The 288,358-nt window shown below is 43.7% G+C and overlaps 1 protein-coding gene and 1 non-coding gene across 2 annotated transcripts; one reads left to right on the top strand and one right to left on the bottom strand.

Annotated features, from left to right (window-relative positions):
• Nucleotides 1-74,712: 74,712 nt before the first annotated feature.
• On the bottom strand, nt 74,713-278,550 carry LOC126203283 (fatty acyl-CoA reductase wat-like). Its single transcript, XM_049937541.1, has 9 exons — nt 278,519-278,550; nt 181,164-181,466; nt 161,592-161,831; nt 140,330-140,499; nt 118,240-118,349; nt 97,774-97,966; nt 79,970-80,215; nt 77,930-78,187; nt 74,713-74,950 (listed from the first exon to the last, which is right to left on the bottom strand). Exons 2-9 carry the CDS (start codon nt 181,449-181,451, stop codon nt 74,857-74,859), a joined length of 1,599 nt encoding a protein of 532 aa, XP_049793498.1. The 5' UTR covers nt 181,452-181,466; nt 278,519-278,550; the 3' UTR covers nt 74,713-74,856.
• On the top strand, nt 179,489-179,565 carry Trnas-uga (transfer RNA serine (anticodon UGA)). The gene has a single exon. It is a non-coding gene; the product is annotated as a tRNA-Ser (tRNA).
• Nucleotides 278,551-288,358: the final 9,808 nt, after the last annotated feature.

The raw sequence follows: 288,358 nt of genomic DNA, 5'->3' as shown, positions 1-288,358 counted from the left end.
CCCAAACACAAAGCAATTACCACAATGGCGATGCTGTAAGGCTTATGGAAGCATTCATTCTACGAAACCAAGCACAGCACCTATATATTCTCAGTCGTGCTAGTTTTCAAACGAATAAATGAAACTAGAGTAAGAGCTTGTTCTTATATCTTACACCGTTTCAGATAGTAAGTCATATTTGATCTGCACAAACACTCTTTTACACGCAGACGATCAAATAATGATTCAAGTGAATGAGACACAGTTAAGGAAATGCACGCACCTTTTAAAATCTCAACTAATGAAATGAAAATTATGTCTTTTACAGGAAAGGATTCAATCAGATAAAAGAGTGTGGTAGAAAACGAGATTTAAGGCAAATTTCGAACTTAAAATATCTTCGCTGCGACATAAGTTTATATGTGGACAAGGTCATTGAGCAAAAAGTTAGCAAATTTCAAGCAGTATGTGGGATCATTCAAAGAACTTTCAAAAATAGCTTTACCCACTTTGCTTTATGGCAGCGAAGCTTTGCGACTTAAAAACAACTGAGTAAAACACAATCGGCAGAAATGAGGTTTTAAGGAGTATTAAAGGATGTACAAGGAGGGATAGGATACGAAATGAAGATATTAGGAAAGACCTAAATATAAAATCAATACAAAATAAAATATTAAGTAATGGACAAAATTGGACCGATCACTTACAAAAAATAGAAAATACCTGATTTCCCAAGGCAGCATTGCATGACAAACTGAAGGAAGAAAAGAAATCGAGGACAACCCAGGACCCGCTGGAGACAACTGTGTAGGTGGAACGGGCGAGAATGTCTGATCCATGAAATTGAGAAGAAATAGTTGACAGAGCACTGAAAGAATCAAGTCGAAGAAAGGCCCCTGGGATAGACGATATCTCCTCACAATTATTTAAATCGTTTGGAGAGCTGTTCGTGACAAAACTATTCCACCTGACTCGCAAGATACATGAGATTGGTGAAATATCCTCAGACTTCAAGAAGATGTAATAACTCCAGTCATAAAGATGGCAGGTGTTGATAGCTGTGAGCATTACGAAATTATCAGTTTAATAGGTCATGTTTACAGAATACTAACACGAATTATTTATAGAGGAATGGAAAAACTGGGAAAAGCCGACTTTGGGGAAGATGATTTTAAACTCTGAAGAAATGTAGGAATATGCAAGACAGTACTGGCCTTACGACTTAGAAGAGAGGTTAAGAAATCGCAAAACTACGTTTACAGCGTTTGTGCGTTTAGTGAAGCTCTTTACGGTATTGAGTGCGCTATTCTTCTTGATATTTGAGGTAGTAGTTACAAAATACAGGGCAGAAATTTTATTTGCAGCTTGTGCAGAAACCATTCTGCAGAGCCGATCAATACGAAAGCGATGAAATGGTTAAGGAGGGAGTGAGAGATGTTTGTAGCTCATCCAGTGTAGATGTAGATGTAGATGAAGATGTTCAGTCAGTACATTGGGTAAGCAGTAAAGGAAACGAAGGAAAAAATTGGAGTAGAGTAAGTATTAAAGTTCAGGGTAAGAAAGAAAACTTCGAAATTTGCCGATGATAGTGTAATTCTGACAATAACAGAAAAGGACTTGGAAGAGCAATTGATCAGAATGAATGGTGTCTGGAAAAGAGATTATATGATGAACTTCACAATTGATCAGAATCGATAGTGTCTGAAAAAGAAGTTATATGATGAACTTCATCGAAACTAAAACAAGGATATTGGAATGTAGTCGAATTGAATCAGGTGATCCTGAAGGAGTTACATTAGAAATGAGTCACTAAAAATAGTAGACTAATTTTGCTATTTAGGCAACAAGATAACTGACGATGGCGGAAGTAGGAAGGATATAAAATGGAGGCTGGCTATAGCGAGAAAACCATCTCCGAAATGGAGGAATTTGTTAACATCTAACATAAATGTGTCAGGAAGCTTTTTCCGGATGTATTTGTATGACGTGCAACCTTGTGCGGACGCGAGACGTGGACTTGATTCAAATGGCTCTGAGCACTATGGGACTTAACATCTGTGGTCATCAGTCCCCTAGAACTTAGAACTACTTAAACCTAACTAACCTAAGAACTTCACACACATCCATGCCCGCTGCAGGATTCGAACCTGCGACGGTAGCGGTCGCGCGGTTCCAGACTGTAGCGCCTAGAACCGCTCGGCCACTCCGGCTGGCGAAGGAGTGGATGACCTTGTCAGGATATGTGGCAGAGATGAGGACTGAAGAAAGCAAGGATAAGAACGAAGAAGATATTTTAATCTTTTTCTTTCGTAACGTTTTTGCGTCACGCAATCTTGATGTCGGAGGCGAACACCCTTTCGAAAGGCTGTACGTGCTATGTAGGTATGAGCGATGCAAGACTCTTGCTTCAGCCGGCAGTGAGGATGAGTCATAGGGGCGCTTGGGAGGCTGGTAATAGGTCGCCCGGGACGGGAGCTGCCGCCCGCACTGAGCACGTTCCGTCATCTCCAGAGTTTATGTTGCGGCATCCCACGCCTGACGTGCACTTTACTCTCTGTCCTCCCGTATATCAACAAGTCAAAGATACAACCAAAACAACAGAAGAGATACAAGTCACCATAAATTACTACCTCTGTAGGGGGGGGGGGGGAATAAGGCTAGAGTTTAATGGAGTTTCGACGGAGAATGTGACAGGAGGCTCACTTGTACGGCTGTGTGCAAGGGGTTCAGCTGCTGCTTTGATCAGGAAACCATCGCAGCATCCATCTGAAATGTTTTAGGAAAGCCATGGCCTCTCAAAAACTTTTCAGGTAGACAGGTTATACGCTCCCTCCTGCCATGTGAACCAGAACTTGCATATTTTCGCTAGTTAGTATTTATGCCTGAAATGTACCCCGAAATGCACTCCAAGACAAAAAAAGACGACGCAAGAGGAGGGAATTATCGGAATGCGACGGAAATCGGTAGATATGATATGCATCTACAGGCAAACAAATGATTAAACTTCCAGAGACATTAGATGATTTAAGCAAGAGAAAGAGCTTTACAATTTGAACAAGTCAATAACGTGTTGGTCCACCTCTGAACCTTATGCAAGCAGTTCTCGACTTTGTATTGGTAGACAGAGTTGTTGGATATCCCCCTGAGAGATGTCGTGTCAGATTCTATCCAAATGGCTTGTTAGAAGTTAAAATCCTGAGCTGGTTGGAGGGTCCTGTCCATAACGCTCCAAACGTTCTCAATAGGGGACAGATCCGGCGGCCTTGCTGGCCAAGGTACGGTTTGGCAAGCACGAAGACGGGCAGTAGAAACTGTCGCTATGTGTGGGCGGGCGTTATCTTGCTGAAATGTAAGCACAGGTTACTATGCCATGTAGGGAAACAAAATGGGGTATAGAATATCATCGACGTACCCCTGTGATGTAAGGGTGCCGTGGATGGCAACCAAAGGGGTCCTGCTATGAAAAGAAATGCCACACAGATCACCGTACCAGCTTGTCGGCTAGATGGCGGGAGGCAGTCAGGTTGTTGTCCCACCGCTGTCCTTAGGCGTCTCCAGAAACGTCTTCGGCTCAGAACCTGATTGATGGGAGTAGAATTGTCTTCAGTGATGAGTCCTACTTCGAACTGTGCCCTGATGACCGGCAAAGATGTGTCTGTAAGTTGGAAAAAAATTAGTACCAATTTAGGCCACGAGGTGTAAATCTGATTCTATGAATATGAGAAAGACTTATAATACACTCCTGGAAATGGAAAAAAGAACACATTGACACCGGTGTGTCAGACCCACCATACTTGCTCCGGACACTGCGAGAGGGCTGTACAAGCAATGATCACACGCACGGCACAGCGGACACACCAGGAACCGCGGTGTTGGCCGTCGAATGGCGCTAGCTGCGCAGCATTTGTGCACCGCCGCCGTCAGTGTCAGCCAGTTTGCCGTGGCATACGGAGCTCCATCGCAGTCTTTAACACTGGTAGCATGCCGCGACAGCGTGGACGTGAACCGTATGTGCAGTTGACGGACTTTGAGCGAGGGCGTATAGTGGGCATGCGGGAGGCCGGGTGGACGTACCGCCGAATTGCTCAACACGTGGGGCGTGAGGTCTCCACAGTACATCGATGTTGTCGCCAGTGGTCGGCGGAAGGTGCACGTGCCCGTCGACCTGGGACCGGACCGCAGCGACGCACGGATGCACGCCAAGACCGTAGGATCCTACGCAGTGCCGTAGGGGACCGCACCACTACTTCCCAGCAAATTAGGGACACTGTTGCTCCTGGGGTATCGGCGAGGACCATTCGCAACCGTCTTCACGAAGCTGGGCTACGGTCCCGCACACCGTTAGGCCGTCTTCCGCTCACGCCCCAACATCGTGCAGCCCGCCTCCAGTGGTGTCGCGACAGGCGTGAATGGAGGGACGAATGGAGACGTGTCGTCTTCAGCGATGAGAGTCGCTTCTGCCTTGGTGCCAATGATGGTCGTATGCGTGTTTGGCGCCGCGCAGGTGAGCGCCACAATCAGGACTGCATACGACCGAGGCACACAGGGCCAACACCCGGCATCATGGTGTGGGGAGCGATCTCCTACACTGGCCGTACACCACTGGTGATCGTCGAGGGGACACTGAATAGTGCACGTTACATCCAAACCGTCATCGAACCCATCGTTCTACCATTCCTAGACCGGCAAGGGAACTTGCTGTTCCAACAGGACAATGCACGTCCGCATGTATCCCGTGCCACCCAACGTGCTCTAGAAGGTGTAAGTCAACTACCCTGGCCAGCAAGATCTCCGGATCTGTCCCCCATTGAGCATGTTTGGGACTGGATGAAGCGTCGTCTCACGCGGTCTGCACGTCCAGCACGAACGCTGGTCCAACTGAGGCGCCAGGTGGAAATGGCATGGCAAGCCGTTCCACAGGACTACATCCAGCATCTCTACGATCGTCTCCATGGGAGAATAGCAGCCTGCATTGCTGCGAAAGGTGGATATACACTGTACTAGTGCCGACATTGTGCATGCTCTGTTGCCTGTGTCTATGTGCCTGTGGTTCTGTCAGTGTGATCATGTGATGTATCTGACCCCAGGAATGTGTCAATAAAGTTTCCCCTTCCTGGGACAATGAATTCACGGTGTTCTTATTTCAATTTCCAGGAGTGTATATAACATAACAGATAGATAATAAAAGCCGGCCGTGGTGGCCGTGCGGTTCTGGCGCTGCAGTCCGGAACCGCGGGACTGCTACGGTCGCAGGTTCGAATCCTGCCCCGGGCATGGGTGTGTGTGATGTCCTTAGGTTAGTTAGGTTTAAGTAGTTCTAAGTTCTAGGGGACTTATGACCTAAGATGTTGAGTCCCATAGTGCTCAGAGCCATTTGAAGATAATATAATAAATTAGGAACGGGAGGTGAGCAGAAAAGCTCAAACAAGTGAGAAAGCCATAATATTGATAGTTATTAACGGCCGCTTACACTGTTTGTTCAAGACGGAAGCGTTGACGTGGTGCTGTACAGTGTCAGATTTGCACCTGGTGGCTAGTATTGAAACCAATTTCTTTCCAGCGTAAGCGGAAAAAAATGGTTCAAATGGCTCTGACCACTAAGGGACTTAACATCTGAGGTCATCAGTCCCCTAGAACTTAGAACTACTTAAACATAACTAACCTAAGGACATCACACACATCCATGCCCGACGCAGGATTCGAACCTGCGACGGTAGCGGTCGCGCGGTTCCAGACTGAAGCGCCTAGAACCGCTCGGCCACAAAGCCAGCGTAAGTGGACTTTGCGTTAACTCATTGGATTATGGACAAAATTTGGCTGTCATACGATAGTTACAGCCCGCACTGGACCTCTGTGCGTAGCTGCACTTTAGTTATAACCACGCAGTGCCTTAGTATCTGAAAAGAGATAACCGCATTCTCGCACTGTCGAAGATACACTGCTCGCGTGTTTTCCAGTCGACCCTCTGACTGACAGCCTGACCAAAACAAGTCACAAACACGGTGCTTATTGCAGATTCTGGAGGAATGAAAAGGCGCTCGTCATGATGAGGCCGTCTCTAAAGGTCACATGCAGTCTTTTTCTTCTTGTCAATCTTCTGACTTGTTTGGTACGGCTAGCCATAATTTCCTCTCATATGCCAGACCCTTCACTACACCGTAGAACTTACTGAATTGTTTGCTGTATATATTCTAACCTCCGTCCTCCCCCACAATTTTTTCCGCTATACAGTTCTGAATAGTACTCTGGCCGTAATTCCCTGATGCTTTAATATAGAGGTCATCCTGTCCTTTCTTTTAGTTAGTGTTTGCAAAATTTTCTTTCTCTCGCCCATTCTGCGGAGAACCTCTATTCCTTCCTTACCACTTTATTTAATTTTCAGCCTCTCTTACATAACACCGCAACCCAAAGGCTTCGATTATGTGTTTCTTTGTTTCTGTCATCTCTGACCCTACATTTTTCAGCAAAGATTCATGTCATAATGTGTCAACATAAATTACTAACTCTTAGGAGGAAAATACGAGTAGGACCTTGGGTTGCTGGGGACCTGCGGCATTAATAGAAAGTATCGTGACGACTATGGACTATATGAGCACTGTTGTTGATCATGCTTGATGTCACCATCCTATATCTTCGAATCATTTTGTTATTTCACAGACTGTTTAAAGTTTTCCTAGCTTTGACTGACGACTCAGATTTCCAGACAGCCAGAGGATTGTAAACGCTCGTTAATAGGCCCATGGCGGTTTTCCGGTCTGATTGAGTAGATTTCATTCAGATTGTAGAAACTAGCATGTTACATTGTGTATGGAGAGAGACTGATTCGTCTGCATTCTCGTCCATTCTGTATAGAACATGCTGGAGCTTTGTTTAATTTTAGCGATTTCAGCCATTTTTCAACAGTTCGTGATTTACATTTATTCAGTGCTGTGCTCCAGACGTATATTCTCAGAAGAAACATAAGCACAATTTCTAACAGCCAAGATCGCTATTGTGCAGTATTTATAGTGATGACCTGTTTCAGCAAACTGTGTTTCCATCATCAGATCTTCTGCAGTACATTTCACTGAATCTTGATCAAATACATATTATACCGCATCATATCGTAGAATGATACTTCATGAACATGAAATAATAGTATATCTCATTTTCATGAAGTATCGTTTTTGATATGACGCGGTATGATGAAGCTTCGTTCTGTGATGTGACGCGGTATAATATGCATTCCATCAAGATTCAGTGAAATGCACTGCAGAAGATTTGATGATGGCAATTTAGTTTGCTGAAACCGGTCATCACAATCAATGCTGTACAGCAGCGATTTTAACTTGATGTCAACGGAATGGACAGTGTCTTGAAATGAGGGTCTAAGATTAACGTCAACAAAAGCAAAACGAGGATAATGGAATGTAGTCGAATTAAGTCTGGTGATGCTGAAGGAATTAGATTAGGAAATGAGACACTTAAAGTAGTAAAGGAGTTTTGCTATTTGGGGAGGAAAATAACTGATGATGGTCGAAGTAGAGAGGATATAAAATGTAGACTGGCAATGACAAGGAAAGCGTTTCTGAAGAAGAGAAATTTGTTAACATCGTCTATAGATTTAAGTGTCAGGAAGTAGTTTCTGAAAGTATTTGTATGGAGTGTAGCCATGTATGGAAGTGAAACATGGACGATAACTAGTTTGGACAAGAAGAGAATAGAAGCTTTCGAAATGTGGTGCTACAGAAGAATGCTGAAGATTAGATGAGTAGATCACATAACTAATGAGGAGGTATTGAATAGAATTGGGGAGGAGTTTGTGGCACAACTTGACTAGAAGAAAGGATCGGTTGGTAGGACATGTTCTGAGGCATCAGGGGATCACAAATTTAGCATTGGAGGGCAATGTGGAGGGTAAGAATCGTAGAGGGAGACCAGGAGATGAATACGCTAAGCAGATTCAGAAGGATGTAGGTTGCAGTAAGTACTGGGAGATGAAGAAGCTTGCACAGGATAGAGTAGCATGGAGAGCTGCATCAAACCAGTCTCAGGACTGAAGACCACAACAACAACAATACACCGATGAGCCAAATCATTGTGACCACCTTGTTAATTAGCTCGTTTCTCTGTCTTTGGAACGAAATACATCACTGGTTCTGTGTGTCAGGGATCCGGCAGTTTGCTAGTAGGTTTGTGGAGATATGTGACATTAGATGTGTACGCACAGGTCGTGTAATTCGCGTTAATATGGGCTCCTGATGTGCGTAGCGGTGAGGGCGCCAGGTAGTGACCGAGATGGATTTCACAGGATTTACATCAGGCGAATGTGGTCACCGAGACTTCAACGTGAGTTCACTATAATTCTCCTCAAACCACTGACTGCTGAAAGAATGACATCGTGGACGGGGAAGACATCAAGAATGAAGGGATGCAGGTGGTTCGCAGCTATCAGCGTGTCTTCGACTACTACTACAGGTCCCATTCAAGCGCAGGAGAACGTCCCTCATAGCATGATACTGCTCCCACCAGCCTCCGTCGAGGCGCACTGCACGTTTCGAGACGCCGTTCACCTCGATGACGGCGTTTGTGGAGACGACTGGCGACCTAGTGTAGCACATATGTGATTCATCCGAAGAACCGACACGTTTCCATTGATCAATGGTCGAATCCCGATGGTTCTGTGCCCGCTGCAGTCGTAACTGACACTTGTGCGTGCATCAGAATTTTTCTCTTTTGGCAGATGCCACAGATCACCATCTAACCTACTTTCCAGAGCAGACAAGCCTCCAAACCCCACGTTCTGTGAAGAGTCGTGGACGTCCAACCACTTAGCGCCTACTGGTAGTTAAACTGTCCATCTACCTCTTTCCGTAGATGCTCGCAACAGTAGCACGTGAACATTCGACAAGCTCTGCATGATAATACTCTGCCCTTTGTCAAACTCGCTTGTCTTAGTGGATTTCCCCAATTGCAGCCCATATCTTCCCAAGGGTGATCCCTCGTCCGTGTCTGCTCCGCTCAAATACTATTGTTACCGTGTCACTTGCCGACGAGGCCACCAGGCGGTATACTGTGTCGCCGTGGGCGGTGGTGATAATGTTTCGGCTCATTAGTGTATAAGTATGGAATGTCAGATCCCTTGATCGGGCAGGTAGGTTAGAAAATTTAAAAAGGGAAATGGATAGGTTAAAGTTAGATATAGTGGGAATTAGTGAAGTTCGGTGGCAGGAGGAACAAGACTTTTGGTCAGGTGATTACAGGGTTATAAATACAAAATCAAATAGAGGTAATGCAGGAGTAGGTTTAATAATGAATAAAAAAATAGGAGTGCGGGTTAGCTACTACAAACAGCATAGTGAACGCATTATTGTGGCCAAGATAGACACAAAGCCCATGCCTACTACAGTAGTACAAGTTTATATGCCAACTAGCTCTGCAGATAATGAAGAAATTGATGAAATGTATGACGAGATAAAAGAAATTATTCAGGTAGTGAAGGGAGACGAATATTTAATAGTCATGGGTGACTGGAATTCGTCAGTAGGAAAAGGGAGAGAAGGAAACATAGTAGGTGAATATGGATTGGGGGGAAGAAATGAAACTGGAAGCCGCCTTGTAGAATTTTACACAGAGCATAACTTAATCATAGCTAACACTTGGTTCAAGAATCATCATAGAAGGTTGTATACCTGGGAGAATCCTGGAGATACTAAAAGGTATCAGATAGATTATATAATGGTAAGACAGAGATTTAGGAACCAGGTTTTAAATTGTAAGACTTTTCCAGGGGCAGATATGGATTCTGACCACAATCTCTTGGTTATGAACTGCAGATTGAAACTGAAGAAACTGCAAAAAGGTGGGAATTTAAGGAGATGGGACCTGGATAAACTGAAAGAACGAGAGGTTGTAGAGAGTTTCAGGGAGAGCATAAGGGAACAATTGACACGAATGGGGGAAAGAAATACAGTAGAAGAAGAATGGGTAGCTCTGAGGGATGAAGTAGTGAAAGCAGCAGACGATCAAGTAGGTAAAAAGACGAGGGCTAATAGAAATCCTTGGGTAACAGAAGAAATATTGAATTTAATTGATGAAAGGAGAAAATATAAAAATGCAGTAAATGAAGCAGGCAAAAAGGAATACAAACGTCTCAAAAATGAGATCGACAGGAAGTGCAAAATGGCTACGCAGGGACGGCTAGAGGACAGATTTAAGGATGTAGAGGCTTGTCTCACCAGGGGTAAGATAGATACTGCCTACAGGAAAATTAAGGAGACCTTTGGAGAAAAGAGAACCACTTGTATGAATATCAAGAGCTCAGATGGAAACCCAGTTCTAAGCAAAGAAGGGAAAGCAGAAAGGTGGTAGGAGTATATAGAGGGTCTATACAAGGGCGATGTACTTGAGGACAATATGATGGAAATGGAAGAGGATGTAGATGAAGTTGAAATGGGAGATACAATACTGCGTGAAGAGTTTGACAGAGCACTGAAAGACCTGAGTCGAAACAAGGCCCCGGGAGTAGACAACATTCCATTAGAACTACTGACGGCCTTTGGAGAGCCAGTCCTGACAAAACTCTTATCATCTGGTGAGCAAGATGTATGAGACAGGTGAAATACCCTCAGACTTCAAGAAGAATATAATAATTCCAATCCCAAAGAAAGCAGGTGTTGGCAGATGTGAAAATTACCGAACAATCAGTTTAATAAGTCACAGCTGCAAAATACTAACGCGAATTCTTTACAGACGAATGGAAAAACTGGTAGAAGCGGACCTCGGGGAAGATCAGTTTGGATTCCGTAGAAATTTTGGAACACGTGAGGCAATACTGACCTTACGACTTATCTTAGAAGAAAGATTAAGAAAAGGCAAACCTACGTTTCTAGCATTTGTAGACTTAGAGAAAGCTTTTGACAATGTTGACTGGAATACTCTCTTTCACATTCTAAAGGTGGCAGGGGTAAAATACAGGGAGCGAAAGGCTATTTACAATTTGTACAGAAACCAGATGGCAGTTATAAGAGTCGAGGGGCATGAAAGGGAAGCAGTGGTTGGGAAAGGAGTGAGACAGGGTTGTAGCCTCTCCCCGATGTTATTCAATCTATATATTGAGCAAGCAGTAAAGGAAACAAAAGAAAAATTCGGAGTAGGTATTAAAATTCATGGAGAAGAAGTAAAAACTTTGAGGTTCGCCGATGACACTGTAATTCTGTCAGAGACAGCAAAGGACTTGGAAGAGCAGTTGAACGGAATGGACAGTGTCTTGAAAGGAGGATATAAGATGAACATCAACAAAAGCAAAACGAGGATAATGGAATGTAGTCAAATTAAATCGGGTGATGCTGAGGGGATTAGATTAGGAAATGAGACACTTAAAGTAGTAAAGGAGTTTTACTATTTAGGGAGTAAAATAACTGATGATGGTCGAAGTAGAGAGGATATAAAATGTAGACTGGCAATGGCATTGAAATCGTTTCTGAAGAAGAGAAATTTGTTAACATCGAGTATAGATTTAAGTGTCAGGAAGTCGTTCCTGAAAGTATCTGTATGGAGTGCAGCCATGTATGGAAGTGAAACATGGACGATAACTAGTATGGACAAGAAGAGAATAGAAGCTTTCGAAATGTGGTGCTACAGAAGAATGCTGAAGACTAGATGGGTAGATCGCATAACTAATGAGGAGGTATTGAATAGAATTGGGGAGAAGAGGAGTTTGTGGCACAACGTGACTAGAAGAAGGGATCGGTTGGTAGGACATGTTTTGAGGCATCAAGGGATCACAAATTTATCATTGGAGGGCAGCGTGGAGGGTAAAAATTGTAGAGGGAGACCAAGAGATGAATACACTAAACAGATTCAGAAGGATGTAGGTTGCAGTAGGTACTGGGAGATGAAGAAGCTTGCACAGGATAGAGTAGCATGGAGAGCTGCATCAAACCAGTCTCAGGACTTAAGACCACAACAACAACAGTGTATAAGTCTCAGAAGAGCTATGTTTGGTACAAGTGTACTTCGTTTGGCAGAAAGTCCTGTCATTTCCTTCGCTAGTCTGCTTCTTACTTTCTCCTCGATTCGTCCAACATGAGTTCTTTTGCTTCCAAGGTACTAGGATTCCTTCACATCGTCTGTTAAGTGGTCCGCGAGAGTGTTATTAAGTTTGTCGCTGATCTTATTTCCACAGCTCCTCAATACTTTCGTCTTTCTTTGATTCACTCTCCATGTATACTGATGAGCCAAAATATTATGGCGCTACAGTCTGGAGCCAAGCGTCCGCACGGTCGCAGGTTAGAATCCTGCCTCGGGCATGGATGTGTGTGATGTCCTTAGGTTAGTGAGGTTTAATTAGTTCTAAGTTCTAGGTGACTGATGACCTCAGAAGTTAAGTTGCATAGTTCTCAGAGCTATTTGAACCAAAATATTATGACCATTGCTCGTCGCGACACTGACTGCTATCTGGTAGCGTTGGGGGTTCATGACGCTGTGAGGAAAGCATGTAGGCAGAGCTAACACGAGCGGGAAATCATTCTAGCGACGATACTGTACGCAAATGGCGAAATCTGTAGACGTAAGCGACATCGACAAAGGGCGCATCGTTATGGCCAGGCGCCTTGCAACTATCTGCTCGGAAATGGTGAAGCTGATCAACTGTTCTCGTGCTACCGGTGTGAGCATGTATGGAAAGTGGTAGAACTAAGCTGAAACAATGTGTAAAGTATAAGTGTTGGACGCCCCCAGTGAAAGTTATCAACATAAATAAAAATGTGACCTAAAGTACTCCGTTTCTGATTGTAAGATCTGAGCTGCAGTAATAAATCAACTGCCGTAATGTGAAAGCAAAGGTGCACTATAAAAATAATTAATTGTAATGAAAAGGGAAGTCTTTCATACTGTAAAAGCTAGCAATCTGACTGCAAGAATTTTGAACAGTATAAACTGCCTGAATAATTAACTTGGCCTAGCAAAAGTTGATAACAAAAACTGTCTCTGAATAACATAAGTTAGCCCTGATTGAATAAATAAAAATATCACAATCATTTCTCCTTACCTCTATTCTGCACAAATCTGGATAACGCGTGGCAATACAGCTCTGTCTTGCGCGCCGCTATGCTAAAGCTGCAAATTACTGTATCTACGTAGACAAACTCGAGCGGTGCAATGAGTTCTCTGTTAATTGCAAATCGAACTGTTTTTCGATCAGACTAGGTAGGATTATGCATTAAAAGAATTGTAAGAGAAAAGTTGGTAAGAAAATGATATATGCGCTCCAAGTGTGCTTTTTTGTGTGATGAGAAAAAGTGCTCAAAGCAGATTTTCAGTTTAATGAACTTCTCAACATCCAAACAATAGTGAAAAATAATAACATCATTATTGTACTTACCTGATATTCCATTAGATTTCTTCCTTCACAAATCAGTATCGTAATCATGTTCATTGATCAAAAAGATAAATTTTAGTCATAATACTGTCGTAGCTTCCTTACTAACACTGCTTAAAATTATCAGTTTAACTCTAACAGAGTCTCTGTCTCCACCGAAGCTAAACGGAGTCCGCTCCCCTGCGTCCTCGCGCAGCTGAAAGATCTACACCTACATGGATACTCTGCAAATCACATTTAAGTGCCTGGCAGGGGGTTCATCGAACCACCTTCACAATTCTCTATTATTCCAATCTCGTATAGCGCGCGGAAAGAATGAACACCTACATCTTTCCGTACGAGCTCTGATTTCCCATATTTTATCGTGGTTATGGTTTCTCCCTATGTAGGTCGGTCTCAAAAAAATATTTTCGCATTCAGTGGAGAAAGACGGTGATTGGAATTTCGTGAGAAGATTCGGTCGCAACGAAAAACTCCTTTCTTTTAAAGATTTCCAGCCCAAATCCTGCATCTGTGACACTCTCTCCCACATTTCGCGATAATACAAAACGTGCTGCCTTTCTTTGAACTTTTTCGATGTACTCCGTCAGTCCTATCTGGTAAGGATCCCACACCGCGCAGCAGTATTCTAAACGAGGACGGACAAGCGTAGTGTAGGCAGTCTCCTTAGTAGGTCTATTACATTTTCTAAGTGTCCTGCCAATAAAACGCAGCCTTTGGTTAGCCTTCCCCACAACATTTTCTGTGTGTTCTTTCCAATTTAAGTTGTTCGTAATTGTAATACCTAGGTACTTAGTTGAATTTACGGCTTTTAGATTAGACTGATTTATCGTGTAACCGAAGTTTAACGAGTTCCTCTTTGCAGTCATGTGGATGACCTCACACTGTTAGTTATTTAGGGTCAACTGCCACTTTTCACACCATTCAGATATTTTTTGCAGTTTGTTTTGATCTTCTGATGACTTTATTAGTCGATAAACGACAGCGTCATCTGAAAACAACCGAAGACGGCTGCTCAGATTGTCTCCCAAATCGTTTATATAGATAAGGAACAGCAAAGGGTCTATAACGCTACCTTGGGGATGTTAGCTTAACTTCCGCGATACAGCTTACTACATCGCTGCTCGCTCACAGTCGATTCAGATACCAAAAATTCAGATACCAAAATTATACATGCACCTATCAACGGCCAATCACAGAACACGAAGATAGGAGACTTGCTCGCTCGGTAAAGCAGGACTGTCAGCGACCTGTGGCACATCTGACGACGGAATACAATGCTGGTGGAGGCACAAGAGTTTCGGAGCACACTGTTCTGCCCAAATTGTTAAACATGGGTCTCTGCAGAAGACTACGCCTACATGTAGTCATGCTGACACAACGTCATTGTCAGTTACTATTGCAGTGGGCACGATGTAACCTAGTTGAATCGTGGATAAACGGAAATTTGTCACCCGATCGGATAAATCACATTTCTTGTTACATCATGTAATGACACATTCCGACGCAGAGAGATACAATAATTTAAAGTCTGTGCCAAATATTAAATTGAGAGGAATGTAGAAAATAATCTCAGTAATGTTCATATTGGATACACTTTATCGATAGTTACCTTGTAGGGGATGGACGTAAATTTTGGAGTGTGCTGAAAGGCAGCCATCTAGTTAGTATTTATGGTTTGTGCAACGAGCAGAGCAAGTCTTATTGTCTTATGAATAAAAATAGTGAAAAGCATCTAAGTTTTACCAGAATTATTTAAAACGACGTAGCATTGTATTCCTTTGTTTCCACCGTCTTCGTGAAGGAAACCGATGCCGACTTAGGAAGATACACACGGTCAATAAAGAGCACATCTATGGCGACTAATGAATTAATATTGTGGCAGAAGGACTAATTCTACGTGTAAGATGAGAACTCTGAATAAATCAACAATGACTTGCTGTAGCTGTTGTGGTCTTCAGTCCTGAGACTGGTTTCATGCAGCTCACCATGCTACTCTATCCTGTGCAAGCTTCTTCGTCTCCCAGTACCTACTGCAACCTACATCCTTCTGAATCTGTTTAGTGTATTCATCTCTTGGTCTCCCTCTACGATTTTTACCCTCCACGCGAACTCCAATACTAAATTGGTGATCCCTTGATGCCTCAGAACATGTCCTACCAACCGATCCCTTCTTCTAGTCAAGTTGTGCCACAAACTTCTCTTCTCCCCAATCCTATCCAATACCTCCTCATTAGTTATGGGGTCTACACATCTAATCTTCAGCATTCCTCTGTAGCGCCACATTTCAAAAGCTTCTATTCTCTTCTTGTCTAAACTATTTATTGTCCATGTTTCAATTCCATAAATGGCTACACTCCACACAAATCCCTTCAGAAATAACTTCCTGGCATTTAAATCTATACTTGATGTTAACAAATTTCTCTTCTTCAGAAACACTTTCCTTGACATTGCCAACCTACATTTTATATATCCCCTCTACTTCGACCATCATCAGTTATTTTGCTCCCCAAATATCAGAACTCATTTACTACTTTAAGTGTCTCATTTCCTAATCTAATGCCCTCGGCATCACCCGACTTAATTCGACTACATTCCATTATCCTCATCTTGCTTTTGTTTATGTTTATCTTATATCCTCCTTTCAAGATACTGTCCATTGCATTCAACTGCTCTTCCAAGTCCTTTGCTGTCTCTGACAGAATTACAATGTCATCGGCGAACCTCAAAGTTTTTATTTCTTCCCCATGGAATTGAATACCTACTCCGAATTTTTCTCTTGTTTCCTTTACTGCTTGCTCAATATACAGATTGAATAACATCGGGGAGAGGCTACAACCCTGTCTCACTCCCTTCCCAACCACTGCTTCCCTTTCATGTCCCTCGACTCTTATGACTGCCATCTGGTTTCTGTACAAATTGTAAATAGCCTTTCGCTCCCTGTATTTTACTCCTGCCACCTTTAGAATTTGAAAGAGAGTATTCCAGTCAACATTGTCAAAAGCTTTCTCTAAGTCTACGAATGCTAGAAACGTAGGTTTGCCTTTCCTTAATCTTTCTTCTAAGATAAGTCGTAAGGTCAGTATTGCCTCACGTGTTCCAACATTTCTACGGAATCCAAACTGATCTTCCCCGAGGTCCGCTTCTACCAATTTTTCCATTCGTCTGTAAAGAATTCGCGTTAGTATTTTGCAGCTGTGGCTTATTAAACTGGTAGTTCGGTAATTTTCACATCTGTCAACACCCGCTTTCTTTGGGATTGGAATTATTATATTCATCTTGAGGTCTGACGGTATTTCGCCTGTCCCATACATCTTGCTTACGAGATGATAGAGTTTTGTCAGGACTGGCTCTCCCAAGGCTGTCAGTATTTCTAATGGAATGTTGTCCACTCCCAGGGCCTTGTTTAGACTCAGGTCTTTCAGTGCTCTGTCAAACTCTTCACGCAGTATCGTATCTCCCATTTCATCTTCATCTACATCCTCCTCCATTTCCATAATATTGTGCTCAAATACATCGCCCAATGACGTAGAATTCAAAAATATTGTTAATCGTAATTGTAAATTATATTACAGGCAAATTTCACGCAGCACTGTATTTGTCCGCATTCAAGCCGGTCAATACAGTACGTAAAAAAGCCTTTCAAAAATTCTAAAGTTAAAGTTCCGTATCCATAATTTTTTCTCTTTTCAAAAGATCAATAAATTTAATTTTTTTATTTATTTCGCCACAATCAGGTTGGTGTTAGTGTTTGGAATCATTAAAGCAGGACAGCAAAATATAGGATATGTAAAAGGGAAAAGGTCAAAAAACCATGGGTCACACAAGAAATGATTTCCAAGATGGAGGAGAGAATAAAATTGAAAAACAAGAACACTGAAGATGCAAGAAAGATATACCGAAGGTTAAATAACGAACTGCGAAGAGAAACAGAGCAGGCTAGGAAAAAATGGCTAAAAGAGGAATGTGATGAAATTGAAGAACTGGACAGGAAGGGAAGATACGACTTACTATACAACAGAGTAAAGACTATGACATGGGAACAAAACAGAGCAGGAAGTGCTACTATGGAAATTTTGAGTAAAGACGAAGAGGTAGTGTACAAAGATCGTGACGATGTCCTCCAGAGATGGGAAGAATATATAAAAGAGCTATATGACACAAATAGCAAACCAGAAACTCTGGAACTTGAATCACACAACAGTGTAAGTGATGAAGAGAAAGGACCGACCATCATAATGGAAGAAGTAAAGTCTGCCATTGCTGCAATGAAAAATGGCAAAGCTTTAGGTACAGATACAATACCGGGAGAAATACTAAAATGCTTGAACGACAATGGAAGAAGAGAAATATTGAGGTTATGTAATAAAATATATGACAGTGGTGAACGGCCTGAGGACTTTTTGACAACAGTAATGATTCCATTACCGAAAAAACAAGGAACCAAGAAATGCAGCGAGCACAGGACAATCAGCCTCATTTCACATGCAGCCAAAGTGATGTTAAGAATAATTAATAAACGACTTGAAAAAGTAATAGAGGAGAATCTCGGCGAGGATCAGTTTGGCTTTAGACGGAATATGGGCACCAGAGATGCAATAGGGCTCCTACGAATCTTGGGAGAAAGGTTTATTGAGAAAGGAAGAGACCTATATATGTGATTCATCGATTTAGAAAAGGCATTTGACAATGTGGTTTGGGACAAGCTGGCGGCTATTATGAGGGAAAAGAGAGTGGACTGGAAATCCAGAAGACTTATAAACTCATTATACCTTAATCAAAAAGTTTCAGTTAAAGTGAGAGGAGAAAGTACAAACTGGATCAGACTAGGGAAAGGAGTAAGACAAGAATGCTGTTTACCACCTACTCTTTTCAACCTGTACTTGGAAAACATGATTGACTAATGCTCATTAGATGACAAAGGAGTAGAAATTGGAGGAAGAAGAGTAGGGTGTTTGAGATTTGCTGATGACATGGTCCTTCTAGCCACAGGGGAAAAAGAATTACAGGATTTGGTGGACACCATTGCAACTAACGGAAAAAAATGTGGGATGAAAATTAACACAAATAAAACAAAAGTATTGGCACTAGGAGGAAATAAGGAAATAAAAATTATGCTGAATGGAGAAACACTAGAAGAGGTGCAAAATTTTAAGTATCTTGGAAGCAGGATAGACACCGACTGGAAGTGCACTACAGAAATTAAAACAAGGATAGCAATGGCAAAAGAGGCGTTTTATAAGATAAGAAGAATCTTCTGCAGCGGTCTGGACAGAGAACTGAGAAAGAGACTCATAAAATGTCTTGTATGGAGTGTTCTTCTATATGGCGCTGAAACATGGACTATGAGGAAAAAAGACAGAGAAAGGCTGGAGGCTTTTGAGATCTGGACATGGCGGAAGATGGAAAGAATAAGTTGGATGGACAGAGTAAGAAATGAAGAGGTACTGAGAAGAGTGGGAGAGAAAAGACAGTTACTAGATGTAATAAAGAGAAGAAAAAGAAATTGGATTTGACATATATTAAGAAAGAATGACGGACTGAAAAAAACAGTTTTAGAAGGTTATGTAGAAGGGAAAAGGAAGCGAGGAAGGAAGAGATTCCAGATACTGGATGACATGATGGACGGTACAACATACAGTAGCCTTAAGAAGGAAGCAATGGATCGCAGAAAATGGAGAGGCAAAGGACCTGCTAATATAGCAGATAACTGATGATGATGATGATGATCCATAATTTTTTCTCTTTTCAAAAGATCAATAAGTTTATTTTTTTTTTTATTTCGCCACAATCAGGTTGTTGTTCGTGTTTGGATGCGCCGTCATCCAGGCGAACGGCTCTCACAACGTGCACCGCGCCAAGTACACAGACAGACAGTGACAGCGTTATGCTATGGGGGCGTTCACCTGGGGTTGCATGGGACCTGTGGCAGTAATCGAAGGCATCGTGACGGCTGTGGGTTGCGTGAACGTTGCTGTGGATCACCGGATCTCTTTACGCTTTATGTCTTCCTCGATGACGACGGCATCTTCCAGCAGGACAACTGCCCGTGTCAAAAGGCCAGAATCTCGCTACATTGTTTGTGGAGCATTATAGTGAACTGACGTTCATGTCTTGGCCACCAAATTCGCCTAATCTGAGATTGACGGAACGCATTTGGAGCGCTACTGGACGGTAGCTTCATGAACACAAGCCACCGGAGTGTAATTTACGGAAACTGCATGACCAGTCCGTAGATATTTGATATTACATACCTCCGGAAACCTACCAAGATCTTGCTGAACCCAAGCCACTCAGCATCGCTGTTGTAAAGGTGGTCATAATGTTCTGCACCAGTGAATGTTCTATATTTACTGGAACGTTCATCCTATAACTCTTGAGGTGGGAAATGTTATCACCGAATCTTACCACTGATATCCTTTCACCTAGACGTTTAATCCTATTGCTTAACGTTTCCATGATTTCTTTCATTGCTCATTGGGGCTCTTGATTTTTCAGTGTCATTGTTCCCTCTTTGTTCTTGTGCAGACTGGTTACCCGTCGTTCCCTTGAGCGTATACTTGTTTTCCGAAGGGTTTAGAACATGTTACCCAATCTTACATTGTGAATTGTCTTTCCTAAATCGACAAATGCTATGAGAATGTCTCGATCTTTTTTTCAGCCTTGCTTCCATTCCACTCTCAGAACTGTCTCTCTCGTACCTCTATCTTTCATAAGGCCGAAATAAATGGCATCTGATACTTCCTAAATATTGTTTTCTCTTCTACTGTAAATTATTCTTGTCAGCAACTTTGACGCATGAGCTGTCAAGATGACTGTGCTGTAGTTTCGCACCTGTCTACTTGTTAGTGTCTTCGGGATAGTGAAGAAGATATTCTCCCGAGAGTCCCTATGGTATGTCTTCAGTCTCTAACTTGCACAATCGTCCGAATGCAATTTTCCTTAACGATTATAGAAATTCTGCAGGAATGTCATCTGTCTCCTTCTACCTTCTTTCATCATCATTCTCTCAAGGCTCTGCCAGACTCTGAATCTAATACTGAGCACCCCATTGATTTTCCAATCGAGAACTATTTAATCTTCTATCAAGTCATCACACAGTTCCTCCCCTTCATAGAGGCTTTCAATGTCCATGATTCTCATTTTTTAAAGGAACGTATTCCTTTTAACTCCTTGTTTATGAGATATTCAGGTGAAACTTTCCAAAGATTTAAGGGTGAGTAATAAGAATAATACGCATATTATATTTCGTTAAATGTTTGTTCGAATTCATTTTCAAGACGCGTACATAGAGACTGCCCAGTGCCTCGTTAAATTCTTGATCCTCAGCAAAGACTGGACCTCTGTGTTGAGCATGACAAGATTCGTTTTCTCGTCGTGCATTGAATACCTGATACAGTCAGTCAGTCGGATCTGGTATCTATTGGCCTAATTTACACAATGGCCTAAATGTGCTGACTAGAAAAAAATGAAAGGCGTGTTAAATCAGGCGAACACACCAATTGCGCAACTGCTTCTCATCGACCTTCCACTGTTCCCCAAAGTCGAAAGTTCGTGCATCAATACTGCGTGCGTTTTATAGATATAACAGGACGAAGCTAAAACCAAGTAACCTGAAGACAGAAGTTGAAGCATTCCAATTTTCAATATGGATCTTTCACCCTGCAACGCGGAGTATGAGTTGTTTTAAAATCCCTGGCAGAATAGAGTAGCGCACTAAATCGGAACGCGGAATCAGAACTTTCGTGTTTCATGGGTAATGCGTATCTGCTGAACTCTCCAGGCACAACATACGAGCGGTCCTCACGACCTTGTCTCATAGGAGACAGTTACTGGCAGCAGTGAAGCTTTGAGAACCGGGCATAACTCGTGCCTGGATAACTCGTCTGGCAATGGCACTGCTCACGAAAGGAGAGGTTCTGCATCTGATCCCCAATCTGTCACACATGGCTTTAGTCTACCATGATGTTAAATGCAAACTATTGTCTGCAGATAATATTAAGAGACAACAGCATTCCAATGTACGGGGTGGTCACTTCGTATCGGTCACTTACTAACATCTTCCTCATTAAACAGCCGCAGAAGTAGTATAGCTGCAGTTTACTGCAAAGGCTAACAGGAACGTTATCGGGTGGCGACGCAAAGATTGTGAGAACGAGAGGATTGGCTACGTTTTATTCACCAGATGAGTGCTAGTTCAGCTGTATTTCCCAACCTTGTTGATGCAGAGCTTCACCAAGCCATCCGCAATCGAACTGGTTTGCTACTATCTAACCCCTTTCAGTACTCATAGTATCAATCAGCATGACTCCACATCACATAAGAAGACAGCAATCTGGATTGGTAAGAGACAAGAATGCAGACGAATCGGTCTCTCGCTATATGCAATATAAATAGTTTCTACAATCCGACTGAAATCTAGTTAACCAGCTTGGCAGATCGCCATAGGCCTGTTAGGCAGCCTTTTTTAATCCTTCGGCTGTCTGATTTCGTGCGAGTCGAAAACATTACCATTAAACTCGCGCCACCTGGCACAAATTGAACCGCAACAGACGCGGGGCACGAAGAACTGCTGCTACAACCCACGGCTGGGGTCGCCGAGACTCTCCAAGCTGTGACAGGCTAGAGAGGTTTCACAGACTCCACACTACGGCCATATAACAGACTGGATCGAGAACACTTCGTATCTCAAGGCTCAGTGGGTCGCTTGAGACGAACGGGTCACTTGTTGCTCAACAAATTATGTTTGGTGCGTTTCGGGCGTAGTCTATCTTCAGCATCTCATACTAAATATCTACATAGAAAGTGCGTCTTCACGATCAGTGCTCATTTAACCGTTATTTGAGCACTGATGTTAAGACGTACGCGTATGACGCTGCACTTTGCATGAAGACATTTTGTATGACACACCGAAGATGGGCTACGCCCGAAACGCGTCTCATATAATTTGTTATTTAAAATATGCTATTTTACATGTCTAGTTTTGAAGGACCAAATTGAGGAACACGGTCATGGACCATGTCAGTACATGAAATTACGACAGAAAAGTAATAACAGATAAAATAAAATGTTTATGAACCCTAAAAGAACACGAAGCAGTAAGTCTGTGTAAACGCAATCAACAATATGACACAGAAACCAACTTAATTTAACAAGGAACTCCTCGAGAGAATAGAAGAAAGGACCCATGAAGAAACTCATCAGTTTAGATCTGAAAGCGCTTGGATTACTGGTAAGATTTTTGAAAACTTGTGGTAGCTAACTGAAAATGGTTGCAGCAGAATACTATGCGCCTTTCTGCACAGGAGTCAGGGAAGCGAGATCCAAATGTAGATTGAATTTCTGCCTAATATTAACTGAGTGAAAGCTGTTGAACAACAAATGATCTGTTAATTTCAAGCGACCCATTCAGCAGTGATATAAGAAGTGCTCTCGATTTAAATTATGGCCGTAGATCTCCTACGTGACTTTATGTTGTCGCTTCAGTTATCATACTGGATTCTCCCTTGCGTTCTTTTTGCTGGATCCCTGGAATAACTGCATCAAGTTGGCTCTGAAGCAATGGACTGCCTGGAAATCCTGGACGTTTACCTTCATTTTTTATTTTGTTTATTGAATTGCTAGTACATACCACAGTCTAATACATGCAGTCACGATACACTCTGGCGCGAAAGTTGTTACCGTTTGACAGGTAGAGCGACACTAGCGCTCCAAGGAGTCTGATAGCAGGCAATCACATGCGACATAAGGACAATGTTTATTTTTAATTATTTTCTACTTAATTAATGAAATATTGGTTATATTTTTGCGTTCCAAGCGTTAGTAAACTACCAAGTGACATGAATTATCGTGGAATACGTGTAAAATAGCTGAGTCACACTGATTCAGTGACGTAAGCTGCAACTTCTTCATAAAGATATACACGCAGCTTACTGAGCTTAAAGTGAGAGAATATAAACACATATTCATCTCCGGCGGTAATTCGAAAGGATACCACCCTTCGATTGTGCCATCCCAGCACTAATCGAAGCGTTAGGGTTTCAGGTGCCAGCCGTCCAGCCAGCCAGCCAGCCAGCCCGCCGAGCAGCAGGGTCCAGCTGAGCAGCAGCAGCAACAGCAGCAGCTGTCCCGGCCAGCAGCAGCAGCAGCAGCGGTCCCGGCCAGCAGCAGCGGTCCCGGCCAGCAGCAGCGGTCCAGCAGCAGCAGCAGTAGCGGCCCCGGCCCCGTCCATGGCAGCGGCAGCAGCAGCAGCAGTCCCGGCCACCAGCAGCAGCAGCAGCGGCAGCGGCCCCGGCCCCGGCCCCGTCCACGGCAGCGGCAGCAGCAGCAGCAGCAGCTGTCCCAGCCAGCAGCAGCAGCAACAGTCCCGGCCAGCAGCAGCGGTCCCCGCCAGCAGCAGCGGCAGCAGTGGCAGCGGCAGCAGCGGCAGCGGCAGCAGCTGTCCCGGCCAGCAGCAGCAGCAGCGGTCCCGGCCAGCAGCAGCGGTCCAGCAGCAGCAGCAGCAGCGGCAGCGGCCCCGGCCCCTTCCATGGCAGCGGCAGCAGCAGCAGTCCCGGCCAGCAGCAGCCGTCCTGGCCAGCAGCAGCGGCAGCAGCGGCCCCAGCCCAGTCCATGGCAGCGGCAGCAGCAGCAGCAGCTGTCCCGGCCAGCAGCAGCAGCAGCAGCGGTCCCGGCCAGCAGTAGTGGTCCCGGCCAGCAGTAGTGGTCCCGGCCAGCAGCAGCGGTCCCGGCCAGCAGCAGCAGCAGCAGCGGCAGCAGTGGCTGTGTCCCCGGCCCCGACAGTGGCAGCAGCAGCTGCGGCGTTCCTGCCAGCCGTCGCCGTCGCCAGCGCCAGCAGCCTGGGACTCTGGTCTTCGTCCGTCTTAGGTTCTTTCCTATCATGTGCTGTTTTAGTGCCTCCCTGTCATCATGTCAGACCCCACCAACACTGCCACTACTACCACCACTGCCATAGTGTACACTTCGCCCTCCGCCGCCACCCCCACCATTACATGGTGTGCCCAGTCACCCCTCACTCTTTCCATCCCTCCTCTTCTCCCTTCGCCCTCGCTCTTTGTCGCCCCCTCCCCAGCTTCTTCCTCCCACTCCTCTCCCTCTGATCCTTTCCTCCCACTCCCCCAGCCTGCCACTGCAGCTCCAGCTAGGGTGGTGGCCCGTCGGGCCACTGCCTGTGCCCAGCTCTCCCCATCGCCTTCGTCATCACCGCCACCACCATCGCCGTCGCCGTCGCCGTCGCCGTCGCCTTCACCATCACCATCTCCGACGCCGACTACTGCACCCAAGCTGGGACCTGCCACTTCCCGCCACCTACCTATAGCTCCCATCCCTCATGGCGCGACAGCACCATATCCTGTTCAACAACATCCGTTCCCTTCCCGCCAACAAGAACCTCGTCATGCACATCCTTGCAACCCACCACGTGAATGCCTTCCTCCTCAATGAAACCTTTCTCCAACCCCACCACACCATCTACACTTCACCCAACCTTCTCCACTGCTCCGATAATCCCCTCCCGATTACCCGTGGTGGAGTTGCCATTGGTCACCACCGCCAGATCCCGGTTTTGTTCCAACCTCTTCTTCCCCGGCCTTACTGTCACCTGCGCCACCATCTATGTCCGCCCTAACGCCCCTATTCCTTTCGACTTGGAGGCCCACGTCCCTACTGTCACCATCCAGCCCCACTGTCCTACCTTACCCCCACAGGCCGTCCTCCTCCTCCGTGAATCCCGCCATCTCTACCATGCCTTCCTCCACACGTGTGACCCGTACACACTACGACGCCACCAGCAACTCCAGCAACACATCCGAAACTTGCTCGCGGCTAAGAAACGCCGGGACTGGCGACAGGCATGCACCCGTTTAAATGCTACCCTACCTATAAACTCGTCCAAGTACTGGTCAGGCTTCCGTCGCCTTACCGGAACTAAACCCTCCCCCTATTATCCTCTTCTCCATGATGATCATCCCTTCCCTGACACCCTTAGTAAGGCCAATCACTTTGCCTCCTACCTTTCCGATGTCTTTTCCATCCCCGATGATCCCCAGTTGGATTACTCCCTCTTCCCGGATGTCCGCGATAGAACTGACACCCCTGTCCCTCCCCTCGCTCCTGGTTTCCAGTACTTGGACAACATTGCACACACGGAACTCAATGCCCCTATCACTACACAGGATCTCATTGCTACACTCTGCACAAAACGCAACACCGCTCCTGGTCACGATCGTGTCACCTACCGCCACGTTCGTGAAGCTCCTGTCTCTTTCCTCTCCACCCTGGCCAGGCTCTACAATGTAGTCCTGTCCACCGGCAACTACCCCGACCTGTGGAAAACCTCCCATATCATGATGTTCCTTACACCCGGTATACTGCCGTCTGCCATCTCCTCCTACTGTCCCATCAGCATTACCTCGGTCTTCGGCGAGGTCCTGGAATCCATCCTCACCCGACGCTTCCACCAGCATCTCCGCCAGCACCGCCTCCTTCCCATTACCCAGTGTGGCTTCCGACCGTCCTGCTCTTCCGATGACCTTCTCCTCCACCTCACTCATCTCCTCTCCGAACAGCTAAATTCCCGTCGCTCAGCAATCTTCCTCTCCCTGGACCTCTAACCTGCCTATGACCGCATATGGCATTCCGGTCTCCTCTTCAAGCTCCAAACCTTCGCCCTTCCCATTAACTACATCTGTCTGATCGGCTCCTTTCTCTCCCACCGTCCTTCCTACGTCACCATCCATAACACGGATTCCCACACCTTTTTTCCCTCCGCCGGTGTGCCCCAAGGCTCCGTCCTCTCCCCCCTTCTGTACCTTTTGTATACGGCGGACATGCCGCCGCCGTCACCCCCCGTCCATCTTCTCCAGTTTGCAGATGACACCGCCTTCCTTGTCCTCACTCCCACCCTGCAGCGTTCCCAACACCTTCTCCAATCCCATCTTGACCGGTTCACTGCTTGGTGCAACCAGTGGTTGCTCAAGGTCAATCCCTCCAAAACCCAGGCGATCATTGTAGGCAAAACCACCCCTTCCTTCCGCCTCCTCGATTTCTATCTCACCATCTATGACCCTCCTATCGCCCTCACCACCCTTAAGTACCTTGGTGTCACCGTCGACTGTCGCCTCTCATGGACCCCTCATCTCCGGACAATCCAAGCCAAGGTATGCTCCCGACTCCGTCTCCTCAAGCTCCTTTCCGGCCGTACGTGGGGTCTGGACCCCTCCACCATACTCTACACCTATAAATCCCTCATCCGCCCTCTCCTCTGTTACGCCCATCCTGCGTGGATCTCCGCCCTCCCTACCTTTTACAAATCCCTTCAGATCCTTGAACGCCATACTCCCTGCCTCACTTATCGCATCCGTCTCCCCTCCCCCACGTGGATCCTGTATGACCTCATTCCGTTCCCCCACCTCCTCCTTTCCTTGAACAGATACGGATCCTGTACACCTCCCGAAAACTCGATCCTCCTCACCCGCTTGTCTCCCCCATCCTCTACCACCCCTGCCCGCTGCCGCGCCTGTATTCCCACGTCCCACCCGGTCTCCATCTCTCCACCCTCCTTACTCTCTCCCAAGGTGGCTTCCGCCAGCTCCCTCTCCCTGATGATGCCCTCCTCCCCTCCATCTACCCCTCCTACCAACTTTGATCCCCCCTCCCTCTTCCTGTGTTTGCTCCTTTGGGCACCCTCTCCCCCTTCTCTCCCCCTTCCCTCCCTCCTCCATTTCTCTCCACTCCTCCCCCGGGCTTCCCCTCCCCTGTCCCTCTACTCCTCCTCCCATCTCCTCAGCTATTGGCATCTTTGTTCTCCCCTCTCCTCCCACCCACCCTTCTTCCCCTCTTGGCAGGTCCCCGGACTCGCACACGCTACGTGGACATTCGCGCGCCGGAGATCATCGCCATCAATGTCTCGTGTGTGCCGTCGTGTTTAGTGTTCAGTGTTCACCGTCCCACTCCATCGTTCACCTGTGCCATCGACATCTTCAGTGTTTGTGCGTCGTGTCAACAGTTTGCAGTGTGGATTATCGTCGAGTGTGAACGGCTCCGTGTTTGTCTTTATGTGTCTACTGTTTTATTACCCAACGTTATGTACCTTACGTGTTTTCTTTCTGTTGTTTATTTGTCTATTCTATGGCTGAAGAGCAGCGTAACATGCTGCTGACAGCCTGCCTGTTTGTACTGGTTTAAAAATAACAATAAAGAAAAAAAAACACATATTGCATGCATGAGAAGCATATATTTCTGTTGTTGTCGTTTGTAGATATAGCAGGCACTTTCTTTGACACAAAAAATATATGATTGAGGCTAATTATTCGCCCATTCTTACACTTCATCGCCTTTCTAATACACGAATATTTTTGTAGATTCAATTAATCTTGCTTCAAAAGCGAGTGCGTTGAATATCCTTTCCGTTTATAGCTTAGATTTAGCAACAGTTGTGCAAATGGTTTCTTCTGTCTTGCGAAATAGTTTTATTACTTCCGATAATTTATTATCACTTCCGTGTGGTCTTCTCTTAAGCTGCAGTTGTGGTGGCTTGTTTGGTATGTCAAATAATGTAGGTACCACATTCCATATAGGTTTCCTACGTTCCACATTCACTGATTTGGCTGAAAGCGTAACGAACAAAATTCTGCTTCTTTGGATAGATATACCATGTCTTTCTGCAAAAAGGTCAGGTCTCCTGGCGTTTGCTAGCAACTTTTTGTTATTAAAGTAAATCGACAGTATTCAGTAAATGTCTGTACGTTACAAGAGAATCGTAAATAAGCTGCACTGTAATGTACCGTTTCGTAATTCCCAGGGTCCCTAGGAACCCTAGAAGCTAAATAATGACAAATGTGATGTCATTCAGTATTTATTATCGATTGTTCTGGCACTACATACACTACCTATTGCAAAAACTATGTTACGAATCAATAAAAACGTTAGCATTCGTGCTCATCCGACGTCGCATTCGAAAATGCCCCTTGTTGGCTGCTTGGGGCGCTGCTATCGCTTTGGGTAACAAAAACGAGACGGAGTGTCGCGATTGTGTATATACCTCTCATTTGTACTGTACTGTACTGTACTCACTGGAGGCGAGGGTATCATCTGGAGTGCCCCAGGGATGTGTGGTAGGTCCGCTGTTGTTTTCTATCTACATAAATGATCTTTTGGATAGGGTGGATAGCAATGTGCGGCTGTTTGCTGATGATGCTGTGGTGTACGGGAAGACGTCGTCGTTGAGTGACTGTAGGAGAATACAAGATGACTTGGACAGGATTTGTGATTGATGTAAAGAATGGCAGCTAACTCTAAATATAGATAAATGTAAATTAATGCAGATGAATAGGAAAAAGAATCCCATAATGTTTGAATACTCCATTAGTAGTGTAGCGCTTGACACAGTCACGTCGATTCAATATTTGGGCGCAACATTGCAGAGCGATATGAAGTGAGACAAGCATGTAATGGCAGTTGTGGGGAAGGCGGATAGTCGTCTTCGGTTCATTGGTAGAATTTTGGGAAGATGTGGTTCATCTGTAAAGGAGACCGCTTATGAAACACTAATACGACCTATTCTTGAGTACTGCTCGAGCGTTTGGGATCCCTATCAGGTTGGATTGAGGGAGGGCATAGAAGCAATTCAGAGGCGGGCTGCTAGATTTGTTACTGGTAGGTTTGATCATCATGCGAGTGTTACGGAAATGCTTCAGGAACTCGGGTGGGAGTCTCTGGAGGAAAGGAGGCGTTCTTTTCGTGAATCGCTACTGAGGAAATTTAGAGAACCAGCATTTGAGGCTGACCGCAGTACAATTTTACTGCCGCCAACTTACATTTCGCGGAAAGACCACAAAGATAAGATAAGAGAGATTAGGGCTCGTACAGAGGCATATAGGCAGTCATTTTTCCCTCGCTCTGTTTGGGAGTGGAACGGGGAGAGAAGATGCTAGTTGTGGTTCGAGGTACCCTCCGCCACGCACCGTATGGTGGATTGCGTAGAATGTATGTGGAACGCCAGACCTTTAGGTCCTACAAGACGCTTGCTAAGAAGTCCAGATCTAATGTTCAAGGAAAACAGCGATCCTATGTTGGTTCCCACAATCACACATAAAAGATTCGGGTGAAGCAGGCCTACTAATAGTGCGTGTGTGTGCTGACAGCACTATCCTTAGCGATTTTATGAAACAGTCGCCGAACGAGGTCATCGGTTGACACACGCTTCCTCCCCTGATCGTCCGCATCATGTACGTCCTGCTTCAAAGGTCCTGCACCGTTGCGCGCTTTGCTGACACTCATGGCAGTTACGTTATGTGGGCTCCACGAAATCAGGTAGCACTCCTCAGCATGAAGAAAGGGAGTGACAGCTCGCACTTCAAACTTGGTGGGAGACTATTGCACTAGGCGCCTTGACGTGCTTACTGCCCGTTCAGAACTGTAAAGTGTGACATGATGTGGGCGACGGGCATACTAGCCACACTGCACACATTTGTGCAAAGCTTAATCTGATCCTCACTGTTTTTTTTTTATTTATTAAAAACCGAAAAAATTCTGTATATTTCTACCGATGGCGTCGCACTGCCAGTGTGGATACATGTCTTGCTGCAAACAAACCCTTCTTGACTCACGGTACGTGACGCAGCTGTTTGGACCTGCACGTTCGACTGAATAATACGTCTCACCTCTGGGCACTCTTCTCTTGGGGGCTTTGAGATCATGTGTGGCGTTGAGTATGGTCCTCTTTTATCCACAAGTTCCGTATTCGCGTGCCAGTCGAGAGATCGTGTCTAGGATAATCAGCAATATCGCAGACGGTTACTGGTCGGTTTGATCATCATGCGAGTGTTACGGAAATGCTTCAGAAACTCGGATAACAAAAACGAGGCGGAGTGTCGCGTTTGTTTTACTAGGCTGTGGTACGGTGTATACTTCTCATTTGTGCTGTACTGTACTGCACTCATCGGAGGTGAGGGTATCATCTGGAGTGCCCAAGGCAGCGATCCTGCCATCCCAATTCTAACACGTGCTGGTTCCAGTTTCTCATTCTTACACGAGGTATAACGCGAACCTATCAGAAACAATCGAATTTAAAATGTGTTCTGTGATTGAGGAAACCGCGGCGTTATCTCTCCTTATGTACGGAATGTCGATGGCGCTACTCGTAACTGCTTCGTGCAGTTGCATTCAAATGTTAATCATTTGCGTATCCACGACTGTAGTACACTTCATCCCTCTTTGACGTTTGTCACATGGTGTCTTCATGTACTACAGCTTTAATGGCCAGAAGTGTATTTCGGGAGCTTTAGATTATCCTATCATGTATACGCTGACAAAATCTACCTGTATGTTAGCGCCAGCGCTAATAATATCATAATAACGATTGTGCTCCATCAAATAATAATGATGCTGTTTGTTCATTGTCATAATGGATAACAAGCGCAAAACTTCGACTCAAACTGAACTCTAAGAATTTAATTGTGATCCTTACAATAGTACGATTCCATACTCAGCGAACAGTTACGTGAATCAGTTGATACCATCAACCTCATTGTCGGTGAACACTTACTCTGTAGAAGAAATAAAAGATCTAGGAATAATCTCCCAATGGCATCTCAAATGGAGAACAGCAGATTGTGAGGGCGTACAAGCAACCCCTCTCGCTTGCAAGGAATCTTAAAATTTAGAGCTATATCTCTACATGAAATAAAACACGAACTAGTGCAGTCTTTAGACCTCGGTAATTTATGTTATTGGTACAGTATATCAGTAATACGAAACAGCGAATTTGTGAGACACTACACGTATTCATAATTGGTTATGTAACGTACACTGAAGGACCAAATAAACTGGTGTAGGCATGCATATTCAAATACAGAGATATGTAAACAGGCAGAATACGGCGCTGCTGTCGACAACGCCTTTATAAGACTACAAGTGTCTGACGCAGTTGTTAGACCGGTTACTGCTGCTACAACGGCAGGTTATCAAGATTTAAGTGAGTTTGAACGTGGTCTTATAGTCGGCACGCGAGCGATGGGACACAGCATCTCCGAGAGAGCGATGAAGTGGCGATTTTCCCGTACGACCATTTCACGAGTGTACCTTCAATATCAGGAATCCGGTAAAACATCAAATCTCCGACATCGCTGCGTCCGGAAAAAGATCCCGCAAGAACGGGACCAACGACGACTGAAGAGAATCGCTCAGAGTGACAGAAGTGCAATCCTTCCACAAATTGCTGCAGATTTCAATGCTGGGTCATCGACTACTGTCAGCCTGCGAAACATTCAACGAAACATCGATATGGGTTTTCGGAGCCGAAGGTCCACTCGTGTACCCTTGACGACTGCACAATACAAAGCTTTACGCCTCATCTGGGCTCGTCAACACTGACATTGGACTGTTGATGACTAGAAACATGTTACCTGGTCGGACGAGTCTCGTTTCAAATTGTATCTAGCGGATGGACGTGTACGGGTATGGGGACAACCTCACGAATCGACGGACCCTGTACGTCAGCTGTGAAGCGTTCAAGATGGTGGAGGCTCTGAAATGGCGTGGGGCGTGTGCAGTTGGAGTGATATGGGACCCCTGATAAGTGTAGATACGAGTCTAACAGGTGAGACGTACGTAAGCATCCAGTCTGATAACCTGCATCCATTCATGTCCATTGTGCCTTCCGAAGGACTTGGGCAATTCCAGTAGGACAATGCGACACCCGACACGTCCAGAATAGCTACACTGCTACTGAAACTACTGAAACATGACTGTAATGATTTGGCACATAAACTGAATCAGTGCTTAACTGAACTACCGTTCTTTGAAGAAGAATCACTCTTTGTGATTAAAAAGAGACTAATGGGAGAGATTCTTCAACACTAGAAAACGAGCATAAACGCCCTTAATGGTCTGTTATACAAGCGTTGTCTGTTTGTCCTTGATATGCCTATCCTACTTTGCACACGCTGTACAAAATATTTGCTTGTCTACCTGCATCTATTGCTACAGTAGAAAGACATGGCTGAAGTCGGCAATGGAGGAGGATCGACTTAATAGCTTAGCTCTGTTGAACACTCACCCTGAGATTGGTTGTCCTATTGAAGATGCAATTAACCAGTTTGCCAGGAAGAATAGGCGCCTAGAATTTATCATTTAATGAAGAGAACCACAAATGTAACTTTTTTGTTTCATAAGATGGCACTGTCCTGTATATGTGTATAAAAACTTTCTTAAACTTCGCATGTGACTTGATCATTTTTATTGCGGTAAAAGTAAAGGTAGCTCAAGATATCTTTAGCTCTCCCTCCTTGAGGTTTTTCTGTATCCGCCACTGTCCCCTCTGAACGTGATCGGACCCCTGTGGAGTGCACCACGACCGTAACTCTTGCTCTCGTGTACAGGTTGGAACCACTAGGGCCCGTTCAAAACATTGCCACGAAATCTGAACGTGATCCTAACCAGAAAAGTATTTTTATGTTTTTTAATCACTGCCTGTGCATTGATCACGGGAGGGCTCGACATTGACACATACCTGAAGAAAATGACGAAGTGCCCCTCTAACACCGCCCAGTTCGGCAAGACAACCTGTGCCACCCATGCATCTGTTCTGAGCACGTTGAAAACCTGTGTGTCTGAAACTTCGACACCGATTCAGCCACAAGACTGCTCTAGCGCCTGTGGCTTAGGCAACACCTTCGACACCTTCAGACGCTAGCGCAGCAGAAAGGCTGAACTGCTAACGAAGTTCCTGACAGGTGCATTCTTAGCGTGCTAAAAACAGGTGCAACGGTGCACCGAGGGTGTTGTTCAACTCAATGGTCTTAGATGGACAGTTTGCCATTGTATTCACGCGTTTGTGAATGTCGAAACTTACCGTCATCAAGCCACAGGAGGGCGTGACGACCGCTACGGTCGCAGGTTCGAATCCTGTCTCGGGCATGGATGTGTGTGATGTCCTTAGGTTAGTTAGGTTTAAGTAGTTCTAAGTTCTAGGGGACTTATGACCTCAGCAGTTGAGTCCCATAGTGCTCAGAGCCATTTGAACCATTTTGAGGGCGCGACGAAGGACTTATGAAAACCCGAAAAAATACTTTTCTGCTTCAGATCACGTTCAAATCGCGTCGAACTGTTTCGAACGATACCTACTTGTTTCAGGCTATATAGCGCAATAAGTTGCTGCTAAGCTACACTCCAAAGGATTGCGATCACGTACGGAGGGGTTGCAGCCCCGCGGTGTCTATAGAGTGGGGTAGAAATGCCCAGGGAGGAGCAAAAGTGGCCAGATTTGCCAAGAACGTCATCCTGGTGCTCATTGCAGTGTCAACTGTCACCTTCGACTACGAAATGCGTGCGAATAACGCGCCAAGGGAAGGATGGCTTCATTGCTGCTCTTTATGTCATTCCCGAGACCTTTTCGTATCGATTCTGAACGGCGGTGTGTCTGAAATGTTTTCCTAGTCCACATATGAGAAAAAGGCGTCAAAATAAGGGTGAGTAGCGGGTAAGAGGGGCTGTAAGGACCGTCTCATCGTGTGACAAGCCCACCGTGCCGTTAGGCAGAACCGTGGTGAAATTTGATGTCAATGTGACGTCAGTAACCCACCTTACACATCACACGAACATCTGACCTCTGGCCTTTTTTTTCGCATGTGTCGGCACCTTGTTGTTTGAAGCGTGACTGAGCGCGAGGATGAAGTCGCAGGGCGACACGATGTTTTACCATTACAGTGGAGAGTTGAAGGCACCTTTGAACCAAATTTCAAACTTTTACTTCGCAATGGAAGACAGTTACAGGTTTTCGAAAAAGTGATCCTTTGATTTTGTTGCGCAGTATTGTTAGACAACCCACATGCAATGGAAACATTTTAGACCTAATACCTACAAACACACTTGACCTTATCGACAGTGTCAGTAGAGAGACAGGAATCAGTGATCATGATGTCGCTATAGCGACGATGGTTACTAAAATTAAGAAATCCGTGAAGAAGACTAGGAGGGTACTTCTGCTAGAAAGTACAGATAAGCAGTTGTTAGCATCCCACGGAGACAAATAATGGACATAATTTAGTTCCAGTATGACTCACGCAGAGAAATTACGGGCAAAGTTCAAACTGACAGTAAAACTCAATCGACGTGACCCACCTTGGTTTAATAATAAAATTCGGAAAATGCTGAGAAAGGTGAGACTGTTGGAAACTCGGTTCAAAAAGGAACACGAATATATCGTCAGGAAAAAATTTATTAGAAAGACGTGTATCTGTAAGAAGATCGATGTGCGAAGCATATAACAACTTCCACCGTCATACCTGAAGAAAAGACCTTGCCGAAAACTCGAGAAAATTCATATATAAAATTACTAAGCGGATCGAAGACTTTTGTCGACTCTGGCGTGGCAAAAGGAAAGCTGAAATTTTAAATTTCATCTTTAAGAAATCACTGATGCAAGGGGCTCGTGCAAACGTACGGTCTTTTAACAGTAGCACAGAATCCACCATGGAGGATATGGAAATAGGCATACCTGGCTTAGAGAAGCAACTGAAAGAGTTGGAAACAAGTACGTCGCTAGGCGCAGATGGAATCGCAGTTCTCTTTTACAAAGAGTACTCTGTGGTACTGGTCCATTACTTAGCTTGCATTTATTGGAAATCTATCGCCCAGTGCAAAGTCCCAGGTGACTGGGAAAAGGGCAGGTGACTATTGCTTGTAAGACGGATAAAAGAACGGACCCGTCAAATTATAGGCCAACACACTTAACATCGATCTGCTGCAGAATTATTGAACACACTCTGTGTTCGAATGCAATAAATCTCTTTGAGCCAGGAAAGCTTCTATACATAAATCGCCACGGTTTTAGAGAGCATCGCTCGTGCTAAACTCCGCATGTCGTTTCCTCAGATGATATTCTGCGATCCATGGATGAGGGCAACAGGCAGAGTCCATATTCCTAGGTTGCCGGAAAGCGTTTGGCAGTGTGCCACAATGCAGACTTTTGATGAAGGTCGGGCATGGGATTAGGTTCTCAGATTTGCGAGTGGCTCGAAAACATCTTAAGTAATAGAAACCTGTACTTGTTCTCGACGGCGAGTGTTCGTCAGAGATAAGGGTATCATCAAGAGTGGCCAGGGAAATATAATAGGACCGCTGTTATTTTTTTATATATAGATAAATGTGTTGTAGTGTTAGCGTCTTTGATTAGTGATCAAAACCTCCTCGGTCCCTGATTCTAACCTCGCCACCGCTTCAGTTTTGAATGAGAGGCATCAGCAATGGCGGCCGATGACTTCCGGCGTAAGAAGTCACCCTTATTCAGCCAACGGCCTTGTCAAAGAGGGCTGAGGAGCAAATAGACGTTCAGGGCATTCTCTTGCCCTTGTGGTGGGAAACTTCCCCTAAAGGCGGAAGAATCAGTAATGATCAACGCATAAGGATGCAGAAGACAATGGAAACCACTGCATTAAAGACACTTAACGTGTGTACACAGGACATGTGGCCTGTAGTTGAAAAAGTGTCGTTATGACCCAACCATGGGCAAAAGATTCCGGAATAGCACCCCATTCGAATCTCCAGGAGGGGACTTCCAAGGCGGAGGTAACCATGAGAAAAAGATTGAGTAATCAACGGAACGAAAACGTTCTTCGAGTCGGGGCGTGGAATGTCAGAAGCTTGAACGTGGTAGGGTAGCTAGAAAATCTGAAAAGGGAAATGCAAAGCCTCAATCTAGATACAGTGGGGGTCAGTGAAGTGAAATAGAAAGAAGACAAGGATTTTGGTCAGATGATTATAGGTTAATGTCAACAACAACAACAACAAAAATGTTATAACGGGAGTAGGATTCTTTGCGAATAGTAAGGTAGGGCAGAGCGTGAGTTACTATGATCACTTTAGTGATAGGGTTGTTTTCATCAGAATCGACAGCAAACTAACACCGACAACGATAGTCGAGGTATATATGCCGATGTCGGGAGCCGAAGGTGAAGAGGTAGAGAAAGTGTATGAGGATATTGAATGGGTAATTCAGTACATAAAGAGAGATGAAAATCCAATAGTCATGGGGGACTGGAATGCGCTTGTAGAGGAAGAGTAGAATAAAGGGTTACGGGAGAGTATGGGCTTGGTACTAGCAATGAGAGAGGGGAAAGACTAATTGAGCTCTCCAACAAATTTCAGCTAAAAATGGAATACTGTGGGCAAGGGTCAGAAGGGGAGGAGGTGTACTTGGAAAAGGCCTTGAGATACGGGAAGATTTCAGTTAGATTACAACATGGTGAGGCAGGGATTCAGAAATCAGATACTGAATTGTAAGGCGTATCCAGGAGCAGATATAGACTCCGATTACATTGTACTAGTGATGAATAGTAGGCTGAAGTTTAAGATAGTAGCCAGGAAGAATCAATGCGCAAAGAAGTGGGATACCGAAATAATAAGGAATGAAGAGATTCGCTTGAAGATCTCTGAGGTTACAGATAATGAGATCAGGAGAGCTCAATGGGAAGTTCATTTGAAGAGGAATACACCTACAAAAATAGCAGTCTCACAAATTGGAAAGAAAAACGTAAGTACAAAGAAGGTAATTGCGAAGAAACCATGGGTAACGGAAGAAATACTTCAGTTGATCGATGAAAGAAGTACAAAAGTGATCATGGAAATTCAGGAATACAGAAACAAAAGTAATTTAGGAATGAAACAATTAGGAAGAGTAGGGAACTAAGGTGAAATGGCTGCTTGAATAAAGACTATTTTCTCCTTATGAAGTTACCACACGGTGCTTCAAATCACTGATTTGGATTTTCGGCGGGCTACTTAAATCTGTTACAGCAAATTCCAGGATCGATCTTTTGAAAGGGCAGAGATGAAATCCTATCCCATCCTTCCCAGTTCGAGATTCTGCTTCGCATCTAATCTCGTTTTCAACGAGACGTTGTACCATGATAATCCTTCCTTTCTTTTAACCTCAGTATGACTACTGAAGACACACTTGCCAATTATCGGATACACTATCATTGCCTATAGCAGTAAATCGCAGGAACGTCATTCATCAATGCCGGTTTGTCTTCTTGAATGCGGTGATTAAAACAAATGGTTCAAATGGCTCTGAGCACTATGGGACTTAACTTCTGAGGTCATCAGTCCCCTAGAACTTAGAACTACTTAAACCTAACTAACCTAAGAACATCACACACATCCATGCCCAAGGCAGGATTCGAACCTGCGACCGTAGCGGTCGCTCTGTTCCAGACTGAAGCGCCTAGAACCGCTCGGCCACACCGGCCGGCTGCGGTGATTAATTTATCTCAAAACCATCATACCCGAAACGATACAATGTGACTTTCTCGATAGCACTCACTCCATACAGGGCACCGGTGTATCCAATTGCCTCCACTGCAGTCCCCCTTTATTGGCAGTGGATACACCGGTTCCCGTGAGATCACCGAAGTTAAGCGCTGTCGGGTGTGGCCGGCACTTGGATGGGTGACCATCCAGCTGCCATGCGCTGTTGCCATTTTTCGGGGTGCACCCAGCCTCGTGATGCCAAATGAGGAGCTACTCGACCGAATAGTAGCGGCTCCGGTCAAAGAAAACTATCGTAACGACCGGGAGAGCGGTGTGCTGACCACATGCCCCTCCTATCCGCATCCTCAACTAAGGATGACACGGCGGTCGGATGTCCCGATGGGCCACTTGTGGCCTGACGACGGAGTGCTTTCATTCCCCCTTTATTAAACACAAACAGAATCCAACGTCGCAAATGTTACTTTGCTCTATTACTCCGTTTGCTAATGCATAAACGACGCTCCTCTTAACGTCAGAAATGAGAAACATTCGGGCTGTAATGGCACGAGCTAGACAACAAACTTGAACAAAATAAGACCGTAGCTAAATACAAAATCGCCTCGGAGCAAGCTGAAACATAGTATTATATCATCCACAACGTTACGTAATGTTATACTTGCTAATTCTAGCGAAGAAGAATCCGCTGGAGATCATAGGCTCTCTGTCCGATGCGTTGCGATCTCTTAGGCGGACGCCTCTCTGTATCAAGCGGCCGCTGGGTGACGACGCTGAAATTGGTCTGCTCATGACAGGTACCCATGAACCCTTTCACTAACATGTTTCCGCAAAATTTTTCTATCACTGTCTGGTTAGAAAATGAACGAAATTCTCTCTAAACTTCTGTGAGACTGATGCTCTTAGCAGACAGATGGAATATGCTTAAAAAAGAAAGGAAAAATGCATTTGAAATCACAGCTTTGCGTTCGCACTGTTACATGTTGACCACTATACTAGAAATAGGTCATTCACAAGTGGAAGTCAACACTTCTCTTACCATGTGCTGCATATCCCGTTATGACAAAAAACATGTAGCTAACACACGTGAAATTCGGTGGTTGGTCGGACTGAGGCTGGCTTGTAATGGCCAAGGTGTGGATTCGATTCTCACTGCAGCTACCAGTTTTTAAAAGCCACAAACGTACCCTTTTCTCCTCTAGCAAAGCCAAAATAGAACGCAGTACCGTGGCATGGTTCCAAATCAATATTAAACATGTCCATTAGCTATCGACTGGAACAGAGTTGGATTAGTTTTGCTGTCAGAGCCGGAAGTCGCTGCTTGCAGAAATTCTGTCTCTAGTAAGCTTTCTTACACTGGTAATGTTATTTTAGTTCACTGACCAAACGTCATGTAAGGCCACATTATGAACGTGGTTTGAAAAGTTCTCGAAATCACCACTAGAGGTCAGCGCTAACGCAACGAGTTGTTCGCGTGATATTCATTGGACTATTGCCAGTAAACACGTGCCACGTCAGTGCTCTTGGAACAGAGGTGTGGCGGTGTTTGACGTGGCTCTGTTGTTGTCCCCTCGTAGCGATTTGCGAAGATGGAAAAAATCGAGATTAGAGCAGTGATCAAGTACTTCGTAAAGAAAGGTATGAAAGCAAAGGACATTCAAGCCGATTTCCAGAATACGCCGGGGGGACTCTGCTCCTTCATATTCAACTGTCGCCAAGTGAACAAATAAATTTAAATTTGGTCGGGAGAGCTTAGATGACGATCCACGCAGTGGTCGGCGAAGAAGTGTCACTACTCCACAAATCATTGCAAAAGTGCACAAAATGGTCATGGATGATCGCCAACTGAAAGTGCATGAAAAAAAGAGACTACATTGAAAAATAAAAAAAAGGCATCGGTGATGTAAGTACCTTTTTTTTCTATTCCATTCCGAGAACTTTTCAAACCACCCTCGTACTTTCATTTCTTATTTTAAGTGATCTTGAGGTTTCGAAAATATTGGCACTAGACTGGGATTCGAGCTCCGATTCCAGTTTTTCTCTGGATTTGAACCCTTCGAGAAATACTGTCCCATCATATCATTGATTCCTCACTATAGCAAACTCCTCGAGGTGTGTAAGAACGGCGCGAAAGGGAATTTGATAGTTGACACCTCTTCGTGTGGGTTCAATAACGACGTTATGCATGGGTTGGAGACCCAGGCAGCACAGAACTATTCGTTGCGTTACCTCCAGCCGAACATGTCTGTTCATAGCCATAAGACAATGGCGAAAGGTTTTGTGTTCAAAATCCATGCTTGACAAAAATAATTTGTATCGTCGGTTCAGGTAACAATATCACACTATTGGTACATCTCGTGGTCGTGCGGTAGCGTTCTCGCTTCCCACGCCCGGGTTCCCGGGTTCGATTCCCGGTGGGGTCAGGGATTTTCTCTGCCTCGTGATGGCTGGGTGTTGTGTGCTGTCCTTAGGTTAGTTAGGTTTAAGTAGTTCTAAGTTCTAGGGGACTGATGACCACAGCAGTTGAGTCCCATAGTGCTCAGAGCCATTTGAACCAACACTATTGGTGAACATATTTAACATCTGATATTTGATGGTGCTCAGTTAATTCATATAGGTACTGGGTTCTATTCCTCCTCGTTCAGCACAATTTTACTTCATGGCGTTTCGCAGTTGGTGCATTGCACTTTATTACATAGCTTTCGAGGTTGCTTCTCGGGGGTGATATAAGCTTCATGGTGTTCCCTGTACAGTGCTAAATGATCATCATTTATTTCCAGGTTTAGGCCTTTAGGCGTGTAAACTGTTAGTGATTAACACTTCGATATTTTACGTTTTTTATGCCTGGTCGAGTCTCGATGAGACATGCAATCTTTGTTTGGTTAACAGTTGGTTCAAGTTCGGACCACAAACAACAGCTCGTAATGTCATTTAATGAGTGTGGTAAGACTTCTGCAATGTAAAGAAGTTTAATTTACTAGCGCTAGGGACTGTGTCATCTCTAATAATGTGTTTCGAATATTTGCTGTTTGACGGTAATAGTTTACATCTGGACTGACTACCATGAAGAGCAGTATTCTCTAGTGGTCTCTTGTGGTACCCATTGCGTATAGTCAAACGACTCTACCCTCCAATGTTTCGACATTTGGAGGATCTGCGGTACAGCTATGTTATGTTGGTTGTGTTCAGCAGTGGCCCACATTTTTTGCTGTCAAGTGTACATATACACAGACCACAGATACTGCAGAGTGTCGACAATATATCCTGGCAATGGTTCTGGTAACATTGCCAGCCATGTCAATTGCAACCCCATTTTTGCCTACATATCCAGGCATTGTGAAAGGTGTCTAATGTTCAGCAAAGCACCTTTCACGCCACATATTCATGCACGTGGCAATAGGCTCTTGTCTGCCCGAAGGATCTGTAGTCACCTGTCTGATTGCTAGGGTGGTACATATGTGTGGGAACTGTAAGTCTTATCTCTACGAGATATCAACAATCTACATCTTTATTCTTCATCTACATATTTTCAGCCCTCTGACTGGCGGCAGGATTTGTTGTGGCCAGCAGATAAAAAGATACCCTACTCTGCTGTCTGATGCCGTGATGACAATGTGCTGATCTGCTTAGTACAGACGGTTTGTCTTCTGATAGTAAAATGGACACATCCATCCAACTTCATTTTGGGTTATGGTGAGAAGGTTTGCTAGCTTCCAAATTTGCATTTACTTGATTGTATGCTGTTAGGCTTTTCAGGTTATGGAGTATTAGATTTCTTTCTGTGATGTATATTTGAATGTGTTTAAACGTGAGAAACGTAAAGTGTTTCACTGGACTTCAACTTCTTCAGAAGAGGTGGAGATCAGTATCCAATTTTTATTAAGGCATCTCAGATTTACCTCATGGTTCTTCCACTCGTGAAATATTCTTTCAGGCATTAATACTAATATATGGTAATCGTCTTATGTCTGTTGTTTCTGGTGGATAATGCAAAAACACATGGTGGGATGACTGAATTTGCAAATGAAATGTATTATCTTTTATTGAAATGTCGGACATTATATTCAAGTGTCAGTTTCTGCACAATTTGGGACTTTATGAGCTTATTAGAACAACTTACTCCCGCCCCCCATACCTTGTCTCTGTTCAGTTTAACCATCCATGTGTTCTACGCTTTCAAATGAGTTCACTCAAGAATGACGTTTTCGATAAGTAACACACTGATTTTAATTACATTTAAAATTTGTGAGAAAATAGCGTGTCTTGAGCAGACACTGGAGATTTATTAAATAATATTTTTAGCTGTGAAGTAAGTTCCTGCTGATGTTAAACTTGGAGACATGTGGCCATGGAGACACAGACATGGAAATAAATTCGGTTACACATTAGCGTATGGTTTTTTGATTGTTATTAGCTGATGAACGACACACATTGCAAAACAAAATTTGTATTGCTCAAACTTTATCTACACAGATCAACAAAAGTGTTGCGTCATACGGGTATGTCGTGCAGGTATGTTGTTACTGTGAATGTTCCTGTACTGGTCGGGCCGGCCGGAGTCGCCGAGCGGTTCTAGGCGCTTCAGTCTGGAACAGAGCGACCGCTACGGTCGCAGGTTCGAATCCTGCCTCGGGCATGGATGTGTGTGATGTCCTTAGGTTAGTTAGGTTTAAGTAGTTCTAAGTTCTAGGGAACTGATGACCTCAGAAGTTAAGTCCCATAGTGCTCAGAGCCATTTGAACCATTTTTTGTACTGGTCGGAAGGTTGCCGCCAGCGTGAACACTTGCACGATTACCATGAGCCTTACCTATGGGTAGAACGTCGCACTCGAATAGATTACAGCATTTCATCTGAAAGCAAAGCACCAGCATGGACGCTTTGGAACCGTCACTAGAACAGTGAAGTGAGCATCGTGACCAATGGTCGGATCCGCATTATCACGTTATGCACAGAAGGCTTGCCAACCAGGGAAGTTGCTCGACTCATGCGGTGGAGTCAAAGTGATGTGATGCGGACATGGAATCTGTCCCAATTGAAAGGTAGCGCTGAGGCCTCACATCACGCAGACTGTACACGTTCGACATGCGCTCAAGATGATCAGTACCTACGTCTTTTGAGTCAAAGTGCTCGTAGAGGCAACAGAACGTCAAGTATCACATCAAACAGCTAGGAGGCGACTGCAATGGGCAAACCTCCATTCCTGACGACCATGGCGAACACCACGTCGTACAACACAACACCATGGACTCCGTTACCAATGGGCGAGATAGCACGCAGAACGGACTGGACTCCCCAGGATTGGCATCAGGTGTTATTCACCGATGAAATATGGATCTGTTCATACTCTGATAATCGCTGACAAAGTCTTTGGAGGCAACGTATTAGTATCAAATGCAGCAAACGTTGTATCAAACATGTGCAAGAAGGTGGTGGTGGAGTGAAGTTATGGAGTGGCATTGCATGGTTGTTGAGAGCGCCGCACTACTGGACGGTACAGGGACGAAATGCTACAGGCAATAGTAGGACAGCATAACAAACATTTTGGTGACAATTTCATCTTGATGGATGATAACGTGCGAACCCGTCCTCCTGTTCTCTTGGACGAGTTCCTTCAGCATTCTAGGATTACCAGAGTGGAGTGACCTGCCCATTCCCTAGACATGATTCCAATCGAACATGTGTGAGCTTCACTGAAATAAGCTATTTTTATTTTATGTCGACAACGACCACGCACCTTGTGCAGCTTATGCAGAATCGCCATTGACGAGGGGACCAGGGCTGAATTGAGGGTCTCATGGATGGTATGCCACGATTGATTGAAGCCTGCATCCTAGCAAGAGGACGTTGCATCAGGTACCGACGTTGTTCAGGAGTGTTGAGAAAAATTCTCTATGGGAAACAGGCGATTTTGTCGTTAGACAGTGTAACGACAAAAGTAGTCATCACACAGTGTTGGAATTTGTGACGACTGCGATTCTACCCTGTCACTAAGTATCTCCAAAATACCAGAAAAGTACCGTGTTAACTAATGCAGTCAAAATCAAGTCCTATCTAAATAGACGTTTCTCCAAATTTTACTTCCCAACACAATATCTGACCGTGCATTTATCCCAGTTTAGTATAGAGTAACCATGTTAAATAAGATTTAATGACATTGACATAAAAAAAACAATTTGCTGCTAACATCAATAAACAAAAGAATACCAAAGTTGAGCGATGAACCCACAATTTTACACGACTCTCATTCAAAGTAATCACAACCCGTGTGGCGTGACAGCTACCCACCTTTGAATTACCCACAATAGAATGTTAGCACCAATAGCAAGCGACTTCAATGTCATTGGTCGACGTTTAAGAAATTAATGAAGGGCGCCCTTGTCCAAGTAGCAAAACATTACAATACTTCTCGTAAATCTTACGGCACACGAATTTAGACACATACCCTCCAAAAGTTATAAAAAATATACATGCAGCAGCAGCGGATTTAAAATGTAAAAAAAAGAAAAATATGAAAATACTTAAAAGGGAAATGGCTACTGCTAAAGAAAGTCAACAATGTCTACATAGAACACACCACTTCGTGGAGAACACTTTTATTATAAAGAAGACAAACGTTATGTGAAAGTCAGCCAAAAGGAAAAGAAATTACAAATTAAAATTGTTTGCAATAATTTTGAGTCTTTGAGAGGGGAGCGCTGCTTTTAAATCTTATCATGTGTGTTGTGAGGATGGTCGCGATATCGACGGCAGCTGGCTGGTCCTGGTGAAATGCTGAGATCTGCTCCCACAGTCGTGTGATTGCAGCTGATGATTTTTCCTCGTAATAGAGCGGGCGGTGGTATTCATTAAGCTGCAAATCTGATTACAGTGGCGTTTTGCAGTCCACAGGCTGGTCGATGTAATTGTTGTTACAGATGTCCGTACGTGCACAGTTTTAATGTTTCTGGCGCACACAATTTAAGTTTACTTATGCCACACACAGTATCGCGAAAAACCGTCCTGGGCGGGAATGTACTCATACACAATAGACAGTTCGCATAAGTTCAGAACGACTGTTACTGATTATAGGCGTCCGGTAGTTCATCGAAACGCGAATAAATACGTAAGTTCACAGTACTTGAGTGTACGAAAACACTGTCACAATACAAGCGCAGTTCAATTCACAGACACAGAGCTACAATACCGTCCATTCTCGGTTGCATTGTCATAGTTACTTCGTCTCACGGCACAGTCTCAGAATTTACTTCGCCCATTTCCTACACTCACCATTATCATATCACGTCCTGGTATAAAACAGTAATTAAAAACGTACATCGCTTGCCACTAAACTCAATCTTCACCAGCTCGTAAAAGTCACGACTCCCACAGTAAAACATGTGTCCGCCTCTCTAGCTACCCAACAACACACCGCCGCTTTTTTGGATCGACTATCGATATTGCTCTCTCTCTCTCTATACTCTCGCCCACAGTTTATACATCATCAGAGTAAATTACAAACATCTTTACACAACTATTTCTACCAAACTTATTGCAGTAAACGATAAACAAAATAATTAAAGCTTTCCACAATCAATAAAGTCTAAACATATTTATCTACTTACAAAAAAAGAAATAATTTCCAGTTACATATTACATCTAGAAAACAACTTTTATCTCTATATTACAGGACAAACGAAAATTGCTCTACAACGTCAAAGATATATGAAGAGACAAACAAGTAGAAAGAAAAGAAAAAAAAACAAAATAAATATATATCTATCGCAAATAACGATGTCTTCACATGTGCCCCCCATTTTATCATGAGATGTTCCCAAAAACCTCTCAAGATAAAATGTCCATGATCCATATGAGACAACTGACCTCATGAAACTAGATAATATTCTGGTATGTGTTGACCTGAATTATCCAAAGCTTCTATTTACAAATATTACCTCAGTAATTTCTTATATTATTTAATAACATGTAATCTACCCGACAATCATGAAAACAGTATTCAACAAAATTCCTACAGAGTAATGATTTCAATTAAGAAAACCAATTAAATGAACGATTATTTTACACTCCTGGAAATTGAAATAAGAACACCGTGAATTCATTGTCCCAGGAAGGGGAAACTTTATTGACACATTCCTGGGGTCAGATACATCACATGATCACACTGACAGAACCACAGGCACATAGACACAGGCAACAGAGCATGCACAATGTCGGCACTAGTACAGTGTATATCCACCTTTCGCAGCAATGCAGGCTGCTATTCTCCCATGGAGACGATCGTAGAGATGCTGGATGTAGTCCTGTGGAACGGCTTGCCATGCCATTTCCACCTGGCGCCTCAGTTGGACCAGCGTTCGTGCTGGACGTGCAGACCGCGTGAGACGACGCTTCATCCAGTCCCAAACATGCTCAATGGGGGACAGATCCGGAGATATTGCTGGCCAGGGTAGTTGACTTTCACCTTCTAGAGCACGTTGGGTGGCACGGGATACATGCGGACGTGCATTGTCCTGTTGGAACAGCAAGTTCCCTTGCCGGTCTAGGAATGGTAGAACGATGGGTTCGATGACGGTTTGGATGTACCGTGCACTATTCAGTGTCCCCTCGACGATCACCAGTGGTGTACGGCCAGTGTAGGAGATCGCTCCCCACACCATGATGCCGGGTGTTGGCCCTGTGTGCCTCGGTCGTATGCAGTCCTGATTGTGGCGCTCACCTGCACGGCGCCAAACACGCATACGACCATCATTGGCACCAAGGCAGAAGCGACTCTCATCGCTGAAGACGACACGTCTCCATTCGTCCCTCCATTCACGCCTGTCGCGACACCACTGGAGGCGGGCTGCACGATGTTGGGGCGTGAGCGGAAGACGGCCTAACGGTGTGCGGGACCGTAGCCCAGCTTCATGGAGACGGTTGCGAATGGTCCTCGCCGATACCCCAGGAGCAACAGTGTCCCTAATTTGCTGGGAAGTGGCGGTGCGGTCCCCTACAGCACTGCGTAGTCTTGGCGTGCATCCGTGCGTCGCTGCGGTCCGGTCCCAGGTCAACGGGCACGTGCACCTTCCGCCGACCACTGGCGACAACACCGATGTACTGTGGAGACCTCACGCCCCACGTGTTGAGCAATTCGGCGGTACGTCCACCCGGCCTCCCGCATGCCCACTATACGCCCTCGCTCAAAGTCCGTCAACTGCACATACGGTTCACGTCCACGCTGTCGCGGCATGCTACCAGTGTTAAAGACTGCGATGGAGCTCCGTATGCCACGGCCAACTGGCTGACACTGACTGCGGCGGTGCACAAATGCTGCGCAGCTAGCGCCATTCGACGGCCAACACCGCGGTTCTTGGTGTGTCCGCTGTGCCGTGCGTGTGATCATTGCTTGTACAGCCCTCTCGCAGTGTCAGGAGCAAGTATGGTGGGTCTGACACACCGGTGTCAATGTGTTCTTTTTTCCATTTCCAGGAGTGTATATTCTGAATCCAGCATTAAGAAATGTATGAGCAGTAACAATTTTAAAAACAATCCTATATAAACAAATAATTACAATAAAGTTATACAATATAACTGAAGACTAAACTCGTTAGTTCATTCTTCGCTGTATAAGTCACTTTTTATCACACACTTTTGAGTCTTTGTAACAAGTCATGTTTCCACACAAAATTTATGGCTCTAAATTATCGAGTCTGTCATAATGTAGTGTATTTTAATGTACTCAAATAATTGATTCTACATCTCAAATTCGATTGCCTATAGCGACTAATATAATCACATACTCCGTAAACATGTCTCTCATTTCATTAAATTCTGGTTCAGATTTTAAAAAAAGAAAAGGGGGAAGGGGTTCATCATCCAAACCTCATGTCCTACACTCATTAAGTATCTTAGTTACAAAAATATTGTTCTCTGTTTCCAAAAGCAAATCACTCACTATTCCTCAAAGAATTCCCTCTAGTCATGGTTACTGGGCAAATATATTTAGCTATGGACACATTCCATAAAACTGTGTTTCGTTTTGGTTCACTGCTGTTAACCTATTGAAGCTTACCTTTGCTGTGCATATCTTCCGAGTTCCTAGCCTTCCATCATTTTCTCATGATAGAAAACACCAAATCAACCATCACTTTCCACCTTGTTTGCTGATACCACAAAACATATTTTCACTTTACTCCATATCACCAAACTCTACTCAGTCCTCTTGACTACATTATGGCAAGGTCCCTAACAACTTCAACCTATAACCCTCCTCACTTATCCTCTCATCTTACTTCTTCTCCGTTACTCTTAAATAGGAAGGTTATGCCGCACGTATTGTAGTAATAATCACAGTTCCTGGTTAGATGTTGTGGAAAATATTGAGGATGTAATGAACACAGTGCCTCATGATGTAACTGGGTTTACCCCGTATGAGATTATGAAGGGAGAAAGATCCTTGAGTTTGGTAGAGGAGAAGTTGTCATTTCCACTGAGGGATGAGTTAAGTTGGGATGAGAAGAAGAAGAGACTGCGAGAATTAGTGGAAAAGAGGTTAGGGGAGAGGAGGAGACGGCATGATGAAAAATTAAAGAACATTGAAATTAAGGTGGGAGTTTTGGTATTGGTGAAGACTTATGAAAAATCTAAGGAGATTAACAATGAGATATCAAAGTTTTTTGATGTGTATAAAGGTCCGTTTGAGGTAGTGGGTATACCGCATCTGAACGCTTATTATCTGGTGTATCCAAAGTCAAGAAAGAAGTTTGGTCTGAAGAATATAGCAGATTTGAAACCATATAAACCCAGGGTGTAAGTCCTCAGGGGATTCACTACACTAAGTGAATATGTGCCGTAGTGTGCACAGGGCCCCGAGCTGTAGTAGTGCTATTTCCCTTTTAGTTTTCTGGACTGCTGCCTACTCTTTTACTATTCTTTGTATCTATCAAAACAACACTTCAACTATCAATCTATCTAGAAAAGGAGTCAGTAAAGAATAACCAGATATCACTATTTTACCCAAAAGTGACAGTTTTCAGGATATTGATGAATTAGAGAAAGAGGAGAGGTTTGGAAATCAAGGAGTAGAGGTAAATTGTTTGTGAACGTCTTTGTACTACTTCTCATCATGTTCCATTAATTCCTGATTGCCTGTTTATTATTCTCAATTATTCCTCCCTCATTTCACTATTTACCTAATAATTTTCCTTACCACTGTTCATCAAAATTCCTGATTCTTTCAGCACTCACATATTACTTTTTCAACCACACACATCAGCTAAACCAGCATGCTTCTTTATTATTCTCCACTCCATACTTATTATGCATCCAGACTTCTCCTATTAATTATTGATTTAATTACACAGCAACAAATACCTCACATTCCTTGTTATTCCTGAATAAATAATACAGCTTCAAACCAAAATTATTCCTACAGCACCCTACTACCATTCCATACAAAGACGTTCACAAACAATTTACCTCTACTCCCTGATTTCCAAACCTCTCCTCTTTCTCTAATTCATCAATATCCTGAAAACTGTCACTTTTGGGTAAAATAGTGATATCTGGTTATTCTTTACTGACTCCTTTTCTAGATAGATTGATAGTTGAAGTGTTGTTTTGATAGATACAAAGAATAGTAAAAGAGTAGGCAGCAGTCCAGAAAACTAAAAGGGAAATAGCACTACTACAGCTCGGGGCCCTGTGCACACTACGGCACATATTCGCTTAGTGTAGTGAATCCCCTGAGGACTTACACCCTGGGTTTATATGGTTTCAAATCTGCTATATTCTTCAGACCAAACTTCTTTCTTGACTTTGGATACACCAGATAATAAGCGTTCAGATGCGGTATACCCACTACCTCAAACGGACCTTTATACACATCAAAAAACTTTGATATCTCATTGTTAATCTCCTTAGATTTTTCATAAGTCTTCACCAATACCAAATCTCCCACCTTAATTTCAATGTTCTTTAATTTTTCATCATGCCGTCTCCTCCTCTCCCCTAACCTCTTTTCCACTAATTCTCGCAGTCTCTTCTTATTCTCATCCCAACTTAACTCATCCCTCAGTGGAAATGACAACTTCTCCTCTACCAAACTCAAGGATCTTTCTCCCTTCATAATCTCATACGGGGTAAACCCAGTTACATCATGAGGCACTGTGTTCATTACATCCTCAATATTTTCCACAACATCTAACCAGGAACTGTGATTATTACTACAAAACGTGCGGCATAACCTTCCTATTTCCCTCATGTAGCACGCCGCCGGGTTCCCGGCTGGGTGGTAAGTTGACGTATACATTACCGCTATTCCCTGGTCAGTAAGACCTTCCTTCCAATGCTTACTAGTAAACTGGGATTCGTTGTCAGAAAGTATTGCTTTTGGCTTACCAAATTTTACAAAATAGTCCTTTTCAAGTTTAGTCAGAATCACCCTACCATTGGCTTTACACAAAGGGTACAACCTTATAAATCTAGAAAATACTTCCAATACCACAAAAATGTAGGCAAAGCCTCCTTTTGTCTTTGGCAAAGGGCCATAGAAATCGAAAGCTAATAACTCCATCAAATCATTAGGTTTTACATTCTGCATAGGAAGCCGGCATGTCTGATTTGTAACCTTGGCTCTCTGACACTTATCACATGTCTTAATCCTGTTACTTACTCTTTTTACCATGTTGTCAAAGGCCACACATTCTCTTAATTTCTGTATACTTTTCCTTGCACCTATATGTCCAAAACTCAAACGAATGTAATCAATTATTTCATCAATGCAGTCACTAGGCCAACACACTTTCCAATCCTCTGAACTTTCATTAGTTCGCCTAAACAAGATCCCACCATGCACTTTATAGTATTTCGGCAGTTTATCAATACCATTTGGCATATCTAACTCTCTCTTAATCATTTTCCACATCTCATCATGGTTTTGATACCTCCTCATACATTTACATATATTTTTTTATTTTTTTCCCCTTGAACTCCCTTAATATAGAATAATTTCACATGCTCTTTATCTATATCCTGTCCTATGTTCCACTTTTACCCTAAAGGTAATCTGGATAATGCATCTGCAACTTTATATTGAGTACCCTTAACATACTTGATTTCAAATTCAAACTGTTCCATGAACACTACCCGTTTGTCAACCTAGTATGCATCAACCTAAATTTCTTGAAAAATATCAAAGCCCTATGATCAGTATATATGATGGTTTTATTTCCCCACAGATAATCCCTAAATTTTCTAAATCCCCAGATTATTCGCAAAGCTACTTTTTCTATCACGCTATAATTCTTTTCATACTTAGTTAATGACCTGCACGCAAATGCAATTGTTCTATGATCTACCTTCCCACCTTCTCCAAAATCCTGAAATAATTCTACTCCAATACCATATCCACTAGAAACAATCCCCAAACAAAATGGTCTAATAAGGTCAGGATGATGCAAAATTCTACCCTCTTTTAAAGCTCCCTTAAGCTATGTAAAAGCTTCTTGACACTCACTGGTCCAAACAAATGGCACTTTAGGACTCAATAACTTATTTAAACTTGGATTGTTAAATACTTGACCTGATACAAAATTTCTATAAAAGTTACATAAACCGAGAAAGGACTTCAATTGTTTTCGATTCTTTGGGGACGGACACTCTGTAACAGCTTTGATCTTTTCAGGGTCAACTTTGATACCTGTAGCGGAAAGATTCTACCTAAAAACTTTATTTTCTTTCTCAAAAAGTCACGTTTCTTAAGTCTAAGGGTCATGCCCCCTTTTCTCATAGCCTGAAACACATCATCCAATAAACTACAATGTTCCTCCCATGACTCGGTGGCAATCAACAAACCACCTATGTACACAGTTATTCTAGAACTCAACTCTGGTCCCAAGACTTGGTCTAGTGCTCGAATGAATGCGGACACACTAATATTCAAACCAAAGGGTACTACAGTATATTGGTAACATTTCCCATTTACCAAAAAGGCCGTATACTTCCTATACTCCTCCGCAAGTGGAACGTGCGAGTACCCGGCCGTGAGATCGAGGCTAGTCATGTAGTTCATATTATAATACTTCTGTAATATCCCATCCATATTTTCGGGGCGATCGGTCTCTCTACTCACTATGTCGTTCAAAGCTCTAACATCAATAACCACTCTTACACTACAATCTTTCTTGCCCACCACTGTTAAGGGACTATTGTATTCACTCTTGCTTCTTTCTATCACTCCACAGTCTACCATTCTCTCAATCTCTTTATGTACAGCTTCCCTCAATGCAAATGGTATAGAAAATGGCTTTCTTGCGAAAGGTTCATGCGGTTTCACATCTAATTTACACTCGAAGTTCTTAACTTTACCAGATCTGTCTGAAAATACCTCTCTATCCATAATACTTCCCTTAACTCTTCTTTCTGTTGTTTACTTAACCCTTCTACCTTGTCCATCTGGTTCTTCAATTCTTCTATTATCCCTCTCTCCTCTATAATCCCCTATAATCCAAGTTCAACTCTAAATCTCCCATATTGACTCCTATTGTCATCACCCTCATTTTCAACTGACCAACTAAATCATTGCTACCCACTATCATTCCATCAAACTTCACACTTGTTTCTACTCCTTCATTATAAAAAGTGACAAAACCGTCCCCACAACTTACTCCTGCTTTACACTCTATCAACCAGTCTAAGCCCAGGATAATTTCTACACTGAGCCCAGGAACAACAAAAAAATTATGTACTAAGCTTATGCCCCCAAGTTCAAATTCTAAGATGATCTGTCACTTGACCGCTTTGCTCAACTTGCCCCTAGCACCCATTATTTTTAACCCCAACACAGATACGTCCATTACCTCATTACCTTCCTTTATACAGTCATAGAACTCCTCTGATACAGTACTTATTTCACTCACTGTATCCAAAAGAGCCTTTTGTCCCCTAGCATAGGTTTTCATTTTCACAAAAGGTTATCCAGCTTTAAGATCCCTCACATCTTCATCTCCATGTAACAAATCTCTTTCAATATTATCATATTCCCATTTTCTACAACCTATCTCTGAGCTTTCCTCTTCTCTTTACTCCCTTCTAATTGCACATAAAATCTCTTCCTCCTTGCTACAAGTTGCCACATCCTTATCCTTGCCAATAATAAACACATTAATTTTTTCCTCCTCATTAGCATCCACACCATGGTTCAAGGAATCGGTAGAAATCTCTCCCTCAATAACTTCAGAAACTGACCGTTCTCTTCCTCGTTACTCCTCCTATGCAAATTACTCTGCAAAAGAAACGTATCCTCTGGTACCTCTTCTTCTCCCCCTTCACTGTCACTACTATCACTACTTGTCTCTTCCTCCTCACTTTCAATACTTTCCATTTCTATCACTTCATTCTCCTTCTCCCTGTCTATTTGCTCCTTTTCATATTATGTAACACCATCATACATATGAGAAAATACCTCCACACATGAACCTCCCGATTCTATATTATTCCCACACTTAATTTTGGGCCCTATCTCTTCAATTACCAAGTTCTGACTTCGGCCCCCCCTATCACCATGATTAGTATTACTATTGCTAAACATCACAAAACATCTGACATAATTGTGGCAACTGGCAACATTGGTAGGCCCTGATACTTGACCCACCACAGCATGGGCCCTTACTGTTGCGCTGTAGCATTTCCCATATTAAAACTTCCTCTCCTATCATAACCTCTCCATTACCCCTAAAATTCCCTCGACCTCTTTCTCCCCTACCTCTCACATTTACTTGATTCACTCTACTGGTCTGTTCCTTTTCTCTTGGTACCTCGAAGAATCTCTATTTTCATTAAAAGAACAATGTGTCTGCCATCTATCCACATCTCTCACCCTATTCAGAAAATCTTTCAAATTATTATTATGCCCTATTAATCCACGTCTCCTATCAGGAGGTAACTTCCGCATCAATACTTCTATTTTATCTCGATCACTCCAAGTACTGTCCAAATGCTTCAACCTATTGATCCATCTTTCACAATATTCTCTCATACTCTCCCTGTTTCGGTTATCATACCATGGTGCCTTCTTAAAAGTCTCAATTACATCACTCTGTTTTTCTTTAGACCAGTACTCTGCTAGAAAAGCTGACACAAAATCCTGAAAAGTTTCATATCTATCTGGTGCATCTGCTCCCCAATCTAAACTCTCACCCTTTAAACATGCACTTGCCCTCCTCAATTTATCTTTCTCAATCCACTCTACAGTAAACTGACTTCGTAAACTATTCACAAAAGCCACTGGATGGACATTGCCTTTAGGATCAAATACTATATTATTAAAATTACTACCATCTCTCATATGTACTACCACAGATGGAGCTGTACAATTCCTATCTTCTACTTTTCTTTCCAAAGTTCCTACTCTTTTCTCAATCACAGAAGTGGACTCCCTGATTCTTCTCACTTCTACTTGAGCCTTCTTATTATGTTCCTGTAAAATTCTATCACAATATTCCTTCACTTCTGTCTGTCTTTTATCACACACTTTAGCCTGTGCTACAATATTCTTATCCAAGAAATCTACCCTTCCATTTACCTCCTCCCTAAAACTCTTTTGCTTTTCGACCAGCTCGAAATCAGTTTCTTTAAATGTCTAACATCATCTTTACATTTATCAAAATCTTTGCCTATATCCAACTTTATATTTGAAATCCTCTTTTGTATCACATCATCTAGTTCCCTTTTAAAATCTTCAAACCTTTGTTCAAATTTCCTATCTAAATTCTTTAGTTCTTCTCCCATATCCTTTTGTGATTTGCTAACAGCATCCACCTTTTTGTCAACAGCTTCCAGTTTCTTATGTCCATCTTCCATTTTCTTATTTATACCCTCTATGTCTTCTCTTAAACTTTTATGGCCCTCTTTCATTCCTATCATTTCCGCTCAGTACAGCAAACATACTTTTCACCCCTCCTGTTCCAACTACATCTTTATCAACCTCTGGTTCTGTCTTAGTTACTGTATCCTTTTCCACCTTTTCCATAGCAATTTCATGTTCTTAATTTCCCCTTTGCTCGTCATCCCACACATTAAAACTGGCTAGACGTTCATCCTCTTTAATAGTCATCTTGTCTATTTTCTGATCCAAACACAAACAAACCACTCCCACTAATTATCAAAATTTTGGAACTGAGATCCGAAGATCGCAATGCTTTAAGACAGCGTCAAAATACCCTGTCCTGTCACGGTCGCCATATGTAACGACTGCGATTCTACCCCGTCACTAAGTATCGCCAAAATACCCGAAAAGTACCGTGTTAACTAATGCAGTCAAAATCAAGTCGTATCTAAATAGACGTTTCTCCAAATTTTACTTCCCAACACAATATCTGACCGTGCATTTATCCCAGTTTAGCATAGAGTAACCATATTAAATAAGATTTAATGACATTGATATAAAAAAAATTTGCTTCTAACTTCAATAAACAAAAGAATATCAAAGTTGAGTGATGAACCCACAATTTTACACGACTCTCATTCAAAGTAATCACAGCCCGTGTGGTTTGACAGCTACCCACCTTTGAATTACCCACAATAGAATGTTAGCACCAATAGCAAGCGAGCTTCACTGTCATTGGTCGACGTTTAAGAAATTAATGACGGGCGCCCTTGTCCAAGTAGCAAAACATTACAATACTTCTCGTAAATGTTAGGGCACACGAATTTAGACACATACCCTCCACAAGTTGTAAAAAATATACATGCAGCAGCAGCGGATTTAAAATGTAAAAAAAAAATATGAAAATACTTAAAAGGGAAATGGCTACTGCTAAAGAAAGTCAACAATGTCTACATAGAACACACCACTTCGTGGCGAACACTTTTATTATAAAGAAGACAATCGTTATGTGAAAGTCAGCCAAAAGGAAAAGAAATTACAAATTAAAATTGTTTGCAATAATTTTGAGTCTTTGAGAGGGGAGCGCTGCGTTTAAATCTTATCATGTGTGTTGTGACGATGGTCGCGATATCGACGGCAGCTGGTTGGTCCCGGTGAAATGCTAAGATCTGCTCCCACAGTCGTGTGATTGCAGCTGATGATTTTTCCTCGTAATAGAGCGGGCGGTGGTATTCATTAAGCTGCAAATCTGATTACAGTGGCGTTTTGCAGTCCACAGGCTGGTCGATGTAATTGTTGTTACAGATGTCCGTACGTGCACAGTTTTAATGTTTCTGGCGCACACAATTTAAGTTTACTTATGCCACACACAGTTTATAAAACTTGCTGACCGCGAATTCTGTAGAAAGTCAATGCGAATTACGAGTGCCGCGATCGCGAAAAACCGTCCTGGGCGGGAATGTACTCATACACAATAGACAGTTCGCATAAGTTCAGAACGACTGTTACTGATTATAGGCGTCCGGTAGTTCATTGAAACGCGAATAAATACGTAAGTTCACAGTACTTGAGTGTACGAAAACACTGTCACAATACAAGCGCAGTTCAATTCACAGACACAGAGCTACAATACCGTCCATTCTCGGTTGAATTGTCATAGTTACTTCGTCTCACGGCACAGTCTCAGTATTTACTTCGCCCAGTTCCTACACTCACCATTATCATATCACGTCCTGGTATAAAACAGTAATTAAAAACGTACATCGCTTTCCACTAAACTCAATCTTCACCAGATCGTAAAAGTCACGACTCCCACAGTAAAACATGTGTCCGCCTCTCTAGCTACCCAACAACAGACCGCCGCTTTTTTGGATCGACTATCGATATTGCTCTCTCTCTATACTCTCGCCCACAGTTTATACAACATCAGAGTAACTTACAAATATCTTTACACAACTATTTCTACCACATTTTTTGCAGTAAACGATAAACAAAATAATTAAAGCTTTCCACAATCAATAAACTCTAAACATATTTATCTACTTATAAAAAATAAAATAGAGATTCTGTGGTAAAAGCTTAGCTCTGCAGGTTTAGAGCGGTTAGTGAAGTCCACATGTCTTACTACACTTGAGTGTCTGCCCATTGTAATTAAACGTCCGATCGCGAACCATAGTCATTTATAGGAGGAAAGTGACACATATAAGGATTAACTGGGCGGGACATCACAACACTTTTTTTTGTTTATGTGTTAATATATGTAAAGGGTAATGATCTATTTGAAGAATTTTGGTCAGAGAAACAGTTGTTAGGCAGGAGTATCTCTGGTTGCGATGACAACACTGTGGAATCTTAGAATCTTTGACAGTCAGTAGTGGACAGCTTCAAGGTGTAGCAGGTGGTGTTCGTTGAGTGTAGGATGTAACGCAGGAACACACTTTTTTTGAAACCGTGTGAGTTGCAGATTTATTATGAGGAGGAATGATGACTTAGCATAATGGCTGGATTACATACATACATGACATAAAAAAGATTTTGAAATAAAGAGCAAGGCATTATTTGATGAGGTAAAAAGTTTATTTTTATTTTTGTAGACATGTATTGTTGGTCAACTTCACCCTGATCACAGTAGAATTTTTGATAATTATCCTATTGATTGATCTTCTGAGTTAATTTACTGTACCATGAACCATGGACCTCGCCGTTGGTGGGGAGGCTTGCGTGCCTCAGAGATGCAGATGGCCGTACCGTAGGTGCAACAGTAGTTGCAGGGGCAACAGTCCGTATGATTGACTGATCCGGAGGTCAAATAGTCCCCCATTCGGATCTCCAGGCGAGGACTACTCAAGAAGACGTCGTTATCAGGAGAAAGAAAACTGGCATCCTACGGATCGGAGCGTGGAATGTCAGATCCCTCAATCGGGCAGGTAGGTGAGAAAATTTAAAAAGGGAAATGAATAGGTTAAAGTTAGATATAGTGGGAATTAGTGACGTTCGGTGGCAGGAGGAACAAGACTTTTGGTCAGGTGATTACAGGGTTATAAATACAAAATCAAATAGGGGTAATGCAGGAGTAGGTTTAATAATGAACAAAAAATAGGAGTGCTGTTAAACTACTACAAACAGCATAGTGAACGCATTATTGTGGCCAAGATAGACACGAAGCCCATGCCTACTACAGTAGTACAAGTTTATATGCCAACTAGCTCTGCAGATGATGAAGAAATTGATGAAATGTATGATGTGATAAAATAAATTACTCAGGTAGTGAAGGGAGACGAAAATTTAATAGTCATGGGTGATGGAAATTCGAGAGTAGAAAAAGGGGGAGAAGGAAACATAGTAGGTGAATATGGATTGGGGGTAAAAAATGAGAGAGGAAGCCATCTGGTAGAATTTTGCACAGAGCATAACTTAATCATAGCTAACATTTGGTTCAAGAATCATAAAAGAAGGTTGTATACATGGAAGAATCCTGGAGATACTAGAAGGTATCAGATAGATCATATAATGGTAAGACAGAGATTTAGGAATCAGCTATTAAATTGTAAGACATTTCCAGGGGCAGATGTGAACTCTGACCACAATCTATTGGTTATGAACTGTCGATTAAAACTGAAGAAACTGCAAATAGGTGGGAATTTAAGGAGATAAGACCTGGATAAACTGAAAGAACCAGAGGTTGCACAGAGTTTCAGGGAGGGCATAAGGAAGCAATTGACAGGAATGGGGGAAAGAAATACAGTAGAAGAAGAATGGGTAGCTCTGAATGATTAAGTAGTGAAGGCAGCAGACGATCAAGTAGGTAAAAAGACGAGGGCTAGTATAAATACTTGGGTAACAGAAGAAATATTGAATTTAATTGATGAAAGGAGAAAATATAAAAATGCAGTAAATGAAGCAGACAAAAAGGAATACAAACGTCTCAAAAATGAGATCGACAGGAAGTGCAAAATGGCTAAGCAAGGATGGCTAGAGGACAAATGTAAGGATGTAGAGGCTTATCTCACTAGGTGTAAGATATATACTGCCTACAGGAAAATTAAAGAGACCTTTGGAGAAAAGAGAGCCACTTGTATGAACATCAAGACCTCAGATGGAAACCCAGTTCTAAGCAAAGAAGGGAAAGCAGAAAGATGGAAGTAGTATAAAGAAGGTCTATAAAAGGGCGATGTACTTGAGGACAATATGATGGAAATGGAAGAGGATGTAGATGAAGATGAAATGGGAGATACGATACTGCGTGAAGAGTTTGACAGAGCACTGAAAGGTCTGAGTCGAAACAAGGCCCTGGGAGAAGACAACATTCCATTAGAACTATTGACGGCCTTCGGAGAGCCAGTCCTGACAAAACTCTACCATCTGGTGAGGAAGAAGTATGAGACAGGCGAAATACCCTCAGACTTCAAGAAGAATATAATAATTCCAATCCCAAAGAAAGCAGGTGTTGACAGTTGTGAAAATTACCGAACTATCAGTTTAATAAGTCACAGCTGCAAAATACTAACGCGAATTCTTTGCAGACGAACGGAAAACTGGTAGAAGCCGACCTCGGGAAGATCAGTTAGGTTTCCGTAGAAATGTTGGAACACGTGACGCAATGCTGTCCCTACGACGTATCTTAGAAAACAGATTAAGGAAAGGTAAACCTACGTTTCTAGCATTTGCAGGCTTTCGACAATGTTGTCTGGAATACTCTCTTTCAAATTCTAAAGGTGGCAGGAGTAAAATACAGGGAGCGAAACGCTATTTACAATTTGTACAGAAACCAGATGGCAGTTATATGAGTCGAGGGGCATGAAAGGGAAGCAGTGGTTGGGAAGGGAGTGAGACAGGGTTGTAGCCTCTCCCCGTTGTTATTCAATCTGTATATTGAGCAAGCAGTAAAGGAAAGAAAAGAAAAATTCGGTGTAGGTATTAAAATCCATGGAGAAGAAATAAAAACTTTGAGGTTCGCCGATGACATTGTCATTCTGTCAGAGACGGTAAAGGACTTGGAAGAGCAGTTGAACGGAATGGACAGTGTCTTGAAAGGAAGATATAAAATGAACATCAACAAAAGCAAAACGAGGATAATGGAATGTAGTCGAATTAAGTCGGGTGATGCTGAGGGAATTAGATTAGGAAATGAGACAAAGTAGTAAAGGAGTTTTGTTATATGGGGAGCAAAATAACTGATGATGGTCGAAGTAGAGAGGATATAAAATGTAGACTGGCAATGGCAAGAGAATCGTTTCTGAAGAAGAGAAATTTGTTAACATGGAGTATAGATTTAAGAGTCAGGAAATCGTTTTTGAAAGTATTTGTATGGAGTGTAGTCATGTATGGAAGTGAAACATGGACGACAAATAGTTTGGACAAGAAGAGAATAGAAGCTTTTGAAATGTGGTGCTACAGAAGAATGCTGAAGATTAGATGGGTAGATCACATAACTAATGAGGAGGTATTAAATAGAATTGGGGAGAAGAGGAGTTTGTGGCACAACTTCACAAGAAGAAGGGACCGGTTGGTAGGAAATGTTCTGATGCATCAGGGGATCACAAAGTTAACATTGGAGGGCAGCGTGGAGGGTAAAAATCGTAGAGAGAGACCAAGAGACGAATACACTAAGCAGATTCAGAAGGATGTAGGTTGCAGTAAGTACTGGGAGATGAAGAAGCTTGCACAGGATAGAGTAGCATGGAGAGCTGCATCACACCAGTCTCAGGACTGAAGACCACAACAACAACAACATAAGTTATTAGATTAAATGAATTTTCGTATCAGAGTCTATAATTGTTTTCTTTTTATAAGTTCCTTCCTAAATGAAATTTCAGAACTTAAGGGTTGTGTCATGTGTTTCATTGGCATTCTGTGTCAAGATTATGAACCCGGTTTCCCTGGACCAACTGTAGTTACTTTTTAACAGTAGCTTTTTAGCTGTTGTGGAGTCTTGCTGTGTTGCTGTTTCTGCCAGTACTTCATTATGCAGTTGAGATTCGTAATACGTGATTGTTCAGTTTCCTTTGTGCAATGTAGTTTCTGTCAGTTTCTATATTTTACCAGGGCCATATATCAGTGCAGATATTTTCGTGTGTTTCAGGTTACATCCTTATACAGGCCGACATTACAGTTTTTTACTGCAGTTACCTTTCCTCCAAACAGTTTACAGTGGTCAAGTCTGTTGAGCTGAAATTATTGGTTTGCTTATTTATTTGCTCAGTTTTATGTACGTGATGTGGCTCTGAGCTCGATAGAGCGTTTAGGTTGTCAGGTCACATTCCAGGTTTGTATTTTGTATTTCGATAACACACACACACACACACACGCACACACACACACACACACAGACATACACACAATAAATTTTACTCAGTTATACCTGTTTTAGTTTTCTGTGCCATGAATTTTGAAATAAACTTGTGTTGATGTCTGTATGAGACGCAATCCCTCTTACACGCATATCAATAACTACATGAGGTCGACAAGTAAAGATTAGAGTTCTGCTTTCGTCTTCGTTAGCTGTGGTTAACCCCCTTCATATTATCCCGCTGTATTTTGTGAAAGTCCTTCCAAGCCTTGAACTTAAAATAATAACAGTCACATCGCGTTTATTCACATGTCGATCAGATTTAAAGTAATGGGATAACATTTCAGGCCGTTAAACCATCGTCATAGTCTCTTATTAATTTCCAGGTTAAAATCCAAATTGGCGGTCAGGTTTTCATCTAATGACCAGCGATGTTTGCGGCAATACACTTTGTGTCAGGGTGTTTACGTGGGCTATATTATTGCTTATGGAAGTAAGTTTCGCTCTCTTGCTTTTGCATTTCACAAGGATAAAATTTTTGATGCAAAAAAGTTGGACATAGTGGATGCATTATTTTCTAATGAACTCTCATTCGGTGCATACGTCTTCCAGAACAGTGGTCGAAATAAATGTTCTCTTTCGCCTAGGCTTTATTTGCAATCCTAAATTTTTCTGTGCCATTACATTTCATGCCTTTTACGAAAATATTAGTAAATGTAACTTACCAAGCATTATTTCGATTTATTTCCTGATTAAGTAACATACAATGGAAAACAAAGAATGCTTGCGCATAGGGTCTTGACCCCGGGCCCCTCGGATTACCGTTCTACACCTTCTGTCGTGCCAGCCGTTGCCTGGAAAGTACGCTAGCATAACTGGCTTATGCCTCGCCTGATCCGCTCCAAAAATAGCATTTTCTCTAAAGGTTTGGCCATCTGAAGTTCCCACTTCATCAGTTGCGTTTCTGGGCAAGCCACGCATGCACCATAAATACAGACGACATCGGTGACGATGAATAGGTGCTGTTCCTTTCTTGGTTATGTTTGGATTTGGTATTGATGTACTGCCAATATGTGAACACGAAAACTGAAGTACCGTTTTCGTACATACTATATATTTATTATCATAACACACTGAAGAGCCAAAGAAACTGGTACACCTGCCTAATATCGTACAGGGTCCCCGCGAACACGCAGAAGTGCTGCAACACTACGTGGCATCCACTCGGCTAATGTCTACAGTTCCGCTGGAGAGAACTGACACCATGAATCCTCCAAGGCTGTCCATAAATCCGTAAGAGAACGAGGGGGTGGAGATCTCTTCTGAACAGCATGTTCCAAAGCATCCCAGATATGCTCAATAATGTTCATGTCTGCGGAGTTTGGTGGCCAGCGGAAGCGTTTACACTCAGAAGAGTGTTCCTGGAACCACTCTGTAGCAATTCTGGTCGTGTGGGGTGTCACATTGTCCTGCTGGAATTGCCCATGTCTATCGGAATAGCACAGTGGAGGTGAATGGATGCAGGTGATCAGACGGATGCTTACATGCGTGTCACCTGTCATGGTCGTATCTATACGTATGAGGGGTCCCCACACCATTAAAGAGCCTCCATCAGTTAGAGCAGTCCTCTGCTGACATACAGGGTCCATGGATTCATGAGGTTGTCTGCATACCGGTACATGTCCACCCACTCGATACAATCTGAAACGAGACTCGTCCGACCAGGCATCATGTTTCCAGTCATCACAGTCCAATGTCGGTGTCGATGGGCCCAGGCGAGGTATAAAGCTTTGTGTCGTGCAGTCATCAAGGGTACACGAGTGTGGCTTCGGCTCCGAAAGCCCTTATCGATGATGTTTCGTTGAATTGTTAGCACGCTGACACATTTTGATGGCCCAGCATTGAAATCTGCAGCAATTTGCGGAAGGGTTGCCCTTCTCGTCACGTTTACGATTCTCTTCAATCATCGTTTGTCCCGTTCTTGCAGGATCTTTTTCAGGCCGCAACGATGTCGGGGATTTGATGTTTTACCAGATTCCTGATATTAAAGATACACTCGTAAAATAGACGACCGGAAAATCCTCACTTGATCGCTACCTCGGAGATGTGCCGACTATAACACCATGTTCATGCTAACTTAAATCTTGACAACCTACAAGTGTAGCAGCAGTGACTGACTTAACAAATGCGCCAGATACTTGCTGTCTTACAAAGGCGTTGTCGACCGCAGGGCCGTATTCTGCCTGATACATATGCCTGTATTTGAATACACATACCTATACCAGTTTCTTTGGCGCTTGAGTGTATTAATACGTGAACACGAAAATTGTAGTACCGATTTTTGACATTATTATACAACGAGTCCAATGAATTTATGTAACTCGAAAGATGCTTCCCCATAGATGTGCACAAAGAAAAAAGTTATGTGTGTAGGTAGCCGTGAAGAGTGGTAAAAGGAAGTAGATGCTTTCATATTCATAAACCTGATTTGTGCATTCTGTATCACTCATTAAAATCTGCAATAAGTTAACATCGAAAACTGAAGTGCTAGCGAAATCTTCCCTGCATACCGATCAGGGACTATGGTAAAAATGACACACAAAGTAACAACGTTCCGTGAAATCGCGACCGAGGGGCGTTCATGTTTAGATGGTTCTTTTACAGTAAGATACGCATATCAGGCAGCTACAGTGCAAGAACTGCTAGGCCGATGAAGTTTCAGCAGTGGAAATCAAAGTATTGTTGTAAGGAAGTCTACCATTAACGTTGCATACTGGCGTCATTATTTCGATTACTCTTCTGTAAGGGTAACTTTGTGCCCATTTACCGCCGATACCAGAAAATTTGAAGTAAGATCCTAATTTTTCATTTCTTAATTTTGAATATCTATGACTTCCAACTTTCCTTATTATATGGAAACCATTTTTGTTTTAGACTATGCCTAGAGGGAGAACACTAACGGGTCGTAGTGAAAGACGTAGAACTAAACAGACACCAGTTTTGACTAGAGAAGGTAATAGGAATTTGGACATTCAAATTCGTAATGCAACTGCTTTATTGAACAATCATAACATTAATACGTGAAAATCGAAAATTGAAGTACCGATTTTAAAAATTAATTATACGAGAAGGACAATGAAACTTATATAATTCGAAAGGTACTTTGCCAATATGCGCAGAAAGAAAAAAAATCTTGTGTGTACATAACTGTTAAGAGTGGTAAAACCAAGTAGCAGATGCTCTCATTGTCATAACTCTGATGATACCGTCTCTATCACACATTGAAATCTCTAGTATGTGAACATCGATGATTGAAGTGTCGCTACAAACTTCACCCTGCGTACCCATCAAGTGCTATGGTAGAAACGACACACTAAAGCAACAACGAGTCTTAAAACTGCATTCAAGCAACGTTCGTGTTTACGTGGTTCATTTGCTGTTACACAGGCATACCAGGCAGCTAAAATGCGATAACAGCTAGGTCGGTGATGTTGCCACCAGTGGAAATCAAAATATCGCAGTAATGAAGTCTGTAAATAACGTCGTATATTGGCGTCGTTACTACACTTTCTTTTCTGTGAGAGTAACTTTGTGGTCATTTGCCGCCGTTATCAGAAAATTTGAACTAAGTTCCTAATATTTAATTTCTTCATTTTGAGTAACTACGACTTCCAGCTTGTGGATGTTCATAATGACAACGTATCTGTCTTATTGAATGATACATTTAAATGTGCGCTGAACGTAATTCCACAAAATTTTGACAGTTACAATTGCGGTTTAAGGAATTTACTCTGCAGATTTTGTAATGCAAAACATTTGGCATCAGAGGTTACTGTAAGTGATACAACATTGACATTGTGTTGTAGTGAGGGAAATGTTAATTTGCCAGCATTAACACAACATTTATTTTTTCAACACATTTTATCAAGGACGAATTTCAAATGATCCAAGACGACAAGAGAAATCAAAGAGTTATTTCAATAACATTCATACTTACAGTGCAGCATTTGCTATGGTTGGCTCTCAGGCCATATTTTGAGTGGAATGTATCACTTTTTGATACATGACTTTTTATCACACACTAAATATATTCGCAATTTCCATTGCGACCACCCATGAGCTGTAGGTCAGATCCAGTGACTTTCATCTCTGGTCGTTCACAATGTTTTGCGAATTATATTATTGTGACATCGACAATGCTATTCACTATAGACTGAATGAACAATCAAATGAGTCATCCAATACTGATAAAAATGTAATGCATGAAATTGCTTTTGAATTGGAAGGTGCCAATTCTTTTGTACGTTGTTTCACTGCGATGAAAGATTAATGTGCAGGAGTTGAAAATAAAAGTAGAGAGTTTGTGTTGTTATTTTGGTTAAGAAAAAGTTAGACCTGTGGCGTTACAATGATACAATGCAAGTGATGTGGCCGCTATTTTTATCACAACTGATGGTGAGCCACCATTATCAAAGAGTGGTATAGTCAAAATCATCTCGGTTTTTGATTTATTACTCGATTTTAGATTTCTTACTTTAATTATGTCAGAACAAAGGTAAACATTCATCAATGGGTCAGTTTCATTTAAAGCAAAGAAAGACAATAACTAGATTTTTCACTTTTTCGACTGCAAGACATATACAAGAAGTAACTATGATCAATACATTAATTCATATTCAGTGATTCTTTTTCTTGAAGTTTCCATGTGTAAACTTCAGGTAATGAAACTTACAGAGTTTTTAGTGGTTTGTATTCAGATGAATGTAATAAACATAAAACTTTTAGACGTAAAACTTATTTCGTCTGATGATCAATTTTACACGTTGTCCCATACGGATCACGTGCAACATTACTTGAGAACTGCATTAGAAGTTGGAATGAGTTTCATTAATTTCATCATGTTACTTTAACTCAAAACACGAGGGTTTTGCCGTATAAAGTAAGGTTTTTGAAATTTTTGAGACAAATCGGTAACGACTAAGCAAGGAAGTTTCGACCGTTTGGCGACAATATTAGTGAAATACCACAGCCATTATTTGGTGATCAAAATGATATCATGACGCAATTCCTTACTATTCCATTTGCTATTACCGTTAGTACTCATTAATTTGTCTGTCTTCTTGATATTCGAACGTTGTTTCCCGCCGTTTTAAAGACTTCCAAGCGATTTACGGTTCATAATATTCGTTCATTTCACAAGGAGAAACATTTGTAAAAGTTGGGATTTTGTTAAGACAACCAGTTTTTACCCCTGGTCAGTCGTATGTTGCAACAAATAGAGTTCGTTTTCTGATGGTTCGAACTTCTGTATTTGTGAACATAGCGAGCAAAGAGTTGTAGTGAATGATGAAACAATGTTTACTAACAATACTGTTTATACTAAGGTTTTGTAGCTTTAAATTATAGAATAATGCAATTGTTTTCCTAATTTTTGTCTTTCATTTTCTCATACTTACTTTTCTCCTTTTCTTACTCCTTTCTTTCACAGCGTTCAGGTAAGGCCTAAAAATCAGCATAGTGTTCTGTTAAGAACTAAGAATCTGCATACGAATAAATACCAATTACTTATATTAAAAAACTGAGTTTTTTTACCGTACAAACGCAACTGGTCAAACTTCGACTACAGGCAATACCATTATTCATTAATTTGTCTGTCATTTTGATATATGAACGTTGTTTCGTGCTGTTTTAAGGACTTCCAAGCGATGTGCAGTTCCTAATTTTCGTTCATTTCGATGTGCATCACCACTTTTACAGTTTCATGTGATTCATTTGCATTGTAGACTTTTGCTGGGGTACTGAAATTTTTGTGGATTGGAAAACTGAACAAATGGTAATTGGCATAGATTTTTCCAGAGGCAAAAAAAGTAGAGGAGAGCTTTAGGTACGTTTATAACTAGTTTAGGTATTGGTGAAGCTGTCATCTGTCTTTTGACATTCACTTCTGGATAAAGATTTCACTAGACTTTTCCATTTATTATGGTCGTCAGCTGCATACACCCACGTCTTTTGTTGGGACAGTTTCTCAGCCTCCTCTTGTCTCATGTAATCCAGCAAAGAACTTCACTGGACCAGCTGCCACCATTTCGCTTTTCTACAAGTCCCGCTAATTTTTATTTAAGTTTTATCACTTGTGATTATGTTTTCGACTCCAGTCAGTTCTCTGATCCAGCTGCTTAGTTTCGTGTGTCTTCTAGTAATTCTCAACATCTCTCTACATTATTCACTAACACACAAACACAGTTTTTGGATAGCAATGAGTTGTAAGAACTCCACTTACACTAACATCTCCTGGTATGACTGTAGCTGATTTCCTCTTTGTGTTATTTGGTGATCTGCTCTGCGACCGGACAATGACAATATAAAGTTGTTAAGAACCAGTTTAACTGACACATTATTTATTAATGAAGAGTGCAACTTTACTTTACAGGTCGCATGTATAAAAGAAATAAATACTGCCTGTAATATGTGCAAAATTACATTCTGAAATTATTAAAGTAGAGACAAACAAGGTTACGTCCTAGCGTATCCGTGACTCGCAATAAATTGGTGCGTTTGGGGAAGCCTCTGATCACATGAAAACTTTGATGTAGCACCAAATGTGTTACTGGAAGAGAAAAATTTGTGAACACTGAATATAAACTTAAGTAAAAGAAGGTCACATTTTCCAGTTTGGCACTATTTATTTTATTTGTTCAGAAATAGTTGTAGACTTCTTGGCCATTCTCTAGTGATTTTGTAGTTGTGTACAAAATAGAATATACTGTATTATATTATCTCCACAAATGGAAGTATAATGATGTGGATGAAAACGTATTTAAAGTATATTTAACTGCATTAGAAAACTATTCCTAACATGTTGAAATGTCAGCTTCCTTAAATTTGTGTTTTCTATTCGTTTTGGTACAGGAATGCTGCCTTGGGGTTTGACAGCCTGACATTTACAAAGGTATTATATCCAAGAAAGAGTAAAGCTAAGCGAGGAATAAATGGAATAATAATTTCAAATACTCAGACTGCGTGCGTAGTTGAGGAAAGTTAAAAAAGTGGTAGTAACTGATGTAGTATGGAAAATAAAAGTAAATATTAAGACATATGGTGAGGTGAGGCTAAATTTTACATTTTATTTTAGATGATTTATGATTGATCATTAGCAGAATGTGACTGAAGTTATCGAGGTATTTTTTGGTGAAAATCTGTTTGGTTATTAAGAAGTGTGACAAAGTGACTTTTTAAACTACTAAAAATTTCGATTTCTCCCTTTCTCAGCAAAACGCAAAATGAGGAACTTTCCGATGTTTTCGAATGCATATTTGTCCTTTAGGAGATGTAGTGCAAAGGCACTTGTACTGTCATCGTCGTATTTTATGTGGTCTTTAAAAAGTACCCGAAAGTTTCTACCAGTTTGTCCGACGTATGTTTTGTCGCAATCATTACGTCCAATTTTGTAGATCCCTGACATACCAAATGGGGCTGTTGAACTCGTAGTGTGTCCTATAATACTGCTAATATTGCTTTCAGTAAAGACTCCAGTTTTGGTATTTGTAATTGAAAGTTTTGGTTATTTTATAGAAATGATTCCATTATTCTCCTCTATACGGTAGTCTTCTAAGAAAATAGCCAAAACTTTCAAAAATACATATATCAAAATTGGGTTCCGTATTGAAAACAATATTAGTAACATTATAACACACACGACCAGTACGACAGACCCTGAATACTGAAATCCGTGCGAAGGTCCAAATGAATTTTTTTGTCTAACAGTGAATTTTAACATGCTGACAATGATGCCGTTAATGAAAAAACATTACAAATTTCTTCTTACACGATCTTTATTTTATTGCACGAATTTCCAACAGTGCTCCGAATCCACGAATGTATGACATCCTTATTCCTTCCTTCTCTTAGTGACACACGTTTTTTATTCTCTCACAAGGGATTTTTTTCCCGAAAACGCTCTTGAACTCATAGGCATAGGTCTTTGTGATTACTCACACTAAATGCTTGACAAAATTACCTTCCAGTGTTGGATACAACGCTGGGGACCGAGGCGTGAGGCTTAGAGCGCAAGGAAAATTTACTGTATTCATTTCGAATGATGAATATTGGAGTTTCCACATTTTTCAAAAACGACTCTACTTAACATTCATCTCCACTTTCTGTTCCTTATCACATTTATAGCCTTTTAACACCATTTAAATTGAGAAATTCTAGTGACTTTATAGATATACGATTAAAAACGAAGACCGTGAAGCTGGAAATATTACACACGGTATGATCATGAAGTATGTTGCATTACTTCATATCGATTGAAGCTCCCTTTTCAACTTGTAAGAACTTCTGTATTCGAAGTGAAGCACTCAAAACCGTATTGATCGAGCCAAAATTGATCTCAGTGCGAGAAAACACTTCTTCGTGTACTCGGTTTCGCTATGGTGTTCAGAGGGGGGGGGGGGGGGGGGAGGGGGCAGATCTGTTTCGAAAATTCTTCGAGAAATCTCAAATGCCTCGACAGAGAACAAAACCTATCACTAGCTAAATGGTAACTGAATGTAAACAATGAAAATACTTTTACATTGCCACCAGTAACCAGTATTTCAGTTTCAAGTCGGCCGGTGTGGCCGTGCGGTTCTAGGCGCTTCAGTCTGGAACCGCGGGACCGCTACGGTCGCAGGTTCGAATCCTGCCTCGGGCGTGGATGTGTGTGATGTCCTTAGGTTAGTTAGGTTTAAGTAGTTCTAAGTTCTAGGGGACTGATGACCTCAGATGTTAAGTCCCATAGTGCTCAGAGCCATTTGAACCATTTTGCAGTTTCAAAGGCCGAAATTGTACTTCTCAGTGAAAAATTATCTCTCGAATTGTGCACCTAGTGTGCACAGGTAGTAGGCTGTCTGGCTACACACCCTTGCAGATATCTTAGTTAGTAATTTAATGTGAAAAAAGAAAGAATTGATACCACGATTAACACATTACCTCTTCCATTTTTTGAAAACAATGCGTACTACCAGAAATGTGTTTGTTTCGCAGTTTCCTTCAATGTTTTATCTAGACAACGTTTTCCAGTTGGGAATCACGTTTAATATGGAGCTGTAGTGTCTATGTCATGGGCTTTAGGTAACGGATTCAGACCTTCGATGAAGAGGTTAACGCACGACAATGTCGGCGATGTGGGAACTGTCTGGTTTGTATGCTAATACTCGATATGGAGCTGTAGTGTCTATGTCATGGGCTTTAGGTAACGGATTCAGACCTTCGATGAAGAGGTTAACGCACGACACTGTCGGCGATGTGGGAACTGTCTGGTTTGTATGCTAATGCTCGATTTCCGAGTGAACTGAAGGTTGGTCGCTTTTGTTAGTTCCACGGTGGATGTTGACACAGTCTGGCAGTGAATACATTTGAACTAGAGTTTCGGTTGTCGACATTTCGTTGGAAATGCAAGTTAAGACTCAGGTAATCGGATCAGAATCGCTGAGTATAAAAATATATGTGCGCGGGCCCACCATCTTCGTACTGTAAAACGTGCGTTGACACCTGTGCGCCTTGCGGCTATTCGTCATGCGGGTGTGCTCGCTCCACACGCAAGTAGAGGCACATATCTCCCTGCCTGTTACGGGGAGATTCCTGCTCCCCTGTGCTCACAATTGAGAGGCATACACTTTACACCGGTTTGCACCCGTGCATGCACCTCTTCGTGCAACGGCTGAATGCGCCTAATGCGCAAGCAGAGTGGCACAGGTGTAAAAGCACCTCAGATCAGTGCGTCTTCCTGCCTCCCCCCCCCCTGCCCCCTCCCCCTCGCTCTCCCCAGGATTGTGTGTGTGTGTGTGTGTGTGTGTGTGTGTGTGTGAGCGGTGGGTGGAGGGGCATGAGAGACCTTAATATAATTCAGCATTATTATTTCTTCATGGTTTCCGAAAATTTTTTGAAAATCTGCGGTCTGGAACCCAAAACAAGGACAAATAATAAGAGAGCTAATTAAAACTAATTAAAAATCGTTACCGCACAAAAAGACATTGTAGCATAGTGGTTAAAGATAGAAGTACTTAAAGCATCAGAGTCTCCGATACTTGGTGACACACCTGAAATCAAAAAGACTGTAAAACACGAAAGAAAATTTTCAGGAAAGATTCTAGAAACAAACTTCTAAAGTAGAATTTGGATGAAGAAGTAATCAAAGAAAGCAAGTCGCATAAGTAAGTCACACATCCATTTAGGAAGCGGTGAGTATAAAACTTTTTGGTAACTTACGTAGAATGAGTATCGACAGAACCACAAAGAATATTCTGAACTTACCTTTGACGATGGAGAACCTAAACAATTGTCAAACAGTAATTTATGAAGACCTAAATTGGCATTCATGAAGAAATCTGTCAAGATAGAACGAAATTTAAGGTGCGCAAGAGAACTGCTGAAGAAATACAGAGAATTAATAAAGATCTATCGGGAGGAAAAGAAGGTCTATGTAAGTTCACATAGAAAAAAAGACGAACTCTTCTAAATTATAAATATAAATATGTGCCAAGATTGTGAATAATGAGATTGTTTTTCAACACTTACTATGGTGGAGGAAGTGATTACTACGATTGCTTTCGCCGCATTTGGCCTTCGACGATTGTGTTAACGTAATGAGTTCAGAATAAAATGATAAATTATTTGCTTACTAACAGGGACATGCAGACTAAGTATGTAGTGCTACGTTTAAGTGAGTACTGAAATTATATATTCCACAAGAAATTGTCGTAATTAACTGTGTAAATACATTGAAACTAGTTTTATTTGGTCGTTAACATACTTCACAGAAGTAGCCAGCAATCTCTGGTACATCATGCTAATGTACCATATATCTGGTGCCATTTCATATTCGTGGTATCTCACTTTCATTGATGGTATTTGTGAAACAAAATGTGTAATAAATGAATGAGTGCTGGCGTTGCTGTTTGCCGGAATTGCAGCTGAAATGGATGGAGTTGTACTGAATTTCGCAAGAGAATTTTAATATATTGGATGGGCTTAGTTGTTCCAATTACGGAAATCTTACTTCTATCACATACACTAGTAATTAAAAAAGTAAGACCTACAGCTACATGACAGAGAAAGAGATCAACGGCGACTTGACAGTGAAGGGAGTTTCCTGCTGGGTTTCATAGCTCATGCACACACAGACTGTGACCGCACATTTTTACATTTTCGATTCAGTTGTAGTTTGGCATGTAGTATTGTTGATTCGTTTATGGCCTGACGCTGATATGCTTCTGAAGAACAATCGTAAACGGAAGCTACTCATCAATGATAGTGAAAGATGAAAACGCACTCTCCTATAGTCGTAATTTAACCTCGTAATAACAAACGGCACGGAAACCTGCATGGCAACCAAACAGGTCAACAACAAACTGCAAGCTGCGTAAATGAAGTTCTTACCAACTATAGTCCCGAAAACTGTGAAGGACAGGACAAGAAATAGAAAAGAAAGGGAAGAAACTGAAGTGTAAACATGCATGAAAGAAAAATTGTCAATGTTCGAGAATTGTGGGTGACCAGCCTCGATGGAAGCAGATGTATTCGCAGATAGGGCATACCCTTAGACATCAGCTGCACAATTTATTAGTGACACATGAAAATTTGCAGTGAACAAGGATTCAAATCAGGATTTGCCACGTAACGCGAGCGGTCGTCTTAACCACTTTGGCTACCCGTGCACGCTTCCCGGACTGATCCATACTTCCATATGTCACCGTGTCTACGTCCTTTAGTGCTCGCACACTGGTATCCCCGCACAGGGAAAGGTACAACTATTATCGTAGTTTTGGCATGTAATGCAATTTTGCAATGTCCATGTAAGCATATCTGAAAGACATTGTATAGTACTATACAGACACTGAAAAATTTTGTCAAGGGGTTTTGCACAAATTTTAAATGTTTTAGCGCACAGCTTTAACACCAGAGACTCGATATTCCGTATTAATACAGGTGAGATTGTTGTTGTTGTGGTCTTCAGTCCTGAGACTGGATTGATGCAGCTCTCCATGCTACTCTATCCTGTGCAAGCTTCTTCATCTCCCAGTACCTACTGCAACCTACATCCTTCTGAATCTGCTTAGTGTATTCATCTCTTGGTCTCCCTCTACGATTTTTACCCTCCACGCTGCCCTCCAATGCTAAATTGGTGATCCCTTGATGCCTCAGAACATGTCCTACCAACCGGTTCCTTCTTCTAGTCAAGTTGTGCCACAAACTCCTCTTCTCCCCAATTCTATTCAATACCTCCTCATTAGTTATGTGATCTACCCATCTAATCTTCAGCACTCTTCTGTAGCACCACATTTCGAAAGCTTCTATTCTCCTCCTGTCCGAACTATTTATCGTCCATGTTTCACTTCCATACATGGCTACACTCCATACAAATACTTTCAGAAACGACTTCCTGACACTTAAATCTATACTCGATGATAACAAATTTTTCTTCTTCAGAAACGATTTCCTTGCCATTGCCAGTCTACATTTTATATCCTCTCTACTTCGACCATCATCAGTTATTTTACTCCGTAAATAGCAAAACTCCTTTACTACTTTATGTGCCTCATGTCCTAATCTAATTCCCTCAGCATCACCCGATTTAATTTGACTACATTCCATTATCCTCGTTTTACTTTTGTTGATGTTCATGTTATATCCTCCTTTCAAGACACTGTCCATTCCGTTCAACAGCTCTTCCAAGTCCTTTGCTGTCTCTGAGAGAATTACAATGTCATCGGCGAACCTCAAAGTTTGCAAAGGGTTGCAAATTATCCGTCACATCGTCTTAACAAAAGTTCATGAACAGTTCATAAGCAGTATCAAAAGCGCACAGCTTTAACACCAGAGACTCGGTATTCCGTATTAATACAGGTGAGATTAGGGTTGCAAATTATCCGTCACATCGTCTTAAGAAAAGTTCATGAACAGTTCATAAGCAGTATCAACGTGTCAGAATGAAATTCACTCTGCAGCGGAGTGTGCACTGATATGAAACTTCCTGGAAGATTAAAACTGTGTGTCGGATCGAGACTCGAAATCGATGTTTGGAAGGTAGGAGACGAGATACTGGCGGAATTGAAGCTGTGAGAAAGGGTCGTGAGTCGTGCTTGGGTGGCTCAGTCGGTAGAGCAATTGCCCCGAAAGGCAAAGGTCTTGAATTCGAGTCTCGGTCTGTCACACACTTTTAATCTGACAGGAAGTTTCAGTATCAACGTGAGTTGTAACATCTCGTCAGTTGCTCTGCATACTGCCTGTGTACAACAGTGAACCAAATCACCACGCTTACTTCTTTCGTGACAGACGGTAGCACGAGGCAGGTGGATCAAGGTTCAACATCCCGTTGACAAGGAGATAATTAGACATGTTGCCGAATTTATTGCGATAGGCCAACGTTCTGAGATGCATATCGTTTGTCAGACACCCTTGTTTGCCTTAGCATTTTTTAACATTATTAGCAAAATAAAAAAACAACTGAAAGATGCTGTTTATTGAAGCTTTGGTCAAATATTCGGCACAGAAATAGAACAATTGTACAGAAGCACTTTCTCAGTGTGTGCGGTTAATGGCCTTATTCTAGGTTACAGAGAACAGCGACCAGGCTCTTAGATAGCTACATTACGTTTTTATTTCACTCTCCAGAAATTGTTAGTTCGTGCACCTGGACACCTGCTGAATCACTTTTCTGAGACACACACACACACTGCGTTTGTTACTTTAATTAAAGTCTATTACAAGTAGTGAATAAATAAGAAAACAAGCATCATGATGTCTTAGTTAAGTCAGTGCAAATGCGTATGTGTACACGAGGGACAGTAACTGTCTCTTTTTGTCGGTGGTAAAAACGTGTGGTGAGTAGAAGGACGTCCGTGTCAACCGTTGTAGCGGCAGTTGTTTGTCCAAAGGCTGCAGTGTTGCACAGGCGTGTCGACGAGCGCTGACAGGAGTCTACCAGAGAATGCCTTCACGGCAGTCGGTCTCCTTGACCATTGTGTGGCACGACGAAGCGTCGGTGGCTCGCCGCCATCTGGTCGTCTCCTCTACGGCTGCTGACAGTAGTCGGCCGAAGTAACAGCAGTGCCGTGACGTCACTGCCAGAACAGCGCCGCCAGCAGACCCCAGAGCAGCCACAGGAGGAGCGCCGTGGCCGCCGCCCGTATTGCCCTGTCGACGCGCCTCAGTCTGCACAACAAGCAGACGACGAGTCAAGCACAGAGTTGTAAAAAAAAACTACCGTAGGCTAGCACAAGTACGTGTAGACTACGGTGGTTCTCCTAGCAGCCTTGGTCACTGAAGAACGTACCCACGTTACTTGTACGTTAGGTGTGTTGCCTACCTATTAGGCTTTACCTCATATCTATTGCTTTCTTTACGCAGGCGATCAGTGTGTTACTAGATTCCCCTACAAACTGGAAACGGTAAACTGCCTAGAAAGAGACTGAGCATACAGGGTGGTCCATTGATCGTGACCGGGCCAAATATCTCGCGAAATAAGCGTCAAACAAAAAAACTACAAAGAACGAAACTTGTTTAGCTTGAAGGGGGAAACCAGATGGCGCTATGGTTGGCCCGCTAGATGGCGCTGCCATAGGTCAATCGGATATCAACTGAGGTTTTTTTTTTAAATAGGAACTCCCATTTTTTATTACTTATTCGTGTAGTACATAAATAAATATGAATGTTTTAGTTGGACCACTTTTTTCGCTTTGTGATGGATGGCGCTGTAATAGTCACAAACGTATAAGTACGTGGTATCACGTAACATTCCGCCAGTGCGGACGGTATTTGCTTCGTGATACATTACCCGCGTAAAAATGGACCGTTTACCAATAGCGGAAAAGGTCGATATCGTGTTGATGTACGGCTATTGTCATCAAAGTGACCAACGGGCGTGTGCTATGTATGCTGCTCGGTATCCTGGACGACATCATCCAAGTGTCCGGACCGTTCGCAGGATAGTTACGTTATTTAAGAAAACAGGAAGTGTTCAGCCACATGTGAAACGTCAACCACGACTTGCAACAAATGATGATGCCCAAGTAGGTGAGATATTTGCCCGGTCACTATCAATGGACCAACCTGCATATAAAGGGCCATATAACCTACGCACCTTTTTATTCCACATTTTTATCCTCATGTCTTTTACTTAAAAACAGACGGCTGGCGGCAGTCACTCACCGCACTCCGTGACGCCACCTAATCGCGGCTCCGACATCATCGTTGCTATTGTAAAAGCTGGGCTTATTTCGTCTTGCATTATCTGTAAAGAGTCTTCATACGCTTGGAGAAATACACGTAAATCTTTCGTTTCCTGTGTTAACTGTTTCGCTAATCATTTGTGCTCCTGACTAGTTTCCCTACCACGACAGTTGCCACACCACCCTGCGGCCCACGCCATCTTACCTTTGTGTGTTCTGCTCATAATTCGGTTACTTCCGTCACTGTATTTGTCTCTGGACGTAATTTTGAGGTCAGTTTGTATACTACTGGCCATAAAAATTACTACACCACGAAGATGACGTGCTACGGACGCGAAATTTAACCGACACGAGGAAGATGCTTTGATATGCAAACGTTTAGCTTTTCAGAGCATTCACACAAGGTTGGCACCGGTGGTGACATGAGGAAAGTTTCCAACCGATTTCTCATACACAAACAGCAGTTGACCGGCGTTACCTGGTGAAACGTTATTGTGATGCCTCGTCTAAGGAGGAGAAATGCGTATCATCACTTTGATGAAAGTCGCATTATAGCCTATCGCGATTGCGGTTTATCGTATCGCGACACTACTGCTCGCATTGGTCGAGATCCAATGACTGTTAGCAGAATATGGAATCGGTGGGTTCAGGAGGGTAATACGGAACGCCGTCCTGGATCCCAACGGCCTCGTATCACTAGCAAAAAAATGGTTCAAATGGCTCTGAGCACTATGGGACTCAACTGCTGAGGTTATTAGTCCCCTAGAACTTAGAACTAGTTAAACCTAACTAACCTAAGGACATCACAAACATCCATGCCCGAGGCAGGATTCGAACCTGCGACCGTAGCGGTCTTGCGGTTCCAGACTGCAGCGCCTTTAACCGCACGGCCACTTCGGCCGGCGTATCACTAGCAGTCGAGATGACAGGCATCTTATCCGCATGGCTGTAACGGATCGTGCAGCCACGTCTCGATCCCTGAGTCAACAGATGGCGACGTTTGCAAGGCAACAACCATCTGCACGAACAGTTCGACAACGTTTGCAGCAGCATGGACTATCAGCTCTGAGACCATGGCTGCGGTTACCCTTGACGTCATTTTTTCGGTTGAATCCAGGTTCTGTTTACAGCATCATGATGGTGAACGCACATTGGAAGCGTGTATTCGTCATCGCCATACTGGCGTATCACCCTGCGTGATGGTGTGGGGTGCGGTTGGTTACACGTCTCGGTTACCTCTTGTTCGCATTGACGGTTCTTTGAACAGCGGACGTTACATCAGATGTGTTACGAGCAATGGCTCTACCCTTCATTCGATCTCCTTGAAGCCCTACATTTCAGCAGCATAATGCACGACCGCATGTTGCAGGTCCTGTACGAGCCTTTCTGGTTACAGAAAATGTTCGACTGCTGCCCTGGCCAGCACATTCTCCAGAACGTCTGGTCAATGGTGGCCGAGCAACTGGTTCTTCACAATACGCCAGTCACTAATCTTGATGAACTGTGGTATCGTGTTGAAGCTGCATGGGCAGCTGTACCTGTACACGCCATCCAAGCTCTGTTTGACTCAATGCCCAGGCGTATCAAGGCCGTTATTACGGCCAGAGGTGGTTGTTCTGGGTACTGATTTCTCAGGATCTATGGACCCAAATTGCGTGAAAATGTAATCACACGTCAGTTCTAGTATAATATATATGTCCAATGAATACCCGTTTATCATCTGTATTTCTTTATGGTGTAGCAATTTTAGTGGCCAGCAGTGTAGTAGTTTCGACCAGTACTGCGTACTGCAAGAAAATGGATACCTGTTTTTAAGCCCTTGTGTATGACAGAGTGTTGATGATTCAGTATGCAGCTGTGTCACTGAAAGGCAGCGGGTAGTTAGCAGGCGACAAAAACCAAGAGGAGGCAGTGCTGTGCCTATCGCGACGACTGCTGGTGGCGAGCAGAGAGCGACTCCTACCTGTTCCAGCGTGGCATAGCCTCGTTGACGTTCGCCATGTCCTCCTTCAGGATGTAGAGGCGCACGCCGCGCACGTATCGGTAGAAGTACGTGTCCCAGTCGAAGCCCCTCATGTCGAAAGGGAAGAGCTGGCGGTCCACGGGGGAGAGGCGCGACCACAGCTCCTTGCAGCGCCGGTTGTCGAACGACCACTCCCGCGTGCAGAAGTAGCTCGTCACGTCCAGGAGGCGGTGGATCTTCCGGTACGCGCCCACCATCCTGCGGACAACGCGACAGTCGTCACAGGCAGCTACGCATTAGCTGTTCCTCGTGCCACGTTTGACAACGAACACCTCGAGTGCGAGGCTACAAAAGTCGAATGATGTTTACGGCTTACGACGCTCCACATATTGTCTACCACGCAGCCACAATGTTGGCTGATAATGGCAACAGGTGGCGGCACTGGAGCTATCCGCCGGCCGCGGTGGTCTCGCGGTTCTACGCGCTCAGTCCGGAACCGCGCGACTGCTACGGTCGCGGGTTTGAATCCTGCCTCGGGCATGGATGTGTGTGCTGTCCTTAGGTTAGTTAGGTTTAAGTAGTTTTAAGTTCTAGGGGACTGATGACCTAAGATGTTAAGTCCCATAGTGCTCAGAGCCATTTGAACAATTTTTTGGAGATATCCAGTGGTGAGCACAGCATGAGTCTGCAGGGCGTAGTTGAACAGCTTAGTCGACGAGTAACTCCAACAGTGCTAATGGTTTTGATACAAAGCAGAGTAATGGCAACGATAAACAAAGAAAAAGTCGACACCTTGGGTTGTCGGGTGTTCTGTCGGATATCAGCGTCGTACTTGCACATTATTTCGGTAGCGTAGCTCGTTACCTTCATCAGGTGCGACCTGAGACTACTCCTCGAATGGACCTAGTCCAGTATTTATGCCTGTCGCCTTCCCCTTTCACCAGTCGCTCCCCCTGCGGTCCGCGCCCGCTCGCTAAGATCTTCTGGAGGATTGCCGTTCCCTTTTCCGCCCGCAGCAGTCCTGGGTGTTCTCCTTGCGGTACGCGCCCGCCAGACACGCTCCTGGGTGTTCCATCTTCGGTATGGTGCGTTTGGAATGCCGAAATGATTCAAATGGCTCTGAGCACTATGGGGCTTAACTTCTGAGGTCATTAGTCCCCTAGAACTTAGAACTACTTAAACATAACTAACCTAAGGACATCACACACATCCATGCCCGAGGCAGGATTCGAACCTGCGACCGTAGCGGTCGCGCGGTTCCACACTGTAGCGCTTTGAACCGCTCGGCAGGGTGAGGAGGAATAACGAAAACGCTTGTCAGTGATGCGAACACACTCAACAGGAAAACATGGTGCCAACGCCATAAAAACTGGACTGCGAAGCAGTGGAAGAAAGGCATTTGGTCGGATGAGTCTTGTTGCACACTGTTTCCAACTTCTGGCTGATTTTACGTCCTAAGATTGAGAAATAGTGTGGGTTAAGTGATGATTTGGGCAGGAGAATCGTGGTATTCCAGGGACCTCATGGTTACTCTTCAAGGTGCGTTACTGCCAAGGGCTATGAGACAACTTTTCGCTGATCAGATCCGTCCCCTGGTACAATGATTGCTTCCCAGTGGTGATGGTTTGTTCCAAGACGAAAGGTCCCTGTTGACACAGGTCGCAGCGCCCAGGGCTGGTTTCGTGTTCTCAAGGAAGAATTATCGCATCTGTCCCCTGGACACCACAGTCACCAGATCTCAGTTTTTATAGAGACTTTGTGGTCCACTTTGGAGAGAAGAGTGTGTGATCGCTGTCCAGCTGCATCATTGTCACCTGAGCCTGCCACCATTTTCCAGGAACAGTACTTGTATGTATCCATTCCGAGGATACTGGATGCTGTTGTAAATGCCAACGGATTTCCTACACCTTATTAGGCACGGTAAAGTGCTGTGTTTTTGGCATTTCCGTAGTTATGCCAACTTTCCGCGAGTGTGGCAGAGGTCTCCCTTCTCTCAATCCAGCTGTGAGAAAGTGTGTCAGCCGGTGAGGAGTGACTTACTTGGGTTTTCCGGTGGTGAGGTAGAGTACGGCGTCTGCGAGGACCGCCGGCACCATGTGCACGACGTACTTGTAGAAGAAGACCAGCGGCACGCTGGTGGTCAGGCACAGGGAGTAGTTCCACACGGCCGACATCGGGGGCACCTTCTTGGCGAAGTGCTGATAGTGTGCCATGAAGTTCTCCCAGCGCAGCGGCGCGTCGCTCGACACCAGGTTGAACACCTTCGGCTCCTTGCTGTCTGGCGACCTGGAAAGACGGGGACGTCAGCTCATGAGCTCATCCAAGCAAATGAGTCTCGTACAGATTCCCGTATGGAGGACATAGTGATAGACACCCCTGGGGTTGTGAAGCAGCTCAATGGGTTGAAAATAAATAAATCGCCAGGTCCTGATGGGATCCCAATTTGGTTTTACAGAGAATATGTAACAACAACGACTCTGTAATATTGTACATACAGGGTGTTACAAAAAGGTACGGCCAAACTTTCAGGAAACGTTCCTCAAACACAAAGAAAGAAAATATGTTATGTGGACATGTGTCCGGAAACGCTTACTTTCCATGATAGAGCTAATTTTATTACTTCTCTTCAAATCACATTAATCATGGAATGGAAACACTCAGCAACAGAACGTACCAGCGTGACTTCAAACACTTTGTTACAGGAAATGTTCAAAATGTCCTCCGTTAGCGAGGATACATGCATCCACCCTCCGTCGCATGGAATCACATGCGCTGATGCAGCCCTGGAGAAAGGCGTATTGTATCACAGCCGTCCACAATACGAGCTCGAAGAGTCTCTACATTTGGTACCGGGGTCGCGTAGACATGAGCTTTCAAATGCCCCCATAAATGAAAGTCAAGAGGGTTGAGGTCAGGAGAGCGTGGAGGCCATGGAATTGGTCCGCCTCTACCAAGCCATCGGTCACCGAATCTGTTGTTGAGAAGCGTACGAACACTTCGACTGAAATGTGCAGGAGCTCCATCGTGCATGAACCACATGTTGCGTCGTACTTGTAAAGGCACATGTTCTAGCAGCACAGGTAGAGTATCCCGTATGAAATCATGATAACGTGCTCCATTGAGCGTAGGTGGAAGAACGTGGGGCCCAATCAAGACATCACCAACAATGCCTGACCAAACGTTCACAGAAAATTTGTGTTGATGACGTGATTGCACAATTGCGTGGGGATTCTCGTCAGCCCACACATGTTGATTGTGAAAATTTACAATTTGATCACGTTGGAATGAAGCCTCATCCGCAAAGAGAACATTTGCACTGAAATGAGGAATGACACATTGTTGGATGAACCATTCGCAGAAGTGTACCCGTGGAGGCCAATCAGCTGCTGATAGTGCCTGCACACGCTGTACATGGTACGGAAACAACTGGTTCTCCCGTAGCACTCTCCATACAGTGACGTGGTCAACGTTACTTTGTACAGCAGCAACTTCTCTGATGCTGACATTAGGGTTATCGTCAACTCCGTATTTGTAAACATTGCACTGACTGCAAAACCACATTCGTGATGAACACTAACCTGTTCACGCTACGTACTGATGTGCTTGATGCTAGTACTGTAGAGCAATGAGTCGCATGTCAACACAAGCACCGAAGTCAACGTTACCTTCCTTCAATTGGGCCAACTGGAGGTGAATCGAGGAAGTACAGTACATACTGACGAAACTAAAATGAGCTCTAACATGGAAATTAAGCGTTTCCGGACACATGTCCACATAACATCTTTTCTTTATTTGTGTATGAGGAATGGTTCCTGAAAGTTTGGCCGTACCTTTTTGTAACACCCTGTATAAGTAATTCTTCCCATCTGATTTTTCGATAAACTTGTGTAATTGATGTTCTGATTTCAGCTTTTTTTGTTTCATGCCATTGTGTTAAGAAAACTGTAAACAAGTTTCAATGTGAATATTAATGCTTATGTCAAATGTCAAGTAATATTGTAATAGAATTGTAATGTAACAAATGTTGAAACTGTTGTAAGATGTTTAAAATTATAACTGTGCGTCTGGTCCACACGTAGGCAATGTGTTAGGATATGTAGAATGCAAAACATCGGGTGAATACCCGGTCTGTCAGGGATCGGTAAAAGGTGGATGGCAAGCAAGCGCGGGAAAATGCGCGCGGGCTCTGCACGGCACAACGGGCTCAGTAGTAGTTGGAGTTTGGCACTGGTTTGAGCAACACCTTCTGGAGCGAGGAGGCTCTCCTGGAAGACATAGCCTCACTGAGCCTCGGGTATGCTATTCTAACGCCCACACAGCGTGGCAAAATTCCATAGGCACTAAATGGAAAAGTATTGCGACGCTAAGAAGAATTAAAGTGCCGATACATCAAGAGCCATAGCTGTGGATGTATGTGTGCTCTGTGCCTCGCCATCTCGCCGCCGGCCAACCGCCGCATCGATACTAGCAGGTTGAAACTTTCAGTACTGTATTCGTGTGGATCAGAGAGTGAACTGTGTTTGTTTGGTGCAATTATAACCTAAATTTTACCAGAACTTTTCCATCATTTAATTATCCTCACAACTAACTTAGACAGGGTCCTTTCCAAAATGTTGTGCAATCCGAGTGTCCCGAAATCAAAATTAAAATGTTTGTTAATAATAATTATTTGCTGAACTAACTATATTAGAATGGTGTTTAAAGAAATGTTTTGTTAATGAACCAGTAAATGAATAACGAAGGTCTAACGAAGTTGAAACATAACTTTAGTATTGATATAGTAATGAAGTTTATTATTTCGAGACAGATTTAAAGGCATTTAAATGAGCAGTAAATACGATGAAAAGAGTAGTAACTTATGTACTGGAAATCTTGAACGCATAATAAATTCAGTAATCATTTTTTTAAATACAGCGATAATAACAGTTTCGGGATCCCCCCTCATTCATTTGAATTCTGAAGTGTTCTAAATTGGTTTGACCAGCAAAAGTTAAAGTCAATATAAAAGTCAAAATTTATCAGTGTTTTATCTTGATCAAAATTGACATTTTGTGTGTGGCACGAAAGTGCTATTTCTAGGGTAACTTATGCCCGATTTTAGTCAGATTAATAGACAGTATAAAGTTGTGTAGTATACATTATAGTGTAGTGTTATGTATTCATGGTTTTCCATATCAGTACACAATCTGAAACTATCAGTTCAATAGATTTTCTGGTTCTAAAATTCTACTATATTATGCAGTGTTACAACTTGTTGTTTTGCATGAATACAGGGTGAGTCACCTAACATTACCGCTGGATATATTTCGTAAACCACATCAAATACTGACGAATCGATTCCACAGACCGAAAGTGAGGAGAGGGGCTAGTGTAATTGGTTAATACAAACCATAAAAAAATGCACGGAAGTATGTTTTTTAACACAAAACCTACGTTTTTATAAATGGAACCCCGTTAGTTTTGTTAGCACATCTGAACATATAAACAAATACGTAATCAGTGCCGTTTGTTGCATTGTAAAGTGTTAATTACATCCGGAGATATTGTAACCTAAAGTTGACGCTTGAGTACCACTCCTCCGCTGTTCGATCGTGTGTATCGGAGAGCACCGAATTTCGTAGGGATCCAAAGGGAACGGTGATGGACATTAGGTACAGAAGAGACTGGAACAGCACATTACGTCCACATGCTAACACCTTTTTATTGGCCATTTTCACTGACGCACATGTACATTACCATGAGGGGTGAGGAACACGTAAACACGTGGTTTCCGTTTTCAATTACTGAGTGGAATAGAGTGTGTCCCGACATGTCAGGCCAATAGATGTTCAATGTGGTGGTCATCATTTGCTGCACACAATTGCAATCTCTGGCGTAATGAATGTCGTACACGCCGCAGTACATCTGGTGTAATGTCGCCGCAGGCTGCCACAATACGTTGTTTCATATCCTCTGGGGTTGTAGGCACATCACGGTACACATTCTCCTTTGACGTACACCACAGAAAGAAGTCCAGAGGTGTAAGATCGGGAGAACGGGCTGGCCAATTTATGCGTCCTCCGCGTCCTATGAAACGCCCGTCGAACGTGTACCTCACCCCTCATGGTAATGTACAAGTGCGTCTGTGAAAAAGACAAATAAAAAAGTGTTAGCATGTGGACGTAATGTGCTGTTCCAGTCTCTCCTGTACCTAATGTCCATCACCGTTCCCTTTGGATCCCTACGTAATTCGGTGCTCTCCGATACACACGATCGAACAGCGGAGGAGTGGTACTCAAGCGTCAACTTTAGGTTGCAATATCTCCGGATGTAATTAACATTCTACAATGCAACAAACGGCACTGATTACGTATTTGTTTATATGTTCAGCTGTGCTAACAAAACTAACGGGGTTCCACTTAAAAAACGTAGGTTTGTGTTAAAAAACATACTTCCGTGCATTTTTTTATGGTTTGTATTAACCAGTTACACTAGCCCCTCTCCTCACGTTCGGTCTGCGGAATCGATTCGTCAGTATTTGATGTGGTTTACGAAATATATCCAGCGGTAATGTTAGGTGACTCACTCTGTATATACCAACTTGTACAGGGAAGAAACACAGTTAATGCCTAATTTGGCTTGCGACCGTATTATTATCAAATTGGTAGCATCTTCTGGGTTGCTTTTGATCCATCCTGACGTGTAATTGCATTTCGAACTTACTTGACGGATCATTGTTATTACAGAGTGGATGTAAGTCCTCGAACACTCGACAAGTCGTGCATTCTCGAAATGCTCGTGCCGAGGCTCTGGCCCTCGGTCAAACTCAGATAGATCGCGCGCCTTTCCCATTCTAAACATGGACAGCACGCTAACTGATATTACATGCACAGTTCATGTGTCTGGTTAGCAGTCATACCTCGCCAGGTGACACTTGTATTGCCTGGTTGGGGTTATATCGATGGTAGGTCTGTTGTCAGGCTGATCATTGCAGGTGATATACACATAATAGAGTTTGGCAGTGCTTTGGAAGACTTGCAATCAAATAAGACGGAACGAGTGATCAACGTTCTTTCGGGATTTCAAAACTCATTGGGTGAAAGGGCTATCAATCGACTATTCCAATTGGTGTGTGGTATATAGTACACTCGAGATGTACCCTGAGACCTCCGGAAAAGTATCATCCACACCATTTCGAAACTACCGAAGCCACGAAAATGCCACAATTATGAGTCAGCCTAACAGCTCATGCGTCCAAGATCCTGTCAAAAGTGTTACACAGAGGAATGGTAAAGGAAACTGAGGATCTTCTCGTTGCCAAACAGTTTGGATTTGGGAAATGTTAAGGCACCAGAGCTGCAGTTCTGACGTTGCGCTTGATAGTGGAAGGGAGACTTAAGAAAGGAAAGCAGACGCCTTATAGGATTTGTCACTCTAGAAATGGGGTTCGACAATGTAAAATCTCATGAATACAGATGTAAGCTATAGGGAAAGAGGATGAGTTACAGGGCAAAGTGTAATGAATAGTCTACTGAACGCTGAATAGGGCCTGAGGGCCAACGGAAGAAAGAAAAAGTAGTGACGAATACGAGAAACGACTTTAGTAAGAAGCTTACAGACTGGGGATCACAAAGTAGATGAAGTGAAGGAATTTTGCTGCTGGACGAAGCAAGAAGCAAAAAGCATACTATCACAAAAGAAGAGGGCATTCCCGGTCGACGGAAGTATACTAGTATCAACTGTGGTGGGCCGCATCAAACCATCAAACAAGTAAGACGATACATGGCGTCCCCCCCCCCCCCCCCCGCCCCTCCAGAAATGCTTTCAGAATCTTTCAGTTTGCATCATATGGCTCCGCTTTTGCGTTATTGGTTTGCTTTGGTTAAGAAATTTGAACGTGATCCGAAGCAGTGGAGGGCACTTTCGGTCTGTCAGCCATTCTGCTTCAGCCCCCCTGTGGCACGGTCACGCAGGAGTGTAATAGCATTAACATGTGCGTAAAGAAAACGGCAAAGGGTCCCTGTGAGGCAACCCGTGCTGGCACAGTTATAGTTTCAGCAATAGGCAATCCCTCGCATCTGTAGTTAGGACACAGGGGAATGCACTTACTGCCAGTATTCACAGTCGCCCTCCGCCGAGAAATCCATGACCCCTTCACGAGCTATCCAGGTCAGGCGTATAAATAAGTGCAGCGGTGTCAGGGGTCGCCAGCGGAGAGAGAGCTTTCAGAGCCCCCGTCTTCCCCCCCCCCCCCCGCCCCCTCCTCCCCTCGTCTTACAAGGACTCCGCAACTCAATTGTTATCCGCCCAACACCAGAACACCGCAACCTGCCGAAAACAGGCCTAACTGTCAGCATCAGAACTCCGCAGCACAAGCGTTATTGCCGGCTGCGGTGGCCGAGCGGCTCTAGGCACTTCAGTCAGGAACCGCGCGACCGCTACGGTCGCAAGTTCGAATCCTGCCTCGTGCATGGATGTGTGTGATGTCCTTAGGTTAGTTAGGTTTAAGTAGTTCTAAGTTCTAGGGGACTGATGACCTCAGAAGTTAAGTCCCATAGTGCTCAGAGCCATTTGAACCATTTTTTTGATGTTTGAAATATCGTAACTGACAGAAGGATGATAAAAAATGTTTAAATAGGTAGAAGAAACCATGTGATGAATTTGAAAAAAAAATCAGCCAACCAGTAGCAAAACAAACGTTTATTAGCCCTTGACCTAGGATTCGATATTTCTAAAAATATCTTCTTCAGAAGGACTGGGCCTCGTTACATCACATGATTGTACATTAGAACAGTTAAAGCCGAGCCACTCGGCTTCAGCTAATCTAGTGTACCATCATGTAATGTAACAAGGCCCAGTCCTTCTGAAGAAGATATTTTTAGAAATATCGAATCCTAGGTCAAGGGCTAATAAACGTTTGTTTTGCAACTGGTTGGCTGAATTTTTTCAACTTCTTCAGATTAACGCAGTTGATGATTCGAAGCAATATTTAAGATTTAGAAAATACGTAATAATGAGCTTCGGTTGCAAGTTCTCATCTTCAATTTCACTTTTGGAATGTGAGCAGTGCTCACTCCCAACTACGCGTTTTCGTGAACTTAGCTGTCTATTTGTGTTTGGTTTCCCGCCCTTGTTGCGGTTACGTCGTGGTTCTTCTTCCTTCTACGTGTGGCAGCGGCGATGTGTATCGATATTTGCACTGTGTACCATCTTTGGTTTTGTGCATATACACTCCTGGAAATGGAAAAAAGAACACATTGACACCGGTGTGTCAGACCCACCATACTTGCTCCGGACACTGCGAGAGGGCTGTACAAGCAATGATCACACGCACGGCACAGCGGACACACCAGGAACCGCGGTGTTGGCCGTCGAATGGCGCTAGCTGCGCAGCATTTGTGCACCGCCGCCGTCAGTGTCAGCCAGTTTGCCGTGGCATACGGAGCTCCATCGCAGTCTTTAACACTGGTAGCATGCCGCGACAGCGTGGACGTGAACCGTATGTGCAGTTGACGGACTTTGAGCGAGGGCGTATAGTGGGCATGCGGGAGGTCGGGTGGACGTACCGCCGAATTGCTCAACACGTGGGGCGTGAGGTCTCCACAGTACATCGATGTTGTCGCCAGTGATCGGCGGAAGGTGCACGTGCCCGTCGACCTGGGACCGGACCGCAGCGACGCACGGATGCACGCCAAGACCGTAGGATCCTACGCAGTGCCGTAGGGGACCGCACCGCCACTTCCCAGCAAATTAGGGACACTGTTGCTCCTGGGGTATCGGCGAGGACCATTCGCAACCGTCTCCATGAAGCTGGGCTACGGTCCCGCACACCGTTAGGCCGTCTTCCGCTCACGCCCCAACATCGTGCAGCCCGCCTCCAGTGGTGTCGCGACAGGCGTGAATGGAGGGACGAATGGAGACGTGTCGTCTTCAGCGATGAGAGTCGCTTCTGCCTTGGTGCCAATGATGGTCGTATGCGTGTTTGGCGCCGTGCAGGTGAGCGCCACAATCAGGACTGCATACGACCGAGGCACACAGGGCCAACACCTGGCATCATGGTGTGGGGAGCGATCTCCTACACTGGCCGTACACCACTGGTGATCGTCGAGGGGACACTGAATAGTGCACGGTACATCCAAACCGTCATCGAACCCATCGTTCTACCATTCCGAGACCGGCAAGGGAACTTGCTGTTCCAACAGGACAATGCACGTCCGCATGTATCCCGTGCCACCCAACGTGCTCTAGAAGGTGTAAGTCAACTACCCTGGCCAGCAAGATCTCCGGATCTGTCCCCCATTGAGCATGTTTGGGACTGGATGAAGCGTCGTCTCACGCGGTCTGCACGTCCAGCACGAACGCTGGTCCAACTGAGGCGCCAGGTGGAAATGGCATGGCAAGCCGTTCCACAGGACTACATCCAGCATCTCTACGATCGTCTCCATGGGAGAATAGCAGCCTGCATTGCTGCGAAAGGTGGATATACACTGTACTAGTGCCGACATTGTGCATGCTCTGTTGCCTGTGTCTATGTGCCTGTGGTTCTGTCAGTGTGATCATGTGATGTATCTGACCCCAGGAATGTGTCAATAAAGTTTCCCCTTCCTGGGACAATGAATTCACGGTGTTCTTTTTTCCATTTCCAGGAGTGTAGTTTCCGGCAAGGGGGTCTGCAGTGAGTCGGTCAGTTGCTGCGGACCAGGAAGTTATCTCCGCGTGGTGGAATCGGCTGGGTCCGCTGGCAGTCCCTTCGCATTGTCGGAGCGTGTGTACGAGCTTCGTGGTTCACCGACCCAGGACGTCAAAGTTGAGTAGTGGTTTCAACTACCCAAGCCACGTCCATTCATCTTGTGTGGTTCGTTTCGGTGGTTCGGTGTTGGGTATGTTTTCCTATGAACAACACCGCGTGCTTCTATTGCCGAAATTTAGTCGCCATGCGGTGCAATTAACTATATTGGTTGACTACAATTCGAGTGCACCAGCGGAATTTTCTGCCTTGTGGCCGTTAGTGTTCTGGGTACCTGCCCTGGCCACTAACATAATTTCAGGCAGTGTTCCTTTTGGGTGAAGTTAACTATATCACCATATTTCAAATTCAAGTGTACAGCGGAATTTGCTGCCTTGTGGCCATTAGTGTTCCGGTTACCTGCTCTGGCCACTAACATAATTTCAGGCAGCGTCCTTTCCTCACCTGTTGTCGATGTCCAACATGGTGTGTAGTTTTGACAGCTAATACATATTACATTGTGGATAATCACGTTCGTAACCTTTGGTGTTTGAGTTCTCGTGTACTGATTGGTGGCAAGCAAGTCGTTGTGCCTGTCCCCTTGTTGGGTTACGACGGAACAAGTGTAGTTGGGCTACCTGTCTCACCTAAGTGAACGAGGGCAGACCGGCCTCCCTGGAGGATTCTGAGTGCAGTTTTCTTAATTGTCCTTCTCACCGGTGTTAGACAATGACTTAAAGATTCTTGTTTTTACTGAATTTTATGTATTCTTGAATTTTGGAAAATCAATTGTGGGCCTTAAGACGCTTAAAACCTTATTCTTGAAGTTACCCTTTAAGCAAAAACATTGCGGCCTTCTTCCTTAAAAAGATTATGGTAATAGATTTTAAAATTTTAAAATTTAATTGTGGCCCTCAGTCGCTTCTATTGTACCTTGCGTATGTTTGTTCTATCTACTTTTTCCTTGAGGCTTTCCAGCCTAGCTGTGATACCATATATATTTTAATTATTTTATTTGCTATTTCAACTGCATTTTTATTTTGTTGACTTTTAAGATTTCTTGTTTGGAGGCCCTCAGCCGTGAAATAATTGCGTTTTTGAAACTCGTAGTTCTAAATGTTCAGCTATGTGCCGTTTTGGTTTAAAGGTGTTATTAAATTAGTATAATAAATCACAATTTTGAGTGAACCTGACCGACACCTTATTTGGCGCTTTCCACAATCCTAATCACCTGTTCTGCCCTGCGGGTTTAGCGGGCGTCTCAGAATGCAATGTCACCGCAGCTTTTGCTCTCGTGCACAGGATGGAACCATTAGAGACTGTTCAAATGCGTTAGACGAAATTAGGTGATCTGAGGCAATAAAAGGTATTTACGCTTTCCCAACCCTCTTGCTTCACGCCCTCCTGAGGCGTGATCACGCAGGAGTGTAGCATTAACGGGTGTGCAAATATAAGCGAAACGGCAAAGGTTCCCTCCAAGATGGCCAGTTCGGCAACAACCTCGCTACCACCCATGCACCTTTGTTGAGAAGATTAAAAATGTACCTGTTCGAGATTTCGACACCAAATCAGCCAGGGGGTGAGGAAATCTGTTCGACTCCCTTTGACTCGCAGGAGGAGATTAGTGTTTAACGTCCCGTCGTCGAACGAGGTCATTAGACGCGGAGCGCAAGCTCGAATTGGGGAAGAATAGGGAAGGAAATCGGCCCACCTTTTCTAAGGGACCACCACGGCACTTGCTTAAGGGGGGTAGGACGTCAAACGGGCCACCTTGCAGCAGGAGAGCCACCACAGGACACTTTAATTTCCACCGTCTATATTTTTACAAATAAATTCATAAAATTTTGTCAGCATGACTAGGAAGGATTCAGAATTCACTCATAGCAGTGGAAGTTCGAAAACATAACGAAGTAACATGTGAAATTTCATTTTTTCACTTCCTAATGGCAACATTTGTTACTATAGGTACGCTTTTCTTCATATGTAAGAGAGATGCTTCGATGAATTTTGCACAGCATACAAACCATACTAAAAGGTGTATGAAATTCTAGAATTTTCGAAATCTATTAAACTGTGATAAAAATTGAGGTAATTAACTACAAAATTTGTGGTTTTTTTTTCTAAACATGAAGTTTAAAATGTAACAGGTCATTCGTTTTTTCATAAATTAAATAAATTCTAGAATTTCATACACCTGTAAGTATGGTAAGTATGCTGTGCAAAATTCATCGAAGAATCTCTCTAACGTATGAAGAAAAGTGTACCTACAGCAACGAATGCAGCCATTAGTAAGTGGAAAAAATGATGAAATTTCACACATAAAAATTATTACTTCGTTATGTTTTCGAACTTCCATTGCATTGAGTGTTAATCCTGAATCCTTCCTGGTGATGCTGACAAAGTTTTATGAATTTATTTGTAAAAGTATAGACACTAGAAATCAAAATATCCTGTGATGCCTCTCCTGCTCTAAGTCGGCCCGTTTCACGTCCCACCCCCCTTAAGCGATTTAGGGAAATCGCGGAAAACCTAAATCAGGATGGACGGGCGCGGGTTTGAACCTCGTCCTCCTGAAAGCGAGTCCAGTGTGGTAACTGCTGCGCTACTTCGCTCTGTCCCTCTGCTGGGGTTTGCCTTCATCAGCTAGAGCAGCCACCAGGCTGATTTGATGGGCAAATTTCTGACGGATACATTTCTAACGTGCTCTGGAAAGTTGCGTGGGTAGCGCAGAGGGTGTCACCGAACTGGGGTCTTCCCGTGCGATCAAGCCACAGGAGGACAGGAACAGGAGGGTTGCTGCTTCGGGTCACGTTCAATTTCGTCGAAGGGTTTCTAACGGTCCCGAGTGGTTCCAACTTGTACACGCGATCAAAAACTGAGGCGCCGCTGCACTTCAAAGGGATTCGATCGTCCCACTATGTCCCGGGGTTCAAACGCCCGCTGTGTCAACAGTGTCAAAGGCTGTCAGGAAAAACTTGTTGCTGCTCATCGCACTGCGAACTGTCGTATCGGCAGCGAAACTTCTAGGAGTCAACGTCCCGAGGAAACGCCTCTCCCTTAATCTCTTTCGCGTCAGTTCTGAGCGTCGGTGTGTCTGAAATCTTTTCCATAAGAAAACTGCGTGATTACAACTCTAGGTGTCGCGGTTCTGACCTCCATCGCACAGAAATCAAAAGCAAGGTTAGAAACTGAATAAGAGGCGATGTGATGACCTCATCGTGTGACACGCCCACAGTGGAGTCCAGCAGAATTGTGCTGAAATACAGGGAAAATGTGACATCAAAAACCCACCTTACAGATCACATGATCTTCCGAGCTCCGGCTCTTTTTTTTCGCATGTTGTGGCACCTTGCTGTCTGAAGCAAGGTCGACATTACAGGGCGTCACGCTTTTATACCATTACAGAGGAAGGTTACAGGCACCCGAAGGGAGGCAAATACTGAGTTTCGAAAAAGTGCTCCTCTAATTTAGGTGCGCAGTGCAGTTATAGCAAAAGCCGATATCAATTTGATATTTACTCTAAGAATCCTAGGGAAAGCTAAATGATCCGCGAAGGAACTGCCTTGGAACGCACTCGGTCTATTGATTTTCGAGTACTACTCGTCGGTATGGGACCCTTAGGAGATAGAGTTAATACACACATCAAAAAATGTTTTGCATCACCCCGGTTCCCAGAACTCCTGAAAATAGACCTTGACTGTGGATTTTGTATCACAGACACAGTCCCTTTGAATGTTCAGAGATGTCACTAAACCCGTTCAAAGATGTAAAAAAACCATACATGAGCAGCGCCTAATAGGCGAAGGGGGTCCGACTGCCGATCAGTTCCAGTCATTCCACCAGGAAGGAGGTACGCAGCTCGTTTTGTCTGTAGTTCATCCATGACTAACGGTCAATACCGCGGTTCGATCGCGTCCACATTGTTACTTTGTGCCAGGAAGGGCTCTCAACAAGTGAAGTGTCCAGGCGTCTCTGAGTGAACCAAAGCGATGTCGGACATGGAGAAGATACAGAGAGACAGCAACTGTCAAAGACATGCCTTGCTCAGGCCGCCCGAGGGCTACTACAGCAGTGGATGACCGCTACCTATGGATTATGGCTTGGAGGAACTCTGACAGCAACGCAACTATGTTGAACAATGCTTTTCGTGCAGCTACAGGACGTCGTGTTAAGACTCAAACTGTGCGCAATAGGCTGCATGATGCGCAACTTTACTCCAGAAGTCCATGGCCAGGTCCATCTTTACAACCACGACACCGTGTAGCGCAGTACAGATGTGCCCAAAAACATGCCGCATGCACCGCTGAGGATTGGCATCACGTTGTCTTCACCGATTAGTGTGGCATATGCCTTCAACCAGACAATCGTTGGAGACTTGTTTCGAGGCAACCCAGTCAGGCTGAAGGATTTAGACACACTATCCAGCGAGTGCAGCAAGGTGGAGGTTCCCTGATGTTTCGGGGTGGCATTATGTGGGGCCGATGTACGACACGGTGATCATGGAAGGCGCCGTAACGGCTGTACGATACGTGAATGCCATCCTCCGACCGATAGTGCAACCATATCGGCAGCATATTGGCGAGGCATTCATCTTCATGGACAATTCGCCTCCAAATTGTGCACGTCTTATGAATGACTTCCTTCAGGATAACGACATCGTTCGACTAGTGACCAGCATGTTCTCCATACATGAACCCTATTGAACATGCCTGGGATAGATTGAAAAGGGCTGTTTATGGACGACGTGACCCAGCAACCCCTCCGAGGGATCTACGCTGAATTGCCGTTAAGGAGTCGGACAATCTGGACCAACAGTGCCTTGATGAACTTGTGGATAGTATTCCACGACGAATACAGGCATGCAACGATGCAAGAGCACGTGCTACTGGGTATTAGTTACCGGTGTGTGCAGCAGTCTGGACCACCACCTCTGAAGGTCTCGCTGTATGGTGGTACAACATGCAATGTGTTGTTTTCATGAGCAATAAAAAGGGCGGTAATGATTGTTGCTCTCTATTCCAATTTTCTGTACTGGTTCCGGAACTCTCGAAACCGAAGTGATGCAAAACTTGTTTTGATGGGTGTAGAAGAGATGGAAAAGATCCGAAGAACACTGGCGGTTTTCATCAGGGGTAAATGCGAAAGCGAAGCCGGGATAGTCGTCAAAGGCCAGTGTTAGACGGAACAAGATTGGTCTTGTGCATCACAGAGACGTTTCCTAATAAAATTCCAATAAAAGTTCGGAGGTTATTCGCAGAACGCGACTTCAGAGTGGTGGTAGCTTTCTTAGGCAACGGAAAAGTTCATGAGTGAATAAATCGCTGTAAGTGCCCGTGTACCTCTATTTGCTACGAAGAGCGTTCGAATAGGTCACCCAATTCGGAAACGGACAGAACCATGGTTACAGCTGAACGAATGATTCATGATCATTGTCGTGCCAGAACTGATGATTTTGTGCGGGTGTTGAATGTTACTCTTGGTTCAGTAACTGCAGTTGCGCGTGAATCATTTAAATTATGGTGAACTTGGTGCTCATTAGGTACCACGACAATAGACAGACAGAAACAACATTTGGAAATGTGGCATTGAGATTTAAAGCGCTTTAAAGAAGGAGACGACTTTTTCGGTGGTAACAAAAGTGAGTCCATCTTTACGAATTACAGAGTAAACGGCAGAACACGGTGTGTAAACATCCATCATCGCCTACGGCAACACAGTTCAAAGCCAAGCTTCTTCAGGAGTGTTGAAAGTTAGTGTTTGCGAATCTGAAAAGACTAGTGCTGATTCATTAGTCCTAAAAGTGAAAAAGTAAGTAGTGGCCATTTCTGTCGGCTATTGCACGATCTGAAATCAAAAATCGTAACGAAGAGGAGAGAGAAGCTTTCAAAACCTATCAACCTATCACTCTGTCAATTTGCTTCAGGATAATGCTCATCCTCATACAGCAGAGAACAGAAATCGGTGACTTCAAATCTTGGCTTTGAACTGCTGAAATACCCAACGTACAGCCTCAAGCGATTTTCATCTTTTTCGCCCAATCAAATAGCACGAGCGTGAATCCACGTTTTCATCGGATGAAGAGGTTGTGGAGGTAGTGCGTGAGTGAATGTTAATGTGGCCCTTACATGGCAATTTTTAAAAATTTCGTACTTTTTCTTGTGTTACCCTCCAGCTTGGTTCCCCGCTACGTGATGATCAGTTAAGAAAATCTAGTAAAAATAAAAAAAATTAACTTCGCAAAATATTACATTCGTTCGACGCATTCATTTATAACATATTATTTTGTTCATTACTGTTAATGTTTACATTACTAAATTCATTGGCCCGCATCTCGTGGTCGTGCGGTAGCGTTCTCGCTTCCCACGCCCGGGTTCCCGGGTTCGATTCCCGGCGGGGTCAGGGATTTTCTCTGCCTCGTGATGGCTGGGTGTTGTGTGCTGTCCTTAGGTTAGTTAGGTTTAAGTAGTTCTAAGTTCTAGGGGACTGATGACCATAGATGTTAAGTCCCATAGTGCTCAGAGCCATTTGAACCATAAATTCATTATTTTATTTTATTTATTAATATTACTTATATCTTTATTACCTGTTCATTATAGTCGCAGGTAAGTTGCATAGTTCAGTTGCCTTAACTGAAAGAGCTCTCATTTAACAGATAACATTATTAGGGTCAGCGACCCCAAGACAAGTGGATAGAGAGAGAAGGGGCCGGCCGCTGTGGCGGAGCGGATCTAGGCGCTTCAGTCTGGAACCGCGCTACCGCTACGGTCGCAGGTTCGAATCCTGCCTCGGGCATGGATGTGTGTGATGTCCTTAGGTTAGTTAGGTTTAAGCAGTTCTAAGTTCTAGGGGACTGATGACCTCAGAAGTCCCATAATGCTCAGCCATTTGAACCATCTGAACCAACAAAATTAACTGTTGTAGCCATTCGTTTTTATCACCTAACCAATGATCACCGCAGTCGTCTTTCACTTTGGAGGGAAGGCAGTGTTTCTAACAACAACAACAACAACAACAACAACAACATCTTCGTCTTCAGTTAATTTACGGCAGTTCATATATTTGTATTACTCGCAAGAAACAACTTTAACTGTCACCTGTCTAAGAAAAATTGTTTTTATTTTACAAATGGCTCTGAGCACTATGGGACTTAACATCTATGGTCATCAGTCCCTTTTTTACAATTTGCAACTTTGTAACTTATCTGTGTGTGAAAGCGCCACACCAGTTGTGCAGGAAGAGATGCTTTTATATTTTATTTAATTTTTTAAAGAAAAATCAGTAATTCACACAGTAACTCATAAAGTGTACACTAAAATTATAAGATTTGCATCAAAAATGGAGGCAGCTACAGAAATAGGCTGGTGTCATCAGAAGTTTGTAAATGAATATAGACTACTTTTTCGAAACCTTGATGGCATAGCTCATGCCAATGCTTTGAATGTTCTCATTATTGACGAAAATGGCTTGTTTGATCAGTTAATGATTGTTAGTAGCGTCAGTATTAATGTATGCAATCGATGGCTAGTTATTCGTGACAGAGAGGTCGTGAGCGAGCAGATGCCGCCATGAAGAGGTGAGAGTGAAGCGAATATGAAATTCAACAATTCAGTAACGCATCTGACGAAAATACTTATTCAACGCTGATGATTTAAAGTGTAATTCGATCGTTTAACTATCATCGTGTAACTTCCCCCTTCGTAATCGGCATACTGGACTGCGATATAAATCGGCCGCCCGCCCTCAGCTCAGTTCGTCAGCGCACCTGACGATGGCGACATGTCTGATCGCTGAAATATTGTGCCCGTTGGACACTATGAACCGGCAGTACACCCGTGGACTGTTCGAGCAATTACTATATCAGTTTATAATTTTTCACTTAACAGTCTTACGATGTTGTAGCTGTGCAGACGACGAAGAATGCAGCCGACAATGCTCAACTGCCGCGGGTGCTGGATGAGAGCCCGGAGTCGTCTCCAATGCCACAGTTACTTATGGGACAGGCAACAGCTAGAACTGCAGCTTCCTCCGCCTGTCCACTCCTGGCGTGCTCTCAATGCTCCTGAGTTAACGAATCAGGCGCGTCTACACTGGCGCGAGCATAGGTGCACACCGCATCTTCGGGGCGCCCAACAAACACTTCCGCACTCTATCATGACTCAAGCTGCTCTGCTCCCTCTCTGCTCGCAACGCGCCAGAGACTCTCCATACGTAAAGGTAAACAACGGCACAGCTGTCATTTCACCGTTGATATCGATACATTTAAAAAAAATTCCCTTGGCTATTACCCAGCAACTTACAACATTTTCATTATAATTACAATCAATTATATATAGTCACAAACACACTATTACATCGATTACTTATAAAATATAGTTCCTGTAATACAGCTTTTAGTCAGAAGTACAGTAAAAGTCATCAACGTATATTAAACGGCGAAAAATTTTGAATGGTGCAGAAGGTATTCTATCAGCAGTTTCGTTGTTAGAATGGTAAAACAGGAAGCAAAAGTAATCAATGAAACGAAAGCTGAAAGAGTTTTTCAGGTCCATGTGACGGACTTAGCATTTTGTACAACGGGGTCAAATATGCCAGCTTTTAGAGGTGTATTTGTTTTGACTGAAAATTCTTTCGAAGCCGAACTCTTGTCCAGAATGAGATTTTCACTCTGCAGCGGAGTGTGCGCTGATATGAAACATCCTGGCAGATTAATACTGTGTGCCGGACCGAGACTCGAACTCGGGACGTTTGCCTTTCGCGGGCAAGTGCTCTACCAACTGAGTAGTGTTTATGACTGTTTTATGATCGTTTCTGCAAGGTTCGCAGGACAGCTTCTGTAAAGTTTGGAAGGTAGGAGACGAGGTACTGGCAGAAGTAAAGCTGTGAGGACGGGGCCTAAATCGTGCTTCGGTAGCTCAGTTGGTAGAGCACTTGCCCACGAAAGACAAAGGTCCCGGGTTCGAGTCTCGGTCCGGCACAGTTTTTATCTGCCAGGAAGTTTCATGACAAATGATGTTACTTGAAATGCTGTTTCCCCAGTAACAGGTTTTCTAACGAAGTGCCGAAGTGCCCTCGTAACCGTGGATTTGAACGTGAGGGGGCGGCCCTGCGGGGCAGAAGCTGCTCTCTGCCGCCGGCCTACCTGTTGGTGGCGACGTCCCAGGCGGCGGCGATGACGCAGTTGACGACCAGGTCGCACGGCACGATGTGGGCGATGGTGCGCTTGTCGCACGGCATCACGTGCAGCAGCCCCAGCGTGGCCGCCACACACACGCCCGTGGGGCCGTACACGTTGTCGATCCAGCCGATCACCGGCTCCTGCGAGGTCGCCACCACTGCAACACACCTCCACTGTCTCTCTGTCGTCTCTGGTCTCCCGTACATCAACATCGTGATAATATGCTATTATCGTTTCTGCTACGATAGGATCTTAAATTTTACTTCACTTGATATTGCGCTGACACAATGGTCGTCGAACTTTTTGCTTAAGGGGGGGGGGGGGTGAGGCGTAGCGCCGTATAACGATCCTGCCTTGTTGGAGGCGGTTAAGTGGGAGATGTCTCAGAGCTGGATACTGACAGATGGTGGTGACGCGAGACTGGACGCGCACGTAGTTAATGTATCAGCCGATAGAAGACAGTATTGGATAGAGGGAGTGTGATTTTAGTTCTGATTGTGCCCACTAGAGTGCACTAAAATAATAGAATGTCTTTAATAAACTGTTCTAGTATTTTCATAAAGGGTTATTCTTTTTGTTTAGGTAAAATGTTATAAATGTGTTTTAGCAGTATGGATGATGCGTGAGTGTGATTTAAGGTTAATATGAAGATAATTGTTTAACCAGTTACGTAGTGGGGTTTAGTGTGGGAACATTTCGAAGAACTATGGATGTGGACAAAGAGGATTTTTGTAGAATAGATTTGTGAAGTAAGTTTATGATAAAGGGAAAGTTAATTCAGGTATAAATAACAATAGTAAATAACTTTATGCATAAGCAAAACTTCAACATATTAGATAATTACGTCGGTAAAAAGTGCAGTCGTTAGGTTTACTATTTTGCGATTGGTTATTGATGAACTGACGCGGGAGAATGTTGTTTTGCTATTGGCTGTTGAGTAAACTGACCAATGGTAAAGCAATATTCTTCGCGCGCCTTTCTCTGCTGGTAGAAAAGACTTAGAGTATTCTAGAGAGGAGTCGGAGCCTAGCCATGAAACAGTTCGGACGTGTGTAGTAGTAGTTCCGATGGAAACGATAAGTTGCCCGATCTAGCAGTGTTTCATACATCAAAAGTGTGGTAAAGTGACGGCATAATTATTCCGATGGGCGTGTAGAACTTTCGGAATTTGTAAGTGAATTTTGTGACGATATAAGACATATATTCCGCGTGGCGTATTGAGCAGGTCGGTGGCTAAAATCTGTGACTGCATTTGGTATCGACAGACTTAATATTTGGCGAGCATTATCAATTAGAAACAATCAGTATTTTTGTAGCTATTAAGTTTTCGGGAAATACAACACATTAACTTGCTAAACTGAGTGAAAGGGATTGTGAGTGACTGTGTTAAGACTACCATGGGCTTGGCAGAGATACTTGTTCACCGAAGTTTCAGAATATATTAATTGAGGACAAAATTTCCAACCTTTCATTTCGTGTGAAAAGTTTCTCCCGAAACGTAGATTAGTGACTTTAATTGCAGCCTGGTTCACGTCGAAGTACAGTAGGTTTCGCTCGGCTTCCCTACTGACGATAGGCTGAGACAATGTTCACAGGTAGGTGCAGGTTTCGTCGTAAAGGGACGGAAGGAACCACGCCGCCACAGAGGGACGAATGCGAAGTTGTAATACTGTAATACTTTGTAGAAAGTCTTATAAAATTCAAAGTTTTCACGGCAATGTAACTAAATTTGGCACAGTTGTTAAGGAATGGTACGAGGCGCATTCCGAAAGTAAGGTCCGATTGGTCGCGAAATGGAAACCATAATGAAAATCAAGTGTTTTATTTGCAATAGGTAGCCACAACTTCCAGCAGCGTCTCTACGTAGTCGCCGCTCCGTCTGAGACATTTGTGGTGGCATTGTATCAACTTTCCAATACGCCCGTCATAGAAGGCAGCTGCCTGCACTTTTCGTCGATTATCTACGCTGATCTGCAGTCAGTTATCTGTGCCAAAACATTGACTTCATAGCCAGCGATTCGTGTCAGCAGAGATGAAAATCAGAGGGAGCAAAGTCCGGACTGTATGGAGGGCGATCAAACACTTCCCAACGAGAACGCTGCAGGGGCATCCTATTTGCCCCTGCAGGATGCGGCCGAAAATTGTCATGAAGAAGGAAATGCATGACAGTTATGCTGTGTGGGCTGCATCAAATCAGGCGAAATCTCCCACGGGCACTTATACTTGGCGGGAGACTGTTTTCTAGGCATCTTTACGTGCTCACTGTGCGCTCTGAACCGAAAAAGACGTGACGTGATGAACGGGAATACTAGAGACTGTCAAACACACCTATGTAAAGGTTTATCGGATTTTTACTGTGGTTCCCATTTAGCGACCGATCGGACCTTACTTTCGGAATACGCCTCCTATATGGCTATATGCGGAGTCCGTCCTTCCGCCTGTCACATCGGCATCCCGCATGACAGACCAGAGACGCGGACGCCTTCAACACAACGAGTGAAACCAAAGCAGATGTCTACAGTACGACCGAGGCCGCTGCTGGAGACGAAAACACAGCCCCTTGTCTCAGCCAACGGGCGTCAGGGCCCGCTAACGGAGCACCTCCGATCGACAGTCCTTTAATGAACAAAGAGCATATGGACTATCAGACCAATTGTGTGATTGGATTGAAGAGTTCCTAGATAACAGAACGCAGCATGTCATTCTCAATGGAGAGAAGTCTTCCGAAGTGAGAGTGATTTCAGGTGTTCCGCAGGGGAGTGTCGTAGGACCGTTGCTATTCACAATATACATAAATGACCTTATGGATGACATCGGAAGTTCAATGAGACTTTTTGCAGTTCATGCTGTGGTGTATCGAGAGGTTGTAACAATGGAAAATTGTACTGAAATACAGGAGGATCTGCAGCGAATTGACACATGGTGCAGGGAATGGCAATTGAATCTCAATGGAGACAAGTGTAATGTGCTGCGAATACATAGAAAGATAGATCCCTTATCATTTAGCTACAAAATAGGTCAGCAACTGGAAGCAGTTAATGCCATAAAGTGTCTGGGAGTACGCATTAGGAGTGATTTAAAATGGAATGATCATATAAAGTTGATCGTCGGTAAAGCAGATGCCAGACTGAGATTCATTGGAAGCATCCTAAGGAAATGCAATCCGAAAACAAAGGAAGTAGGTTACAGTACGCTTGTTCGCCCACTACTTGAATACTGCTCAGCGGTGTGGGATCCGTACCAGATAGGGTTGATAAGAGAGAGAAGATCCAACGGAGAGCAGCGTGCTTCGTTACAGGATCATTTAGTAATCGCGAAAGCGTTACGGAGATGATAGATAAACTCCAGTGGAAGACTCTGCAGGAGAGACGCTCAGTAGCTCGGTACGGGCTTTTGTTAAAGTTTCGAGAACATACCTTCACCGAGGAGTCAAGCAGTATATTGCTCCCTCCTACGTATATCTCGCGAAGAGACCATGAGGATAAAATCAGAGAGATTAGAGCCCACACAGAAGCATACCGACAATCCTTCTTTCCACGAACAATACGAGACTGGAATAAAAGGGAGAACCGATAGAGGTACTCAGGGTACCCTCCGCCACACACCGTCAGGTGGCTTGCGGAGTATGGATGTAGATGTGGATGTAGATGTAGATGTAGATGTAGATGTAGATGTAGATGTAGATGTAGATGTAGATGTAGATGTAGATGTAGATGGCAGTGCCAGAGGTCGCGATCGACAAGCGGACTATTTTCCTACGCCACTCACGTAACCGAAATACTTACAGGAGATCCATCCGCCAACTAGCCTTATAAGCCACCATCTTTGGGGACTCCGATTGCGACCACGGATAACGTTAGCCTTCTTACGGCCACTCTTGCAGCGTTAGTATTGACTTGACTACTCGATGGGTGTCGGCCATCGTAAACCACCGATGTTGATACGTTATGTTCGTCGTTATATTCCCTCTTGCCTGCAACCTGAACTTCCACCGTTGGAGGTGATGTGGGACATCAAGTCCCACCACCACACCTTCAAAGTGCACTCCGATGATGTCTTTGGAATGCCATCACTGTCAAACGAAACAGTTTTACCATCCACCAACACAGGAAGACCGTGAGCAACCAGAAGCTGTACTTCAACCTCCCAAGAAGAAGAAAAAAAGGGATCTGTCACCCTGACTGCAACATTCACGCCCCTCATCTGCCGGTAGTCTAATGGCTAGCGTTGCTGCCTCTGGATCGCAAGGTTCCGGCTTCTTCCCAGCCGGATCGAGGATTTTCTCCACCTGGGACTGAGTGTTTGTGTTGTCCTCATCATCCACATTCGGGTAGTGGAGACTGGAAATGAAAATATTGGAACGTCTATGGGCGCTGATAACCACGATGTTGAGAACCCCGCTGATCATCATCAACAGTCGGGATCGTCAGGAGTGGTAGCTTCGGACTGTGACTCACGAGTGTCGTGTAACGGCGGTCTCTCCTCCCTGGACAGTCTTGTGGTAATGCTGTACCGACCACTCTCTAATAGTTTTGTTTCTGTCATTTCTTTAGCGGACTTTCCCGAGCCAGAGACTTGTGAGGAAACCATTTTTTGTTATTCTTCTGTTATAAGATCCGAAGCGTGATCCCTACTTTTTTTCTTGCTTGAATTGTTTTCTTTCGATTACTTTGTCGACATCAGTAATGTTCTGGTTTATTGGTTTTTCCCAATAAAACAGATTGAGGAATGTTATTCTCTTGTGCCCCTGCTACCGCAGATACAGTAATACAGACATAAGTTTTAATGCAGACTGAAGTTATGTTTTTAATTACAAACAGTAGAAATTTTTTCAGCAACTTGAGTACAAATGTTGCTTTTTCTAAAAATCTTTCAGAACGAAATCAACGCATTTTTGCGCAAGTTTAATATGCCATTATTACAAATATCTGTGAAACAGAGCATGGCACACACACGCGCCCGAGAGAGGACTGGAACCTCCGACGGGGAAGCAGTGCGGACCGTGACAAGACGCCCTAGATAGCGCGGCTATCCCGCGTGGCATTCTGCTCTTCATTCTCAAGCAGTCTTTTCTTTGCTTGTCCTTTTAGGGTAACCTGCTTCTCGGATTGAGAAACAATAATGCCAGCTGCATCAATGCTATGTTATCGATAGTCTTCAATATCGACAGTGCGAAAGTTTCTCGATCAAATCCTAGCCTCGGCAGAGTCCGTAGTCTGCCAAGATTAGCACTGTTAAAAACTAAACAAGTATCACACGCTGCAACTCCATGAGCAGTTGTGGAAACAAACGTCGTCTTGCGGCATGGTTTTGCTATCAGAGATTTGTAACTTTCATTAGGACTGACTTTTTCCATGCACACTCTTTTGTGGACGTTCTATATCTCCTAAACACCGAAGTATTCCCCGCATTATGACTGCATAAAACTGGAAGAAAACAAGGCGGGAATAAATAGTTTGAGAAAATATAGAACACAAAGGGACGTAACCCCATGCATGCTTTTGTTGGTTATTATTATTTTTATCACACTTAAGAGTGGAATTGGAACGTAACATTCCGGAATTAAAATTTCAATACCATGCATCAAATGAATATCCATTAAAATTTTTTTCTCAATTTTGGTCGCTTTCGCGTACGTGTCCTCTTAAAAGCCAATACTGGCGTTGTAGGGAGAGACCTCGGGCCGCGTAGGAAGGGGTGTGGGTAAAGCGGCCACTCAAAGAGAAATTCAGTTTTCATCGAAACATGGTTATTGATATAAGCTTACCACTTACCCATGATGAATCTGCGTACTATGAGGTATCACACCAAATATTTTTATTTTTAAGGCATTTTTCTGAAGGCGTACATGGTGACCAGTTTTCCGTAGCTGAGTGGGTACTGTGGCCAGTGCCATCGCGACAGGAACCCATGTTTGTTTTTCTGATTTCCGGGCACATTTTCTAGGCATTTCGCCACCTACGATGCGAATCAATACCAAGCGAATGGAGCAGCTTGTTTCCAATTGGACTTCTGTATTACGCCAAACGTAACAGGACAGAGACGGTTTCAGAAAAACATAACTTAATGTTACAAACAAATGCGATGACGGATGATAGCTGTGCATGTATAAAAATACGCAAAAGTGTCTGATCTATAATATTTTGCGTCATACATGGAAGTAACCAACTCTTCTTGCCCAAGGTGGTCACATTTCCCGGTTGGATGACATGTCCGCATTAATTAACGGTCCAGATGAAATTATTGAACTGAAATAAAAACCAGAAACTACGTATGTGGGCCAAAAGAGGTCGCTTAAGCATTGATATTGAAAAAATTTTTACTTTCCATTTAAGTGAGGTAACAAGAATAATATAAATGACCTATCTTACATAAGACGGCTCAAAAAAAATTCTAAAGTATAAGGGAACAAGCTTCCTCTGTAAGTGTCAATCACAACAATGGCTATGTGTATTAGAACTAGTTGATCACTTCTCGGCGGGCAGCAGCTCTGTTCTGTGCAAAAAAATAACTACGCAAAGGACACTTTCCCCGTCTTTTCCCCTTTACCATACCTTCCCCTACCGATCTTATTATTAATTGGTAGCCCCCCTTATAAGTATGTTATATTAATTAACAACAAAATGTAAGTTAGGGGAAACAAATGTTTAGGTTGTCATTTTTCCTTTACTCATTGCGATGTATTACAACACCTTTAATTTGACTTCATGTTGTTATAAACATGTACCACATTTGAAGGTGGCCGTCTCTATAATACATGTTACTTCCGCTTGAAATTTGTTTTATAGCAGCCCATGGGTGCTAGATGCGCACGCTCTTGAGTTGTCAGCACCGGAAGACAAACGATTAAATATGCCCCCCTCTCACTGCCGTTAACCGCTCAGTGGCTTGGCTACGTACCAGTCAGCCCCTTACGTAAGAGAAAAATAGTACTTAACTCACGACCGAATTCTTCAGCATCAATTAAAATGAAGCATATTTTAAAATGTCTCGGTAAGTATTTCAGTTTCTTACTGAGCAGGAAAGGAGCTCTTAATATTAGCTGATGTTTTTCGATTCGGCTGTTAGCTACTAATAGGGCTGTTGATAAAATAGCGATATGTCGATATCACCACAGAAATATCTACACATATCTGCGATATTTTCTCCCCTGATACACAGATATGTCGATATCAAAATGACCATACCGGGTGCCGATACTTTTATTTTATATATTTTTTAGTAATTGTCAGTAAATATTGGAAATTGTTCTTTTGAAACTGTTAGAACATAATTTTACTTTCAATGTGTGAAGGTGCCTTACTACTTTTTGAGCTTTCATCACGTCCAGTCTTTGACTGTGTGAAACAAGAATAGGTAAATAAGTAATATAAACTTATTTACATTCAATCTACAGTCAAGGTTCTCAAATATCCGTAATGGATAAGCATAACAAGTAGAGGTGGCACGAAAGAAGAAGTCCTATTGCAATGGGAGGGAGGGGACGGGAAGGTGGCGGTGTGAAGGGGAAAACGAGGTTTACGATGTGAAGAAACAGCACACCAATTGCGTTAAAAAAAACAGTTTTTAACGCAACTAGTGTGCTGTTTCTTCACATCGGCATCCTTTAGAAAGAGCTGCTGATAATGATGTACAAAAAAACTAAACGACAAGAATGATCTTTGCAGCTAGTGGAGACGTGTGAGGCGAAATGCTGACGTAATCGGCGCTGGGTGTTACCAAAACAAACTGCAACGTTTAGCTACACCACGCAGTTTTCCTACATCAGCACGAAAAAAGGTTAATTTAGACATGTAGCCAATGGCAAATTAAGAAAATAAGGTATAAGAGGTTAACTGAAATGAAATATTGCATGACAATGCACCATGTACACAGCTGTTAATTAACAACACAGTAGTCGATCAAAAAAGTATTGTGATACAGGCTTTCCATCTGCACAAAGTCCCATTATTAACTTACAAAATTTCAAATTGTGTTTCTTTCAATTCTTGCTTAAGGGGGATAGGCAGGCGGCTAGCTTTTTCATGAACAGAATATCTATAATAAATCAATGCTTAAATACACAACTATGTATCCGGCAGTATATTTACAATGTGCAGCCGATATTGTATAGAGCGATATGTCTATATTTTACCCTTCGATATCTCGTTACTTTTTGTCTGCGTATCGAGATCCGATAACGATACTTTCTTAAATATCGATGTACCGGACTCCTGATATTTTTAAAAATATCAGCAGTCCTGGTTGCTAGATGCAGCTTATTATAAAATACGGACGGAGAACTGCGAGTCTTACGAATGCTTCGATTCGGACAGTGTGCATCCCACGGGCCGCAATTTAACGACCACTGCGCTAACAGGTTCAAAGATCGACATATTCGAGTCTTTTACGGGCAATACGCGGAAAATGAGGAGAGAGCTTCAGTCATCCCAAGACGAAACATATCACTGGTTCAGAAAACAGGAGACAAATTCTAAAACTTCTATATTCATGTTAAGCATTTAAACAGTTGTTGAATGTAGATAAATAACGCGTTAATGATACGTTTATGTAAAAAGTAACACACACAATTTTTGCAAGAAGGGAGAGTGTTGTAGCTCAGGCAACACATGTTACCTAGTCGGCGTTTCGATCTAATGAAAGAGTTTAAATTCGCCTAACTTGTAAGTGTTTTTTTAATTATATTTCTTAAGTTGGTTTCAATTAGTGATTATTGGTGTGTAGTAGAGTACTAATGTAACACATTGGCTACCGGACTTGAATGATCCAAGATTACGTACCAGCCCGAGACCTTTTTTCACATGTGTATAATTGCTAGACACATGGCCTGTTTACTTAATTTCTTCAATATTATTCCTTGTAGTCCATGAGTATAGGAATGATGCACAACCTTTCATAACAAATGAACACTACTTTCAGCATTTCAGGCGACTGACTTAATTTTTGGAAGAATAGAACAGAAATGATATAAATACCGAATTTATAATACTTAAACAGACTAGTTTACAAATTCATAGCAGATGCAACAACATATTGGAATTAGTAGACTTTATGCTTTACTTTACGTGTGTGAATAATGAAGAGACTGCCCAAGCACATGGACTTTTCATTCGGACAGACCTTACACATAGCTACCAACCTTGAGCAGAGCCTGTCAGTAATCACATGGCAAATAAGGAGAGGATCCGTCAACGAAGTTCGGAACCAAAAGGGCACGGGCTCTCCAGGAGGCCTGGACAACTATATATACGTTTGACTTCAACGCAGCTGCGTATACGAATTACGCGGTCTGAGTTACGTATATCAGTTTGATGCACATGGCCTACCAGGGAAGTCAGCTATGTGTTGCCAATAGTGTCTTTAACACGCAGGCTTCCATTTGTAAAAATTTGATACAAATGGGAGCCTACATACTAAATACAGTATTGGCAAGATTTTCCCAATTGAAATACTTTTAAATTTGAACACAATACTTTTCCGCAAGCACATGGAAATGTTTCCTGTATGTCCGTCTTTTCTGAGATGGTTGCGGTACTCGGCTGTTCGATACAGAATTTCAAATGAAACACCTTTCAGTAGTCTAGTTTCCAAACTTATTTTATTTGGCTACCAATTTCGGCGATTTACTACACCATCTTCAGGCCCCTGACTGACGTGTAGGAAGGTTCCACATTGGTTCTGGTCAAAACAGGGACCAGAAATACTGTTATTAGATTTCTGCTTGCTATAGCGATCACTTCACATCATCTGGCGACCAGACCAGAACCAAGGTGGAATCTTCCTACACGTCGTTAGGGGCCTGAAGCTGACGTAGTAAATTGCCGAAACGGGTATCCAAAGAAAATAAGATTGGAAACTAGATGGCTGAAAGGTGTTTCATTTGATAACCTGAAAATGTTTTATCTTGTAACAGTTTTTCACTTTTGGATAAACCTTACCTTTCTCAAGTAGAGTTCAGAACTTTCTGCATGGAAAATTACGCGACGGTCGGAGACAGTGTGGATCCCATGGGTGTGCTATCCGTCATCTCATGATATTTGTTGCGGTACGTAAAGTACGTTATCGTTAAGGCATGGCGGAACAACTTGGGCAACGAGTTACAGCATGTCTTGCGTATAACTCTGCGAGGTTGCAACCATTTTGCTTCTTACGATACGTTGTCAACACCTTCTTGAAATAGCCACATGGTGAAAATGTGCTGAAGCAGGTCGTCGACCACAAGAACGGTGTCCATCCAAACATCAAAGTCGGAGGGGGATGGCAAGCTTCCGTTCTTGGATGTTTTAGTTCAACGAAGGCAGGAGGCGGGCTTGGACATTCAGCGTACAGGAAATCTACACACACTGATCGGTGCTTAAACACCAACAACTTTCACCGCCCTATACACGAAAAGCAGTACTGAACACGTTAGTGCACAGGGCAAAGATTATATCTGACGACTGTCTACAGCGTGAATTTCAGCATTTCAAGCGCGTATCAAGAGAAAATGGTTACAGCAAGGGAGAAATTGCTAAAACTTTAAAGTTCCACCGACGATAAGCGCCGCTTGAGTCAGCGGAACAGGCCTACCTAGCTGCATTCCTTCCATAGTGTAGAGCTGGGATTCCCAAAGTGGTAGATATCGACCCCTTGGGGTCGATATAAACGAAAACTGATTTTGGGGGTCGACGAGGTCTAAAAATCGACCCCTATTAAATTAACACAAGTTCTTATTTAAAACTTTCAAGATAGGTAGGTACTGTATTGTTTGTTGTGTTACGTGTACTAAGAATAATTGCTATTTTTGTAGAAAATAGCATTGTTGTAGTAATGTAAAGTCTCAAGTTCGTACAAGTAGAAAAACTCGGCAAGTCTGTGTGGACAAGTTTGTGCAAGATAATGAGTTTGAGCGTTCGTCTTTCAGGCGCGTTTTGACTTGCTCTCTATTTGACGCTTACGCGATTTAACACGAACATATTCATGATCAAGTCCAAACATGTTCCTCATATTTTACTATTTAACGAGCTTGCACTTAGGTTGAAAGTTAATTTGTGTTTTGAAATTCGTTGGAGCTTGAACGATAATAACTCATATAAGTACTCATTTATTTCAAGAGATTACAAAGTTATTACATAGCTAAATTAAGTGAAGTGACTGAAAAAGGGGTAAACACAACATACAACATATATTAAATAGGTAGGTATAGAAGTATTTGTAAAAATTACTTACACTTAAGTTGTTAAGTAGGTAGGTACCTAAGCTTTGAAGTGTTAAGTTTGCTTTGGTTTTCGTTCTTCTGCTGATAAGTAGGAAAATTTTGATGAGAAAACGCTTGTAGGGAAGCGGGAGCGGCAGTTTCAAACGTGGCACCCGCCTCATACGCCATTTGACGTCACTCGGTTCCGGGACGGAGCAAAGCCTTCTAGATACAAGGCCTATGCACAGCGGCCATATTGGCACGTGACGTCACAAACTGTTTTCCATCTTTGGTCGGCAATACTGTTGGCGTGTATGTTGTGTTGAAAGTGTGTCACGTGAAAGTGATATATATTACATACGGTATTCACCTACAGTTCTTCAAAGTATGGGATACAAGTGCTGCGTTCTCTTTTTCCAGGGAAATTATAAATCCAAAAAAGGCAAGAAAATGCACATGTTTCGATTTACCAAATGTGTGAAGTTGAGAAATCTCTGGATTGCAGCTATTCCGAGACAGGAATTTTGTGTGTATGCATCATTCAAGGGTAAGTAAATGACGAAAAATTTATAACGTGTTATTTCCATTGTACCACATTTGCAAATTGTTTTTAAAAGCAGTTACGTATGATGTACCAGTATTATTTGTTTTTTTAATTCTGGACCATTGCTGCGTGGTTAATACGAATCTGGCTGTGAAACGTCTCTCATTAATGCAACTATTGTCACACAGAATAGTTATATTAATTAGTATTGTGCTGTCAGACATTTCCACCTGGAAAGTATTGTATGGACAGCAAGCTGCTTTGACGAGAAGACAGGACAGATTTTAACTGTAAATCTTGAACGACCGAGGATAAAAGATGGCTGTGTTCCATCGATAGTTCCTGGTTGTCCTTCCTATCTGTCATCGCAACCGGCTTTCCGGGAATCGCCTGATGAAAAGCGGATGCGTCTGGAAGCAGCACAGCTTCAGAAAACGATAAGTGAGAGTGTGAATTCTGCAGATCAATACGAAAGCGAAAACACAATTTCAAATATATCTGAGTTAACAGGGGGACATAAGTCAACTTTTCTTCGTTGTGGACCGACATCAGCAAGATACAGTGTAATTTTTGTTAGCATTGGGAGAACATGATCTGTACCTAATTTATGTTGCTCTGTAGGTATTAATGAACAGTTGGAAGTTTCAGTTTTTATATAAAGGAGTATCAATGAATACCTCCCAGAACAGATACCAGTTTCCTATGAAAATAAATCGAAAGTATACTGAAATACGTTGAAAACAGTGCGTCTCCAGAGTATGAAGCTAAAGAGTATTTCTTAGAAATAATGCAAGGTATTTTAGATATGCTTATTGAAGACTCTGATGATGAAGGCCTTTTTCAGTTCGTGAAGTCCAGGTGGTGTTGGACGGAGCCGCTAGGAGCCGTCCAACTTACCCTCAGTTTATGGGCCGCTCCGGCACTCTGTTGGAGGTTGCACAGTCACCATTACAACTGCATGAGTAGAACAGGGTGCCAGCCCCCGGCAATCGGTGATCTAAACTCCTGATGACGATTTCGGCTACTGCTGTGGAAAGCTAGAGTGTTTTATTCGAAATGACGCGTCTTGTAAACCGAGAAGATTTTATTGGACTATGTTACCACGAAAGATTCAGAGGACACGTAATCATCGTAATTCCAGGCAAAGACTGCAGCACATGTTACATGGAATAAGAAAATATACTGAATTTATTTTACAGGACTGGCTAGAGACGGAAGTCTGAAAAGTGTTCCGGGGTATTAGACTCTGCCCTACACAAACCAAGCAACGGGGTAGTTTATTAAAGAGAAAGGGCATTGTAAACAGCCATCAGTCGGAGCATTTCACTCAGCGACAGAGTGGGGGTACTGACGTCGCTTTGTCAGCAAGTGGAAGGCTGCCGGTGAGGGTGGGTGAAAGGATGCACAGCTGGGCTGCCACCATTATCTGATGGTGCCGCCAGCAGTCACAGCAACATTTGTCTGCTCTCTCTGTGATTCCAGCTAAAATCACATGTATCTGAGGCAGACATCAAAAATGGTTCAAATGGCTCTGAGCACTATGCGACATAACATCGGAGGTCATCAGTCCCCTAGAACTTAGAACTAATTAAGCCTAACTATCCTAAGGACATCACACACATCCATGCCCGAGGCGGGAAAGCGCCTAGAACCGCCCGGCCACAATGGCCGGCGAGGCTGACATCATTTTGGGTTATGGTTTGAAGGACGAAGGTGGCCTGCCGTATGCACAACAACACACAAGGACGACACCATATAAGGTACAAGGTAAGGAGATAGCGGGGTGCTCTCAGAGCATACGTAGCCAGCGATGGCGCCAGTCAGCCAGGAATAATGTCCGGATAGCACGACGGCAGTTCGTTCCAGAGGTGTTATCGTTTTTAAACATCCATTGCTGGGCGAACAGGAATCCTCTAGAGGGGGAGATGTTCAAACGGACAGCGTAACTGGTGGACCGGACCATGAATTGAAATTACTAGTTCTAAAACTACAAGGCATTAGAGATTTGTTGTAATAAATAAATAAAAAAAAGAACGGATAAAGAGCCCTAATGAAGGAAAACGTATGTCTCGAGTTAGAAAAAATAAAATATTATTGTTTTGTAACAGGGGCAAGACGCCTGACTTTTCGTGGGGATTCGGCGATCATCTGTTTGCTCAGTTCGATTTATAACGGTTATGTGAAACATGTACCCCAGGTTGCTAAAAAAAAACGTGATACAGAACCTCACTCTTAGTTTCAGCTTGACATACAACGGAAGTACCCCAGGAATGGCATGATTCGAATAGTCATTTAAAAAATATCCAAGTGTGATGGAAATCGGTAGATGTGATGCACATGTAAGGAAGGACAAATTTCAGGAAAAAATGGAACATTTACTCAAGAGACAGTGCTTCACAAAATGAACAAATCTATAACTCGTTGGTCCACCTCTGGCCTGATGCAGTAGTTATTGGGCTTGGCATTGGTTAACAGAATTGTTGGATGCCCTGTGGGATATCGTTTCATATTCTGTCCAATTGGTGCATTAGTTTTTAAAAATACCGAGCTAGTTGGAGGGGCCTGCCCATAATGCTTCAAAGCCGCGTGGAGCGGCCGCGCGGTTACAGGCGCAACCCCACTGATTGCGCGTCCCCTCCTGCCGGAGGTTCGAGCCCTCCCTCGGGCATTGGTGTGAGTGTTGTCCTTAGCGTTAAGTTAGTTTAAGTAGTGTGTAAGTCTAGGGACCGAAGACCTCAGCAGTTTGGTCCCTTAGGAATTCACACACATTTCAACATTTGAATGCTTCAAAAGTCCTCAACTGGGGAGAGATCCGGTGACCTTGCTGGCCAACAAGAGGTTTGGCAAGCACTAATACAAGCAGTAGAGAATCTCGACCTCAGTGGGCGAGCATTATCTTGCTGAAATGTGAGCCCAGTATGGCTTGTCGCTAAGGGCAACAAAACGGACCTACAATATCGTCGACGTACCGCTGTGGTATAACTGTGCCGCCGATGCTAACGAAAGGGGTCCTTCTATGAAAATAAGTGGCCCTCCAAACCATCACTCCTGTTTATCGGCCGGTATGACTGGCGACAGTTACGTTGGTATCCCACCGCTGTATGGGGCGTCTCCGGACACGTCTTCTGTGGACATCAGGGCTCTGTTCGAAGCGGAACTCATCACTCGCACATGGAAAGAGTTTCCTCTGCTTTTCTTCGTGCTTTTCAAACCCCATCTTCGCAAGAAAGGTCGCCGGATCCCTCCCCAACTGAGGAGGGTCCTCCAACTAGCTCCGGATTTTGGCGTTCTAAAGCGTCACTTCGTCACAACTTGCCACTTTATCCCTCAGGAGGACATCCGACAGCTCTATCAGTCAATCCTGATTTTGTGCAGTTCTTTCTCTTGAATAAATCATCCAATTTTCCTGATAGTTTTGTTTGTCCGTAATGTTCATCACAGCTAACGATTTCCGTTGCATTCCGATAATTACTTACAGATGCGTCGTTCCAAGTGCCCAGTTAAAATATAGTGGAGTTTGACTCTGACGTGCTAGTTGGCATGTCCTTCACGGTAAACAGCGAAGTTTTGAAATTAGATTTTGTGCAGTGTTATATCATGTCACTAGACTTAGGCTTGCACTGGAGATGATCACTGTGTGATTGAAATTGATATGCAATAATAAAAAGAAAACTGCTTCAAATTTATACGACCAACGCCGGAGTTTTTCTTTTTCGCAGTAGTGGAGTGTAGCCGACGAAGAGCGGTTGCAAGTCAGAAAATTTCTGGCTGCATGTCAACAGGACTTTCTAGTTTGCAACTGATTAACATGGCTGATTTTTCACATGAAGAATGCCACAGCATACTTCTGCCTTGGGCTTTCCTCTTTTGAATACAGTGACATTTTTCATTCTTCAGTTTCAGGCTAAGAATTTTAAATAGTTCTTTGAGACGGATCATACTGCATTTGGGGACCTTATACGCCTGCCTTAACAGATTTTCAGCAATATCTTTAACACGTTCACGCTGGCGATGAGAATTTTCTCACCGAGGAGCAGCGGTCGTATTCCATGGCCGTAGGCTACTATTTTGGTATATTGACCTTTTATTTAAAGAAATGGCTTAAGATCATTTTCTTTTTTTAAAAAAGGATCACATAAAATTTACTCTAGATTAATCAAAAATTATGCAATATTTCATTTTCTCACAGAGCTCACTCGTTGAAGTGCATTGTGTTCATAGCGGTTTGTTGCGCCTGACTGGTAGGTAATACATAAAACGGTAGTGTTTTGCAGGTAGCGTAATTTGTAGAGTCAGGCGGGAGCCACTAGTGGTACACGCTGCTCAGTGGATTTATCGAGCGCCACAGGTGGTATACACCGGCGTGAACGTATTAAAATCAAAGGCAACTGTATGCGCTGGGGATAAATGGAATGGGTTCATAACTTTAGATGACTCAACAATCGTGTGCAAATCTTGCGGAACAAAGACGTTAGCGCATGGCACTTGGAACTGTTAACAGAAGCATCGTTTGGTACACAAAGACTTCCTAACACATATATCTACATTCGATGTTAATAAATCCCTCTTCCTCAGAGACGCTTTTCTTGCCACCGCCAGTCTATAGTTCATATCCTTTCTACTTCGGCCATCATCAGTTATTTTACTGTACATTTAGAAAAACCCATCTACTACTTTTAGTGTATAGTTTCCTAATCTAATTCCATCAGCATCGCGTGATTTAACTCAACTGGTTTCTATTAGCCGTATTTTGCTTTTGTTGACGTTCATCTTATACCCGTCTTTCAAGACACTGCTCACTATGTTCAACTGCACTTCCAAACAGTTTGCTGTCTCTCACAGAATTACAATGTCACTGGCGAAACTCAAAATTTATATTTCTTCTCCCTGAAGTTTAACTTCCTTGTCGGAATTTTCCTTTGGTTTCCTATACTGCCTTCTCAGTGTACAGATTCAACAACACCACTCATTCCCTTTTCAACCGCTGCTTCACTTTCATGGCCCTAGTAAATGTAGGTAGACTAGTTGATCTGAACAGATCGTTGGGATTTCTGGAGAGTGGGATATAGTACTGGGAAAGTTGTCGGCGTACTGGAGGAGATGTACAGGTGGAATATGTTTAGCTGCGTAGAGGATATACAGTATGTAACCACTCCTTTTGTCTATAAGAAATTGTAATTTGTAAATATAAGTAATTGTTGCATATAGTAAATTAAATTATTATCAATACTCATTAAATTAACATTAATATTAAACAATATTAAAATCGATTAGAACCTATTGTTTTAAGGAATATGCAGCTGTAACCATTGTAATTTTTCGTTATACCGATATACTAACGTGAGGCATTCTTGCATTTCTGTTACTGTATTACTGCTGTTCTTCCTTCTGATCCGACCCTGCATTTAATCTGTGTTGCGTTGCTTTTAGGTGTTACGAGAGAAAAATACATATTAATCTGAAAATAAAGCTGTTTTCCTTGAAGTTGCACAAGAGATATCTCGAAGTAACAGTTTAACTGAAACTGATTTCAAATTTTATCACATATTTAGATACATTGGGAAATTGTAGGGACTTTAATAGACAATATTTGGGATGTTTTGAAACCATAAAAACTATGTGACTTCATTCAAAAGTGTTTTTTTTTTATAGTAATAAACAGCACGAAATTTACGTGATGAAGACAGAACGTTCTTCAGCTGTCAGTATTACTTGTTTACTCACTCAATAACGGATATCTCTGGATCCCATTCTCGTGCAATAGTCGGCTTTACTTAAACATTAATTGAAGGTTTAGAAATTTTGTACTGGGCCAGCTGGGAAAGGATATTTCACTCAAATCAGATAAGCTTCCAGAGAAGAGTGTTTTATGTGTTGTACTACTTCTAACCGTGGAACTGTTTTTTTTTTTGTGTAAAGTCAGGAGCAAAAAAATCACGTAGACTACGAAATTCTGTCTTCCCTCCCAGCAACGTTAAAGAAAGAAGACCTGCGTGGAAGACTGTACATCATCGTATTGCTCTCCTGTGCTCACATTGAAAATACAGAGTCCTTGCAAGATACAGGGTTACAATTTGTGAACTGTATGAAATAAAATCGTCATAACTTCTGAACGGTTTGCGGTAGGACGTCCAAACTGCACCGGTTGGACGCGGAGCATGAGGAAATTAGTACGCGCTATATGGTTTGGTTCAGCGACGAAGTCCACTTTCCTCAATAAGTAAAATTTAGGGGACTGAGAATCCGCATTTCGGGATATAGAAGTCTCTTCGCCCTCAACGGGTGCCTGTGTCACGGAATAATCGGTGCGATATTCTTTGATGGCTCGGTGACTAACGAACGGTACGTGAAGGTTTTGGAAGATGATTCCATCTGCTTTATCCAAACTTCGGCAAGATGTGGTTCATGCGAGACTGAGTTCGACTCCGTCGAAGCAGGAGAGTGTTTGATGTCCTGGAGGAGCACTTTGGGGACCGCCTTCTGGCTCTGTCGTACCCAGAGGCCACTGGCATGGACCTAGATTGGCCGCCATATTCTCCGTATCTGAGCACGTGCGACTTCTTTTTCTGGGGCTATATTAAAGACAAGGTGTACAGCAATACCTCCAAAACTATTGCTGAGCTGAAAACAGCCATTCAGGAGGGCATCGACAAAATCGATGTTCCGACACTTCAGCGGGTCATGCAGAATTTCGCTACTCGTCCGCGCCACATCACCGACACTGATGGCAGGTATATCGAACATGTCATAACCTATATCCGAATATCTGTAATGACGTTTACATGTTGAGTAAAGTGTGTGTGAACGCCGTGGGTTGTAATTAATGTACGTTTTTTTTTCATGTTGTTGTTGAGGTCTTCAGTCCAGAGACTGCTTTGATGCATCTCTCCATGCTACTCAATCCTGAGCAAGCTTCTTCACGTCCCAGTACCTATTGCAGCCTACATCCTTCTGAATCTGCTTAATGTATTGATCTCTTGGCCTCCCTCTACAATTTTTACCCTCCACGCTGTCCTCCAATACTAAATTGGTGTTCCCTTGATGCCTCAGAATATGCCCTACCAACCGATCCCTTCTTCTAGTCAAGTTGTGCCACAAATTTCTCTTCTCTCCAATTCTATTCAGTACCTCCTCATTGGTTATGTGATCTACCCATCTAATCTTCAGCATTCTTCTGTAGCACCACATTAGCGAAAGCTTCTATCCTATTCTTGCCTAAACTATTTATCGTCCACGTTTCACTTCCATACATAGCTACACTCCATACAAATACTTTCAGAAACGACTTCCTGACACTTAAATCTATACTTGATGTTAACAAATTTCTCTTCTTCAGAAACGCTTTCATTGCCATTGCCAGTCTACATTTTATATCCTCTCTACTTCGACCATCATCAGTTATTTTGCTCCCAAATAGCAAAACTCAACAACGGTCGTATACTGGCGTCTTGTGGTTTGTTAATTACCACGGGGTTGATGATACAGCTGTGCCGGAACTTTATTTGCGTTTCGCCGGAGAAGATTAACCAGCGGAACTGTCTGTACCCTGCTCTCATCATCGTAACCCGTCGATATCGTGCTGCCCAACGCAACGCTTCGTATGCAACAAAAAGTTAAGAGATTTCGCCGAAACGCTATCCCCTGACCTAGAAACTTTCTTTCTCTATTAAAACTATAAGAATTACGGACTCTATTCGAATAAATTCTTTGTTTAGTTTGTGTTTGCTTTCTGCTGACGTAAATAAAATTACAATCAGTGAATTAAAAGTTGCCTGGTAGTCATTGTTGAAACACCAGTATATATAAACTTCTTCCTCTCATTAGAACTAATTCTCCTTGCATGTCAAAATTATTGTAGTTATTTTATGTAGTTTTATGTATTGTTATGAGACTAGATATATGACAGTAACTAAGAGTATTTTGTCGCGAAATATGGCTACGCGCGAAAATTACGGCGACTGCCATAATTGCTTGCGTTCTGACCAATAACGTAAAAGCTGCTATTCCCGTATTGGTGCATTTCCTGACTTGAGCGGGAATTATAAATGTCAGCTGTTAAATCCAGTAGGGACTGTGTACCCAGTAATAAAAGTTTCTGGTATTGTATTGCTACGAGTCGTAATATTAAGACACTGGTTATACTCAAAACTGGGTAGATGTATGGTGAACCCCCCCCCCCCCCCCCCAGTGTTCATGCAATTATTAACAGTATTGTGTGTGATTCACGAAATTTTGTCACTTTTTCTAATTCCTTTCTGATATTGTCTTAGATGTCTTTGAAGCTTCAGAGAATATATACACAATTTTGTCGGTTCAGGTTAACTTCAGAGCAGTTTCTTGTGAATATTAGTGTTCAGTTCATAAACAAAGTGGGATTGTGACCAATTGAGAAGTATAACAAAGAGTGTGGTTTTGCAACTAGAATTTTGGATGACTTCACAGTTCAGATTTTGATAATTATTTTTCCTGTGGGTTGAGGTCATCACAATAGGAATCGTCATGGAAGATCAAAACTGTGTGCCAGACCGAGGCACGATCGTGGAACCTTGCCTATTGCAGACAGAGCTATCCAGCAAAGGTTTCGGGTTCGAGTCCGTCAGGCACACAGTTTTATTCTACTTGGAAGTTTTTAAAAACAGCGCACAGCTTGCCGTTGAGTGGAAGATTCGCTCCCCGAGCGTGGAGAGGAGCCAGCGCAGCGCTTACTCACCCATGGAGGGCCGCACGATAGCCACGGGCAGCCCGAAGCCCTCGTCGCGCACCAGCTGCTCGGCCACCGCCTTGGTCAGCGTGTACGTGTTGGGGTAGCCGAGCGGCAACCTGGACAGTGGTCACACACTCAGCTCTAACTGACCCCTCCTCTCGCGTCTGCAGCTGATGCATAGGCGCTGAACATAACTATGGAAATATCGCTAGAAATGCATGCTTGAACATACATTCACCGCGGATGAATTATCCAAAAAGAACAGAAATCGTCAGATGTTACGTAAATGCACAGACAAACAAATGAAAAACTGAGTGGCCGGCCGCGGTGGTCTTGCGGTTCTAGGCGCGCAGTCCGGAACCGTGCGACTGCTACGGTCGCAGGTTCGAATCCTGCTTCGGGCATGGGTGTGTGTGATGTCCTTAGGTTAGTTAGGTTTAAGTAGTTCTAAGTTCTAGGGGACTAATGACCACAGCAGTTGAGTCCCATATTGCTCAGAGCCATTTGAACCATTTGAAAAACTGAGTGACTTATTCAAACACATAAAACACATTAGACATATTGTAAATCACGCATTGGAAAAGTGTGTGCCGAAAAAGTGCGTTACCGACGGAAAAGACCCACCGTGGTTTAACAGCGCAATTCGGAGAATGCTCAGGAAGCAAAGGCAGTTGCACTCGCGGTACAAGGAAGAGCGGGAGAATGGGGACAGGCAAAAGTTAGTAGAGATTCGTGCTGCTGCAAAAAGAGCGATGCGCGAAGCATTCAACCACTAGCACCGTCATACCTTAGCAAAAGATCTTGCTGAAAACCCTAAGAAATTCTGGTCTTACGTAAAATCGGTAAGCGGGTCGAAGGCTTCCATCCAGTCACTCACTGATCAGTCTGGCCTGGCAAAACGAAAGCTGAAATTTTAAATTTAGCATCTGAGAAATCTTTCACGCTGGAGGATCGTACAAACATACCGCGGTTTGAGTCTCGTACAGATTCCCGTATGGAGGACATAGTGATAGACATCCCTGGGGTTGGGAAGCAGCTGAATGGGTTGAAAATAAATGAATCGCCAGGTCGTGATGGGATTCCAATTCGGTTTTACAGAGAGTACTCTACTGCATTGGCTCCTTACTTAGCTTGCATTTATCGCGAATCTCTTGCCCAACGTAAAGTCCCGAGCGACTGGAAAGAAGCGCAGGTGACGCCTGTATATAAGAAGGGTAGAAGGACGGATCCTCAAAATTACAGACCAATATCCTTAACATCGGTTTGTTGCAGGATTCTCCAACAAATTCTCAGTTCGAATATAATTAATTTCCTTGAGAGAAGTTGCTGTCCATGCATCAGCACGGCTTTAGAAAGCATCTCTCCTGCGAAACGCAACTCGTCCTCTTTTCACATGATATCTTGCGAACCATGGAAGAAGGGTATCAGACGGATGCCATATTCCCTGACTTCCGGAAAGCGTTTGACTCTGTGCCTCACTTCAAAAAAATGATTCAAATGGCTCTGAGCACTATGGGACTTAACATCTGAGGTCATCAGTCCCCTAGAACTTAGAACTACCTAAACCTAACTAACCTAAGGACATCACACAACACCCAGTCATCACGAGGCAGAGAAAATCCCTGATCCCGCCGGGAATCGAACCCGGGAATCCGGGCGCGGGAAGCGAGAACGCTACCGCACGACCACGAGCTGCGGACGCCTCACTGCAGACTCCTAACTAAGGTATGAGCATATGGGACTGGTTCCCAAATATGTGAGTGGCTCGAAGACTTCTTAAGTAATAGAACCCAGTACGTTGTCCTCGATGGTGAGTGTTCATCGGAGGTGAGGGTGTCATCTGGAGTGCCCCAGGGACGTGTGGTATGTCCGCTGTTGTTTTCTATCCACATAAATGATCTTTTGGATAGGGTGGATAGCAATGTGCGGGTGTTTGCTGATGATGCTGTGGTGTACGGGAAGACGTCGTCGTTGAGTGACTAGGAGGTTTACAAGATGAGGTGGACAGGATTTGTGATTGGTGTAAAGAATGGCAGCTATCTTTAAATATAGATAAATCTGAATTAATGCGGATGAATAGAAAAAAGAATCCCATAATGTTTGAATACTCCATTAGTAGTGTAGCGCTTGACACAGTCAATTCGATTAAATATTTGGGCGTAACATTGCAGAGTCATATGAAGTGGGACAAGCATGTAATGGCAGTTGTGGGGAAGGCGGATAGTCGTCTTCGGTTCACTGGTAGAATTTTTGGAAGATGTTGTTCATCTGTAAAGGAGACATCTTATAAAACACTAATACTACCTATTCTTGAGTACTGCTCGAGCGTTTGGGATCCCTATCAGGTCGGATTGGGGGAGGACATAGAAGCAATTCGGAGGAGGGCTGCTAGATTTGTTACTGGTAGGTCTGATATCACGCGAGTGTTACGGAAATGCTTCAGGAACTCGGGTGGGAGTCTCTAGAGGAAAGGAGGCGTTCTTTTCGTGAATCGCTATTGAGGAAATTTAGAGAACCAGCATTTGAGGCTTTCTGCAGTACAGTTTTACTGCCGCCAACTTACATTTCGCGGAAAGACCACAAAGATAAGAGAGATTAGGGCTCTTACAGAGGCATATAGGCAGTCCTATTTCCCTCGTTCTGTTTGGGAGTGGAACAGGGAGGGAAGATGCTAGTTGTGGTACGAGGTACCCTCCGCCACGCACCGTATGGTGGATTGCGCAGAATGTATGTAGATGTAGATGTAAACACAAGAGGTTTACAAAGTGAGCAAGTCACCAATGCGTTGGTCCACCTCTGTCCTTATGTAAGCCGGCCGAAGTGGCCGCGCGGTTCTGGCGCTGCAGTCTGGAACCGCGAGACCGCTACGGTCGCAGGTTCGAATCCTGCCTCGGGCATGGATGTGTGTGATGTCCTTAGGTTAGTTAGGTTTAACTAGTTCTAAGTTCTAGGGGACTAATGACCTCAGCAGTTGAGTCCCATAGTGCTCAGAGCCATTTGAACCATTTGAATCCTTATGTAAACAGGTACTCGGCCTGCCTATGATTAATAGAGTTGATAGATGGCCTCCTGGGGGACATCGTTCCAGATTCTGTCCAACTGGCGCGTTAGATCGCCAAAACACCGAACTGGTTGGAGAACCCTTCCCATAATGCTTCAAACGTTCTCGTTTGTGGAGACATCCGGCAAACTTTCTGCCCAAGCTAGGGATTGACAAGCACGAAGAGAAGTTACAGAAACTCTCGTCGAGTGCGGATGGGCATTATCTTGTTGAAATGTAAGCCGTGGATGGCTTGCCATGGACAACAAAACAGGACGTCAAACATTTTCGACGTACCGCTGTGCTGTGAGAGTGCTGCGGATGACAACCAAAGGGGTTCTGTTGCGAAATATATGGCACACTAGAACATCACTCCTAGGTGTCCAGACCCTGTTGCACAGGGCGTCTCCAGACACGTCTTCAGCCTGTAATCTCATTGAGCAGAGACGTCCCGGAGAGTGATGGGATTCTAGTCCGAATTTCGCCCATTTTAAGGCCCGACAGCCATGAGTGATAGTGTCAGGTGCCATTTTATTTCGACGCATAACCCCTTAGGTTGTCATCCGCCGCTCTCACAGCACAGCGGTACGTTGAAAATGTTGGACGTTCCGTTTTGTTGCCCTTCAAAGTTTCAAATGGCTCTGAGCACTATAGGACTTAAAATATGGGATCACCAGTCCCCTAGAACGTAGAACTGGCCGCGCGGAACTAGCCGAGCGGTCTAGGGTGCTGCAGTCATGGACTGGGCGGCTGGTCCCGGCGGAGGTTAGAGTCCTTCCTCGGGCATGGGTGTGTGTGTTTGTCCTTAGGATAACTTAGGTTAAGTAGTGTGTAAGCTTAGGGACTGATGACCTTAGCTGTTAAGTCCCATAGGATTTCACACACATTTGAACATTTTTTTTAACTTAGAACTACGTAAACCTAACTAACCCAAGGACATCACACACACCCATCCCGAGGCAGGATTCGAACCTGCGACCGTAGCGGTCGCGCGGTTCCAGACTGAAGCGCCTAGAACCGCTCGGCCACACAGTTGCCCTCCATGGCAAGCCATATTGGTCTTACATTTCAGCAAGATAATGCCTGCCCGTACACGGTGATAGTATCTACTGCTTGTCTTTGTTCTTGCCAGACCATAGCTTCGCCAATAAGGTTGCCTCTTCTCTTCCCATTTGCGAACGTTTCGGACATTGCCGATAGGGCCCTCTAACCATCTTGTGATTTTGACTATTTAACCCTCCAATTGGACAGAATATGCCAGGAGGCCAGCCAAAAATTGTATCAATCAGTGCCCCGGCGAATAACTATTTGGATAAGGGCCAGAGGCGGATAACGCGTTATTCACTTGCTCAGGTTGTGAAGCTCCTTATCTTGAATAAATCATCCAATTTCTATGAAACTGTTATATTTTGTTTGTATATGCAGATCACATCTACTGCGATTTCCGTCCCATTCGGATAATTCCTTCGTGGTAAGTCGTTTTTTTACCGTAGAGTGTAAATGCAGACGGTAGTCAGCCCTGCAGTTTGCGCTGTCATATTACCAGGAACGGCATCTTTGCCATGTCAATACATAAAGTGTCAGTCGTGGTCAAAACAGTGTTCTCTGTAGTTGAGTACATTATTTTAGAGCTTAGTGAAGTCGAACATGGCAGAATAGTTGGTTCTCGTATGGTGCTTGTGTAGCCACAGTATACGAAGTGTTTGGTGTTTCAAGAAGCAGCTTATCTAAGATTTATACCGCATACAGGTAAATCAGGAAAACTGATCATGTACTGTCACGACGCATGTCTTGAGTGACCGCGAAAGAACGTCATTGAAGAGGATTGTAACGAAAACTAAGAGGATAACAGCTGCAAATGCCACTGCACAACTGAATATCGCACTCGCGAACCATGGCAGCACCAAAGCATCACGAAGGGAGTTCCATAAGCAAAGAATTGCGGAGTGAGCTGTAATTTGGAAACAAGTCAACAATTATGCGAATGGACGTAGCAGGAAAACGTGCTGCCGAAGCTGTAAAACTTAGAACGTAGAGAGTTTTCACCGGCGTTGAGCCACAATCATACAATACATTTCAAAATATTAGGCCGCCATTTGACTGTGTACAATTATGGTTATATATTGTAATAAAAAGCAGTCAAATGACACTTTACTCTTTTGAAAAAAATGGTCTATGGAGCATTGGAAGAAAGTAATTTGGTCGGACGAGTCTTGCGTCTTGTGGCACATGATTTGCAACTTGTAGCTGAGTTTACGTCACCAGGGTGAAACATGATGGGCGTTGGGTGATGAATTGGGAGCAACGTCACGGTATTCCATGAGCTCTATGGTTACGCTGCAAGGTCGCGTTACTGCAAAAAATTATAAGACCATCTGGGCTCATCAGGTCCATCCCACGGTACAATTTGCTTGTTTTCTAATAGTGACGCTATGTTACAAGACAACGCCCATGCTCATACAGCTCACATCGTCCAATACTGGCTTTGTCACATCTCTCCTTCCCACCCCAGTCACCACATGTCAATATTGCTGAGCTTTGTGGTCTACCGGGTGATCAAAAAGTCAGTATAAATTTGAAAACTGAATAAATCACGGAATAATGCACATAGAGGTTCAAATTGAAACACATGCTTGGAATGACATGGGGTTTTATTAGAACTACAAAAGTTCAAAAAATGTCCGACAGATGGCGCTTCATCTGATCAGAATAGCAATAATTAGCATAATAAAGTAAGACAAAGCAAAGACGATGTTATTTACAGGAAATGCTCAATATGTCCACCATCATTCCTCAACAATAGCTGTAGTCGAGGAATAATGTTGTGAACAGCACTGTAAAGCATGTCCGGAGTTATGGTGAGACATTGGCGTCGGATGTTGTCTTTCAGCATCCCTAGAGATGTCGGTCGATCACGATACAGTTGCGACTTCAGGTAACCCCAAAGCCAATAATCGCACGGACTGAGGTCTGGGGACCTGGGAGGCCAAGTATGACGAAAGTGGCGGCTGAGCACACGATCATCACCAAACGACGCGCGCAAGAGATCTTTCACGAGTCTAGCAATACGGGGTGGAGCGCTATCCTGCATAAACATCGTACGCTCCAGCAGGTGTTTATCAGCCAGGCTGGGGATGATGCGATTTTGTAACATATCGGCGTACCTCTTACCCGTCACGGTATCAGCTACAAAACCAGAATCACGCATTTCCTCGAAGAAAAAAGACCCGATAACGGTACATGTGGTAAATCCAACCCATACCGTGACTTTCACGTCGTGCAATAGAGTTTCCACGACAGTTCTAGGATTTTCGGTAGCCCACGTTCTGCAGTTGTGGGCGTTGACAGACCCTCGGGGTGAAATGAGCTTCGTCGGTCCACAACACGTTACTCAACCAATCATCATGTTCCGCCGTCTTTTGAAACGCCCACATCGCAAATGCCCTCCGCTTCGCTAAATCGCCAGGTAAGAGTTCATGATGCCAATGGATTTTGTACGGATAGCATCGGAGGGTACGCCTAAGTGCCAACTAAACAGTAGTGTGTGGAATGCCGGTGCGACGTGAGACTGCACTAGCGCTGACTTCCCCGTGCATAGGCGAATCCGCTACAGTCTCCATTTCTTCCTGAACTGTCTCAGGCAGCATTACGCCTTGTGCTCGTTCGGCAACTACGGGGTCTATCGTCTAACAACCCGTGGCTTCGAACTTCGAAATCATTCTCGCCACAGCTGCATTTGTCAACAGACCTTTACCCGTTCGAATCCCCTTCCTATGGCGATAGGATCGAAACACTGAACTAGCACATTCCCCATTCTGATAATGCAGCTTCACTAAAAGCGCCTTTTCAGGTAACGTCAACATGCTGCGACTGCTGGCGCATCTCATTCTCTCTCTCTCATCACAGCTCCTTTTATACACGATTGTCATGCGCAGTCACTGACGTTTTGCTGTCCAGCGGCTTTGTCGGACATCTTGTGAACTTTTTTTTTGTTTTTTGGTTCTATTAAAACCCCATGTGATTCCAAGCACGTGTATCAATTTTTACTTCTCTATCTACATTATTGACATTGTAATTCTGTCAGAGACAGAAAAGGACTCAGAAGTTCAACGGAATGGACAGTGTCTTGAAAGGAGGGTATAAGATGAACATCAACAAAAGCAAAACGAGGATAATGGAATGTAGTCGAATTAAATCGGGTGATGCTGAGGGAATTAGATTAGGAAATGAGACACTTAAAGTAGTAAAGGAGTTTTGCTATTTGGGCAGCAAAATAACTGATGATGGTCGAAGTAGAGAGGATATAAAATGTAGACTGGCAATGGGAAGGAAAGCGTTTTTGAAGAAGAGAAATTTAACATCGACTATAGATTTAAGTGTCAGGAAGTCGTTTCTGAAAGAATTTGTATAGCCATGTATGGAAGTGAAACATGGACGATAAATAGTTTAGACAAGAAGAGAATAGAAGATTTCGAAATGTGGTGCTACAGAAGAATGCTGAAGGTTAGATGGGTAGATCATATAACTAATGAGAAGGTATTGAACAGAATTGGGGAGAAGAGCAGTTTGTGGCACAACTTGACCACAAGAAGGGATCGGTTGGTAGGATATGTGCTGAGGCATCAAGGGATCACCAATTTAGTATTTGAGGGCAGCGTGGAGGGTAAAAATCGTAGAGGGAGGCCAAGAGATGAATACACTAAGCAGATTCAGAAGGATGTAGGCTGCAGTAGGTACTGGAAATTGAAGAAGCTTGCACAGAATAGAGTAGCATGGACAGCTGCGTCAAACCAGTCTCAGGACTGAAGACCACAACAACAACAACAACACCTACATTATTCCGTGGTTTATAAAGTTTTCAAATTTATACTGACTTTTTGATCACCCGGTGCTTTAGAGAGAATTGCGCGTGATCGCCATCTTCTTGCACTATCGTTACCTGAACATAGCACTGATTTGCGGGAGTAATGGTATAAGATTCCCTTGAAAACCGTACTGAAGCTGTTTTTATCTATTGCGAGAGTACTGTAAGCTGCTTTGAATACCAATGGATTTCCTACACCGTATTAGGCATGGAAATGTGTTGTGGTTTTGTCGTTTCCATATTTGTGTCCACCTCCTGTACACTGAAGCTGCGTTATGGAAAGCCTTCTGGTAAAACTCCGAGGATGTTTTAATCTCATTCCAACAGTTTATCAGTTACTCACGTGTTTACAATCAGTTTGTCCAACGGTACTTTGCAAACGATACTTTATTGGCAGAAATGCATAGTATCTTTTAGTAGTTTGCAGCAATAAGATCTGAGTTTAGATTATAGAAAAGAATTCAGCGATTACTACCTTAACGTAGAAATGAGAATAAAGTGTGCAGGTTTTCTACGAGAGTTAGACATAATGCCTCAGTCATCACTTCCAAAAACGTAGAGCTATGCCTATGGAGTTGGTGGTGGTAGTCCTTATCTGTATAGGAACCCTTCAATGCGACATTATTCCCAGCGATGGAAGACTTGGAGAAGACCGGAGTGAGTAGAAGGTTGCATTTCGACTGCTCAAGACCTTGTACTGAAGTGCCTATTATTTATTTACATTGTCACTGATCAAATCAAGTTGAAAGATACATCTATTTACGTGATACTATATGAATTTTGCACTCTACATTTAATTTAGAGTGTGATCAGTCATCGTTCGTTTTCACTCTGCAGCGGAGTGTACGCTCATATGAAACTTCCTGGCAGATTAAAACTGTGTGCCGTACAGAGACTCGAACTCGTGACCTTTGCCATCTACATCTACATTTATATTCCGCAAGCCACCCAACGGTGTGTGGTGGAGGGCACATTACGTGCCACTGTCCTTACCTTTCTTTCCTGTTCCAGGCGCGTATGGTTCGCGGGAACAACGACTGCCAGAAAGCCTCCGTGCGCTCTCGAAACTCTCTAATTTTACATTCGTGATCTCCTCGGGAGGTATAAGTATGGGGAAGCAATATATTCGATACCTCATCCAGAAACGCACCCTCTCGAAACCTGGACAGCTAGCTACACCGCGATGCAGAGCGCCTCTCTTGCAGAGTCTGCCACTCGCGTCTGCTAAACATCTCCGTAACGCTATCACGATTATCAAATAACCCTGTGACGACACGCGCAGCTCTTCTTTGGATCTTCTCTATCTCCTCTGTCAACCCTACCTGGTACGGATCCCACACTGATGAGCAATACTCAAGTATAGATCGAACGAGTGTTTTGTAAGCCGCCTCCTATGTTGATGGACTACATTTTCTAATGACTCTCCCAATGAATGTCAACGTGGCAACCACCTTACCAACAATTTTATATGATCATTCCACTTCAAATTGTTCCGTACGCATACTCCCAGATATTTTACAGAAGTAGCTGCTACCAGTGTTCGTTCCGCTATCATATAATCATGCAATAAAGGATCCTTCTTTCTATGTACTCGCAATACATTACTTTCATCTATGTTAAGGGTCAGTTGCCACTCTCTGCACCAAGTGCCTATCCGCTGAAGATCTTCCTACAATTTTCTAATGCTGCAGCTTCTCTGTATACTACAGCATCATCCGCGGAAAGCCGCTCTACCATCTGAGCTACCCAAGCACGACTCGCGCCCCATCCTCACAGCCTTACTTCATCCAGTACCTCGTCTCCTACCTGCGAAAGTTGCAGAAAGAAAGGATATTGCGGAGACCTGGCTTAGCCACAGTCTGGGGGATGTGGAGTATGCAAGTGGTAGAGCACTTGCCCGCGAAACGCAAAGGTCCCGAGTTCGTGTCTAGGTCCAGCACACAGTTTTAATCAGCCAGGAAACTTCAGCAGAAATGTAAGTCAAAAACAGGTTCATCTGCAGTCAGTATAAAAGTATTTTTCAGAACTGCAATCAGCGAACTCGGTTTGCTATTCTTTGCATGCTTTACAGTTCGTAAGGTAAATGACGACTTGGAAAATCAGACAGCTGGCTACTGTTCATGTTAAGTTCTATGAGATTGGTTTGGATCTTTATACAGGGTGCTAAAAGAAGTGTAGAATAATTTGAGAGATGGTAGCATTCATAGAAACAAGAAAAATAAGTCCAATAAACTTGGGTCCGGAAACGCATACTTCCCAAGATAAACACGTGTTTATAGAATGGCTGCGCGACGCTTTGTTGCGGATATTAGCATAGTTTTTGCATTGGCGCTTCGTCAGATGTGTCGGCGGGGTGTTATGACGTCTTACTCACTGTACTCTACCTAATATTAGGAGGTCTGCAGTCAGCTGTGTGGTTAGAATCGTGTCATGGGTTACGTTAGTTTTCGTCGTGTTTGTCTGCCGTATTGTACAGTACTGTCAACTCTGGGTACGTATCACAGTGTTTTACCTTCTTCCAAACGTGGGTTCACTTAAGAGTTTACTGTTATTGCAATTTTTGTGCGTGCAAACGGTGTAGTACATTTACATTTTCTCTCTTCCACATTTGTTGGCTAAAGCAGCCTACTACTTGACAAGTAAAATGTCGGGTATGATCGCCGGCCAGAGTGGCCGAGCGGTTCTAGGCAATGCAGTCTGGAACCGCGCGACCGCCTCGGGCATGGATGTGTGTGTTGTCCTTAGGTTAGTTAGGTTTAAGTAGTTCTAAGTTCTAGGGCACTGATGACCGCAGCAGTTCAGTCCCATAGTGCTCAGAGCCATTTTTGACGGATATGATATTTTGTTATGGTTTAGAAAAGGGAAGTAGTCTGCGCAGAGTGCCTTCTGATAAATTGTTCGGCAGACTTTTCCAGAGACTGAGGGACACAGGTATCCTAGCACCTCGGAAGACCGACAGTGGAAGACCCCGCCCAGTCCGCACGCTTGACATGGAGGAGCGTTGATACGTTCGGTGAAAGTAACCCCTGGGACCAATGTACGATGATTAGTAGCAGCAGCAGAAGGAGAGTTTCACTCTCTTATCTGGGGGTTACTTCAAGAACAATTGCTGTAGCCGTAGCATCTCCAGCACGTTCTGGCCGTAAGACCACAGCATCATCATGACAGACGGCGGTTCTGTCAATGGATGTTGCAGAAGTGTGCCGCAGATCCACTGTTAACGTCAAAGACTTCATTTACCGACGATGCCGGATTCGCAAGGCATGGTGTTGCGAATTTCCATAACCAGCATGTATGGGCAGGCGTAAATCCCCAAGCAATTCAGGAAAGAGGGAATCAACACCGATTCTCAGTCAATGTATGGGCAGACGTACTTAGCGATAGATTAATAGGGCCATACGTGCTACCACAAAAATTACACTACTGACCATTAAAATTGCTACACCAAGAAGAAATGCACATGATAAACGGGTATTCATTGGACAGATATATTATACTAGAACTGACGTGTGATTACATTTTCACGCAATTTGGGTGCATAGATCCTGAGAAATCAGTACCCAGAACAACCACCTCTGGCCCTAATAACGGCCTTGATACTCCTGGGCATTGAGTCAAACAGAGCTTGGATGGCGTGTACAGGTACAGCTGCCCATGCAGCTTCAACACGATACCACAGTTCATCAAGAGTAGTGACTGGCGCATTGTGAGGAGCCGGTTGCTCGGCCACCATTGACCAGACGTTTTCAATTGGTGAGAGATCTGGAGAACGTGCTGGCCAGGTCAGCAGTCGAACATTTTCTGTGTCCAGAAAGGCCCGTACAGGACCTGCAACATGCGGTCGTGCATTATCCTACTGAAATGTAGGGTTTCGCAGGGATCGAATGAAGGGTAGAGCCGTGGGTCGTCACACATCTGAAATGTAACGTCCACTGTTCAAAGTGCCGTCAATGCGAACAAGAGGTGACCGAGACGTGTAATCAATGGCACCCCATACCATCACGCCGGGTGATACGCCAGTATGGCGATGACGAATACACGCTTCCAATGTGCGTTCACCGCGATGTCGCCAAACACGGATGCTGTAAACAGAACCTGGATTAATCCGAAGAAATGACGTTTTGCCATTCGTGCACCCAGGTTTGTCGTTGAGTACACCATTGCAGGCGCTCCTGTCTGTGATGTAGCGTCAAGGGTAACCGCAGCCATGGTCTCGGAGCTGATAGTCCATGCTGCTGCAAACGTCGTCGAACTGTTCGTGCAGAAGGTTGTTGTCTTGCAAACGTCCGTATCTATTGACTCAGGGATCGAAACGTGGCTGCACGATCCGTTACAGCCATGCGGGCAAGATGCCTTTCATCTCGACTGCTAGTGATAAGAGGCCGTTGGGATCCAGCACGGCCTTCCGTATTGTCCTCCTGAACCAACCGATTCCATATTCTACTAATAGTAATTGTATCTCGACCAACGCGAGCAGCAGTGTCGCGATATGATAAACCGCAATCGCGATGGGCTACAATCCGACCTTTATCAAAGTCGGAAACGTGATGGTACGCATTTCTCCTCCTTACACGAGGTATCACAACAACGTTTCACCAGGCAACGCCGGTCAACTGCTGTTTGTGTATGAGAAATCGGTTGGAAACTGTCCTCATGTCAGCATGTTGTAGGTGTCACCACCGGCGCCAACCTTGTGTGAATGCTGTGGAATGTTCATCTTTTGCATATCACAGCATCTTCTTCCTGTCGGTTAAATTTCGTGTCTGTTGCACGTCATCTTCGTGGTGTAGCAATTTTAATGGCCAGTAGTGTAACTGGACGCATAATCTGGACTTTCTCATCAATGTATTGCCTACCTTGCTGGAGACTGTCCAATTGCACCAAGAAATACAAATGTAGCTCATACATGATGGCACACGTGCACACTTTCAACACAATGTGCCCGAACATCTGATGCAGACATTTCAGGACAGTTGGAGTGGTCGAGGGGGGGGGGGGGGGAGGGAATGTGGCGGCATATTTTGGCCTGCACGTTCCCCAGACTTCAATCCCCTAGACTTTTGGTTATGGGGACACTTGAAGGAACCTGTCTATGCCACGCCAGTCAACGATGTGTGGACACGGCGGGTTCGCGTCTTCAGTGCCTGCCAGCAGGTACAACAACAACCAGGTATACTTCAAAGGGTGATTCATTTCTTACGTCGGAGGGCAGAGGGTGCATTGTCATGAATTGAACACCTCCTATAAAACACGTGTTTATCTCAGAAAGTATGCATTTCCGGATCCATGTGTAGTGGACTTATTTTTCTTGTTTCGAAGAGTAGTACCACATCTCAAAAACGTATTCCACATTTTTTGAACACTCTGTGTGACCAGAAAGGGGTTAGATTATCAGATGGAGCTACGCATCCTTGTTGCACAAGCTTCAGCTACAAGGTGCCTTAGGTTCTCTGAATCAGATTATGGAACTGCATGAAGTAACTATGTCTTCTTCACTTAAAGGCTTATAACTCACTCCGTCTTCACAAAAGCCGCCTTTTCCTTTGTCTTCCTGCATATCTCTTTCCTTTAGGTCTATACTGCGTCGCATGTCTATTGTTTTTGCTCCAAGTCTTTGAATATGCTTCCTTTATTTTGTTATCTCGTATTCTATTTATTCATTTACGCTAAATATATCTAATTCTTTCCTTATTTCAGAAGTCTTTATTTGCTCTCTCAGAGTACACACTCATACTTCCCTTAAAAATTTAATTTCAGCTGACGTTATACTTCTTTGGTCTTCTTCGTTTATTGTGTAGGTCACACTTCCATAAGCGAGCATAGGTGTTGCAATTACTTTGTAGAATTTTGTCTTTCTGTCAAGGTTTTATTGGTTAATGTTGTATGTATAATGCCACATATCATTTGAAAGTTGTTTAACTTTATGAAGGTCATTATCATATTCATAACTTACATCACATCACAACAGTTAAAAGAGAGATACCAGTTCAACTGGTTTTCCGTTCAGCATTATTTTGGAACTTACTGGATATTTACTTTTAAAAGCCATTATTTTGATTTATTTACTGATATGTTCAAGTTACAGAGTTTACCTATTAAGTCCAAGTGATGTAGAGCAAATTGTAAATCATCCATCTTTTGTCAAGTTATTTGGTCATCAACTTAAGAGTATAATATTTAAAAGCATGTTTCTAGGATTTTGTTCTTGAGTTAACTTGTTGCGTTCATTGCCCAACAGTGTCAGCAACATAAACATTAAAAATAGGGTGTGAGGCTGCATCCTTGTTGTATTTAACTAATAGAGGCAAAGCCGTAATGCCCATAATTTTTCTGCTGCTCAAGGTAAGAACTGATTTTTGATATACCACTGAATAAGTATTGTAATTATAATCAGATTGCATTATAACTCATTTCCCTGGTCAAAACTTCCTGTAAAAAGGAGCACTTATTTTTCTGGAGACATCTATGTACTCCTACATAATGAACGTGATCAGCATTTTATGTGTAAGTGTAGGCCTGGGCCACTACTGTCTGGGTTTTCGAAAAATATTGAGAAAGCGTTCCTTTAATAAGTAATTACATTATTCAGCAAGTATAATATTATTTCTTGATGTCGACACGGTTTCAGCCACAGCAGTCAACTGAATCAGACACTTTCAACTTGATAAATAATGTCTTAAACGCAGTGGACAATCACAGAAAAATCTCAGGCCTAGTTTCGAGGTGACTGAACATTCTGTGCTTTCTGATAAAGTTGAACGGTAATGTAAGGAATGAGCCAAATGAGTAGATTTAATCATATTTGGAACATCGCTTTCATGTTAATAAGGTACACAGAAGGAAAATAACTCCTGGTACAATTTTCAGAACCATGTGGACTAAGTCAAGGTTTCCACAGGGCTCAATTATAAGTCCATTGCTTCCTCGGTATACTTCAATGATTTCATTACACATTAGGCATTCAGAACCAGTACTGTTTGCAGAGAAACAAATCCATTGATTGAAGGAGGGAAAGAAGGCTTATTACATCCGCAAAAGATGATACGAAAGAAAGTTCCAAATGATTTACCAGGAAGAACCAATAGTTAATTCCAAAAAAAAAATCACGAATTTCTACACAGACCAAAATGCAAATGCAGCACAACGAATAATATGTATGGATAACCAAAACATTCGTGCTGTTGCTCAAACTAAATTTCTTGAGATTCATATCCAGGAAAATCTTAAACCTTCATATCATATCCCTATATTCTAAACTAGGAAATAATAACTATGTGGCAAGAATTCTTTCAATAACACAGAAGTAGAAACAGTTAGGGCCGCATAGTTTGCTAGTGTACACACAGAAGCACGATATCATTTTCTAGGAAAATATAGACGAGACACAAACAGTTTCCAGGAAACAAAAGACAATTATAACAATAATGAAAGAAGCAAGCAGCAGAAAACCATGCAAATATTTCTTTAAAGATCTAAAAATCTTGCCCTTCCCCTGCGTTTACACACTGACGGGGAAAAAATCCTAACACCAAGCAGTTGTGCGATATAAACGAAAGTCGGTAGGCGTGTTTGTAAATATGAAAGATAATGTCTATTCCAATTATGCGTCAGTCACATCAAAGCGGCGCGAGTACCACCACTATGAGGATGCACACCAGGTTTGCTTTAAATACACGTCGTAACTGTCCTGAGCGTTAGTTGCCTTTGAGATTGAATGTGGCGAGTTGATTTTAGACAAGGCTGCCTTTAACGCAACAAAAAGGCCTTTATCGTCACCTCGGGGGAACGATGTCGTGTAATAGAGCTACAAGAAGATGGATGTTCCTTCTGCGATACGACAGATAATTTGCCAGGAACGTAGCCACTACAAAGGACTGCTGGCAGGGGTGTTCATGAGAATATACACTACTGAACATTAAAATTGCTTCACCACGACGATGACGTGCTACAGACGCGAAATTTAACCGAGAGGAAGAAAACGCTCTGACATGCAAATGATTAGCTTTTCAGAGCATTCACACAAGGTTGGCTCCGGTGGCGACAGCTACAACGTGCTGACATGAGGAAAGTTTCCAATCGATTTCTCGTACACAAACAGCAGTTGACCGGCGTTTCCTCGGTGAAACGTTGTTGTGATGCCTCGTGTAAGGAGGAGAAATGCGTATCATCACGTTTCCGACTTTGATAAAGGTCGGATTGTAGCCTATCGCGATTGCAGCTTATCGTATCGCGACATTGCTGCTCGCGTGGATCGAGATACAATAACTGTTAGCAGAATACGGAATCGGTGGGTTTAGGAGGGTAATACGGAACGCCGTGCTGGATCCCAACGACCTCGTATCACTAGCAGTCGAGATGACAGGCATCTTATCCGCACGGCTGTAACGGATCGGGCAGCCACGTCTCGATCCCTTAGTCAACAAATGGGGACGTTAGCAAGACAACAACCATCTGCACGAACAGTTCGACAACGTGTGCAGCAGCATGGAGTAACAGTTCGGAGACCATGGCTGCGGCTACCCTTGACGCTGCATCACAGACAGAAGCTCCTGCGGTGGTGTACTCAACGACGAACCAGGGTGCACGGATGGCAAAACGTCATTTTACAGCAATCATGATAGTCGTATCCGTATTTGGTGACATCGCGGTGAACGCACATTGGAAGCGTGTATTCGTCATCGCCGTACTGGCGTATCACCCGGCGTGATGGTAGGGGGTGCCATTGGTTACACGTCTCGGTCACCTTTGATGGCACTTCGAACAGTGGACGTTACATTTCAGATGTGTTACGACCTGCAGCTCTACCGTTCATTCGATCCCTGCGAAACCCTACATTTCAGCAGGATAATTCACGACCGCATGTTGCGGGTCCTGTACGGGCCTTTCTGGATACAGAAAAGTTCGATTGCTGCCCTGGCCAGCACATTCTCCAGATCTCTCACCAATTGAAAACGTCTGGTCAATGGTGGCCGAGCAGCTGGCTCGTCACAATAGCCAATTACTACTCTTGATGAACTGTGGTATCGTGTTGAATCTGGATGGGCAGCTGTACCTGTACACGCCATCCAAGCTCTGACTCAATGCCCAGGCGTATCAATGCCGTTACTACGGCCAGAGGTGGTTGTTCTGGCTACTGATTTCTCAGGATCTATGAACCCAAATCGCGTGAAAATGTAATCACAAGTCAGTTGTAGTATAATTGTCAAATGAATACCCGTTTATCATCTGCATTTCTTCTTGGTGTAGCAATTTTAATGGCCAGTAGTGTACATTCGGAAGAAGATCGGGCTGCAGACGTCCATGTGACACTATCGAGAGGGAAGACCATCGTGTTCATCGTATGGCTCTGGAGTATCCTACTGCATCTTCAGCAGCAGTTTCAGGAGCAGTTGGTCACACAGTAACACAACGAACTGTTACAAATCGGTTACTTCAAGGATAGCTGCGAGCTACATGCCCTGTAGCGTGCATTCCACTGACCCCAAACCACCGCCATCTGTGACTCGTCGGAGGGCAGGGTGGAGGTCTGTTGTGTTTTATGATGAAAGCTGTTCCTGCCTCGGTCCGAGTGATGGCCGTGTGTGTGTGTGTGTTTGTGTTTGTGTATGTGTGTGTTTGTGTGTTTGTGTTTGTGTATGTGTGTGTTTGTGTGTTTGTGTGTGTGTATGTGTGTGTATGTGTGTTTGTGTGTTTGTGTGTGTGTATGTGTGTGTATGTGTGTTTGTGTTTGTGTGTGTTTGTGTGTTTGTGTGTGTGTATGTGTGTGTGTGTTTGTGTGTGTGTATGTGTGTGTGTGTTTGTGTGTTTGTGTGTGTGTATGTGTGTGTTTGTGTGTTTGTGTGTGTGTATGTGTGTGTTTGTGTGTTTGTGTGTGTGCATGTGTGTGTTTGTGTGTATGTGTGTGTGTGTTTGTGTGTGTGTGTGTGTGTGTGTGTGTGTGTGTGTGTGTGTGTGTGTATGTGTTAGAAGGGCCTGCAACCAACCCGTGTCCTTGCTAGACACACTGGATCTACAGCTGGAGTTATGGTCTGGGGTGCGATTTCCTATGACAACTGGAGCACTCTCACGGTCATCCCATGCATCCTGATTGCAAATATGTACATCAGTCTGGTGATTCGACCTGTTGTGCTGCCATTCGTGAACAGTATTCGAGAGGGTGTTTTCCAATAGGGTAACGCTCACTTTTGTAATGCAATATACGCTACACAGTGTGGACAGGTTGTCTTGGCCTACATGATCACCAAATCTGTCTCCAGTCGAGCACGTAAGGAACATGAGCGGACGACAGATTCAGCATTAACAGTCCCTGTATTGGCCGATAAAGTCAACAGGCGTGGAACTCCATCCTGCAAACTGACATCTGACACCTGTACGACACTTTGCAGGCACGTCTACATGCACGTATTCAACATTCTGGCGGTTAGATCCGTTATTAATGTAGCAGCATTTCACATTTGCAGTGGCTTATCTCATACTTACATTAACCTGTGATCTGGAACGTTAATCATTTAAGTGTGTTACGTAGAAAATGTATTTCAGAAATTTCATTACTCTATATCAATTATTTTTGGGTGTTGCGATTTTTTTCCGCCAGTGTATATTGTAAGTAGTTATGGAATTTAAAAAAAGTACGTTGAGAAAAGAAACCCTTTCGCTCAAAACAAAATTGTCTATGTTTACGGTACCAGGTCGAACAGTGACATACATGTTATTCATTGCAACACCACGAGAAATTTGTTAATATCGAGTATACATTTAAGTGTCAGGAAGTCGTTTCTGAAAGTATTTGTATGGAGTGTAGCTATGTATGGAAGTGAAACATGGACGATAAATAGTTTGGACAAGAAGAGAATAGAAGCTTTCGAAATGTGGTGCTACAGAAGAATGATGATTAGATGGGTAGTTCACGTAAGTAATGAGGTATTGAACAGAATTGGGGAGGAGTTTGTGGCACAACTTGACTAGAAGAAGGGATCGGTTGGTAGGACATGTTTGAGGCATCAAGGGATCACCAATTTATTATTGGAGGGCAGCGTGGAGGGTAAAAATCGTAGAGGGAGACCAAGAGATGAATACACTAAGCAGATTCAGAAGGATGTAGGTTGCAGTAGGTACTGAGAGATGAAGCTTGCACAGGATAGAGTAGCATGCAGAGCTGCATCAAACCAGTCTCAAGACTGAAGACCACAACAAAACATTCTGCTGAAAAGGTTATATCATGTAGAAACAAAACTGTGCAACAGATTATCAAGACACAAAAAAATTTCTTGCTGAAGTGTAAAACTTTAAAATGTCTGTGGATGCGTACCTATTGAAAAACTGCTGTTATTAAGTCTCACACTACCCTTTACACAAGAGACGTCATTCGTACTCTTTATTGTGAAAGTAAGTTTTTAACTGAAATACATGGTTTTATCTCAGTTATAAGTTGCACTGATAAGTATTTGTTTTTTTATTTCTTGATGGTGACTAGTTTCGGGCACTTGTGTCCATTTTCAACCATCTGCGCTGGAAGTGTAACAAATACAGGCGATAGCCCATCTGCGGAAACTGTCCCTGCAGTGATCAAAGCGGATATTGCCGACTTAACAACAGGAAGTTACACCACAGAAGACGGACATTATTTTTCACCCGCAGTAAGCTGCACGTTCGTAAAATGTTTTTAATTATTCATTGTATGGATGTAATTTATTATAAAAATTTAAATGATATATGTTTGATGGTTGTAAAAGTAACAGCTGAAAAACTTTTTTCTGTCCAATTTTTTCTGTCGAATTTATTGTGTTCAATGTGTTCGGAAAGAGATTTACGAGGGTCAATCCAAAAGAAATGCACACTATTTTTTTTTAATCCATCTTTTATATCACACGTTTGAAAATTTTACTCTGTGTAGATACATCCCTTAGGAACAATATTTTCATTTCTGCACATAATTTCCATCCCTCTCAACTGCCTTACGCTATCTTGGAACCAGCGCCTGTATACCCGCACGGTAAAATTCTGGACCAACCTGTTGGAGCCACTGTTTGGCAGCTTGCACAAGGGAGTCATCATCTTCAAACCTTGTCCCACGAAGAGAGTCTTTCAGTTTCCCAAAGAGATGATAGTCACACGGAGCCAGGTCAGGGCTGTAAAGCGGGTGTTTCAGTGTTGTCCATCCGAGTTTTGTTATCGCTTCCACGGTTTTTTGACTGACATGTGGCTGTGCATTGTCGGGCAACAGCAAAACATCCTGCTTTTGCCGATGTGGTCGAACACGACTCAGTCGAGCTTGAAGTTTCTTCAGTGTCGTCACATATGCATCAGAATTTATGGTGGTTCCACTTGGTATGATGTCCTTCGGAATCGAAAGACATCGTAGCCATAACTTTTCCAGCAGAAGGTGTGGTTTTGAATTTGTTTTTCTTGGGTGGTTTTGCATGATTCCACTTGTAACATTATGTGATTGCCTTATCGTTTTAAATCATTCACTAATCGAGCAGTCGCTCGGCAACATCTACAGTTAGCAAATAATGTTCTGAGAATGTAAAAGGTGAACAACCTGTGACGTAACGTGTTTATTGTCGAAGCACCGTCAGAGATGCACTGAGTTACTGACTTTGAAAACCACGGCGCGAAAAACGGACAGAAGACGAACACTTTTACACATTTTTTGATATACGAGATATTCTCGATTAACAGTTACTCAGTTACTCATTTTCTCTTGTCTCTTGTAACTTGTGTCTGACGCGCATGTCTTGCCGCCGTATTATTATTGTTAAAAATAATATTAAATTAGTGTAAAGTAAAAGTGCGATACTAAAAGTGCAATACTGCATAGCAGCAGATTTATTGTGCGACGTGTATGTGAAAACTTCAAAGGAATTATTTTCATTACGAGAAAAGAAGTGCCAGTCAAAACGGCATACTTCGTTGCAGTTTAAGTTCATCTATTAATTGCCATAAATTCAGAGTTAAATTGAACTGGTGTATGGACTATTTATTTAGTATAGAATCTATGTCTAACTCCTTCATGAAGTTATTTCATTTTCTTTATGTTTCTGCCAAATAAACAGTTCATAGTCACGAATTCTTTCGTCGAGATCGGACGGAAGTTGCATGCGGCGAAATATTTTCTCCGCGCCATATTCTACTGGTAAATGCATGATAAACTACGGTTCTTAGGAAATTCATGTTGAGCTATCCAAAAATATTTTGAATAGACACTTACTCTCCTCTGCAATGCAACTTCCGACTGATCAGACGATCCAACAAGAGACAGCCGCACACGGTCGGCGTTAGCAAATATATTTCCACCGCTGATTATAGCTACATGTTACAGCACAAAAGTAAAAATTTTGTTATAATTAGCGACTACGAACGGGGACATTTATAACTGTATGTTTATGTATACACATTACGTAAACATATCGTTATACACTCCATTGATTGCCTCTTCGTCTCTGGTGAAAAATGATGGAGTAATGTTTCATCACTTATCACAATTCTTCCAAGAAATTCATCCCCACCATTCTCGTACTGTTCCAAAAGTTCGCTGCATACCGTTTTTCTTGTTTCTTTGTGAGCCACTGTCAACATGTTGGGAACCCACCTGGCACAAACCTTTTTTAACGCCAACACTTTCAGTATTCTGCAAACACTTCCTTCCCCTATCCCAACGTAGCATGACAATTCTTTCACTGTGACTCGTCTGTCAGCAGTCACCAATTCGTTAACTCTCTGCACACTGTCTGGAGTGTGTGCTGTACGAGACCTGCCACTGCGAGGACAATCCTCAATATTACCGTGCCCGCTTTCATCACGTATCCTGCTTGCCACCGACTAACTGTACTGCGATCGACAGCAGCATCTCCATACGCCTTTTTCAACCTATTGTGGATGTTTTCCACTGTCTCGTTTTCACAGCACAGGAATTCTATGACAGCACGTTGCTTCTGACGAACGTAAAGTGTAGCAGACATCTTGAAGACATGCTGTGACGGCGCCACTCACGGGAACAGGTTGAACTAAGTTTGAAAACGAGCGGGAAGGATGTATCTACACACTGTAAAACTTTCACACATGCAGAATGAAAACTGTATTTTTACAAAAATAGTGTGCATTTCTTTTGGAGTGACCGTCGTATATGGACAAATAAAGAAACTCGCTCAAGTCTTAGAGCAGCGGGCTGTGGAGTGTCAGGCAGTACTCACGCGTCCCCCGAGATGTCGGCGTCGCACTTGTTGTCGGGCGCCTTTTCGTCGCCGTCGGCCATGTCCGCCACGTGGAGCAGCTGCGACGGCGCTAGCGGCGCCTCGTAGACGCGCTCCTCCACCAGCCGCTCGCGGCACTGCGAGTACGCCGTCGACACGTGCACCACCGCCTGCCACACGTGGCACAACCTCAGCCAGAAGCAGACACACATTATAGCCCTGTACTGGACCAGGACTCGAACACGCATGTTTGACGTACGAGAGCAGTGGTTGGCTTTCAAGGCCAGTCGAGTTCCCTCTATACTAAGCAACATCTCTTTCTTCTCTATCCTGATCAAGAGTTTACTTTAAATGTAAAGCAATCAAGCTTGCAGTAAATTTTCAGTACTGATTATCCTTGAATGGTATCCGTTTCAGCCTCCTTTCGTGTAAATGTCATTTCTGATATCTAGCTTACTCTGAATTAGTCTAGCCTCTCTTTATTACACTATTGGCCAATAAAATTGCTACATCACGAGGATGAAGTGCTACAGACGCGAAATTTAACCGACAGGAAGAAGATGCTGTGATATGCAAATCATTAGCTTCTCAGAGCATTCACACAAGATTGGCGCCGGTGGCGACACCTACAACGTGCTGACATCAGGAAAGTTTACAACAGATTTCTCAAATCGTTCAAATGGCTCTGAGCACTATGGGACTCAACTGCTGTGGTTATCAGTCCCCTAGAACTTAGAACTACTTAAACCTAACTAACCTAAGGACATCACACACATCCATGCCCGAGGCAGGATTCGAACCTGCGACCGTAGCAGTCCCACGGTTCCGGACTGCGCGCCTAGAACCGCGAGACCACCGCGGCCGGCTAGGTTTCTCAAACACAAACAGGAGCTGACCGGCGTTGTCTGGTGAAACGTTGTTGTGATCCCTCGTGTAAGGAGGAGAAATGCGTACCATCACGTTTCCGACTCTGAAAAAGGTCGGAGTGTAGCGCGATTGCGGTGTATCGTATCGCGACATTGCTGCTCGCGTTGGTGGAGATCCAGAATATGGAATCGGTGGGTTCAGGAGGGTAATACGGAACGCCGTGCTGGATCCTAACGGCCTCGTATGACTAGCAGTCTTGATGAGAGGAATCTGATCCGCATGGATGTAACAGATCGTGCAGCCACGTCTCCATCCCTGAGTCAGCAGATTGGGACGTTTGCAAGACCACAACCATCTGCACGAACAGTTCGACGACGTTTGCAGCAGCATGGACTATCAGCTCGGAGACCATGGCTGCAGTTACCCTTGACACTGCATCACAGACAGGAGCGCCTGCGTTGGTGTACTCGACGACGAACCTGGGTGCACGAATGGCAAAACGTCATTTTTTTCGGATGAATCCAGGCTCTGTTTACAGATTCATGATGGTCGCATCCGTGTTTGGCGACATGGCGGTGAACGCACATTGGAAGGTTGTATTCGTAATCGCCATACTGGCGTATCACCCGGCGTGATGGTATGGGGTTCCATTGGTTACACGTCTCGGTCATCTCTTCTTTACATTGACGGCTCTTTGAACAGTGGACGTTACATTTCAGATGTGTTAAGACCCGTGGCTCTACCCTTCATTCGATCCCTGCGAAACCCTACATTTCAGCAGGATAATGCACGGCCGCATGTTGCGGGTCCTGTACGGGCCTTTCTGGATACAGAAAATGTTAGACTGCTGCCCTGGCCAGCACATTCTCCAGATCTCTCACCAATTGAAAACGTCTGGTCAATGGTGGCCGAGCAACTGGCTCGTCACAATACGCCAGTCACTCCTCTTGATGAACCATGGTATCGTGTTGAAGCTGCATGGACAGTTGTACCCGTATATGCCATCCAAGCTCTGTTTGACTCAATGCCCAGGTGTATCAAGGCCGTCATTATGGTCAGAGGTGGTTGTTCCGGGTACTGATTTCTTAGGATCTATGCACTCAAATTGCGTGAAAATGTAATCACATGTCAGTTCTAGTATAATATATTTGTCCAATAAATACACGTTTACCATCTGCATTTCTTCTTGGTGTAGCAATTTTAATGGCCAGTAGTGTATATTTGTATGTTGGGAGAAGGATTGTGTAGAGACTCATTTTTATTGATTATTGTCCTTTACCACGCGGCTTCGTCAGTGTATACGTTCGACGGAGACAGGGTGACAGTTATTGAACTATATGAAATAAATAGGTTAAAGACCATGTGATCAAAAGTATCCGGACACCTGGCTGAAAATGACTTAAAGTTCGTTGCACCCTCCATTGGTAATTCTGGAATTCAGTACGGTGTTGGCCCACCCTTAGCCTTGATGACGCCTTCCACTCTCGCAGGCATACGGTCAATCAGGTGCTGCAAGGTTTCTTGGAGAATGGCAGCGCATTCTTCACTGAGTGTTGCACTGAGGAGAGGTATCGATGTCTGTCGGTGGGGCCTGGGACGAACGCCGAAACATCCCAAAGGTGTTCTGTAGGATTCAGGTCAGGACTCTGTGCACGCCAGTCCATTACAGGTATGTGATTGTCGTGTAAACACTCCGCCACAGGCTGTGGATTATGAACAGGTGCTTGATCATGTTGAAAGATCCAATAACCATACCCGAATAGCTCTTCTACAGTGGGAAGCATGAAGGTGCTTAAAATATCAATGTAGGCCTGTGCTGTGATTGTGCCACGCGAAACAACAAGGGGTGCAAGCTCCCTCCATGAAAAACACGACCACACTATAACACCACCGCCTCCGAATTTTCCTGTTGGCACTAAACACGCAGGCAGATGACGTTCACCAGGTATTCGCCATACCCACGCACTGCCATTGGATCGCCACATTGTGTACCGTGATTCGTCACTGCATACAACGTTATCCCACTGTTCAATCGTCCAATTTTTACGCTCCTTACACCAAGCGAGGCGTAGTTTCGCATTTACCGGTGTGATGTGTGGCTTATCAGCAGCCGCTCGGCCATGAAATCCAAGTTTTCTCACCTCCCGCCTAACTCTCATAGTACATGCAGTGGATCCTGGTGCAGTTTGCAAATCCTGTGTGATGGTCTGGGTAGATGTCTGCCTATTACGCGTTACGACCTCTTCAACTGTCAGCGGTCTCTGTCAGTCAACATACGAGGTCACCCTATACGCTTTTGTGCTGTTCGTATTCCTTCACGTTTCCACTTCACTATGACATCGGAAACAGTGGACCTAAGGATGTTTAGGAGCGTTGAAATCTCGCGTACAGACTATGACACAAGTGACACCCAATCACCTGACCACGTTCAAAGTCCGTGAGTTTCGCGGATCACCCCATTCTGCTCTCTCACTGTTGACCGCGGGCCATGATGGGAATTAGTATGGTTTGCTTCAGAGACGAAGCACATTTTCAATTGGATGGGTTCGTCAATATGAAAAACTGGCGCGTTTGGGGTACTGAGAATCCGAATTTTGCGATCGAGAAGTCTCTTCACCCTCAACGGGTGACTGTGTGGTGTGCAATGTCCAATCACAGAATATTATCGGTGCGATATTCCGCCATGGCACGGTGACTACGGAACGGTATGTGAAGGTTTTGGAAGATAATTTCATCCCCATTATCCAAAGTGACCCTGATTTCGACAAGATGTGTGGTTCATGGAACATGTAGCTCGACCCCATCGAAGCAGGAGAGCATTTGATATCCTAGAGGAGCACTTTGGCGGCCGTATTCTGGCTCTGGGGTGCCCAGAGGCCGGTGGCATGGGCCTTTATTGGCCGCCAAATTCTGCGGATCTGAACACACGCGACATCTGTTTGTGGGGCTGTACTAAAGACAAGGTGTAAAGGAGTAACCCAAACTATTGTTGAGCTGAAAACAGCCATTCAGGAGGTCATCGACAGCATCGATGTTCCGACACTTCAGCGAGGCACGCAGCATTTCGCTATTTTTCTGCGCAACATCACCGCCAACGATGGTAGTCATATCAAACATGTCATAACCCAATTCCGAATATCTGTAGTGACGTTTACATGTTGAATAAAGTGTGTATGCACGCCATAGTTTGTAACTAATTTACGTTTTTTCATATAGTTCAATAACTGTCAACCTCTATATTCGACACACCTTTTCCCTCCCCAATCTGTAAGCACATCTTCCTTTCTCTGTCTGCGCACCCATCCTGCCATCTTTTCCTCCTCGCGACTTTCTCATTCTCGTCATCTCCTCCTCCCTCTCTCTTCGTCCATTTACTCCAACCGTTCTGGCCGGCCGTTGTGGCCGTGCGGTCTAGGCGCTTCAGTCTGGAACCGCGTGACCGCTCCGGTCGCAGGTTCGAATCCTGCCTCGGGCATGGATGTATGTGATGTCCTTAGGTTAGTTAGGTTTAATTAGTTCTAAGTTCTAGGCGACTGATGGCCTCAGAAGTTGAGTCGCATAGTGCTCAGAGCCATTTGAACCATCCAACCGTTCTCTCTGTCTCTCTGACCATTTCCTTTCCCTCCTCTCTTTCCATCTCCGCCTCCACCCTTCCTTTTCACTTGCCAGCTACCACTCATATTCCACCTGCTTCACGTATCACCCACTCTTCCCCTCTCTCTGTCCATTTTGTCCTGTCCCACATCTGTCCATCCCTTCCTCTGTCCATCCAAACCTGTCACCAGCCGTGCTCAGCCAGTTGCTGGTAGAAGCACTTTTTGTCTGTATCTCCGATCCCATTCGAGCCAGGATGTTATCAAACCCTCAGTTCTGATACACGTGAGGCCTCCTGTTTCTGCGCCAAATCGATCCGGGGGTTTTGGAGATCACGGACATACACACTTACACTGTGTGTTCTATACCAACTTATATCTAAGATTATTTTGTGTATTTCACAACAGCAAACTGTTTTCCCTTTTTTGTAATCCTCACAATGAACAAGCTCTGCACCGTGTGGGTGTTTGGGGAACTGGATGTGCACATGTACCAATGTTGGTACAGGCAATTTTCTTACTTCTCTATGTGGAGTCTTGCAAACTTTCCATTGAATCTTGTTCAAATGGTGTTTGTAGCCACATATGGACTGGAACAACGGACATCTCGCGCGTTTTCTGACGTTTGACGTTTGTCAAACAAGCCAACGAGCAAAGTCGTGGAAATCTGCCACCGAACTCCATTCAAAATTTTGTCCGGTAAATTGATGTGGGTCCAGCACAAAGACATCCTGCTTCCATAACGTCCTTCCGATTGGGAAAATGCCTGGCACCCCGTTCGCGGTTTTTGGGCCACCGTCCCCCCACTTCACACTCTGTAAAGACATAATAAACAATGGCGGCTGGCGAGGGCTCTGATACTCCTGAGGGTCTACAGAAGACAGCGGATCATGCTGTTTGGTGCACGTTTAGTGAAAGTTTCATTAATTTATGTATTTATTTTAGGTGGCAAGATTACGTCCTTGAGACTCTCTTACATCAGTCCACAAAGTTTTAGAGATCTTCTTTACAGCACTCTTCAAAAACAACAAATTAGTCACACCCATAACCTTGATGATGGCCTCAGTATAGCGATGAGGCGGGTCCACAAATTGTCAGATATGTGGCGTGCATATGGAGACAGTCATCGATAATTAGCTCTTGTAGAGCTAACGAATTGCATGGCGTGTTACGTTTCATCTTCTGTTCCAAATGGTCCCAGACATTTTCCGTGGTATTATGATCGGGTGATGTAGCGGGCCTGTAGAGATAAGATTAGTTCATCGAACCAAGAATGTATTCGTGCAGTCTAATACGTACAGATTATGGACTGAGAATAAATCGAAGAAAGCCGGAAGTGATAAGGAGTAGCAGAAATGAGAATAGCGAAAACTTAAAATCTGCGGATAACGAAGTAAACGAAGCAATGGAATTCCGATGCTCGGAAGCAAAATCACACATGACGAATGAAGCAAGGGGGATCCAGAGGAGGAGCAGATTACTGTTTAACGTCCCATCGACAACGAGGTCATTAGAGACGGAGCACAAGCTCGGATTAGGTAAGGATGGGGAAGGAAATCGGCCGTGCCCTTTCTAAGGAACCATCCCGGCATTTGCCTGAAGCGATGTAGGGAAATCACGGAAAACCTAAATCAGGATGGCCGGACCCGGGATTGAACAGTCGTCCTCCCGAATACGGGGGGGGGGGGGGGGGGGGGGGGGAATCCAGAAAGGATATTAGCAAAAGAAAAAGGGAATTCCTGGCCAAGAGAGGTCTAATAGTAAACGTAAGTTTTAATTTGAACAGGAAATTTGAGATGTGATGTTGTAAGAGTATGTTAAAAAGTGGGTGGACTAATAAGATAAGGACTGAGGGGGTTTCAATGTAGACTTGGGAAGAGAGGAATACGTGAAAAATACTGACAAGAAGGAAAAGGACGCTAGGACATGTCTTAAGATATTAGGGAAGAACTTCCATGTACTAGAGAGAGTTCTAAGCGGTAAAAACTGAGGGGGAAGACAAAGATTGGAATGCAGTCACCAAATAACCGAGGACGTGGAATGCATGTGCTTTTCTGACATGAAGAGCTTGCAACAAGAAAGGAATTCGCACTGGGTGACTACAAACCAGTCAGAAGAAAAAAAAAAAAAGCCTAGCTAACAAAGGTCTCTTGGATGCGTGTGCGCATAGAGATTTGACTTACTCTTGCTCTGCGATTGTTTATGTCGCCGTCTTCTTAGTTCCTTACATAGCCGACTTGCTCGGCTGGCAGTCACATGGTGTAGTCGGGAAATTGTCAATATCCATGCGTCTTTCTCCTTCGATGGAAAGGTAAGACAATCGACTGGAAGGTAAAAACCCATTTCATTGCCGTGGTTTACATCAGTGCTGGAAAGACACATCCAGATCTCCAGCACTCCAAAGCGGACAGTGTGTACTTTTACACTTTCACTACCACTGGGACGTATGTGTCCCACGATAGGTTATCACAGCAGACACGTGAGCATCTGCAGTGTCCCCACAGCTAATGGTTTGGTGAATTCTTGTAATTATGGATTGCATCTGCAAACTGTATTGTCTTCAGATTCGTTAACCCTTCACTCCTTACTGTGGCACCAAATTAGTTTGCACTTGCAGAATGACAACCCAGTGAATAGATTTGCAAAGCGTGATGGTACGCGCCTCCTCGGGCGCTTTCTGTCAGTGAATTGCAAGTACGCAGTGTCGCATCACAAACAGTGCCCATACGGAACATGTATAATGCAAGTCACAAAATTGGAAACATTCTCCAACCACTTATGTGTCTGTTTCCTGAATGTCATGTAGTTTTTAGGCCCTGGAGGTAGCTATGAATGACCGCGTATGTCCCACTACTCTCAGCATTGGAAAACAAACGGCCGGATATAGCGGGTAGTTATTAAAGTAGCGGCGTTCCGAGTGTTGCTCAGTGGGCTGTATACACCGCACGACGCTGAAACCTCGTAGGAGTATTCATTAATCGATGTGCTCGCGGAGTATGATGGAAAAAAAATTATTTTGCAGTGAACACATGGTGTGCCGTGCGGCGATCACTCTGATTTTAAAATACACTCCTGGAAATTGAAATAAGAACACCGTGAATTCATTGTCCCAGGAAGGGGAAACTTTATTGACACATTCCTGGGGTCAGATACATCACATGATCACACTGACAGAACCACAGGCACATAGACACAGGCAACAGAGCATGCACAATGTCGGCACTAGTACAGTGTATATCCACCTTTCGCAGCAATGCTGGCTGCTATTCTCCCATGGAGACGATCGTAGAGATGCTGGATGTAGTCCTGTGGAACGGCTTGCCATGCCATTTCCACCTGGCGCCTCAGTTGGACCAGCGTTCGTGCTGGACGTGCAGACCGCGTGAGACGACGCTTCATCCAGTCCCAAACATGCTCAATGGGGGACAGATCCGGAGATCTTGCTGGCCAGGGTAGTTGACTTACACCTTCTAGAGCACGTTGGGTGGCACGGGATACATGCGGACGTGCATTGTCCTGTTGGAACAGCAAGTTCCCTTGCCGGTCTAGGAATGGTAGAACGATGGGTTCGATGACGGTTTGGATGTACCGTGCACTATTCAGTGTCCCCTCGACGATCACCAGTGGTGTACGGCCAGTGTAGGAGATCGCTCCCCACACCATGATGCCGGGTGTTGGCCCTGTGTGCCTCGGTCGTATGCAGTCCTGATTGTGGCGCTCACCTGCACGGCGCCAAACACGCATACGACCATCATTGGCACCAAGGCAGAAGCGACTCTCATCGCTGAAGACGACACGTCTCCATTCGTCCCTCCATTCACGCCTGTCGCGACACCACTGGAGGCGGGCTGCACGATGTTGGGGTGTGAGCGGAAGACGGCCTAACGGTGTGCGGGACCGTAGCCCAGCTTCATGGAGACGGTTGCGAATGGTCCTCGCCGATACCCCAGGAGCAACAGTGTCCCTAATTTGCTGGGAAGTGGCGGTGCGGTCCCCTACGGCACTGCGTAGGATCCTACGGTCTTGGCGTGCATCCGTGCGTCGCTGCGGTCCGGTCCCAGGTCGACGGGCACGTGCACCTTCCGCCGACCACTGGCGACAACATCGATGTACTGTGGAGACCTCACGCCCCACGTGTTGAGCAATTCGGCGGTACGTCCACCCGGCCTCCCGCATGCCCACTATACGCCCTCGCACAAAGTCCGTCAACTGCACATACGGTTCACGTCCACGCTGTCGCGGCATGCTACCAGTGTTAAAGACTGCGATGGAGCTCCGTATGCCACGGCAAACTGGCTGACACTGACGGCGGCGGTGCACAAATGCTGCGCAGCTAGCGCCATTCGACGGCCAACACCGCGGTTCCTGGTGTGTCCGCTGTGTCGTGCGTGTGATCATTGCTTGTACAGCCCTCTCGCAGTGTCCGGAGCAAGTATGGTGGGTCTGACACACCGGTGTCAATGTGTTCTTTTTTCCATTTCCAGGAGTGTAATTGAAAAGCCACGATCGCTTCAATATCGTTTACTAGATGACCGCTTTCAGCACTCTGAAGGTGCCATCATCGGATCTGTGAAGGTATAACATAACAGGTTCGAGGGAGGGCTTACATGAGTTAACTATATACATTACAATTATTACAGAACCACATACCTGAAACGTGGATTAACATTTACAAAACCATACGGACATCATAGCACATGAGGCAGACCATCTGATAACAATCATTGTCACAACCAATAAAAATAATAAAAAACTACTCTCATGGTCCTTCTTTCCATAAAATGTAAATCTGAAGTCGCCAGATAAATCTACCACTGCTCGCCTAACACCGGTCGGCATCTTCACTGCCCTCTTCCGCGCAGGCTTACCTGCTGTGATTCTAGCGGTTCACAACAGGCCACCAGATAGCACTGTCCAAGCAGCGCACACACAGTCCCACGGTATAACCACTCATTACTACTAAAACACAACTTTACTATAACTGCTTGTCACATATCCATGCATAGCCCACATTTGCGCATACATTTCCTGTACATACTATAATCATTATAACGTCTGTGCCTCAGATGCTTTTACTTTGTAATTGACGTGCTTTGTAGTGATTATAGTATGTACAGGAAATGTATGCGCAAATGTGGGCTTTGCATGGGTATGTGACAAGCAGTTATAGTAAAGTTGTTTTAGTAGTAATGAGTGGTTATACCGTGGGACTGTGTGTGCGCTGCTTGGACAGCGCTATCTGGTGGCCGGTTGTGAACCGCTAGAATCACAGCAGGTAAGCCTGCGCGGAAGAGGGCAGTGAAGATGCCGACCGGTGTTAGGCGAGCAGTGGTAGATTTATCTGGCGACTTCAGATTTATATTTTATGGAAAGAAGGACCATGAGAGTAGTTTTTTATTATTTTTATTGGTTGTGGCAATGATTGTTATCAGATGGTCTGCCTCATGTGCCATGATGTCCGTATGGTTTTGTAAATGTTAATCCACGTTTCAGGTATGTGGTTCTGTAATAATTGTAATGTATATAGTTAACTCATGTAAGCCCTCCCTCAAACCTGTTATGTTATACCTTCACAGATCCGATGATGGCACCTTCAGAGTGCTGAAACCGGTCATCTAATAAACGATTGAAGCGATCGTGGCTTTTCAATTATTTTTAAAAAAAATAATAGATCCACTTTTTGCCACCAGCTGAAATAATGGCGCTGTAGGCAGGCGGAATGTGAAATTATTCCTGATTTGACATTATTCTGACTGTCGCTTGGCGACCTGTATTGACTTCTTTAGTGAAATGGCTGTTAGTGAAATGGCTGTTAGTGAAATGGCTGTTAGTGAAATGGCTGTTAGTGAAATGGCTGTTAGTGAAATGGCTGTTAGTGAAATGGCTGTTAGTGTAAAAGGTGAAAGTGGTTGTAGTTTTCTGTACGAAACATAATGGCTATTGAGAATAAGGACCATGTAAAGATGGTAAAGTGGTTTTATCGGAGAGACGATATAGCAGCTCTGCATTGTGGGAATATCGCCGACAGAAACAGCTGTAAAGAGACACCATGTCAATAAATGGGCTGAAGAATAGGATAAAGAAATTTGAAGAAACAGATGAATCAGGTGGTACAGCAGGCAGAGGGAGGCGGCCATTCCCCTGGCGATTGTCGTTGGGGTTGCTGTAGCTATAGCTGACTGTGCAGTACATGCAGTACATGCCTCTGGTCAAGAGTTCAAAAGGTTTTTCGGAGCATTTTACACTGGTGTCGCTACAAGATTCGGAACGTGCACCAAATGAAGCCTCAAGATATGATATAACGCTGTGACTTTGCCCTTCCTTTTTTGGAACACAACGTGACTGTGTGGTGTGGTTTCACAAGCTCTTCCATCCTAGGTCCGCTTTTCTCCGAGTAGGTGACACTTCACTGACCTGTTTGGTGTAAGGATCTCCTTGTGCAACTCATAATTCTAGCTATGGAATGCTGGCAACTGTGTCCACACTACTATTTTCACGCAAGATGGGCGACACCACACTAGGTGAAAGATTTGCTTTGAGGAAACTTCGGTAACGACCATTTCTAGGCAATTTCAAGATGTGTGGCTGTCTAGAGCCCTCATCCGAAGTCAATGTGTCGTTTGGCTGTGTGGGTTTCTGAAAGGTCGTGTGTATAAAGGATGTATCTTGACTCTTCCTGATCCAAAGGATAGCATACAACGATATATCGCTCTGATTACACAAGCTATGTTGCGAGCAACTGTTGACCATGCTTTGTTACGGATGCAGCACGTAGCCGAGTCGTGAGACCATGCTAAGTACATGTAACTTGTGACCATAAGCTAATAAACGTGTGAGAACAACAGTTATGCAGTGTTTGACCGTTCCTGTCCTTTTTCTGCACCCCCACCACATTTTGACTGCTTACGGTGCTATATTTGCACCTGGTGGCAGAAACTGAAACTATTATTTTTTCCTGCTTACTCCGAGAGCACATCGATTAATGAACACATCTGCACTGTTTCAACGTACTGCGCCGGCCGGAGTGGCCGAGCGGTTCTAGGCACTACAGTCTGGAACCGCGCGACCGCTACGGTCGCAAGTTCGAATCCTGCCGCGGGCATGGATCTGTGTGACGTCCTTAGGTTAGTTAGGTTTACGTAGTTCGAAGTTCTAGGGGACTGATGACCTCAGAAGTTAAGTCCCATAGTGCTCAGAGCCATTTGAACCATTCAACGTACTGCAATGTATACAGTCCGCACTGCAGCACTCAGAGCACCGTCAGTTGAATTGTAACCACCCGGTGTTTTTTTTTCATAGTGTTATTTCTGACTACAACAGTTAAAATAACCATACATTAACGTTTTTCACTCCGATAAACAAATGTAAAAGAAACTTCCTGGCAGATTAAAACTGTGTGCCCGACCGAGACTCGAACTCGGGACCTTTGCCTTTCGCGGGCAAGTGCTCTACCATCTGAGCTACCGAAGCACGACTCACGCCCGGTCCTCACAGCTTTACTTCTGCCAGTAGCTTGTCTCCTACCTTCCAAACTTTACAGAAGCTCTCCTGTGAACCCTGCAGAACTAGCACTCCTGAAAGAAAGGATACTGCGGAGACATGGCTTAGCCACAGCCTGCGGGATGTTTCATTCCGGAAATGTAAGAGTTGAGGGATGTTAATATTTGTCTGCAAGTGTTTTTGTAAGGTAGGAAGTTAGAGATCACTTCAACACAATTAACGGAGAAGTAAAAAGAATGATTACCCGAGCTAAAGAGGGGCCCGGGAGAAGAAACATGCCGAAGTAGAACATTTAGCTGGATAAAGCTGGGCATCAGAGGTTTGGCGATTTATATCTCAAGTGAGAACTCCTGCTAAAATTAGAAGAGGAGCTAGACTGATTGCCATTTCTGAGTGGAAGACACATGTTAAAGATCTTCTTACAGAGTATAAGGAAAAGGATCGAAAAGAGCACAGTGGAGTGGATATTTATCCTGTGGAAGGGTTGTCCGACAATGAAGTTTATCAGGGCCTTCAAAAATCAAAAGAATGGAAATGCAGTCAATCCTGCAGGTATAGTAGTGGAATTACTGAAATAGAGAGGACCTAAAGTAGGAGCAGCACTAGTAAGTATATTTAATAAAGTGGTTCAAGAAGACGAAAGACACCAAGAATGGAAGGTGTCATACATTACTGCCGCATACAAGAAAGAGAGCAGGAGAGTTCAGGCTAATTACAGGGGAATAAATGTAATAGCTTCGGTGGGTAGGGTGTTCAATAATAAAATAAAGAACAGATTGGGAAAGGTTGCGATAGTTGTTATACTGCAGGAACAGTCGGCTTTACTGCAGGGAAAAGATGTACTCATAACATCCTTTGTGTACGCAAGATGTGACAAAAAATTATCACAAAACACCATGATCCCCATTTGGTTCAAAAAATGGTTCAAATGGCTCTGAGCACTATGGGACTCAATTGCTGTGGTCATCAGTCCCCTAGAATTTAGAACTACTTAAACCTAACTAACCTAAGGACATCACACACACACACCCATGCCCGAGGCAGGATTCGAACCTGCGACCGTAGCAGCAGCGCGGCTCCGGACTGGAGCGCCTAGAACCGCACGGCCACCGCGACCGGCTATCCCCATTTGGTGTTCGTTGATTTATAAAAGACCTATGATTATGTGCCAAGGAGGTTACTACGGACAGCACTGAAAAATGTTGGAGTGGATTGTGCATTAATAGAGTTGCTGAAAAGGGTGCGCCGCCAGTGCGAGGTAGTTGTGAAAGTTGGTTGTAAAATACCAGGAAGTTTTGAAATATGTAAAAGATTAAGATAAGGATGTTCTATGTCAACAACCTTATTTAAGTTGTATTTGGAAGATATTCTTGGTTACTGGAATAGACAGTGCAGAGGACTGGGTGTAGTTCCGAGTAAACGAGTCGCCGATACAGCACTACTGGGTGAAGACAACACCAATGCACCACCGATCGTGACCACAATTGATTACGACCTTGGATAGAAGCCGTTAGTGACTTTCTGTCCAATATATTCATTGAGTGACTTTATTAGATCATGACGATATCTCGTGCTCTTTTGTAGAGGTTCAGTTTCTGTTGTTCACAATATGTTGTTGCTCATGATTCCGGAAACAGCAAAAGGTGGGAATTTAGGGAGATGGGATCTGGATAAACTGAAAAAACCAGAGGTTGTACAGAGTTTCAGGGAGAGCATAAGGGAACAATTGACAGGAATGGGGGAAAGAAATACAGTAGAAGAAGAATGGGTAGCTCTGAGAGATAAAGTAGTGAAGGCAGCAGAGGATCAAGTAGGTAAAAAGACGAGGTATAGTAGAAATCCTTCAGTAACAGAAGAGATACTGAATTTAATTGATGAAAGGAGAAAATATAAAAATGCAGTAAATGAAGCAGGCAAAAAGGAATACAAACGTCTCAAAAATGATATCGACAGGAAGTGCAAAACGGTTAAGCAGGGATGGCTAGAGGACAAATGTAAGGATGTAGAGGCTTATCTCACGAGGGGTAAGATAGATACTGCCTACAGGAAAATTAAAGAGACCTTTGGAGAAAAGAGAATCACTTGTATGAATATCAAGAGCTCAGATGGAAACCCAGTTCTAAGCAAAGAAGGGAAAGCAGAAAGGTGGAAGGAGTATATAGAGGGTCTATACAAGGGCGATGTTCTTGAGGGCAATATTATGGAAATGGAAGAGGATGAAGGTGAAGATGAAATGGGAGATACGATACTACGTGAAGAGTTTGACAGAGCACTGAAAGGTCTGAGTCAAAACAAGGCCCCGGGAGTAGACAACATTCCATTAGAACTACTCACAGCCTTGGGAGAGCCAGTCCTGAGAAAACTCTACCATCTGGTGAGTAAGATGTATGAGACAGGCGAAATTCCCTCAGACTTAAAGAAGAATATAATTATTCCAATCCCAAAGAAAGCAGGTGCTGAGAGATGTGAAAATTACCGAACTATCAGTTTAATAAGTCACAGCTGCAAAATACTAACGCGAATTCTTTACAGACGAGTGGAAAAACTGGTAGAAGCGGACCTCGGGGAAGATCAGTTTGGACTCCGTAGCAATATTGGAACACGTGAGGCAATACTGACCCTACTATTTATCTTATAAGAAAGATTAAGGAAAGGCAAACCTACGTTTCTAGCATTTGTAGACTTAGAGAAAGCTTTTGACAATGTTGACTGGAATACTCTCTTTCAAATTCTGAAAGTGGCAGGAGTAAAATACAGGGAGCGAAAGGCTATTTACAATTTGTACTTAAACCAGATGGCAGTTATAAGAGTCGAGGGACATGAAAGGGAAGCAGTGGTTGGGAAGGGAGTGATACAGGGTTGTAGTCTATCCCCGATGTTATTCAATCTGTATATTGAGCAAGCAATAAAGGAAACAAAAGAAAAGTTAGGAGTGGGCATTAAAATCCATGGAGAAGAAATAAAAACTTTGAGGTTCGCCGATGACATTGTAATTCTGTCAGAGACAGCATAGGACTTGCAAGAGCAGTTGAACGGAATGGACAGTGTCTTGAAAGGAGGGTATAAGATGAACATCAACAAAAGCAAAACGAAGGTAATGGAATGTAGTCGAGTTAATTCGGGTGATGCTGAGGGAATTAGATTAGGAAATGAGACACTTAAAGTAGTAAACGAGTTACGCTATTTGGGGAGCAAAATAACTGATGATGGTCGAAGTAGAGAGGATATAAAATGTAGACTGGCAATGGCAAGGAAATCGTTTCTGAAGAAGAGAAATTTGTTAACATCGAGTATAGATTTTAGTGTCAGGAAGTCGTTTCTGAAAGTATTTGCATGGAGTGTAGCCATGTATGGAAGTGAAACATGGACGATAAATAGTTTAGACAAGAAGAGAATAGAAGCTTTCGAAATGTGGTGCTACAGAAGAATGCTGAAGATTAGATGGGTAGATCGCATAACTAATGAGGAGGTATTGAATAGAATTGGGGAGGAGTGGAGTTTGTGCCAGAACTTGACTAGAAGAAAGGATCGGTTGGTAGGACATGTTCTGAGGCATCAAGGGATGACCAATTTAGTATTGGAGGGCAGCGTGGAGGGTAAAAATCGTAGAGGGAGACAAAGAGATGAATACACTAAGCAGATTCAGAAGGATGTAGGCTGCATTAAGTACTGGGAGATGAAGAACCTTGCACAGGATAGAGTAGCATGGAGAGCTGCATCAAACCAGTCTCAGGACTGAAGACCACAACAACAACAACAACAACAACAACAACAACAACATGATTCCTGGGCACCGTCTTCTATTCTGAGTGCACCGTTTCACAACGAGGTACTTCAGACGCTTATAAACAGTAGGGTGTAACAGTCAATACGCATAAAACAGAATATCGTTTTGGAAGTGGGCAAGTTGAGGGTTTGAATTTTGAGTTTGGCCAGATAAGAAATGTGCAAGTGTTCAAATATTTGGGTTTACTAATCGATAAGACTGGACACAGGGTAAGTCAAGTCAGGGTAACTGTTAGATCATTAAACGGTATGTTTTGGAGTCGGCACATGTCGAGTCGAACAAAGAAAGTGGTGTTACTGCTGTGGTTGGATGCATTCTGATCGACTCAGTGATGGCTATTGAACGAGAGACGGAGGAGGAAAATTGAGGTTGTCGAAACGGGCAGGCTATGGCAGAGTGCGAGAGGAATCCACTTGGATCGACTGAGGAATGAAAATGTAATAAAAGAGATTGATTCTGTGGAACCAATCACAGATAGGATTGATGCTCGTGCAGTGATGTACTACCACGTCCGACGGATGGAAGATGGCCGCAGTGTTTGTTCATGTGGTCTCTACCAGGGAGAAGGCGCCGAGGGAGGCTGGGGGCAACGTGGAGAACCATAGCCAAAGCCATGGAGAGGAGAGTTCTGTAGGAAGAAGATTGGCAGTAGAGAAGTTTGTGGCGTCTGAGAACAGGCAACTACTTATAACCGGAAACGCCATCTAAGTTATAATCAACGTCTTGTCTGCGCGATAGCAATGGAAATACTATCGATGATAGTGCTGATAAAGCAGAGTTTCTAAATACGGCCTTCCAAAATTCCTTCGCCAAAGAAGAAAGTAAATATTTCAGAATTCGAATCAAGAACAGCAGGCAACATGACTGACTTAGAAGTAAATACCCCAAGAGTAGCGAAGCAACTAACATTACTTTATAAAAGCAAGTCTTCCAGTCAGATTGTATACCAATTAGGTTCCTTCCATAGTATGCTGATTCAATAGCTCCATACTTAACAATCATATATACCCCCCTCGCTCGACGAGAGATCCACACCCAAAGACTCTAAAGTTGCACAGGACACTCCATTATTCATGAACGGCAATAAGCGTTGTCCACTACACTACAGGCCCATATCATTAACATCGGTGAGCAGCACGATTGTGCAGCATATATTGTGTTAGAACATTACGAATTACATCGAAGAGTACTGTCTGTTCACATATAACACGGATTTACAAAACATCGTTCTTGTGAAATACAACTAGCACTCTACTCGAACGAAGTGTTGAATGCTGTCGACAAGGGATTTCAAATTGATTCCTTATTTCTAGATTTCCAGAAGTCTATTGACATGTACCTCACAAGCTGTTTGTAATAAAATTGCGTCATAATGGAATGTCGTCTCAGTTATGCGACTGGATTCGTGATTTCCTGTCGGAGAGGTCACAGTTCGAAGTAATTGACGGAAATTCATCGAATAAAACTGAAGTGATTTCTCGTGTTCCCCAAGGTAGTGTTATAGGCCTTCTGTTGTCTATATAAACGATTTAGGAGACAATCTGAGCAGCCGTCTTATGTTGTTTACAAATGATGCTGTCTTTTATCGTCTAGTAAGGTCATTAGGAGATAAACAATGTAGGAAAGATACCTTTATTGTGCAAAAATTGGCAATTGACTCTAAATAAGGAAAAGTATGAAGTCATAAGCTAAAAGGAATCCGTCAAACGTCGGTCACATGATAAACCAGACAAATCTAAAGGACGTAAATTCAACTAAATACCTAAGAATTACAATTACGAACAACTTAAATTGGAAAGAACACACAGAAAGTGTTGTGAGGAAGGAAAAAAAAATACTGCGTTTTATTGGCAGGACAATTAGAACATGTAACAGATCTACTAAAGAGACTGCCTGCTTACACTTGTCCCTCCCCATTTGGAGTACCGCTAAGCGATATGGGAACAGGATCAACGGAGTACATTGAGAAAGTTCAACGAAGAGCAACAAGTTCCGTATTAACGTGAAATAGGGAGATAGTTTCACGGAGACGACAAAGGATTTGGGGTGAACATCACTAAAACAAAGGCGTTTTTCTTTTCGGTGGAATCTTCTCACGAAATTTTAATCATCAACTTTCTCCTCCGAATGCGAAAAATTTTATTGACGCCGAACTACATAGCGAGAAACGATCATCACACTAAACTAAGGCAAATCACAGTTCGTACGGAAAGAAATAGGTCTTCGTTTTCTCCAGACGCTGTTCGAGATTGGAATAATAGAGAATTATTGTGAAGGTGCAATTTTGTAATATATAGACACGGTGGGAGGAGGAGGAGGAGGCGGCTAAATCAGGATGGCCGGAGACGGGATTGAACCGTCGTCCTCCCGAATGCGAGTCCAGTGTGCTAACCACTGCGCCACCTCGCTCGGTATGAAAAGGTTCAAATGGCTCTGACCACTATGGGACACATCTAAGGTTATCAGTCCCCTAGAACTTAGAACTACTTACACCTAACTAACCTAAGCACATCACACACATCTATGCCCAAGGTAGGATTCGAACCTGCGACCGTAGCGGTCGCGCGGTTCCAGACTGAAGCGCCTAGAACCGCTCGGCCACACCATAGTTGGAGACCGTGGCTGTTATATAAATAAATTGTTGGCGGTGTACAGCAACCAGTCACAAATTGTATCAAGCAACAAATCTTATAATATTACATGTTCCTGCAATAGTCAGTATTATTTATGGCACTAAATACTAATAGATTCTAATGTGTTATCATCGTCGACGTTCAAATAGCACATAAGAATTCACACATTCCCTGCCCACAACTGTTGTATTCAATAAGATTGTGGTACTGTAACTCACAAAATCCCATTTATTTATCGTTTCTATCTGCATTTAATGTAAAGCACAATTTCAATGTAACACAACAGTTACTTATGTGGTCTTCGTCTAAAAAAAAAAAAAAAAAAAAAAAAAAAAAAAAAAAAAAAAAAAAACACCTACCCTATCTTTGTATGATTGCATTGTAGCATCTTTCATACTCATGTACTTTGCAAACTGTGTATTTGTTTTCGTATGCTATAAATCAGAACATATGGTGCACAGTGAAAATTCGTTTTGTGATCGAACGAAATGGTTTACAATGCAGTGCAACGTTTTTGACTGTGGAGATACTAACATCCTTGATAATGTACTTCATTGCAAGAAAACTGCTGCTACAAGTGTGCCAGGTTTACATTTCACGTAAGTTACATAACAACATAAATATGTGGCGCAGCCACTTTGGTTACACGTTTGTAATTTGTAGATTATTGTTTTTCATAGGGCAACTAACAGGAAATCCAAGTGTAATATGTATTGACGAAGCATAAAAAAACTCTCATGAAAAATTGTAAAAAATTCGAAACCGCTAACGGTGCTTTTTAAATAAAGTAACCTTGTAACACCGAAAATGCGGATAAAATACCTTCTGCGCCATCCAAAATTTTCACCGTTTAAATTCTGTTGATAACTTACACTATACTTTTGATTCAGAATCTATAAGCTGTATTACAGAAACTGTATTTAATACGTAATCGATGTACTAGTGTGTTTATTTTTGACTGTATATAATTGATTGTAATTATAATGAAAATATTGTAAATCGCTGGATAATAGCTGAAGGAACTTTATTGAAATGTATCGATAGCAACGACAAAATGGTAGTAGCTGCACCGTTGTTTATCTTTGCGTATGGAGAGTCTCTGTCGCGTTGCGAGCACAGAGGAGCGAGAGAGCAGCTTGAGTCATGAAAGAGTGCGGAAGTGTTTGTTGGGGGCTCCGGTCGACGCGGTGTGAGGCTGTGCTCGCGCCCGTGTAGACGCGCCTGATTCGTTAACACGCGAGTTTTGAGAGCACGGTAGGAGTGGACTGTTGCCTGTCCCATAATGATCCGTGGCTCTGGAGACGACTCGGGGCTCTCGAACAGCAGCAATAGCGACAACGGAACCTCAGCCGTCGTCGGCTACATTCCTCGTCGTACGCACATACATCGTAATACTGTCAAGTGACAGATATGACGTAGAGGCTTTACCCAGTTCATTTCTTTCACAAGGTTTGAATAACTGGAATAATAACTTGCAATAGTTAAAACATGTAGGACACCTCAGACATTATTATCAAGCAGGGTCCATTTTCCTTTCCATGCCATTAAAGAGTGTCGTAAGAATATGAAAATTGATTAACTACACTACTGGCCATTAAAATTGCTACACCAAGAATAAATGCAGATGATAAACGGGTATACATTGGACAAATATATTATACTAGAACTGACATGTGATTACATTTTCACGCGATTTGGGTGACGGGCGTATTGTGATGAGGCAGTTGCTCGGCCACCATTGACCGGACGTTTTCAATTGGTGAGAGATCTGGAGAATGTGCTGGCCAGGGCAGCAGTCGAACATTTTCTGCGTCCAGAAAGGCCCGTACAGGAGCTGCAACATGCGGTCGTGCATTATCCTGCTGAAATGTAGGGTTTCGCAGGGATCGAATGAAGGGTGGAGCGAAGGGTCGTAACACATCTAAAATGTAACGTCCACTGTTCAAAGTGCCGTCAATGCGAACAGGAGGTGACCGAGACGTGTAACCAATGGCAGCCCATACCATCACGCCGGGTGATACGCCAATATGGCGATGACGAATACACGCTTCCAATGTGCGTTCACCGCGATGTCGCCAAACACGGACGCGACCATCACGGAGCTGTAAACAGAACCTGGATTCATCCGAAAAAATGACGTTTTGCCATTCGTGCACCCAGGTTCGTCGTTGAGTACACCATCGCAGGCGCCCCTGTCTGTGATGCAGCGTCAAGGGTAACCGCAGCCACGGTCTGCGAGCTGATAGTCCATGCTGCTGCAAACGTTGTCGAACTGTTTGTGCAGATGGTTGTTGTCTTGCAAACGTCCCCATCTGTTGACTCAGAAAACGAGACGTGGCTGCACGATGCGTTACAGCCATGCGGATAAGATGCCTGTCATCTCGACTGTTAGCGATACGAGGCCTTTGGGATCCAGCACGGCGTTCCGTATTACCCTCCTGAAGCCACCGATTCCATATTCTGCTAACAGTCATTGGATCTCGACCAACGCGAGTAGCAATGCCGCGATACGATAAACCGCAATCGCGATAGGCTACAATCCGACCTTTATCACAGTCGGAAACGTGATGGTACGCATTTCTCCTCGTTACACGAGGCATCACAAAAACGTTTCACCAGGTAACGCCGGTCAACTGCTGTTTGTGTATGAGAAATCTGTTGGTAAATTTCCTCATGTCAGCACGTTGTAGGTGTCGCCACCGGCGCCAACCTTGTGTGAATGCTCTGAAAAGCTAATCATTTGCATATCACAGCATCTTCTTCCTGTCGGTTAAATTTCGCGTCTGTAGCACGTCATCTTCGCGGTGTAGCAACTTCAATGGCCAGTAGTGTATTTGTAGGTGAAACTAAAGTGAGTTTTTGGACAGGGAAACGGGGCTGACCTTGAGGTTGGGCATGTCCCTGGCGAGGCGCATCACCTCGTGCGTGCCGCGGACGTTGATGGCGGCGGCCAGCTCGAGCTGCTCGTCGAAGCGGACGGTGGCGGCCGCGTGGAACACGACGGACACGTGTCTGCACAGCTCGGCGCGGTCGGCCGCGCTCAGGCCGAGGTCCGCCAGACCCGCGTCGCCCGCCACCGCCACCACCTTCTTCAGCACCGACGGCCCCAGCTGCGAGAACACCTACGGCACGGGCAAAGCGCGCTGTACTTGCCGCCGGGAGCAACGGTGTGGGCGGCGGACCAGATTTGGAGCTTAATGCTGTGGCGTGTCAGACAGCTGCGTACGACAGCGAAAGATAATGCACTTTTAGAGTGTAATTACTGAATGCTCATAAAGTTGGAATGGCAAATACACTGAAGCGGAAAAGATACTTGTATAGGCATGCGTATTAAAATACACAGATATGTAAACATGTAACGCCGGAAATGCATATCTTCCTATGTCCATCTATTGTACTATACATTTTTTCCTTAGTTTGTTACATGAAGGTATGACATTTCTTTTACTATTTGTATGTATAATATATATTTATGCATTTATGTCGATGTACGAGGCCTGTTCAGAAAGTAAGCTCCGATTGATTGCCAAATTGAAACCACAGTGAACATCAGAAATGTTTTACTTGTAACAATTAGCTACACCTTTCAGCTACTTCTCTACGTAGTCGCCGTTCTGACTTAGACTTTTGTCATAGCGTTGTACCAACTTTTCAATAGCCTCATCATAGAAGGCAGCCGCCAGTGCTTTCCGCCAATTTTCCACGCTGGCCTACACCTCGTTGTCTGTGTCAAAATGTTGTCTTCAAAGACAGCGGTTCATGTGACCAGAGATGAAACTCAGGGGGAGACAATTGCGGACTGTATTGTGGGTAATCTCACATTTCCATTTGAAAACGATGCAGGAGCATCTTCATTGCCCCTGCAGAATGCGGCTGAGAATTGTCTTGAAGAAGAAACAGCACGACAGTTATGTAATGTTAGCTGCATAGCTTCAGGCGAAATTTCTCACCAGGCCCTCGTACTTGGCGGCAGACACTATTTTCTAGACATCTTTACGCACTCACTGCGAGCTCAGAAATGAGAAGAGCGACGTGATGCTAACTGGGGTTATACTAGAGACACTACCCAACACATCTGTGCAAAGCTTTATCGGATTTTCGTAGTCGTTTCCATTTCGCGACCGATCGGAGCTTACTTCCTGAACGCCCCTCGTATAATTGGTTTGTTTTGTAAATATTATTTGTATTTTTACGCTGTGTCTTGCCTAGGGAAAACTATGCTATCGATCGATTACATCGATAGGTCGTGTGGAGAACCAAAGTGTTTAGGATCTCTGGTAGTGTTAACTCTGCCGCAGGGAGCGCGGGCAGAGAGAGGTCTGGCTGGAGTAGGGCGGTGGAGCAGGTGTGTTGTGTGACGCTCCCGCGAGTTGCCGCGCTTTCGGGGTTTGGCAGCATGTAATTGCGCTCGACTTGCTACGATAGTTTCTGACACAGTGTCGCGGACGGGAAGCATTAGCTGGCGCACATCAAGAGCCCGTTTCGCCTGGTGACCGTGTCGAGAAGAAGGCGCGCCAACATCCAGCTTCTGCAACAGCGACGGCCGACAATGAGTGACTGTCGCCACCTCCCCGATCGACGACTGCAAACCTTCAATCAACCAACAAGGAAGACTGAAAGCACGTAAAGTTTTAGAACTGTATGGCAGACCTCAGGTTTTCAAACTGTTGCATCACAAAAATACAGCAACTTAGAATGAACCTTTGTTTGCTCATCGTCCCAATTGCATTACCAAGTAGGGTCCCTTCCTTTTCTGGAATGAACCCGAGTGTCGTTGAAATTCATACGCCAGCATTAAAGTAATATCATTCCATTTCACTGCTTTAATTTCAAAATGCAGTTAAAGTATTCATAGCTGGCTACAATATTTAGATTACACAATCACAAATTAAGAGTGCGAGTCTTGTTACCATATTTTAGCTTACCTGTGACTGCAGCTCAGCTTGGTACGTACTAAATTTTGCTATTGTTAATTGTTCAGAATCATTTAATTCAAGTTCAAAGTTAAATCTCTTATTTCTAATTTGCGTAAATTCAAGTAGCTTTTGAAATGATTGTTGAGGTAGCCCAAGACTAGTGTCATAAAGTGTCTGGCGCAGTTGTTAGATCGCTTACTGCTGCTACAATGACAGGTTGTCAACATTTGAGTGTGAGACCTTAACTTTTCCCGGCGAATTGAATGTTCAAATAACTTACGGGTTTGCTGCCGGGTGACATCGTCGACCACCGTCGATATTTCGACAGGAGCACACCCTGCCATTCTCAAGCCACAAATGCAAGGAGGAAGCAATGTGCAAAGGAATTCAATACCTCGGTTCACAGTGGAGAAACAAAGAAGATGCAACACACGGAACAAGTGTCAACACAAACAAAGATAACCAACATCAGAAAGGTCGATAGTGACTATTAATCAACAAGTGAGGCAGCACTAATTCTGTCCTGTTTTTTTATGAGCGACAGAGCCGGATTACAAGCAGTATTTAAACAAAATCCACCATCTCTGTTTATAATCACATCTCGAAGTCACCTTTCGTCAGAATGGTTATAGTGAGAGGCAGATCAAACGTGCGTTGCGCTATCAGCCTTCCGTGCAACGGGTGAGTGACGACAGCAACGAAGTGGTACCTAAGTCTACGGCCATTTTGCCTTACACAGGAAGCATTTCGAACAGGATTGGCCGTAAAGATGATCTCGGTTTTCGTAAGGCTGGTGTCTATCGTATTCCTTGCAGTTGTGGCTTGTCGTATATTGGTCAGACAATCAGGACTGTGGAAGACCGGTGTATTGAACATAAGCGTCACACACGCTTACAACAGCCGAGCAAATCCGCTATTACAGAACATTGCCTTGACACCGATCACCCTATGGAATACAACAACACGGAGATTCTGGCTTGCACGTCCAGCTATTGGGATAGTGTTATTAACGAAGTTGTTGAAATCAAACTATCAAGCAACCTTATAAACAGAGATGGTGGATTTTGTTTAAATACTGCTTGTAATCCGGCTCTGTCTCTCATCAAAAAACAAATTAGTGCTACCTCACCTGTTGATTAATAGTCACTATCGATATTTCTGATGTTGGTTATCTTTGTTTGTGTTGACACTTGTTGTGTGTGTGTGGTATTCCTTGCTTCTCTGTGAACCGAGGTATTAAATTCCCATGCACATTGCTTCCTCCTTGCATTTGTGCCTTATGAATGGCAGGGTGTGCTCCTGTCGAAATATCGGCGGTGTTCGACGAAGTCACCCGGCAGCAAACCCGTAAGTTATTTGAACAAGATTTGAGTGAGTCTGAACGCAGTGTTACAGTCGGCGCACGAGCGATGGGACACAGCATCTGCGAGGTAGCGATGAAGTGGGGACTTACCCGTACGACCATTTCACGAGTGTACCGTGAATCTCAGGAATCCGGTAAAACAGCAAATCTCCGACATCGCTGCGGCCGGAAAATGATTCTGTAAAAACGGGACCAACGACGACTGAAGAGAATGGTTCAGCGTGACAGAAGTGCAACCCTTCCTCAAATTGCTGGGCAATCACCAAGTATCAGCGTGCGAACCATTCAACGGAACGTCATTGATATGGGCGTTCGGAGCCGATGGTACACTCGTATACCCTCGATGACTGCACAACACAAAGCTTTACGCCTCGCCTGTGCGCGACAACACCGACACGTCTGGAAACGTGTTGCTTGGTCGGACGAGTCTCGTTTCAAATTGTATCGAGTGGATGGACATGTACCAGTACGGAGACAGCTTCATGAGTCCATGTAGCCTGCATACCAGCAGGAGACTGTTAAAGCTGGTGGAGGCTCAGTAATGGTGTGGGGCGTGTGCACGTGGAGTGATATGGGACCCATGATACGTCTAGATACGACTCTGACACTTGACACGTACGTAAGCGTCCTGTCTGATCACCTGCATCCGTTCATACCCATTGTGCATTCCGACGGACTTGGGAAATTCCAGCAGGACAATGCGACACCCCACACGTCCAGAATTGCTAGACAGTGGCTCCAGGAACATTCTTCCGAGTTTAAATACTTCCGCTGGCCACAAAACTCCCTAGACATGAACATTACTGAGCATATCTGGGATGCCTTGCAAGGTGTTGTTCAGAAGAGATCTCCTACCCCTCGTACTCTTACGAATTTGTGGACAGTGCTGTAGGATGCATGGCGTCAGTTCCCTCCAACACTACTGCAGACATTAGTCGAGACCCTGCCACGTCGTGTTGCGGCACCTCCTTGTGCTTGCGGGGGCCCTACACAATATTAGGCACGTGTACCAGTTTCTTTTGCTCTTAATTGAATTATTAAAATAATGCACTTACTGAGTCATAATTAACCTCCACAGTTCTTATGTAGCGGTCAAAAGTTTTGATGACCTATCAAAACTATGGATCTGTGTGAAAAACAGCGACTTCCGTCATATTCCCATTCTGATAATAAAACAAGTATAAAAATGAGAAAACTAAGCGCCTCTGTCGTGCTGTAGACTGGTTGTTTGGCTAGAGCGGCACTGAAGAGTATCCCCAGTAGCACTGACGTGCGTTTACCTAAGACGGTTCGGTTCCATTCGAATAGGTCTCATTTCTTTTGCTGTCTGCGTAGCATTCGTTTTGGATTAGTGTACAGCACATTGTGTGCATCTAGCAGTGTGTTTGTATAACTGATCAGGTTCATACCATATTACTTCCTAATGGGACCGAAGCAGGAGATTCTAATTGAAAAAAGTGCCGTGATTGTATCTCTACAATAGTTAGGGTATTCAAATAGGAAAATAGCGTGGCCCAGTCTATTGCGATGCTTACGTTGCGGCGGTTCAAACAGACTGTTGCTAATGAAAATGTGTCGCGATCTGGCAGATATTTTGCCAAGGTGTGAAGGTGGTAGTTGTATGCTTCGCGCATAGATCTTTTCACAGACACACGAACCACTTCTAACCTTCGCTTTTCGTCGCTTATGCGTTCCCTTTTGAAACGAGAGTGCAACAGCCTCTGCTTTCTCAGCACCTCCGAATTTCGTTATTAAACCATGGTGGGTCTATCCTTTATCCACTTACTCCAGACCACGATTTGTAATCTGCTTAAACCTTGCCCATAATTCCTCTACACCCATCTTACTGGAACTAAATTAATCCAGTTCATTAAGTGAGGTACTAATAACTGCTAATCTGCTGTATTTAGCAGAAACACTCTCCTAGCTTTCTCGACATCCCCGTATCGTAACAAATCGGACTGTGACATGTTATAGCGTCCTCAATAACTCTAAATAGCTCTTTTCCAGCCATCGACTGTCAACTGGCGTCGCACCACCTCAACCGTGGGGTACCATTGACTACAGAAGTACGTTGTGTATGAGGTGCTGCTCGACTATTATTCTCCATTCTTTTTAATTCCCTGTGAACAGTCATTGCGCTAGCTGGACGGCTGGGAGAATTTTGGAAGTCACGAGTGAGTCTTTCCGTTGATTTCATGCGATTTTTTACAACCACCCTCTGCAATCGTCGACAGTTCCTGTCCGTCAGTACATGTGATCTGACTGATATTTTGTTTAGCTGTCCCAGTTCCTTGTAATGCAGTAACGTCCATTTCTTTTATACTCTTCTAGTTCAGAGACTACTGTCTTAACAGCTCCAGGTCTATACAGACTTTTAATATTCGACGTGCCAACTCGTAAACTAGTGTCTAGCCGTTTTCGACTTACGGGGTTCCATCCTATTCCGAGGCACATTTGTGAGGTTTTTGGCAGGGGTAAAATGTCCCCTGGCCGCGTTACAAACTCTACGCAGGGTTATCTCTGTAGTGGGGCTGCCACTGTTCTACCCTGAGCTGGCAGGATTCCTTTTCGGGGTATACCCCCTTAGGAAAGTTGCCTCACTACGCCTCTAGAGCCTTCCCTGTCCTCTTCGTTGGAGATAGAAAAGGAAAATGAAAGACATCCTCGGACCTCGAAACCTCATACCGTTGGGGTCGAAAAAGTAAGAGTTGGCCAAGGGAGACCGATAGGAAAGAAAGCAGAATAAGCGTGACACAAGTAAGTGGAAGTAGCGTCAGACTTAGCTAAGGGACCATGTGGTTGTCACCCACATACTCCCAAGGCGGGGGCCCCTTTGGGGGACTACTCTTTGTCTAGAATCTCACCAACTGACCTGTCTGGCATGAGTGACATTACCAGGAGCATAGCTCCCGCGAAAATAGCTCAGTGGATCACTGAAACACGCAGACATCCCCACCAGCGAGGTGGTAGACCTTGAGTCCTTAAGACCAAACTGAAAGCGTACAATGCCGTGACAGTGACAGTATTGTTATATGGGACAGAAACCCTAAACACAACAAAGAAGGATGAAGAAAACATGTTGGTCTTCGAAATAAAGGTTATGAGAAGTATCTTTGGACCTGTCCAGGAAGGAAGCTCGAGGAGACGTAGAAAAAACCAAGAACTATATGAGCTGATGAGGCAATCGAACATCGTTCAAAAACTGAAACTGTGGTCTCCTAGCAATGTGTCCTGCCTAGCTTATTCTCCAGACACCTCAGGGCAAAAGCCGTACTTATTTGAAGACCTGATGGGACCCGTCCAATCTCTAGACCCAGAAAGCGATGGGAGGATGAGCTACAGAAAGACATTGGCCAGCTAGGTGTCCGTGACAACTGGATCCAAAGTGCACAAGACCGCCAATTGTGGAGCGTTGTGAGGTCGGCGCATGATCTATAGGGCCCTCGATCGTCGATTGACTGATTGATTCATTGACTCATTTGTGGTTGTTCCTTGGCGTTCGCGTTCCCGATTCTCAAATACTTCTCCAACAGTCGACCTAGGCACCTTCAGAAGAGCTTCAACGTTCGCGATGGATGTGTTGCGCAGGTGAAATCCGATGACTGGTACACTACAGAGGTCATTCAGCTCTCCTGATCAACCCATTCAGCTGTTACTGCCTCTCTACTGACAAACAGCCACTCCATGCCTCCTTTTATACTGGCGTGTCCGTTGTCGTGACGTCTAGTGGTCATTTCCGTGTTACACAGGTCTGTCCGGATGCTTTTTATCAGATAACGTATGTGACTACACGCTATTAGCCTTTGCTGTCTTTAGTAAATAAAGGCTTAATAAAATGCATTCGTGATCCATAATTAATCGTTTCAATTTATTCGTACAGTACTGGCCATTAAGATTGCTACACCAAGAAGAAATGCAGATGATAAACGGGTATTCATTGGACAAATATAATATACTAGACCTGACATGTGATTACATTTTCACGCAATTTGGGTGCACAGATCCTGAAATCGGTACCCAGAACAAACACCTCTGGCCGTAATAACGGCCTTGATACGCCTGGGCATTGACGCAAACAGAGTTTGGATGGTGTGTACAGGTACAGCTGCCCATGCAGCTTCAACACGATACCACAGTTCATCAAGAGTAGTGACTGGCGTATTGTGACGAGCCAGTTGCTCGGCCACCATTCACCAGACCTTTTCCATTGGTGAGAGATATGGAGAATGTGCTGGCCAGGGCAGCAGTAGAACATTTTCTGTATCCAGAAAGGCCCGTACAGGACCTGCAACATGCGGTCGTGCATTATCTTGCTGAAATGTAGGGTTTCGCAGGGCTAGAATGAAGTATAGAGCCACGGGTCGTAACACATCTGAAATGTAACGTCCACTGTTCAAAGTGCCGTCAATGCGAACAAGAGGTGACCGAGACGCGTAACTGATGGCACCCATTACCATCACGCCGGGTGATACGCCAGTATGGCTATGATGAATACACTCTTCCAGTGTGCGTTCCACGTGATGTCGCCAAACACGTATGCGACCTTCATGATACTGTAAACAGAACCTTGATTCATCCGAAAAAATGACGTTTTGCCATTCGTGCACCCAGGTTGGTCGTTGAGTACACCACCGCAGACGCTCCTGTCTGTGATGCAGCGTCAAGCGTTGCCGTAGCCATGGTCTCAGAGTTGATAGTCCATGCTTTTGCAAACGTCGTTAAACTGTTGGTGCAGATGGTTGTTGTCTTGCGAACGTCCCCATCTGTTGACTCAGGGATCAAGACGTGGCTGCACGATCCGTTACAGCCATGCGGATAAGATGCCTGTCATCTCGACTGCTAGTGATACGAGGCCGTTGGGATCCAGCACGGCGTTCCGTATTACCCTCCTGAACCCACCGTTTCCATATTCTGTTAGCAGTCATTGGATCTCGACCAACGCGAGCAGCAATGTCGCGATACGATAAACCGCAATCGCGATGGGCTACAATCCGACCTTCATCAAAGTCGGAAACGAGATGGTACGCATTTCTCCTCCTTACACGAGGCATCACAACAACCTTTCACCAGGCAACGCCGGTCAACTGCTGTTTGTGTATGAGACATCGATTGGAAACTTTACTCATGTCAGCATGTTGTAGGTGTCGCCACCGGCGCCAACCTTTTGTGAATGCTCTGAAAAGCTAACCATTTGCATATCACAGCATCTTCTTCCTGTCGGTTAAATTTCGCGTCTCTAGCACGTCATCTTCGTGGCGTAGCAATTTTAATGTCCAGTAGTGTATTTATTAATGACTTCATTCTCCATTTTTCTAACGTTGAATGAAGTTAATTAGATATTTGAGATTTTGGGAAAATTACGGTCGCCAGTCCTATGGACAACTACTATAATAACTGAAAAAAAAGGTTATTGCACATATAATTAGCACTAAAAGCGTGGCAACTGAAGGTTGACACGTGTTGTGTGAAAACTGAAAGTTTGTCAGAAGTAATAAATTTCGCTACACTCTGACTTAATTTTGCAAAAGAATTAATAAAACCGGAAAATTGAAAGTTAATTTAATGACTGAAATTAATAGTGAGATTTCTTTCTGATGCACTACGAAATTCAGTAAAATAAGATTAGTCTTGGGCTACCTCAACAATCATTTCAAAAGCTACTTGAGTCTACGCAATTTAGCAATAAGAGATTTAACTTTGAACTCTAATTAAATGATTCTGGACAATTAACAATAGTAACATTTAGTACGTACCAAGCTGAGCTGCAGTCACAGGTAACAAAACTCGCACTCTTAATTTGTGCTTGTGTAATCTAAATATTGTAGCCAGCTATGAATACCTTAACTGAATTTTGAAATTAAAGCAGTGAGATGGAATGATATTACTTTAATGCTGGCGTCTGAATTTCAACGACACTCGGGTTCATTTCGGAAAAGGAAGGGACCTTGCTTGGTAATGCAACTGGGAAAATGAGCAACAAAGGTTCATGCCTAGTTGCTGTATTTTTGTGATGCAACAATTTTAAAAGCTGAAGTCTGCCATACAGTTCTACAACTTTACGTGCTTCCAGTCTTCCTTGTTGGTTGATTGAAGGTTTGAAGCCGTCGATCGAGGAGGTGGCGACAGTCACTCATTGTCGGCCGTCGCTGTTGCAGAAGCTGGATGTTGGCGCGCCTTCTTCTCGACACGGTCACCAGGCGAAACGGGCTCTTGATGTGCGCCAGCTAATGCTTCCCGTCCGCGACACCGTGTCAGAAACTATCATAGCAAGTCGAGCGCAATTACATGCTGCCAAACCCCGAAAGCGCGGCAACTCGCGGGAGCGTCACACAACACCCCTGCTCCACTGCCCTCCTCCAGCCAGACTCCCCTCTGCCCGCGCTCCGCGCGTCAGAGCTAACACTACCAAAGATCCTAAACACTTTGATTCTTCACACGACCTATCGATGTAATCGTTCGATAGCATAGTTTTCCCTAGGCAAGACCCAGCGTAAAAATACAAATAATATTTACCAACGAACCATTTATACATCGACATAAATGCATAAATATACGAGGGCAGTTCAATAAGTAATGCAACACATTTTTTTTCTCGGCCAATTTTGGTTGAAAAAACCGGAAATTTCTTGTGGAATATTTTCAAACATTCCCGCTTCGTCTCGTATAGTTTCATTGACTTCCGACAGGTGGCAGCGCTGTACGGAGCTGTTAAAATGGCGTCTGTAACGGATGTGCGTTGCAAACAACGGGCAGTGATCGAGTTTCTTTTGGCGGAAAACCAGGGCATCTCAGATATTCATAGGCGCTTGCAGAATGTCTACGGTGATCTGGCAGTGGACAAAAGCACGGTGAGTCGTTGGGCAAAGCGTGTGTCATCATCGCCGCAAGGTCAAGCAAGACTGTCTGATCTCCCGCGTGCGGGCCGGCCGTGCACAGCTGTGACTCCTGCAATGGCGGAGCGTGCGAACACATTCGTTCGATATGATCGACGGATCACCATCAAACAACTCAGTGCTCAACTTGACATCTCTGTTGGTAGTGCTGTCACAATTATTCACCAGTTGGGATATTCAAAGTTTTTTTTCCCGCTGGGTCCCTCGTTGTCTAACCGAACACCATAAAGAGCAAAGGAGAAACATCTGTGCGGAATTGCTTGCTCGTCATGTGGCTGAGGGTGACAATTTCTTGTCAAAGATTGTTACAGGCGATGAAACATGGGTTCATCACTTCGAACCTGAAACAAAACAGCAATCAATGGAGTGGCGCCACACCCACTCCGCTACCAAGAAAAAGTTTAAAGCCATTCCCTCAGCCGGTAAAGTCACGGTTACAGTCTTCTGGGACGCTGAAGGGGTTATTCTGTTCGATGTCCTTCCCCACGGTCAAACGATCAACTCTGAAGTGTATTGTGCTACTCTTCAGAAATTGAAGAAACGACTTCAGCGTGTTCGTAGGCACAAAAATCTGAACGAACTTCTCCTTCTTCATGACAACGCAAGACCTCACACAAGTCTTCGCACCCGAGAGGAGCTCACAAAACTTCAGTGGACTGTTCTTCCTCATGCACCCTACAGCCCCGGTCTCGCACCGTCGGATTTCCATATGTTTGGCCCAATGAAGGACGCAATCCGTGGGAGGCACTACGCGGATGATGAAGAAGTTATTGATGCAGTACGACGTTGGCTCCGACATCGACCAGTGGAATGGTACCGTGCAGGCATACAGGCCCTCATTTCAAGGTGGCGTAAGGCCGTAGCATTGAATGGAGATCACGTTGAAAAATAGTGTTGTGTAGCTAAAAGATTGGGGAATAACCTGGTGTATTTCAATGCTGAATAAAACAACCCCTGTTTCAGAAAAAAAATGTGTTGCATTACATATTGAACTGCCCTCGTACAGATAGTAAAACAATTACAGTATACAAAGAGACAAAAATGTCATATCTTCAGGTAACAAAATAAGGAAAAAATTTGTAGTACAAGAGATGGAAATAGGATATGCATTTCCGGCGTTACAGTGCCAATCAAATGCCTCCCTCACTGGGTTCCATTATGTATTCTCACGGAACAACCTTGAGGAACATGAGTGTGGACATTGCTGCTGGTATTCACACAGACACCTAGCACGAGCTACTGGGCAATGTTTGCTGTCCGCTGGGGCCGAGCGTGACACTCGGTGCTTGTAGTGGGAGGAGCTCGAGTGGGTGGAACACGCAGGGGTGACGCGTATGGCGGAGCTGTTCTTCCGAGTCACTGTGCGCACGTCGAGTCACTCTGTAAATCCGCCGAGCGTCAGCAGCTCCGCATTCCTTAAAATGAATCCATAATAAGGCAGAGAGATGGCTGCAGGGATAAGAAGGACGTGAATAACTCGAAAAGGAGCTGTCGTCGAAAGAAACGTTAAAAATAACTTTTGGAAAGATGAAAAGTTATGACAGAATTCTTGTTCTGCACATCTGAATACTTACTCCATAGATACAGGGCGAAGATTAATAAGACCGACAAAGTGCAGGGGGGATTACTGGCTGGAAATGGAGGAAAATAACATGTCAGCAAATCCATTGTTGCCAGGTCTAACAACCCTACTACAACAAAGGTCAGCATTTAATAACGATTGTGGTGTAGCTCACGCTGCTAAATACTGTATTTTCGGGCAACAACAGTCATATTATGTGGCAGGTGTCATTAGAGCACAGTTAATAGTCATTTCATGTAATAATGAAAAAACTAGGCACTCATCTTTTTGTGTTTCCCCACGCTGGTCTCGTCGTAAAATCATGGCTCAATCGTTGAAAATCTAGGTGGTTATGATTCCAAGCTCGGATGCAAAAAGGCCTAGGTTTTATTCTGCTATATTCAAAAGTTATGTAGATACGCTTCACAAACGATCCTTCAAGATTACACTTTTGTTGGACAATGGTGATGTAAAAAAAGCAATCAGCACTCCGATATAAGTTACACTTCCTTTTAATTGCAATGTCACGTAAACACAAAACATCACTTCACAATACAAAACATACTTGAAAACATCTTCCTCACAGTCACTGTTAAAAGTTCACATTTTATAAGCGGACTACGATATGTGTCTTTCCAACATGACGTCCAACACTTTCTCCACGTCCGACTCTCTAACAAGTTAACAACTGACTATGGCTTACGCGCCCAAAAATCAGAGTTACAAGTACGTCAAAGATCATAGTGACAAAAGAAAGAATACACATAAGAATAATATCATTGCAATATAAACATATCGATGTATCACAAATGAAATCAAATCTGAATGTTGTCTCAGAAATATGTCAACTACTTTGCAGAAACACAGTAGAATATTACTGGTATCGAGAGGTTCAGGTGAGCTTCCGTAATGGTTACGTAATTCAAGTACCATTACACAGGGTAGATGGCACTGACGAAGGATAGTTTCTCTGACCACTTGCCGTGCCTTCCTTATGTGTTGCAGGCTGTTTTGATTGACGCAGCGGACTGTAAGCAGCAGAATGGTCCGGTATTCATGACGGGAACAAGCCGAGATGGTGTTTGTGTGCGGCCAAGCAGATGGAAAAGGTCGAGGAGGCAGCACGGCTGTACCAAAACAAACAACCACATCACACAATATTTCAAGCCCTTTTTAAGCGTTTGTGTGATCATGGGTTTTATCAGACAGACGAAAGTGCAGAGAGGCGAGGGACTGTGCGTACACTAGATTTTGAGGACCAGGTTCTATAGGATATTGAGACGAACGCTTGTACAAGCTCCATATCTGCTGTACGCACAGTCCCTCGGCTCTCTGCACGTTCATCTGTTTGAAAGCAGCCATGATAACACAAAAGCCCAGAAAGGGCCAGATATCCTGACGAAATTTTATACAGGGTGAAAAGTATTTAAACCGACAAACTCTGGGAGGTTGTAGGGGACATCAAAACAAATACTTTTACCTAATGTAATTTTTTCCTATGAGGATTATTTAAACCGGTGGAGGCCGTATTACGCTCTTCAGTTGTTAGAGGGCGTATTACACTCTTCAGTTTTAGGCAACTGCTGTCCACCAGTGTAGTAGTGCATTGTCTCTGGAGCTGCACAGCGGGTTTATCAACAACAATATCCTAATTGCCGTATCCCACACCATACGAGCTATGCTGCTGTGTACCAACGGTTGTGTGAGACCGGGTCTTTTAGCAGATTACCTGGACAAGGACGCCGTCGCACGGTAAGAACGCTGCAATTTGAGGAAGCTGTCTTGCAGCATGTAGAACGGGACCCTTCAATCAGCACTCGTGCAGTTTCACGTAACATGGGGAAGAATCAGACGAATGTAAGAACAGTCCTTTGAGAGCAATTGTTACGTCCATTTCACTTACAGCGTGTCCACAACCTGGAACCAGTTGATTATCTACCCAGAGCACAGTTTTCGCAGTGGTACCTGGAATAGTGTGAAATGCATCCTACATTTTCATCCTTTGTGTTGTTTACCGATGAAGCAACGTTCGGGCGTGATGGAGTCTTCAACATGCACAATTCGCATGTTTGGAGTGAGGATAACCCACTTGCCACAGTTTCTAGCGCTAATCAAATGCAGTTCTTCGTTAATGTGTGGGTCGGTGTTGTTGGGGACTGTTTAATTGGGCCGTATCTGCTACCTAGGCCATTAAATGGCAGGCACTATTACAATTTTCTCGCCAGAGCATTGCCAGAATTGCTGGAAGACGTCCCGCTCCCTTCAAGACGACGCATGTTGTTCGAACATGGCGGGGCGCCGGCACATCTCAGTCGTCGTGTGCGTCGATTCCTGGACCGACGGTTCCCAGAAACGAGGATCGGCAGAGGTGGTCCTGTACCATGGCCTGCTCGATCACCAGATATCCCCTCTGGACTTTTTTGTGTGGGGAGAGATACGCAACTCCTGTCGCATCAGAAGAGGATCTGGATGCCCGGATAGTAGCAGCAACAGGAACAATTCAGGATACTACTGGGGTTTTTGCCCGTGTCAGACAGAACATGATCCGACGGTGTAACCTTTGTTTACATGTCAATGGAGGCATTTTTGAAAATCTGCAGTAACTGAAATTGGGTTGTGTTAATGTATTGTATCTTGGTCATAAAGAAAAATGGAAAAGTGTTTGTTGGTTTAATTAATTTGCCACCAGAGAAATCTTTCTCTACCAGTTTAAATACACCTCAAAGGAAAAAATGACATTAGGGAAAAATATTTGTTTTGATGTCCCCTACAACCTCCCAGAATTTGTCGGTTTAAATACTTTTCACCCTGTACAGAGGCACAAACCGTGTTCCGAAAGGATAGATTAAATGAAGTAGGTGGTGGTGTGTTTGTGTCTGTTGGTAGTAGTTTACCTTGTAGTGAAGTTGAAATAGATAGTTTTGCGAAATACTGTGGGTAAAGGTTATACTCGACAGCCATACCGAAATAATAATTGGCTCCTTCTACAGACCCCCCGACTCAGATGATACAATAGCTGAACGGTTCAAAGAAAACTTGAATCTCATTACAAATAAGTAGCCCGCCCATACAGTTATAATTGGTGGAGACTTCAATCTACCCTCGATTTGTTGGCGAAAATACATGTTCAAAGCCGGTGGTAGACAGAAAACATCTTCCGAAATTATACTAAATGCTTTCTCTGAGAATTACTTTGAACAGTTAGTTCATGAGCCCACACAAATTGTAAATGTTTGCAAAAACACACTTGACATCTTAGCCACAAATAATCCTGATTTAATAGAGAGCGTCATTACAGATACAGGGATTATTGAACACAACGTCATTGTAGAGAGGCTCAAAACCATATCAACCAAAACCACTAAAATTAAACGCAAAATATATCTATTTAAAACAGCAGATAAAAATTCGCTTAATGCCTTCCGAAGAGAGAGTCTCCATTCCTTCCAAGCTAATTATGTAAGTGTAGACCAAGTATGGCTCAAATTCAAAGATACAGTATCGACAGCAATAGATAGATCGATACCGCATAAGTTAGTAAGAGACGAGACTGATCCACCATAGTACACAATACGCGACAGAACACTGTTGCAGAAGCAACGAAAAAAGCATGCCAAATTCAGAAGAACGAAGAATCCCCAAGACTGGCTAAGTTTCACGGAAGCTCAAAATTTAGTGCGGACGTCAATGCGAGATGCTTTTACTAGTCTCCACAATGAAACATTGTCTCAAAATATGGTAGAAAACCCAAATGATTCTGGTTGTATGTAAAGTACAACAGTGGCAAAAAACTGTCAATAGTCAATACCGTCACTGCGCGACAGCGATGGAAATGTTACCGATGATGGTGCCACTAAAGCGGAGTTTCTAAATACAGTTTTCCGTAATTACTTTACGAAAGAAGGCGAAGTAAATATTCCAGAAATCGAAACCAGAACAGCTGCTAGCATGAGTGACATAAAAGTAGATATCTTAAGTGTTGCGAAACAAATCACTTAAGAAAGGCAAGTCTTCCGGTCAAGATGGTATACCAACCAGGTTCCTTTCAGAGTATGCAGACACAATAGCGCCTTTCTTAGCAATCATATACAACCACTCACTTGACGAAAGGTCTGTTCCTAAAGACTGGAAAGTAGCACAGGTCACATCAATATTCAAGAAAGGAAATAGGAGTAACCCATTCAATTACAGACCCATATCACTGACCTCAATTTGCAATAGGATTTTGGAGCATATACTGTACTCGAACATTATGAATCACCTTGAAGAAAATGACTTATTAATACATAACCAACACGGATTCAGAAAATGTTGTTCTCGTGCAACACAGCTAGCTCTTTATTCCCATGTAGTAATGAGTGCTGTCGACAAGGGATCCTAGATCGATTCCAGAAGGCTTTTGATACCGTTCACAAGGGACTATTAATAAAATTGCGTGCATATGGAGTATCGCTTCAGTTGTGTGACTGGCTTCGTGATTTCCTCTTAGTGAGATCACAGTTCGTAGTGATAGACGGTAAATCATCGAGTAGAACAGAAGTGATATCAGGTGTTCCGGAAAGTAGTGTCATAGGCCCTCTGCTGTTCCTGATTCACATAAATGATCTAGGTGATAACCTGAGCAGCCCCCTTATATTGTTTGCAGATGACGCTGTAATTTACCGTCTAGTAAAATCATCAGACGATCAATGCCAATTAAAAAATGATCTAGAGAGAATTTCTGTATGGTGCGAAAAGTGGCAATTGGCACTAAACAAATAAAAGTGCGAGGTCATCCACATGGGTACTAAAAGAAATACGATTAATTTTGGGTACACGATAAATCGCACAAATCTAAGGGCTGTCAATTCGACCAAATACCTAGGAATTACAACTACGAGCAATTTCAACTGGAAATACCACATAGATAATATTGTGGGGAAGGCGAAACAAAGACTGCGGTTTGTTGGCAGGACACTAAGAAGATGTGACAAACCCATTAAAGAGCCAGCCTGCATTACACTTGTCCGTGTTCTGCTGGAATATTACTGCGCGGTGTGGGATCCTTAGCAGGCAGGATTGATGGAGGACATCGAAAAACTGCAAAGAAGGACAGCTCGTTTCGTGTTATCGCGCAATAGGGATGAGAGTGTCACTGATATGATACGCGAGTGGGGGTGGCAGTCACTGAAATTTCGTAACTAGATCTCGCCGCAAAGAAAACTGCCTTTGTTTCAATCACCAACTTTCTCTTCCGAACACGAAAAATATTTTGTTGACATCCACCTACGTAGGGAGAAATGATCATCATAACAAAAGAAGAGAAATCAGAGCTCGAACGGAAAGATTCATGAGTTCCTTTTTCCCATGCGCCATTCGAGAGTGGAATGGTAGAGAAGCAGTATGAAAATGGTTCGATGAACCCTCTGCCAGACACGTAAGTGTGAATTGCAGAGTAACCATGTAGATGTAGATGTAGATTTTATGTGGTGTGGTTTCGGTGTAGCCGTGCTGCCTCTCGACCGTTTCCACTTGCTTGGCCGTACACGAACACCATCTCGGGTCAATAATGCTTCTTTGGTGGAGAACCACAGCCACAGAAAACTTATGAATAATATAACTGTCAACAGGTTTTACTCTACAGTCTAGAATTTCAATATATAAATGTTTAAAAAATCACTGAACCTTAGTAAAACACAAATTAACGTCAGGTTTCAGAATGAGATTTTCACTCTGCAGCGGAGTGTGCGCTGATATGAAACTTCCTGGCAGATTAAAACTGTGTGCCTGACCGAGACTCGAATTCGGGACCTATGCCTTTCCGGGCAAGTGCTCTACCAACTGAGCTACCCAAGCACGACTCACACCCCCTCCTCTCAGCTTTACTTCTGCCATTCTCATTCTGGAAACATCCCCCAGGCTGTGGCTAAGCCATGTCTCCGCAATATCCTTTCTTTCAGGAGTGCTAGTCCTGCAAGGTTCGCAGGAGAGCTTCTGTAAAGTTTGGAAGGTAGGAGACGAGGTACTGGCAGAAGGAAAGCTGTGAGGACAAGGCGTGAGTCGAGCTTGGGTAGCTCAGTTGGTAGAGCACTTGCCCATGAAAGGCAAAGGTCCCGAGTTCGAGTCTCGGTCCGGCACGCAGTTTTAATCTGTCAGGAAGTTTCATATCGTCAGGTTGTGTATCTTTGGTTATATAAAGCAATACTGTCAAACGTAAATGCGAAATCATTTGTGTAATATACTACACTACTGGCCATTAAAATTGCTACACCACGAAAATGACTTGCTACAGACGCGAAATTTAACCGACAGGAAGAAGAAATTCTGCGATATGCAAATGATTAGCTTTACAGAGCATTCACACAAGGTTGGCGCCGGTGACAACACCTACAACGTGCTGACACGATGAAAGTTTCCAACCGATTTCTCATACACAAACAGCAGTTGATCGGCGTTGCCTGGTGAAACGTTTTTGTGATGCCTCGTGTAAGGAGGAGAAATGCGTACTATCACGTTTCCGACTTTGATAAATGTCGGATTGTAGCCTATCGCGATAGCGGTTTATCGTATCGCGACATTGCTGCTCACGTCGAGATCCAATGACTGTTAGCAGAATATGGAATCGGTGGGTTCAGGAGGGCAGTGCGGAACGCCGTGCTGGATCCCAACGGCCTCGTATCACTAGTAGTCGAGATGACAGGCATCTTATCCGCATGGCTGTAACGCATCGTGCAGCCACATCTCGATCCCTGAGTCAACAGATGGGGACGTTTGCAAGACAACAACCACCTGCACGAACAGTTCGTCGACGTTTGCAGCAGCAGGGACTATCACCTCGGAGACCATGGCTGCGGTTACCCTTCACGCTGCATCACAGACAGGAGCGCGTGCGATGGTATACTCAACGACGAACCTGGGTGCCCAAATGACAAAACGTCATTTTTTCGGATGAATCCAAGTTCTGTTTACAGCAACATGATGGTCGCATCCGTGTTTGGCGACATCCTGCTGAACGTACATTGGAAGTGTGTATTCCTCATCTTACTGGCGTATCACCCGGCGTGGTGGTATGGGGTGCCATTGGTTACAAGTCTCGGTCACCTCTTGTTCGAATTGACGGCACTATGAACGTGGACGTTACATTTCAGATGTGTTACGACTCGTGGTTCTACCTTTCATTCGATTCCTGCAAATCTTACATTTCAGCAGGATAATGCACGACCGCATGTTGCAGGTCCTGTACGGGCCTTTCAGGACACAGAAAATGTTCTACTGCTGCCCTGGCCAGCACATTCTCCAGATCCCTCACCGACTGAAAACGTCTGGTCAATGGTGGCCGAGCAAATGGCTCGTCACAATATGCCAGTCACTCCTATTGATGAACTGTGGTATCGTGTTGAAGCTGCATGGGCAGCTGTACCTGCACACGCCATCCGAGCTCTGTTTGACTCAATGCCCAGGCGTATCGAGGGCGTTATTACGGCCAGAGGTGGTTGTTCTGGGTACCGATTTCTCAGGATCTATGCACCGAAATTGCGTGCAAATGTAATGTCATGTCAGCTCTAGTATAATATATTTGTGTAATGAATACCCGTTTATCATCTGCATTTCTTCTTGGTGTAGCAATTTTAACGGCCAGTAATGTAGTTTACTGGCAATTAGCATGACTAATTCGCTTGGTACGGTTGTGGAATAAGATAAATGACCGAGTCGCAGTTTTAAACTTGGCGGCGGCCTACCTGCTGGTTGAAGAGCTGGTCGAGGCGCTGTTGCGGCGCGCGGCCCTTCTTGGTGCGGACGAGCAGGTAGACATTGCGCAAGCGCGGGCAGGTGCGCAGCAGCTTCTCGACGAGCACCTTGCCCAGGAAGCCGGTGCCGCCCGTCACCAGCACCGAGGCGCCGCCGAAGAACTCTGCCACCGGCGACTCGCAGCCGCGGGCCTCTGCCGGCGGCTGCGCCTGCTCCTGAGGCTGCGGCTCCGACTGCAACTCCGGCTGCGTCTGGCCTTCCTCCGCCGAGACGTACATGGCGCTTGCTGGGGCCTGCCGGCACACACACAGTCGCGTCATTTGTTCATCCTCTCATCTGCTTTCCTTGTACTCGAGTCAGTGTGCGATTTGTGGTTTTACCAGTGGGGGGGGGGGATGTCTTAGAGGGTTAGTATAATTATATATGTTACTAGCGTCGACCGTGGCGTTACCCATGGTTAAATAGTTATTTATAAATAGATTTTAATGCCGAAACTCACTATTCACGCGTATGCACTATCAGAAAAGCCATCTTTAGAAGTACGTTATAGGTAAAGCTTATTTACAAAATCATCTACATACAGGTATACGAGGGGAATTAAAAAAGTAAAGGCACATTTGTGAAAAGCTTTATTTATTCTGATGATAGAAAACTGAAACATGCGTTATTTTTCTACGTGACCTCCCTGGACGTCAATGCAGTTTTCCCAACGTTTTACGAGTTTTTTTATTTCATCAGATAATACGTTTATCGGTTGCATCTGTAACCAATTTTGCACCGCAGCAATGACGTCTTCATCACTTTCAAATCTTCTTCCCTGTAGTGCTTCCGTTAACGGTCGAAACATGGGAAAATCGCTTGGAGCCAGGTCTGGACTGTATGGTGGATGTTCCAGTACCTCGAACCTGAACTCCTTTATTGCGTCGGCTGTCCGTTTGGCAGAATGTGGGTGAGCGTTATCTTACTGCAGGATGACACCTCTTCAGTTTTCCACGACGTTTGGATCTGATTGCAGGTTTTAGTTTCGTACGCAACACATCACATCCACCATAGAATACAGACCTGGCTCTAAAGCCTCGTTTACCCTGGGGCGACGTCTTGCAACATTGTGGCATGCTACGGAAATGTGGCGTGCGTCGTCTTGTCATTTAGTTTTAAATGTTTTGAAATGCTTACCTACTACATAACACTTTTTCAAAATTAATAAGCAAACATATTAATAGTATCAATAGTAAACTTTCAGTGTTCGGCTCCACAAATTTAAATTATATGTAAAGTTTTACTCCAGTGCGTGGGAAATAAACATCGCAGTTTGGGATGCATAAACTAAAACCAGAAGAGGGGATGGTCTGATGCAGAGGGGGTGAAATCCCCCCCATCCCCCCCCTGCAAATCGCATACTGACTCGAGTCCACAGTAATCAACCAGCGATACCTAGACGTTACGGTTTCGCTGAAGCTGTTTTATATGGATATGTTTTACTCTCATTGTTGTTGAGTTGCAATCATATCATCATGTGCAGAAGAAATGTTTTTTTTTTTTTTTACACTCCTGGAAATGGAAAAAAGAACACATTGACACCGGTGTGTCAGACCCACCATACTTGCTCCGGACACTGCGAGAGGGCTGTACAAGCAATGATCACACGCACGGCACAGCGGACACACCAGGAACCGCGGTGTTGGCCGTCGAATGGCGCTAGCTGCGCAGCATTTGTGCACCGCCGCCGTCAGTGTCAGCCAGTTTGCCGTGGCATACGGAGCTCCATCGCAGTCTTTAACACTGGTAGCATGCCGCGACAGCGTGGACGTGAACCGTATGTGCAGTTGACGGACTTTGAGCGAGGGCGTATAGTGGGCATGCGGGAGGCCGGGTGGACGTACCGCCGAATTGCTCAACACGTGGGGCGTGAGGTCTCCACAGTACAACGATGTTGTCGCCAGTGGTCGGCGGAAGGTGCACGTGCCCGTCGACCTGGGACCGGACCGCAGCGACGCACGGATGCACGCCAAGACCGTAGGATCCTACGCAGTGCCGTAGGGGACCGCACCGCCACTTCCCAGCAAATTAGGGACACTGTTGCTCCTGGGGTATCGGCGAGGACCATTCGCAACCGTCTCCATGAAGCTGGGCTACGGTCCCGCACACCGTTAGGCCGTCTTCCGCTCACGCCCCAACATCGTGCAGCCCGCCTCCAGTGGTGTCGCGCCAGGCGTGAATGGAGGGACGAATGGAGACGTGTCGTCTTCAGCGATGAGAGTCGCTTCTGCCTTGGTGCCAATGATGGTCGTATGCGTGTTTGGCGCCGTGCAGGTGAGCGCCACAATCTGGACTGCATACGACCGAGGCACACAGGGCCAACACCCGGCATCATGGTGTGGGGAGCGATCTCCTACACTGGCCGTACACCACTGGTGATCGTCGAGGGGACACTGAATAGTGCACGGTACATCCAAACCGTCATCGAACCCATCGTTCTACCATTCCTAGACCGGCAAGGGAACTTGCTGTTCCAACAGGACAATGTACGTCCGCATGTATCCCGTGCCACCCAACGTGCTCTAGAAGGTGTAAGTCAACTACCCTGGCCAGCAAGATCTCCGGATCTGTCCCCCATTGAGCATGTTTGGGACTGGATGAAGCGTCGTCTCACGCGGTCTGCACGTCCTGCACGAACGCTGGTCCAACTGAGGCGCCAGGTGGAAATGGCATGGCAAGCCGTTCCACAGGACTACATCCAGCATCTCTACGATCGTCTCCATGGGAGAATAGCAGCCTGCATTGCTGCGAAAGGTGGATATACACTGTACTAGTGCCGACATTGTGCATGCTCTGTTGCCTGTGTCTATGTGCCTGTGGTTCTGTCAGTGTGATCATGTGATGTATCTGACCCCAGGAATGTGTCAATAAAGTTTCCCCTTCCTGGGACAATGAATTCACGGTGTTCTTATTTCAATTTCCAGGAGTGTATTTCGACCATCGCAGTTACACTGACATAAAAGTCTGCTGCATTGCTTGCTGGTTTCGGGCTGATACTCTCAAGCCAGACACCTTGTTATCAACCTAGCTGCTTTCTTTCCTTCTTTCTTTCACTCATGCCATAGTCCCGCAGCGATCGCAGGGTCGGCGTGGTTCCAACGGATTTGGCAAGGTTAGTGTTAGGGATGGCCGGATGCCCTTCCTGCCACCACCCCGTACCCGCCCCCTCCCCCCCCCCCAGGATGGAATCAGTGTACCCCAACTGTCTGCGTCTAGTGTAAATCGTGAAATAGTGTGGACGTGTTTCAAATGTCTGCGATGCGTGGGACTGAGGCGGAACGTAAGGACCAGCCCGGTATTCACCTAGCGGGATGTGGAAAACCGCCTAAAAACCGCATACAGGCTGGCCAGCACACCGGCCATCGTCGTTAATCTGCCGGGCAGATTGGATCCGGGACCGGCGCGCCTACCCGAGTCCAGGACGCAGCGCATTAGCACTCTCGGCTACCCTGGCGGGTAGTTATTAACCTAGCTTGTCATACATTAGAGTACCAATACGCACGAATAGCTTCTGCATAGACAATTTAACTGTGGGCAAAAACTACTCTCAGTGATATTAAATTGTGTGTGTAGTTGCACCTGACTGACGCAGCCAAACAGGACTGAAGTTGGTTAGCTGTAACCAATTTACAGGGTGACAATTACGGAACTATATGAAATGGAATCGGTCTAGCTTGTGAAAGGTTTGGGTTAGGACGTTCAAACTACACGGTTGGCCGCGGGGCATGACCAGGATTAGTACGCGCTGTATGGTTTGGTTTAACGATGAAGCCCACTTTCATTTGGATGGGCTCGTCAATAACCAAAATTGGCACATAAGGGGGACTAAGAATCCGCATTTCTTCAACCTCAATGGGTGACTCTGTGGTGTACAATATCATCACGGAATAATCTGTGCGATATTCCTTGATGGCACGGTGACTACCAAACGGCACGTGAAGGTTTTAGAAAATGATTTCATGCACATTATCCAAAGTGACCCTGATTTCGACAAGATGTTATTCATGCAAGACGGAGCTCGACCCTATCAAAGCAAGACAGTGTTTGATGTCCTGGAGGAGTACTTTTGGTACCGCATTCCGGCTCTGGGGTACCCAGATGCGATTGTCATAAGCCTAGATTGGCCGCCATGTGCTCCGGATCTGAATACATGCGACTCCTTTTTGTGGGGCTATGTTAAAGAGAAGGTATACAGCACTAACCACAAACCCACAGTTGAGACGAAAAAAGCCATTCAGGAGGTCGTAGACAGCATCGATGTTCCGACACTTCAGCGGGTCATGAAGAATTTCGCTATTCGTCTGCGCCACATCATCGCCAATGATGGCAGGCATATCAAACGTGTCATAACCTAAATCCGAGTATCTGTAGTGACATTTACATGTTGATTAAAGTGTGAGCACGACGTAGTTTGTAACTAATTTACTTTTCTTTTTCATGTAGTTCAATAATTGTCACCATGTATCCGCCCAGTTATTGGACCCTAGTGGGACTATTGTCGGCTACAATGTCAACAACAATTGTTGCACCCCTCCAGCGCAGCCGAGTGCTTGTTACGTGTCGTAACAGCGTGTGTGAGTCGGATGGAACAGCAGGCACATAGAGTAATATCAATGAGAGTACTTCTTGCTCACAGTTTAACTTTCTGTACAGAGGCTATTCGTGCCCCTCGCCATCATATTGTATGACTAGTTACGGTTAATGACAACGTGTGTGGTTTGAGAATGGGAGCGTCAGCTCGAAACTGGCAATCATGCAGCAAAAATTGTGTTTCAAAGCAACTGAGACGGTCGAAATAAAAAAAAGAAGAATTATCCAATTTCCTCAGTACTGAACAGTTTCGGACCTACTATGCTATGTCATCATGCCTCGAATCTTAATGTAACAATGGCCACATACGTTGACATCAACAACAGGAAATATGTGGTGGTTCACCTATATCTGGATCAAAATAACAGAATCATTGACAGCTAATTTCTTATCAAGGATATGGAAAATGTTGATCATGTTCCGAAACGGTGGGACTGATTTTGAATAAAACGCCAGGACCAGTCCCACTTTTCGTTTTATTTTAGAAAACACGACCGGTTTCGGACTCCAAGGCCATTATCTAGTATTGTGTACATACTATCTACGAGCAAGTTGTAACAGGATTAAATGTAGAAGAATGCAGCAATAGGCATTATCAACAACGGTCAAAACAATTACTCGACGTTCTTAAACAACAAGCAACAAAACAAAAAATAATGTTTTATGAACTCATCTACAATTGAAAAAGATGTACGTTAAATAACTACATAATTTTGAAATACAATTTGACACCAAACGCCGTAATAACGTAAATATTGTACAAAGCCGTTTACAATCTAAGAAACTGATGTATAAGTAGTGTTCAAATGAAAAGGTATGAGATACTGTAACAACCAATCCGGCTGAAATTTCCATATGCCTCTTTGGTAGAACGTAGCGGTGCTTGTAAGCAATGAAAGTATACGTCGTTATCTCCCACTAAAAAATTCAAACCTGTGCCATCAGCAGGCAAAGCGATGCTCACCATCTTTTACGACGTCTGAGGTCCGATACTCATAGAATTCCTCAAGCTATAGACTAACCGTGAGTCTGGTGATGAGAATGAGATGGAACCTACCTCTATAGCTTTCTTGTCTATGCAGGTGGCATTTCCAACGGCATCGGTCCTATTCTGAGCATACACTGTGAGATGAGAATTCGACCAGTGTAGATCAGGTGGTCTGTATTTCCTACACTTCTATATCTACATCTACATCTATATTCCGCAAGTAATCAGACAGTGTCTAGTGCCATTGACTGATTCCTCCTTCTCTCTTCTATTCACCCATGACACGTGGGAAACATTACTGTCGGCAGACCTCCGTATTCCTCGTTGTGGTCATTTTGCGATATGTATGTGGGAGGAGATTATATCTTGTCAGACTCTTCTCAGAACGTTCTGTCTTGAAATTTGAACAGGAAACCTCTCCATGTTGTGAAACTCTTGTAGCTTCTGCGATTGTAGTTTATCGAAGATCTTCGCAACGTTTTCGCGCAGACTGGACGATCACGTGGCAAAACGCGCCGCTCTTCGTCGGAATTTGTGTATCTCTCCTACATTGCCATAAAAATAAAAGTCTGTGCACCAGGAAAGACGACGTCAATTTTGATGGTTCAAATGGTTCAAATGGCTCTGAGCACTATGGAACCTAACTTCTGAGGTCATCAGTCCCCTAGAACTTAGAACTACGAGGGCAGTTCAATAAGTAATGCAACACATTTTTTTTCTGAAACAGGGGTTGTTTTATTCAGCATTGAAATACACCAGGTTATTCCCCAACCTTTTAGCTACACAACACTATTTTTCAACGTAATCTCCATTCAATGCTACGGCCTTACGCCACCTTGAAATGAGGGCCTGTATACCTGCAAGGTACCATTCCACTGGTCGATGTCGGAGCCAACGTCGTACTGCATCAATAACTTCTTCATCATCCGCGTAGTGCCTCCCACGGATTGCGTCCTTCATTGGGCAAAACATATGGAAATCCGACGGTGCGAGATCGGGGCTGTAGGGTGCATGAGGAAGAACAGTCAAAAAATGGTTCAAATGGCTCTGAGCACTATGGGACTTAACACCTATGGTCATCAGTCCCCTAGAACTTAGAACTAATTAAACCTAACTAACCTAAGGACAGCACACAACACCCAGCCATCACGAGGCAGAGAAAATCTCTGACCCCGCCGGGAATCGAACCCGGGAACCCGGGCGTGGGAAGCAAGAACGCTACCGCACGACCACGAGATGCGGGCGAAGAACAGTCCACTGAAGTTTTGTGAGCTCCTCTCAGGTGCGAAGACTTGTGTGAGGTCTTGCGTTGTCATGAAGAAGGAGAAGTTCGTTCAGATTTTTGTGCCTACGAACACACTGAAGTCGTTTCTTCAATTTCTGAAGAGTAGCACAATACACTTCAGAGTTGATCGTTTGACCATGGGGAAGGACATCGAACAGAATAACCCCTTCAGCGTCCCAGAAGACTGTAACCATGACTTTACCGGCTGAGGGTATGGCTTTAAACTTTTTCTTGGTAGGGGAGTGGGTGTGGCGCCACTCCATTGATTGCCGTTTTGTTTCAGGTTCGAAGTGATGAACCCATGTTTCATCACCTGTAACAATCTTTGACAAGAAATTGTCACCCTCAGCCACATGACGAGCAAGCAATTCCGCACTGATGGTTCTCCTTTGCTCTTTATGGTGTTCGGTTAGACAACGAGGGACCCAGCGGGAACAAACCTTTCAATATCCCAACTGGTGAACAATTGTGACAGCACTACCAACAGAGAAGTCAAGTTGAGCACTGAGTTGTTTGATGGTGATCCGTCGATCATCTCGAACGAGTGTGTTCGCACGCTCCGCCATTGCAGGAGTCACAGCTGTGCACGGCCGGCCCGCACGCGGGAGATCAGACAGTCTTGCTTGACCTTGCGGCGATGATGACACACGCTTTGCCCAACGACTCACCGTGCTTTTGTCCACTGCCAGATCACCATAGACATTCTGCAAGCGCCTATGAATATCTGAGATGCCCTGGTTTTCCGCCAAAAGAAACTCGATCACTGCCCGTTGTTTGCAACGCACATCCGTTACAGACGCCATTTTAACAGCTCCGTACAGCGCTGCCACCTGTCGGAAGTCAATGAAACTATACGAGACGGAGCGGGAATGTTTGAAAATATTCCACAAGAAATTTCCGGTTTTTTCAACCAAAATTGGCCGAGAAAAAAAAGTGTTGCATTACTTATTGAACTGCCCTCGTACTTAAACCTATCTAACCTAAGGACATCACACAACACCCAGTCATCACGAGGCAGGAGAAAATCCCTGACCCCGCCGGGAATCGAACCCGGGAACCCGGGCGTGGGAAGCGAGAACGCTACCGCACGACCTTGAGCTGAGGACTCCATTTTGATGTGGTGACGCTGTATACCACCAGAAGATAGTAGATATACTGATGACGGTCACAAACTTGTCCGCCAACAAATAACATAGTGGCAGAGCACCGTCTGAGTCTACCGTTTAATAGGGAATCTTCATCGACAGAAAGCTGAGTGTGCAGTAGACGTGTGAAGCAGGCAGGCATCCGTGCCAAGAAGAAACGCTCGTGCTTCCTACAGACAGGTGAGCGAGTTTGAAAGGGGCGGGATGGTCCTTTCGGAGAATTGCCACACAAGCTGGACGTGCTGCGCCAGTTGTGGAACGATGCTGGTGTCAATGGTCACGTGAGCATTCTCACGCCCTTGGACAAGGTTCTGGACGTCCACGTAGCACTGCCGCCCTCAGGGGTCGTCGTATTGTAAGGGCAGCAGTGGCAGATCGCAAACCTACCACAGCCCAGAAGCGTCAGCGCCAACTGTTGCGAACCATTTATTGGGAATGGGACTAGTGGCACGCACGGCTGTAGCCTGTTTTCCACTCGCACCGCAGCATCGAAGTGCATGGCTCGACTGTTGCCGACAGAGCATCTCTTGGAAAATGAGATGGCGCGCCGTGGTCTGCAGCGATTCTACCTGCACACAAGTGAAGTATGTTAGCGGCAAGAAACAATCAATGCCTTCTCTGCGCGATAGCAATGGAGATACTATCGAAGACAATGCTGCCAAAGCAGAGTTACTAAACACAGCCTTCCGAAATGCGTTCACCCAAGGAGACGAAGTAAATAATCCAGAATTCGAATCGAGAACTGCTGCCAACATGAGTAACGTAGAAGTAAATATCCTCGCAATAGTGAATCAACTTAAATCACTTAATAAAAGCAAGTCTTCTGGTCCAGACTGTATACCAATTAGGTTCCTTTCAGAGTACGAAGATGCATTAGCTCCATACATAACAATCATATACAACCGTTCGCTCGACGAAAGATCCGTACCGAAAGACTGGAATGTTGCGCAGGTCACACCAATGTTCAAGAAAGGTTGTAGGAGAAATCCACTATATTGCAGGCCCATATCGTTAACGTCGATATGCAGCAGGATTTTGGAACATATATTGTGTTCGAACGTAATGAATTACCTCGAAGAAAACGGTCTATTGACACACAGTCAACATGGGTTTAGAAAACATCGTTCTTGTGAAACACAACTAGCTCTTTACTCACATGAAGTGCTGAGTGCTATTGAGAAGGGATTTCAGATCGTTTCCGTATTTCTGGATTTCCGGAAGGCTTTTGACACTGTACCACACAAGCGGCTCGTAGTGAAATTGCGTGCTTATGTAATATCGTCTCAGTTATGTGACTGGATCTGTGATTTCCTGTCAGCGAGGTCACAGTTCGTTGTAATTGACGGAAAGTCATCCAGTAAAACAGATGTGATTTCTGGCGTTCCCCAAGGTAGTGTTACAGGCCCTTTGCTGTTCCTTATCTATATAAACGATTTGGGAGACAATCTGAGCAGCCGTCTTCACTTGTTTGCAGATGACGCTGTCGTTTATCGACTAATAAAGTCATCAGAAGATAAAAACAAACTGCAAAACAATTTAGAAGGAATATCGGAATGGTGCGAAAAGTGGCAGTTGACCTTAAATAACGAAAAGTGTGAGGTCATCCACATGAGTGCTAAAAGGAACGCGTTAAACTTCGGTTACACAATAAATCATTCTAATCTAAAAGGCGTAAATTCAACGAAATACCTAGGTATTACAATTACGAACAATTTAAATTGGAAGGAACACACAGAAAATGTTGTGGGGAACGCTAACCAAAGACTGCGTTTCATTGACAGGACACTTAGAAAGTGTAACAGACCTACTAAGGAGACTGCCTACACTACGCTTGTCCGTCCTCTTTTAGAATACTGTTGCGCGGTGTGGGATGCTTTCCAGATAGGACTGACTGAGTAGATAAAAAAAATTCAAAGAAAGGCAGCACGTTTTGTACTATCGCGAAATATGGGATAGAGTGTCACAGGAATGATACAGGATTTGGGATGGACATCATTAAAAGAAAGGTGTTTTCGTTGCGACGGAATCTTCTCACGGAATTCCAATCACCAACTTTCTCCTCCGAATACGAAAATATTTTGTTGACACCGACTTACTTAGGGAGGAACGATCACAAAGATGAAATAAGGGGAATCAGAGCTCGTACGGGAAGATATAGGTGTTCATTCTTCCCGCGCGCTGTACGAGATTAGAATAATAATGAATTGTGAAGGCGGTTCGATGAATCCTGTGCCAGGCACTTAAATGTGATTTGCAGAGTATCGATGTAGATGTAGAAGTAGATGTAGACGATCGAATATACAACGTAGACCTGTTGAGTGCTGGCTGATAGAGTGCACTTGTGCAAGACTCAGTGGTCGCAAGTCAGACCTTACGGTCTGGGGGAGGGGGGGGGGGCGATAAGCTACGACTGTTTACCTTTAGCGTTTCTGGAGGGGATGTTACTCAGCGCTCGGTACGTGAACAATGTTTTAGACCCACCCTTTTGCCGTTATTGCTATCGTGAGTGATCCTGTACAAAGAGGGAGGTCAACCCTGACGCTCTTTGTAAACGTATACACAGTTACCACGAGCGCTACCTACGCGCAGACGCCGCTCTCGGTGGATTGCAGCATTTCAGTTGTAAGTTTAGGACCAGCAGGGACGCATCAGAGACAGCTGTGGAACGGTAGAGTGAACATCTATCACGAAACGAACGACAGTCGTGACCAGTGATTGGGACCGCATCATCACGTTCCAGGACGATGTCACGTCAACCAGGGAAGTTGCTGTACATGTGTACCAAAGTGACGTGGTGTGGTCGTGAAATCGGTTCCAGTTGACAGGCTGCGTTGAGGAGGTGCACCGCACAGGTCGTCCGCGTTCGGTGGCTGCTCAGTATTAGCGATATCTACGGCATTTGAGACAAAGGAAAAATGGACTGAGTGGCGTTCGATGAAAGTACAGGACGTCATGTATCGCTCCGTTACAGCTGGGCAGGAAATCATACAGAATAGAAGCCCCAGGATTGGACACAACTCGGATCTGTTTGTACCCTGATACTCGCAGACAACGTCTCTGCAGACAAACCTAGTAATATCGATCGCTTCCAATACAACGTCCCACATGTGCATAATGGTTCAAATGGCTCTGAGCACTATTGGTCTTAACATCTGAGGTCATCAGTCCCCTAGAACTTAGAACTACTTAAACCTATCTAACCTAAGGACATCACACACATCCATGCCCGAGGCAGGATTCGAACCTGCGCCGGTAGCGGTCGCGCGTTTCCAGACAGAAGTGCCTAGAACCGCTCGGCCACACCGGCCGGATTCCACGTGTTCAACAAGGCTGTGGTGGAATGATGTTCTGCGGTGGCATTAGACCTGCCACCGTACACTTTACGTAGTTGATAAGGGTGATATGACTGCTCTACGGTACGGGGACGAGATTCTACGAGTATTAGCGGGATAGTTCTATCGTGATGAAAGATAACTGGCGTGCTCCTCGAGCTTTCTCATGAACGCGTTCCTTCGGCGTGCCAGGATCACTTGAATAGAGCGGTCTGCCTGTTCCCTGGACGTGAACTCAATCGAACACGTGTGGCATCGAGAGAAACGCGCTGTTTTTGGACGTCGACATTGACCGCGTACTCTGCGAGACTTACGCGTAATCGCCGTTGAAGAATGGGACATAACAAAATGGTTTCAAATGGCTCGGAGCACAATGGGACTTAACATCTGAGGTCATCACTCCCCTACACTTAGAGCTACTTAAACCTAAATAACCTAAGGACATCACACACATCCATGCTCGAGGCAGAATTCGAACCTGCGACCGTAGCAGCAGCGCGGTTCCGGACTGAAGCGCCTAGAACCGCTCGGCGCTTTGAGCGTAAGTGTTCCGTTTCTTATCAGAATTATTATCAGAATTACTTTACGTTGCAGCTTTCTGCACATTAAAGATGTAAAGAGCGTAAGTGTTCCGTTTCTTATCAGAATTATTATCAGAATTACTTTACGTTGCAGCTTTCTGCACATTAAAGATGTGAAGATGTGGTAGCATAAGATGTATTATGAACTTTATATTATACGTTTTGAGCTTCTTCTCACCGACATTATGTACCACTGCTGCACATGTATCAAGAATACAATTGGAAATGAATAGGAAATAATTTTCGTACCTCTTATTCAGTAGTACCCCGAAGAAAAGTTTTTATTTAAAAGTCGAGGTGACACAGTTCAAGAAAAGAAGAGGGACAACAAAGCGAGTCCGAAACGACGTCGGGAGAATGTTACCCTATTCGCGAAAGTAAAACCACTATTCAAGAACTTGGTAAGAAAATAAAAGGAACTTTATAGACGTTTAACGAAATATGTAATCCTAAACGTGACTCGTAGAATAATTACTGTAACGGCTTTTGCATATGTCTATCTTTCCGAGGTCAGCCACACTGTTGCGTCGTTACCTATAGATATCCCACAAAGGAACGCAGTATAATGGCGCCTATGCGTCACAGCACCTGTAGAAAATACTAATTGTTTGCCTTTTATTCGGATCACGTGAGAGGTTTGACCTCGTGGGGATAGAAGTGAATATTATTTTACTGAACTGATAAAATGTACATGTACTAATGCCAATATGTTCCATTTCATGAAAAAAGTTTCCCATGCATAAACGAAATATATTAATGGTGTAAGGAGAATCTTGGGAAAGCACAAATAATTAAAAAATATAATAATCAAAAAGAGGTATAAGTATTGTAGGGAACGGCATTCACGAACATACTTGTCTTTGGAATGCCTGACTAAGAATTCAATTTATGATATCAACAGAATTACCCTGGGTACATTTTTGCCAGTTTTGTAAAACTCTTTCGGGAGTCTGTTCATAGTACTTTCAAGAAAATAGTTTTTCTTTCTTTCATACTGATACTTTCTCTTATTACAATAATGTATTACATTTAGTGGTGGATGGCAAAGCCATTTGTATTGTTGTTATATTTCAGGTGTAGACAGAAACCACCCTGCCTGTGGGATACCCATAACCATGGTAATACGTAGTACCTCTTAGTAAATATAAATATTGCTGTGATAATTTTATTACGGAAGTGAACAATACTACCGAAAACCCGGACGAAATTCGGCCGTTTGACGAAATTAATGTACCGGCAATTGATAATGTGTCGCCAATGGAAATTGCGGCGACACAACAAAGCAAAAGTAGGACAAATAATAACCGGATCTTAAACTCATCACGAATAACTAATAATGGTTTGTCGAGGACAGATGATACAATGGTAACTTATGATAAGTGGCCATCAGCAGCTACAACCGCAAGCGCGTTCTCCCAGGATTGTTTTTATCGTAATGATTTATGTGAATCACGAACCTTTCTAGTCCAAAAATAGAACACGATGTGCACACTGAAAAGGAACTACAACAAGCAGTAGGAAATCCAGTCTTATCTGGCGTGGGGGTGGGGGTGGGGGGGAAGAGGGTGACAGTCTTGTCCTACAATATTTTGAACAAATGTCTAAGCAAATGAAATTTCCACTCTGCAGCGGCATTTGCGCTGATATGAAACTCCCTTGCAGTTTAAAACTGTGTGCCGGACCGAGACTCTAAATCGGGGCCTTTGCCTTTCGCTGGCAAGTGTTCTACCGACTGAGATACCCAGGCACGACCCAGGACCCATTCTCGCAGCTTTATTTCCGTCAGTGCCTTGTCTGGTACCTTCCAAACTTCACACAAGCTCTCATCGAAAACTTGCAGAACTAGCACTCCTCGAAGAAGGGATATTGCGGAGACATGGCTTTACCACAGTCTGGGGGATTCTTCCAGAATGAAATCTCCGCTCTGCAGTGGAGTGTGCGCCGATATGAAACTTCCTATCCAACTTCCTGTGCAAAGGTCTCAAGTTTGAGTCTCGGTACGGCACACAGTTTTAATCTACCAGGAAGTTCCAAATGCCTAAGCAATCTGAACAAATATCGTCTAAGTACTTGTAACAAAGGTCATGTAACTTTGACCACAAATTTTCGAGTTTAAAAACAGAATTTTCGAATTTTGAGCAAAAGCTAGACAAACAGTTTGATAAAAGAATTTTCTGAATTTTTAGATGAGCAGAAGAAAACCGCTCTTGAGTTAGACTAGCTTACCCTAAAACAAAATAGTTTAGAGACAGAACACAATACCGTAGCACAGTGGTATCTGTGGTGGAAGCTAAAATGTCAGATTTACACAACATGTACAGTGATTTAACGGATCAAGTACAAAAGATATCGCAGGATTTGGGATTTCTTAAATAACAACAGAAATGCATCGGTAACGATGTACAGAAATTAAACGATTGTGCTGATGTTGGGTAATTTGACAGTGATTCTACACTTGAAGGAAGGTGATAGGCTCCGCACCAACCCTGCGGAAGTAGAAAGGATAGTAACTGAAAGAGAGAATAAGACTGTTCACAAACTAGATACAGATTTAAAGAACACAGTTCAACAAATCCGGAATGAAACAGGCGCGGGAAGCTTGGGTTCAGTTGAACCATTTGCTGCCAATTACAACAAAACAAACGATAAAACAGTGAATAAGCAGAACAATAGTTTTTCATCATATACCACATATAATTTAAGTGAATGAGAGTATGGGGCATGTGGACATGTATCAGTACCGTATGTACAGCAAGGAAACTATCCACCGGTAGATGTACCACACATACGTGATAAGACATCATGTCTGTCGGCGCTTATAACAGATGAATACCTATTAAAACATAGACAATTCCAGGTGTTTTCTACAGAAACAAAGAAGGTACACCCTGTAGCATTCATCAAATCTTTTTGAGATATTGTACTGCATAGCTGGAACGTAGAGCGAAAGATTTGTTATGTAGTAGCATATACCCAAGGGGACACGTTGATATGGACTGTGGACTTAGCTGAGCGTTGTGAAACCTATGATCAGTTTGAACACGCATTTCTTGCTAAGTTTTGGTCATTTGGTGTACAAGAACGACTCATATAAGAAGTTTTTGACCTAATAACAGACAAGGTGGACTAAATAAGTATTTTGAACAATGTCTGAATAAGACTCGTTATTGGAGTAGTCCTCCTCACACTTAGATGTTCTAAATACGTTTCTGCACCACATAACAAACAATAATTAAAGGCTTTTCTAGGACTAACAATATTTTAGGAAGTTTGTATATAAAAAATTGTTAACTATTGATGCCCTCCTGAACCTGTTAAGAAAAAATAATCCATAGCTATGGACTGACGAGTGCCAAAGAGACCTCCAGGTCTTGAAGAAAACTTCAGTAACACAAATATTCTACACCATCTGGACTTGACATAATATTTCTTCTCAAGCACAGATGCATCATTTCAAGGTCTTGGTGCATGTCAGTTTCAAATTAGAGAAATAGGTAGAAACAGCACAAGTTGTATAATCACCTTTGCCATCTGAAAACTCATCGAGTGTAAAAGATGATAGACAGCTACTGAACTCAAAGCATTAGCTGTGGTAAGGGCCTTTTGGAAGTTTCAATACCAATTGTTTGAAAAAGACATGACAGTTTATTGTGACCACCAAGCTTTGTCTTTTCTGTTGACTCGCAAATTATTACACAAGCAAATCTCGATGTTCCTTAGTCTTACAAGAATTCAGTTTTGAAATAATATATTTAAAGGGACAGTAAAACACTATAGTTGACACACTTTCAAGACTTCCAAAAGGGTTAAATGAATTACAGACCTCACATTTTACGATCTCATTAATACAAGACGAAAACTGTAGATCATGTTACTTAAAACTGTGTCAATAAATAGGCAGTTTACAAGAAAAAAGACTTGTTGGAGGAAGGGAAAAGAGAAACTGAATAACAAGTAAGATAAATCTAGGTAAGTACTACACAATTTACTAAGGATATGCTATATCGCCAGCGAGTGCCAGAATCGAACTGTTGGTGTGTCTGTATACCCGAAGATTATGTAACTGATTTTACAATATTAGGTTTACACGCCACACTTGGGTTCACTGCGGATTAAAGAAATGCAGTGAGAACATGATGTCATATTGTTACATCCGAGATTTGCGCCACAAGGTACAAAGAATAACAAAAATGTGTGTCATATCTCAAAAGGTCAGCACTTCAGTTGATCCCGTCTGAAAGAATTACAACCTATCATTACAACCAAACCACAGAATTAATGTCACTTGACACTACTGGACTCATTCCTTGAGGGAGGGGAGGTGTAAAGTATATGGTTGCTATGTTCGATGTCATCATGAAATTTGTATGTATGTGTACTACGAGAACCATTGTAACTAATATGATTATTAGGTGAATAGTAGAGGACTATTTTCCTAGAAAAGGTAAATCCAAGACCAAATTAACAGACAACTGCGTCATACCCTACAAATCCTAAATGGAAAACCTTTTGCAAAGAACAACAAGTAAAACACAGTTTAGAAACCCCTTTTCATACAGAAGTAAGCCCCACAGAACAAATATTTAAAGAACTTAATCGCTATATTAGAACTTATATATCAAACGTGCAAACGAAATTAGTAGAGTACATTGCTCCCTTTCAACACATAATTGATGATTTACCACATCCATCTACCAGATTTAGAACTACCGAAATAATGTTAAGGTAAAACGAACTTGGCGAGTTGTTAGAACCTTTACCATGTATAGCAGTAAAAGACCCTTCACTTAAAGAGGAAATAAGACAAATTGCAATTATTCTGAGTGAACAAGCACGAAAAAAGAAGGACAAGTACGATAACAATTTAGGCTGGACTTACTTGCACCTTCCAGAAAGATCAGGTGTTACTAAGGACATATCCGAAACCTAGTAAAGTTAAAAAGGATGGACAAAAAGCGGGAAATATTATATTCAGAACTTTACTCGATACACGTTTAGGATGATATTCGTTAGCATATCCCACACAAAGATATGAAGAGATTTGTTAAGTGAACATGTGAACACATGAGGCCTGGGAACTAGGTAAATGAGTGTAAATATGTAAATAATTGGTAATTAGTGTAAGTTATAAGCATTGTCCTGAAGGAAGGCACGAGGATAAATATATATCTTGCATCACTATTATGGAACATATATGAAAAATATGTATGCAGTACAGAACTTCATGAAAACCTCTCATTATATGTGGGCGAGCCTTAAATAAACGATATTTATGGGTAAAACCACTACAGTATTGTATGATGAGAGTTCAAGATGCTTTATAAGAGGCAACTGATGCACAAAAATAATGTGGCATGTTTTAGCATATGATACAGAGGATACTGTGCGGTAAAATAATAAAATATGTACAGTATATATGTTAAGCTACAAGATGTACACATGTATATAAGAATATATACAGCTATATACAATAACGATCTACGAATATATACAGTTATGTACAGCGCAACAACCTACTAACTAACTACATCTAGGTACATACAGAATGTACACTAAATCTAAGTTGATAGCTATGCTAAAACTAAGGTACATATGAAAACTACAACTATTATCTACTAAACTAGACGATATTTAAAAAAAGAAAAAAAAACCTACTGAGAAGAGATCTAGCATAATACTGTGCTCTACATCTAAGAAAAAGAGGTTCTGCTACTTGTGTACGCTAAACCTTCCATAACTCCACACATTCATAAATGGGACTACACCCTTGTACATGAATCTCGTACGATGTTATGACAAGAAGTCATACAATGAAGTGATTATGTGGAGTTTTCGTTTTCCTTTGTGAATGGTAGTTCCTTCTATTCTTTCTATAGTCTTTTATGTTGAACTTTGTAGAAAGTTGTATGTTCCATAGTAAATACAATAGATGAAAATGGATCTGTTAGTTATTCAGAGGGGTCCAGAATCTTTATATGGCATGCAGATGTGATCAACGAGATGAGAAAACCTGTCCTTGACCGTAACGTAAAAACATAGAATTTTAGTACTGTTCTCATATGTCCATTCTTAAATGTAAACCTGTATGTAATGGTGTAGAAAATATTATTCCTCATTGTATTTACTGCACCATACAAGGTATGCTGTAATGTACACATGCGAAAATAATGTTCAAGGGATAGGAAAAGTGTAAGCGATTAAAAGCTATAAGCAAATGCTACGTGCAAAAGCATGTGTATTAAAGGCCGTAGTGCTACATCAAGTCAAAAGTGGGGAGCGATTAAAAAAATTGTAATCGGTGTATCGACTTTTGAAAGCGCATTCTAAGGGGTTTCCTGAACACGGATGGTACTGATTAGAAACGAAGAGGTTGATCTGGATTTAGTGTTACCAGACTTTTTTTTACTCTGTGTGGGACAAATGTTCAGTTGGGCAAAAAAACGGGATTTCATTTTTTTACCTGGGATAAAGAAAAAAAATAATTTTTGTGTTTTATTGGTCTTTACTGTATTTTAATGAGGAATGTGTGAGTTTCAACAGGTTTTTGTTTCATTTTACATATTTAAAAACATCAGTACAGTTATAATCATAGTTGAAAATGGTCATTAATTCACTCTTATCAAATTCGGGGTACATTTATTTCGCACCTTAGTCAATTTTAATGCCATCTGTGAAAAAACGCTTTCTACGAAGCAGTTTGAGCTAGGGGTACTAGGTATGAACGATTAGACGTGAAAAATGTTAGGGATTTCATTCTTGGAAAACCCATTCTTCCATTTCTAAACTGCACCTTTATTTTTGTCATCAAATGACTCTACCATGTCCACGCTTCTTTCAGTTAGTTGGAATTTTTTTTTATAAGGAGTCCATGTTCAGTTGAGCGATCCTTAAAAGTTCTGCAGCTTTTTGAAAATGGTAGTAATTTATTGGTCATTTTAATTTTAAAAATAGCAACTTGGAAAAGATATTGTTTTCTGAGAAATCATATCGTGGTAACAAATACCTTACAAAATTTGTTGTAGAACTGTAGGAAATCGTTCTGAATAGATTATTTTGCGTTAGTGCTTAATTCACCCTTTATTTCTCTTCTTTTATTTCTGAAAAAAAAATGTCTTATATTCCTTGCTCATTCTTTTAGTGAATCCCGTGCATTTCAGCATGCTTCTCAACAACTGACAGGGAATCTGATTCAGTCTTCTTCATTGTTGTTTCTACTGAAAACATTACGCTATGGAGAAATGGCAAGTATGCTGAAGATTTTTCTCTTGTTCTTCACATGTGATTATCTTTTCTTATAGATGAGGACATTCACTGCTGAATTTCAGGAAATGACGTTTCAGTAAAGGCCATATTTTTAATACTCTTTCGACAGTATAACCAAGAGATAAATATCTCGTGGCAGCGTGTTCTGTTATTTCTTCACGTTGCATCTCATTTGCATCAAATTGGAGTTACAATTACGTTCTTCGTTTCGTAGAACTTCTGAAGTGACTGCATATTTTCAGTATCAAACGTCCCACATTCATTTCCAGTTTATCAGTACTGCGTTTTGCAGCATTGTGGAAAATATGGACGGGGCAACCAGCTTTGACAATTTTATCATTTTAAGGGAAAAGAAGTGTATAAATGAAATTGTATCTGCCGACGTTTACATTAGTGTTGTCAGCAGCGAATGCTGAAACTTTATTTAAGACAATCCCTTCTTCTCCAATGTATCTGTTAGCAACTTGGGAACTGGATATGCACATTCATCATTACATTCTACTAAGTCCAGCAGACTATTTACAGCCCCAATATCGTAATCAAAGAATCGTAAGCAAATTGGGAAAATTTTTCTATTTTTTTTTATTACTTTCATTTGTCGCTATAGAAAAGTACCGAATTTTTTTCTTGGATGGTCTGTAAAATAGTTTTAACAGATTCTTTTCCCAGTACTTCTCCTACAATAGCTTCCGCTTTTGTTCTGCGGTACCTGAAACTCTGAGCGATTTTTGAATCACTTCAGGTAGATGGTAATAACTTGTGTGAACAATCCATACTATTGTGACTAAGATAACGTTTTACCACCTGATAAACAGACGCGAGTACTCCAGCAGTAACCTAATCCTTCTCCAAGGCAGATGGTTCAGGCTTCGAGAAATATTTGGATAATATACTTGACGCTCTATTACTAACTACAGTCACATGAGATTTAGTAGATGCATGTTGTTTTACATCAGCAACGCCTCCCAGGCGACAGTAAACCTTGTGAGTTTTCTTTTACTTGTCTTAACCAGGAATAACTATTTTCCCAGTTCGGGTTATACTTAGTAAGCCTTTTGGCTTTCTTAGAAGGTATTCCACTTCATTTAGACGAATTATTTGTGTCAGTGGCACTGAAATCACTCATTTTGTCTACGGTTTGAGAAATAATTCACTACCGTAACACGTTCAGCAGTCAGCAATTCTCGCAAAACAATGAAAAACGTTTGAAACTAGGATGTTAATCAAGTTCGGAATTAAAAATTCCTTCCAATATTGTTAACACGCGATGACAAAGCATTTATACGAGTTAACAAGCGAATGAATAAATAAACAGAGAATTGTATAAAGAACGCGATAAGTCAAATGTTTTTTTTTATTCCAGTCTTTGATCACAATATAAACTCCTTCGATGATGACCGGTTTCAGCCAGTAATGACCATCTTCAGATTTCAGTACTGATTTTCTGCTTCAATTTACAGAACGTTTTGACTCTGTCGTAAGCCAGGCATGGCACTAGTTTCACCAGCTGCGAGGGTGGGAATTGGTGAATATCGGATCCGCCGGCACTGTCATAGAACAATAGCCAACTTAGACGTATCTTCATGCGGTACGTGCGTAAATAATAGGTACTTGTCAGCTGTAGTGCGAACGATTTAGCAATAACAATCGAACAAGGTTGAAATACGGGATACAGCCTGTGCCAACGGGACATTTAAAATTAAACCTAAATACGGGACGTCCTGGGAAATACGGGATGTATCACTGCAACTGTACACACCCCACACCATTGCAGAACCTCCACCAGTTTGAACAGTCCTCCGCTGACAAGCAGGATCCATGAATTCATGAGGTTGTGTCCATAACCGTACACGTCCATCCGCTTGATAAAATTTGAAACGAGACTCGTCCGACCCGCCAGCATGTTTCCAGTCATCAACAGTCCAATGTCGGTGTTGGCGGGCCTAGACGAAACGTAAAGCTTTCTGTCAAGGGTGCATGAGTTGGCTCAGAAAGCTCATATCGGTGATGTTTCTCTGAATGGTTCGCACACTGACACTTGTCGCTGGCCCAGCATTGAAATCTGCAGCAATTTGCGGAACGGTTGCACTTCGATCACGCTGATCGATTCTCTTCAGTCGACGCTGGTCCGGTTCTTGCAGGATCTTTCTCCGGCCGCAGCGGTGTTGCAGATTTGATGTTTTACCGGATTCCTGATATTCACGGTACACTCGTGAAATCATCGTACGGGAAAATCCCCATTTCATCGCTACCTCGGAGATCCTGTGTCCCATCGCTCGTGCGCAAACTATAACACCACATTCAAACTCACTTAAATCTTGATAACGTGTCATTGTAGCAGCAGTAACCGATCTAACAACTGCGCCAGACACTTGTTGTATTATATAGGCGTTGCTGACAGAAACGCCGTATTCTGCCGGTTTAAGTATCTGTGTATTTGAATACGCATGCCTATACCGGTTTCTTTACGGTTTCAATGTATGTCATGAAAGACACACCTGCTCTCTAACATTTCTTACGGCAGACGGGGCGGCGGGGTGAGTATAGTGTAAAGTACAACGCCTCCTGAAGGTTTACGTCTAAAATTATATGATTCTTTTTGATGAACAGTAAAAGGTCAATCAGTAATGAGTATGCAAGAAAAGGAAACAAACAATAATATTGTAAACTTTACTTTTATTAAATCCAAAAAATATTGTAAGTGCTTTGAGCAGAAACGTTCCATGTCGTGGAATAATTATTATTAGAATTATATTACATCGTAATTTAGTGCACATCCGAATCGTGGTACCAATGAAGTGTTACAAACTTTATATTATACGATCTGAGCTTCTTCTCGTGAACTTGGGGTTGTTGCTATATAAAAGCTATTTTCCGAATAATAAATAAAAATGGCTCTGAGCACTATGGGACTCAACTGCTGAGGTCATTAGTCCCCTAGAACTTATAACTAGTTAAACCTAACTAACCTAAGGACATCACACACATCCATGCCCGAGGCAGGATTCGAACCTGCGACCGTAGCGGTCTCGCGGTTCCAGACTGCAGCGCCAGAACCGAATAATAAAAAGAAGTTAATTTATCACGGGTGTGATAAAGTACTGTGTATCAGTTGAAATGTACCGCTGCTGCACATATATCATGAATACAGTTACAAACGAATAGAAAATTATTTGGGAATTTCTTATTCTGTAGTACTGAGGAAAACGTTTTTATTTAAAAATCGGGGCGATACGGTCCAAGAAAAGAAGAGCTACAACAAAGTGCTTACGTAACAATGTCGGATGAATTTTGCCGTACTGGCGAAAGTGAAATAATATGCAAAAACTTGGTAAGAAAATATAGAAAACTGTACAGACCTTTAACGAGATACGTACTGTCGATGCTAAACATGGCTCATAGCTCAATTATAGCGACTTTTGTAAAATATGTATAACCTTCTGAAGTCAGTCTGTGGAGAAAACAGTTCCCACCGGTGTACTTTTCCATATTATAGATCGTGGTTTTGTATGAAGTTTGGTGAGAAATAACCTAACTGAGTTGATGTCTGATTATTTCACCCCAGGAGTACGCGTTTTACTTCCGAACTGTCTGCACGAGGAGAGTGTGAGTCAACCTAGTCACTAAATGACATAAATCACACAAATTATTTTACTATTCTCATAAATATATATCTGTTCGCTGATCCCTATAACCATTAACAACCAAATTATAAGTCGTGAAAGTGTGGCAACATGACCCCAAGTACGACGTAAACGTAGCCTGCGTAGTTCGACAGCTATCACTTTGAATTTACACTCGCCGCAGAACTTACACCAATAGCGAACAAGCAGCTTTAATTCTATTGGTCGGTGGCCAGAACTACTGGCGGACACCGAGATTTATGCGCCTGACCATATCAAACGTTAAGGTATATAAACTCACTTTTAAACATTACACGCGCGTTTGTAACACATCCACTCAAAAGACATCACACAACACACATGCAACTACAACAGAATTAATTAAAGAGAAAGAGACAGTTTATGTAAAGGAAAAATACTTATAGCTAATGATGGGCCAATAAAGCTACAGCGAAAGTTAATAGATCCCTTCCAGCAATTTTATTTACGTAGCAAAAGTTAAGAAACGTAAAAGACAGAAAATAGTTTGGTAATTTGAACGGCTAAATTCTGTTAGTATTTAACTGGGGAGAGCGCACAGCAATGCAGCGTATCTGTTGGCAGCGGACTGTGATGTTGCAGATGAAGTTACTTCAGAAACTCCGTTCGCCATAGTTCCATGGCGAAGTACGCTGGTTAAGGCTTTTCTCGGTTATAATGCAAAGTCATTTGACAGGCTACTATTACTAAATGTAATTGTTGGTGACAGTCCACAGGTTTAGCACATGGTCGTTTTTACTCGTTATACTTACTAAATTCTCGCTTCAGTACTTTACACACTCTTCGAGATAATTTCCTAGCGCGAAAGAATTGTTCGTCAAGTGTGCGTATGACTACCGCAACTGCAAATTCACAGTCAGCAAGACTGTTGTTGCATCTGATCCTCAACTGTAATTACATTGATAAGCTAAAACGTTATGACAGCTGCCACTGCGACGGTGGATGCAGCCCAGTGGTGTAGCGAGCACGTGACGTGTAACAAAAGTATGGTGTGTAAGCGGAGCAGACACGGACGGGGGATCGCCCTAGTGAAGATATGAGCTGCAAATGGGGAAACCCATCGAGATAAGTGACTTTCACAAAGGGCAGGTTATTATCACCCAGAGTCTGTGAAAGAGTGTCTAGAAAACGACGAAGCTGGTCGAATGTTCACGTGCTGTTGTCGTAAGCACCTACAGAAATAGGTACAATACTCTCAGGACTGAAGACAACAACAACAACAACAACAACAACTGGCCATTAAAAGTGCTACACCAAGAAGAAATACAGATGATAAACGGGTATTCATTGGACAAATATATTATAGTAGAACTGACACATGATTACATTTTGACGCAATTTGCGTGCATAGATCCTGAGAAATCAGTACCCAGAACAACCACCTCTGGCCGTAATAACGGCCTTCATACGCCTGGGCATTGAGTCAAACAGAGCTTGGATGGCGTGTACAGGTACAGCTGCCCATGCAGCTTCAACACGATACGACAGCCGCGCGGGATTAGCCGAGTGGTCTAGGCGTTGCAGTCATGGACTGTGCGGCTGGTCCCAGCGGAGGTTCGAGTCCTCCCTCGGGCATGATTGTATCTGTTTGTCCTTAGGATAATTTAGGTTAAGTAGTGTGTAAGCTTAGGGACTGATGACCTTAGCAGTTAAGTCCCATAACATTTCACACACATTTGAACGCGATACGACAGTTCATCAAGAGTAGTGACTGGCGCATTGTGACGAGCTAGTTGCTCGGCCACCATTGACCAGAAGTGTTCAATTGGTGAGAGATCTGGAGAATGTGCTGGCCAGGGCAGAAATTGAACATTTTCTGTATCCAGAAAGGCCCGTACAGGACCTGCAACATGCGGTCGTGCATTATCCTGCTGAAATGTAGGATTTCGCAGGGATCGAATGAAGGGTACAGCCACGGGTCGTAACACATCTGAAATGTAACGTCCACTGTCCAAAGTGCAGTCAATGCGAACAAGAGGTGACCGAGACGTGTAACCAATGGCACCCCATACCATCACGCCGGGTGATACGCCAGTATGGCTATGACGAATACACGCTTCCAAACACGGATGCGACCATCATGATGCTGTAAACAGAACCTGGATTCATCCGAAAAAATGACATTTTTGCCATTCGTGCGCCCATGTTCGTCGTTGAGTACACCATAGCAGGCGCTCCTGTCTGTTATGCAGCGTCAAGGGTAACCGCAGCCATGGTATCCGAGCTGATAGTCCCTGCTGCTGCAAACGTCGTCGAACTGTTCGTGCAGGTGTTTGTTGTCTTACAAACGTCCCCATCTCTTGACTCAGGGATCGAGACGTGGCTGCACAATCCGTTACAGCCATGCGGATAAGATGCCTGTCATCTCGACTGATAGTGATACGAGGCCGTTGGGATCCAGCACGGCGTTCCGTATTACCTTCCTGATCCCAACGATTCTGCTAACAGTCGTTGGATCTCGACCAACGCGAGCAGCAATGTCGCGATACGATAAACCGCAATCGCGATAGGCTACAATCCGACCTTTATCAAAGTCGGACACGTGATGGTACGCATTTCTCCTCCTTACACGAGGCATCACAACAACGTTTCACCAGGCAACACAGGTCAACTTCTGCTTGTGTATGAGAAATCGGTTGGAAACTTTCCTCATGTCAGCACGTTGTAGGTGTCGCCACCGGCGCCAACCTTGTGTGAATGCTCTGAAAATCTAATCATTTGCATATCACAGCATCTTCTTCCTGTCGGTTAAATTTCGCGTCTATAGCACGTCATCTTCGTGGTGTAGCAATTTTAATGACCAGTAGTGTACATTATTGAACATGGACCTGCGCAGGAGACCACCTCTACGTGTTCTCATGTTGACCCAACGACATCACCAATTACGACTGCTGTGGGCTGGGGACCACTGACATTCGACCGTCGATCAATGTAAACGAGTCGGCTCTTCGGGTGAATCACATTTTTGCTACACTAGGTTATTGGTCGTCTCCCGCCATAGAGGTGAACGGCGGCTCGAAACGTGCAGCGCGCTTGGACGCAGACTGGTGGGAGCAATATCATGCTGTGGGTGACATTCTGTTGCACTAGTGTGGGTCTTGCGCTAGCAATCGAATCCGTTCAAGCTTGGCACCTTCGCCGACGGTGACGTCATCTTTCAGCAGTAAAACTGTCCGTGTCTCGGAGGCAGAACCGTGCTGCAGTGGTTTGAGGAGCATTATAGTGAACTCACGTTGATGTCTCGGAGACCAAATTCCCCTGATGTAAATCCTGTGGAAACCATCTGGATCGCCATCGGGCGCCATCTCCGAGTACGCAAATCAGCGGCACTTTATTTACGTGAATTACATGACATGTGCGTAGACATCTAATGGACATACCACCACAAACGTACCAAGTAACTGTCAGATTCCTGATACCCAGAATCGATGATGTATTTCGTTCCAAAAATGGACAAAAGAGCTATTAAGCAGGTTGTCATAATATTTTGGCCCGTCAGCTTATGTTTATCCAGACAGTTGTGGCTTCATGCAATAGGCTGTTCACTAAGAAGACAAATAGTATACACAGTTTTATGGAGCCCTGGCTCTCACGATGAGGTTAAATGGAAAAACAATTTCACTCACACAGTTTCGATGACGACAACGCCTACTTTCGTAAGCATTGTCCGTACCCGCTGAGACACAGTCCATTTTGTAGAAACCGTACGATAAAAAAATGGTTCTAATCACAATGGGACGTAACATCTGAGGTCATCAATCCACTAGAACTTAGAACTACTTAAATCTAACTAACCTAAGGACATCACACACATCCACGCCTGAGGCAGGATTCGAACCTGCGACCGTAGCGGTCGCGCGGTTCCAGACTGAAGCGCCTAGAACCGCTCGGCCACACCGGCCGGCCCCTTAGGATGTTTCTGCCCACACTGTTCACGTCAACTTTCATTTCATCCTGCGACGGTAATTCCAACGGTCAGTCACTAAGTTCCACGATTCACTGTCTCAGCCAATTTTCGCATCTCAAAGCAACAATGTGAGTCTCGCCATACTGTAGCGCGCGCACACACACACCACACTCAGTAACTCTACCTCACTGTATATTGCTGCTCCAATGTCACTTTCGATGCAGGCCTCGGTGCTTTCGTGCCTACGATTTACACATTTATTTCAAAATAGAACTATGCTACACCATCAAAGAAATGAATACTCAGTCTACGAAAGCAAAAGAAAAGACGGAAAAGAGAGGAAAAAAATTTACCTGTCACTAATGGCTATGCCTTCACAAGTCATGTCGCTGTATCTTTACCTATACTGATTCTATAAAAGAATACGGCATAAGGAGTACAACGACAGGTTCAAATGGTTCAATTGGCTCAAAGCACTATGGGACTTAACTGCAGAGGTCATCAAGTCCCCTACACTTAGAACTACTTAAACCTAACTAACCTAAGGACATCACAAACATCCATGCCCGAGGCAGGATGCGAACCTGCGACCGTAGCAGCAGCGCGGTTCCGGATTGAAGCGCCTAGAACCGCTCGACCACAGCGGCTGGATACAACAGCAGGGGGTAAAACTGACGACGGAGGTGGCATAGCAGAATAACAAAATTCGATGGAGTATCTAAGTTCGAAAAGTGGAGGCGTAATGAAATCTGAGACCAAACCACTGATGTGTAATGAGAACGATACCAGATCACAGTGAAAACACAACTGAAGGCTTAATCGTGGCACGCGCATTGTTGATTTGAGATGCCAAAATGTGCCGAGACAGTGCCTCGTGGAACTTAACTACTCACCGTTGGGATTACCGTCGCACGATGTAATGAAAGTTGAAGTGATCGGTGAGTTAATATTGTATTGTCACACAATTCTGCACTGTGTTTAAAATTTCAATTCTCTAGCACAGGGGTCTCCAAACCTTTTAGTCCGCTGGCCACATTGACTCCTCCACGAAGTCATAAGGACCAAGATCTACCTAGTGGGATTAAAGCACCCTAGCACTCCATGATCACCGTAATGTTAAGTCTAAAGGAAAGATAAAATCGTAAAAATCTAAGGTTGTGGGAATAGATAGCACTGAAACGAACTACGATTTTTATTTAATTACATATTTTTGATCGGTGGACGTACCTGACCAAAATTATGGCGTATTTTATTCTGGCGAATTTCACCGACAAAAAAGTATGTCATTGCACATCCTTCACGAAAGCGTCCTGCAAAGTTAACTGAAAGACGTAACAGAGGTGTAATATGTCAACGCATTGTTATTTCAAGCAGGGCAACAATAAGTTTAGTTATGTAGTCTCGTAGCGAGTAGCAGAGCCAGAGCATATATTTGATAGTTCTGTTGCGTGATTGTGTCTATGTTGCGAGTGTCTCACGAGTTTTTTAGTGTTTTATGGGCTGTACTAGTAGGTGAGACGACGAAGTGCGGGACAATTCAAACTTTGAATTCGAAGAGACAAGGAAAATCTGAAAATCGAAATACGTATAGCACGACTTGAGTATATTTTCACTGTATTTTTTAGTGGAACTACAGTGTAAGTGTGAGTATTTAATTTAATAATTAAAGTACCTTAAAAATAAATTCATTGCATTTTGTTTGGGCAGACTACTCCCTAGTTTTATTAGTATTAAATAGCACAACTTTATTTTAGTTTACAATCTTTTGTGAAGTTCTGTACAAATATGGAAAAGAAACGAAAGGTTGACAGTGAATGTAGAATTTTTAAAGAGCAATGGGGATGTCAATATTTCGTGGTGGAGTCAAAATGTGTATTATTTGCAATGAAGCAATATAAAAATACAATATAAAACGTGATTATGAGACTAAGCAAACTCAGAATTACTCCAAGTTTACGGGATGCGAACGATTAGAAATGTATGAGTCTCTGAAGCGCCGGCTAAAAACCCAGCAGTCGCTGTTTAAGAAAGTAAATGCTGAACAACATGCAGCAACTCATGCTAGTTTTTCGTGTGGCTCATTTAGTAGCGAAAACAGTGTAAGCCATTTACCGACGGTGAATTAATTAAGAACTGCATTATTGCAATGGCAAAAGAAATGTGTCCAGAAAAGTTAAGTTATTTAAAAACATAAGTTTGTCGGCAAACACTGTGGCTCGAAGAATAGATGACATTGCACAAAATATGTCAGCACAACTGCGTGACAAAAATCAAGACTTAGACTGGTTCTCTTTGGCCGTGGATGAGTCAACAGATGTATCAGATACTGCTTAGGTGCTACTTTTTATTCGAGGGACTGACAAAAATTGTGAAGTGTATGAAGAGCTCCTTGATGTTCACAGTATTCGCGGGATGACCACTGACGAAGATATTTTTAAAGGAGTTGAAAGGGCAGTTAAAAAAAAAAAACAATCTTCGGTGGAAGAAATTAAAATTTATTACAACTGATGATGACAAAAACGTGTGTGGGAAAAATAAATGTGTTGTTGCTCTCCTTTCTAAGGCCATAGAAAATGACGGTGGCTCAAAACCATTAGTAGTGCATTGTATTATTCACCAACAGTCGGTGTGTGGAAAACATTTAGATATGTCAGAAGTTTTAAAGCCAGTTATTTCAGTTGTTAATTATATCAGATCCCATGCACTCAGTCGTCGCCAGTTCCGCGAGTTTCTCGAAGATATTAAGGAAAGCGACTTGCCATATTATACTGCAGTGCGCTGGCTTAGCTGCGGTATAGTTCCGACCCGTTTTTTCTTTTTTAACTCCGAACAGTAAGTGAAATTTTTTTGAACGAACGGAATCGCCCTCTGGCTGAGTTACGGAACGGTGAGTGGTTATCATTTTATACAGACTTAACTAAACATATGAATGACCTTAATTCAAAATTGCAAGGTGAAAACCAGCTTCTGCCTGATTTATACACGCATGTTAAGTCCTTTCGACAAAAGATTGCCTTGTTTCAATCTCAGTTGAACAATGTATGCTTCACGCATTTTAATACATGCCAAACGTTCAGTCAGCAAACAGAGATTCCGTTTCCTGTAACTTTCGCAACTGAAGCTTTGGCCGCTTTAAAAATTACTTTTGAATCACGTTCTTCTGATCTCGATGCAAATTCAAACGATATCAAGATATTTCAAAATCCCTTTGACGTCGATATAGAAGCGTTACCCGCAGAACTCGAATTTGAAATTATTGATTTGCAATGTAGCGACATTTTTAAAGGAAAACATTCAAAGTCAACATTACTGGAATTTTATAAGTGTCTTCCATCCACACAGTTTCCACATTTGAAGTCGCTGATGATTATCTCTACCAGTAAACTTGATCCATAACTGGAGGTAATTAAATGGTTCAAATGGCTCTGAGCACTATGGGACTTAACATCTGAGGTCATCAGTCCCCTAGAACTTAGAACTACTTAAACCTAACTAACCTAAGAACATCACACACATCCATGCCCGAGGCAGGATGTAGCAGTCGCGCGGTTCCGGACTGTAGTGCCTAGAACCGCTTGGCCACCGCTGCCGGCAACTGAAGGTAATTATGAAAGGAAAGTTACAGCTACATAAAAGTCACTAATTCTCACTAAGATGTTAAATTTCTTTACGTGAATACTCTAACACTGTGAGTTTTCAAGATATAAATTAATTACAGATATTTTTATACATCAGTTACAACTAAAATATGCAGTATCATTATTTCTTTAAATTGCCTTTAAATAAAAATATTTTACACGATTTACTTGCATGTTTATTTTACAATGTAATAAAAAGAAAGTGAGACCTCGCTTAAGAAGCATCTTCCATAATTATTGATCACTAAGGCTAGCCGCCGAAGTGGCGTCCATTTGAAAGACTTGCACCAGACTCATGAGTAGAATAAAATGCAAAGAATTTTTTTACTTAAAATGTTTCCGCCAAACTAGTCTGTTAACCGTTCTTTTTTTTTTTCACTATCGCACGGAGAATGGTCTGTCTGTTTATTGTGGATAGCCACAAGTTTAACCATGACCTTTCGCTTTGTAAAGATAGAGCTCCGACAATGTCGCGGTGTATTGGTCGCGGTAGGCCTCGCAACTCAATTGTTGGCAGTATAGGTAGCACCTCAAATATTTGGCGGGCCGGATACCGGTGATGTCCGGCCAGCTAACGCGGGCCGGTTTGCCGGCCCTCGCGGGCCGGTTTCGGCCCACGGGCCGTAGTTTGGAGACCCCTGCTCTAGCACATCGGGAGTTAATTTGAAATCAGTTACGAGGACTGCACTGAAGAAACAGACGGACAAGAAAGTAGCCCCCCCCCCCCAAAAAACAAAACAAAAAACCTGTTAATAAGATTATACCGGAAGGCACATGCTGCACGCGGTGCTGTAATGTTCCCTTTGCACTGTCAGAAACACTAAAGGCAACAACAAGTAGACAGACATGGAGATTTTGTAGCTGTCATGAAATCCTGTTTTCGTGTATTCATACAGTGTATTTCACAATTCATGTTACAAACTTCTAAAGTTGTAAAGTAGATGAAGTTTTACATAGGAACCCATGACCGGAAACGTCATCCAACAACGCTACAGGGCGTCAAAGTTATAACCGCCGGCGCACACACACACACACATACATATATATATATATATATATATATATATATATATATATATATATATATATATTCCTGGAAATTGAAAAAAGAACACATTGACACCGGTGTGTCAGACCCACCATACTTGCTCCGGACACTGCGAGAGGGCTGTACAAGCAATGATCACACGCACGGCACAGCGGACACACCAGGAACCGCGGTGTTGGCCGTCGAATGGCGCTAGCTGCGCAGCATTTGTGCACCGCCGCCGTCAGTGTCAGCCAGTTTGCCGTGGCATACGGAGCTCCATCGCAGTCTTTAACACTGGTAGCATGCCGCGACAGCGTGGACGTGAACCGTATGTGCAGTTGACGGACTTTGAGCGAGGGCGTATAGTGGGCATGCGGGAGGCCGGGTGGACGTACCGCCGAATTGCTCAACACGTGGGGCGTGAGGTCTCCACAGTACATCGATGTTGTCGCCAGTGGTCGGCGGAAGGTGCACGTGCCCGTCGACCTGGGACCGGACCGCAGCGACGCACGGATGCACGCCAAGACCGTAGGATCCTACGCAGTGCCGTAGGGGACCGCACCGCCACTTCCCAGCAAATTAGGGACACTGTTGCTCCTGGGGTATCGGCGAGGACCATTCGCAACCGTCTCCATGAAGCTGGGCTACGGTCCCGCACACCGTTAGGCCGTCTTCCGCTCACGCCCCAACATCGTGCAGCCCGCCTCCAGTGGTGTCGCGACAGGCGTGAATGGAGGGACGAATGGAGACGTGTCGTCTTCAGCGATGAGAGTCGCTTCTGCCTTGGTGCCAATGATGGTCGTATGCGTGTTTGGCGCCGTGCAGGTGAGCGCCACAATCAGGACTGCATACGACCGAGGCACACAGAGCCAACACCCGGCATCATGGTGTGGGGAGCGATCTCCTACACTGGCCGTACACCACTGGTGATCGTCGAGGGGACACTGAATAGTGCACGGTACATCCAAACCGTCATCGAACCCATCGTTCTACCATTCCTAGACCGGCAAGGGAACTTGCTGTTCCAACAGGACAATGCACGTCCGCATGTATCCCGTGCCACCCAACGTGCTCTAGAAGGTGTAAGTCAACTACCCTGGCCAGCAAGATCTCCGGATCTGTCCCCCATTGAGCATGTTTGGGACTGGATGAAGCGTCGTCTCACGCGGTCTGCACGTCCAGCACGAACGCTGGTCCAACTGAGGCGCCAGGTGGAAATGGCATGGCAAGCCGTTCCACAGGACTACATCCAGCATCTCTACGATCGTCTCCATGGGAGAATAGCAGCCTGCATTGCTGCGAAAGGTGGATATACACTGTACTAGTGCCGACATTGTGCATGCTCTGTTGCCTGTGTCTATGTGCCTGTGGTTCTGTCAGTGTGATCATGTGATGTATCTGACCCCAGGAATGTGTCAATAAAGTTTCCCCTTCCTGGGACAATGAATTCGCGGTGTTCTTATTTCAATTTCCAGGAGTATATATATATATATATATATATATATATATATATATATATATATATATATATATATAATGATTCTTTGATGATGTTGCAAACTTTCTCAGTGGAATACGTGTCCTGGCACTGTTGTTACTAAGACTGTAGGGTAGGCAACTTTCAGGGGTTGTGGTACGGACCAAACCAAGGAAAAACTGTCTAGTAAACGTGGGCTCCAAAATGCATACCTTAAGAGCTATGAGCAATTGTTCAACAGAGGATATGAGTTTCACAGTAGCGAAACTGAACAAGTGCTCCAACACGGAATGACTTTAAAATGAAAATTGTCCCAGAAGAGATCCGCTCCATATCTGAAAGCTATTTCACGAAATTTCCTTACTCAAGAAACACATTAATTTGTCAGTTACTCAACGTATCATGTACATGACCAGCACAAACATAAACGTACAAGCATAAAGGTACTGTTACAACATCAATAATAAAAACTAAGGGTGACATACAGTGTACAAAATCATAAATATTATAATCAAATATTCATGTATGGTACAGGTAAAACATTGGAAATAACATGTAATATTCCACACTATAATATTGTAAACTGTAAGTAATGACGTGTTCTTTTTTCATAATTATGATGCATGTTGTCCAATACTTACGTATAAGTATCTGTGTAAACATACCAGAATTTACAAATTAATTGTGAACTAGTCATCGTAACAAAAACTTTTATCCATGTTTGTACTCGTACACTCATATGCGCCTTATCATGTTGTGGGGTTTTCAGTGCCTTCATGGTAAATATTTTGCCTCATTATTGTAATGTCATTCGAGTTATGCAAAACGTTTATGTAGTTTTGTGTAACGACCTTTTGGTCGGAGCGCTAAAAAATAAAATAAATATAAAAAGGCAGTAGTACTATTACCAGAAGGGAGAGACTAACGGGGTATCTACCATGGCGTTCAGGAACTCTTTACTTGGCCCTGGAAGCATCATTATGGGGCGGGGGAGGATGGCAGGAAAATCCTACAACATGTGAAACACAATATAGGATACAATGTGTGTAGCAGTTAATTAGAGGACAGGTGAAAATGTAGGACAAAGAAACACTCATGAATTTAAAAAATAAATAAAACAAATAAAAATAATATGGTGTAGTCACTGTAGGTCTAATGTGTCTGCTTTCAAAGTTAAAAATTCTTAGCAAAAATATTCTTATTTGGACAATTTTATACACGGAACAAAATTCCTAACTGGTTACGACACAAAATAATTGTTCAAGATCAATTTTTTAAACGTGGGACACTTCCACCCGTCACGTGAGGTCCGGCGTTACGCGTGCAATCCTGCCACGTGCGATATTACTCGAGTTTCTCGGCATTCGAAGGTCGACTGCCATTGCTCCATTGCCAGCGCTGGTTTCCAGGCCCCGGCTTAAACCAGAGTCACGATAAACCGGTCAGGCCAAAGCAGGTCCGTCCCGTGTCGACAAGGCCTCTGTGACGTGAGAGGTGTAACAAAGCGGACAAGTGTTTCGCGTTCCCTTTAGTCTAGCCTACAGATGCCAGTGTGTAATTTACCAGTAGCGGACAATGAAATCTACTTTGTCTCGCAGCTGACCAGTGCCATCATTTACAATACCGGACAATACAAAAGTGCCAGATAGGCGTTAGTTTCATTGGACTACACTCATGTTCAGAAGACGTTGAACGACTAGAAACAGGACGTCCATATTCACACGGGTGCTGTCTTTTGCGTTACTCTTCAGTATATACATCGAAGAAGCAATGATGAAAAAAAAAAGAATGATTCAAGCGTGGAACTAACATATACAGGGTGAGTCACCTAACGTTACCGCTGGATATATTTCGTAAACCACATCAAATACTGACGAACCGATTCCACAGACCGAACGTGAGGAGAGGGGCTAGTGTAATTGTTTAATACAAACCATACAAAAATGCACGGAAGTATGTTTTTTAACACAAAACTACGTTTTTTTAAATGGAACCACGTTAGTTTTGTTAGCACATCTGAACATATAAACAAATAAGTAATCAGTGCCGCTTGTTGCATCGTAAAATGTTAATTAAATCCGGAGATATTGTAACCTAAAGTTGACGCTTGAGTACCACTCCTCCGCTGTTCGATCGTGTGTATCGGAGAGCACTGCAATATACATCGCGTTTCTACAGAATGATCTGCCAACGTTGCTCGAAAATGTCCCACTGGAAACGCGTCGACGTATGTGGTATCAGCATGATGGTGCACCTGCACATTCCGCAATTAACGCTAGGCTGACCCTTGACAGGATGTTCGACGGGCGTTTCATAGGACGTGGAGGACGCATAAATTGGCCAGCCCGTTCTCCTGATCTTACACCTCTGGACTTCTTTCTGTGGGGTACGTTAAAGGAGAATGTGTACCGTGATGTGCCTACAACCCCAGAGGATATGAAACAACGTATTGTGGCAGCCTGCGGCGACATTACACCAGATGTACTGCGGCGTGTACGACATTCGTTACGCCAGAGATTGCAATTGTGTGCAGCAAATGATGGACACCGCACTGAACATCTATTGGCCTGACATGTCGGGACACACTCTATTCCACTCCGTAACTGAAAACGGAAACCACGTGTGTACGTGTACCTCACCCCTCATGGTAATGTACAAGTGCGTCAGTGAAAAAGACCAATAAAAAGGTGCTAGTGTGGTGTCACCGCCAGACACCACACTTGATAGGTGGTAGCTTAAATCGACCGCGGTCCATTAGTACATGTCGGACCCGCGTGTCGCCACTGTCAGGATCGCAGATCGAGCGCCACCACACGGCAGGTCTCGAGAGACTTACTAGCACTCGCCCCATTTATATGGACGACATGGCTAGCGACTACACGTACGAAGCCTTTCTCTCAATTGCCGAGAGACAGTTAGAATAGCCTTCAGCTAAGTCCATGGCTACGACCTAGCAAGGCGCATTAACCATATCTGGAGAGAGTCTCACTTGTATTATCAAGAGAAATGTACCACAATGAATTAAAGTTAAGTATACGAGAAGCTCCGTTCTTTTCTTTATAGCTTTCATCACGTATCCTGTTTCAGACTTAACGCCAGTCGGCGTGTGTGTACGCGTGCCTTTCGGTTACCCGTCACTGTGGACTGGCTGCCTTGTCAGTCCACTACAGTTAGCATGTGGACGTAATGTGCTGTTCCAGTCTATTCTGTACCAAAGGTCCATCACCGTTCCCTTTGGATCCCTACGTAATTCGGTGCTCTCCGATACACACGATCGAACAACGGAGGAGTGGTACTCAAGCGTCAACTTTAGGTTACAATATCTCCGGATGTAATTAACATTTTACAATGCAACAAACGGCACTGATTACGTATTTGTTTATATGTTCAGATGTGCTAACAAAACTAACGTTGTTCCATTTAAAAAAACGTAGGTTTGTGTTAAAAAACATACTTCCGTGCATTTTTGTATGGTTTGTATTAAACAATTACACTAGCCCCTCTCCTCACGTTCGGTCTGTGGAATCGGTTCGTCAGTATTTGATGTGGTTTACGAAATATATCCAGCGGTAACGTTAGGTGACTCACCCTGTATAGTGAAAGAACAGCAATGATAAGATTCGCTGCTGACATTGCCATCCTCAATGAAGATGAATAAGAATCACGGGACTTCTTTGAGGGAAGTCATTTTCCTGTTAGACTGTTTATAGTTTTGAAATAACCACTGTATTTAATGTTTTAGCTATTAACTAATTTCCTCCCATTGGAGGTTATCAAGCTAACTCTGTTACTTGCATCTCAGTAAAAATCTGTAATCTATAGCGTCTTAAATTACGCATATCTTTCTGGAGGAAGCAACATCTGATGGAGTTCCTAATAACTGTTGCGGTCAAAACTGTCTTACCTGTGAATTGCGCATGCAGAATGAGACCTTTAAGCAGTTTTTGTGGCTGTGACAGTATACAGCACATTAAAAGAGTTAGTTTAACATTTCAAATAAAAGAAAACATGTGGTTGTGAACGTCTTAAATTCGAATACATCCGCTCCAGCATATACTATGTGCAGAATAGAAATCGGTAGTAATTCCAGAGGAATTAGTATCAATAGAGAGGTAAAAGTAAATTACGAAAAATTTTGTAAAAGAAAAAAGTACTTTCAGTAGAATAAGGAATCTGGAGAGAAATAAGTGAATGTACCTTCCACAGAATATGATTGGCTATAGAAAAAGATATGCGAATCGATTCACTGACTGCTTTCAGAGAACTTTTGTTGTGAGTTACATGTTTGTCTCAACAATCGTCTTTTTGGGTGACCCCATTAAACGAGGGTGATCCCAGTCTTGAGAAACGACAAGCAACGTTTCTAACTACTTGTACGCTTGTTAAGTATGTTTCGTAACGTTAACTATGTTTATTTCTCTGAGCAAGAGACCTTTGACTAATTAAGCCTCGACTAATTAGCTTCATACGAATAACGTGATAATCGGTTTCTGTGTTTCTCTTATGGTTGTTTATTATTAGCTGCGAAACATCACAGCTGCGCACTTCACACCTGTTGCAGGCCGTGTCGTCTGGAACACTGCACCCGGAATTGTATCGTCTTATTCTTCCACAATTTTAGCAGCTTAACGGAATTATCATCTGATCTATTATCGTCATTTTCGTTCAGGTACATTCATCATTTAACATATTTTGTCTCTCTATCTCTCTTACACGCACCTCTCTTTTTTTTTTTGGACAAGGTGTTACAGTTTCTTTACCGCGCAACTGCTCGACTCTCTTTCCCCGTTTGCTCCCTAATTTACTTTCAACATCAAACTTTTTACATTTTCACCTCCAATCCTTAGAATGTTAATGCTATTTCTCCTCTTAGTTAGTAGAACCCTACTCGTAGAACAGAATCAGGGTTTAATTTACCTTCCGGAGCTATTTTGCAAGGGAAGTGGTCACTACTTACACACTTTATATGCTATATTTACTGAGTCTTTTGCATGCCCATGTCCTTGATCGTAAATTATTCTTAGGCCTTAAAGAACTCATTCCATCTCCAAGTGGTTGTTCTGAATTTCTGTTTACCCCTCTGTCCTCTTCTCGGAAAAAAGAGTAAAACGTTTTGCAAAATGGGGAGTTACTTTGTCTATTGGAACTTCCGGCCGCCACACCTAACGTTATTTATAGAGAATCCAAGCAATAGCTGAGATCAAAGCAGCGGCTGGGGATTAGAACATGAAGGCAGTAATTCCTAGAACACGAAAAAGAAACCAGTTGTCGTTTAAACTAGGAAAAACACAGCTGCAGGGGATGTCCTAGTAAGTATTGTTATCCAGGATTGATGCTGTGAAGCCGGTATCAACAGCTGATTGGCGCGGGCAACAGATGAGGTCGGCTAATATTGACGTCGAATCGAGGGAGTAAATGTGAAAGTGAAAAGTACCAAGAGAAAGGTCAGGGAGTGCAAACTGGAACCTTCTGAAATATGACGCTGTAAAAGGCGCTACAAAGTGAGTGACTGTGGCCAGATGAAGCTAGAAACAGAGAGGCGCTAGAAAGGATGGAGGAGAAAATATACAAATTAGAATTTAATTACCCGTTCAAGACAACGTCATTAGAGATGGAGCTCATGCTCGTAACGGACAAGGAAATCGGCGTGATTGTGCTGGAATTTATTACGTGGTAACATCCATTTCGACCATACAAAGAATTTCATTGATTAACGGCAACAGTCCATTTCGACCATATAACGATTTTCATTGATTAACGGTAACCAACTTAACTTAACTAGATTAAGGAAAGACAAACCTACGTGTCTAGCATTTGTAGACTTAGAGAAAGCTTTTGACAATGTTGACTGGAATACTCTCTTTCAAATTCTGAAGATGGCAGGGGTAAAATACAGGGAGCGAAAGGCTATTTACAATTTGTACAGAAACCAGATGGCAGTTATAAGAGTCGAGGGACATGATAGGGAAGAAGTGGTTGGGAAGGGAGTGAGACAGGGTTGTAGCCTCTCCCCGATGCTATTCAATCTGTATATTGAGCAAGCAATAAAGGAAAGAAAAGAAAAGTTCGGAGTAGGTATTAAAATCCATGGAGAAGAAATAAAAACTTTGAGGTTCGCCGATGACGTTGTAATTCTGTCAGAGACAGCAAAGGACTTGGAAGAGCAGTTGAACGGAATGGACAGTGTCTTGAAAGGAGAACATAAGATGAACATCAACAAAAGCAAAACAAGGATAATGGAATGTCGAGTGATGCTGAGGGAATTAGATTAGGAAATGAGACACTTAAAGTAGTAAAGGAGTTTTGTTATTTGGGGAGCAAAATAACTGATGATGGACGAAGTAGAGAGGATATAAAATGTAGACTAGCAATGGCAAGCAAAGCATTTCTGAAGAAGAGAAATTTGTTAACATCGAGTATAGATTCAAGTGTCAAGGAAGTCGTTTCTGAAAGTATTTGTATGGAGTGTAGCCATGTATGGAAATGAAACATGGACGATAAATAAAAAAAAATGTGTGTGAAATCTTATGGGACTTAACTACATCTACATCTACATCTACATCTACATTTATACTCCGCAAGCCACCCAACGGTGTGTGGTGGAGGGCACCCTACGTGCGACTGTCATTACCTCCCTTTCCTGTTCCAGTCGCATATGGTTCACGGGAAGAACGACTGTCTGAAAGCCCCCGTGCGCGCTCTAATCTCTCTAATTTTACATTCGTGATCTCCTCGGGAGGTATAAGTAGGGGGAAGCAATATATTCCATACCTCATCCAGAAACGCACCCTCTCGAAACCTGGACACCAAGCTACACCGCGATGCAGAGCGCCTCTCTTGCAGAGTCTGCCACTTGAGTGTATTAAACATCTCCGTAACGTTATCACGGTTACCAAATAACCCTGTGACGAAACGCGCCGCTCTTCTTTGGATCTTCTCTATCTCCTCCGTCAACCCGATCTGGTACGGATCCCACACTGATGAGCAATACTCAAGTATAGGTCGAACGAGTGTTTTGTAAGCCACCTCCTTTGTTGATGGACTACATTTTCTAAGGACTCTCCCAATGAATCTCAACCTGGTACCTGCCTTACCAACAATTAATTTTATATGATCATTCCACTTCAAATCGTTGTACGCATACTCCCAGATATTTTACAGAAGTAACTGCTACCAGTGTTTGTTCCGCTATCATATAATCATACAATAAAGGATCCTTCTTTCTGTGTATTCGCAATACATTACATTTGTCTATGTTAAGGGACAGTTGCCACTCCCTGCACCAAGTGCCTATCCGCTGCAGATCTTCCTGCATTTCGCTACAATTTTCTAACGCTGCAACTTCTCTGTATACTACAGCATCATCCGCGAAAAGCCGCATGGAACTTCCGAGAATATCTACTAGGTCATTTATATATATTGTGAAAAGCAATGGTCCCATAACACTCCCCTGTGGCACGCCAGAGGTTACTTTAACGTCTGTAGACGTCTCTCCATTGATAACAACATGCTGTGTTCTGTTTGCTAAAAACTCTTCAATCCAGCCACACAGCTGGTCTGATATTCCGTAGGCTCTTACTTTGTTTATCAGGCGACAGTGCGGAACTGTATCGAACGCCTTCCGGAAGTCAAGAAAAATAGCATCTACCTGGGAGCCAGTATCTAATATTTTCTGGGTCTCGTGAACAAATAAAGCGAGTTGGGTCTCACACGATCGCTGTTTACGGAATCCATGTTGATTCCTACAGAGTAGATTCTGGGTTTCCAAAAACGACATGATACTCGAGCAAAAAACATGTTCTAAAATTCTACAACAGATCGACGTCAGAGATATAGGTCTATAGTTTTGCGCATCTGCTCGACGACCCTTCTTGAAGACTGGGACTACCTGTGCTCTTTTCCAATCATTTGGAACCCTCCGTTCCTCTAGAGACTTGCGGTAAACGGCTGTTAGAAGGGGGGCAAGTTCTTTCGCGTACTCTATGTAGAGTCGAATTGGTATCCCGTCAGGTCCAGTGGACTTTCCTCTGTTGAGTGATTCCAGTTGCTTTTCTATTCCTTGGACACTTATTTCGATGTCAGCCATTTTTTCGTTTGTGCGAGGATTTAGAGAAGGAACTGCAGTGCGGTCTTCCTCTGTGAAACAGCTTTGGAAAAAGGTGTTTAGTATTTCAGCTTTACGCGTGTCATCCTCTGTTTCAATGACATCATCAGCCCGGAGTGTCTGGATATGCTGTTTCGAGCCACTTACTGATTTAACGTAAGACCAGAACTTCCTAGGATTTTCTGTCAAGTCGGTACATAGAATTTTACTTTCGAATTCACTGAACGCTTCACGCAAAGCCCTCCTTACGCTAACTTTGACATCGTTTAGCTTCTGTTTGTCTGAGAGGTTTTGGCTGCGTTTAAACTTGGAGTGAAGCTCTCTTTGCTTTCGCAGTAGTTTCCTAACTTTGTTGTTGTACCACGGTGGGTTTTTCCCGTCCCTCACAGTTTTACTCGGCACGTACCTGTCTAAAACGCATTTTACAATTGCCTTGAACTTTTTCCATAAACACTCAACACTGTCAGTGTCGGAACAGAAATTTTCGTTTTGATCTGTTAGGTAGCCTGAAATCTGCCTCCTATTACTCTTGCTTAACAGATAAACCTTCCTCCCTTTTTTTGTATTCCTATTAAATTCCATATTCAGGGATGCTGAAACGGCCTTATGATCACTGATTCCCTGTTCTGCACATACAGAGTCGAAAAGTTCGGGTCTGTTTGTTATCAGTAGGTCCAAGATGTTATCTCCACGAGTCGGTTCTCTGTTTAATTGCTCGAGGTAATTTTCGGATAGTGCACTCAGTATAATGTCACTCGATGCTCTGTCCCTACCACCCGTCCTAAACATCTGCTAAGGTCATCAGTCCCTAAGCTTACACACTACTTAACCTAAATAATCCTAAGGACAAACACACACACCCATGCCCGAGGGAGGACTCGAACCTCCGCTGGGACGATAAATAGTTTGGACAAGAAGAGAATAGAGGCTTTCGAAATGTGGTGCTACAGAAGAATGCTGAAGATTAGATGGGTAGATCACATAACTAATGAGGAGGTATTGAATAGGATTGGGGAGAAGAGAAGTTTGTGGCACAACTTGACAAGAAGAAGGGATCGGTTGGTAGGACATGTTCTGAGGCATCAAGGGATCACCAATTTAGTATTGGAGGGCAGCGTGGAGGGTAAAAATCGTAGAGGGAGACCAAGAGATGAATACTAAGCAGATTCAGAAGGATGTAGGTTGCAGTAGGTACTGGGAGATGAAGAAGCTCGCACAGGATAGAGTAGCATGGAGAGCTCCATCAAACCAGTCACAGGACTGAAGACCACAACAACAACAACAAAACGGTAACCAATTAAAATAATTTTTTTTTTATTTAAGCTGAGCTGATAAGATCATCGTGTCCTCTTCTACATCGAACCAGGATTTCATACATGCAGTACATTTTTTACATTGTAGGTACCTTAGAAATAACAGTTTTAATGTGCCAAATGGTATTAAAATGATTTGTCTGCAATGGCAATGTAAGTAAGTACGTCTGACTACGAAATGATAAAGTTAATACTGGTAGAACTTTTACTACTGCTGCTGCTGGCACTAATAGTGATAATAGCAATAATAATAATGATGAAAATAATAACAGTAGTGACAGTGGCAGATGCAAAAAGAATTTGTAGATGTACAAAATACACTCCTGGAAATGGAAAAAAGAACACATTGACACCGGTGTGTCAGACCCACCATACTTGCTCCGGACACTGCGAGAGGGCTGTACAAGCAATGATCACACGCACGGCACAGCGGACACACCAGGACCCGCGGTGTTGGCCGTCGAATGGCGCTAGCTGCGCAGCATTTGTGCACCGCCGCCGTCAGTGTCAGCCAGTTTGCCGTGGCATACGGAGCTCCATCGCAGTCTTTAACACTGGTAGCATGCCGCGACAGCGTGGGCGTGAACCGTATGTGCAGTTGACGGACTTTGAGCGAGGGCGTATAGTGGGCATGCGGGAGGCCGGGTGGACGTACCGCCGAATTGCTCAACACGTGGGGCGTGAGGTCTCCACAGTACATCGATGTTGTCGCCAGTGGTCGGCGGAAGGTGCACGTGCCCGTCGACCTGGGACCGGACCGCAGCGACGCACGGATGCACGCCAAGACCGTAGGATCCTACGCAGTGCCGTAGGGGACCGCACCGCCACTTCCCAGCAAATTAGGGACACTGTTGCTCCTGGGGTATCGGCGAGGACCATTCGCAACCGTCTCCATGAAGCTGGGCTACGGTCCCGCACACCGTTAGGCCGTCTTCCGCTCACGCCCCAACATCGTGCAGCCCGCCTCCAGTGGTGTCGCGACAGGCGTGAATGGAGGGACGAATGGAGACGTGTCGTCTTCAGCGATGAGAGTCGCTTCTGCCTTGGTGCCAATGATGGTCGTATGCGTGTTTGGCGCCGTGCAGGTGAGCGCCACAATCAGGACTGCATACGACCGAGGCACACAGGGCCAACACCCGGCATCATGGTGTGGGGAGCGATCTCCTACACTGGCCGTACACCACTGGTGATCGTCGAGGGGACACTGAATAGTGCACGGTACATCCAAACCGTCATCGAACCCATCGTTCTACCATTCCTAGACCGGCAAGGGAACTTGCTGTTCCAACAGGACAATGCACGTCCGCATGTATCCCGTGCCACCCAACGTGCTCTAGAAGGTGTAAGTCAACTACCCTGGCCAGCAAGATCTCCGGATCTGTCCCCCATTGAGCATGTTTGGGACTGGATGAAGCGTCGTCTCACGCGGTCTGCACGTCCAGCACGAACGCTGGTCCAACTGAGGCGCCAGGTGGAAATGGCATGGCAAGCCGTTCCACAGGATTACATCCAGCATCTCTACGATCGTCTCCATGGGAGAATAGCAGCCTGCATTGCTGCGAAAGGTGGATATACACTGTACTAGTGCCGACATTGTGCATGCTCTGTTGCCTGTGTCTATGTGCCTGTGGTTCTGTCAGTGTGATCATGTGATGTATCTGACCCCAGGAATGTGTCAATAAAGTTTCCCCTTCCTGGGACAATGAATTCACGGTGTTCTTATTTCAATTTCCAGGAGTGTGGATAGTTTCTGATTTAGCAAGTTCTGAAGAAGAGACTGCACCAGACAAGAACATTGAAAAAAGAGGAAGAACTGGTTGGAATGAAGAGCGTACAAGGGTAACGAGAGCGTAAAGCGACAGTGGTTGCTTTAGTTGTGTCGTTAACTGTCTCCTGCAGCTGGAGGTATTGTTCAGTACTCTAATATAATGCGGGAGGTTATTCAAGAGCAGAGTTCGTGCTGCTGAGAAGGACATTGAGAAAGTGGCTGAACGACGGAGTGGGAGAGAAAGGACTTTGCTCTGACAGGAACGGGTGTTTCTGTCATGTTGCTCAGACAAGAGCATTAAGTTCGAGGAGAGATATGAGCGACAGTATTCGTTGTAACGTAGTGGTGGAGACAGAGGGGATGGAAATCTCTGCTCTTGCAGGATAGTTGTGCACACGATGGAGAAATATCATCAAAGTGTCGAACATCAAAGATATAACGAACACGGGCATTCGTTACAAGTTCCAGGCGCTGCGAGCTTTGGAAGAATAAGTGTTCGTACAAGTTTCTTTTTCACATTAAGACGGTTAAGTTAGGTTAGTGTTGTTTAACGTCCCGTCGACAACGAGGTCATTAGCGACGGAGCGCAAGCTCGGGTTAAGGAAGGATGGGGAAGGATATCGGCCGTGCCTTTTCAAAGGAACCATCCCGGCATTTGCCTGAAACGATTTAGGAAAATCACGGAAAACCTAAATCAGGATGGCTGGACACGGCATTGAACCGTCGTCCTCTCACATTAAGAGGGGAAATCTTTCTATATTTTTGTAGGGCACGGACGGATGCTGATGTCTTCTTGCATATTGTAGTTAGCTGCTTAGTCCAATCTAGATTTTCATCTGTTATTACTCCTAGAATCTTTTCTGAAGGAGAGAAGTTGATATTTGTCCCATTTAGGGTTAAGTATGGTAGGGATTTCCGATATTTCGGGCTAATGAACCTAGAATGATGAAGCAGAACGTGCTGTGTTTTGGATGGGTTAAGGTTTAACCCTACATCCTGCGCCCATTTTGATAGTGCACACAGGTCGGTACTGAGATTCCGATAGCTGTCTTCAGGTTATGTGATCATGACGGAGTACTGTCACGTAAAATGGAACCATTAGGTTACTTGTCTTAAAGTTATTTAGGGAAACCAGCTGCACGCGAACGCCAGTTAAGCGCAGAATGAGATCTTCACTCTGAAGCAGAGTGTAAGCTGATATGAAACTTCCTGGCAGATTAAAACTGTGCCGGATCGAGACTCGAACTCGGGACCTTTACCTTTCGTGAGCAAGCGCTCTATTACATTTTTTTTCCTACCGTGCCGGCACAACCTGAGCTACCCAAGCACGACTCACGCCCCGTCCTCACAGCTTTACTTCCGCCAGTACCTCGTCTCCTACCTTCCAAACTTCACACATGCTCTCCTGCGAAACTTGCAAAACAATAAGTCCTGGAAGAAAGGATACTGCGGAGCCATGGCTTAGCCTCAGCCTGGGGGATGTTTGCAGAATGAGATTTTCACTCTGCTTTTCACAATATATGTAAATGACCTAGTAGATAGTGTCGGAAGTTCCATGCGGCTTTTCGCGGATGATGCTGTAGTATACAGAGAAGTTGCAGCATTAGAAAATTGCAGCGAAATGCAGGAAGATCTGCAGCGGATAGACACTTGGTGCAGGGAGTGGCAACTGTCCCTTAACATAGACAAATGTAATGTATTGCGAATACATAAAAAGAAGGATCCCTTATTGTATGATTATATGATAGCGGAACAAACACTGGTAGCAATTACATCTGTAAAATATCTGGGAGTATGAGTACGGAACGATTTGCAGTGGAATGATCATATAAAATTAATTGTTGGTAAGGCGGGTGCCAGGTTGAGATTCATTGGGAGAGTCCTTAGAAAATGTAGTCCATCAACAAAGGGGGTGGCTTACAAAAGACTCGTTCGACCTATACTTGACTATTGCTCAACAGTGTGGGATCCGTACCAGGTCAGGTTGACAGAGGAGATAGAGAAGATCCAAAGAAGAGCGGCGCATTTCGTCACAGGATTATTTGGTAAACGTGATAACGTTACGGAGATGTTTAATACACTCAAGTGGCAGACTCTGCAAGAGAGGCGCTCCACATCGCGGTGTAGCTTGCTGTCCAAGTTTCGAGAGGGTGCGTTTCTGGATGAGGTATCGAATATATTGCTTCCTCGTACTTATACCTCCCGAGGAGATCACGAGTGTAAAATTAGAGAGGTTCGAGCGCGCACGGAGGCTTTCCGGCAGTCGTTCTTCCCGCGAACCACACGCGACTGGAACAATGGCACGTAAAGTGCCCTCCGCCACACACCGTTGGGTGGCTTGCGGAGTATAGATGTAGATGTAGATGTAGTGTGCGCTGATATGAAACTTCCTGGCAGATTATAACTGTGTGCCGGACCGAGACTCGAACTCGGGACCTTTGCCTTTCGCAAGGCCCCGAGTTCGAGTCTCGGTCCGGCACACACTTTTAATCTGCCATCTGCCAGGAAGTTTCATGCCAGTTAAGTGTTTCGTCGACGGGGTCACGTGGCTCTGTTGTACTATGGGGCACTTGGTGGAAGAAGGCGAAGGTTGGTGGGACGTCGGCAACGGCGTCTGAGAATAACATGGCGCTGCGTTGAACTGCACAGGGTCAGAATAGGATCAGAATTATTGTCATTACCATCATCGGCAACCATTTGACAAAAGGACTCCTCCATACTTCTGCAAGCATTACATTCTTAAGCTATACGTATCCACGTCGAAAACTGTAAGATGTCTTTGAATCTGCTTTTCAGCCATAAGTAGCGTTATTTGAAATGACGTTTGCGATGCAAATCATGACTTTTAGGACAGTTTCAAGCGTACACCTGCTATCACCGGTCGCAAGACAGTTTGGGAAAATAAAGAAGTAAACGACTAACCAGGTGTTTTGCAACATGGCGGACTCAATTTCTGATATCGTTGTTTTCTATGCAAACACGGACCAAATGGAAGAGTTGCAAGACAAAATTATAGTTTTTAATTGTACTTTTAAGGTTGTCGACATGTTAGTCATGTTGGTCAGTAAACGAGGTGCCTGGCGCAGCGTTAATATAGTAGCATAGAATGTGTGATACCCGTTCAGCAATGCCGATTTACGTTTCTGTGTCATATTATTATCACCGTTTAAAAGGACACCTAGATAACGGAAGCAGCTGGCAGTTTAAAAACATATATTACAGGACTTGTGGTCTTGTGATGTTCTTCTAGCCTTAGAACTGGACCTTATCACGTATTTTCTTTTATAGTAAATCCAATTTCTGCTCCTTCTGCTTCCATTATTCCGTATATTTTCCTAAAGGTGTTTAAATATCTTGTCACAATGACATCATCTGCGTGTGATCATATCTGACTGGATTTCGTCACTTTTGTACCTCTCTTGTCTTTCTTTTGTATTCTGCGCTACGTCCAGATGTGTACAGATTCTCCTTCCAGCCTGGCTGGCCCTATCTCCGACGCAGCCACCAAAGCAGCTCAACCTGCCGAAACGGAGACACAAGAGTACACGTGTACTGAAGCACAGTAGTCAAACCAGACCATCTTGGGTTTCCGCTAGCTTGGCAAGCTTCACGGGACCCATTCAGCCTGCTTCTTCTGACAACAGGTTGCGCTATCAGTCTAACGTGACTATATGTTACGTGGGTAGTTCCATTGAAACTCATTTATCCAAACGGCGGGAGCAGCAAAACGAACAACAAAAACTTAAAGGAGATGGAGGAGGAATTAAGAATTGGAGAATATGTACCAGTCAGGAAACGGAGCCGAAGTCCAGCAGGAGAAAAGTCGTAGCGACTTTTAATGGGCAGCTTCAAATAAATCGGTAGGTTCAAAATGGTTCAAATGGCTCTGAGCACTATGGGACTTAACATCTGAGGTCATCAGTCCCCTAGAACTTAGAACTACTTAAACCTAATTAACCTAAGGACATCACACACATCCATGCCCGAGCCAGGATTCGAACCTGCGACCGTAGCGGTCGCGCGGTTCCAGACTGAAGCGCCTAGAGCCGTTCGGCCACATCTGCCGGCAAATCGGTAGGTGCCTCGCAATGAAAATTATGTGAAAAGTTACTAAACACTTATTGGAAAACCTCGCACATGTTATGTCATGCTTGCAAATTTGACTAGCAATTGCCTCACCCCAGAAGTATTTTGAAACAGGACAAAGACTTAGTGGCTGACAAGTGTGTGGAAACGTGTACTAAGGACGTGAGGCCATTTAGCAATGTATAGGCTTTGTAAATTTAGGGCAAATACTGATCAGGAACAAAATGTGGATCAGCGTATATTAAAAACCACATTCTGTGGGTATGCTACATTGTGTGAAGAAAGCTTAATATGAAAAAAGCTCCTTCTTTCAGACATGGACTTTTTGGATTACTATAATACGAAAAACAAACTTCGTGTTTCCTAAAACGCATTTGGGCAATTTGTAATGAACTACTGGCCACTTGGAATGAATTCAATAATCCCGCAATACGCATTCTGGAAAAATTAATTAAGACTGATATTGGCCGAAACATACTAAGTTTACAGAAACTAGGCTTCCAAAACCTTACTTCAGTTCGTTACAGTACAACAGAAATCTGCAGATTCTTATGTACCAAGGATCTCGACTTTGAGAGATGGTTCAAATGGCTCTGAGCACTATGGGACTCAACTGCTGTGGTCATAAGTCCCCTAGAACTTAGAACTACTTAAACCTAACTAACCTAAGGACAGCACACAACACCCAGCCATCACGAGGCAGAGAAAATCCCTGACCCCGCCGGGAATCGAACCCGGGAACCCGGGTGTGGGAAGCGAGAACGCTACCGCACGACCACGAGATGCGGGCTTGAGAGATGGTTCTACGTACTACAGAAAACATGTATGAGAGGTGATCTGATGATAGTTCGAACTTAGAACAGCCAGTACTAGTCGAAATAGGGTAAAGTTTCAAATGATACCATTCAAATCGAAAAAAATAAGTCCGAAATACACCTAGAAGGAAACAAAAAGGACAAATAAAATCCACCATTTTGTGGCCTGTCATGGCTCAAAATGAATTTCATAGAGGCTCGTCTTGTGATACTGGGGTTTAAAAAGACTTTTCCCCAATTTTCGGACCCTACTAGTAACAGTGCAGTGAAAGCGTACAGAATAAACTGCTTTGTAGCGTAGCGGGAAGACTGTCAGGCAAGCAAGATTCCTGCTGCCTGCTTGGGTCGGACAAGAGTTTGGCTTGCACGGGGAGCCCGCCAGTTCTGCCGATAACATGCGGCATTTTGCCTGCGTGGCTAACAGGCAAGCAAGGACAGGTTAAAAGCGAAAAGTAAACTCATCAGCACTGCAGCGAGATCATTATCGTGTTTCATTCCACCTGCAAAGGTTTCGTCATTTTGTTGTTCATCTTTACTTTCGTCTTTCGAGTCCATCATTATTAACTCAGCTAACCTCTTTGCTTCTATTCATATACATTTTCACCATTCTCGGTTTTCGTTACTACACTAATGGCCATTAAAATTGCTACACCACGAAGATGACGTGCTACAGACGTGAAATTTAACCGACAGGAAGAAAATGCTGTGATATGCAAATGATTAGCTTTTCAGAGCATTCACACAAGGTTGGCGCCGGTGGCGACACCTACAACGTGCGACATGAGGAAAGTTTCCAGCCGATTTCTCATACACAAACAGCAGTTGACCGGCGTTGCCTAGTGAAACGTAGTGACGCCTCGTGTAGGGAGGAGAAACGCGTACCATCACGTTTCCGACTTTGATAAAGGTCGGATTGTAGCCTATCGCGATTGCGGTTTATCGTATCGCGACATTGCTGTTCGCGTTGGTCGAGATCCAATGACTGTTAGCAGAATATGGAATCGGTGGGTTCAGGAGGGTAATACGGAACGCCGTGCTGGAGCCCAACGGCCTCGTATCACTAGCAGTCGAGATGACGGGCATCTTATCCGCATGGCTGTAACGGATCGTACAGCCACGTCTCGATGCCTGAGTCTATGGGGACGTTTGCAAGGCAACAACCATCTGCACGAACAATTCGACGACGTTTGCAGCAGCATGGACTATCAGTTCGGAGACCATGGCTGCGGTTACCCTTGACGCTGCATCACAGGCAAGAGCGCCTGCGATGGTGTACTCAACGACGAACCTGGGTGCACGAATGGCTAAACGTCATTTTTTCGGATGAATCCAGGTTCTGTTTACAGCATCATGATGGTCGCATGCGTGTTTGGCGACATCGCGGTGAACGCACATTGGAAGAGTGTATTCGTCATCGCCATACTCACGTGTCACCCGGCGTGATGGTAAGGGGTGCCATTGGTTACACGTGTCGGTCACCTCTTGTTCGTATTGACGGCACTTTGAACAGTGGACGTTACATTTCAGATGTGTTACGACCCGTGGCTCTACCCTTCATTCCATCTCTGCGAAACCCTATATTTCAGCAGAATAATGCACGACCGCATGTTGCAGGTCCTGTACGGGCCTTTCTGGATACAGAAAATGTCCGACTGTTACCCTGGCCAGTACATTCTCCAGATCTCTCGCCAATTGAAAACGTCTGGTTAATGGTGGCCGAGCAACTGGCTCGTCACAATTCGCCAGTCACTACTCTTGATGAACTGTGGTGTCGTGTTGAAACTGTACCTGTACACGCCATCCAAGCTCTGTTTGACTCAATGCCCAGGCGTATCAAGGCCGTTATCGCAACCAGAGGTGGTTGTTCTGGGTACTGATTTCTCAGGATTTATGCACCCAAACTGCGTGAAAATGTAATTTGTCCAATGCATACCCGTTTATCATCCGCATTCCTTCTTGGTGTAGCATTTCTAATGACCAGTGGTGTAATTGTGACACATCCTGTATTTCGACACGTACTTCAAGAATAGTCGGAACAGCTGAGGAACGTGACTACGTGTACGTCCTTTCGCGGAACTGGCGTAACTAGAAATCCTTAGACTTGTCATCGTGCAGTCATGCGACCGGCTGAAGGATTTGAGGAGTGTTTGCAGCTGTCCGGGTGTGTGTTGCACCTCGGTTGTCGGCCGGACAGCAGACTCCGAGGCGAGCACTGAGCCGGCGGCTGCTAATCGGCAACTACGCAAGTGCAGGGCTGCGGCCTCTTAGCGCGTTGCCTCCGTGTAAACAGGGGGCGGACCGCTTCCCACGACCCACGCTCGCATTCGCGTCCTGGCGCCCACCTACGCCAGCACACAATGCATCGGGGCCGTTGGAAAATTTGGCTCTAGTCGTGTGACTCGCGTGTTGAGGCGATAAACCTTACTAGAGTGGCCGTCACGAAATTAGACACGTCAAGGTCACCTTGCTCCCTGAAGTTCGCCGGCGCTAAGCAAAGCTAAGATTTACCTGCCTCACTGCTTTGGTGCCGCGTGTACCGGTATCAGGGATAAGGGGGGCGATCGTAAAAAGCTGCCTAACAGGGGAGAAGAGGGCATTCCTGGCGAAACGAAGTGTACTAGACTCAATCATCGGCGTTAATTTGAGGAGGAAATTTCTCAAAGTGTACATCTACATTTATACTCCTCAAGCCACCTAACGGTGTGTGGCGGAGGGCACTTTACGTGCCACTGTCATTACCTCCCTTTCCTGTTCCAGTCACGTATGGTTCGCGGGAAGAACGACTGCTGGAAAGCCTCCGTGCGCGGTCGAATCTCTCTAATTTGACATTCGTGATCTTCTCGGGAGGTATAAGTAGGGGGAAGCAATATATTCGATACCTCATCCAGAAACGCACCCTCTCGAAACCTGGACAGCAAGCTACACCGCGATGTGGAGCGCCTCTCTTTCAGATTCTGCCACTTGAGTCTGCTAAACATCTCCGTAACGCTATCACGCTTACCAAATAACCCTGTGACGAAACGCGCCGCTCTTCTTTGGATCTACTCCGTCTCCTCTGTCAACCCGACCTGATATGGATCCCACACTGATGAGCAATACTCAAGTATAGGTCGAACGAGTGTTTCGTAAGCTACCTCCGTTGTTGATGGACTACATTTTCTAAGCACACTCCCAATGAATCTCAACCTGGCACCCGCTTTACCAACAATTAATTTTATATGATCATTCCACTTCAAATCGTTGTACGCATACTCCCAGATATTTTACAGAAGTAACTGCTAACAGTGTTTGTCCCGATATCATATAATCATACAATAAAGGATCCTCCTTTCTATGTATTCGCAATACATTACATTTGTCTATGTTAAGGATCAGTTGCCACTCCCTGCACCAAGTGTCTACCCACTGCAGATCTTCCTGCATTTCGCTGCAATTTTCTAATGCTGCAACTTCTCTGTATACTACAGCATCATCCGCGAAAAGCCGCATGGAACTTCCGAGAATATCTACTAGGTCATTTATATATATTGTGAAAAGCAATGGTCCCATAACACTCCGCTGTGCACGCCAAAGGTTAGTTTAACGTCTGTAGACGTCTCTCCATTGATAACAACATACTGTGTTCTGTTTGCTAAAAACTCTTCAATCCAGCCATACAGCTGGTCTCATATTCCGTAGGCACTTACTTTGTTTATCAGGCGACAGTGCGGAACTGTATCGAACGCCTTCCGGAAGTCAAGGAAAATAGCATCTACCTGGGAGCCTGTATCTAATATTTTCTGGGTCTCATGAAGAAATAAAGCGAGTTGGGTGTCACACGATCGCTGTATCCGGAATCCATGTTGATTCCTACAGAGTAGATTCTGGGTTTCCAGTAATGACATGCTACGCGACCAAAGAACATGTTCTAAAATTCTACAACAGATAGATGTCAGAGATATAGGCCTATAGTTTTGCGATCACGAGTGGAGCACAGCGTTGCGTGCAGGTGAGTCATGGACTGCGGGAAAAAAGGAAAAGAAGAGTCGGGGTGTTCGAAGTTCGGTGCTACAGAAGGATGATGATGAGTGGACTGCTAAGATGCGAACTGAGCGAGTTCTTCGCACAGTCGCGAGGAAAGGAATATACTTAAACTACAAAGTGTGACAAGAGTTAGATGATTTAGATGGTAGATGTGTTAAGACATCAGGGAATACCTTCCATGGGACTAGAAAGGGAAAAATTATAGGAGACGACAGGACCATAATATAACCGTATCATCAAAATTTCACGTCTGATGGCGTTGTTTCTACATCTACGTGGATACTCTGCAAATAAAATTTAAGTGCCTGGCAGAGGGTTCATCTAACCACCTTCACCATACTCTATTATTCGAATCTCGTATAACGCGCAGAAAGAATGAACACCTATATCTTTCCGTACGAGCTCTGATTTCCCTTATTTTATCGTGGTGATTGTTTCTCCCTATGTAGGTCGGTGCCAACATATTTTCGCATTCACAGGAGAAAGTTGATGACTGGAATTTCGTCAGAAGATCCCGTCGCAACGAAAAACACCGTTCTTTTAATGATGTCCAGTCCAAATCCTGTATTATTCCTGTGACACTGTCTCGCATATTTCGCGATGACACAAAAAGTGCTGCCCTTCTTTGAACTTTTTCGATGTACTCCGTCAGTCCTATCTGGTAAGGATCCCACACCGCGCAGAAATATTCTAAAAGAGGATGGACAAGTGTAGTGTAGGCAGTCTCCTTAGTAGGTCTGTTACATTTTCTAAGTGTCCTGCCAATAAAACACTGTCTTTCGTCAGCCTCCCCACAACTTTTTCTGTGTTCCTTCCAATTTAAGTTGTTCGTAATTGTAATACCTAGGTATGTAGTTGAACTTCCGGCTTTTAGATTAGAATGATTTATCGTGTAACCGAAGTTCAATGAATTCCTTTTAGCACTCATGTGTATGACCTCACACTTTTCGTTATTTAGGGTCAACTGCCACTTTTCGCACCATTCAGATATCTTTTCTAAATCGTTTTGCAGTTTGTTTTGATCTTCTGATGACTTTATTAGTCGATAAAAGACAGCGTCATCTGCAAACAACCTAACACGGCTGCTCAGATTGTCTCGCAAATCCTTTATATAGATAAGGAACAGCAAAGGGCCTATAACACTACCTTGAGGTACGCCAGAAATCGCTTTTGTTTTACTCGATGACTTTCCGTCAATTACTACGAACTGTGACCTCTCTGACAGGAAATCACAAATCCAGTCAAATAACTGAGACGATATTCAATAAGCATGCAATTTCACTACGAGCCGCTTGTGTGGTACAGTGTCAAAAGCCTTCCGGAAATCCAGAAATACGGATTCGATCTGAAATCCCTTGTCAATAGCACCCAACACTTCATGTGAATAAAGAGCTAGTTGTGTTTCACAAGAACGATGTTTTCTAAATTCAAATTGACTGTGTGTCAATAGACAGCTTTCTTCGAGGTAATTCATAATGTTCGAACACAACATATGTTCCAAAATCGTGCTGTACTTCAACGTCAACGATATGGGCTTGTAATTAAGTGGATTACTCCTACTACCTTTCTTGAATATTGGTGTGACCTGTGCAACTTTCCAGTCTTTGGGTACGGATCTTTCATCGAGCGAACGGTGTCATATGATTGTTAAGTATGGAGCTAATGCATCAACATACTCCGAAAGGAGCCTATGCTGCAGCATATATGCAAAGTAGTGCACTTCGATGCCGGTGTATAAACATCGACATGTAGGCAAGGGATTAGTGTGACATTCGTATCTTTCCGACGTGCGTGCCATAAATGCGGAAACGTGATCTATGGTGACGTTGCTACCAAATGCGTCCAGACAGGATCAACGTGCTGTTAGACTTTTGTTAGGCGCCGAAGTACGAACAGCAGCACACATCCAACGAAGAATGGAGAATGTGTATGCGGCAGTATGTCTGTCGAAAACCACCCTTACGGAATGATGCAGAAGCTGCCCTATTGATCACGATTCGACTGGCACGTACTCACATCGCAAACGTCGTAATGCAGAAGTCACGCCAGCTCAAATGGGAGACACCTGAGCACCTGCCCTATGGGCCTCATCTCTTCTCTCTCACGCCTTTGGTCCATTAAAAAAGGCCTCGAAGGGTAGACGATCTCGCTGGATGAATGACGTGCAGCCAGCAGCTACGGACTCTTCGCACAACAGGAGGCAGTGTTTTACCAAACGGGTACCTTCAACCTGGTGCCTTGGTTGCTGGTTCGTTGATGTCGTGGAAGAGACCAAACAACGAGGTAATCGGTCTCATTGGATTAGTGGAGGAACCATCCCAGAATTTGCCTGAAGCGATTCAGGGAAATCACGGAAAACCTAAATCAGGATGGCCGGACGCGGGAATGAATCGTCGTCCTCCCGAATGCGAGTCCAGTGTGCTAACCACTGCGCCACCTCGCTCGGTGTGTTGGTTGCATAATGGCCTCAACGCTCACGGTGAGTTTGTCTGACTGGCATACCCATTCTGGAATGTACGGATTTCGAACGGAAACTTTTTGATCGTTCCAAATACAGGGTGATTCAAAAAGGATACCACAACTTTAAAAATGTGTATTTAATGAAAGAAACATAATATAACCTTCTGTTGTACATCAATACAAAGAGTATTTAAAAAGGTTTTTTTTCACTCAAAAACAAATTCAGAGATGTTCAATATGGCCCCCTCCAGACACACGAGCAATATCAACCCGATACTCCAACTCGTTCCACACTCTCTGTAGCATATCAGGCGTAACAGTTTGGATAGCTGCTGTTATTTCTCGTTTCAAATCATCAATGGTGGCTGGGAGAGGTGGCCGAAACACCATATCCTTAACATACCCCCATAAGAAAAAATCGCAGGGGGTAAGATCAGGGCTTCTTGGAGGCCAGTGATGAAGTGCTCTGTCACGGGCTGCCTGGCGGCCGATCCATCGCCTCGGGTAGTTGACGTTCAGGTTTCATAACTAACCTTTTTCGTAGGACTCTCCATACAGTTGATTGTGGAATTTGCAGCTCTCTGCTAGCTCTGCGATTCGATTTTCCTGGGCTGCGAACAAATGCTTGCTGGATGCGTGCTACATTTTCATCACTCGTTCTCGGCCGTCCAGAACTTTTCCCTTTGCACAAACACCCATTCTCTGTAAACTGTTTATACCAACGTTTAATACACCACCTATCAGGAGGTTTAACACCATACTTCGTTCGAAATGCACGCTGAACAACTGTCGTCGATTCACTTCTGCCGTACTCAATAACACAAAAAGCTTTCTGTTGAGCAGTCGCCATCTTAGCATCAACTGACGCTGACGCCTAGTCAACAGCGCCTCAAGCGAACAAATGGACAACTAAATGAAACTTTATAGCTTCCTTAATTCGCCGACAGATAGTGCTTAGCTCTGCCTTTTGTCGTTGCAGAGTTTTAAATTCCTAAAGTTGTGGTATTCTTTTTGAATCACCCTGTATATAAGACGCCGGCGTAGGTGCAAATGTGAGATAGGTACCAGACAGTAGGAGTATTCATGGAGAAGCCATTCAGATGCGCAGAACAGAATTTTTGTCGTCAACACATGTCGACTTCAAAAGTCACGTGACTGCAGTCTAGAGTAAGGTTTTCCCGCAATCGCTCTGCAGATTTTCAATGTCGTTACATCACTAGTAGGTGAGGAGACAGATTGGAGTACGTACGACAGATAAGTGAGGGTGCAGGGTGTGTTTCATTGTCCAAAGAGCGTTATCAAAGCAAGTATAGCGTCTCGCAACGAAACCAAGGAAAAAGATAATCGCTGCAATCCGCACCGACAAATGAACAACGCCGACGTAGCCATGTCCCCTAGAGCTTTGTCATGCCGCCGCAATTGATTCGTCTATTTACGGCTAGCCACAGGAACGCTCCACCCAGTTCGCAATCACCGACCAAGACGAGAGCACCGTCTTAGTGTAGGCACCCGCCATTATATTCTGTGACTCAGGCAGAACTGTTTGTGAACATTATGTTAAACGTGCTTCAAGAGACGAGACTTGTAAATTCTATCAAGGGATGCGTTATTGCACAGAGGCAACTGTAAATACTCATGACATTCATGTGGAAATTGATTGTACCAAGTTGGAGTTCTGAACATGGCTGTTATTCAGCAACCGTATACTAATTTCGACGTAGGATTAAACAGCCAACCGGTTGCACATTAACTATAGGTACATTGAACAAAGTTTCGACATCTACTAGGGGTGTCTTTATCAGAATAAATGTTGCTAAATCGTAAAATTGTATTGCTAAAAAGCAATAGTTAGAACTTGGAGCAGCTATTTTCCTGTCAAAAGTAAAATATAACGTTCTAGCCCTTTCCACGTGTGGCCATCCGGGAACAACATCAGTCTGATGTAGGCTAGAAAGTTATATTTTACTTTTGACAGGAGCATAGTTCCTCTAAATTCTGACTGGTGCTTTTTAGCAATGCAATTTTACGGTTTAGCAGCATTTATTCTGATGAAGACACGCCTAGTAGGTGTCGAAACGTAGGTCAGTGTACCTACCGTTTGTGTGCAACTGGTTGGCTGTTTGTACCAAGTTAAGTAAATCTTATTATTATTATTGTAATAAAGTGAACTAATATTTTGTCTGTCATAGATTGCCCTCGTTCTCTTCGAGGAGCACAGCAAAGAACCCACCGCTGTACAGGCGAGAGTACACTGATCAGACAGAACAATATGACCACCTTATAATAACCAGTGTGTCCACCTTTGTCACGGATAACAGCGGCGACGCGCCTGGCATGGAACCAGTGAGGCATTGGTTGGTCGCTGGAGGGTGATTATACAGCATATGCACAAACAAGTCAAGTAATTCGGGTAAAATCCGGGGAGGGGGAGTTGAGTTCAATGACATCACAGATGTGATCGATCGGGCCCAAATCTGGGAAGGTAGGGGGGGGGGGGGGCAGCACATCAATTGGAACTCGCCACTGCCTTCCTCGGACCACTCTAGCACACTACTGGCCTTGTGACACGGCGTTTTACCTTGCTGGGAAATGCCACTGCCGTCGGAAAACATGATCGTCATGAAGATCTGTACGTGGTCTGCAACCAGTGTACGATAGTCCTTGGCCGTCTTGGTACCTTGCAAGAGCTCCACTGGACGCATGAATGCCCACGTGTTTGTTCCCCAGAGCGTAATGAGGCCGCAGCCAGATTGTCTCCGTACCAGAGTACAGGTGTCAAGGAACTGTTCCCCTGGAAGATGAAGGATTCGCTGCCTCCTATATGCATGATCAAGAAGGTCTCGGGATTCATCACACCTGCCATTCGCCAACGTGCAGTGCCGACGTCACGTGCCCGTTTCAGTCGTAGTTGCCGGTATCGTGGTGTTGACATTGGCACAGGTACGGGTCGTCGGCTGCGGACGCCCATCGTTACGAGTGTTCGGTGCACTGTGTGTTCAGACACACTTGTGCCCTGCCCAGCATTAAAGTCTGATGTTAGTTCCCGCCTATCTTGTTTTACCAGTCTTCCCAGCCTACGACATCCGATGTCTGTAATGAGGGATGACTGCCCAACCCCACGACGACAGTAGGTGGTTTCACCTCGGTTTCGCCACGTGTTGAAGACACCCAACACAGCACTTCTCGAACACCGACGGTTGGAGCAGTTTCCGAAAACCTCGTGCCGAGCCTCCGTGCCATCACAATCGGCCCTCGGCCAAACTCAGATAGTCGACGTCTTCCCCATTCTACGCAAGGACAGCACCCTCATTGATGATACGTGCACCGTGCAGGTGTGTAACAGTCATTCACCGCAAGACGACGCTGCTTTCGCCTGGGCGGGTTTATATCGACAGTAGGTCGGTGGTGATAATGTTCTGGCTGATCAGTGTATGTTCATCGGCCACAATATGGCGTAAGTGCTACTCTGAGACGAAGAGGTTAGTGCAGGAGAGGAATTGTAGCAGACGCACTTGGATTGTTTCCTAAGAGGAAGGACAGTGGATTCAAGAGGGAGAGTTTCCGGTCGTCAATCAGAGATCTGCTCGTTGCGTCACGAAGCACTCGGTAACGTAGGCCTGCTAATTGCAGCTGTTAATACGCTGCAGGCAGCCAAGAGTGCTAGGTGCTTGTGTCCTCATGGCTCGAAGCGGTGCTGGATTTGTATTCAAGTTGTCGTACTATTGTATATCGTGGGTTGCGCTTACCACGGTTTTTATAAAGTATTTATAGTATAAAGACGGTTCTTCTATTATTCAAAAGCAGTTTCCACTGTGCTGAAGGTCGGCAGTCACACTAATACCTCCAGCCAAAGGATACCCATACACGTTCATATAGGCCTTGTTGGAATTGTGCTCTCTTCACAGGAAGTAGCAGTCCTTGCTTGTAAAAAGGCCCATCGTCCGAAGATAATGTAAAGCGGGGCCTTACTGGAGAACAATGAAAGTTGCTAATAAATAGATTGGCTGGAATAGAGGCCCAAGTATATCAAATGTAAGGCCACAGCCAGAACAAAATTTGAAAATCTCCTGTGGAGGAGAGTTTATACACTCCTGCTAGCATAATTTAATGCTTGATCTGAAAGGTCACCAGAAACTTTGGTCATAACCATAGGTGACGTGTATCAATCACAGTCATTGCTCTTAGAGCTTTTGAATGAAATTTCCACCATTTGACCGTAAATTAGTATTCATTTACTTAAGACAATCATGAATTCGACTTTATAGCCATACTCTGGTGCAAGTTGAAATGCCACAAAATGTCCGACACGCCTAAATGACATATTGTCGAAATAACCTACCTTAGGTAGGAATAATTTTAAAAGTGAAAACTCAGTACGAATACTGCATACTTTAGGTATATGACGTTTCCATTTTTGAAATTATACCTGCCTACGGTTAGGATATACTAGAAGTGAATCTAGTCTTCTATCTTTTAGTTTACTAATTTTATGGTCTTTTTATGTTCAAATGTGTGTGAAATCTTATGGGACTTAACTGCTAAGGTCATCAGTCCCTAAGCTTACACACTACTTAACCTAAATTATCCTCAGAACAGACACACACACACACACACCCATGCCCGAGGGAGGACTCGAACCTCCGCCGGGACCAGCCGCACTGTCCAGGACTGCAGCGCCTCAGACCGCTCGGCTAATGGTCTTTTTAACCATGCGGTGCTATTATTAGAACATACTCTTTATCAGCAGTTTAACCACTTTTGGAGGCCTGTCATTTTTATATTTACATAATAAACATAGCTTGTCGAACCTTCATATATGGTGAACCTACAGATAGTATCCAAATTAAATGTAATTCTTCTCGTTAATACTGCTGTAAATTTGCTGTTTAGGGCCTGATGATGGAATATTATGCTGCCGAAACCGGTAGCCTATGAAATAAATTGGAGAAGAACTTACAGCTGACGGCTTTTTTATATTTGTTACATACATATCGGCTGTTGATAATGGAAGCAAGACGAAAGAAAAGTCCAGACACGTTAATAGGATCTGTTGACGTGGAAAAAGCGTCCAAAAATGTAAAATGGTGCAAGATGCTCGAAATTTTGAGAAAAATATAACTAAGCTATAGGGAGAGACGGGTAATATACAAAATGTACAAGAGCAAAGAGGGAATAGTAAGAGTGGACGACCGAGAACGAAGCGACCAAGAACGAAGTGCTCGGATTAAAAAGGGTGTAAGACAGGGATGTCGTCTTTCGCCCCTACTGTTCAATCTCTACGCCGAAGAAGCAATTATGGAAATAAAAGAAAGGTTGAGGAATGGAATTAAAATTCAAGGTGAAATGATATCAATGATACGATTCGCTGATGACATTTCTAACCTGAGTGAAAGTGAAAAAGAATTACATGATCTGCTGAATGGAGTGAACAGTCTAATTAGTAAATCGAAGAAAAAGAAACTTAATGAGAAATAGCAGAAATGAGGACAGCGAGAAACTTATCATCAGGATTGATGGCCACGAAGTAGATGAATTTAAGAAATTCTGCTACCTAGACAACAAAATAACCAATGACGGACGGGAAAAGGAGGACATCAAAAGCAGACTAGCACTGGCAAAAAGGGCATTTCTGGCCAAGAGAAATCTACTAGTATCAAACATAGACCTTAATTTGAGGAAGAAATTTCTGAGAATGTACGTTTGGAGCACAGCATTGTGTAGTAGTAAAACATGGACTGTGGGAAAACCGGAACACAAGAGAATCGAAGCATTTGAGATGTGGTGCTACAGACGAATGTTGAAAATTAGGTAGACTTATAAGGTAAGGAACGAGGAGGTTCTACGCAGAATCGGAGAGGAAAGGAATATGTGGAAAACACTGACAAGGTGAAGGGATAGTATGACAGGACATGTGTTAAGACATCAAGGAATTATTTGCATGGTACTAGAGGGAGCTGTAGAGGGCGAAAACTGTAGAGGAAAACAGAGGTTGGAATACACCCAGCAAATAATAGAGGACGTATGTTGCAGATGCTACACTGAGATTAAGAGACTGGCACAGGAGAGGAATTCGTGGCGGGCAGCATCAAACCAGTGAGAATTTATGACAAAAATAAATAAATAAATAAATAAAAAATCGGCTGCTGTTCCACCATGCACCACAGCAAGAATGGATGCACCTAAGTTATTTGCGTGATATCTGTTTCGCTTCTCACATTTCATTTCACCATCTTAGAGAACTGGGAGACAAGTGCTAAAAGACTTCACTTACATCCAGTACAGACCTATTACCAGCAGAAATGACGTTGACACCTGACCTGTACAGCCTCTAAAACACTGGCTTTCCCCTTTTTTTCAGTTTCTTATTAGATCAGCCTATAGAAGATTAAAAATTTTGCACTGCAAAAGACGTTCCGTACGGCTACAAGCTAATCACAGAGCTGTCTGTAACGTAACAACGGAGCCTACAACGAATACCATCGGCAATTGTAACTCTACTGGCAGGAGTACAAGCTAGATTCTATTCGAACTATGCAGTTATCAAATGCTCTCCAGAACTAACTGTTTAAAAACTATGCTGGGGGATGTAAAAGATGACCTGGGGCTACGCAAGCCACGTATTTACAACATACCATGCCAGTGTGGGATGTCATACATTGGCCAGATCACCAGAACTGTGGACATCAGGTGTAAAGAATACCAGAGACACACCAGACTCAGACAGGCAACTAAATCAGCCTGGAACTTGGTCATTCAATGGATTACAATGACACCAAGATCGTGACAGAGACCTCAAGATTTTGGGCCAGTGTCATTAAAGAAGCAAAGAAGCCATTGAGATTAAGGTCACGGATAATTAATCAACCGTGACTCGGGATACCAAACCAGCACTGCCTGGAATCCAGCGCTTGAGCTTGTGAAAGCTCAACGCAGGACACTCCGGAATTCTACAAGAAATAGACGTGGAGACCGAGAGAACAGCCGTGAGACAAGGTGTCGGACATTAGAGACCAGATTGGACATACCCCAGAGCATGAACTCGACTTCAGAAGACGGCCAGGCCGGGCGCGGACGGCGGTCGGAACACCGGCGACCAGAGGGGGCAAGTGTAGCCGCGTCTGGCGGGCGCGGACCGCAGACGGAACACACGACGCGGCGCGGACCGATTATGGAGCGCCCAGCACGAAACAGAAGTGGAAATCATAGTAACAGTCATGAGACACAGTACCCAACACCTCAGATCGGGTCTGACACACCTCAGATGACGACCACAACCGTTGAGGACGGCCAAAACGGGCGCGTACGGCAGTCGGAACATCCGCAACTGAGGGGTCCATTGAAGGCGAGTCTGGCGCGGACCGATTAGGGAACGCCCAGCTCCTTCCAGGCATAAATACCGCACTCGATCGACCCAAGGACCAGTCTCAGGTAGTACCTGAAGAAGAGAGCGAGGCACGCTGTTGAACCGAGCGAGGTGGCGCAGTGGTTAGCACACTGGACTCGCATTCGGTAGGACGACGGTTCAATCCCGTCTCCGGTCTTGATTTAGGTTTTCCGTGATTTCCCTAAATCGCTTCAGGCAAATGCCGGGATGGTTCCTTTGAAAGGGCACGGCCGATTTCCTTCCCCATCCTTCCCTCACCCGAGCTTGAGCTCCGTCTCTAATGACCTCGATGTTGACGGGACGTTAAACACTAATCTCCCCCCCCCCCCCCCCACGCTGTTGAAATATCGTGCGCGAACGACTCGAATATGCGGATGGATTTCCGAATATAAAAGATGTCAACAGATAGCCGGGAAACCATGAAGAATTACATGTTTGGAAACTGTCTTTATGATGGAAGAAAGAGGGTTGCTGTATTCCTTAGGTATATCCGTAGCACTTTGCGAGCACTAGGGAGACAGTACGAGGGCTTGCTGAAAAGTAATGCCTCCGAATTTTTCACGTGAAAACTCTTAAAACTTTCTAAATAAAACAAACGTTTTTAGCGTTCTACGTCACTATTCTTTATGTTTACAAATTTTCAGCCCTCTGCCGCTAGAGGGCTTCGAATTCTAGCGTGTAATATGATGGAGTGTAACGTAACTACGTGGGTGCGAGGGAAACAGCGTGCTGTAATCGAGTTTCGAATTCGAAGAGGCAGTCCACACATGAAGCACCCTCTCCTACAGCGTGACAGTTGCGAACCACACATGAGCGCTGCGACATTTGCAACAATCCGAAACCATGGGTTCACTGTCGTCGATCATCGAACACACAGTCCCTGCTTTATTCCATCCGATTGTCAACTGTTTCCAAAATTTAAAGAACACATCCGAGGACTTGACTTTGACAGGAAGTGATGGCGCTTCAAAAAATGGTTCAAATGGCTCTGAGCACTATGGGACTTAACATCTGTGGTCATCAGTCCCCTAGAACTTAGAACTACTTAAAGCAAACTAACCTAAGGACATCACACACACCCATGCCCAAGGCAGGATTCGAACCTGCAACCGTAGCGGTCACGCGGTTCCAAACTGAAGCGCCTAGAACCTCACGGCCACATGATGGCGCTTGTTCGACTGATTTATGAGTATTGTTCATGAGTATGGGTCCCTTACCAGGTAGGACTGATGGTAGAGAGATAGCGAGAGGATGGGGGGGGGGGGGGGGAGGAGGGAAAATCCAACGAAGAGCGGCACTTTTCGCCACGAGTTCGTTTAGTCAGTTTAGGGCGTTGCTGAGATGGCAACAAGTACCAGTGGCAGATGTTAACAAGACAGCCGTTGTGCGTCACGGAGAGGTTTACTATTGAAATTTCGAGTGAGCATCTACATCTACACGGATACTCTGCAAATCAGATTTAAGTGGCTGGCAGAGGGTTCATCGAACCACCTTCACAATTCTCTGTTATTCCAGTCTCGTATAGTGCGCTGAAAGAACGAACACCTACATCTTTTCGTACGAGCTCTGATTTCCATTATTTCATCGTGGTGATCGTTTCTCCCTATGTAGGTCGGTGTCAACAAAATATTTTCGCCTTCGGAGGAGAAAGTTGATGACTGGAGTTTTGTGAGAAGATTCCGTCGCAACGAAAAACGCCTTTCTTTTAATGATGTCCAGCCCAAATCCTGTATTGCACTTGCCGGGAAGAGTTGGAAAACATATTACTTCCGCCCTCAAAAATCTCAGGAAACGACTACGAAGAGAAAATTCAAAAAATTAGAGATAATACAGAGGCTCAACGACATTCATAAATTTTGGCAAAATGGGCTACAGGAGTAACAGCGATTTGGTGATACAACAGGGTTTAAACGGTTTATATCTCAATAATATTTTTATTGAAGACAAATTTTAACTTCATGTAGAAGTAGTCTTCAGAAACTGAGCACTGTAAGAACAACAACAGCAGAGCTGCAGACACTCTGATGAGTATGGCGTCAGAGGAAAAGATAGTGAAGTAGCGACGTAGCACGTACCCACCTGGCTGCTGCTAGCGACACCTCGTTACCATGGTTACAGTCCCCGTATGTATTTCTCTCATTTCCTAACTGCCATTTTAGTCACTACGGCAACAGCGTCTCCTCTACTACTTACTAGTATCGCTGTATTGTGTAAAAGTGATACATTAATATTTAATATTTTTATTACTCTTTTACTTAGTACCTGACTTGCCATTATGTTATGTGCAATGTGACGTCAATAGATGAAGATTTCTGGTAATATCCTCTGTTTACCAGCTATACGTCGTCATGTGGTAACGATATTTTTCAGTTTTTCAGCAACCTATCTCATGGGTCGTCCACACAAAAGCCTTCAGATATCGGCTTCAGATGGCGTCCCTGTGTGTACTTCTCTGATTTCTTAGCTGCCGTCTTGTTATCTGTGTTACCTAGACAACGGCGTCACTTCGAGTACACATTAGAGGGCACTGTTCGTCAGCCATAAGGCAATATCAAAATGGTGCAAATGGCTCTGAGCACTATGGGACTTAACATCTGTGGTCATCAGTCCCCTAGAAATTAGAACTACTTAAACCTAACTAACCTAAGGACATCACACACATCCATGCCCGAGACAGGATTCGAATCTGCGACCGTAGCGGTCACGCGGTTCCAGACTGAAGCGCCTAGAACCGCACGGCCACAACGGCCGGCTAAGGCAATATCAATAAATTTTGGTACATTCATTATTTAATGCAAGTAATTGCTACTTGTATGTCACATTATGCCAACGCACATACAAAAAATAAACTTTTGTTTATTTCTTTTGCTTATCGGCTGGAAACTATTGTGAACAACGTCTTTGTGACTCATACTTGTGCCAATAGGTGGCACTTCATCTTCTCTCAATTTTGAGCTCAATTATTTTAAGATAAAAAAGACTACTTGTCTGACTGTCTGTAACTACTTACCCATTTATATATCCGTATTTAGTTCACGATAATTTATTATGTAAATTCCATATAACATCAACATCGCACATTTTGAGAAGAGTTTGCCATTGGCTGGGGCTGACGTAATGCGTTTCCGGAGAGAAATTTGCACACTATTTAACCTATGGCTTTGCAGCCATCAGTCAGCAGTTTACGGTAGTGTTTCCGCGTGAGCATCTGAGGAGAAACCAGCAACATCTCGCTGGATAGAAACTACATCTCTACTTCATTGTACTTTCCTCTGACGCCATGCTCCTCAAACTTTCTTATCTCTATTATTCTTGCTCTTACAGTGCTCATTTTCTGGAGATGACTTCTATATGAAGTCTAAACCGATCACCATTGAAATATTCTTGCGATCTAGATTGTTGTTTTAACCCAGTTATCGATAATCATTCTTCTCATGCGCCATTCGAGGATGGAAGAGGGAAAAAGGGGGTGGAATCAGTAATAGGTGCCAGAAGCGCCCTCCGCCAAACATCGCTACATGGCTTCCGGAGTACTGATGCAGCTGTAGATACTGACGTAGCAGTACAAGCAGACGTGAGGCTGTGATTCCGCCAACAATGCCAAACATTCTACAGTAACGGTATTAACGAACTGTTCTCTCGTTGGGAGAAATATGTTCGTCGCCGCTGTGATTATGTTGAGAAATAAATTTCTAGACATGAAGAATACAGGTTTAGAACGTTAAAATCGTTTGTTTTATTTAAGAAGTTTTAAGAGTTTTCATATAAAAAATTCGGAGGCTTTTCTTATCAGCATGCCTTCGTAGCTTACAGCTCCTAAAATAAGGATTATCTCCATGGTGTGTAGCACGCTAAATAACTATTTGTTCCAATTTTGCTCAGAACACATGCGAATTCTACAAACTGGAATGTGGCCAGCCTCGAGGTTCAGTTCTGTCCCTCGCACTCCACACACGCACGACCTACCCGAAACCGCGTCTCGCTACTTTTATACGCCGATGACATCTGTCTGCTTGCTCAACGGTCCTGACTCTCAGTGAAGAAGAAATAATGACAGAGGGTTTGCGTGTACTACATTGAGATTCGGGAGTCGGAAGCTAAATCCAAACCCAATGATGCAAGAAATGCGACATTTAGTTTTAGCTACAAAATTAGCATGCTGCTGAGATGCCCTGAAAAATTTCAGTACGTGTGACGTACATGTACAGACAAGCAAATGTTTACAGTTTGAGAAAAACTGGATGAGACGATTATTTCAAGAGAAGGAGTTTCACATACTGAGCAAGTAAACAATGCGTTGCTCCGCCTCTGACCGTTATGAGTAGTTATTTGGCTTGCCATTGATTGACAGAGTTGTTCTACCTCTACATCTACATCAACATGGATAGTCTGCAAATCATATTTAAGTGCCTGGCAGACGGTTCATCGATCCACCTTCACTATTCTCTATTATTCCAATCTCGTATAGCGCGCGGAAAGAATGAACACCTATATCATTCCCTACAACCTCTGATTTCCCTTATTTTATCGTGGTGATTCTTTCTCCCTATGTAGGTCGGTGCCAACAAAATATTTTCGCATTCGGAGGAGAAAGTTGTTAATTGGAATTTCGTGAGACGATTCCGTCGTAACGAAAAACGCCTTTCTTTTCATGATGTCCAGCCCAGATCCTGTACCATTTCTGTGATACCCTCTCGCATATTTCGCGATAATACAAAACGTGCTGCCTTTCTTTGAACTTTTTCGATGTACTCCGTCAGTCCTATCTGGTAAGATATTCTAAAAGAGGACGGACAAACGTAGTGTAGGCAGTCTCCTTAGTAGGTCTGTTACATTTTCTAAGTGTCCTGCCAATAAAACTCAGTCTTTGGTTAGCCATCCCCACAACATTATGTATGTGTTCCTTCCAATTTAAGTTGTTCGTCACTGTAATACCTAGGTATTTAGTAGAATTTACGGCTTTTAGATTAGGTTGATTTATCGTGTAACCGAAGTTTAACGAGTTCCTTTTAGTACTCATGTGGATGACCTCACACTTTTCGTTATTTAAGGTCAACTGCCACTTTTCGGACCATTCAGATATCTTTTTTAAATCGTTTTTCAGTTTGTTTTAATCTTCGGATGACTTTATTAGTCGATAAACGACAGCGTCATCTGCAAACAACCGAAGACGGCTGCCCAGATTGTCTCCCAAATCGTTTATATAGATACTGAACAGCAAAGGGCCTATAACACTACCTTGAGGAACGCCAGAAATCACTTCTGTTTTATTCGATGACTTTTCGTGAATTACTACGAACTGCGACCTCTCTGACAGGAAGTCACAAAAATCCAGTCACACAACTGAGACGATTTTCCATAAGCACGCAATTTCACTGCAAGCCGCTTGTGCGGTACAGTGTCAAAATCCTTCCGGAAATCCAGAAATGCGGAATCGATCTGAAATCCCTTGTCAATAGCACTCAACACATCATGTGAATAAAGAGCTAGTTCTGTTTCACAGGAACGATGTTTTCTAAATCATGTTGACTGTGTGTCAACAGACAGTTTCCTTCAAGGTAGTTCATGATGTTCGAACACATATATGTTCCAAAATTCTGCTGCATGTCGATGTTAACGATGTGGGCCTGTGCTACTACCGTTCTTGAATACTGGTGTGACCTGTGCAACTTTCCAGTCTTTGGGTACGGATCTTTCGTCCTGCGAACGGTTGTATATGATTGTTAAGTTAGAGATAATGCATCAGCCTACTCCGAAAGGAACCTAATTGGTATACAGTCTTGACCAGAAGACTTGCTTGTTGGATGTCCTCCTGAAGGATATCGTGCCAAATTCCGTCGAATTGGCGCGTTAGCATGTCAGTATCCCGAGCTGGTTGGTGGGCCCCGAGCATAGCGCTCCAAAAGTTCTCTATTGGGGAGAGATCCGGCGCCCTTGCTGGCCAAGGCAGGGTTTGGCAAGCACGAAGGCGAGCAATAAAAACTCTCGCCGCGAACGGGCGGGCATTATCTTGCCGAAACGTCAACACAGGGTGGCTTGCATGAAGGCCAACAAAACGAGGCGTAAAACATCGTCGGCGTACCACTGTGCTGTAAAGGAACCACGGATGACAACCAAACGGTTCCTGCTATGAAATGAAATGGCTCCCCAGACCATCACTCTCGGTTGTCGGACCGTATGGTGGGAGATTGTCAGGCTGGTAACCCAAGCTGTCCGGGACGTCTTCAGATACGTCTTCGGTGGTTATTGGGCTCAGTTCGAAGCAGGACTCATCACTGAAGGAACTTCTACACGAGTCAATGAGATTACAGGCCAAAGACGTGTTGGAGACTCCTTGGACTATGGTGGGATACCAATCTGACTGACGCCCAAGAGTGGTGGTTTGTGGTACCATTTGGTTCTCATCCGCAACACTCTTGAACCACAGTGGTTCGCTGACGATATTCTATGTCCCGTTTTGTTGACCTTCATGACAAGTCATCCTGGGAATCCATTTCAGCAAGGTAATTCCCGTCCACGCACGGCGAGAGTTTGTTGCTTGTCTTGGTGCTTGCCAAACGGTACCTGCGCCAGCAAGGTCACCAGATCTCTACCCAATTGATAATAATGGGAGCATTATGGGCAAGGATCTCCAACCGTCTCGGGATTTTCACGATCTAACACGCCAATTGGACAGAATTTGACACAATAATTCTGAGGAAGACATCCAAAGAAACTGTCAATCAATGCCAAGCCGAGTAACTGCTTGCATGCGTGCCAGAGGTGGACGAACGCGTCACTGAGTTGCCTAGTTTGTGAAGCACTTTCTCTTGAACAAATCATCGAGTTTTTCTGAAGCTGTAATCATGAGTTTGTCTGTGTATGTATATCACATCTCCCGATTTCTGTCCCATTCGGGTAATTCCTCGTTGGTGTGTCGGCAGTTACAAGGTAACACCACTCTTTAAGTTCATCGGCTTCGGATTGGATAGGTCACTGCTTGTGGGTACCCGATACAAACACTCTGGAAACGGCAACAGTGGCCTTGGTTTATACACAGCTTATTGTGTAGCCGTATTACTCAACAGTTCTCACGCTCACCTAACTGATATTCAGCTTAGATAAGCGATGCGTATTGTATCGGGGGCTGTCTTACTTATACCTGTCCAGTGGCTTACGGTGCTAAGCACTATCACACCAGGCCAATAACAACATAATTTGGTCAGTTACGGTTAGGAATGAAAACGAATCAGTTCCCCGCACACAGTACAGGGTGTAACAAAAATGCACGGCACGAATTTCAGGACACATGTCTCATACTTAGAGGAAGAAATTATTTTATACGAACAAGGATCTGGAAACGCTTTGTTTCCATATTAAACTCATTTTCTGCAACTCATTAATCGTAGGAAACATCCACAAACCGATCGCACTAGCATATAAAATACAGCCCATTCTCACAGGAGATGTTGAATATGCCCGCCGTGGGCATTGATACATGGATCGGGTCTAGTTTAGCAGGGGATACAACCCGTCGGCTTTGACCAATGACGTCGGAATTGGTCAGAGAGCATGTATTACAAAGATGAAAGAGCTGACAAGAATGTTCAGACACAAAGGAATGCAAGAGAGAAAAACTGTACTTCACATATATAACGTTCAAATGGCTCTGAGCACTATGCGACTTAACTTCTGAGGTCATCATTCGCCTAGAACTTAGAACTAATTAAACCTAACTAACCTAAGGACATCACACACATCCATGACCGAGGCAGTATTGGAACCTGCGACCGTAGCGGTCACGCGGTTCCAGACTGAAGCGCCTTTAACCGCACGGCCACACCGGCCGGCCACATATATAAGGGCCAGTAGTATTTTCACGTTAACGATATCGCGTGTTTGTATCTTAGTATTTCTCCGCAGAATACAATGGAAAGAAATGAATGAAATACACTCCTGAAAATTGAAATAAGAACACCGTGAATTCATTGTCCCAGGAAGGGGAAACTTTATTGACACATTCCTGGGGTCAGATACATCACATGATCACACTGACAGAACCACAGGCACATAGACACAGGCAACAGAGCATGCACAATGTCGGCACTAGTACAGTGTATATCCAACTTTCGCAGCAATGCAGGCTGCTATTCTCCCATGGAGACGATCGTAGAGATGCTGGATGTAGTCCTGTGGAACGGCTTGCCATGCCATTTCCACCTGGCGCCTCAGTTGGACCAGCGTTCGTGCTGGACGTGCAGACCGCGTGAGACGACGCTTCATCCAGTCCCAAACATGCTCAATGGGGGACAGATCCGGAGATCTTGCTGGCCAGGGTAGTTGACTTACACCTTCTAGAGCACGTTGGGTGGCACGGGATACATGCGGACGTGCATTGTCCTGTTGGAACAGCAAGTTCCCTTGCCGGTCTAGGAATGGTAGAACGATGGGTTCGATGACGGTTTGGATGTACCGTGCACTATTCAGTGTCCCCTCGACGATCACCAGTGGTGTACGGCCAGTGTAGGAGATCGCTCCCCACACCATGATGCCGGGTGTTGGCCCTGTGTGCCTCGGTCGTATGCAGTCCTGATTGTGGCGCTCACCTGCACGGCGCCAAACACGCATACGACCATCATTGGCACCAAGGCAGAAGCGACTCTCATCGCTGAAGACGACACGTCTCCATTCGTCCCTCCATTCACGCCTGTCGCGACACCACTGGAGGCGGGCTGCACGATGTTGGGGCGTGAGCGGAAGACGGCCTAACGGTGTGCGGGACCGTAGCCCAGCTTCATGGAGACGGTTGCGAATGGTCCTCGCCGATACCCCAGGAGCAACAGTGTCCCTAATTTGCTGGGAAGTGGCGGTGCGGTCCCCTACGGCACTGCGTAGGATCCTACGGTCTTGGCGTGCATCCGTGCGTCGCTGCGGTCCGGTCCCAGGTCGACGGGCACGTGCACCTTCCGCCGACCACTGGCGACAACATCGATGTACTGTGGAGACCTCACGCCCCACGTGTTGAGCAATTCGGCGGTACGTCCACCCGGCCTCCCGCATGCCCACTATACGCCCCGCTCAAAGTCCGTCAACTGCACATACGGTTCACGTCCACGCTGTCGCGGCATGCTACCAGTGTTAAAGACTGCGATGGAGCTCCGTATGCCACGGCAAACTGGCTGACACTGACGGCGGCGGTGCACAAATGCTGCGCAGCTAGCGCCATTCGACGGCCAACACCGCGGTTCCTGGTGTGTCCGCTGTGCCGTGCGTGTGATCATTGCTTGTACAGCCCTCTCGCAGTGTCCGGAGCAAGTATGGTGGGTCTGACACACCGGTGTCAATGTGTTCTTTTTTCCATTTCCAGGAGTGTATTTTACTAGCAAAGAATACATCACGTTACATGTATGTCAGTTGTATCTCGAAACTCTTTCGAACTGTATTGCTTAAGTGCAATACGCGATACAAGTTCAGCGTACGTCGATTTCTTAGTTTCAACTAGCATTGCTGTCCTGTTGTTCACTTGAACTATGTATCCCCTGCTTCACTTAACCGTATATTTATTTGCTGTGTAACATACGCGGTACTGTTTTAGATAATTCTTTCATGGTAAATAATTAAAAATTCGTCATTACGACGTTAAGAGCAGATGTGTATACGGTCAACGGCATCATCTGACTGAAAAACGAAAAATCGGCAATTTGTCAGTTACGCGGTATTGTTTCTTCATCGACGATATGTAACATTGATGAGATTTACCTATATATATCAACTGGTGAGCAGGATTCAAATGTTGTGTATAGCTATAAGGCTTAACTAAAGAATGGGATACTATTGTCACTGCTGTGATCAAAACTATTACTTTCAGTCTATACTATTAGCCTCAAAGGCGAAAATAAAAACTGTACCCAATAGTGAAGTACGGGAAACACATTGTGTATGTGTCTAATTATTGCCTCTTCGCGTAGTTCAACTGAAATACAGGTTGCAAATGTAATGTACGTCCATTTCCACGTTTTCGATAGCAGTGTGCTTATATATAGGTCAACGGAAGTATGGGATACAAATATTAAGTACGTAGCTCCTTCTGCCATCAGTAGTACTACTGTCTACGCAAGAACAGACTATTAGTGGTAGCAGAGGGAAAAGAAACATGTAAAATTTGTATCCCGTGCTTCAGTTGACCTATATAGTTCAACTGAACAACAGGATATTAATGATAACGAAAACGAAGAAATCGACGTACGCTAAACTTGTATCCCATACTGCAGTTAACCAATACAGTTCGAATGAGGTTCGAGATACACCCCATATATATGTGACGTGAGGTATTCTATGCCACCAATATTTCCATCCGTTTTTCCCCTTCATTTTCCACAGAAATAATACGATACAAACCCGCGATATCGTTAACGTGAAAATACTACTTGCCTTGATATATGTCAACTATATTTTTCCTCTGTCGTATTCCTTTGTTTCTGAACAGTCTTGTCAGCTCTTTCATCTGTGTAATAAATGCTCTCTGGCCAATTCTGACGTCATTGGTCAAAGCCGACGGGTTGTATCCCCTGCTTCACTAGACCCCATGTATCAACCCGTCGTCGTAGTGAACCGCGGATGCGTTGCTGTTTCCTTGGAATATTGCGTATGGATTCACAGCATTCCATAATACGGACATCATGTACTGAGGTTCCATGCGCAAGAGCTTTCAAATTCCCGCACAAATAAAACTCCAGTGAATTCATGTCCTGAGGTCGGGGTACCTTTATTCTGGAACTGTTTTCCTGTACAAACGTTCAGCACGAGCGTCATTGATGTCAGCTGATCCATACATCATGTGCGCATCTGCCATCTCTGCATTTGCGTACACTGCCATTTCACGAGCTAAGTCTGTGATTAACTCTACGTAGTAACCCCTGTACTTGCAACGGTCGCACAAATCGCTGGGAAAGATGATGTTACCTGTAAACAGGCAATGACGTACGTCGCATGGCAACAGGGACACGTAAGACAAAACACTGGCGATCCACAACGTAACCTGACGTCACCAAGAGTGTATGTTCGCCATGATTCTAACGTTCTGTTCTTGTGCGTTTCCCATGATTAATGAGTTGGAGAAAATGAGTGAGAAAACGTGTGAGGAATGTGTCGTGCAATTTTGCAGTTTGTGCCGTTCGTTTTTGTTACACCCTGTATAATCCAGCAAGGCTCTTTAACCCGATTGAAATCTCGTCACCTGGCTTAATCAACGGCAGTACTATGGGCCTGTTCACAGCGTTTTCAACCCTGTGGCTCCCTGGAAGTCGGAACGGTCATCTTCACTCCAGCAAATCATTTTGCGAAGCGAAACTCACCATTCAGTTTACCGGGTTTCCGGCTCCACCGTAAGACTGGTGCAAACTTAATATCTCCGGATAGGGCCAATAATAAATTCTGCCACTCTCCAAATTGTGACTGCAGTGAGGTGCGACATATCGTATTGGATGTCCCTGGCGCTTTCGCCGCAGGCCAGGAGAAAACGCATCTGGCTGTCAAAGAATGCTGTGGTTGAAAAACCTGGACAACGAACTTTAATTTTTGCTTTTGTTAATTTCATTCATCGTCTGCATTTTTTGCTTGTTGATTTATCACAACGGTACAAATTGGCGATTGTCCGTTAAGTATTACTAGTCATCGAAATGAAATCATATTGTGACAGTAAATAATACGTTTACGCGAATCGTATGTCACAGCGTTCTTTTCAAGCAAAGCTACATTAGGTTTCTCCAGACCACATGCTGGTGCTACCTACTACCCTACTTGCTAAATCATTTTCTCTGCATTCTACGTCTTTTACAACGATATTTGATTTACAAAATATATTTTGAAAATTGCTGCCTGTTTTGTGGCAGTTCACTTACATGTATCGAGAAATGTAGGGAATTACGAAGAGAGCCCTATGGTACCTTACATTCAAAGCACCGCCATTCGTTTTAAGCATGCCAGTCAGATTAAAATTGCTTCCATGTTTGGTGACACAGGAGAATACTTTTCTACAAACGAAATGACGCAATTTCAGAGACTTTACTGTCTCATACAGATATGAAATACCTTTCTGTTTCACGTATTTGCAGATATGAATTCCATAATGATCTAACTTGTTCCGTAAGGCAGTGCATCACACCCGGAGGAATGGTTTCGTTAAACAAAAGAAAAAAAAACAAATATATACTTTCTCAACTCCATGTTTTTGGAGGGAAGTGCTACAAAGCCATTGAAACCAACTGTTTTGCCTTCGCTGACGATCTCGCCTGTTTAGCCTACACACAAAAAGACACAATAAAACAAATAGAATTACTTAAAGAAACTGCTGAAAAAGCAGGCTTGCAAATTTCATTTGAAAAGACAGAAATCATTACAAATATCAAAAATCCACCAAAGAAAATAACTACGAAATACGGGAAAATACAGGTATCTAAAAATTTTAAATATCTTGGTGAACTAATTCAGCCTGTGGCAAAAGGTCATCCAGCCTGCAGGGCTAGAATACAAAAACTAGAGACAGCAACTCACTACTGCAGACAAATGTATTCAAAAAAATGTATATCCAAAAACATTAAACTCAGACACTACCAGACTGTCATTAGACCGCAGATACTATATGCATCAGAAACACTGGCAAATTTTACATACGCAGAACAGATAGAAAATCGTGAAAGAAGAATTGTGAGGACAATTCTTGGACACAGGAAAATAATAGATGATCAAGGCAAGCCTGTATACAGACTAAAAAGCAACAAAGAAGTGTATACGAAGCGCAGCAAAATTACAGACGAAATTAGAAAAAGAAGATGCTCCTTTTATGCTCACATCATGAGGATGAACCCGAATAGGCTTACAAAACAAATATTTTCGTACATCGCAAATCTAAAAAATAAAAATTTATGGTTTGTCAATACAGAAAGAGATCTAAAAGAAATGGACATAGATCAGGAAACAATATTTAACAGAAACCTTTTTAGAAAAAAACTGAATTCATTCACGGGTTTCGGTGTGAAAATTAAGAAGACTTGTGGAACTAAATGGTCTGAAGAGAGAAAAGCCGCCTTCAGCGCAAGAATGAAAGAAGTGTGGACTGAGAGAAAGAAGACTTCCCAGAAGCGCAAGAAATAACTGTTTTCTTGTAGAGAAGATAACAGCAACCAAACATTTCTTAAAATCCTATTTATTTACGTGAATAGTGACGTTTCCGTTTTCGAACCGACAGATTCATCATCAGACGGCTTGTTCACATTAAGGTAAATCTTTTCTGCAGTTTACATTAGTTTTCGCTTTTTATTCACCCATATGATGAGCATTTCTTGGCGTGGTGGTCCACTACAACAAAAAAATGATATGAGAAACTTTCTATTTAACTGTAATTGTGCCTCATAACGATTTCAAACGATGTAAATAAATTATTACAGAATTTGAAACCGATATGAAGCACAATTACATTTACATAGAAAGTTTTTCATATCATTTTTTGGTTGTAGTGCACCACCACCCCAAGGAATTTTTCTTTGTGTGGGTGATAAAGTGAAAACTAATGCAAACTACAGAAAAAACTTATCTTGACTTGAACAAGCCGTCTGATGATGAATGTGTCGATTCGAAACCGGTAACGGCGTTTTTTTTTTTTGTATATAATCAGCATTATAAAAAGTGGTTGGTTCCTGTTATCTTCTTTCTGCAAGAATAAAGCTGTATTTTATACACAGCCACGGGCTCAGAAAAATTACTGAGAAAACGTTGTTGCACACTGCTGTATTAAACAGTTTATTAGACAGCGTTTTTTGTGTATATAAACAGCATTATAAAAAGTGGTTGGTTGCTGTTATCTTCTTTCTGCAAGAATAAAGCTGTATTTTATACACAGCCACGGGCTCAGAAAAATTACTGAGAAAACATTGTTGCACACTGCTGTATTAACCAGTTTATTGGACAGCAACTTTGTCGTAAACAGGCCATTTCAAGGTGTATTACGACGTCGTAATCACCGTAATTTGTCGCAAAGTACCTGACAATATCGTATAGGGTTTTGTCATGTGGTACACAACAGATTTATTTCAGGCTATTTGTGCTCCTAATTTATAGCTTAATGGAGACGTTGGTTTGTCACAAATCTGGTTACGATGTCACAACACACCTGAAAGTGGTATGCGTATGACAAACTGGATGTCTAATTAAGTGTTTAATACAGTTGTGTGTTACAATTATTTTTCAACAGTTATACCTTTATCTTTAAGGAGCCCCGCGCACAAAAGGATAAATTGTTTTTTGTGTTTGAAAACTGCTGATTTAACGTATAGAGAAATTCTGATTCCATTCTGAGGACAAAGAAATGCGACAATTTGCTGCTACGGTGACGGGACGGCGCAAAAAAAATGGCTCTGAGCACTATGGGACTTAACTTCTGAGGTCATCAGTCCCCTAGAACTTAGAACTACTTAAACCTAACTAACCTAAGGACATCACACACATCCATGCCCGCGGCAGGATTCGAACCTGCGACCGTAGCGGTCGCGCGGTTCCAGACTGTAGCGCCTAGAACCGCTCGTTCACTCCAGCCGGCGGACGGCGCAAGTTGGCGGAGTGGTTAGGGCATTTCACTCGTGATCAGAAGCCACGTGCTTCAGAGTACCGTCCGGATATCTGGAAACGGGTTTCCTACATACCTCAAGGTTGTTACCTTGTTGGTTCATTTCAAAAGGATACAATCAATTTTCTACCTCATTCTTGTTCAATCCGAACTGGTGCTCCGTTACAATTGACACCATCGTTGACGGCAGGCTCAACCAAGATCTGACCGTGGATGGACAGGACTGGTTTCGGATTCGCAAAACGCTCACGGATCAGGTACATCCGTCCTAATATACACTCCTGTAAGTGGAAAAAAGAACACATTGACACCGGTGTGTCAGACCCACCATACTTGCTCCGGACACTGCGAGAGGGCTGTACAAGCAATGATCACACGCACGGCACAGCGGACACACCAGGAACCGCGGTGTTGGCCGTCGAATGGCGCTAGCTGCGCAGCATTTGTGCACCGCCGCCGTCAGTGTCAGCCAGTTTGCCGTGGCATACGGAGCTCCATCGCAGTCTTTAACACTGGTAGCATGCCGCGACAGCGTGGACGTGAACCGTATGTGCAGTTGACGGACTTTGAGCGAGGGCGTATAGTGGGCATGCGGGAGGCCGGGTGGACGTACCGCCGAATTGCTCAACACGTGGGGCGTGAGGTCTCCACAGTACATCGATGTTGTCGCCAGTGGTCGGCGGAAGGTGCACGTGCCCGTGGACCTGGGCCGTACACCACTGGTGATCGTCGAGGGGACACTGAATAGTGCACAGTACATCCAAACCGTCATCGAACCCATCGTTCTACCATTCCTAGGCCGGCAAGGGAACTTGCTGTTCCAACAGGACAATGCACGTCCGCATGTATCCCGTGCCACCCAACGTGCTCTAGAAGGTGTAAGTCAACTACCCTGGCCAGCAAGATCTCCGGATCTGTCCCCCATTGAGCATGTTTGGGACTGGATGAAGCGTCGTCTCACGCGGTCTGCACGTCCAGCACGAACGCTGGTCCAACTGAGGCGCCAGGTGGAAATGGCATGGCAAGCCGTTCCACAGGACTACATCCAGCATCTCTACGATCGTCTCCATGGGAGAATAGCAGCCTGCATTGCTGCGAAAGGTGGATATACACTGTACTAGTGCCGACATTGTGCATGCTCTGTTGCCTGTGTCTATGTGCCTGTGGTTCTGTCAGTGTGATCATGTGATGTATCTGACCCCAGGAATGTGTCAATAAAGTTTCCCCTTCCTGGGACAATGAATTCACGGTGTTCTCATTTCAATTTCCAGGAGTGTATCTTGTGCGGCAACTGTTTCTCGAACGCATTGCACACATGCATCGTCCTGTTTGGACCTGGTATAAATTCATTCAATGACAAATCTGGCCAGTTAGTGGATAAATGGCTCGGGAAATCTATTGTTGTGTGTATTAAAGACATCAGTCAAGCAACAAAAAAGCATGTATACCATCTGATCAAAAGTATAAGGACAACCGTACGTAATGTGGAGTGAGTTAACCGCTAGGTGTCACGAGAAGAGAAACCGCCAGTAGGAAAGAAGGCAGGGTGTATTGTGTGTTAGCCGGCCGAAGTGGCCGCGCGGTTCTGGCGCTGCAGTCTGGAACCGCGAGACCGCTACGGTCGCAGGTTCGAATCCTGCTTCGGGCATGGATGTGAGTGATGTCCTTAGGTTAGTTAGGTTTAACTAGTTCTAAGTTCTAGGGGACTAATGACCTCAGCAGTTGAGTCCCATAGTGCTCAGAGCCATTTGAACCATTTTTTTTTATTGTGTGTTGAGAGAGAGAGTAATAGCCGAATGGGTCGACCAGGGGAACCCAGTGAATTCGGATGCGGACCAGTCACTGGATGTGAGAGCAACAAATCTATCAGGAACACTTAAACCCTTCTACAGCTGCCCAAGTCGAGCGTTTTTGTTGTAACTGTGAACTCCACGACGAAACAACTACAACTAAACCAAGAACAAGTAGAAGTCACCTACTGACGGACAGGAATTGTCGACCATTGCTGACAGTGGTTGTAAACAGTCGCATGGTATCAGCAGAAGAAATCACTCATGAGTGCCAAAGTGCTACCAGTGGTTCATGTAGCCCAACTACTGTCCGTAGGGCATTAAAAAGAATGGGATACAACGTACAGTTATATTCCTAAAATGGGCCATTCGAGCCATTTTTTTCAACGTTTAAGCACAGTAAATAAAAATTATGTCAGCCATGTTCAATATTCTTGGTACTCCTCCTACAAATCGTTATGTGGCTGTAAAGAGGCACAAAGATTGTACTTGGCCATGTGTTTTCTGTTCTTCCGATGTGTTGTGCACAAAAAATAACAAAATGGCGTGAGAGACTTGAACAGTTTCAACAACTTCAGGAACAGCAAGCAAATTCCAAGGACCATATTACATCTGCATTGATACTCATTAAATTTGGCTGTAAAAGTATAGATTTTTGTTTTAACAAGGCCTTGATGTTAAATGGTCAGACGCATAACGTACAAGTAAAGAAAAATAGATACATTGCTGCTTTTTGATAGATGTTACATGTTTCCTAGCTGCACAAGGGCTTCCTTTCAGTAGTGCATCAGAGGACAGTGATAGTCGGGGCAATTATGTTGAACTGTTACATTATTCTAATGGCACAAAAAGATGAAAGTTTGTCAAATTACTTGCAGACGTCAATTGATTTTCGAGGTACCTCAAGTGGCATACAGAATGACCTTATCGAATCCATTGCTGAAGTCATTCGTACAGAAATTTCGAAAGAACTAAAAGAAACACCTTTTGTTGCGGTTATTATGGGTGAAACGATAGGTATTTCAGGCCAGTTCCAAGTTTTAACTGTTCTGCGTTGTGTATTATCCTCTGGTGAACTGTATGAGAGATTTCTGAGATCCAACACTTCGGATCAATATCACCAACGACGTTTTCCTTCCATATCCAACACCAGATTTTTATAACAGCAGATTTATTGAGCTGGTGGCGAACTATAAGATTGAATTCTGAGACCTTTCCAAGTGTATGCAGTATGGTCCTAATGCGTGGGACTGTGAAACACGACATGTGCCGAAGACTTTTACGTGACACTTACGCAATTTAGTTTCAGTTTCTTGCTTAATATGTTTTACTATGTTGTTCCCAAATCAACATCGCTTTTCAAAACACTGCAAAGAAACTCTCTGACGTTACTGTTTGAAGAAAGGTGACCAGTTTCAGACTAAGTTACAGGAACTTCACGGTAAATTTGAAGAAGTGTGATCTAAAACCGAGCCAGAAGTAAGCGACAGTGAGCCTCCAAGGAACAAGCAACGGGATAGCGTGATTGACAGAGAAACATCGTACCGTACTGTTTTGTGAGACGGTTGATACTGTCTTGCGTCGATTAACTGAGAGGTATGCTGACTTGGATAATTTGGAGTTTCTTTCAGTTATGAATTATGAAAAGTGTAGCCAATATACAAATAACTACCCTGAGGTTACATTTAATTCCTTGAAGACATCCTACGGAGGACATTTCGATTCCCTCGACTAAGGACGGTACTGCGACAATAACAGTTATTTTTCGAGTATCCAGTATCGCTTAGTAGCCCTCATCTTTACAAGGTTGGACCTTGTACTTTAATATACGGCATACGACACTATTCAGATAAGTACTAGGGCGTGATACGTCTCAGTAATGGATGATCGGAAACACTAACAGCAATGACAATAATAATAATAATAATTACAACAACAATAATTACTAGGAAGATAGCAAACAATAACATTAAAATGACGACAATAATAATAATTACTACAAGACTGTAACGTTTAACAATTTAGCAAAATTGATTATTGTTACGAATATCTCACACCTCGCCACTGTGACCTGAAAGTTATGGATCACTGCAATCAGACGGTTGTAATATTTCTTGAATTCCGTAAAGAATTCATGGAGGGTATCAAGCGAAATTTGTTATCTTATTGAGAATTTTTTTTGATAGAAAGGACTCATTATGTTATCTTGGATGGAGAGTCACAGGCAGATGTAGAAGCAACTTCCGAAGTGTCCCAGGGAAGTGTGTTAAGACTCTTGCTGTTCATATTGTACATTAATGACCTTGCAGAAAATATTAACAGTGATCTCAGACTCGTGTGACTAGGGCCTCCCGTCTGGTAGACCGTTCGCCGGGTGCATGTCTTTCGATTTGACGGCGCTTCGGCGAATTGCGCTTCAAAAAATGGTTCAAATGCTCTAAGCACTATGGGACTTAACATCTGAGGTCATCAGTCCCCTGGACTTAGAACTACTTAATCCTAACTAACCTAAGGACATCACGAACGTCCATGCCCGAGGCAGGATTCGAACCTGCGACCGTAGCAGCAGCGCGATTCCGGACTGAAGGGCCTAGAACCGCTCGGCCACAGCGGCCGGCACTTGCGCTTCGATGGGGACGAAATGATGATGATTAGGACAACACAACACCCAGTTCCTGCAAGGAGAAAATCTCCGACCCATCTGGGAATCTAACCTGGGCCCTTAGGATTGACATTCTGTCGCGCTGACCACTCAGCTACAGAGTTTATGTAGACAATGGACTTATTTATAATGAAGTAATGTCTGAAAGAAGCTGCACTAGTGTTCAGGCAGATCTTGATAAGATTGCGAAGTGGTGAAAATATTAGCAGCTTGCTTTAAATGTTCAGAAATATGAAACTGTCCCCTTCGCACAATGAGAAAACTTCGTATCCTGCGATTACAATATCAACGAGTCACAGCTGAAATCGATAAAGTCATGCAAATACCTGGGTGTTCCAGTTCGTTGGGATCTGAAATGGGACGATCACACAGATCATTAGTAGGTGAAGCTGGTGGCAGACTTCGGTTGATTGGTATAATAATAGACAAATATAATCAGTCTACAATGGAGAATGCTCATCCTATAATACTTACCAAGTTTGTGAGATCCGTACTAGATACGACGGACAGGGGATATTGAAGGTATAGAGAAGGATAGCGCGCATGGTCGTGGGTTTGTGTGAGCCATGGGAGAGTTTCACAGAGATGAAGAGTCAGCTTCAAACGAAGAGCCTAGTAATATACTTCAACTCTGTATTATTGCTCCCGTAAGTCTCACGAGAACAAGATTAGTTTAATTACACAGGGCACACAGGCGTTTACACCGAGGCTTCGAAAGTCATGGGGAGCATCCCAGTATCGTGTCTGACCTCCTTTTGACTGACATAGTACAACAGCTCGATTTTGCATGGACTCAACAAGTCTTTGAAAGTCATTTGCAGAAATATTGAGCAATAATGCCTCTATGGCCGTGTGAAATCGCTGCCGCTGCTTGATTTTGTGCACGAACTGACTTCTGGATTACGTCGCATAAATGTTATATGGGATTCATGTCGGGAAAGCGACCTGGATAGCCAAATCGTTCGCTCGAATTGTCCAGAATGTTCTTCAAACCAATCGCGAAAATTGTAGCCCGGTGACATGGCGCATTATCATCCATAAAAATTTCATCATGTTTAAGAATGGCTGCAGTTTCCAGTCCTCTGGTTGGACCAGAGGGCGAAGTTCATTCTATGTAAACACAGCCCACATCATTAGGAGCCACCATCAGCTTGCAGAAGTCTTGTTGACAACTGGGGCTCATGGCTTCGTGGGGCTGCGCCACACACGAACCCTACCATCAGCTCTTACCGCTGAATTTGCGACTGATCTGACAAGGCCACGGTTTTCCAGTCACCTAGTGTCCCATCGATGTGGCCACAAGCTCAGGAGAAAAAAGGCTCTGAGCACTATGGGACTTAACATCTCAGGTCATCAGTCCCCTAGAAATTAGAACTACTTAAACCTAACTAAGCTAAGGACATCACACACATCCATGCCCGAGGCAGGATTCGAACCTGCGACCGTAGCGGTCGCGCGGTTCCAAACTGAAGCGCCTAGAACCGCTCGGCCACCCAATGCCGGCGAGCCCAGGAGATGCACTGCAGGTGATGTCACGCTATTAGCAAAGGCACTTGCATTGGTCATTTCCTGTTACAGCCCATTAAAGCCAAGTTTCGCCGCACTGTCCTGACGAATACGTCCGTCATACGTCCCACATTGATTTCTGCGGTTATTGCACGGAGTTTACCGAGCGAGGTGGCGCAGTGGTTAGCACACTGGACTCGCATTCGGGAGTACGACGGTTCAATCCCGTCTCCGGCCATCCTGATTTAGGTTTTCCGTGATTTCCCTAAATCGCTTCAGGCAAATGCCGGGATGGCTCCCTTGAAAGGGCACGTTCGATTTCCTTCTCCATCCTTCCCTCACCCGAGCTTGCGCTCCGTCTCTAATGACCTCGTTGTCGACGGGACGTTAAACACTAATCTCCTCCTCCTCCTCACGGAGTGTTGCTTGTCTGTTAGCACTGTCAACTCTAGGAAAACGCTCCTGCTCTCGGTCGTTAAGAGACGTCCTTTTTGATACATGAAATTTGGTGTTCTCGGCACACTTTTGGCACTGTGGGTCTCGGGATATTGAATTCCCTAACGATTTCTGAAATGGAATGACCCATGCGTCTACCTCCAACTATCATTCAAGATTCAAAGCCTGGTAATTCCCATTGTGCGGCCATAATCATGTAAGACACTTATTCATTATTCACATGAATCACTTGAGCACAAATACACCCCTAATAAACTGTCCTGTTATGGTACCTTCTGTACGCGATATTAACGCCATTTGTAGGGTAAGATGGGGTAAATACGACCTAGTAATTTCTTGTGGCTATAAAACGCTTATCCGAGGTCGGATATTAACATTATATTCATTAAATTATAGGTAATATAAAGGAGCAACTGTTTGCAAAATATTTTTGTTATACCATCAATAGATTTGAGATATTCGTATTTTAAGAAACGTACATTTTTGCCATTTGCAAAAATGGTGGGGTAAATCTACCCCCTATTTGTTTGGCTGATTTTGCACAGAAGTAGTTCTAAATAAACTTTTTTCGAAAAACATTTATAAGCAATTACGTTTTTTACATAAATGAACAAAGTGTATGGTACTAAATGTATTGAAAGTTAAATGAGTGTAAATTTTAATAGAAAAAAAAGATGATTTCATTGCACGGCAGTGCAACAGCAATGTCGATCTCGGAATGTTAAAATCACTAGCGACAGCTCGTAAAGACATTCCCATTTGCATTGCAGCAACTGCTCTGCGAATATCGTTTTGATTGCGTTTTGCCGCTTTTGCTTTGGAATTTCGTACCATTTTCCTAAAGAAAAACAATAATTCACTTTGTTTCCATAAGCAAATAATTCCATACATATAAACGATAAAAAAATATGCGGTCGGATTTACCCCACCATTTAGCGGTCGGATTTACCCTATCATGCCATTTTTCATTTAATACACGTAGAAACAATTTACACGAAATTTCCAACAAAAACGATACATACACTGAATAGGTCACTAAACGCACTACAAAATCACGTACCGTTTGTTTTGCAATAGTTTTATTTAATAAGGTAAATCTAGTGATGCAATTTGCACAAAAATTAAATTGAAACAATCGAAAACACACTTGTTGTCTTTTTAGTGTCTAAATGTCAAATGCGGCAAAGTTGCCACGGTGACATTTTCGTTATTTCATATGCTCTGTATGGTAACACTAATGCGAAATCGCTCCGCTTTGCCGTTTCTCACAAATAGAGGGCGGTCGGGTTTACCCACTCGGTCGGATTTACCCCACCTTACCCTATACATGCACATCGCTATCCCATGACTTTTGTCTCCTCAGTGTAGACACTCATTCCTCTCCCTGGCCCCCTCTCCCCCCCTCCATTCCCCCTCTCCCTTCTATACGAGAATGTGACGGGAAGAGGTCGTAATAACTGGTACAATGGAAAGTGCACTCTGCCATGCACTTCGCAGTGGTTTGCAGAGTATGGATATACCAGGTGATCAAAAAGTCAGTATAAATTTGAAAACTTAATAAACCACGGAATAATGTAGATAGAGAGGTAAAAATTGACACACATGCTTGGAATGACATGGGGTTTATGCAGGATGCCGCTCCACCCCATATTGCAAGACGCGTGAAAGATCTCTTGCGCGCGTCGTTTGGTGATGATCGTATGCTCAGCCGCCACTTTCGTCATGCTTGGCCTCCCAGGTCCCCAGACCTCAGTCCGTGCGATTATTGGCTTTGGGGTTACCTGAAGTCGCACGTGTATCGTGATCGACGGACATCTCTAGGGATGCTGAAAGACAACATCCGACGCCAATGCCTCACCATAACTCTGGACATGCTTTACAGTGCTGTTCGCAACATTATTCCTCGACTACAGCTACTGTTGAGGAATGATGTTGGACATATTGAGAATTTCCTGTAAAGAACATCATCTTTGCTTTGTCTGACTTTGTTATGCTAATTATTGCTATTCTGATCAGATGAAGCGCCATCTGTCGGACATTTTTTGAACTTTTGTATTTTTTTGGTTCTAATAAAACCCCATTTCATTCCAAGCATGTTGTCTATTTGTACCTCTCTATTTACATTATTCCGTGATTTATTCAGTTTTCAAATTTATACTGACTTTTTGATCACCCGGTAGATGGTAGATGTAGTCCTGTGTATAGAGATTCGGTGCCACATACCTCCGCAAACCTGCCAAGGGCTTAGGGGAATCTATGCCGTATTCCTGCTGCTTTGCTTTACAAAGGTGGACGAACATGCTACGGAGAAGCTGATTGTAATGTTTCTGCTCGTCATTGTATCACAAATGGTCTTCGTGACAGTATTGAGCCTTCGCATATTAAGCGGCATGTGGGTCGGACGAATAATGACTTGTGCATCCACTAACTACAATGGACATTGTGAGGCGCTCGGTCTGTGAGAGACACAGTGGCAGGCAATTGCATCACGACAAAGCTACAGGCCATTCCGTGCGGTGCACCTTGAACGCGGGTCGTACAGTTTTGAACCTAGTTATAAACGTATCTCTACATTAAGAGTAAACAGCCTTAGGGAAATAATTGCAGACTAACTCCAAAAAGAAGCAAGAGAGGTAGAAAATCACACTTGCAAACTCCAGAAATATTCATGTGAACAAATGCACTTGAAAATATGAATAAATTCTCGGAACGCGTCGGGCTAAACACAGGAAATAAGTAACTAGTGCAGTTCTCACTATTTAAAACAGGCTTCATGGATGCCCAGCTTTATACCCGTATTTTATGAAGCTAGCTTATTAATAACGAATAAAACTCTCCCATTTCATGTTATCTTATTACAAATACTATTTTAATTGGTTTAAAGTAGCTATTAACTGAATTTTTGTATACAGCATGATCATAGATAATAACCGAGAGCACTGCGGTAGTCTATTTTCTCTGACCATCGTACAAGTTAACTTCTCTAAATGAATATATTTTCCGAAACGACAAACATTTTTTTCACTGCCGCTAATTACCCTTATCCCAACGATTACACTTATCCCAAATACTGTGATTATTTACAATTACAAAAGTGCAAGTGTTTCGCGCGGGTCCCATGTTTACAATTAATGCTCAGTTGATTGACACCGGCAAAACTGTTATAATACCACGGATAAACTTAACGCCATCTGATCCAAGCATGGATTTTCAGTTAACAAGAATACAGTTGGCTTGCGTGCACTATAAACATGTCGCAGGGACCAACGCTCGAAAGAGCAGGATTGTATTTACCAAATCAAGTCTTTATTCACGGACAGTTGTATGTAGCTTATTCAAGGATAAATACGAGAAAATCAAATAATATTTTTCGTATCGCTTGAAGAAAATAAAAAATAGGAAGTACATGATGATGACGTTCTTACTCCAAATATTGTTTACACCGCGGTATTATAATGCTGCCCGCATCTCGTGGTCGTGCGGTAGCGTTCTCGCTTCCCACGCCCGGGTTCCCGGGTTCGATTCCCGGCGGGGTCAGGGATTTTCTCTGCCTCGTGATGGCTGGGTGTTGTGTGCTGTCCTTAGGTTAGTTAGGTTTAAGTAGTTCTAAGTTCTAGGGGACTGATGACCATAGATGTTAAGTCCCATAGTGCTCAGAGCCATTTGAACCATTTTATTATAATGCTCTGTAAAGAATTTTGTTCAAATTATGTGCAAGTAAGTGTATACACAAGGATGAATCATGAATTCATGAACATTATTTCACGTCGTTCGGTTCATTTTTAGAGATTTCCCTGTATTCTCATAACCACCCTTATATCAGCGACTACACGTATTTCAAACAATGTCATTACGTAAAACAATAAAATTTCTGAACTTTAGGAAGGATCCCCTTGTTCTCTAATAGTGGACGCATAGGTCCGGGTATTTGCACGCTCTCAGTTAATCTGCCTCATCAGAAACACTCATTTTCTAAGTGTAATACATGTCTTAATGTGTTAAACGTTTACCTTAGATTACACCACTTGAAGACACGTTACGAAAGCATTTTAAATTTTAAAATTCCACCAATAATTACGCGAAATGTTGAAAGTCAAATTTTTGATGCCCCTGGCAGGCGTCAGATAGGCAACCTGCAAGTGCTATCGAGTTCCAGGTTCCAGAGTACTCCCTTAGTAATACAGGTAAATATCACCTGGCACATCAAAAAAATTAAAACTATTAAATTGTCCTTGATTAAAGGGTTGCTAAACATTATACGGTACAACATGTGCAATGACGTAAATTTACTTGTACAAACCTTTGTGTAACCAAAGAGTCCGTGTTGTCTTAGCTGTTGAAGAATATATGACATGCTCTAGACACTTCGCTGCAAACGCCTGTACGAAAAAGGGTGAAGTGATAGTGTCTTTTCTGCTTTTGTGCTGTATGGTGACAGATAAGGATAATATCCACTATATGTAAATATATATAAATAAAATTATTTTTGGGATTAATCAAATAATACGACACTCAGCAGTGTGTCCACTAACATCAGTTAATATTTCTAGAGAAGGGTAACAATATTTTGAGACATAACCTCATACCCAAGAGGTAGTTCCTCTGAACGTCAGAAGAAAGTGTTAGTTAACAGTTGGTGTGTAAAAAGTAGTAATGCAATGTCAGAAATGCGTTGCGCTAGTAAATATTGGCTTGGAAACGTATCTGAAGCTGAAAAAGAGTTATTTTATAAATTAACCCTGTACAGTGTTCCAAGTCCATAATGTTTTTAAGATCACTGTTCATTTCTTTTCAAATTTCGGTCAGTACATTTGCCTGTTACTGTCATTCACGTAGTAAAACGCTGAAACAATTTTTTGTTCATACAAAAGTACTGGTTTCTGCCAGTGATTGTTACAGAGAATTAGGATCAGAGACATCATAAAGGCTTATATCAAACCTTAACAAATTATAATCCACTGGTGGTAAGTGCAGTTCATCATCCAGAACGCTATGCATCAATTACATGCCGAGAACTGGTTGCAACTACTAAAAGTTATGCATAACAGTTTACATTCTGTTTTATTTCAAGGGTCTGTGTTACACTCTCTACTATTTCATACTGTTTATGCTAACGTAATTTTACTTAATAACTTAATTAACACTAGTTTCCTTGTACCTGTCTTTGATTTATCTAAACGTAAACTATTCGGGAGAGGAATTTAGGCAGTGTTCGTTACTACGTTTTTTCATTGCTATGAAACCTTAGAACTGAAATATCTTCAAGTTATTGCATGTTAATTACAATCATAGAAATTTGAATTGCCAGGAAATTTAATAGTTTAAAACAGTATAAGTCAGCCTTTCAGCAAAGCTTATTATTGTAGCTGAAATTTTTAGAACGTATATTAGTAGGAAGTTTTAAATATAAGTTCTTGTGACGAACAAAAAGTTCTTATCGAAAATAATTACACTGTAATAATGAGCAAAACATAAATTGCTGTCTGAATAATAAGAGTTTGACTGCTGTAGCTTCCAAAATATTTTTTGATTGCCGACGGTTAACTTGTGAAAATAAATTACAAAAAGGAACAAAAGTTAATATTTACTCTGAGAGTGACAAGAAAGCAAGTGGAGATGCTCCATTTCGCTAGTTTCAAATAGAATTAAGCCGATTGAATGATGTACCCTCCTATTTTTAAAAGATATCACTTAGGCCTGGAAAAGACTGGTGATCTTGAGATCTAAATAAACTGAAGAATCCACAGTCCTTGAGTTCACGACTAAGCGTCCAGTGCACCAGTGTTCTTTTTGAGATCTGGCGATGGCTGTATTTAAATTAATTGAAATTCGAAGAAGATTGTGAGTTCTTCATTTTACACTTAAGTTCTCAACAAAAAACAGGCATAACGACGAAACGAAAATACCCTCAGATTTATAATCCAGTTAGAGGGCTCAAAAGGGGCAAGGGAAGAAAATGCATTATAAAGGTCCCGCAGTAAAACACATCGACCGTTGGTAAGTTAGCCTCATCAATCACTATGTTTACATGAGACTCTCAGAACCTGATCTCATCAAACAATATCCCAATATCGCTGCTGGCTGGTTATGTAAATAATATGGATTCTGGAAATGCGGGTCTAGATGCCCGATTTCTTCTTCGCAACCGATTTTCTCTCCCATGTAAACGCACAACCATTTTCGAAATGTCCTTTGGTTATCATATTATGGATTTTTTAAATTATTGGCTAATCTTGAGGGTGTGGTTTCTTGAGCAGTGAAGGAGGATTAGAAATGTTAGACTGAGCGTGACGTTGTCTACCTCCGATATTTTACTGAAGAGTAGCACCCATTGCGCTGACTAAATCAGAAACCGGAACAGTTGTTTTCAAGAGGCAGTTTTGTAAGAACGATATTGACCCGTCTATGGAAACAGCTCCAGGTATTGACATGTAAACACGACAGCGGAAAACGGTTTTGTCTTCCGTGTGTTGTGTCTCATGTAGCAATTGTGCTACTTTTCGGTCTACAAGATCATCATCAGTCCCTGAATAACACTGGTTCAAATGGTTCAAATGGCTCTGAGCACTATGGGACTCAACTGCTGAGGTCATTAGTCCCCTAGAACTTAGAACTAGTTAAACCTAACTAACCTAAGAACATCACAAACATCCATGCCCGAGGCAGGATTCGAACCTGCGACCGTAGCGGTCTTGCGGTTCCAGACTGCAGTGCCTTTAACCGCACGGCCACTTCGGCCGGCGAATAACACTGGCTGAAACAGACTTGACTCGATGTTGGCTATCACGCCAAAGGTGCTAAGCGAATCTCTTTATTGTGCGACCAGTTTCAGTCTACGAGGTCGTGTTCAGGTTGTGAGAAATACTGAAACTAAACTCAATTCTGTTGTTTGTCGTATTGTTAAGGACGCGATAACTAACTCTTACCTCGAAACCGCACAATAAAGAGATGCAATCCTCAGATTTGGCCATGTTATCCAACATGACTTTCATAAAAGTAGCTGCACCTGTGAACACCGCCTAACTAAAAAAAAATTGTATTTAAATGTCGTCGAAAACTCCGTAAGGCTGTTCGCAGTTGATGCTTTCCTATACAGAGGAGCTACAAAATGTCGAATTCTTAGTCGACTGTAATATTATTGACTGTGAATGAGAACGCTTGGCAAGGCTTATCGTGAATACTTATCGCGATATTTCACGAGGACACGCTAAGCTACTTAATAGTATATGCATAGCTGCCCTGAAAGCATTCACAACGCCATTTGTTTTTCTTCGTCGCCATTGTATTTGTTTACTTCAGAGTCACAATATGTTTCCGGTAACGGCTTCGAGAAGCCAAGTGCAGTAATATCGTGGTCGGCTAGTATCTTAAAAGGATAGACGCTTTGCCCAGTAATTGGCAGCTAAGTTTCAACACAAAACAATGTAACGCAATGTGGATCGCCGAACAGTCACTGGAAAAAGTCGCATCCATTAAATATCTGCATGTATGTATCTACGAAGCGATTTAAAGTGGAACGACTGTTGAAAATTCTACATCTACATCTACATCTACATGGATACTCGGCAGATCACATTTAAGTGCCTGGCAGAGGGTTCATCGAACCGCCTTCCCAATTCTCTGTTATTCTAATCTCGTATAGCACGCGGAAAGAATGAACACCTATATCTTTCCGTAGGAGCTCTGATTTCCCTTGCCGGCCGAGGTGGTCGAGTGGTTCTACGAGCTACAGTCTGGAACCGCGCGACCGCTACGGTCGCAGGTTCGAATCCTGCCTCGGGCATGGATGTGTGTGATGTCCTTAGGTTAGTTAGGTTTAAGTAGTTCTACGTTCTAGGGGACTGATGACCTCAGAAGTTAAGTCGCTTAGTCCTCAGAGCCATTTGAACCATTTTTTTGATTTCCCTTACTTTATCGTGGTGATCGTTCCTCCCTATGTAGGTCGGTGTCAACAAACTATTTTCGCATTCGGAGGAGAAAGTAGATGATTGGAATTTTGTGAGAAGATTCCGTCGCAACGAAAAACGCCTTTCTTTTAATGATTTCCAGTCCAAATCCTGTATCATTTCTGTGTCACTCTCTCCCATATTTCGCGATAATACAAAATGTGCTGCCTTTCTTTGAACTTTTTCGATGTACTCCGTCCGTCCTATCTGTTAAGGATCCCACACTGCGCAGCAGTATTCTAAAAGAGGTCGGACAAGCACAGTGTAGGCAGTCTCCTTCGTAGATCTGTTACATTTTCTAAGTGTCCTGCCAATAAAACGGGTTAGCCTGCCCCACAACATTATCTATCCGTTCCTTCCAATTTAAGTTGTTCGTAATTGTAATACCTAGGTATTTAGTTGAATTTACGGCCTTTAGATTAGACTGATTTATCGTGTAACCGAAATTTAACTACTTCCTTTTAGCATTCATGTAGATGACCTCACACTTTTCGATATTTAGGGTCAACTGCCAATTTTCGCACCATTCCGATATTTCTTCTAAATCGTTTTGCAGTTTGTTTCGATCTCCTGATGACTTTATTAGTCGATAAACGACAGCGTCATTTGCAAAAAACAACCGAAGACGGCTGCTCAGGTTGTCTCTCAAATCGTTTATATAGCCAAGGAACAGTAAAAGGCCTATAACACTACCTTGGGGTACGTCAGAAATCACTTCTGTTTTACTCGATGACTTTCCGTCAGTTACTACGAACTGTGACCTCTCTGACAGGAAATCACAAATCGAGTGACATAACTGAGACGATATTCCATAAGCACGCAATTTCACGAGCCGCTTGTGTGGTACAGTGTCAAAATCCTTCCGGAAATCCAGAAATACGGAATCGATCTGAAATCACTTGTCAATAGCACTCAAACTTCATGTGAATAAAGAGCCAGTTGTGTTTCACAGGAACGATGTTTTCTAAATCCGTGTTGGCTGTGTGTCAATAGACAGTTTTCTTCGAGGTAATTCATAATGTTCGAACACAATATATGTTCTAAAATCCTGCTGCATATCGACGTTAACGATATAAATTAATCGTAGGAAAGGGCTAGACTCAGATTCATTGCATGTCCAGCCAGAAAGGAGGTAGCTTACGAAAAAGAAAGAAAGGAAAAAAAAAATAAATAAAAAAGGCCGTGTGACCGATACTTGACTGCTGATTATCTCTGGGATCGTTACCAGATATGGTTGATGTAGAAAACAGAGAAAATCCGAAAATCCGAACTGGAGCAGCGTGTTTTGGCACAAGTTCATTTAGTAACCACGAAAGCGGCACTGAGATGCTCATCGAACTCCAGCGGCAGAAGCAACAAGAGAGGCATTATACCTGTATATCACACTCCGAGAGGCTATGTTCGTAGGAGAATCAACTAATATATTTTCCCCCTATATTTCTAGGAAAGACAATGCAATTACAGAAATTCGGCTTCACACGAGGAACAGGAAAATGGAGGAGCAGGCTGCCAGTGGTGCACATCGTACCCTCCGCCACACACCATATTGTCGCTTGTGTGGAGTAGATAATATGCTGATGCACTTTTGACGAAAAAATATTACAAATCAATGAATAATCAATGTAGGGGAAGGCTGCTGACATTCGATGGACCGTCTCGGTTTCGCTGTGGACATTGACATTGGGGGGATATTACCATAATTAAGTGTAACCCGTGTTGCCAAAGGTTCGCCATCTCAGACGTGAGTTGCTCCACGAAGACACACAGCAACAGTGAAAAATGGGTAGGTTTCGCACTGCGTTCTTGTAACTGACTAGTATTTGTGACTGAAACATCTTACGGGTATGGGAATATTGATTACATTTCTGCAGCAGTCATTGAAAAGTATGAGCAGTTCACATCATTTTGCCATATTCACAATATAAATTTATAGACGGAGACTAGGTACTGTTTAGCGATGCAGCTCGAGTTGCCTTGAATGAGCCACCTCGATGTTAAGTGATCTTAGACATAAGTAGGTCACTACGAACAAAATTTAAGTACTGGTTTCCGTTATACATTTTCTAATAGTTTGTAAATGTACTGATCATCAGTCAAATGTGTCTTTTTTTACAGTCGAAGGCGACACTTCTACTTTTAGCCACCTACGTTTCAGATACATGTTATTCGGTTTCAGATGCCAAAAAAACTCCTAAAATAAAAATGTATGGAGGCTTATTTAGATGTGTATACTATATAACTGCTATTACAGTTGGCCCATTGCTACGGTCGCAGGTTCGAATCCTGCCTCGGGCATGGATGTGTGTGATGTCCTTACGTTGGTTAGGTTTAAGTAGTTCTAAGTTCTAGGGGACTGATGACCCCAGATGTTAAGTCGCATAGTGCTCAGAGCCATTTGAACCATTTTTGAGTTGGCCCATTCAAGGAAACTGACTGGCCCAACGAAAGAAACCAGTTGCCATGAGTGGGACATATTTTTATTTGTCAAATATTTCATTAACAGTGTATATTTCTGATCCCTGTGTCTACTGTGGTGAAATGCAAAAGATAAGGTTCAGCTACACTAAATATAAAATATTTATTGCAGTATCCGATGATTTCACTACGCATTTTCCTTAGGTGGCCCATTCACAGCAATCTTCCCCAACCAATTCAGTACTTTCCCCTACTTTTACGAATAAAGACTCACTAACTACAAGATTTCGATTAAGACAAGTATCATACCGCAATTGCAAATCAGACATTGTTTCTCGATACATTTCGAAATGGAGTGACTGCCGAAAAAAATTGGATCTATTTGCAGCATAGACAAGAAAGGTAGGTACAGAACCCAACTCCATGGACAAATTTTGGAGATATTTTCTGAGTATTTGCGTGTAATGTTCCCGGAAGTTCGCAGCCTCAGTACAGGTGATAGCGTAATTAAAATTTGTTCATCTTGTTACTTTCGTTTTGGTGAAGATATCTTCACAATAGTGGCAATGCTTGCAGTCACCCAAACGTACAGCACAAAACGCAGAGTTAGCCCTTTCCAGTCCAGTTTTTCCACTGACTGCAGCCCTCAGGCGAAACTGTGGTGCTGTCGCCGTCGCTGCGAGAAAATACTCAACACAGCGTCGTTGTACCGCTGTGCCATTGCATTCAGTAAACACATACACGAGGTGTACATCGACCAACTTTTTAACATTTAACCGTAAACCTACCCTCATCAATGTGTATCATTAACAGCTGACACTGCCCGAATAACAAACTCGAAACAGAACCGCACAGTACTAAATGTAAGCTTGGAGGCCGAGAGTAGAGTAGGCTTACTACTGTCAACAACAAATACCGTGAGTGAATAGAACGAGAAACAGCGCACAACGTCGAATCTACAGTTTTATGTTACTTAAATGTCCACTGGAGACTACAGATCCTGTGTACCAAAATACTCACAAGGGGAATACATCACTCCCGAACGATCAGAAACCACGAAAATGTGTTTAGAATATAAATTCCTCGTCATAGAACAGTGTTATGATTCACTCGCATACCAAACTGCGCATCTTACCAAGTGAGACATCTGACTGATGCCTTATTCAACGTCTATGAGAGGAACTTGGGTAACGCGAGGAAACAATACATTGATGTAATAGGACCAGAAATTCACATATTCCAATGTCGTGACTTACAATGTATACTTTTTAGCTAATCCCTTTATTTCAGCATCAGAGTTCACCCTGAGCCACACAAGCAACTTCCTGCGCCGAAGCACAAGGCTTGTTTTTTTAAGTAGGTCTTTTTTAATAAAAATAAATCAAGTAGATTTTTCTAGGCAATTTTATTTTTACATGAAATCATATACTTTAATCAACGTCTCTACGTAATTTCCACCAATATTAAGACACTTAGAGTGAAGTACAACACCAGCTTCGAATACCATCTTCCTATAAATGTGCCGTCTAACTTACAATAATTTAAACATTCACGAAGCACACTTCTTGATACTTCTGGAAACTGATCAAATGAAGTCGAAATCGTAAAGGGCCTGTTCTCTCTCACTATTTCATCATCTTTCTGCACCAAATCGTCAGTAATTCCTCATCATGTACGTTTGTACGGCCTTCTTTAAAAGCTCTCGCCCATTTCCGTACCATCCCATGGCTCATAAGCGTCAAGAAGTGGGCTTTATGCAATTGTTACAGAACATTTAAATTATTCTCAGGCAGCAGATATCTACGAGGGTGGTATCCGAAGCTGGTTGTACGGTACAATAAGTGCCTTAATATTGGTGGGAATTATCTAGACAATTGGATTAACGTGCAGGCATTCATGTAAAAATAAAACTGTTGAGAAAAATCTACTTGTATTGTTTTTATTTCAAAACGGTACTTACTTTAAAAAACACACCCCGTACAAGCCTATACTGGGCAAAAGACAGATTACGACACCGACATACCAACACCGTAATGTAATTAGTGTGGCCTCTGATATTGGACTGCTCGAATACAAAAGTGATGCTCAATGTGAGAAAATAGCTTTACTCAGGTGTGCACATTGTTGTGTTCCACTTTGTTTGCCCACAGCATTGAAATCCATCAACTACACTTTGAGGACTATGTAACTATGCAGCGCTATCAGGTCAGTAGGAAAAGTTTGCTGTTCAGAAATTGTAATTATTTGAAGCAGAGGGAAATGTAGCATAAGTCACGACATGGAAATAGGTGTCTTTTTGCTGCTGTCATATCGATATTTTGTTTCTTGATGTTACCGCAGTTTGCGCTCTTACACCTTGAATAGGTGATCATTCAAATGCCTCCCGTGCTAAGACGCCAAGTTTCGTACGCGAATGGCTCATACCACTGTTTCTGGGATCGGTGATTTACATTCTAAGCATATTTTAGCACTGTTCTGAGCGTTAGAGGTCACGCACTAAGCTTGTCAGAAAGTATTCCTGAATAAACAACAAACTAATGTCGGTGGTGTTTGTGTTCACCTTGTATAAGGACACTTAGGTACGATAATTAGAAAAACGAATCAATAAACCAATAGGAAATGATAAAGAAAGGATTAACCCATAATGCTGGAACTTTTTGTTAGTCTCCTGACGTAAATAGTTTTCTTATTTAACCTAAACATGTTTTTTCTGTCAGCTTCAGATACGGAATGCATTTTATTGAACTAGCGTGCACTGTGATGTAGAAGAAAAAAATAGCCGTTTGGTTCACTATAAAGTCGTTTAAATAGACGGCGAGGAAGTGCAGTTGGAAAAAGGCCCAGACGTTTTCGTAAAGAGCATGAATTCAAGACCCGAGCCGACCATTCTATAATTTTTGCCTTTTCCAGAAGTGAAAAAAAGGCAAAAGCGCCGCTTGTGTTAACATTCCGTCAACATGGCGGTCATTAGGGCAGTAACACAGCCCTTGGCTGACCTTGCATCCTGAGTCCGCCTGATGCCAACGCATTAGGAAAAGCAGTAGTTTTGCAGGCTCTGCACAGTAGATAAGTGAAGCTTACCTTAACGAGGAGCTGCAAACTGCCGACGTCGAAACGTCTGCCACCGCCTCGCAGCTCCTATATAGTCACGCCATCTCCGTCTCCTCTCTCCCCTCCACTCCCCCCCCCCTTTCTAACCCGTGCACTCTCGCCCCCCACCGACTGCCTGTAGCCGCTAGCACCTCTTCACGAGAAGCTCCAATACCACCTGCCTCACACCCGTGCACTGCACTGTTCGCAGCTCACTCATCACACAAGAGTTTTCCTGCTTCGAACTATGTATATGATACATCTACATCTTCATCTACATGGATCAGTCGCGGATACAGAAAAACCTCAAGGAGGGGGCGCCAAAGAGATCTTGAGCTACCTTTACTTTTTACTGTAATAAAAATAATCAAGTCACATGCAAAGTTTAAGAAAGTTTTGTTTAAGGGGGGGGGGGGGGGGGTAGGACGTCAAACGGGCCTCTTGGAGCAGGAGAGACACTACAGGACATTTTAATTTCCACTGTCTATACTTTTACGAATAAATTCATAAAACTTTGTCAGCATGACCAGGAAGGATTCAGCAGGTTTCACAATCATAGCAGTGGAAGTTCAAAAGCATAACAAAATAATTTTTTTTACGTGTGAAAGTTCATCATTTTTTCACTTCTATTGGCTGTGTTTGTTGCTGTAGGTACACATTTCTTCATAAGTAAGAGAGATTATTCGATGAATTTTGCACAGCATAAAAACCATACTTACAGGTGTATGAAACTCTATAAATTATTTAATTTATAAAAAATGAATGTGCTGTTATATTTTAAACTTCAGGTTTAGAAAAAAATCAAATTTTATAGTTACTTATCTCAATTTTTACCACAGTTTTTAATAGATTTGGAAAATTCTAGAGTTTCATACACCTGTAAGTATGGTTTGTATGCTGTGCAATATTCATCGAAGAATCTCCCTTACTTATGAAGAAAAGTGTACCTATAGCAACAAATGCAGCTAATGGTAAGTGGAAAAAAGGTGAAATACAAATGTAAAAAAATAAATTATTTTCTTATATTTTTGAACTTCCACCACTATAAGTGTGAATCCTGAATCCTATCTGGTAATACTGACAAAGTTTTATGAATTTATTTTTAAAAGTATAGACAGTGGAAATTAACATATCCTGTGGCCTCTCTCCTGCTCCAAGTCGTCCCGTTTGACGTCCTACCCCCCACCTTAAACTGATTATACACATATATAAGACAACGCCATCTTATCATATAAAAAAGTTAGAATTATGGTTCGTTTCCATAAATGATGAATTCTGCGTGCCTATTCTTCCTGGCAAATTGGTTAATTACATTATCAATAGGATAATCAATGTCAGGGTCAGTGTTCAACAGAGATAAGCCATTAAGCCGACCCTCCTTCATTGTCGACCTCATCCATATCTGTGGACGGTGCAATGTTGAAAAACTTCTTTCTATTGTAGCAATAGATGCAGGTAGACAAGCAAATACTTTGTACATCGTGTGCAAAGTAGGATAGTCAGATCTATATCTACATCTGCATACATATTCCTCAATCGACCATACGGTGCGTGGCGGAGGGTACCTCGTACCACAACTAGCATCTTCTCTCCCTGTTCCACTCCTAAACAGAACGAGGGAAAAATGGCTGCCTATATGCCTCTGTACGAGCCCTAATCTCTCTTATCTTATCTTTGTGGTCTTTCCGCGAAATGTAAGTTGGCGGCAGTAAAATTGTACTGCAGTCAGCCTCAAATGCTGGTTCTCTAAATTTCCTCAGTAGCGATTCACGAAAAGAACGTCTCCTTTCCTCTAGAGACTCCCACCCGAGTTCCTGAAGCATTTCCGTAACACTCGCCTGATGATCAAACCTACCAGTAACAAATCTAGCAGCCCGCCTATGAATTGCTTGTCCTCCCTCAAATGGTTCAAATGGCTCTGAGCACTATGGGACTTAACATCTGAGGTCATCAGTCCCCTAGAACTCAGAACTACTTAAACCTAACTAACCTAAGGACATCACACACATCCATGCCCGGGGCAGGATTCGAATCTGCGACAGTAGCAGTCGCGCGGTTCCGGACTGAAACGCCTAGAACCGCTTGGCCACCGCCGCCGGCTTATGTCCTCCCTCAATCCAACCTGATAGGAATCCCAAACGCTCGAGCAGTACTCAAGAATATGTCGCATTAGTGTTTTATAAGCGGTCTCCTTTACAGATGAACCACATCTTCCGAAAATTCTACCAATGAACCGTAGACTACTATCCGCCTTCCCCACAACTGCCATTACATGCTTGTCCCACTTCATATCGCTCTGCAATGTTACGCCCAAATATTTACTCGACGTGACTGTGTCAAGCGCTACACTACTAATGGAGTATTCAAACATTACGGGATTCTTTTTCCAATTCATCTGCATTAATTTACATTTATCTGTATTTAGAATTACCTGCCATTCTTTACACCAATCACAAATCCTGTCCATGTCATCTTGTATCTTCCTACAGTCACTCAACGACGACACCTTCCCGTACACCACAGCATCATCAGCAAACAGCCGCACATTTCAATCTAGGACAAACAGACAATCACTGCATAACAGACCTTGATCATTAAGGACGTTTATGCTCGTTTGCTTATACTGAGGAATCTCTCCCATTCGTCTCTTTTTAATCACAAATAGTGATTCTTCTTCAAAGAACAGTAGGTCAGTTAAGTACTGATTCGATTTATGTGCCAGGTCATTACCGTCACGTTTCAGTAGTTGTAAGGGTAATAGTATGTCGAATTGTGAATGATAAATATTTTCTTCAGGAAAACGTTCTCTCATGTCAGTCATAACATGGTCCAGTGTTGGAATAAAGACAGTTCTTTTCCAATATGCCATAGCATCATCATTATGATCGCTGTTTTCCCTGTGTCTTTGTCTGCCTGTAAGACGAGGAACACTCACCTCCACGTCTAACTCTTCCACAACTGCCTTCGCCTTTTCAACAATACGAGTAAAGCGGCTATCAGCATTAGCTCTCATGCCGTAGTACACCTTGAGCAACGAATCTAATTTCGCTTTTGCCATCTCGACGTCCAAGCTAGGGTCTTGTACGATTTTGCTGACTGTATATGCTATGCTCATAATGTGACTCCGTGTAAACAGAGTGATAATAAACTCGCTATTAGAGAGAGCTCGAAGGAGAATATTGGCTTTGGCAGCCGTTGTTCTATGCCTTCAACACTGTATCTCTTTAAGAACTTTACAAACTGTTCCGAAATCAGCTGCGAATCGAATAACAGCATTATGTCTCTCAACCCGTCTCGTTTGACAATGTGACTGCAGCGAGTGTGCCGGCCGACTGCTACGGTCCCAGGTTCGAATCCTGCCTCGGGCATGGATGTGTGTGATGTCTTTAGGTTAGTTATGTTTAAGTAGTTCTAAGTTCTAGGGGACTGATGACCTCAGCTGTGAAGTCCCATAGTGCTCAGAACCATTTGAAGCGGCGCGTGTTTGACGTGGCTTTTCAATGTTGCGAACCGCTTGCTAGGCGCTGTAAAGAACGATACTATTTCTTCAATAGTACCAAGTGATTGTCTCACACGTGTAACTTTTGCAACTCCGAGAGACAGCGAGACTGAGCTGATGACTTCGGCACTGTGGTACTTGCACGTTGATAGCTTTCTTTTTTATTGTAGCCACAGCGCCTTTCATTTCTGACATATTAACTGAGCGGTCATCACAGCCTATACCCACGAAGTTCTCCAGTGACAGAGAAAGGCTTTCCATTCTCCCTAGAATCGTAGTACCTATTACTTCACCAGTAACGCTACGCTCTTCATCTTGACTCTCTTGAGGTTCATCGTCAATGTTCCCACTACAATCATTGTCTTTATGTATGTCACCGAAACCCAAAAATCCTTCCTGTAATTTGCCGTCACCATCAACATATCTTGCAGCTAAACTCAGTTGGGAGATGTGCGCTATGTCCGTAGTCATATGGTTCAAATGGCTCTGGGCACTATGGGACTTAGCTTCTGAGGTCATCAGTCCCCTAGAACTTAGAACTACGTAAATCTAACTAACGTAAGGACATCACACACATCCATGCCCGAGGCAGATATTCGAACCTGCGGCCGCGGTGGTCTAGCGGTTCTAGGCGCTCAGTCCGGAACCGCGCGACTGCTACGGTCGCAGGTTCGAATCCTGCCTCGGGCACGGATGTGTGTGATGTCCTTAGGTTAGTTAGGTTTAAGTAGTTCTAAGTTCTGGGGGACTGATGACCACAGATGTTTAGTCCCATAGTGCTCAGAGCCATTTTTCGAACCTGCGACCGTAGCGGTCACGCGGTTCCAGACTGTAGCGCCTAGAACCGCTCGGCCACCCCGGCCGGCTGTCCGTAGTCTCGCTGTAATAACGTGAATCTTTGATTTCCTCCAGTATTCTCGATAACATCACTGTTTCATAGCGTGAAATAAGTTCGTTGCACTTTGATTTACTTACGTAAGTGGCGTTTGCTTTAGTGGCCTCAAGGTGATGCTTTAGTTGCAAGTCTCCAGCGTCAATTCTAAATCTTAGAAGAGCTCTAAAGTTTCCCCCTTTACTCACTATACTTTCACGTTCATTTTCGTTTTAGACTCCCATCATCTCTATGCCCCCGCAGAGGAATATTTTGCTTTCCATGAAATATGATTGTTTTTATTATAGGTACAAGACCGTCTTAGTTTTCCCTAATGACTTCAAGTTCACGGTTGTCTCGTGTCGCCAAATGTAATTTTGCGTCTGCTGAAGCTTCAACGTGGTACTTGAATTGTGAGTGGGTCTCAAGGTCACCATCTTTACCAGTAAGTTTGGCAAACTTTGTTAGTGGTTCAGTCACAAGTTTCTTGGCGGTGATGGATTTCTTTCCTCCAACCATTTTATTATTCACAAAAATTGAACAGTGAAAGCAAAGTAGTCCCTTTTTAACTTGTGAGAGCACCAGCCATGGGTACTGTTCAAAGTGATTATGGTGCACTTGTCTGTGTTCAACCCGTCCCCTCTTGTTGTTCTCCGAAGTAGGAAAGATATAACGTTTTTCAGGTTTCCTTGCAACTGTGAGAAGTTTCTGTTTTATATCATCACTAATATTTCCTGACGCTAATATATCCAAATAACTGCCAATATCCGTGGGATTAAAGGAATCAGTCGATGAACTTTGTTGTGGAAGTTTCGACGAAGTTCTAGGCTCTGCCTGTACACCTGGTGTTTTTTTTTTTGCGGCTGAATGGTTACCGGAATCTTCAGATGTTTCTACCTTTCTTTTCCTTATTACATAACGATCCATTTTATTATATCGTTACGACGTAGGTAAATTAGATGTCAATTAGTCTCGAATAAACACCTTATTCGCAGAGAAAAATGCAACACTAGTAGACTTAGCACTAAAACACACACGGTCACACTCTGAGTATTTCTAAAATCACTAAGCACGACACTGACTGAAGGCCGTGGTGACAGCCAATAATCGCAGTTGTTCACTTTTCATCACTTCCAAGTTATCACGACGATTGTAGCTTTCAAACTGATTGCCTGGCAGCGACTCTGCTTCCCTTGTATATCTCGCTCGGTTGTTTCGAGAACATTCGCTGCCACAATTTTCGCTTCCAGACTTTTATGGAGTGTGAATAAATACCTACAGTGAAAGCGACAAAGCAACATGTACCTTACGACGTATGATATAAGGGCGAGTTTCTAATGATGACTTCATCCGGCAATTTATGTGTGTGGAACGTTTATTGTCCATTCCGTTCCTTTCTAGTGCGTTCGATAGAGGGCCTATAAAGTAACAATGCGTTTTTAGGAATCTTCTAGAAAGTCACTATTACCGGAGATACGCATCAATAGTCTCCATACCTAACTACTGCTGCTGCAAGTTCGTCGCTCAACTTTTCTTCGCCGCCGCCTCCTTGCTGTCCAGTGTAGGCCCTTTTTTTGTGCTCTCATTGTAAAGTTTTCGGCGAGCACTAGGTTTCCTAAAATTGTAACCATCCCTGGCACCCATAGTACCGCCACCAGCGAAGGGAACTCCCCACTTACGGAAAAACGAGACCCAGTAGCTACTCTCCTAGCGGAAATTGATAGGTTTATTTATTTATTTAATCGTGTCCGAGCCATAGAAAACCCACATATTACATGTACACACAAATACAAATACAATACACATATGTATAAGTAAAACAAACCCAAAATGGGGAGTCACATTACAATATAAAGACAAACATAGTATATATATCATATCACGTCCCGCCAAAATTCGGCGCATTTAACTGCCACTGCCGTAGCGTTTGCCAGATCTTCTTTCCTGCACACTTCACCCATGTTGCTGCATTCCAGGAGGTGGTCCATTGTTTGGGTCTGCCCGCAATGGCACGTGTCCGTCCCGTCTCGGTATCCCCATTTACACATGTTGACGTTGCATCTGCCCACCCGAGTTCGTAGGCGGTTGAGGGTTCTCCATAATGGCCATTTTAGTTCATTTCCAGAGGCCAATTGTTCGTTGGGTGAGATTAGAGGTGCCTGGTCTCCCGCCATTTTGACAATCTGGCCTTTTGTTTTGAGGTTTCGAGCGGTTGAACTGAGGTCAGGAAACTCCGTCTTGATTTTAGACGTGTGTGTGGAGGGTTTTGTCCGAAGAGAGGATGGCGCTGGTCGCGCAGCTGCTTGAGGCGCTCTGCTTCGCTTGCTATAGCTCGTCTGATGTTGGGTGGAGCTATGCCACTAAGCAAATAAAGTTGGCTAACCGGGGTGGGTCTTAGGCATCCCGTGATTACGCGACAGGCATCGTTCAGCAGAGGATCCACTCGTTTCGCATGCGCTGATCTTTCCCAAACTGGGGCAGATTGATAGGTTAATGTTAAGGAAGATAGAATTAAAAGAAGAATGCCAAAAACTGGCTCAAACCAAGTCTGCCAATCTAAGTACACTCCTGGAAATGGAAAAAAGAACACATTGACACCGGTGTGTCAGACCCACCATTCTTGATCCGGACACTGCGAGAGGGCTGTACAAGCAATGATCACACGCACGGCACAGCGGACACACCAGGAACCGCGGTGTTGGCCGTCGAATGGCGCTAGCTGCGCAGCATTTGTGCACCGCCGCCGTCAGTGTCAGCCAGTTTGCCGTGGCATACGGAGCTCCATCGCAGTCTTTAACACTGGTAGCATGCCGCGACAGCGTGGACGTGGACCGTATGTGCAGTTGACGGACTTTGAGCGAGGGCGTATAGTGGGCATGCGGGAGGCCGGGTGGACGTACCGCCGAATTGCTCAACACGTGGGGCGTGAGGTCTCCACAGTACATCGATGTTGTCGCCAGTGGTCGGCGGAAGGTTCACGTGCCCGTCGACCTGGGACCGGACCGCAGAGACGCACGGATGCACGCCAAGACCGTAGGATCCTACGCAGTGCCGTAGGGGACCGCACCGCCACTTCCCAGCAAATTAGGGACACTGTTGCTCCTGGGGTATCGGCGAGGACCATTCGCAACCGTCTCCATGAAGCTGGGCTACGGTCCCGCACACCGTTAGGCCGTCTTCCGCTCACGCCCCAACATCGTGCAGCCCGCCTCCAGTGGTGTCGCGACAGGCGTGAATGGAGGGACGAATGGAGACGTGTCGTCTTCAGCGATGAGAGTCGCTTCTGCCTTGGTGCCAATGATGGTCGTATGCGTGTTTGGCGCCGTGCAGGTGAGCGCCACAATCAGGACTGCATACGACCGAGGCACACAGGGCCAACACCCGGCATCATGGTGTGGGGAGCGATCTCCTACACTGGCCGTACACCACTGGTGATCGTCGAGGGGACACTGAATAGTGCACGGTACATCCAAACCGTCATCGAACCCATCGTTCTACCATTCCTAGACCGGCAAGGGAACTTGCTGTTCCAACAGGACAATGCACGTCCGCATGTATCCCGTGCCACCCAACGTGCTCTAGAAGGTGTAAGTCAACTACCCTGGCCAGCAAGATCTCCGGATCTGTCCCCCATTGAGCATGTTTGGGACTGGATGAAGCGTCGTCTCACGCGGTCTGCACGTGCAGCACGAACGCTGGTCCAACTGAGGCGCCAGGTGGAAATGGCATGGCAAGCCGTTCCACAGGACTACATCCAGCATCTCTACGATCGTCTCCATGGGAGAATAGCAGCCTGCATTGCTGCGAAAGGTGGATATACACTGTACTAGTGCCGACATTGTGCATGCTCTGTTGCCTGTGTCTATGTGCCTGTGGTTCTGTCAGTGTGATCATGTGATGTATCTGACCCCAGGAATGTGTCAATAAAGTTTCCCCTTCCTGGGACAATGAATTCACGGTGTTCTTATTTCAATTTCCAGGAGTGTACATGAGAAACACACCCTGCTGCGCCGCAAATGACGGCTGCAAGCACCTCCAATTGCACAGTACCCCAGCCATACATTGCAACTTTACCTAACAGTTTTCCTGCAGTGCCGACGTTTCCCGAAAAACCTAATGAGCAAATAAATTCCTTTCTACAAACTGCCGGAGATGTAGGCCGCGCTTGTGCTTGGCCAAACTATTTCCTATTAATTGTACTCCACCTTAAATTGTCTGGTGGAGTCCGTTCCTTCGTTCCTGTACTGAATCAGTTCCCACCCTTCGGGACATCACCTCTTTTGCCACCTTAGAAGCTGGGTTGAAAGAGAGATATTTGGACAGACGTGATGCCCGCTGTTACGGGGACAAGTTGTCCACCCTCCACCAGAAGCAAAGGGAGGATTAGAGGCATTTGCTGACCGAATCTGCCCTGTGGCTACACGCTGGGTTCGGACCCCGTCCGTAACAAGGTGTTAATTGAGCAGGCGGAAGCCCGCTCGATTGACTTATTTATACGTGGAATCAACCTGTACGTTGTAGGAGAGGTAAAGATAGCATCACCCGCCTCGATGCATGATGCCACATGAGTCGCGATGTTGCGAGAGGAGGTAGCGCATTGTATAGCCAGTTCAGTGCGTCAGAACGAACAACCGCGTCCGACTTTTAAATACGGAAAGGCATGTCAACACCGACGTCAGCCAGGCCATGCTGCCGCACAGTGCCACGCACCTTATTGTTCTCGGTGTGGAACCATAGGGCATATGAGGCCACTCGTACAACCAGCAGAGGGAACAATTAACCAACAATCCACTACGACCCCAGAATCAGCCGGAAAACGGTAGTGGGCGGGAGGCGGGGCAAGTCACACTGGCAGACGGCGCCCCCTGTGAAATTCGTGCACTCAGTCCGCCACGGTGTTGTAAATGAGGCAGTGGATATCCTCCTCAACACAGTTCGAGGAAAGAAATTAAGAGTGCTTCTCGACTCGGGAGCCCAGACCAGCGTATTATTCGTAGGACATGGGGACAGACGAGTGTTAAAACCACCCCGTCACCACATTAACGAAAAAATGGCTCTGAGCACTATGGGACTCAACATCTAAGGCCATCAGTCCCCTAGAACTCTGAACTACTTAAAGCTAACTAACCTAAGGACATCACACACATCCATGCCCGAGGCAGGATTCGAACCCGCGACCGTAGCGGTCGCTCGGTTCCGGACTCATCCGCCTAGAACCGCTCGGCCACCACGGCCGGCCCACCTTAACAGTCTGAGCGATGAGATAATCATACCTGGTGCAGGGAATGGCAATTGAATCTCAATGTAGACAAGTGTAATGTGCTGCGAATACATAGAAAGATAGATCCCTTATCATTTAGCTACAAAATAGCAGGTCAGCAACTGGAAGCAGTTAATTCCATAAATTATCTGGGAGTACGCATTAGGAGTGATTTAAAATGGAATGATCATATAAAGTTGA

This window comes from Schistocerca nitens, chromosome 9 (genome assembly GCF_023898315.1).
Source record: "Schistocerca nitens isolate TAMUIC-IGC-003100 chromosome 9, iqSchNite1.1, whole genome shotgun sequence".
Taxonomy (NCBI): Eukaryota; Metazoa; Arthropoda; class Insecta; order Orthoptera; family Acrididae; genus Schistocerca; species Schistocerca nitens.
Note: the sequence above shows the minus strand (reverse complement) of the source record. Positions and strands in the feature narration are given on the sequence as shown.

What these genes read in the sequence shown, in the direction of transcription:
- LOC126203283 (XM_049937541.1), bottom strand. Translation starts at nt 181,451, where the DNA reads ATGTACGTCTCGGCGGAGGAAGGCCAGACGCAGCCGGAGTTGCAGTCG. An exon ending in GGGACATGCCCAACCTCAAG is followed by an intron (nt 140,500 to 161,591) that starts GTCAGCCCCGTT and finishes CACGTGTGGCAG; the next exon opens with GCGGTGGTGCACGTGTCGAC. An exon ending in GCCGACATCTCGGGGGACGC is followed by an intron (nt 118,350 to 140,329) that starts GTGAGTACTGCC and finishes ACCACTGTCCAG; the next exon opens with GTTGCCGCTCGGCTACCCCA.